The sequence below is a fragment of the Hemitrygon akajei genome, chromosome 2 (genome assembly GCF_048418815.1).
Source record: "Hemitrygon akajei chromosome 2, sHemAka1.3, whole genome shotgun sequence".
Taxonomy (NCBI): Eukaryota; Metazoa; Chordata; class Chondrichthyes; order Myliobatiformes; family Dasyatidae; genus Hemitrygon; species Hemitrygon akajei.
The window spans coordinates 15,280,620-15,502,296 of record NC_133125.1 but is presented as its reverse complement, the minus strand read 5'-3'; the positions used below and the strand labels follow the sequence as shown (position 1 = coordinate 15,502,296).

General features: G+C 41.5%; 2 protein-coding genes and 1 long non-coding RNA gene across 6 annotated transcripts; 1 reads left to right on the top strand and 2 right to left on the bottom strand.

The window, feature by feature from the left end:
* Positions 1–62,093: 62,093 nt before the first annotated feature.
* LOC140739384 (endoplasmic reticulum aminopeptidase 2-like) lies at positions 62,094–141,701 on the bottom strand. Of its 3 annotated transcripts, none has more exons than XM_073067656.1 (18): positions 141,592–141,701; positions 127,926–128,430; positions 113,304–113,442; positions 112,029–112,163; positions 102,491–102,611; positions 101,845–101,999; positions 94,149–94,262; positions 93,934–94,065; positions 91,293–91,424; positions 87,704–87,879; positions 87,506–87,585; positions 81,263–81,446; positions 74,985–75,141; positions 72,915–73,099; positions 70,761–70,922; positions 67,998–68,138; positions 66,607–66,688; positions 62,094–63,703 (listed from the first exon to the last, which is right to left on the bottom strand). In XM_073067656.1, the coding sequence occupies exons 2-18, from the start codon at positions 128,420–128,422 to the stop codon at positions 63,551–63,553; spliced, it is 2,745 nt and encodes a 914-aa protein (XP_072923757.1). In that variant the 5' UTR covers positions 128,423–128,430; positions 141,592–141,701; the 3' UTR covers positions 62,094–63,550. The 3 variants fall into 3 exon arrangements, with proteins under 3 accessions (XP_072923757.1, XP_072923748.1, XP_072923765.1); XM_073067647.1 differs by lacking the exon at positions 141,592–141,701 and adding an exon at positions 141,346–141,581; XM_073067664.1 differs by lacking the exon at positions 141,592–141,701 and adding an exon at positions 140,050–140,154.
* Positions 141,702–148,601: 6,900 nt separating this feature from the next.
* LOC140737237 (uncharacterized) lies at positions 148,602–151,004 on the bottom strand. Of its 2 annotated transcripts, none has more exons than XR_012101082.1 (2): positions 150,323–151,004; positions 148,602–148,766 (listed from the first exon to the last, which is right to left on the bottom strand). It is a non-coding gene; the product is annotated as an uncharacterized lncRNA (long non-coding RNA). The 2 variants fall into 2 exon arrangements; XR_012101085.1 differs by having other exon boundaries at positions 150,338–151,004.
* Positions 151,005–156,265: 5,261 nt separating this feature from the next.
* LOC140739379 (endoplasmic reticulum aminopeptidase 1-like) lies at positions 156,266–221,464 on the top strand. The gene is made up of 19 exons (XM_073067635.1): positions 156,266–156,395; positions 159,193–159,862; positions 162,063–162,201; positions 172,071–172,205; positions 175,513–175,633; positions 176,950–177,104; positions 179,857–179,970; positions 181,723–181,854; positions 184,517–184,648; positions 186,682–186,765; positions 192,675–192,844; positions 195,844–195,923; positions 199,580–199,763; positions 202,844–203,000; positions 206,311–206,495; positions 209,595–209,756; positions 213,732–213,872; positions 214,679–214,760; positions 217,477–221,464. Exons 2-19 carry the CDS (start codon positions 159,339–159,341, stop codon positions 217,648–217,650), a joined length of 2,871 nt encoding a protein of 956 aa, XP_072923736.1. The 5' UTR covers positions 156,266–156,395; positions 159,193–159,338; the 3' UTR covers positions 217,651–221,464.
* Positions 221,465–221,677: the final 213 nt, after the last annotated feature.

The window sequence follows — 221,677 nt, the reverse complement described above, 5'->3', positions numbered from 1 at the left end:
GAACCAGGAGATTTGTCAGTAAAGCTTACAGTGTTACAGCAGAGCGTGTGCGTGTGTGTGTACTCATGCCAGAGTGACGAGTCCACCACAGAAGAACGGTCTAGCTGAAGACTAGAGAGGTCATAACTGAATGACCACAATGATATGACGGATTAAGAAAGCCACAAAAAGGTTTGCCTGCCGCAACTGTTGCTGTTGCATCTCGCTCGCGCTCTCTCTCTCTCTCTCTCTCTCCAACAATTTCAATACAACAACCATAACTACAGCATTTATGAACTGAACTCTAGACATCGATAGAGCTTGTTTATTATTGATTATTATTATTCCTACACTTTTAGGTTTATTACTGCTAACTTGTTTTATATGTATATTTGCATTTTTGATATTGTATTGTGTAGTTTACTAATAAACACCTTTAGTTTGGTACCACCAGACTCCAACGGATTCTTCTTTCTCTGCTGGTCTGACACCCAGTTACGGGGTACGTAACAAATTGAAAAGGTATTTGTCCTATTTCAACCAGCAAAGATGAAACTGGAGACAACCTTATTGCACCAGAACATAATCTTAAAGCCTGTATTTGAATCACATCTAAACATTTTGAAGTTGAAGATAAAGCCAATCCATGAGCCACACAGCCATAATTAAGAAAGGTTCAAAGGTTCATTTATCATCAAAGAATGTATGCAGTATACAACTCAAATTCATCTTCTCTTTTTTTAAGAGTGGTGTACTTCCAGGGTTGTTAGTAGTGGCAGATGTAACGTATGGATCTATTTCTTTTAGAGCAATGACCCCACCCCCCCAGTATGATGTATTGACCTGTTGACTGTGTTTGTGCATGGTTCTCTCTCACTGCAATGTGAATACACCAGTTAAAGCCACTTCCTGTGTGCGTGCTTTTATTAGTTGATACATCATTGTGCACAGACCAACAAATTGGCAACAGGTACAAAACTAGGTGTCAGAAAATAATGGCAAACTACACTGACAGTTGTGGCAAAATTATGCGACAAAACAACGAGACTTAAACAGTACAGAGAAGGCTGTCACAGATGCTAACAAAGGCGTGACTACAGTGTATAGTAAAGAGGAGCTGAATTTAAAGTGAAAATAACGTGGCAACAACTTCAGTTGGGAAAGTTCACGCATTTAATAGCGCTGATGAAGGCTGGGAGTCATATACTGAGAGAGTTGAACTGAATTGCAATACAATCAACGTGGAGGGGCAAAAGAAAGCCCCTATGCTTCTTAGCTTAATGGGCCCAAGAACGTATGTACAGTCTCTTATGAAAACTAGTAACCCTGAAAAGCCAGCAAGTAAGACGTTTAATGAAATTGTTATGATTTTACAAAATCACTTGAGCTCTTAATCGCTGGTAGTAGCTGAGAGAATTTAAATTTTACAAAATGAACTAGATGAAAGCATTTTTGAATACATTGCAGAAACACGTAAACTTTCCCAGTACTGTAACTTTAGAGATAGACTTTCTAATGCATTAAGGGACAGTCTTGTCTGTGGCATGCATAGTCAAAGCACTCAAAAGAGGCTACTCTCAGAAAGAGACCAAACCTTAGAAAGGGCATTGACCATTGCAATGCTGTTAAAGACTGCAGCAAAGGATGCAGCAGAACCACAGAAAAGGAGATTAGAATGTGAAATGCACAAAATGTCTCTGAATGGTGCAAAACTCAAAGATGTTACTGATGTGGTAAATCTTTCCATGATGCAGATGATTGTTGGTTCAAAGAAAAAGCCTGTAGAAAATTTCACAGACAAGGCCACAGAGAGAGAACGTGCAAGGAAGACAAAAAGCACAATCGAGTGAAAAATCTTAAACCCAAAACTGAACAAGTGCATAAAGTCACCAAATGAAAAACAGAATCAGACAACATAGAGTCTGACAAAGGTGAACTGTCATGCCTAGAACTGCACAGTATAACTATAGATTGTGCCTGGTGTAAAACTGAAAATGGAGCTAGATACAGGGTCAGCTTTGTCCATAATTTCAGAGGCAGATTACAACAGGCTAACTTCTAAGATGCCATTAGAGAAGATCTCAGTGATGCTAAAGACTTACACAGGTGAAAAAGTGTCTCCCAAAGGCAAACTAAATGTAAATGTGATATACGGAGGCCAAACACAACAGTTAGTGCTTAATGTATTGAAAAGTGGAGGGCTAGCACTTTTTGGACTTGAATGGTTGAGAAAAAGCCAACTAGACTGGCACTCAATCAAAGCTCTCAATGTGGCATCAACAGACAATGGCAGCCCAAATGGTCGCACTAGACAGTGACTTAATTAAGCACAGATGCTTAATGCTAATAAGAATATGAATGGAAAACTCAAAGGTATGAAGGCCAGAAATGAACTGGATGAAACAGCAACATCAAGATTCCATAAAGCGCGTCCAGTCCCTTATGCTCTATGTCCTAAAGTGGATGCTGAACTGCAGAGGTTGGAGGCTTCTGGAATTCTCTCCAAGGTTAAGTGGAGTGATTGGGCTATGCCCATTGTCCCTGTAATCAAGAACGAGAAGGCCAGAGCCTTTTCACTTAAGTGGGAATTTCAAGATGTGCATCAACCTGGTGCTGCGCACAGTGCAGTATCCCCTGCCATGAATCGAAGACATGTTTGCATCTTTGGCAGGTTGGGAGACGTTTTCAAAGAATGACTTGTCACAAGCCTATCTGCAAATGGAGATTGAGGAGTCAAGCACGATGTTCCTCACAATCGACACTCACAAGGGACTGTTCCAGTATAATTGTCTTGTCTTTGGTGTCGCATCAGCTCCAGTGATTTTCTAAGAGCAATGGGCCAAGTGCTCCAAGATAACCCAGTGACACAATGTTACCTTGATGACATCATTGTGACTGGCAAGAATGATGAAGAGCACCTCCAGAACCTGGTAAAAGTGCTTACCAGACTGAGCGAGTATGGTTTGCAAAGAGAGAGAAATGTGAGTTTTTCAAGAACAAACTCTCATATTATGGACATGTTATTGATAAGCATAGCTTACGTAAGTCACAAAAGAAGACTGAAGCAGTACTACAGGCATCCAAACTGGAAAATGTGTCACAACTCAGGACATACTTGGGCCTTGTAAACTCCCAAACATTACTACAGTGCTGCACCCATTGAACACACTGTTTCAGACAGGACCAAAGTGAGAATGGTCAGAAAGATGTGAAAAGCATTCAAGGAAACAAAGAGACTAATAACATCTGATGAGCTGCTCACTATGACCCATCCCTGCCGATCAGATTGGTATACGATGTGTCCCCTTATGGCATTGGAGTCATTTTGTCACACATTATGAAAGATGGATCTGAATGCCTGATTGTGTTTGCTTCAAGATTACTGACAAGTGCAGAATGCAGCTACACACAAATTGACCAAGATGCCCTTAGTCTCATATGGGGAATAAAGAAGTTTTTCCACTACCTCTATGGACAAAAGTTTACGCTAGTGACAGACCACCAGCCCCTTGTGTCCATTTTCAATCCCAGGAAGGGAATTCCAGTGATGACTGCTACCCGGTTACAATGTTGGGCACTGTTCCTAGGAGCCCACTCTTATGACATAGAGTTCCAGGGTACCAAACAACAGCAATGTTGATGGTTTGTCACACCTTACACTACTGGCAATGGAGGAAAAAAAGTCTCCATACTGTGACACAGCAGAAGTGTTCCACATCGCATTGGTGGACCAGATGCCGGTAACAAATTCCAAAATACAAAGGGAAACAAGGAATGACTTGAACAGGAGAAAATCTGCAGATGCTGGAAATTCAAGCAACACATACAAAATACTGGAGGAACTCGGCGGGCCAGGCAGTATCTGTGGGGGAAAAAGTACAGTTGACGTTTTGGGCTGAAACCCTTCGGCAGGACCCGACATTGTTAGAAGTCTATGAAATCACCATGCAAGGAAGGCTAGCGCATGGTAACCCTATGTTCAGAGTTCTCAGTGAGATGAGATTAACTGTTAGTATGTCAAAGAACATTGATGTGTTGTGGTTCCCTCTAAACTGTGCACCAGGGTGTTAGAAAACCTGCATGAAGGACACCTGGGTACAGTTAAGATGAACAGTCTCGCCTGGAGCTATGTGTGATTGAAGACTTAACCAAAAGCTGTTCAGGATTCCAAAAAGTTCAAAATGCACCCCCTCAGGCATGATTACACCCATGGAAGTGGCAGTCGTCACCATGGCAAAGAGTACAAATCGACTTTGCTGGGTCATTCATACACTCCATGTTTCTGATTGCTGTGGATGCTCATTTGAAGTGGCCAGAGGTTATACCAATGAAGTCAACCACGTCAGCAAAGATTGTCTCTGCTCTGAGGACTATCTTCACCCAACGGCTTACCCAAACAAATTGTGAGTGACAACGGACCACGATACATGTCAGAAAAATTCCGACTGTTCATGAAGAAAAATGGCATCAGACATTTCAAGTCTGCTTCACACCACCCAACAAAATGTTTATCCAAAATTTCAAGGTCCATTAAAGTGATGGAGAAGGAGGACATTTCTCTACAACAGAAGGTGGACAACCTCCTTTTTGTCTATCGTACTCTGTTCATGGGACAACAGATCAAACACCTGCAATGCTGTTCATGAACAGGAATCTGAGATCTCACATAGATCACCTGAAACTAGACCTCTGGAAAGAAGTACAGAATAAACAGTTCAACCAGCTGCCACGAAGCAGCAAGGAGCTTGCAGATTAGACTGGAAGTCCTAGCACGTGATTACCAAGAAGACAAGTGGACACCTGGTAGGATAAGTGCAAGAACTGGACCACTGATGTACACATTGGATGTTGGAGATCAGAGATGGAGACGTCATGTGGACCAGATACTGGATGCTCAACTGAAGAACACACTCAATTGCATCCAACAAGATGGACAGACTACAGTCACTGGACTTGCCTCTCAGCGATGATCATTTCACTAACAGCAATGTGACGTGGGAAACCAAGAATGTTTTAGACAAGACACCTACCAAACCTGATGCCACTCCACAGGCCCAGAGGTAGGACAAGAACATTATTGTTGAGAAGACATCTGTCAAACCCGATGCTATTCCACATGATGCCATAATCCTGAAAGAAACAGAGCGCACCCAAAAGACTGAACCTTTAGAACTGTGTAGTTATGGACTGCTATTGTGATAGTGTGTTTATTTGGAATATGGGTTTATGAAAGGAAAATTGAATGTTTTGTACATGTACAGTTTTATGGTGCACTAATCTAAAGGTTGAGGAAGTGTAATGTATGGATCTACTTCTTTTTGAGCAATGACCATGCCGCCCTCCCCCCTTAGGACCACGTATTGATCTGTTGTCTACGCATGTGCATTGTTCTCTCCTCTGGCAGCGATGTGAATACACCAGTTAAAGCCGTATCCTGCATGCATGCTGTTACTTAATTAATATGTAGTTGTGCACAGGCCCAACAGCAGGTATGTTATGTACTTTAAAAAACTCTTAATTAGGCACATGGATGATAGAAAAATGGAGTTACAGTTTGGAGATCTTAAAATAGGTTAATAGATTGGCGCAACATTGTGGGTGGAAGGGCCTGTACTGTGACGTAATGTTCTGTGTTCTGATTGAACTTGGTATTTTCAGTTTAAATAGAAATCCTAAATTGGAATTTCTGACTCATCATGATTCAGCAATCCACATTTGAATGAACATTTATATGGATATTACATGAGAAAGTAATCAGCTAACCAGAGGAGTACAGTTTGTAAACATGGAGACTGCGGCATGAAAAATACTTTATTACTGTCACACTGAACATCCAGTATTCAACCAATAAGCAATATCTGAAATGAAAATACATACATCATACACAAAAATATTTTATTGGTCAAGAATTAGGTCTTTCATCACCATGAAGCGTTTCAAGAGGCTCGTCATGAGGCACATCAAGACCCTGCTGCCCCCCTCACTGGACCCCCTGCAGTTTGTGTACCATCCCAACCGTTCAACAGATGATGCCATTGCCATCACCCTCCACCTGGCCCTAACCCACCTGGACAAAAAAGTTCAGATGCTGTTCATAGACTTCAGTTCAGCACTCAACACAGTCATTCCTCAGAAACTGGAAAGTTGAGCCTACTGGGCCTAAACACCTTCCTCTGCAACTGGATCCTAGACTTCCTGACTGGGAGACCTCAGTCAGTCCGGATCAGGAGCAGCATCTCCAACACCATCACACTGAGCACGGGGCCCCCCAGGGCTGTGTGCTCAGTCCACTGCTGTTCACTCTGCTGACCCACGACTGTGCTGCAACACACAGCTCGAACCACATCATCAAGTTCGCTGATGACACACCATGGTGGGTCTCATCAGCAAGAATGACAAGTCAGCTTACAGAGAGGAGATGCAGCAGTTAACGGACTGGTGCAGAGCCAACAACCTGTCTTTGAATGTGAACAAAACAAAAGAGATGGTTGTTGACTTCAGGAGGGCACGGAGCAACCACTCCCCGCTCAACGTCGACGGCTCCTCGGTAGAGATCATTAAGAGAATCAAATTTCTTGGTGTTCACCTGGCAGAGAATCTCACCTGGTCCCTCAACACCAGCTCCATGGCAAAGAAAGCCCAGCAGCGTCTCTACTTTCTGCGAAGGCCTCAGCCATCTCCCATCCCCATCCTCATCACATTCTACAGGGGTTGTATTGAGAGCATCCTGAGCAGCTGCATCACTGCCTGGTTCGGAAATTGCACCATCTTGGATCGCATGACCCTGCAGTGGATAGTGAGGTCAGCTGAGAAGATCATCGGGGTCTCTCTTCATGCCATCATGGACATTTACACTACACGCTGCATCCGCAAAGCAAACAGCATTATGAAGGACCCCACGCACCCCTCATACAAACTCTTCTCCCTCCTGGGAGAAGACACCGAAGCATTCAGGCTCTCATGACCAGACTATATAACAGTTTCTTCCCCCAAGCTATCAGACTCCTCAATACTCAGAGCCTGGACTGACACCTTACTGCCCTATTATCCTGTTTATTATTTATTGTAATGCCTGCACTGTTTTGTGCACTTTATGCAGTCCTGGGTAGGTCTGCAGTCTAGTGTAGTTTTTTTTTCTCTCTGTGTTGTTTTTTCCGTAGTTCAGTCTAGTTTTTGTACTGTGTCATGTAACACCATGGTCCTGAAAAAGTCTCATTTTTACTATGTACTGTACCAGCAGTTATGGTCGAAATGACAATAAAGTGACTTGACTTGGGTTTTAATCTTGTTTCACAATGAAATAGATCAAGTTTCATGCATGTATATCTGTGCAATCCTTCACAAGGAAAGCTTCAGAGTACTTCACCATGAGTGTGTAGTATTGTTCAAATCAATTATCAACTACTAGTGTCTAGGAGAGTTGTTGTTTTTCAAAATGTCTACTCACTTAGTGAGTACATTTATCTGGTTTTAGGATTATTTAAGCGATGACAGATTCTGCACTGGATTTTGTTTATTGCAGACAGAATTTGTCAAAGCAAATTATTTAGAGGACAATAACACAGAGAACTCTCAGTTCAGGTTCATTCAATTTGGAAAAGGTATGTGCATTGAATTTCACAAGTAAATTCTATGTTCATGCATCTTGGGTTAAAAATGTGGTGTAATCTTGAGTACAAAATAGCATTATAACTTCTGTGTAGGAGGAAGTGGTTTTTTCCATTGAATGTGAAAATAAAAAGAATTGCAATAAAAAGCTTAGCATTTACAAATGTTAAAAATACAATTGTTATTTGTCTTGAAAACAAAGTCTCTTCAGCAACACATTCATAACAAAATCAGAAAGCCAAATGCAGTTTATTCTGTCGGTGAGAAATTATTTCCAAACACATTTATTTAGTGATTTATTTATTTAACTGTCTTTTGATGGGCTGAGTAGCCCAATTCTGCTCTGTGTCTGATGATCTAATATTGCCAGTGCCTATTTATGAAGATCTCCAGAGAAATTAATGGTAAAAGTGATAAAATCAAATTATATCACCAATATGAGCTGAAAAGGAAATAGATAGCATTGTCAACAAATTAGATAACAGTGGCTTTTTAGATTTTCATTCTATTTTCAAATTGTAATCTTTATAAAAAGGAAATCTTATGATTTACATTAATGGAAAACTTATGACTTCAATTGAAAAGTAAACTGAGCACCTTGCAGACTCAGTATCACAACAGGAGAAAAAGCAGGTTAAGGGGTCTATAGCTGGTGTTTCTCTCAAATTCAGTTGTGGTACATCAACATGTATCTAAGGTGTCTGCAGGCACGAGTCCATGTCCACTGGAGATTGGAGGCTGAAGTCCTATCCTGGGGCTAAAGGACTGTGTACGAGTGTGTGTGGGATGGAGGAATGGGGCTTGTTTTGCTGTTGTTGTTTTGTTGTTTATTGTGTTCTGTTTTGTTCTGTTGAACATTGTGGGTATGCTACATTGATGCTGCAATGTGTGTTGACCTCAGGTATGTTGGTTTTCAACGCAGATGATGCACTTCACTGTATGTTTCGATGTACATGTGATATTTAAACTTCAGTCTTGATTATTAAGATGTTATCAGTTTTCATAAGATCTTTATTTCTTTATTGAGATGCAACACAGAGTAGGCCCTTCTGGCACCGAGTCATGCTAACCCTCAATCTCCCAATTTAAAGTTAGCCTATTCCCGGGACAATTTGCAATGACCAATTAACCTACCAGCTGGTATGTCCTTGCACTGTGCAAGGAAACCAGAGCACCTAGAAGAGAATGTACAAACTCCTTACAGACAGCAGCTGGAACTGAACCCATGTTGCCTGTACTGTAAAGCACTGTGCTAACCACCACACCACCGTGCTGCTGCCCCAATGGTTCATAGCATAAATTCATAAGGGTAAATAGCTGATAAAATTATGAATTAATTCTGAAATATTGGTATTTTTGTTCATGGAGATAAGATTTGGCTTTGGAGAGAATAGGCCTCATTGCCACCTGCTGTGTTCCCAATCAGTTACTGGATGGAGAAATCATTACCCTGGTAGGACTATGTCCATAAGTTACCAGTGTGTGGGAGACCCGGCTGAAGAGGGATATCAATGCAGGTCCTCCCAAAAATGCAAGGTTTTTGGCATAGTCGAAGGCTGTTCAGCCCATCAAACCTGTCTGTCATTTACTCCGCTACGCCTCTATTCATCTGCATTTCTCCATTTCTTATAAACTTTCTCCCCCAAAAAAGCCCATATCAGTTACAGGAGCACTACTTAACGAGAAAAGGTTGTTATAAAGCTTGGTCCAGAGGGACAGTGCAGAGAAAAGAAGCCACAAATGAAAAGCATGACAAAGAGGCAAAGGGGCAGTGAAGATGAGCCTCCTGATTCCTCTTCACTTTGCAAACGCGCAGAGTTATGGATTTTACTCACCTCTTCCAATTCTTCCCTTGATGAAAACTGAGATGCTGGTCCAATTATAAGCTAATGAACAGTGGATGAACCAAGCTGAAATCTGCAATTACACATTTTTTGAAGAGGCATGGGAGCATGGCATTTTTTTTTTACATTATAAAAACATTATTACTGTTGTTGGATTTCTTAGATTTTACTTTTGTCACAACCACGGATTTGGCAGCGTTTATATTTAGCTATTTCTTTCAGCCGCACTGTAGGCTTCAATTTCCATTTGAGAGTTTTAGCTTTTGGCCCTGTTGGGCCAACCATTTATTGTTTTATTTTCCCTCTAACTCGGTTCGCATTAAAGTCTGTGAACTATCGACCCGCTTCAGTGTCTCTCGCTCTGCACTCGGACCATATCCGAACCCGGTGACAACTTCAGCTACGTTGTATGACATTTAAGAAGATTAGCTTAGTTTGTCACGTGTACATTGAAATATATAGTGAAATGTGCTTTGTTTTTGTGTCAGCGACCAACACAGTCCAAGGATTGTGCTGGAGGCAGCCTGCAATTGTCACCATACTTCTGGCACCAACATAGCATGCCCAATACTGACCAACTCTAAACATACAGCTTTGAAATGTAGAGAACTCGGTGGAAGCCCACATGGTCAAGGGGAGAATGTATAAATCCCCTACAGGCAACGATGGGAATCAAACCCCAACCAGTGATTGCTGACACTGGAAGATTACATGCTGACCTCTGTGCTACCATGCTGCCTCCAAATCAAACTGACTGAATATTTCAGTGTTCTAATTACTCCAATTACTGAAACCATTATTTCTATCTTACATACAGCATGGGTCAAAACACTAGCACATGTTTTATTTACAGTAATGGCTTCAGCCCGACGCGAGCGGACCAAAGTTACTTTCAGGTCTGTGGTGAACAGCCCATATTGCACACTCAGAACTGGAGTTCTTTATTAGTACACACATCTTCCTTCTTTAAAGAAAACCCAAGTACAATAACAATGTCTTCCTAAACCTGCAAGAAACAATAATGCTTTCCAACACAGATATTTACATTAACTTCAATTGTATGAACATATACAGCCCCTTATTCTCACTCGCTCTCTGAGATTGTTTGATCATCCTTTTTGGTCTGCTCTTTGTTTCCAAGGATGTATTGCTTTCATTTGCAGTGTTCTGTCTCTGATGAACATGTTCACTTCTTGCACACCCTTCTGTCAAGATCCTATCATTTTGTCTCTGTTCTGGGGCTTACTATGTGACCATAATTCACTCCATCTGCTCATAATGGAGCCATGGACTACATTCTTGTGATCATTGAGCCTTGGGCAAGTTCCAGCTGATTCTGTCTCAAATCACAAAGCTGCATATCATAAACAGCAGCTCCCCCGGTTGGTTTGTGTTGACTGTTGCTGCTGTTCTGACATTGTCTACTGTGTGGTCTCCACGTCTTCCTTTTTATTTTTCCTCTTCAACTTCGGAGAGGATCGTGGAGATATTTTTGATTTCCAGTCTTTAACTGGAAATCGATGAGAGACAGATTTTGAGCCAAAGATGCATGATGTGGAAGCAAGACTGGTGATTTCTTCATTGTGATCACTCTGTCCAGCACTGGCATCCAGACTGTCATGCTGGTGTAGCTGGTACGGATGTCTATGAAAAGTGGAATTCTTGTGCTTCTTTTGCATATTCTCTGGAGCTCTCTTGGATGATGTTATGAGTTTCTCAAGTCACATCAGGTAAGCATCCGAGCCCCTCTATGACATCTGTGTACTCTTTCGTGGGAGTCTTGTAATCATCATGGACAAGAGATTTACCTGGGCTCTGGTGTCAAGCTGGAATGGAATTACTGTCTCATTCACAGTCACTGGAACGATCCATTCTGTTAAACCAGAACCAGCCACCTGGCTAGAATCTACAAAGACTTCCTCCACTTCCTCTGCAACTGTATGCAAATTTTTCTTGGTAGCCCCAGGTTTGCAGCACTTTGCAAAATGATTCCTCTTCCCCAATTATTGCACGATGTCTTTGGGATGTGCCTACCTCCACATTTGCTGTTTGATCCTATCTGCTAGCTGTGCTGTTGCTTTGGGAAACACCTTGTGCTCTGCCCCTCTGTTTTCACAGCACGCACTGTCGTTTCTACCCTGTGCAGTTCCTTAGTTTGTGCTCGTGTGGTCTCTGCTGCCCTACACATATCCACAGCCTTTTCCAGCATTACATCTTTTTCACTAAGCAGGCTTCCTCTAAGTCCATTATCTGGGATTTCACAAACTATTTTGTCTCATACTAGTGAGTCTCTTAAACCTCCAAACACACAGGACTTGCTCAGTGAGTGCAGCTCAGCTAAGTATTGGTCAAAGCTAACACCTTGTTTTTGGTCACAGGAAAAGAATTTATATCTTTCAAACATGATATTTTTACATGGGACAAAATACTCCTCAAATATTGTCATTATAGTGTTCAATGTCAATGATGTCTCATCAATTTGAAAACTGTTATAAATGTGCAAAACATCTTTGCCAATTACGTATGGAAAGATACAAGGTTTTAATTTTTCTTTCACCTCGAAATATATATTGAATCAGTGTTTGAATCATTTTCAGTTATCAGTTAGATTGCTGGTAAACCGCATAAGTACAAGAGGACTTAGCTTACCCGTGACCGAATTTTCGAGCTCTCGCCTGAATTCAGAGAATTTGGTGAACAACAGCAGCTTCAGGACACAGCGTGTGCTCTGGCTGGCAGCTTCTCTCCAGTGGAACCTAGTGTCTCTTACTTAATCACTTACAGTACATTTGCTCTCTGAGTTTAGTCCTCAAGCCGACTTCTGACACCATGTTATGTTTGTTCTTAATAAAGACAAACAGTGGGTAAAAATGCTGGGACGTATTCCATTTACAGCATGACATGAGCATGTACAGCTAGCACACCAATGTCACTTCCAGTTACGGGGTGAACAGCCCACATTGCACAGTAGGAACTAATGTTCTTTATTATGTACCCACATAATAACACAACCGTGACCAAGTGGGTTTTCTCCATGTGCTCTGGTTTCCTCCCACATTTCAAAAATGTACAGATTAGTACGTCAATTGGTCACAGAGGTATAATTGTGACAGCACAGGCTAATTGAGCCGTAAGGGCCTATTACCATGTTATATCTCTAAATAAGTTTGCTGAGAATTTCCAGTAGTTTTCTGATTATTTTCTGATTTCCAGTATATGCAGTTTTTTTTTCTTAAGAATGTTTCGCAGATAAATTCACTTGTAAGCACAAATGCATTTTGTTAATTTCTAAAATGAATAAAAACATAGAATCAGTTAAACATTTAGAACAGAGATGAGAAGTAATTTCTGTAGCCAGAGGGTGGTGAATCTGAGGAATTCATTGCCATGGACAGCAGTGGAGGCCAAGTCATTGAATATATTTAAAGCAGAGGTTGATAGGTTCTTGGTTAGTCCGGGCATCAAAGGTTACGGTAGATGGCAGGGGAATGGGATGAGAGGGATAATAAATCAGGCATGATGGAATGGCAGAGCAAACTCGGTTTGCCAAGTGGCCTAATTCTGTTCCTATGCCTTATGGTTTAAACTATCAGGGACAGTTTATAGCATTAATAGAAAATTAAGATATGATTATATGGTACGAATCAGCAGGAGAGTGTTGCTAGAAATATAGCATTGAGCAATAAAAACAGACAAAATTTAAGGATTTTAAAGGGTACCAACTTCTCTTATCAATTTGTTCCAGTTTTCCTTCACAAAATTCCATGCAAGCAGTTGTCCGTATGGGTTCCTGCTCACTGCCAGGACAACATGGGCCAGATTCTGTAATTTAATGATGTCCCCTTGCAAAGCAAGTTCCAATAACCTGAGGTGATGGAAATAAACATACAATGGATTTATTACAAAAATTGTTACAATATTTTCTTTGTAAAATCACCTTTCTTTTTGATTTTTTTCTAACCTTTCACGAATCTGTGGAATTCATTGCTGAAGGTGGCTGTGGAGAGCAAGTCGTTGGGTGTATTTAAAGTGGTGGTTGACAGATTGTTGATTAGCAAGGGTGTTAAAGGTTATGGTGAGAAGGCAGGAAAATGGGGTTGTGGGATAATAAATCAACCATAAAGGTATTGTGGAACAGATTCAATGGTCCGAATGGTCCACTTCGTCTATGTCTTATAGGCTTATTCTGTGGTACAAATGTGACTCTTCCAGAGGTACTCCATGAACTAATTCATTGTGGGATTAATATTATGAAAGATGACATTGGCAAATGATCACCTTTCACACTTTTTTAATAGCCACTCTTGTAATATCAATCCATCTCCTGATGTTGGAGTAGGGGAGGAGTAAATCTGCAGGGTTGTGAATTAGTGTGAATGTAAAGAGGGAGTTGAGAATTAGCAATTTATTTTTAAATGAAGTGGTTTGCTTAGTGTTAATGAACAGCCACTACAGAATGGTGTACAAAGTACTTGGAGTCGTGAGATTGTACTGGAATATGAAATGTACATGTGATATAGGAAGTTTAAAATGTCATACAGTACTGTGCAAAAGTCTTAGGCACATACATATATATCTAGGGTGCCAAAGACTTTTGAACAGGACTGTATTTGTCAATGTAGAGCAGAGAGTGAGTTTGTAAATGTGGCGTGAGCAAAGATATTGGGAATGGTGAGGGTGGAGCGCTGCAGGAGAGGTGTTGGACAGGTGGCAGAGAAGGAGTGCCGGGGTGGGGATGTGGCGCAGATGCAGGCACTCCCAGCCCTGATTCCAAACCATTTGTTCGTTGATCATTACAGAATGCCTCTCTGGTGCTTCCTGCTTCCGCCCATCGCTTTTCCCAACCATGATTCTCCTCCTATCACTCCTCCACTACCGCTCAGGTGAGATGAGAATGTTGAAACAAACAGGAAATAAAGCAAATTTAAAGTTGAAGAAAAGTGGAAGGAGTTGGGAGAAAAGATCTGAGTGCGGAAGCCAGAAAGCATTGAATGACGTGTGCTGATGCTGGAAGAGAAGAAAAGGCTGGTGGTGTATGTATGGAAGAAGCTAATTGGGAGCAAATGACTTCAATCTGAAATAGTAGAAGCAAAGAAAACAAAACTCAATTGTGGAAAGGTTGCTCGTGCTGAATTCAGTGTTGATCTTTAAAGGATATAATGTGCCGAGTAGTGAGGATAAATGCAGCATACTGACGTTACATTTATAAGTGACTTGTTGCTGCAATTGGAAAGCACATTTGGGTTCCTGCAACAGATGTAGTAAGGGGTTTGTAATCCTTGTGAAATATCTCTGTGCACCTTCTATGTAAATAGCAATCATTACATTGTGAAAAACTGTTTCCAACATTGATTCTTGTGGAATACATTTGCTCGCTTTGTTCTATGTAAATTGTTTGTTACATACATGTGGTATGATGTAAGCGATCATGGGTTTCCATGACCATGATTGTTCTTGGCAAATTTTTCTACAGAAGTTGTTTGCCATTGCCTTCTTCTGGGCAGTGTCTTTACAAGATGGGTGACTCCAGCTATTATAAATACTCTTCAGAGATTATCTGCCTGGCGTCAGTGGTCGCGTAACCAGGACTTATGATATGCACCAGCTGCTCATATGACCATCCACCACCTGCTCCCATGGCTTCACATAACCCTGATTAGCAGAGTAAGCAGGTGCTACACCTTGCCCAAAGGTGATCTTCAGGCTAGTAGAGGGATAGAGTGCCTTACACCTCCTTTGGTAGAGACGTATCTCCACCCCAACACCTTGTACGTAAATAGACTTCTTTAATTCCCACTCTCGTCTTCAACTCAGAAGAAAGTTAGCAAGCTATGGTGTGACTTGTCTCATGACCTTGCATTCTGTCATTAGCTTGTTCTGAATTGTTTTGCTGAAAGCTTTTTAAAAATAAAACTTGCAACTTGTATCTACAGTTATTCTATTAGGTTCTACAAGCTCTTATGAAATCCATATTGATCTTTAATTTATGATAATTACAACATGTATGATAACTATAGTACATTTTGCTTCTGAATTAAAGAAAAAGGGATGATTTGCACAGGGCTCCTCCCCTTGGATTCTCCAATTACCCCGAGTATTCCTTTGTAGTGTAGCGGTTAGCTCAATCACTTTACATCACCAGAAATTACCACAGGGTTCGGTTCCTGCTGCTGTCCATGAGTTTGTATGTTCTCCCCGTGACTTCGTGTGTTTCCTCTGGGTGCTCCACATTCCAAAGATGAAAAATTAGGGTTGACGTTAATGAGCTGTGGACATGCTGTGTTGGTGGCAGAAATGTGGTGACACTTGCAAGCTGCCCCAAGCACAGTCTCACAAACAATACGGTTCAATGTTTAGATGTACATGTGACAAATAAAGCTAGTCATTTTTAATGTTTTTCCAAGTGAAACAGCAATTTACTTGTACAATGTCAATTTAGTACAATTTATTTGTACTCGCAAGGTGATAGCTCAACATCCAGATTCCAGAAACCAAACCCAGTTCTGTAGGACTCCATATAGTTGCAGAGGTGTAAACCATTAAAGTACATTGTGGAAAAACGGTGGTCCCAACACTGATTCTTGGGAAATACATCAGCTTACCATCTTCTATGTACACTCAGTGACCACTTTATTAGGTACAGGAGTATACTTAATGTGGCCCCAGGAGTGGAACCTGGTGTGATCCTCTGCTGTTGTAGCCCGTCCACTTCAAAGTCAATGTGTTGTGAGCTCAGTGATGGTTTTTTCCACAACACTGTTCTAATGCATGCTTATTTGAGTCACTGCTGCCTTCCTGGCAGCTTGAACCAGTCTTTACATTCTCCTCTGACAACACCCATTAACAAGGCCCACAGAACTGCTGACAACTGGATGTTGTGTTGTTGTTGTTTGTTTTTTTGCAGCATTGGCTAGAGTTTAGGGCGTCACAGTCGATTGGAATGTGGTCCAAGCGAGACAGGTTTGAAAATGTCCTCTACTCCATAAGTATCATAATATGACTTCGAATATGACTCTATATTACAGCACCTGTGACCTGAATTCAATTCCATCACTGTCTGTAAGGTGTTTGTATGTTCTTCCTGTGATCATATGGGTTACCTCGGCGTGCTCCAGTTTCCTCCCATGGTCCAAAGATGTGTGGGTCAGCAGACTAAGAAGTTAAGAAGTCATTTACCCTGTCAGCTGTTGAGCGTATCGGAAATTTTTAAGTGAGGAATCCAAAATGTATGGAAGAGTTGTCAGACCAGCATTTGTGTTGGTATCTAATACAAAATTAGATACAGAAACAGCCAATCAAGAAGGGGAGGAGGGATTGAATCCTGACTGGAGTTGTTGTGTAGCATGGACAAATGCAAGTGAATGAACTTTCAAAGGAACTATTGCTATTTTCTCAAAAAAGAGTCAGAAATTAAAACTCTGATTCCGCACCAATGATATCGGTCACTGTGCTGGAAATTTTTCATCACAGTGCAATGTAAACAGCACTCATCATCATCGTTAATGGGAATCGGGAAGTTGAAGCCCGATGGCTGAAGCCTGGAGTCTGGGGATTGGAGAACCGGAGCTGGACGACTGTCCGTGTGTGAGGGTGGGTGGGAGGGAGGGTATCGAGGGGAAAAGCGGCTTGTATTGCTGTTTTGTTTTCTGAACATCGTGGGCATGCAATATTGGCGCTGAATGTGTGGTAACGCTTCTGGGCTGCCCCGGCATTTCCTTAGATGTGCTGGTTGTTAACACAAATGATGCATTTCACTGTGTGTTTCAGAGTACGAGTGACAAATAAATCTGATTCTGAAAAATAGGAGCAGGAGAAGGGTGCTTAATTCTTTGAAACAGCCCTGCCATTCAGTGTGGTTAGCATCTATTTCCATAACACTTACCTGCTCTGCCCCCATACCCCCATTGTCTTTTGCAACTGGAATCTACAAACTCTTTCCTTAATATATTCATCAGTCCTCTGTGGTAGAGAATGCTACAATTTCACCACTTACTGAGTGAATAAATTTCTCCCTATCTTAGTTCTAAATGACTTATCCCAAGCCCTAAGATCCTTGTTCTCAACCCCCTTCCATGAAGATTAGCATTGTCACGTACATTGAAGCATGCAGTGAAGTGAGTCACTTCCGCCATTGATGAACACAGTCTAATGACGTGCTGGGAGCAGTCCGCAAGTGTCACCACACTTCTGGTACCAATGTAGCACGCCCGTAGTTTACTAAACCCAACCCAGGGGTTCCCAAACTGGAGTCCACAGAGTTTCCCGTGCCTCATTGGATAACTCCACATTATACTGCATATACCAAATTGTTGCTCACTCATCCACTGTGTAACTCACACTAAAGTGTCTTTGTGTGCATTTCAGTATTTATAATTTCCCTCAGTTTAGTGTCATCTGCAAACTTCTGAATATTACATTCTTTTCCTTTATCCAAATCATTGATATGTAGGTTAGGATTAGCTGAGGTCCAAGCACAGATCCCTGAGCTACTTACCTCCAGCTATTCCAAAAACTATATTCTTTTTTTTTCCATCAACCAATTTTCACTCTATGCCAAAACAATCCCCCAAAAAGCCCATTCGCTTTAGGGCCTTAGAGCACAGAAACAGACCCTTTGGCACATTTAGTCCGTGCCGAATTATTATTCTGCCTTGTCCCATCGACCTGAACCAGACCATAGCCCTCCATACTCCTCCCATCCATGTACTCCTATCATCTTCTAGCTTGTACTCCTTCTTCTCCCCCCCACCTTCTTTTCTAGTCCTGATGACCTGAAATCTCAACTCTTTATTCCTCTCCCTAGATGCTGCTTTCCCAGCTGAGTTCCTCCAGCGTTTTGTGTGTGTTTCTCTGGATTTCCAGCATCTGCAGAATCTCCTGTGTTAATCAATATCAGTAGAGCCTTGCATTATGAAGCCATTATTTCCATCCCTACACTATCTCCCCCATTCATCTATTATCCATTATAATTGTCTTTAACCTGTAAGAAAATTCAAAATATTGATGCTTATAGCCAGGCACATCTTTCTACTTTGGTGAAAACCAGCTGCTTCCTACAGTGCTCCCACTGGCTGAGGTTCCTCTCTGACTCCTTTTGGGAATGTCAGATTATGCATCCAGCACAGAAAGATGCACATCGACAGAGCATGTGCAGTTCTCAGTGAGGAAGGCAATCAAAGCAATTTGGATGATAATGTGATAAATTGAATCAGTAACTTTATGGACGACACCAAGTTTGGGAGCTTAGTGGTTCAGTGAGAAAGACCATCAGAGCTTGCAACGGGATCTGAACCGGCTGGAAAAATGGGTTTCAAAATGGCAGATGGAATTTAATGCAGACAAAAGTGTGCATGAGAGGACAAACCAGGGTGAGACCAACACAGTAAGGCACTAAGGAATGTGATAAAATAAAGGATCTGCGAATATAAAGGTCCAAAGATTCAAAGGTCCAATTTAATGTCAGAGAAATGTGTACAATATACATCCCGAAATGCTTTTTCTTCACAAACATCCACAAAAACAGAGAAGTGCTCCAAAGAATGAACGACAGTTAAACGTGAGAACTCCAAAGTACCCCCACCATGCATAAGCAGCAGCGAGCAACAATCCCCCAACTTCAGCACCGCCACCGAGCACTCAAGAGTGAGCAAAGCAATAACAAAGACACAGACTTGCAGTACCCCAAAAACTTCACTTTTCATCCGGCATTCGACATACCACAGGTTCTCTCTCTCTCTCTCTCCATTTTCTCAGCAAGCGGGGAGACGTAACAAACAACTCACTGGTTTACTATGTTAAAAAGTGCGTAATGTCACTTTTTTCGAGCTCTGTGCCTGAAGATCGCAAATATCCTGGGTCTTCAGGCACACAGCAGCAGTAGAGTTTCCAGCTCCCCCTACTACACGGGTCTCTTGCCGTGCCATTGACCCTCAGTCCACCCATCTCCAGTGCCCTGAAATCTCAGGCTTCCAAATATGAGTCAGACTCTCAGGCCGAACCCTTGACATGCCGAACAATGGCCGGTTATGAAACCCCGAGAGCGGGTCCCACTCCCGCAAAGAAGCAAAGTCAGCGTGTAACCTCATGTCAGGGTCTTCAGAAGAACCCTGAAAGGGAAAAATAAAGATATTAAAGATGTAAATAGAGCTGTTTTCGAAGATGCAAGCAAAGGAGTCGCTGTTTAACGCTATCTTAACTCCGCCTCCATCTCATAATACAGGTCCATAATTCCTTGAAAGTGTGTCACAGGTAGATAGAGTCATGAAGAGAGCTTTTGGCACATTGGCCTTCATAAATCAGAGCATTGAGTACAGGAGTTGGAATGTTATGTTGAAATTGCTTAAGACACTGGTGAGGTCTAATTTGGAGCATTGAGTGCAGTTCTGATCACCTGTCTACAAGAAAGATATCAATAAGTTTGAAAGAGTGCAGAGAAAATTTACAAGGATGTTGCTGGTACTTGAAGATCTTAGTCATAGGGAAAGGTTGAATATGTTAGGAAGTTATTCCCTGGAGTGAAGGGGAATTGGGGGTGATTTTATAGAGGTGTATAAAATTATGAAGGGTATAGATAAAAGTAAGTGCAAGCAGGCTCTTTCTGTGGTGATATCACGTGTCATGTGTAAGAACATTATTGGGCAGAGTTTGGAGCATGTGCAGATCTGACAATGATCTAGAAACATCGAGAAGCATGGCGCTGTAAGGCACACGAGTGGTTGTTGCTGCTGTAAATAAAAGTTCTAGTTCTTATTCTTCCAGAATATGGTTTGTTCTTAGAAACCCACGGTACGTATAAAGAACACAGCATGGTGTCAGAAGTTGGTCTGGAAGAATAATACGATCGCTAAACACAGGAGAAGCAAAAGAGTGTGAACTTTTTTAGTGTGTGCTAACCGTTTTAAAAATGGAAGTTTTGCAATCTCCATCGACGCTTCAGCTGACTGGAAACAGCTGACTGGAAACTGGAAAAGATTTCAACAGCAGTTTGATATTTATTTATTGGCGCTTGGAACAGATAAAAAAATCCGGAAAAACAAGAGCTGCCATTCTACTCCACGTGATTGGGAACAACGCAGTTGAGGTATATAACCATTTTACGTTTAAGAATGGAGATAATTTGAATCTAAAAGTGATCATCGACAAGTTTGAAGCATTTTGTATACCGAAGCGCAATGTGACGTATGAGAGATATAAATTCTTTACATGGAAGCAGAAAGCTGGTCAAACGATTGATCAATTTGTTATGGAAGTAAGAAACAACAGTAAAACATATGAGTTTGCAGAGCTGACAGACTCTGTCATTAAAGACAGAATTGTTTACGACATTCTGGATAATGCACTGAGAGAAAGACTCTTAAGAGAACCAGATGTAAATTTGGAAAAAGCTTTGATTCTCTGAAAAGCTTCAAAGACCATGATGTCACAGGCTAAAGAGCTTTTTATTGAGAAGTATAGCGTACATGCTGTGAATAACCGCGAACATGTTACAAAAAATGATAAAATGGCAACGAAACCAACAGAGAGCAAGACGTCATCTGAAAGAAAAAGAACTTTATGATCGCTGTGGGCGGGGGCACCGACCTAAAAAGTGTCCAGCGTATGGAAAAACATGCAATCACTGCGGTAAGAGTAGTCATTCTTCACGCTCTTGCAGAAGTAGAAAGGAAATAAATCACGTAAATGCAGTGCTTGAAAATGAACGTGAGGAGTTTTATATAGAAGTGCTTTGTGGAAACAAACAAAGTAAGAATGACTGGACCATGCCATTGCAAGTGAACCAAAACATTATTCTGTTTAAATTGGATACTGGAGCACAAGTAATTGTTCTTGCAGAGTCTGAGTTTAATGCATTAAAGCCAAGACCAAAGTTACATCAGACAAATATAAAAGTGACTGGGTATTCCGGTGCAGTTAAAGGAACATGTGTGGCAAAAGTATCATACAAAAATATTGAGTGCACGTTTTCATTTGTGGTAGTGCCAAAAAATGTACAGTCAATACTTGGTTTATCTGCCTGTGAGAGACTGAATTTGGTGAAAAGAGTCTTGGTCCTGGATAGTGACACAGAGTCAGAATACAGTGGCTTGATGAAAGAGCAAGAGGGAACAGAATTTGATTCCAACGTGGCAAAAGTAAAAGAAGTCATAAAGAAAGCTACCAGGCCCATCCCTTTGTTACCAGCATCTGACAAAGCATTGCCAGCAAAACCAAACTTGCCAGTACAGTACAATACAGATCTGAAGCCAAAGAGTGACAAGAATCAGGATCCAATTGAAGAAGTGAAAGCACAAGTGAAGGAATTGAGAAGTTTTATTGAAATGAAGTCTCAGCATAAAAAAGAGATTACACAGTTAATGAATGAATTGCGATTTTTTTTTTTTTTGCAAAGACCTCAAGAAAGAGCCAACTTCAGAGTTTCCATTAACTGATGCAGGCCAGACAAAACATGAAAATAATAACAAAACACAAGAACTGTGTAAGGTCTACTCATGTTCATAAACCCCCAGAGACTGATAGACACATGTTAAATTATGCATTTGTTTTGATTAATGTTGTTAATTGCTTTTCTTTTTAAGGAAAGGAAGAAGTTGTAGCGATGTACTACATACAGAGCTAGAGATGACACGCAGTCGGTAAGTCGTTTCGAGACTAGTTTATTCAAACTTCGCGGCGCTGGCATTTAATCCCTAGCGCCTGCCCTCTCCAGGCGGAACTGACATCAGAGGTGCATTACCAAAGTCTCTCCCCGCACGCTGGCTATTTGTGAGCCGGTTCGCCTGCGCAGAAAGTGGGTCGCCACAATGTGGTGATATCACGTGTCACGTGTAAGAATGTGATTGGACAGAGTTCGGAGCATGTGCAGAACTGACAGAATGATCTAGAAACTTAGAGAAGCATGGTGCTGGAAGACACACATGTAGTTGTTGATGTTGTAAGTAAAAGTTCTAGTTCTTATTCTTCCAGAATATGGTTTGTTCTTAGAAACCCACAGTACGTATAAAGAACACAACACTTTCCACTGAGGTTGGGTAAGACTAGAATTAGAGGTTATGGGTTAAGGATGAAAGGTGAAATATTTAAGGGAAACATGAGGAGGAACTTCTTCATTCAGAGGGTGGTGCAAGTGTAGAATGAGCTACTTCCAGAAAGTGTTTGATAAGGTGCCGCACAAGAGACTTATGAATAAGACACGGATGCATGGAGTCGGAGGAAGTGTATTGGCATGGATAGTGGATTGGTTAACCGATAGAAGGCAGAGAGTTAGTACAAATGGGTGTTTCTCCAGTTGGCAGTCAGTGGTGAATGGGGTGCCGCAGGGGTCAGTGCTGTGCCCTCAGCCATTTACCATTTACATTGAGTGTACATTGAGTGAAGAGGGGACTGAGTGTAGTGTTGCAAAAGTTGCAGATGACACTAGACTGATTGGAAAAGCAAATTGTACAGAGGATGTGGAGAGTCTGCAGAGGGATAAAGACAAGTTAAGTGAGTGGGCCAAGGTCTGGCAGATGGAATACAATGTTGGTAAATGTGAGATCATCCACATTGGAAGGAATAATAGAAGAGCAGATTATTATTTAAATGGTGAAACACTGCAGCATGCTGTTGTGCAGAGGGACTTGGGAGTGTTTGTTCATGAATCGCAAAAAGTTGGCTTGCAGGTACAGCAGGTTATTAAAAAGGCAAACGGAATATTGGCCTTCATTGCTAGAGGGGTTGAATTCAAGAGCAGGGAGATCATGCTGCAACTATACTGGGTACTGGTGAGACCGCACCTGGAGTACTGTGTGCAGTTCTGGTTTCCATACTCGAGGAAGGATATACTGGCTTTGGAGGCAGAGCAGCGGAGGTTCACCAGGTTGATTCCAGTGATGAAGGGTTTAACCTATGAGGAGAGATTGAGTTGCCTGGGACTATACTCTCTGGAGTTCGGAAGAATGAGAGGGGTTCTTCTAGAAACATACAAAATTTTGAAAGGGATAGATAAAATAGAAGTAGGAAAGTTGTTTCCATTAGTAGGTGAGACCTGAACTAGGGGACATTGCCTCAAGATTCAGGGGAGAAAATTTAGGATGGAGATGAGGAGAAACTGTTTTTCCCCAGAGAGTGGTGAATCTGTGGAATTCTCTGCCCAGGGAAGCAGTTGAAGCTTCCTCACTAAATATATTTAAGAAACAGTTAGATAGGTTTTGACATAGTAAGGGAATTAAGGCTTATGGGGGAAAGGCAGGTAGATGGAGCTGAGTTTACAGACAGATCAGCCATGATCGTATTGAATGGCAGAGCAGGCTCGACGGGCCGGATGGCCGACTCCTGCTCCTATTTCTTATGTTCTTATGACTGAGATGAGGAAGAATGTCTTCACATGAATTGTTAAAAGTCTTGGGAATTCTCTGTGGATGCTTTCTTACTGAACAACTCAAGATTGGGGTGGGTGTACAATAGATTTATGGAGACTAACAGAATGAGAGGGTATGGGGGATAGGGGCAGTCAGGCAGCATAAAGAACTATGGAGGAGGTTCAGGGTACTCAAGACCTTCTCCCAACTCATTGTTTTTAAATGGCATGTCTTGTAGGACATCATGAGAAAAATACATACTTCACTCATACTGTTCCAGAAGTCTTCAGGTTTTGCGTTCTGGTACTTATGTTTCTGCAAGTGCCATCTGATTCCTTGCTGGAAATAGTTTAATTAAGGAAATCCTTCAGCATCAACAGAATGGAAGACCCCTGAGGAAAAGAGGGAGGAAATGGTTGCTCCTTTTAATATTTAACTTTGAATGCAATTGTCTTTTGTATAATTCCAGCTTTTGAGCACAGATTTTCCAATTAGCTGCAAAAGCATGGAACCTTTAGGAAAAGTGCTAGCAAGGTTTTAGTGGGCGCCATATTGTAGATTTCTCCAGTCTAGACAGGGATATGGGAAACTATATGGGGATCTGTACCATCTACCAACAGCAATGACATCAAATATCCAATCAATTTGAATAATTCTCATGGATGGCTGGCCAGGAAGATAAAACACTGGATTTTTAATTTGTTATTAAACATCCAATAAAAAAAATCAGGAATGGAAATGTATGCATTGGATTGAGATGGAAGCTGAAATTTCCTGAGCTTCTTATATATGAAATTGGTTTTACAGTCGGAGAGGTCACATTATCTTCCTTTAATTCCATAGAACCATAGAACATTACAGCACAGAAACAGGCCTTTTGGCCCTTTTTAGCTGTGCCAAACCATTTTTCTGCCTAATCCCACTGACCTGCACCTGGGCCATATCCCTCCAAACCCCTCTCATCCATGTACCTGTCCAAGTTTTTCTTAAATGTTAAAAGTGAGCCCACATATACCACTTCATCTGGCAGCTCATTCCACACTCCCACCACTCTCTGTGTGAAGAAGCCACCCCTAATGTTCCCTTTAAACTTTTCCCCCTTCACCCTTAACCCATGTCCTCTGGTTTTTCCTCCCCTAGCCTCAGTGGAAAAAGCCTGCTTGCATTCACTCTATCTATACCCATCATAATTTTATATACCTCTGTCAAATTTCCCCTCATTCTTCTATGCTCCAGGGAATAAAGTCCTAACCTATTCAACCTTTCTCTGTAACTCAGTTTCTCAAGTCCTGGCAACATCCTTGTAAATCTTCTCTGCACTTTTACAACCTTATTAATATCCTTCCTGTAATTCGGTGACCAAAACTGCACACAATACTCCAAATTTGGCCTCATCAGTGCCTTATACAACCTCACCATAACATTCCAACTCTTATACTCAATACTTTGATTTATAAAGGCCAATGTACAAAAAGCTCTCTTTACTACCCTATCTACCTATGACGCCACTTTAAGGGAATTTTCTATCTGTATTCCCAGATCCCTCTGTTCTACTGCACTCCTCAGTGCCCTACCATTTACCTTGTATGTTCTACCTTGGTTTTTCCTTCCAAAGTGCAATACCTCACACTTGTCTGTATTAAACTCCATCTGCCATTTTTCAGCCCATTTTTCCAGCTGGTCCAAATCCCTCTGCAAGCTTTGAAAACCTTCCTCACTGTCCACTACACCTCCAATCTTTGTACCATCAGCAAATTTGCTGATCCAATTTACCACATTATCTTTTTTTTTGAATTTTCAAATAATTACAGAAAGAAAAAAAAATTATCTACCCTTCCCCCTCCCCTTAACCCCTCCCCCCTAACATCCCTATAGAAGAAAAGAAAAAGAAAAAGAAGCAAAAAGAAAGAAGGAAAGAATGCCTGGATATCGGAAGATCCCCACATGCTCCACGGAGTTCATAATAACTTTAGTATATATATTTATTTCTTTCCCCAAATAACCAATTATATAAGGGCGCCAAATTTTCAAAAATGTTTCATATTTATCTCTTAAATTATAAGTAACTTTTTCAAGTGGAATACAGCTGGAAATTTCATTCTTCCAACGATCTATACTTAAGTATGAATCCGATTTCCAAGTAACTGCAATAGCCTTTTTGGCTACTGCCAGTGCAATTTTTATGAATTCTTTCTGATATTTATTCAATTTGGGTTTTGGTTTTATCCCTTCAATATCACCTAATAAAAATAATATTGGGTTATGTGGAAGTTGTGTTCCAATAATTTGTTCCAGTAAAACTCTTAAATTTGTCCAAAAAGGTTGAATTTTAGAACAAGACCAAGTAGAATGTAAAAGAGTACCAATTTCTTGGTTACATCGGAAACACTGATCAGATAAATTTGGGTTTAATTTATTTATTTTTGTGGTGTAATATATAATTGATGTAAAAAATTATATTGCACTAATCTTAACCGGACATTTATTGTATTTGTCATACTATCAAGACATAGTCTTGACCAATTTGTTTCTTCAATCTTAATATTCAAGTAATTTTCCCATTTTTGTCTTGACTTATGGATTCCTTGTTTAATTTCCTGTTTTTGAATCAAACTATACATACAAGAAATAAATTTTTTAGTTTTTCCTTTTTAAATTAAAGTTTCTATTTCATTAGATTTCGGCAATAACATTGTTTGACCCAATTTTTCTCTTAAATAAGTAACAAAAAAGAGTGTTATTTGATATTTTATATTTATTCTTTAATTGATCAAATGACATTAATATACCTCCTTCAAAACAATCTCCTATATATCTAATCCCTTTTTGAAACCAATTATATAAAAGTTGATTATCCATTGTAAAAGGAATAAGTCTATTTTGAATTAAAGATCTCTTTACTAATAAAGATTTCTTTATCTCATCATCAACATTTATCATTCCATAAATCAATCAAATGTTTTAATATAGGAGATTCTTTCTTTTCCCATATCCATTTAGATTCCCATTTATATATAAAATCTTCTGGTGTATTTTCTCCTATTTTATCTAGTTCTATTCTAATCCATGCCAGTTTATCTTTATCAAAAAAAAGACACAATAGATCTTAGTTGATTTGCTTTATAATAATTCTTAAAATTTGGAAGTTGTAACCCTCCTAGATCAAATTTCCATGTCAATTTTTCCAGCGACATTCTTGACATCTTGCCTTTCCAAAGAAACTTCCTCACATATTTATTTAACTCTTGAAAAAAACTTGTGGGGTAGTTGTATTGGTAGTGATTGGAATAAGTATTGTAATCTAGGGAATATATTCATTTTTACGGTATTTACTCTACCTACTAATGTTATTGGTAATATCATCCATTTATCAAGATCTTCTTGAATTTATTTCAATAATGGTAAATAATTTAATTTATATAAGTTCTTTGTATCATTATCAACTCTTATACCTAAATATTTTATACTGTTTATCGGCCATCTAAATTGAGTTATTAATCGACATTGACTATAATCTCCTTTAGTAAGAGGTAAAATTTCACTTTTATCCCTATTTATTTTGTAGCCTGATATTTTCCCATATTCTTCTAATCTAGAGGATAAGTTACGCAATGAGTACAATGGGTTTGTTAAATAAAGCAGAACATCATCAGCAAATAAGTTAATCTTGTATTCCTCCTGGTTAACTCTGAAATCCTTAATATCTGGGTCCATTCTAATTAATTCCGCTAATGGTTCTATCGCCAACACAAATAAAGCAGGTGATAATGGACAACCTTGCCTAGTTGACCTTGTTAACTGAAATGGTGTTGAAATTTGATCATTTGTCACTACTTTAGCTTTGGGATTAGTATTTAAGGTTTTAATCCATTTTATAAAGGATACCCCTAATCCATATTTTTCCAATACCTTAAATAAAAAATCCCATTCCAATCTATCAAATGCTTTTTCCGCATCTAAAGCAACTGCCACACTCATTTCCTCCCTCTTTTGAGCCAAATGAATTATTCTAAATAACCGAGTTACATTATCTGCCAATTGTCTATTTTTAATAAATCCTGTTTGATCCATATTTATAAATTTTGGTAAGTATTTAGATAATCTGTTAGATAAGATTTTTGCTATTATTTTATAGTCAGTGTTTAACAAAGAAATAGGTCTATATGATGTTGGCTTTAAAAGAGCTCTATCTTTTTTTGGCAATACTATTAAAATAGCTGTCGAAAAAGATTCTGGAAGTTTATGCGTACTTTTGGCTTGGTGTATTAACTCCATAAAAGGAGGAATTAATAAATCTTTAAACTTTTTATAAAATTCAGGTGGAAAACCATCTTCTGGGGATTTTTTACTTTGAAATGATCCTAGAGCTTCTTCGACCTCTTTTAATGTAAAAGGCATATCTAATCCCTTCTGTTCTTCCGAATTCAATTTTGGAAGAGTTATTTGTGATAAAAACCTTTCTATCTTGACATTATCATTTTGTGATTCTAATTTATACAGTTCGGAATAAAAATTCTTAAAAGTTTCATTAATTTCTAAAGGTTTATGAGTAATTTTATTTACTCTTGTTTGAATTGCATTTATCGTTTTAGAAGTCTGGTCTGTTTTTAACTGCCAAGCAAGAACCTTATGTGATCTTTCATCTAGTTCATAATATCTCTGTTTAGTTCTCATAATTGCTTTTTCTGTTCGATATGTCTGAAGTGTATTATATTGTAACTTCTGTTAACAAGTTGTCTTCGTTTTTCTTCTGTCATATATCTTTGAGATTCTTTTTCTAATTTTGTAATCTTTTTCCAATTGATCTATTTCTATCATATATTCCTTCCTAATTTTAGAAGTATAACTTATTATCTGACCTCTCAAATATGCCTTCATTGCTTCCCACAATATAAATTTATCATCAACTGAATGTGAATTTGTATCTAAAAAAAAACTGAATCTGCTTTTTCATAAAATCACAAAAATCTTGACGTTTTAGTAATATTGAATTAAATCTCCATCTATAAATTGATTCCTCTTTATCTATCATTATCATTGTCATTATCAAAGGAGAATGATCTGACAATATTCTTGCTTTATATTCCATATTTTTCACTCTGTCTTGAATATTCGTTGTTAATAGGAAAAAATCTATCCTTGAATAAGTTTTATGTCTATTTGAATAAAATGAATAATCTCTTTCTTTTGGGTTAATTCTTCTCCATATATCAATCAAATTTAAATCTTTCATCAATGATAAAGTTAATTTTGCTACTTTTGATTTTGTGACAACCTTTGTTGATCTATCTAAAACTGGATCTAGACAAGTTAAAATCTCCACCTATTAATATTTCGTCATGTGCGTTAGCCAAATTCAAAAAGACCTCTTGTATAAATTTTACTTCATTTTCATTTGGTGCATAAATATTCATGAGTCCATAGTTCTGAAAAAATTTGACAATGTATAATTACATATCTCCCCGCTGTATCAATTAATACGTTTTGTATTTTAATTGGTAAATTTTTATTAACCAAAATTGCAACTCCTCTCGCCTTTGAGTTAAGTGAAGCTGCAATAACATTTCCAACCCAATTTCTTTTTAATTTCTGATGTTCTATCTCTGTTAAGTGTGTTTCTTGTAAAAAAGCTATATCTATTTTCATTTTTTTTATGTATGTTAAGATTCTTTTTCTTTTCACCGGTCCATTAAGCCCATTAACATTAAAACTTTAAAAATTCAGTAAATTAGTCATTATTTTTAATTGGGTTACTCCAATCTATAATAATACCTAATCTTTCAACTTTCGTGGTACCTTGGGGAATCTTTTTAAAATTCTCCATGTTGCTATGTGTGTCCCCACCGATCATCCAGGCAAAAAAAGAAAGATAGAAGAAAAATAAACTATAAAGAAAAAAACAAAATACCCCCCTACTAATGTTGTGGATAAAAAAGAACACAACATTACCCCCCTCTGTTGTACGGGTCATGACAATCGCCATGATTACACATGTGAATCCCGTAGCAATCGATCCAAAGCCCCCCCAGCTCCCCTGCGACATAAAAAAGTATATATATGAGAAGAAAAAAAATACTACTCTCAAATAATATTTCTCAAATTTTGCCTTTCTCCCCCTGTATCATCCTTAAATGTCCATCAATTCCATTCACTGTCTCTGTCTTCATCTTTAATCCATTACGCTTGGAAATCTCTATGTGTAGTTAGCGAATAATTGGGAGTTTTTGTGCGAACTCCTCCGCTTCTTGATAATCGGTAAAAAAATCATCTTTTTCCATCCTCCAAAAAAATTATCAGTGTTGCTGGGTGACGCATTATGAATTTATAACCCTTTTCCCATAAAGCTTTTTTCACTGGGTTAAATTCCTTCTTTCTCTTCAAAAGGTTATAACTTATATCAGGATAGAAAAGAACTGTTTTCCCTTCTATCATCAATGGCCCTTTTCTCTTTCTGGCACATTGGGCAGCCGCCTTCAGGATCTTTTCTTTATCTTGGTATCTTAAGCATTTTATCAAAATTGATCATGGATTTTGATCAGCTTGAGGTCTTGATCTTAAGGCTCTATGAGCCCTTTCAATTTCAATTAGAGTTTCTTCTTCCATTTCCAAGTTTTCAGGGATCCATTTTTGAAAAAAATTTATCGGATCTTCTCCTTCTATACCTTCTTTAAGTCCAACAATCTTAATATTGTTTTGTCTGCTAAAATTTTCAAGCTTATCCACTTTTTCCAACAATTGTTTTCTTTCTGATGTCCAGGCAGAGATATTATCTTCCATTTTATTCATTCTTTCAACCATGTCTTCCGTTGTGGCTTCCAAGTCTATAATTCACTGTTCCATTTTTTCCTGTCTTTTTATCATTTTATCAAACATAATCTCCATATTTATCTTTTTTAAAAATTTCTTTTAATGCATTTAATTTTTCTAATTTACGCATTATTTGCATCAAAGTTTTTTCTATATTTCCAGAAAAACTTTTACCTCCATCTTCGGCTGATTTATCCAGAGAATCTGAATCTGCCTCAGATTCACTTTCACTTCTGGTTTCAGTCGTAACTGGGATTTGTAGTTCAAGTTGCTCGCATTTGCCCATGCTCCTTCCTTCACGTTTGCGCAGTTCTTGTTGGTCTTTTTCTTTAGAAATGGTCGATGTTGCCGCAGTTTCCTGTTCTGTATCATCGGAGGTAAAATGTACCTGAGCCCGCGGTTCACTGGCAGCAGTGGGCCTTGATTCTGTTCCAACTTGCGTTGTCTTCACGGTAATAGTTTTCTTCATCTTCTGTTTATGAGACATAGTTTGAAACAATCCGGAGTAATTTATAAGTAACTTTTAGAAAGTATTTACTAACTTTTCTTCACTTAAACTTTAATTTACTGATTTTTTACTGGAGAGCTGGATTCCCGCGTCTCGATCCTACGTCATCACATGACGTCCCCATTTACCACATTATCATCCAGATCATTGATATAGATGACAAATAACAGCGGACCCAGCACTGATCCCTGTGGCACACCACTCGTCACAGGCCACCACTCAGAGAAGCAATCCTCCACTACCACTCTCTGACTTCTCCCATTGAGCCAATGTCTAATCCAATTTACTATGTTTTATTTAGTTTAAATCACCTGGACTCAAATTATACAGCTGAAACCTTAACACATTGTAAGCGAGTGGTTTGATGTGGTACTGGAACAAACACTGAGCAGAAGTGATGCTCATTTTATATCAGACACTACTGTAAATAACGTCAACACTACATGGGTTGAGTCACGTAACCACAGGAGGATTTGATTGACCTGACCTGCAGCTACTGTGATGGTGCAGCATGCACTCAATCCATTCTGTTTGAGCTACAGGAACACACACCCTGCGTCAAAGCTGTTCAGAATTAATGCTGTGGTTTTTTACATACAAACTCAAAATGGAGAAAAAAAATCTGTGAAGATATCATGTCAGTGTTCTTTATAAACAAATATACACTGACGAATGATGTAAATTATCCAGTGAACTCTACTGTAAAGTTTATGTATGCATATGGAAATAGTCATTAATATTGCTTGTGTTACGTATTCAGGCAACAATAAATATATATGAGTTAGGCAAGGGTTTTTATAACAAATAACACGTTTATTAAACACTGAAAACAAACCCCCCCAAAAGTAAACAAACTCTAGCGTAACTGGAAATCAGCTGCTGTGTGGCAGATTCACAGTTCTTAATAGCGTTGCAGTTCAAACAGTTCTTAAAGCGGTATTGAAAAAAAACAGTTCTTTAAAGCGGTATGCCGAAAGTTCAAAAGCTCACAGTCCATTTAAAAGGAGAGACTTTTTAAAGCGATTTAAATTCTCTTCCACATCGTTGTCCTTCTATCCCCGGTGTCGAACTCTTCCCACGTCGAATTTTTATGAAACGTAATGGTTTAATGGCACTAACCTCTTCTTCCACACTCTGTCCTCAATCTCCCGCCATCCCAGCGGAGATTAACACGAGAACAGTCAACGAAATCCTTCCGAATGAGGATCAAATAAGGTCGAAACCAATCCACCGTTGAAAATCGATTCTCCTCGATCTTTATCTTCCAAATTCTTATCTTCACTCTCCACCAGCAAAGAAACTGCTGGCAATGACCTTTTAAACTTTAGGCATTATATAAAACTTCATTTTTCAACTAAACTGCGTCATCACATTAAATCACGCAGTGACATGAAGTCAGCTTGGCAAATCCAGCCACGAACTGCCCCACCTGACAGGGTGGGTCTTCCTTTTATACCCTGTAAAAAAAACCTGTCACATGACCTCTACTGGCAGGAAAATGACATCACTCCACCATCACAAGACCATTACCTCAAGTCCAGTATAGCTTCAACCCCAGTCACGTGACAAGGGTACCACTGTCACGTGTCACGGGTACGTAACACTTGTAATTCCTGTTACCAAGCATACAGATATTGAACATTTCAGAAAGGCACATGGGCACTTCCAGCCAACATGAAGCCATTGGTTTTCTGGAAAACTAGTGGAGAAAATAGGATAGAGGAAAGTAGAAAATAAAACAATTATCTTTAATCCAAACAAGCTGTTGAAGTTAGTTACCAAGGCGTACTTATAAGTATTTATAGCTAGGCTACATAATTACCCTGGGGGGGCAGGTTGGAAATATGTCTCTACCAAAGTAGGTGTAAGGCACTCCTTTCTTCTGTCAGCCTGCAGGTCACCCTTGGATAAGGTATAACACCTGCTTATCTCCCCTAATCAGGGTCACGTGAAGCCATGGGACCAGGTAGTGGATGGTCACATGAGCAGCTGACACATGTCACAAGCCCTGGTTATGCGACCAATGATGACAGGCAGACAGTTGCTGAAGAGTGCTGATAATGGCTGGTGTCACCTGTCTTGAAAAGACAATGGCAAATCACTACTGTATAAAAATCTGCCAAAAATAATTGTGGTTGTGGAGATGTTGATCACCTACGTCATCTGACATGGCACATAATAATGATGACGACCACTATTACAATTTAACAAACTGCCCAAGTTAGTAACCAAGAAGGACTTGTAACAAGGGTGTACAAATATATTTAAATAGCCATACTTGTTTAGTGATCACTTTGTCATTATACACCAGACTTCTTCAAATATTGACCACATTGAAACATCTATTAACAAGGGTCTTGTTGCTGATATAAAAACTAGGTGGGAAATTCTACTTTGTGTCCTTGTAACTTTAATTCAGAACACAGCATGTGTCAGACAGAGATTAGCTATTGCAAAGACTATAATTCCACTCCCCTTAAATAACAAATTGTTCTTATGATGGATAAACTAGATGATGAAAAAATTAAATTTAACTTACCATTTGAAGTTCAGGGAATACTTTTTCTAGTGAAAAATATGCCAAAAAATGGCAAATCCTTCATTTAACGACAGGTCGCTCCACCATTCCATAGTCACTAGGTTACCAAACCACTGAAGAGAACAAAAATGATTCAAAAAATATAGCAATCCTACATTAAATTTCAAAATAAAAGTATTATCAAGATACATACATGTCACCCTGAGATTAATTTAATATTGTATTCCATTAATTCTGAAAAAAAAAGATAAATTTCCTATTGAATAGTTAATGATCTTAGTGCTGACCAATTCCCCTGATATTATGCACAAAAACCACAGGGTCTTCTAAGTGGAAGGAAGAAATTAAACACATTTTAAAACAAAGTCTGTTGTGGTTGTGGACTATTTTTCAGCTTGCTCTCTAAAATCTAGGAGAGAAGCCATTGACTAACACATGCTAGAAAGATGTGCTACCTAAATCATGTGACAGCTTACAGGTAGTTCAGAAGGCAAGGAATACGACTAAATACATTACTAATACTAAAATTCATTCTTTTCTGAAGTATATTGTGGTAATCTATCACCACAAAACATGGAGGCGAAGGGTGGGTTGGCAAGTTTGCAGACAACACAAAGGTTGGTGGTGTTGTAGTTAGTGTAGAAGATTATCGAAGATTGCAGAGAGACATTGATAGGATGCAGAGGTGGGCTGAGAAGTGGCAGATGGAGTTCAACCCGGAGAAGTGTGAGGTGGTACACTTTGGAAGGACAAACTCCAAGGCAGAGTACAAAGTAAATGGCAAGATACTTGGGAGTGTGGAGGAACAGAGGGATCTGGGGGTACATGTCCACAGATCCCTGAAAGTTGCCTCACAGGTAGATAGGGAGTTAAGAAAGCTTATGGAGTGTTAGCTTTCATAAGTCGAGGGATAGAGTTTAAGAATCGTGGGGTAATGATGCAGCTCTATAAAACTCTGGTTAGGCCACACTTGGAGTACTGTGTCCAATTCTGGTCACCTCACTATAGGAAGGATGTGGAAGCATTGGAAAGGGTACAGAAGAAATTTACCAGGATGCTGCCTGGTTTAGAGAGTATGCATTATGATCAGAGATTAAGGGAGCTAGGGCTTTACTCTCCGGAGAGAAGGAGGATGAGGGGAGACATGATAGAGGTGTACAAGATATTAAGAGGAATAGACAGAGTGGACAGCCAGCGCCACTTCCCCAGGGCACCACTGCTCAATACAAGAGGACATGGCTTTAAGGTAAGGGGAGGGAAGTTCAAGGGGGATATTAGAGGAAGCTTTTTTTACTCAGAAAGTGGTTGGTGCATGGAATGCACTGCCTGAGTCAGTGGTGGAGGCAGATCCACTAGTGAAGTTTAAGAGACTACTAGACAGGTATATGGAGGAATTTAAGGTGGGGGGGGGTTATATGGGAGGCAGGGTTTAAGGGTCAGCACAACATTGTGGGCCGAATGGCCTGTACTGTGCTGTATTGTTCTTTGTTCCTTGAAATGTGTGCATCTTGCATCCGGAATAAAATTGCCCAAATTTCTACCCCGTCAATTTAAATTTCATATCACCAGTATGAAATGAGTCATCCCTAAAACAAGTAACATGGGAAACAAGTAACAAAGTAACAGATTAAGACATAATAAATATGTGACAGAGTAAGAAAACAAGAAACAAAGTATCTGACTAATCACACACAAGAAACAAAGTAACATATACAAAATACAAAGCCAGGCTGTAAACCTCTTCTTTAAAACTTCTCATGGAACTGCAAAAACTTTAAACAGATACCGGTAGTTAGTTTCTCATGAGAGACACAGCACACTTATCAGGAAACAGCTGAGAAGGGAAAAAGCAACTGGGCGGAGCCCAACACATTCACAGAGTCTCTTAAAGACAAAGTCCACACACACCCAAACCGATGCATGTGGCCACATCTCACATTTCATTCACACTCTATTTACATTGGAGGAGGGATGCAAGTTGAGTGACTCCTCCTGACAATAATGAGGTGCGAATGTACTAGCCAACCCCTGAGTTCCACCGCTGGCAGACGTTTGCAGGGAACCGTGAATGGAAGGCAAAGAATCTGGCAGAGGACAAAAGGAACCCTTATCTGCAGAGGACGTGAAGAAAGACCCTTTCCCCTCAACAGTCTCGCTTTTCTGTACAGAACTTCCTCCACATTGCATAGAGGGTGTGTGTAGGAACCCCACTTACTTGCTCCTCCGGAACCCCAGCTTTAAGCAATGCTAAAAACATTTCTTTATGGGATATGCAGGATCCCCCCACTCCCCCTCTGCATATGTAACTTCCATGTATGTCTACTCACACCTCCTCTACATACTCTAAACCTTGTAATAATTGAATCACTGTACTTACAGAATGACCAACAGCTGGTGCTATTAAAGACAGCATTACCCCTTATATTGGGAAAAACTGCTTCTGCAACCTAGTGCCCTATCTTTCGAGAAGTTAATTCAATATCCTTTGGTGGGCTTCCATTAACACAGTATAATTCCCACTGGTGTAGAACTTTAGTGCCCGCTTCTAATGTGCTCCATTCTGCTTGGGGTTTTAAATTCCATTCAGTAAGAGTGGGATACCTCAGTTTCACTGCAGCTGTTACTCGAGCCCACAGTGATGCGTTATGCTCAGGGGAAGCAAGCAGAGTTCTCAGAGCGTTATTGTTCGTGTGTGTTGGGATGATGGGCTTCCTGAAGCACCCAGCTCTAGATAGGATCACTCTGGTATCTCTCTCACACCATCACACCATATCCTCAGTAACCACGTGGCAGAAAGACACCCCAGACTTTTGTCTGTACCTATCCCCTGAACACACTAATTCCTGTGATTGAGAGAATTACAGTTCCCATACCAGACAGTGATGCAGCCAGTCAGGGTGCTCTCAATTGTGCCCCTGGAGAAATTCCTTAGGATTTGGAGGCTCATGCCAAGGTTCTTCAACCGTCTGAGGTGAAAGAGGCACTGTTATACTTTTTTCACCACACAGCTGGTACGTATAGACCACATAAGATCCTTGGTGATATGTATGCCAAAGAACTTAAAGCTGTTCACCTTCTCAACCCCAGATCCATTGATGTCAATAGGGGTTAGCCTGTCTCCATTCCTCCTGTAGTCCACAACCAGCTCCTTTGTTTTTGCGACATTGAGGGAGAGGTTGTTTTCTTGACACCACTGTGTCAGGGTGATGACTTCTTCTCTGTAAGCTGCCTCTTTATTATTTGAGATTAGGCCAATCAGTGTAATATCATCAGCAAATTTAATTAGCAGATTGGAGCTGTGGGTGATGACACAGTCATGGGCATACAGAGAGTAAAGGAGGGGGCTTAGGACACAGCCCTGAGGGGCTCCTGTGTTGAGGGTTAGAGGGGCAGAGGTGAGGGAGCCCACTCTTACCATCTGCCAGCAATCTGACAGGAAGTCCAGGATCCAGCCACACAGGGCAGGGCCAAGGTCGAAGTCTCTGAGCATCTTGAAAAGCCTGGAGGGAATTATGGTGTTGAATGCTGAACTGTAGTCCAAGAACTGCATTCTCACATAAGCAACGCTCTTCTCCAGATGCGTGAGGACAGTGTGTAGAGCTGTGGCTATTGTGTCATCTGTCGATCGGTTGTGTTGATAGGCAAATGATAAGGGGTCCAGTGTGGGTGGTAGCCTGCTGCAGATGTAGTCCTTGACCAGCCTCTCAAAGCATTTGTTTATTATTCAGGTGAGTACAGGACGCCAGTCGTTCAGACATGTAACTTTGGTCTTTTTTAGGTACAGGAACAATGGTGGATGTTCTGAAGCAGGAGGACACTCTACACTGGGAGAGGAAGAGATTAAAAATGTCTGTAAACACGCCTGCCAGTTGTGCTGCGCGCATCCTGAGTACCCGCCCTGGGATGCCGACCGGTCCCACAGCTTTGCCACTGTCCACCCGTTGGAAATGCTTCAGCCTCAGAGATGACCAAGGTGCAGGTTGCTTTGGCGGCTCTCCTCGGGGCCTCAGTGTTGGTGACATTGAACCCAGCGTAAAAAAGATTTAGCTCATCTGGGAGAGAGGCAGCGATGTTGGCAGCACCACTGCGCTTAGCTTTGAAGTCTGCAATGGGGCAGACCTTGCCATGAGCTGCATGTGTTGTCAGTGGAGAGTTGTGTCTGGATATTGTCCCTGTACTGTCATTTTGTTGCTTTGATGTCTTTGCATGGATCGTAGCTGCATTTCTTGAGTTCCTGATGGTTAGCAGTGGTGAAAGCTCAGTCTAATGCAGTTAGTGTATCATGCATGGAACTGTTAATCCAGGGTTTCTGGTTTGCATAGACCCTGACCTATTTTTGGGAGACAACATCCTTGATATGCTTCCAGATGAAGTTTGCCATCCCATCTGTGAACTCAGAGACATTCTCATCACGAAGGACATTCCGGTTGACGTCATCAATGTAGTCTTGTAGCATGGAGACCAATTGGTCGGACCAACAGTGGACGGTTTTAACAATGGCCGCGTCTTGTTTCAGCTTCTGCCTGTACATCAGCAGAAGCAAGATGGAGGAGTGACCGGACTTCCCAAACAGCAGATGGAGGAACACTTTGTAAGCGTTGCAGAAGGGAGAGTAGCAGTGGTCGAGTATGCTATCTCCCCATGTGCTCACCTGGATGTTTTGGCAAAACTTCAGAGAAGTTTTATAATTTATAGGTGTATAATCTATACAAGTTTTGATAGTAAATGTACCTTGAACCTTTGAACCCAGACCAGGCAGCTAAGAGCATTTCACAATGCATTTTCAACTGATGTGAGCTTCTTGTGCCTCCATATCCAAAATCAAGAATCAACGTCACCAGTGCTATTAACAGTTAGTAACCAACAGATACATCCCCTTGAGGATTATAATGTGTGGACATACAAAATGATACAGAGAACATACTTCAGAAAAAAAGAGTAGGTGCCATGGGCAGAGTTAACAAAATTGGGTTGTCCAAAGTCTTGGGTTTCAATAAAGAAGCAACAAATAGAAAATTTAAGCAATCTCATCATGAGAGTAGGAATTTCAGAGAAAAGTGTACAAAAAAATCCACAAAATTGACAGGAGCAGACAGGTTTCCTCACCATCTTCCACTACAAGTTCTAAGTAAATTATCTTAAAGGTATGGATTTTATTTTGACTGCATATTTGTGTGATTTCTGTAAAATAACTTTCCTGACTTAGGCTCATTAAGAATTTTCGATTCTTCAAGAAACATTTGACTCAAAACATGGTTCTATTGCTAATCAATGACATTGCTATATACTGTGTATCTGATTGCATTCCCTGTGATCAAGCACGGAGACAGAACAAGAGAAACTTCTGCACCCCAAAGCCAAAATTTCCAAGATACACGAAAAACATAAAGAGGCTTCCTGCTGTTCACCGAGGTATTGTCATCTGCTCCATAATTACTCCAATTACAAAATTATACCATGCTTTCAAGAGGTTGGTTCACTGTTTCCCATTATATGTCTGTGTTTGTTTTGACTCAGAATATTATACTGGCATCAAAGTCAACATGACGGAGAAAAATGCCATCATGCAACAACTCTACACATAGCACTGAAAAATTCTGTGCCAGGCAAAAGAATTTCCGAACTGTTTTCATGACATCATTCCCTCTTTGCTGTTCCCCAAGTATCATTATCAATAAAAGTTTTACAGAATGAACTGTAATGAAGGTTTTCCAGATAGACGTAATTTTCAAGTGGTCACAAAGAAGGTTAGAGGTGAATCATAGCAGAATGAAAGTTCACACACTTCAACATACAACTGCTGTGAGCAATGATAAAGATCTCAGAGCAACTCTGAGCCCTCAGATGGTTAGCTATTGGGTAATTATCAACAACAGGAAATGTTTGTAGTAATTCAATAACCTACACAATCACTTTTCAGGACTCTTCACAACATACGTTATCACTGTATTTTTTCTATTTCTGTATTTTGTCCTTTTATGCACATTGTTTTTTTTGATCTTTGTCTAATATTTTGTAACAGATACACTCAGTGGTCCCTTTATTAGATGGACCTGCACATCTGCTCATTAATGCAAATATCTAATCAGGCAATCATGTGGCAGCAACTTGATTCACAAATGCAAGAACATATACTCAGTGGCCATTTTATTAGGGAAATGTAACAGGGAATCCAAAAATACATTCTGTAGCGAATTAGAGAGGGAAAATGCTGCTAATGGGGCCAAGGCACTCAGAGCTCAAAGATAGACAGCAAGGCTGAGGGACTATTTCCGAGGAACATGGTGCTACCTGATATCCTGGGGGGTGGTTAAAACGGATAAATCACCCAGTCTCAATGAAGTCCATAATATTTTTCTGATGGGAGTAAGTTAAGAAAGTGCAAGGCCTTGCTCATAATATTCCAAACATGGCAGGAAAATTGCATGTGATACTCCCTTCATCTAAACAGAAGCCAAACAGATAAACTCAGTACATACAAGTCACCCCAGTTCACATCTCATCTCCATCACTCCAAGGTGAAAAGGCTAAGTTCACTCAACCTATTCTCATAAGGTACACCTTCTAATCCAGGCAACATCCTTGTAAATTTCCTCTGTACTCTTCCCATAATATCCACATCCTTCCTGTAGTGAGGTGGGCAGAACTGAACACAGTACTCCAAATGGGGTCTGACCAAGGTCTTATATAGCTGTAGTGTTACCTCACGGCTCTTGAACTCAATCTCATGGTTGGTGAATGCCAAAACACCATATGACTTGTCAACAAACCATATGACTGTCAACTTGCGCAGCAGCTTTGAGTGACCTATGGATATGGGCCCCAAGATCTCAGAACAGATACCTATGGAACACTACTGATCACCAACCTCCATGCAGAACACAAACGCTCTCCAACCACATTTTACGTTTTGTACGTAAGCCAATTCTGGATCCACAATCCTAGGATCCCATACCTCCTTACCTTCTCAATGAGCCTTGCATGGGGAACCTTATCAAATGCCTTACTGAAATCCATATACACTACATCCACTTCTCTACCTTCATCAACGTATTTTGTTATTCTCAAAGAATTCAATCAGACTCGTAAGGCATGCCTGCCCTTGACAAAGCCATGCTGACTATCCCTAATCAGATTATGTCTCTCCAAATGCTCATAAATCCTGCCTCTCAGGCTCTTCTCCAACAACTTGCCCACCACTGAAGTAAGATTCACTGGTCTATAATTTCCTGGATTATCTCTACTTCCTTTCTTAAAAAAGGGAACAATATTTGTGACCCTCCAATCCTCCAGTACTTCTCCCGTCCCTAGTGATGATATCATCGCAGGAGGCTCAGTAATCTCCTCCCTTGCTTCCCTCCATAGTTTGGGCATATCTCATCTGGTCCCGGTGATTTATCTAACAATGCTTTTCAAAAACTCCAGCAGATCATCTTTCTTAATATCTATATGCTCAGGCCTTTCAGTCCACTGTAAGTCATCCCCACAATTGCCATGGTCTTTTACCCTGGTGAATACTGAAGCAAAGTATTCATTAAGTACCTCCGCTACCCTCTCCAACTCCATGCACACATTTCTACTGTCACTAAATCTACTAACTAGATTTTCCAAATCCTTTGTACACCATGATTCTTTAACCCTACCATCCTTTCCCTGCCTCAATGGAACATACCTATGCAGAACACCATCCAAATGTTCCCTGAATATTTGCCACATTTCTGATGTGCATTTTATTGAGAACATCTGCTCCAAATTTATACTCCAAGTTCCTGCCTAATAGTATCATATTTCCCCCTACCCCAATTAAATGTTTTCCCAACTTGTCTGTTCCTGTCCCTCTCCAGCACTATGGTAAAGGAGATAGAGTTGTGATCACTACCTCTAAAATGCTCTCCCACTGAGAGATCTGACACCTGACCAGGTTCATTTACCAATACCAGATCAAGTACAGCCTCTCTTCTGGTTGCCTTATTTACACATTGCATTAGGAAACCTTCCTGAACACACCTAATAAACTCCACCCGATCTAAACCCAAGGAGATGCCATTCAATTTCAGGAAAGATAAAATCACCCATCACAATAACCCTATTAAAATTGCACCATTTCAGAATATGCCTCCATATCTGCTCATCGATGTCTCTGTTACTATTGGGGGGGAGGGTCCATACAAAACACCCAGTAGATTTATTGCCCCCTGTTTCAGACTTCCACCCAGTAGATAATCTCTCCATAACTTTCTCCTTATCTGCAGCTGTGATACAATGCCACTCACCCACTCCTGATTAGCAATGCCACTCACCCACCTCTTTTGCCTACCTCCCAGTCCTTACTGAAACATCTGAAGCCTGGCACACTCAGCAGCCATTTATGGTCCTGAGACATCCAAATTGTTGTAATGGCCACAACGTCATAGTTCTGAGCATTGAAACATATTCTAAGTTCATCCGCTTTATTTATGATACTTCCTTGCATTAAAATAGTTGCAGCAGCCTCTCCGGACTCTGGATTGGGGATTGCCAAACGTTATGTGGATTTTCTGGTGTAGTCTGTTTTGTCATGTGTTTTTGTGATATCATTCTGGAGGAACGTTGTCTCATTTTTTAACTGCATTGCATTTGTGGTTTTTAAATGACAATAAACTGAATCGGAATCTGAATCTCAAACCTCCAGGCTGAGTGCATCTTTGCTCTACCATCTGCCTATCCTTCTCCATAAACTCCCTACAAGTCGTCTCTACTTGTGCACCAACCGCGTCATTCTCTGCCTCTTAACTTCTTTCCAACCTCCCTGCAAATCTAGTTTAAACCCTTCCCAAAAGCATTAGCAAACCTCCCCTCCAGGACATTGGTCCCCCTCGGATTCAAGCGCAACCCGTCCTTTTTTGTACAGGTCACACCTCCCCCAGAAGAGGTCCCAATGATCCGGATACCTGAATCCCCACCCCCTGCTCTGATTCTTCAGCCACGCATTTATCCTCCAGCTCATTCTATTCCTATGCTCACTGTCGCATGACACAGGCAGCAATCCTGAGATATCTACCCTTGAGGTCCTGCTTCTCAGCTTCCTCCTTAACTCCCTATACAGTATTCTGCTTTCAGGACCTCCTCCTTTCTTCTACCTATGTCGTTGGTACCAATATGTACCACGACCTCTAGGTGCTCACTCTCCTATTTCATGATAATGTGGATACATTCAGAATCACCACAAACCCTGGCACCTGGGAGGCAAACTGCCATCCGTGTTTCTTTCTCGACCCCGCAGAATCACATATCTCACGCTCTAACTGCCGCCATCCTCTTTCATTCCCTACCTTTCTGAGCCCCAGGGCCAGACTCAGTGCCAGAGGCACGGCCAATGTTCCTTCTCCCAGGTCGGTTGCTCCCCACCCCCCAAATAGTGGAGTGCTCACTGTGAATGGAGCCAGCTACAAGGGTGCTCTCCACTACATGACACTTTCTCTTCCCTCTCCTGACAGTCACCCACTTGTCTGTCTCTTGTCCCAGCGTGACTACCTGCCTGTAGCTCCTATTGATCACCTCCCTAACAAGCTGAAGGTCATCGAGCTGCAGCACCACTTCCCTATCGCAGTCTCTGAGGAGCAAGAGGGATGTTAGAGGTAAGTTTTTTACACAGAGAGTGGTGGGTGTGTGGAATGCACTGCCAGCGAAGTCTTTTAGGAGACTCTTAGATAGGTCCACGGAGCTTAGAAAAATAGAGGTCTATGAGTTAGGGAAATTCTAGGTAGCTTCTAGAGTAGGTTACATGGCTGGCACAGCATTATGGGCCGAATGGCCTGTAATGTGGTGTGGATTTCTATGATTCTATGAGCTGCAGCTCAGTGCACCTGGCTCAGATGTGGCCGTCAGGGATGCTGGAAGTTTCCCGGATATCTCACATCTGAAACCCAGAGCAGAAAACTGGCCTCGCGTTCATACCCAGTATTCTTAAGTTAGAGAAAAAAAGAGATACGGAAGTTATTTACCTCCTTACCTCACCGAAGCCTCGATGAACCAAAGCCCTACAACTCTGTCTCATGCTGCTCCTTCAAGGACCACTCTGCTAAGCAGCGTCTCCCTTTTATCCCAGAACTTCCTCAGCAACCTTGCACGATTTCGAGCTACTGTGTCTGTGCACTTCTCCCAATGGAATCTCCCGGTGAAAGAAACTCCTTGCTTTTAAAATCTTCTCAGAGGACTTGCACGATTTCGAGCTACTGTGTCTGTGCACTTCTCCCAATGGAATCTCCTGGTGAAAGAAACTCCTTGCTTTTAAAATCTTCTCAGAGGACTTGCACGATTTCGAACTACTGTGTCTGTGCACTTCTCCCAATGGAATCTCCTGGTGAAAGAAACTCCTTGCTTTTAAAATCTTCTCAGCAGCCTTGCACGATTTCGAGCTACTGTGTCTGTGCTCTTCTCCCAATGGAATCTCCTGGTGAAAGAAACTCCTTGCTTTTAAAATCTTCTCAGAGGACTTGTGCAATGACGAGCTACTGTGTCTGTGCTCTTCTCCCAATCGAATAGATAGTCAACATTTTGGGCCGAGACCCTTCGTCAAGATTTCCATAAATGCCGCTGAGTTCCCCCAGTATTTTGTGTCTGTTTCTAAGCATATACATATAGTTGTTGAACCTTGCAAAGCAGGTTGAGAAAGTGGCCAAAAAAACACAGAGAACGCTGAGATTTCCAAACAGAAGAATAGGATACACGAGCAAAAAAGTTCAGATGAAGCTTTATAAAACAGTGATGTGCATATGATGTGTCCAGTTGCAACACCACATTTCAGGAAGGATTTAAAGGCTTTAGGGAGGATGCAGAAGTGACTTACAAATTGATTCTAGGAAGAAGGGACTCTAGTGGACACATTGAAAAACCAGAGGCTGGCAAAGGGTATTTATCATCCAGTAGCACGTGCATCCACTGTGATGAAGTGCTTTGAGAGGGTGGCGATACAAAATATCAACTCCTGCCCAAGGAGCAAATTGGATCTACTCTAGTTGGCTGACCATCAAAGATGTCAACAGCAGATGCCATGTCATTTACCCTTTACTCAATCCTGGAACATCTGCACTATGAAGAAGCATGCATCAAGGATTCTCTTCATTGACTACAACTCTACATTCAGCACCATCATCCCCTCAGTAATAGGCGGGGTTAAGTGGCAGGGTAAAGCATATAATATTTCTGTGGTGCAATGCAATTTAAAATCATCGTGTAAAACTAAAATGCCATTAAATATGTTATCAGAGGTCACATCTGCCTTTACAGAAACAGAATTCAGTGTCATTTAAAATCCAGTGTCCATCAGCCAAATCATAAGACAATCTACTCAAACATTTTTTCTCTTAGTGAAAACCAAATTACTGATCCTATATCATGATTATAGTGGGTCTTTTGTATTGTGCTCTCTGTATTTCCAGTTCAAAATCCTTCAGGACCCTATCTCTCTGCATCTATGTAACCTTTCTCAGTACTGTAACCTCTTAGATTCTTGTCCATCAATTTCCTGTCTTTGCTGGATGCTCCTTCAGCCATCCCGGGACCAAGCTCGACTTTATCCTCTTGTAGAACCCTTAATCACAAGCTGCGTTAACAGCCCTACCCATTGATTACTGAGACTGGAACGGTGCCTACCTACTATGCAACTGTTGCTATGTAGAATTCAAATACTGCCTCTGATAGACACAAATGTCAAATATATAGGTACCTCCTGCACTTAATAAAGTGGCACTGAGTGTATGTTTGTGATCTGCTGTAGCCCATCCACTCAAAGGTCGATGTGTTGTGTGTTCAGAGATGCTCTTCTGAACATCACTGTTGTAACACATGGTTATTTGAGTTCCTGTTGCCTTCCTGTCATCTTGAACCAGTCTGGCCATTCTCCTTGACCTGTCTCATTAACCAGTGTTTTTTCACCCACACAACTGTCACAAAACTTCACTGGATGCTTTCTATTTATTGCACCATGCTCTGAAAACCCTAGAGATTGTTGTGCATGAAAGTCCCAGCATAGCAGCAGTTCCTGAGACTTTTCAACAATTATAGCCTGTACAAAGTCACTTCGATTGCATTTCTTCCCTGTTCTAATGTTCGGTCTGGACAACAACTGGATCTCTTGACCGTGGCTGCATGCTTTTATGCATTCAGTTCCTGCCACGTGAAGTAAATATCACGTGTAATAATGGTGCTGCCAACTGTGAAAGACCCAGACACACCTGTTGTAAACATGGGCCATGATCGCCAAGGTCATTCATTTCAAAGATAGAAACAGATTCACCCTTGAACACATCCAGCCTCGGTTTGGGACTTTGCAGACACAAGTGCACACCACAAGTGAAGCATGCAAGTTGTGTCCAAGCAATCATTAACAGTTTAAGAAAAGACCGGTTACTGGTCAATCACTCACATAAAGCTCAAACACTCCGCATACTGACTGACTATTGCAGATGTTGTGAAGAATGTGGAATAGTGCAGGCCTGTTCTCATTACTACACCAGAGAGGTTGTACAGGAGCGTGTAATCCTATGCTCAACAATTCAGGAGCAGCTTCTTCCCATCTGCTATCAGATTTCTGGACAGTCCATAAACCTTGAGCACTAACTTGTTATGCTTTCTTTTTGCACTTTTTTTCTGTAATTTGTAACATGCATTGGCATTGTCATTCTGCCACAAACAGCAACTTCACTTCGCTTAAGCGATAATAAATTTGATTCTGAATTTTGCAAGCATCTCCTTCAACAGATGTTCAGCCCCATCCATAGAATATAGTAAAGTGCAGGTCCTTCAGCCCACAATGCTGTGCTGACCCTCTAACCTTCTCCAAGATCAATCTAATCCTTCCCTCCCACATAGACCTCCATTTTTCGTTTATCCATGTCTCTTAAATGTCTCTGTCTGCCATCCCTGACATTTCATTCCACACACTTACTACTCTGTGTAAAAAAAACTCCCCTCAGACATCCTCCCTGTACTTCTCTCTAAACACCTTAAAGTTTTACCCCCATTTCTGCCTTGGGAAAAAGTCTCTGGCTCTTGAAAAACATGAAGAGGAATTGTGAGTGTCAGTGTTGGTTCCGTCATCGCCCAGACAATGTGCTGGATTTGTTATCCACTTCTTTAATTCAGAAATCAGGCTTTCAGACAACATTGATAGATTCCAATTGCTCTCCATTCTTACCCACCATCAAGCCTTTATTCATCACTCCCAGCAAAAAAACATACAATGTGGGGGCAGTCAGGTTGTTCGAGTGACAACTCCTTCTCCATGTAGAAGTAATGCGGTTTAGGTGGGGAAAACATCCAACGAGTTGAGGTAGCGAAGAACTTCTAGTATCAGAACAAAAGTCAATTTATTTAATTCATGTTCCATTTCTGTTTACAGAATAGGAGATACAAAGATCGATTCAGATTCTAAAAGTGGAAGAACTGCAAAAATTGTGACCCACAAGAGATCTTAGTGAGCTTTCAGCAAGTATGTAGCAACAGGACATAAGAAGACTGCATTGAAATTCAGAGAAGCAGAAATTCTGTCTTGGGCTGATCAATGATTTGTGGAACATACTAATGAAATAAATCTGTTCAATAATAAACAGATGAACAGTTGCTTAACTAAGATCAAATGTATGTTATTGGATAAATTTTAAATACCTGATGAGCTAATTTATGAGCAATCATGAGAGAAATCTTTTGTCTGCTATAGAAGCCTCCTCTTCCTTGAAAATAACTGTCTTTTCTTGTGAAATGATCAGGCCCCAACTTTTCATGAGCCTCCACCGAAAGTCAGGGAAAGCCACCTGATGTAAAAAAATAAAATACAATTTTTCAGTCCAAAGAAATTGCAAATTGAATAGATTGGGGTGGGGGGGAGGAAGCCTTTATTGCAAGAGGAAGAAGGATAGACACAAGGGATTCTGAAGATGCTGGAAATCCAGAGCAACACAAAAAATGCTGGAGGGACTCAACAGAATCTATGAAAAAGAATGAACAGTCCTGATAACCCCACAGCCCGGAGCAGACTCAGTAGGCCCATCGTCTGTGTCAGTTCATCATATGAGAGGGAGAATTGCCGCAAAGCCTCAGACACGCAGCCCAGAGCAGTAAATGTGATGCCGTGTGAGCAAAGGCAAGGAAAAGTATCAAATGAGTTCTTACAGGACGACACAAGAACAACTAACTGTAGGTAATTGGCTCCAGTTTTACCTGTAGACGGAATGATTATCTACAAAGAACCTGGGGTCAGAGAGGTTTTTATTTCATTGTCAGTTCAATAGAACTCATGGAGATGAAAGGGCCAGAATCTCATTTGCTGTATCACTCTGTTTCTTTGGAATCCAATTTTATTTAGTCTCAGCAGAAGTTGAACAGAGTTCTATTTTGTTGATCATATATCTAGAACTGTACAAGTTCAATTTATATTTACATCATTTATTAATATATTGTAATTTGCACTTTACTGTGCCTATTGTCTTGTTTATTAATTATTGTACTGTCTTGCACTGTTTTGTGCACTTTATGTAGTCCTGTGTAGGTCTGAAGACTAATGTAGTTTTGTGCTGTCTCACATAGTCCAGTGTAGTTTTGTGTTGTTTCATGTAGCACCATGTTCCTGGAGGAATGTTGTTTTGTTTTTACTATGTACTGTACCAGCAGTTATGGTTGAAATGACAATAAAAGTGACTTGACTTGACAAGTATGAAAGTCTGGAACTGATGTTAGGAGAAACTGGAGTGGAGCACTGTGGAAGCAGTTTCCTTGTTGAGGTTAAAGCAATTGAAAGCATGCAGAAATTAATCACAAACATCAAATTACATTTACTGTCAATGGTATAAAGAAGTACTCAGTGACTGATCTTCTGTCCACTGCTGAGGTGAATCGATTGCTCTGGGACCAAGCTTTGCTGACAATCACTTCACGTATGCATTCACACAAAAGTAATCATAGAAAGCAAGAGCACTGGTCGTTCTACAATATCTCAACTCATGAACGGAGCTGATATTACACAATGAATACAAAACAGGCATTACAGTGATGAGAGACTGAAGTGAGGATAATAAGGACTGAAGTGCTGGAGTATCTAAGACTAGAATTGAGATACGATATGACACTGAGATGCGGACAGGGTTCTAAACTAGACACTAGACGAGAATTCGAAGGAGAGCTGATGATTGAGCACAGAACTTTGGTTCAGGTGTTCTTTCAATATTAAATATCAGTTGATCAGGTTCAGTTCCCACCACTGCCTGCAAGGAGTTTGTACATTCTCCCCGTGACTGAGCGGGCTTCCTCCGTGTGCTTCCGTTTCCTCACGCATTCCAAAGATGTACGGATTCATCGGCTTGTGTATTGTGGACGTAAGTGTGGTGACACTTGCGGGCTGCCCCCAGCACAATCCTCGCTGAGTTGATGCAAAGTACACATTTCACAGTATGTTTCCATGTACGTGAAGATAAAGCTAATCTTTATATTTATAAATGTGAATTGAAATATTTTGTATTAATTACTATGAATTAATTGGATTAACATCCAGTAGTCCAAAGATTCTCAGTCCAGCACCAGAGTGCTGAGTACACAGATTTAGAATGTTCCTATATCCTTCTGGCATGCAAAACAAAAAGTATCTTTTAAAAAGGTGAAAGTGAACTGAAACCCAAACAAGATTCATAGGCTTTTCACTGGAGACAGAACGTGCTACATGTCACACATGCAAGCTCAATTTTTAGTGTTTCAGAGAAGATTGGATAGATACGTGTGTCGCAGGGGAATGGAGAGATCTGTGGTCCCGGTGCATGTTGATGGGATTAAGCAGTTTAAATGGTATCAGCCCAGACTAGATGGGCTGAAGGGCCTGTTTCTCTGCTCCACTTTTCTATGACTCTATTACAAAACTCATACATTACAGTCAGCGTTCAAATATCTTAAACAAGGCAATATTACAAAAAATTCTTGTATTCTTTATCGAGTTTCTTTAAGGAGTAAGATACTATATATTGAAGAAGCTCCCATAAAAGTTGAGAAGTTTCACTGTTACTTCTAATGTATACTTCATTTGATCCATCTTTCCAGGAACAGCATACACTGACGCCTAGTTAAATTCAATGTGATAAGAACTGTTATCAAACAGTAAGTTATTACACTGAAAATAATCTCTTCAATATGAATCTACAGAACAGCAGCAATTTAAAGACAAAACTCTTGCTTCCACAGAAAGGACGTACATGATTAAAAGTGTTGCAATGCTTTTCCAAGAAGGAACATTGGGTTGAACTCCATCTGCCACTTCTCAGCCCAGTTCTGCATCCTTTTGATGTTGCGCTGTAACCTCTGACAACTCTCCAGATTATCCACAACACCCCCAACTTTTGTGGCATCATCAAACTTACTAACCCAACCTACTATTCCTCATCCAGGTCATTTATAAAAATCACAAAGAGGACGGGTCCCAGAACAGATCCCTGTGGAACACCACTGGTCACCATCCTCCATGCAGAGTACGAACCACCTACAACTACCCTTTCCCTTCTATAGGCAAGCCAATTCTGGATCCACAAAGTAAAGTTTCCTTGGATCCCATACTTCCTTATTTTCTAAATGAGCCTTGCATAGGAACCTTATCAAATACCTTACTGAAATTCATATACTGTGCACTGCATTCACTACTCTACCTTCATTAGGCATGACCTGCCCTTGGCAAAGTCATGCTGACTATCCCTAATTTATTGTGCATGTCCATGAGAAAATTAATCCTAGGGTTGTATATTGTGACATATATGTACGCTGATAATAAATTTACTTTAATCTTTGACCTTCAAATGTAGTACTATCACCATTAATATAAAAGGAATCCACGATTTGATGGTTGACCTTGACCAATAATTAAACAGTGAGGAAAAGAGCAGCTGGTGTCTGGATTTTTCTCTCCTAATCCCTCAAAGTCTCTCCATTATCCTCAAGGCTCAAGCCAGAGCAGGCCGGAATGCTTACTCTGCATCCTCGTTAATGCATGACAAATGGGTGATAACATCCAGAATGGACCAGCTGGCAAGGTTAATTCTCCTTCCGCAGGATTTGACAATAACATCGTAAAGGGTGCAGGATGCAAAAGGTACAGAGTGCCAAGGGCAACACACAGAAAATACTGTCGGAATTAAGCAGGTCAGAGTAGTGGTGAGAGGAGAACTGGAATTTGGGAATGGAAAAAGAGAGAAGAGAAAGAGTGAATAAATTACCAGAAATGAGAGAAATCGATGTTCACGCCATCAGGCTGGAAGCTACCTAGACAGAATATGAGTTGTTGCTGCTCCAGCTGGAGTGTGGCCTCATTGTGGCAGTGGAAGAAACCATGGACTGTCACGTCAAAATGGGAATGGGAAGTTGATTTGAAGTGGATAGCCATGAAATCCCACCTTTTGCAGCAGACAGAACGATGGTGCAATCAATGTCATTCCCCTTTCTGGTTCAACTCTCACCCCTTTCTCTTCTCCTCAAATACCCATCACTTCCCTCTGGTTCCCATCCTCCTTCCCTTTCTTCCATGATCTACAATCCTCTCCTATCAAACTGCTATTTCTTCACCCCTTTACCTCTTCCACCTATCACCTCGCAGTTTCTTACTTCATCCCCCTCTCTACCAACCCACCTTTGTATTCTGGCTTCTTCCCCATCCTTCCCAATCCTGATGAAGAGCCTCAGCCTAAAATATCGAAGGTGTATTCCCCTCCATCGATACTATCTGATTTGCCAGTTTCCTTCCGCATTTTACATGTTGCTCAAGATCTGCAGAAACTCTTGTGTGTTTAGAGTGCCAAGTAACTCCAAATATCTTCCCTTTTGGGATCTCAACCATCAGGACACGCAACATTCTTGTAATCAGTTGAATATATATATACTGCTGATTACAATCTGCAGCCTCGAATACTTCATGGTTGCTCAGGTTTTTAGAACTCACAGCCGAAATCAAGTTGGGAAGACAGGTAGCATACCTTCAGCAATTCAGATAAGAAACATTCCAATCTTCTCTGTAGAAATGTGGCTGAATATTAAAAACACCCTTACTTCCATATACTGGAGGATTTTTTTTTAAATGGGACTTACCAGAGCTCCCCCCGTGGTGGTGTGGCTGATGCTTGTCAAATCAGCAACAACAAAAGGCATCATTTTGTGCAAAAGCAGAAACTGGTGGGGATGCATGAGTGGAAGTAGGTGGGTATTTAAACACTCAGGCTGTGTAAGAATTTCCTACTCTGAGTAATTGTTGGTCTGTGAACTGTAGAGGGAGTGTGGTCATAGAATAATACAGTAATCTTCAAAGCCTCTCCAAGATAGCATATCCATTGACACCAAATGTGGCCGATCCAATGGCATCTTTTGTCATGCACATTGTGCCACTATGCCCACGAGGTTATTTCCATAGCTTGATTTCTCATTTACATGCCACTTGCTGGCACAACTAAGTACTTCTGTTGCATGAGTGACAATCTACTGTACTTAAGAGTCTTAGTGTAAATCACCATGGGAACAGGCCCTTCGGCCCAAATGGTCTATGCTTACCACAGTATCTTCCCTGCTTGTCACAGTAGCCTTCCAAGCCATTCTCTCCATGGACACATCCAAATGTGTCTTAAATATTGCAATTATACCCATCTCCACCACTCCCTCTGGCAGCTCATTCCATGTATTCACTAATTTCCGCATGAACAATGTCAACCTGTCAGTTTTTTGTAAATCTTGTCTTGTATCTGTGGCCTCCTCATCCCTTGGGAAAAACTACAACCATCCACCATCACAGTACCCCTTTGTAAACTTCTATGAGATCAGTGCTCTTTCTCCTGCACTCCAAGGAAGAACCTCTGTCTATAGTGGCCAACCTCGATCTATAACTCGGGCTTTCTCATCCGGGCGGTATCCTTTATGAAGGCAAAAATTTATTAAGCATACAGCTCATGGAAAAAAACACTAAACCATTTAAGAAAGAAAAACAGCTTTGTTGGAGGAAAGTGGATTTTTGCCAGTGTCCCAAAGAGTGCCTGGAATCAAAACAATCTACAGTATATAATAGCAACACATACAAAATGCTGGAGGAACTCAGCAGGTCATGCTGCATCTATGAAAATGAACAAACAGTTAATATTTCAGGCCAAGACTTTTCTTGAGCACTGTAAATGGAAGGTGGAGACACCAGAATAAAAATGTGGGGGGAGAAGAAGAAGAGGGGAGGGAGAGAATTTTTTTTTTATCAGGAAGAAAAATCGATATTCATGCAATCAGGTTAGAGGCTACCCAGATGAACTATAAGGTGTTGCTCCTCCACCTGAGAGTGGCTTCATTGTGGAACAAGAGCAGGCCATGGACCAACGAGTTGGAATGGAAATTGGAATGAAAACATATATAATATGTACAACATGATGAACAGTCATAGATCATATTATATACACTGTATTCGTCACAACCACGGACTCAGCTGCAAGGTCCACGCACTCCTACATGCGCGCTGCTTAGCAGGTTCTGAATATGCACGTGTCAGCTAATAATATTTCACTATGGTGGCATTTAAATCCCTTCTTTTTGTTGTAGTGCTTGTTGAGTTTTGAGCAATGTTTTGTTGCCTGCTTGCTTTTGGCCTTGCCTGAGAAGGTGGACTATGGAATTGACTGACACAGAAGACTAGCAGTATTTGTTATATATTTAGATAGTTCTTTCAGCCGCAGTGTTGGCATCTAGTTTTCCATTTGATAGTCTAAGTTAATGGCCCTGTTTGGCCTAGCGTTTATTGTTTTCTTTTCCATTAAAATCCTGTTCACATTAAAGTCTGTTGACTTGCTTCACTGTGTCTCTCTCCGAACTTAGGCCTTATCCAAATGTACTGGCAATATTATATGAATGATTGTAGTTGGCCAAATTTCACACACAAATAAGTAAACAGGCCACAGCAGTGTAGCTGTTATGTAGAAACACAGGAAACATACAGCACAATATAGGCCCTTCGGCCCACAAAGCTGTGCCGAACATGTCCCGACCTTAGAACTACCTAGGCTTTACCCATAGCCCTCTATTTAGTGTGACACTATTACACCTTGGGACGTTCTGGACTTTGGAGTTCAATTTTGGTTCCATGTTTGTCCTCCCCATGGAATGTGTGGGTTTTCTCCAGGTGCTCTGGTTTCCTCCCACAGTCCATAGATGAACAGTTATAGATCATATTCTATACATTATATGAACCATTATAGTTGTTCAAATTTCATGTGCAAATAAGTAAACAGGCCACAGCAGTTTAGCTATTAGTACAACGCTGTTACAGCTTGGGACATTCCGGAGTTAGTAGTCTGTCCTCCCCGTAGAATGCGTAGGTTTTCTCCAGGAGCTCCGTCTGTCCAAAGGTATGTCAGTTAGGTTAATTGGTCATTGTAAATTGTACCCTGAGTAATCACATTTTGGGGTGGGGGGGTTGCTGGGTCAGTGTGGCTTGAAGGGCCGGAATAGCGCACTTGGCACTGTATCACTAAAGAAAATAAAGTAACGGGGCAGACACCTGTAGTACACAGCGGCTGAGGAGGAATCCACTGTGTGTCTCAGATTGAGTCAATTAAAGTTTGATTCCCACAGACAGCTTGTTCACCCCAGGCTCTCAGCTTCATTAGCAGCATTTGAAAGGGGAGATTCAGTTTTGTACGGCACTGAGAAGCAACGAGTGCACACAATTTACAAAAGTCACAAGCATTTGGAAATGTCAGTGTAAGTATTTGAAACAAAGCACACTGGAATCCACGCTGGGCTGGGGTCTGGCCCCTCCCGTCAGTGCTGCTCTCCAGTGTTCGTTCCATGGAAGACAAACTGGATTGCTACGGCTGACCCAGTGCAAGACTAACTGATTTTCCCTTGTCAGCACAAGATGAGGAACTGCTGCGTACTTGTTCTTACAGAAACATGGCTCCAGGACAACATTCCATGCACCATCTATCTTCAGGCCATGCCACTCAGGGACTTGTGCTAATAGTATTTTTTGTGACTGGATATGCTGTCATACCCATATGTTCCATTATAAGACTACATCTACATCATTAAATAGCTTCAACACTTACTGTGGATAAACCTGCATTTGCACATTGGAAATACTAAAACTACTTAGGTCGACCCTGCCAGCACACTAGCTCTGATACCACCCTTTCCAAAACTTCTCACAGACAATCAACGTCGCGTTGTGTAAAAAGAGCTACCTTTCAATCAGGATTGTGATCGAGATTTAAAAGGAAGAGCTTTACAGCAGTTTCTCTGAACTGAGGCGTGGCCAGTTATCAAGAGGCAGTGCATAAAAAGGGCAACATTTCAGTCAAGTCTGCATTCAAGATTTAAAGACGGAGAACTTTGCAGCAGTTTTCTTTGAGTTGGACAATCAACTTCAGGGCTGCATAAAACGAGCTACCTTTCAATCAGGATTGCATTCGAAATATAAAAGGCAAAGCTTCAGCCAATCAAGAGGAGGGATTCATTAGAAAGGGGCAATAAAATTACCTCAAGTGCAAGCAGAGTGGCCATTCTTTTTAGTGTGCCAGTATTTAGAGTGGCTTTTGCTCATCAGGCTTGGGCAAGAAAAAAGTATCTGATTTCGCTCTTTTTGCTGTTATGTGTTCATTCCTCATACGCTTGGGCACAGCAACTCAGTGAGAATGGCTCCAGGGGCAGTTTTTGGTCCTGTGTATGGGATGTAGGAAGTCTGCCGTCTCCAAGATAAACACATCTGCACCAGGTGCACTGAGCTGCATCTCCAGAGAGAATGTATTATGAAACTGAAGCTGCAGCTCGAAGACCTTCGACTCCTATGGGAGAATGAGGAAGTGATAGACAGGGACTACAAGGAGTAGTTACACCTAGATTGGAGGAGAGAGGTAACAGGGTGACTGTCAGGATATGGAGCGGAAATGTACAGCCAATCTCCAGTACGCCTGTGGCCATTCCCCTCATTAATGAGTATATAACATTAGATACTATTGAGCTGGATGATCTACTGGGGGGGAGCCACAGTAAGTGACCGGGTCTCTGGCACTGAGTCTGGTGCTGTGACTCAGAAGAGCAGAAGGGTGAAGAGGACTGCCGTGTTGATAGGAGCTTCTATAGTCAGAGAAACAGAGATGAGGTTTTGTGGGCATGATAGAGACACCCAGATGGCATGTTGCCTCCCAGGTGCTAGGGTTAGGGATGTCTCGGATGGGCTTTATGGTTCTCGAGGGTGAGGATGGGCAGCCAAAAGTCATGGTGTATATTGGCACCAATGACATAGGTAGACAAGATAAGGCGGTCAGGAAAAGAGATTTTGAGGAGCTAGGTAGAAAGCTGAAAAACAGCACCTGCAGACTGGTAATCTTTGGATTGCGGCCTGTGTCAAGTGCTATTGAGGGTAAGAATAGGATGAATTTTGGTAGGTGAATGCATGGCTGAGGTAGTGATGCAGGGGGCAAGGGTTCAGATTTATGGATCATGGGGTTCTCTTCTGGGGAAGGTACGACCAGTATAAAAGGGATGGATGAAAACTGAACCCAAGGGGTTCCAATATCCTTGCAGGCAGTTTGGCTAGAGTTCTTTGGGTGGGTTTAAAGTAATTTGGCAGGGGGATGGGAACCAGAGTGATAGTGCTGAGGATGAGGTAGTTAGTTTACAAACAGGCAGTATGTAGTGAGAGTCCAAGCAGGGAGAGGCTGATGACAGGGTAAAATTGCAGTCAACAGCATGTTACAATATAAAAGGTAGACAAAATCGAAAAGGCTGAGTACCGAAAGACTGAAGGTGTTATATTCGAGTGCACGCAGTGTATGGAATAAAGTAGATGAACTTGTATCATAGTTACACATTGGCATCAATGTTGTAGGCATCACTGAACCATGGCAGAAAGAAGATTATAGCTGGGAGCTTAACGTCCAAGGATACACATTGTATTGAAGTGACAGGCAGGAAGGCAGATGGGGTGGCATTGCTCTGTTGGTAAGAAAATACATCAAATCTTAAGAAACAGGTCACATAGGGTAATAGAAGCATAGAACCACAGAAAACCTACAGCACAATACAGGCCTTTTGGCTCACAAAGCTGTGCCAAACATGTCCTTAACTGAGAATTTACCTAGGGTTACCCATAGCCCCCTATTTTTCTGAGCTCCATATACCTGTCCAAGAGTCTCTTAAAAGACCCTATCATATCCGCCTCCACCACCATCACCGGCAGCCCATTCCACGCACTCACCACTCTCTGTATAATAAACTTACCCGATATCTCCTCTATACCTACTTCCAAGCACTTTAAAACTCTGCCCTCTCATGCTAGCCATTTCAGCCCTGGGGAAAAGCCTCTGACTATCCACACGATCAATGCCTCTCATCATCTTGTACACCTCTATCAGGTCACCTCTCATTCTCCGTTGCTCCAGGGAGAAAAGGCCGAGTTCACTCAACCTATTCTCATAAGGCATGCTCCCCAATCCAGGCAACATCCCTGTAAATCTCCTCTGCACCCTTTCTATGGTTTCCACATCCTTCCTGTAGTGAGGTGTCCAGCACTGAGTACAATACTCCAAGTGGAGTCTGACTAGGGTCCTATATAGATGCAAAATTACCTCTCGGTTCTTAAACTCAATCCCATGACTGATGAAGGCCAATGCACTGTATGATTTCTTAACCACAGAGTCAACCTGCGTAGCAGCCTTGAGTGGACTCAGGCCCCAAGATCCCTCTGATCCTCCACACTGCCAAGAGTCTTACAATTAATACTATGTTCTGTCATATTTGACCCACCAAAATGAACCAACTCACACTTATCTGGGTTTAACTCCATCTGCCACTTCTCAGCCCAGTTTTGCATCCTATCAATGTCCCACTGTAACCTCTGACAATCCTCCACACAATTCACAACACCTCCAACCTTTGTGTCATCAGCAAATTCACTAACCCATCCATCCACTTCTTCATCCAAGCCATTTATTTAAAAAAATCATGAAGAGTAGGGGTCCCAGAACAGATCCCTGAGGCACTCCACTGGTGACTGACCTCCATGCAGAATATGACCTGTCTACAACTACTCTTTGCTTTCTGTGGGCAAGCCAGTTCTGGATCCACAAAGCAATTTCCCCTTGGATCCCATACCTCCATACTTTCTCAATAAGCCTTGCATGGAGTACCTTGTCAAATGCCTTGCTGAAATCCATACATGCTACATCTACGGCTCTACTTTCATCAATGTGTTTAGTCACATCCTCAAAAAATTCAATCAGGCTCATAAGGCATGACCTGCATTTCACAAAGCCATGCTGACTATTCCTAATCATATTATGCCTCTCCAAATGTTCATAAATCCTGCCTCTCAGGATCTTCTCCATCAGTTTACCAACCACTGACGTAAGACTCACTGGTCTATAAATTCCTGGGCTATCTTGAATAATGGAACAACAACCGCTACCCTCCAATCCTCCGGAACCTCTCCCATCCCCATTGATGACGCAAAGATCATCACCAGAGGCTCAGCAATCTCCTCACAGTAGCCTGGGATACATCTCGTCCGGTCCCCGGTGACTTATCCAACTTGATGCTTTCCAAAAGCTCCTGCACATCCTCTTTTTTAATATCTACATGCTCAAGCTTTTCAGTCTGCTGCAAGTCATCCCTACAATCACCAAGATCCTTTTTCATAGTGAATACTGAAGCAAAGTACTCATTACTTCAGTACCTCTGCTATCTCCTCAGGTTTCATACACACTTTTCCACTGTCACACTTGATTGGTCCTATTCTCTCACATCTTATCCTCTTGCTCTACATACTTGTAGAATGCCTTGGGGTTTTCCTTAATCCTGTCCGCCAAGGCCTTCTCATGGCCACTTCTGACTCACCTAATTTCTTTCTTGAGCTCCTTCCTGCCAGCCTTATAATCTTTTAGCTCTCTCGTGTTACCTAGCTTTTTGAACCTTTCATAAGCTCTTCTTTTCTTCTTGACTAGATTTACAACAGCCTTTGTACACCACGGTTCCTGTACCCAACTGTCCTTTCCATCTCATTAGAACGTACCTATACAGAACTCTACGCAAATATCCCCTGAACCTTTGCCACATTTCTTCCGTGCATTTCCCCGAGAACATTTATTCCCAATTTATGCTTCCAAGTTCCTGCCTGAAAGCTTCATATTTCTCCTTACTCCAATTAAACACTTCCCTAAGTTATCTGTTTCTATCCCTCTCCAATGCTATGGTAAAGGAGATAGAATTGTGATCACTATCTCCAAAATGCTCTCCCACTGAGAGATCTGACAGCTGACCAGGTTAATTTCCCAATAATAGATCAGGTACAGCCTCTCCTTTTGTAGGCTTATCTACATATTGTGTCAAGAAACCTTCATGAACACACCTAACAAACTCCACCCCATCTAAACTACTTGCTCAAGGGAAATGCCAACCGATATTTGGGAAATTAAGATCTCCCACCATGACAACCCTATTATTATTACACCTTTCCAGAATCTGTCTCCCTATCTGCTCCTCGATGGCCCGAAATGTTGACAGTGGTTCTCCTTATAGATGCTGCCTGGCCTGCTGTGTTCCACCAGCATTTTGTGTGTGGCATGATTGGCTCTGTGGAAAGTTAATGTCCTCTAACTAAACGGGACCTCTCCTAACAACGTCGATCCGTTGCTCACTGGTAATATGCGTTGGCCAACGTGCCGGATCGGTCTCTGTGAATGTTAGTGGGGCTTTCTCTCTGTCTGGTGTGCTGGTGGTGGCATCTCCCTCTCCTGTCTCAGTTGTAGGACTGTCGTCATGCTGTGGTGCTTCTTCATCAAACAAAGTTTGGCCATCCTTATCACCATTTGTTTGAGTAGAATTGTTCTCATGTTCATTGCTCTGATTATCAACATCTCCTGTACCGCTTACACTGTCACTTGGCACTTCAGCCCCATGTTGTGATGATGGTGCAGCAGCAACTGCAGTCGGCGGGCCTTTTACAGTTGCTGGACCAAAGAAAGATGTAACTTTTGGGAGACTATTTAGACATTTTGTCTTGTTGTCTAATATTTTCCATTTTTCAGCACCACTAGGATAGGAGTGTTTCATTTTCCTCTCATCGAAAAGCAGCCTTCTTAGCTAGGAGCAATGTTTACAGTATTTTCTCAGACGTCGGTCAGTGAGCGCCCACTGGTGGTTGGGTTGACCACCAGGAGAATATTGTGGCGCCTGGGAGAGCTGTGCATTAAATTATTGCATGTCAGTCGGGGCCCGTTTCAGTTGAAATGGGTGAAAGATAGCTAAGGCCACCCTATGGGTAGGAATTTGGTAATTTTAATGCCTTGCACTCTACTGCTGCCACAAAACAGCAAATTTCATGAACTTACTTTTTTTACAGTTGCTCAAACCAACCATTGCTCTGAGCAGGATATTTTTTACATAGCCTGAAAACGTGATAGAAAAGAAAATTCCAGCTGTGTGGCACAGTGACAATGTACGTGGTAGCATTTCAGTTACTGTGTAGCCCCACACCCGCACAGCTTATAGAGAACATTGGTCATAAAATATGTCCGCGATAATTATCTCGATTAGGATATTATATTCATTTTCAAATCTAGCCTTAACATTACTTCCCCTCCACCGACCCCAGGTGCCTGGGTTGAGTGTTGAGCTAGCAACTCCACCTCGTAAAAAAAACCTGGAGAGGGATGGGCTCTGCCAGGCTTCAGATGCCCAAGATGAGCAATTACCAAAAAGATTGGTGCAAAAAACTTGTCATGATGGCATCCCGACGACTCCACCGGGAGTTAAGGGCGTGCGCGCGCGCACACACACACGATGATTTAGGTAATGATTTCCACAGTTCCAGCATTGAAACCCTGCCATAGTTTGAGCATCCCTCATTGATTCCAGTTTGTCCGGAGTCTCCACTTCACCTGTGGGATTCCTTTTTGGAAATCATACCTGTATCGCTTGTAGCATTCTTGATCTCCAGGCGTGAACGCCTCTGATATGGCCCTCAGCAAATTTCAGTTCTCATGGTTCATCCAGGGTTTATTGATTGGGGAAGACTCTGAATGGCTCATTGGGATCAGATTCCTCTACAGCTGTTTTAATAAAGTCTGCCCCAACCCATTCAGATCCACAGATGAATGCTTGAGCAAGGCCCAGTCCACTGATTCAAAGCAATACTGTAATCATTCCTCTGCCTACTGTAACTACTTCTTAGTTGTCCTAGTCTCTGGGGCCTTGCTCTGCCAGTATGCAGGTAGGAAGACAGCTGAGTGATTGGATTTACAAAAATGCTGTCTAGACAAGAAACGATAAGCATTCCTTATCTTAGTGCAGCAGTGATCTGGTGTGTTGAGACCTCTGGTGCTACAGGTTATATCTGGAGGTAATTGGGCAGTGCTTTCTTCAAACAGGCCTGGTTGAAATCTGACTATAATTTTAAATGGGCTGTTTCTTGTCTGCAGACATCATGCAGTGTCACAAATACTTGCTTATAGTCATTCGCTGGTGGTACGTACACAGTGGAGAACTCTCGAGGCAAATAGAATGGTCTACATTGGATTTATAGGTGTTCCAAGTTGAAGGAACACAAGTTTGACATAATTGCTATGTTGGAGCACTAACGAGAACTAACTATAAAACATATGCCATCTCCCTTTGCCTTACCAGAGCTCACAATATGGTCCCAGCAAAGAAATTACAACAGGGCCTTAACTACCTTAGAAGTCTATGAAAATAGGGTATGAGATCAGAAACTTTGTCAGACTTCTATAGATCTGTAGTGGAGAGTAAATTGACTGGCTGCATCATGGTCTGGTATGGAAACATCAATGCCTTTGAATGGAAATTCCTACAAAAGGTAGTGGATTCAGCCCAGTATTTCATGGGTAATGTCGAATGTTGTTAAGATTGTACTCTGTCAGGATAAAGAACAGTATTTTACCTCATTCTTGTCTTTTTCCTTGTAGATTGCGGAGAGGCATTGGGGAAACTGGATGCCAGGCACTTAGAATCCTCAGCCATTGGTCAATGGTGAGCATCTGGATGCGAATTGTGTGAAGAAGGCTGATGATAATGCCAAGAATGCAAAAGGAAAGGGGTGACTGACACGTGTTGTGTGAACATGACTGGGCACTCCCTGGTACACTGGAGAAAGAAATGGTAAGTCGTTTTGAATCAATATAGTCCATGGTCTGAATGTTGTTCTGATGTTTTTCCACATAGAGAGGTACACACCGCTTAACGGCAATGGAACCATACACAAAACAATTTTCAAAGATGCCATGGTTAAATTCTGTGATGGATAAACTCAACTGAAAATAGTTGTGTCTTGTAAAGTGTTTTGAGGCATGTACTGGAGTTGAAATAATCCGGTACCACCAATTACACTCATCAGTTTTCTTCCTGATGCCTGTTGGTTCGAGAACCTGAGTTAGAGGGAAATGTTGAAAAGGTATGGGCATCTGAAACCTGACAGTATGAATAACTTGAAAAAGGTATTCAAGTACGTGCATTGAATTTCAGAATTGAATTTTATTTTCATGCATCCCCTAGGTTAAAAAAGGTGGAGTACAAATTAGTATTATAACTTGTGTAGAAGAAAGTGTTTTTTCCATTGACTGTGAAAATAAAATTGCAATAAAGAGCTTAGCATTTGCCAAAAGTTAAAAATACAATTGTTATTCATCTTGAAAGCAACTTTTTTCAGCAGCACCTTCATAACAAGAAAATCAGATGCAAGTTAGTTTATTCTGAGGGTGAGAAATGATTTTCAAACACATTTATTTATTGATTGATACATTATGTATGATGCATGTCATTGTCCTAAAATGTAGTGCTTTCTAAAAATAAAATCATGACATAGAGTGATTGCATGGAAGGATGAAGAGAGTGGGACGGATACCCGTATAAGTCCTGACGAAGGGTCTTGGCCAGAAACGTCAACAGTGCTTCTTCCTATAGATGCTGCCTGGCCTGCTGCGTTCCACCAGCATTTTGTGTGTGTTACATAGAGTGATTGGATTTGCTGTAAGCAAAATTTGCAATTATGAGTATGCCTTTTTCCAATCAATTGGTGTTTGGAGTTGAGCATTGAAAACAGATATCACATTGGAACACATACAAGATGCTGGAGGAACTTAGCAGGTCAGGCAGCATCTATGGAAAGGAAATAAAGAGTTAATTTCACAGGCCGAGAACCTTCATGAATAATTTGGAAGCCTAACATGGTTATGTTAAGTTGGGTACAGAATTGGAAACAAACAGAAAATATAAAAACTCAACATTGGCAGGAGGATTATTTAATCAAACATTATATAATGTCAGCTAATTCTTAGTCCTTAATGATCCAGATGGTTGATGGTCTGAATAGCAGAATTTATTCAAACATGAGAAAGTCTGAAGATGCTGGAAATCCAAAGCAACATACACAAAATGCTGGAGGAACTCAGCAAGTCAGGCAGCAGCTATGGAAATTAATAAACAGTTGACGTTTTAGGCCAAGACCTTTCTTTAGGACTGGAAAGGAAGGTTGAAGATGCCAGAATGAAAATGTGGACGAAGTGGAAGGAGGATGGCTAGGAGTTATACAGAAGTGAGTGTGAGTGTGAGTGTGAGTGTGAGTGTGAGTGTGAGTGTGAGTGTGAGTGTGAGTGTGAGTGTGAGTGTGAGTGTGAGTGTGTGTGTGGTTTAAAATTACAGATCAATAATATACATAAAGGTTTGTGTGTGTGTGTGTTCCTGCATGTATTCAAAAGGGAAGAGTATTTGATAATTGTATGGCAATCTTGAGGTTATATTTATTGAATACAATTTTCACCTGCTGCACTACAAATATTTGTCTTAGCTTCTAAATCTGTGAATCCTTAAAAACTTCAACCACGGCAAGAACAAAGCGACAAGTGTTAAGATCCAGGTTCCAAGGATTTTGATTTGCCAAATTCTCCAACAGCTATGGGTTTACAATGGCATGTTGTAACCAGCTCCTGAGGCTGCCCAGATTCCTGTCCAGCCACCTGATGTTGTTCTTTATGTTTTCCAGAGCAATCTGAACGGATCTCAGCTGGGAGCTCTGCTCCTTAATGGAATCAAAAAACGTCTCCACCTGAAACATATTAAACACACACTGGTATTTTTTGTTGATTTAAATACATTGTTAAATGTAATAACATTCTCCTGCTCTAGAAATTCACATCGTATTTAATTGTTGTAATATTCATCATTGCTTTTGTATTTTAGTCAGGTTGAATCAGTAGTAAGGAAGGCAAATGTAGCATTAGCCTTTATTTACAGAATTAATGGATTTGTGGCAAAATTTGTGGAGGATACAAAGTTAGGTGGAGGGACAGATAGTGTTGAGGAAGCAGGGAATCTGCAGAAGGACTTAGAAAGATTAGGAGAATGGGCAAAGAATTGACAGATGAAATTCAATGTTGGGAAGTTTATGGTCATGCACCTTGGTAGAATGAATAAAGGCATAGACTGTTTTCTAAACAGGGAAAAAATTCAATAATCTGAGGCACAAAGGGACTTGGGTGTTCTCGTGGAGGATTCCGTAAAGGTTAAGTTGCAGGTTGAGTCAGTGGTGAGGAAGGCAAATGCAATGTTAGCGTTCATTTCAAGAGGACTAAAATATAAAAACAAGGATGTAATGCTCAGGCTTTATAAGGCATTTGTCAGTGTGTACTTGGAATATAGCAAGCAGTTTGGGTCTCTTACCTAAGAAAGGAGGTACTGGAATTGGAGAGGGTCCAGAGAAAGTTCACAAGAATGAACCGGGGAATAAAAGTTTTGAAGTATGAGAACCGTTTGGCGGCAGGAGAATGGGGTCAAGAGGGATAATAAATCAGCCATTATGGAATGTCTGAGGAGGTGCAGTAGGACGAATGGCCTAATTCAGCCCCTGTGACTAATGAGGGCAGTTCCCTCTGCCTGTGTTGAGTTCTTATACCTCTCTTGTATAATTGGCGCTCATGAAAATTAAGCCTTCACTGGCCTCTCAGACTAGCCTGCCCCTTGGATGTGTCATCTCATTTTCCAGCGCCAACATAGGATGCCCACAAACTTTCAGCAGAACAGTGCAAGCAGCAACAGCAGCAAAACAAGCCCCTTGTGCACGTGCACACACCCCTCCAGTCCCAGCACAGGATGCCTCCAGGCATCTAGAGATCAGGAGGAGTTTCTTTTGGCCAGTGGTTCTCAGTCCAGGGTCCATGCACCCCCCGTGCTGAATGGCATTGGTCCATGGAACAAGCCCCCGCTTTAGGCAGAGCATGGTGAATTTGCAGAATTCATTGCCTCACAGATGTCTGTGGAGACCAAGTCCATTAGACATATTTAAAGTGGAGGTTGATACTGTAGGTTCTTGATAATAAGGATTTCAAAGGTAATAGGAAGAAGGCAGGAGAATGGGGTTGAGGAGGATAATAAATCAGCCATTACAGAATGATGAAGCACCATTGATAGGGTAAGTGACCTAATTTGGCTCCTGTGTTTGATAATCTAACATTAGCAGTGTCTGTTTATGAAAATCTCTAGAGAAATGAGTGGCAAAAAGTGATAAAATCAAATTATTTCAGCAATGAGCTGAAAAGGAAATAACTGGCATTGCTCAGCAGATTAGATAACATTGACTTTCACATTTTCATTTTCAAAATGTAATCTTTATAAAAAGGAAATCTTGGGATTTTCATTAATGGAAAACTCATGACTTGAATGGAAAGCTGAACCTGGCTCCTTGCAGACTCAGTCTCACAAAAGGAGAAAAAGCAAGTCAAGGGGTCTATAGCTGGTGTTTCTCTCGCACATATTATCAAAATCTGTTGTGGTACAATGACATTACTAAGGTGTCTGTAGACATGAGTACGTGTCCACTAGGGGCTGGAGACCTATCCTGGGGATAATGGAGTATGCATGCGCATGGGTGGGATGGAGGAATGGGGCTTGTTTTTGCTGTCATTGTTTTGTTCTGCTGAGCATTATGGGTATGCTATGTGGACACCGGACTGTGTGGTGGCACTTTCAGCTTGCCCTCAGGAATGCAAATGACGCACTTCACTGTATGTTTCCATGTACGTGTGACAAATAAATGTGAATCTTGAGTTTTGAGATGTTAACAATTTTCATGTTTTTATTTATTCACACAAGTGAGGAGTAGGCCCTTCTGTCCCTTCGAACCTTGCTGCCCAGCAATCCCCCAATTTAATGGCAGCCTAATTAATGACAACTTTAGGGGCTGAAGGGCCTGTATTGTGCTGCAGGTTCTCTGTTTCTAATCATGGGACAATTTACAATGACCAATTAACCTACCAACAGGAATGTCTTTGGACTGTGGGAGGAAACTGGAGCACCCAGAGGAGAACGTACAAACTCTTTATGGGCAATGGCAGGAATTGAACCCAGGTCACCTGTAAAGTGTTGTACTAACCACTACACTACAGTGCCACCATAATTGTTCATAGCATGAATTCGTAAGGGTAAATAGATAATGAACTAAATTACAAATTATTTCTGAAATATTGGTACTTTTGTTCATGGACGTGGGATTCTGCTTTGGGGAGAACAGGCCTTATTGCCACCTGCTATGCTTCCAATCAGTTACTGAATGGAGAAATCATTACCTTGGTAGAATGATATCCATAAGTTACCAGTATGTGGGAGCCCCTGCTGGAGGGATACTAATGCAGGTCCCCCAAAACAATGCAACAATATAAGCGTAGTCAAAGGCTATTCAGCCCATCTAGCCTATCTATCATTTACTCTACAACACTTCTATTCCTCTGCATTTTTTTCACTTTCTCTTAATACCTTCTCCCCAAAGAAGCCCATGTCAGTTACAGAAGCCCTACTTAAAGAGAAAAGGTTGTTATAAAGGTTGCTCCGGATGCACAGTGCAGAGAAAGGAAGCTGCAAATGAAAAGCATGACAAAGAGGCAAAGGGGCAGTGAGGATGAGCCTCCTGATTCCTCTTCACTTTGTAAAATGTGCAGAGTTATGGATTTTACTCACTTCTTCCAATTCTTCCCTTGATGAAAACTGAGATGCTGGTCCAATTATAAGCCGTTGAACAGTGAATGAAGCAAGCTGAAATCTGCAAATACACATTTTTAAAGACATTTGATAACGTGCATTTTTATATTGTAAAAAAAAATTACAGTTGTAGGACTACTTATAGTTCAGCTACGCTGTATGAAATCTAACAAGATTAGCTTAATTGGTCACACGTACATTGAAACATGCAGTGAAATATATCATTTTTGTGTCAGCAACCAACACGGTTCAAGGATTGTGCTGGAGGCAGCCTGCAAATGTTGCCATATTTCTGGTAATGACATAGCATGATTAATATTGACTAACCCCATGCAGACGTCTTTGAAATGTGGGAGGAAATCAGAGCACCCAGAGGAAGCCCGCATGGTTAAGGGGAAGATGTACAAACTCCTAACAGGCAGCGACGGGAATCGAAACCCAGTCAGTGATTGGTGGCGCTGTAAAATGATGTGCTGACCTCTACGCTACCACGCCATCTCCAAACCAAGCTGAACATTTCAGTTTTCAATTACTACAACCATTATTTCTGGCTTGAGGATAATTTGTTAGCTTGATGACACCTGAACTATTAAGCCTTTTTCTCTCTCTATAGATTTTGCCTGCTGTGTGTAAGATTGTACTTCCACCCAGTGACCAAGTGGGTTTTCCCCACGTGCTCTGTTTTCCTTCCACATTCCACAAACGTACAGGTTAGTGCGTCAATTGGTCACATATGTATAATTAGGGCGGCGCAGGCTCAATGAGTCGGAAGTGCCTGTTACCAGGCGGAATCTCTGAATAAATAAGTTTGCTAAGAATTTCCAGTATTTTTCTAATTTTTTTCCAGATTTCCAGTATATGCAATTTTTGCTTTCTCTCCTTGATGATTCTCAGATGAATTAGCTTGCAAGCACAAATGCATTTTGTTAATTTCTAAAATGAATAAAAACATAGAATCAGTTAAAAACATTTAGAACAGAGATAAGAAGTAATTTCTGTAGCCAGAGGGTGATGAATCTGTGGAATTCATTGCCATGGACAGCAGTGGAGGCCAAGTCATTGAATATATTTAAAGCAGAGGTTGATAGGTTCTTGGTTAGTCCGGGCATCAAAGGTTACGGTAGAAGGCAGGGGAATGGGATGAGAGGGATAATAAATCAGGCATGATGGAATGGCAGAGCAAACTTGGTTTGCCAAGCGGCCTAATTCTGTTCCTATGCCTTATGGTCTAAACTATCAGGGACAGTTTATAGCATTAATAGAAAATTAAGATATGATTATATGGTACGAATCAGCAGGAGAGTGTTGCTAGAAATATAGCATTGAGCAATAAAAACAGACAAAATTTAAGGATTTTAAAGGGTACCAACTTCTCTATCAATTTGTTCCAGTTTTCCTTCACAAAATTCCATGCAAGCAGTTGTCCGTGTGGGTTCCTGCTCACTGCCAGGACAACATAGGCCAGATTCTGTAATTTAATGATGTCCCCTTGCAAAGCAAGTTCCAATAACCTGAGATGATGGAAATAAACATACAATGGATTTATTACAAAAATTGTTACAATATTTTCTTTGTAAAATCACCTTTCTTTTTGATTTTTTTCTAACCTTTCACGAATCTGTGGAATTCATTGCTGAAGGTGGCTGTGGAGAGCAAGTCATTGGGTGTATTTAAAGTGGCGGTTGACAGGTTGTTGATTAGCAAGGGTGTTTAAGGTTATGGTGAGAAGGCAGGAGAATGGGGTTGAGTGCAATAATAAGTTGGCCACGATGGAATCGTGGAGCAGACTCGCTGGGTCAAGCTATGTCTTACTCTGTGACACAAATCTAACTTTTTGGGAGGTATTCCACTTCGTAATTTGTTGTGGGATTAATATGACAAATTACATCAGCAAAAAGAGAGCCACTCTCGTCATATCAATCCGTTTCCTGATGTTGGAGTTGGGGAGGAGTACATCTGCAGGGTTGTGAATTAGTGTCAATGCAAAGATGGAGTTGAGAATTAGCAATTTGTTTTCAAATGAAATGGTTTGCCTGGTATTAGTGAACAGCGGCTGCGGAATGGTATATAAAATCGTGAAATTGTACTGGAATATGAAATGTACATGTGGTGTGGGAAGTTCAAAAATGTCATACTGTGCAAAAGTGTTAAGCACTCTCACTATATGTACGTGTTGACCATCAAACTCCCACTCATCCTACCCTCTTTTTATACTTATCCTACCCTGACCCGTTTCATCTTCCCCCACATTCTCATCAACCCTCCATTTTAACATTCATCTACACCAGGGGTTCCCACTCTTTTTTACATCATGAACCAATACCATTAAGCAAGAGGTCAGAGGACTCCAGGTTGGGAATCCCTGATCTACACCCCAGACGTAAATTACACTGGTCATTTGACCTACCAACCTCCACGCTTTTGAAATTAAGAGCACATGGACGAAACACTCATTGTCACAGGACTAGCTCTCCTTGCTGTACATCTCTGCCACCTTATATTCCATTAGGAGAATTAACAGAAACTTCTTTATATAAAGAGTAGGTAGAATGTTGAACTTAATCCCAATAGGAGATTGCAGGAAATTAGGATAGACGTATTTAAGAAGTTTAACAAATATGCAAAGCAGAATAAATTCTGGAAATACTTATCGATGAGGTCAGATGAAGTAGGGTGTATGGCATAAGACATATCTTTTACACTAAATATAGGAATTGGTTTATTATTGTCACATGTACCAAGGTTCAGTGAAACGCTTGCCTTGCACACAGTGCATACTGATCAGATCACTACACAGTGCATTGAGGCTGAGCATTATAAAACAATAACAATACAGAATAAAGTGTAACAGTTACAGAGAAAATGCTGTGCAGGTAAGCAACAAAGTACAAGATCATATCAGATAGATTGTGAGGTCAACAGTCCATCTTATCATACAAAAGGTTGACTCAAGTGCCTAGTATCAGTGGGGTAGAAGCTGCCCTTGAGCCTGGTGGTACATGCTTTCAGACTTTTACACCTCCTGCCAGATGGAAGAGGGGAGAAGACAGAATGTCCGGGATGGATGGGGTCTTTGATTAAGCTGGCTGTTAAAATCAGGCAGAGAGAAGTATATACAGTCTAATGAGGAGAGTCTGGTTTCTGTGATACATTGACCTGTGTCCACAACTCCTCACCGTTTCTTGCAGTCACAAGCAGAGCAGTTGCCATACCAAGCTGTGATACATCCAGATAGAATGCATTCTGTGGTGCATCGATAAAAATCCGTAAGGGTCGACAGGGACAGTGGAGAAAATAGCTTGTTTCCACACTGAAATGTCCATATAATGCTGCTCATCTGAACACAATAATCTTTCCAAATTCTGATCAGACAGATCAGGTGACAAAACATATACATGCTTCCCATTTGCAGAAACATGATTTATGCTTATTGTGAAGTATCTGATGGTATATAAATACACTCTATACCGGGAAAAGCATGCAGACATAGTCAAGAGATTCAGTTGTTCAGACCAAACATTAGAATGGAAAAGAAATGTTATCTGAGTGACTTTGACCATGGAATGATTGTTGGTATAAGAAGGGGCAAAGGGGTAATCAGAAACTGCTAATTTCCTGGGATTTTAATGCACATCAATCCCAGGAGGAGGAATTCCAAACCTTCTTTATGCCATCGACCATTGCCCATTAACCGAGGCGACCATGGACCCCTGGTTGGGAAACGATGCCTAAGTTTACAGAGAAATGTGTGAAAAATTAAAAAAGAAATCCACTCAACAGTAACTCTGTGGGTGAAAATGTGGGTTAATGAGAGGGGTCAGAAGAATAGCCAGATTGGGTCAAGCTGACAGGAAGGCAGCAGTTACTCCAATAACCACGTGGTACAACAGTGCTCTGCTCAAGAGTATCTCACAATACAGATCACACTGAACCTTGAAGTGGATGAGCTACAGCTGAGAAAGACCATGAACATACAGAGTGGCCATTTTGTTAGGTAACGGAGGAACCTAATAAACTGGCCACTGAGTGTAATTTTAATTTCGTTGACATTTTGGATCCCTTTAAAATATGGCAATTATAACTTACTGTGAATGATATCATGAAATCTAATGAACCAGAAGTAAATTCTATACCGTGCCAGTTTGTCTGGATTTCTGCTGCTTGCCAAAGCAGACATAATTTTACTTCCTTCAGCAACCAAAAATGACTGCGTGTATTTTGTCAGGAGATAGTCCCATCCATCACTGCTCTGGGCACCTACGGAGTATACAGTGGTCATGACATCGGTTGGCAAGCTGCAATACAAACACGAATATTCACAATTCTTCTGTCCAATAAACTGCACTGTAGGCTACACATACACTGGAATGCATACTTAGAAAGGTGGCCCATTGTCACATTTTAGGGGATATTTTGTGTCTATGCAAGTGGAGTTATTTAACCATCAGGGTAATTAACAATAAACAAAGTAAAGACTAAATGATTAATTCCCCAAAAGCAATGTCCATTTCTATAAAGGTTTGTGCACATCAGTTCCTGCAATGTTACGGGTAGGAAACTGGTGATGACAATTGTAATGAAAATGAAGCAGTTTTGTGCATTATTGGAGGTTAAAAACGAGTGTTTTGACATTAAAATACATTAGATATGAGTGATTAAACAAAAATCTAGATTATAATTTGGTCATATGGAGAGTGATTGAGGTGGGAGAAGCAGCAGAACTAGATTTAATGAGTTAAACACAAGAGAGCTGCAGATGTTGGAAATACAGAGGAACACACACAAACTGCTGGAGGAACTCAGCAGGTCAGGCAGTATTTATGGAGAGGAATAAAGAGTTGATGTTTTGGGCCAAGGCGCAGCCCAAATATTGACGGTTGTACCTTTTCATAGATTTGCATGACCTGTTGAATTCATCTTGCAATTCTTGCGTGTTAATGAGTTAAACGCTTTTTGTTACATGGCTTTATTGATTCTTAACCATTCTTTTGTGCTTAGTTTTCTTGAATTCAAAACATACTTTTAAACAAACAGGTATTAAAGGCATTATTGGATTAAAATGATAAATAAATGCATAATCTTCATGCCATTATTATTTAGAATTTAATTCACTGGTTTGAAATCAATCCTAAGAATCAATAATTTGCAAAACAATCTTTAAATTATTCCCCTATAATATAACTCAATTGAATTTTTAATTTAGCAAAGAATGCAACACCGTGAGATGGTGGTGTATCCCCGTGGAGTTGAATGTTCATTAGTGCATTCCTCTGAGTGGATTCTTAATGTTTGCTTGCGATTTTCTTTTAAAAATAGCAGTATCCTGACAATAACCACAAGAGTTTCTACAGATGTTGGGAATCCACTGTAACACACATACAAAATACTAGAGGAACTCAGCAGGTCAAGCCACATCTATAGAGAACAATAAACTGTCGAAGTTTTGGGCTGGGCATTTTGTACTGTGACAAACAATGAACTCAACAAACACAGATCCTGGAGTATATTTGCCACAAAGTCAGGATCTTCTAGTCATTACCCAATTCAATTCAACTTCCCATTCCAACTTATCTATCCATGGACTCCTCTACTGCCACGATAATGCCACACTCAGGTTGGAGGAGCAACACCTTGTATTCTGCCTGGATAGCCTCCAACTTGATGGCATAAACAATGAGATTTCTCTAACCTCTGGTAATTTATACCACCTTCTCCCTTCTCAGTTCCCCATTCTGGCTCCCCTCTCACCCATTCTCTTCTCCTCACCTGTCCTTACTTCACTCTGGCACCCCTCCACCTTCACGTTCTTTCATGGTCCACTGTCCTCTCCCATTAGATTCTCTTCAGCCCTTTACCTCTTCCACATATCATCTCCTAGCTTCTTACTTTACCTCTCCTCCCAACCCACCAACAACCTTCCCCGTCACTTGGTCTCAACTATCTCCTGCCATCTTATACTCCTTCCCCTCCTCCTACCTTGTTCTGGCTTCTGCCCCTTTCTTTTACAGTTCTGCTGAAAGGTCTTGGCCCAAAACATCAACTACATATTCCTCTCTGGAGGAGCTGCCTTACCTACCATGTTTTCCAGCATTTTGGGTGCGTATCCTGGCAATTGAATGTTTCCCTAAAACAACTACAGAAACAAAGTGCTACTTCTGCTAATTAACTGTGCACAATCATATCTGTTATTACTCAGAGTAATTTACCATGAGAGAGTTGTTCAGAGTTACGGAAAATAGATTATTGCTCTAAACTGAGTAGAAGCTGATATTTTTCACATTACTAACTTCATGGTACCATTGGACATCCTCCACTGATTAAAATAATCAGAAGCCTTCTGAACACAAGGAAGGTATCCAAGGTCACAAGCAGTTTTCAGGAGGTTGGTCCGTAACATTTGATCTAATATGGTTCCAGCATCATCCCATGACTGCTTATCAATCAGATGCTTGAAAAACTTCAGGATGTAGTTCTGAAATTTAAACAATAAAAAAATAACAAATCTTCTTAATGCATCAGAAAATCTGAAAAGATTAGTGTACAGCTATAGAAAGAAATAAAATAGCAACAATTTACTTTTGGAAAATTAGACTGGGAAAGATCGACTATGCTTCAGCAGGCAACTGGAATATCTGATACAATACTAAGAATGCATAGTAGAAATGTTGCAGGCTTACTCCATGGTATGTGCCAAACTAAATAATCTCACAGACATCTTACAATTAGTGTAATAGTACATGAAAATTTAAAATGAACTGCAGATGCTGGAAAATTGAAATGCCAAAAGAAAATTCTGGAATCACTCAGCAGTTCAGGCAACATCTGTGGAAGATAAACAATATCAATTGCTAGTTGGCATCAGCACCCTTAAATATATTAAGTAATTTGGAATTAATATTAATAGGCCATATTTGAATGAAATAATTATAAGACCGTAAGACACAGGGGAATTATTCGGACATTCGGCACATCAAGTCTGCTCTGCCATTTGATCATGGCTGATTTATTTTCTCTCTCAACTGATTCTCCTGCCTGGATCACTTTGCTTCTTGATTTCCTCACCAGAGAATCTTTCTAAGTGACAAGAGCAGATCTCTGAGTTTCCCAATTGGCTGCTCATTATGTTCACTGTGTTCATGAGGAACTGATTTGTTTTATCTCAGCTGCTTTAGTTTCAGTATTAACCATCTCAAGGATGTGAGATCTTCCCAGTGTTGACTGTGGATTACCATGGTTCAGAGCCATACCCACGAGTGCAGATAACCTTTGGTCATGGGAAAGAAGGGCTGCATGATAGCAGGCTGACCACTGACACCAGTGTTCTCCCAGATGCTACAGAGGGCTAAGAATGTAGTGTTATGATACCAGCCCCCTCCTTTGTGAGAATCGCAAGAGCCCTAGTGAAGGGGGGGGGGGGGTCAATGACCCAAGAGAGAGACGTGCTGAATAGACACAGGAAATGGGAGAGAGAGAGGCGTGCTGAATACCGCGTTCCACCAGGATGCAGAATAAGGCGACCTTGACTATTGTCTCATGAAGACCACGTGTAAAGCCCTCGGGCAAAGTGGGCTGGTTGAGAGAGAGATTGACACCTGCGATCTCGTGAGGAAGTATAAAGGAGGGTCTGGGGGGACGACTCCTTGAGACGCACCAAGGAGACACGATAGCGATCCCGTCGTAGCGGGAAGCCATTTTGAAGGAAGCCACATGCGTTAGATTCTGAATCGGGAGTCTGTGGCTGGAATCACGGAAAATCGCTTTTAACTAACAACAGGAAAGCCTGCTCCCCTGATTCCACGGCTTTGCTTCGAAAGGACCCGGGCAAGTGTTCCTTTTCTCACCAATCTCTCTCTCTTTCTCCAACACGGGAAACCCAGCGGTTCCCAAAAGGCTGAAGCCTGCAGACTTTTGAATGACTGTTATATTTCCAAATGGACAAGATATTATCCCCTAGACAACGATAGAGCTTATTTCTGATTGATTATTACTATACCTGCGCTTTAGATTGAGTATTGACGACGTATGTTATCAAAATGTTTGTATTAACCTTCCTTTTGTGCCCCTTTATAAATAAAAACGTTTAAAAATGGTACCATCAGACTTCAGCGGACCTCTCTATCTTTGCTGGTAAGTGATCCAGTTACGGGATACGTAACAGTAGCGTACAAGTTCCTCAACAAATCTAATGGAGATTCGTGCTGACCAGACCACCGAGGGTCAGTTCAGGATCAAGGCTTGAAACAGCAGCCTGGCAACAATCATCATTGGATATTAAAGCATCAGCCGCTTCGAGACTCCATCTCTTTGACTGTGAATGGGCATTGGTCAAGTAGAATACAAGGACAACATTACCTTACCTTTAGATTTGTAGCAACATCAGTGATATTTCTTTTTGCAACCGTTCCGTACAATATCCCCAAGTTATCCAAACCATGTAATATTGCGATATTCTCACTCTCTCGATTGAGGTAACGAGTCAAGTTCAAGGCTCGGTCAAGTGACAGCTTTCCTGCACTAAATATGGAATCAGAGCAGGAATCAGCATATGCTGTGAAATTTGTTAACTTAATGGCAGCATTACAATGCAATACATGGTAATATAGAAAAAAAAATAAGTAAATCAATAAAAGTATGTATATACATCAAAAGTTGAAAGGTTCATTTATTATCCAAGAGAACTCTGAAATTATTCTTCTCCAGGTAGCCACGAAACCAAGAAAGAAAAGAAAGGCAGCATCATCATCAAGCCTTGAATCCCTCCTCCCCCCACAATAAAATGAACAAAAATGGAACAGGCACATCCACCGCCCCCAAATCCCCCTCCCCTCCCAAACACAAAAATGAGAAAGTTCGGGCGATTATCACAAAATATTTAAAAAAATTACGAGACTGAAAAAAAATCTATAGTCCCAAGACCATATCCAAAATTCAGAAGACCTGGCTAACATCCTTGGGCACAGTGCCAGGCCTTTCCCTCTTTGGCAGTGAGCGATAATAAGGCAGTCTCCCCTCTCTGGCAGTGTGCGACCCCCCCCCCCCCCCCGTGATCAAAAGGCAGTCTCCCCTCTCTGGCAGTGTGAGGGGTTCCTGAATTACCCCTATGAACTGTGCTTTGGGAGGGGGAGGGGGAGCGCTCAGAGATGGTGTTACGGTTTCTCTGCAAGCTTGTTTACACTTTTACAAGGACACTGCCTGCTTGTGAATTTTTGCAGAGGAAGAGCAACCAGCAGCCCTCGTGGGTCACCATGGTGATCGAGGGCGGTGTTATTTGATGGACAGCTGGTGTTCAGCACGGTGAGATAAATGGGAGGTCCGCTGATAGACCTACAGACACATGCTTTTGGACACTAAATGAGCTTTGTTGTGCCCACAGAAAAGGTGGGTTTTTGGAGGATCAATCAGGAGAATCGATCAGAGGTTCTCGCTGTGTGAAAAGGGTGTGACTGGTGGGGAGTTATTTGTGTGTCCAACCCTCGCCTGGGCTAATAATTCCACCACAGAAGAACAGTCCCCTTTGTTGTGGTCACAGTCGGTGACTTCCAAAGGATTTCAGAGGGCAATGGTCCCCAGTGATAAAAAGGCAGTTTTCCCTCTCTGGCAGTGAGTGATCCCCCAGTGAAAAAAAGGCAGTTTTCCCTCTCTGGCAGTGAGCGATCCCCCAGTGAAAAAAAGGCAGTTTTCCCTCTCCAGCAGTGAGCGATCCCCCAGTGAAAAAAAGGCAGTTTTCCCTCTCCAGCAGTGAGCGATTGCCCAGCGATAAAAAGGCAGGTAGCAAGCGTTTACCCTCGTCAACTTTCCTCGTAACCTCTTCAAAAAATTCAATAAGATTTGTCAAACATGACCTTCCATGCACAAATTCATGCTGACTATTCCTAATCAGACCCTGTCTATCCAGATAATTATATATACCAACTCTAAGAATACTTTCCATTAATTTACCCACCACTGACATCAAACTGACAGGCCTATAACTGCTAGGTTTACTCTTAGAACCTTTTTTAAACAATGGAACCACATGAGCAATACGTCAATCCTCCGGCACCATCCCCGTTTCTAATGACATTTGAAATATTTCTGTCAGAGCCCCTATTATTTCTACACCAACTTCCCTCAAGGTCCTAGGGAATATTCTGTCAGTACCCGGAAATTTATCCATTTTTATATTCCCTAAAAGCGCCAGTACTTCCTCCTCTTTAATTGTCATAGTTTCCATAACTTCCCTACTTGTTTCCCTTATCTTACACAATTCAAAATCCTTCTCCTTAGTGAATACCGATGAAGTGAAATTGTTCAAAATCTCCCCCATCTCTTTCAGCTCCACACATAGCTGTCCACTCTGATTCTCTAAGGGACCAATTTTATCCCTCACTATCCTTATGTTATTAAGGGTTTCTACCCTTCGGATTTATTTTCACCTTATTTGCTAAAGCAACCTCGTATCTTCTTTTAGCTTTTCTAATTTCTTTCTTAAGATTCTTTTTACATTCTTTATATTTCTCGAGCACCTCATTTACTCCATGCTTTCTATATTTCTTGTAGATCTCCCTCGTTTTCCGAACCAAGTTTCCAATATCCCTTGAAAACCATGGCACTCTCAAAATTTTAACCTTTCCTTTCAACCTAACAGGAACATAAAGATTCTGTACCCTCAAAATTTCACCTTTAAATGACCTCCATTTCTCTATTACATCCTTCCCATAACACAAATTGTCCCAATCTACTCCTTCTAAATCCTTTTGCATCTCCTCAAAGTTAGCCTTTCTCCAATCAAAAATCTCAACCCTGGATCCAGTCCTATCCTTCTCCATAATTATATTGAAACTAATGGTATTGTGATCACTGGACCCAAAGTGCTCCTCAACGTATATGTCTGTCACCTGACCCATCTCATTCCCTAACAGGAGATCCAACACTGTCCCTTTTCTAGTCGGTACCTCTATGTATTGCTGCAAAAAACTATCCTGCACACATTTTACAAACTCCAAACCATCCAGCCCTTTTACAGAATGGGTTTCCCAGTCTATGTGTGGAAAATTAAAATCTCCCACAATCACAACCTTGTGCTTACTACAAATATCTGCTATCTCCTTACAAATTTGCTCCTCCAATTCTCGCTCCCCATTAGGTGGTCTATAATACACCCCTATAAGTGTTACTACACCTTTCCCATTCCTCAATTCCACCCAAATAGTCTCCCTAGATGAGCCCTCTAATCTATCCTGCCAAAGCACCGCTGTAATATTTTCTCAGCCAAGCAATGCAACACCTCCTCCTCTTGCCCCTCCAATTCTATCACATCTGAAGCAATGAAATCCAGGAATATTTAGTTGCCAATCACACCCCTACTGCAACCATGTTTCACTTATAGCTACAACATCATATTTCCAGGTATCAATCCATGCTCTAAGCTCATCCACCTTTCTTACAATGCTCCTAGCATTAAAATAGATGCATTTAAGAAACTCTCCACCTCTTCCTCTCTGTTTATCCCTAACAATGCGATCAACTTTATTATCTTTTTCTTCCTTCTCCCCTACATCTTCGGTCTGAGCACTCCCCTTCTCTATCTAGTACAGGAGGAGGAGAGAGGAAGAGACAAAGGAGCAGAGAAATGCACATCTCCAAGATCAGAGACAATGAATAAACAGTAGAAAAGATGAAGAGACGGCGGATGAAAGGACTGCACATCTCCAGAATGACAATGAGAGGCACACCCTTATGCTTTGACAGATCAACCAGAAATGATGCCATCAAAAGTGTCCTTCGTTAAACGAGGAGGAGCTATATTTGCCTTGCTACGTGTTGTTCTTCTTTAATAAACTGAGGTTTTTTCCTTCAATTTCCAAAGCAAAGTGATACCAATAGCATTCAGAAAAATGTAATGTTCATTCTGGTCACATCAGACTGCACTACCCTTCTCTCAAAGGGTGCCCCAATGGGTCACCCCGTTGTCTTGTAAATAAATAAATACAACTGAGAACATGAGTTGTAGAGTCCTTGAAAGTGAGTCCTTAGACTGTGGGATGAGTTCATGGTTGAGGTAAGAGAAGTTATCCTCACTGGTTCAGGATCTGATGGGTAAAGGACAATAAAAAAAAGTGATAAAAATAAAAATAAGTGAGAAGGGTTGGGAAATAAGGATGAAGAGTTAGGTAAGGCTGCATTCATAGCAAGAAGCAATGGAGGAAAGGCAATGCAAGGATTAAGTACCAAGGATGGGATCTACATAGAAAACCTTTCAGCAGTGTATATATTCAAAATTTCTCAGACTGATTATGGAGGAGACTTGGGGTAATGTCCTTTGTCTTCTTTTCACATTCGTCTCCCTGGCCACTGACTCCATATCTGTTTGGCATCCATCTGAAATGAAGTCAGATTGTTTGAAACCCCAGTGATAGTTTTGATCCGAAAACAGTCCAAGAATTATCGAAGTGTGCATCAGTAATACTGCCTATTTCCACCTTCACGACATCGCCCACCTCTGCATCGTCTCAGTACATAAGCTGATGCAATGCTTTTATTACAACTCAGCAATCATAACAGACTCTAAGTTGTCTTCACTCATTCTATTCCCATTCAACTGGAAGTTATTCTGAACTCTGCTAGCAATATCTTAGCTTATTCCAAGTTCCCTACAGACAGTCATTCTGTGCTTGTGGATTGCGATGGCTCCTGGTTAAGGAATTACCCAATATTAAAGTCATCAGCCCTGCTTTCAGAATTCCTCCCAGCCCTCAGCATTCCCTCTATTAAGTCATTTCACATATTTTGCTCGAAAGAGAAAAGCCCAAGCTTACTCAACCTTTCCTCATAAATCAAAACACAAACACGAGGAAATCTGCAGATGCTGGAAATTCAAACAACGCACACAAAATGCTGGTGGAAAACAGCAGGCCAGGCAGCATCTACAAGGAGAAGCACTGTCGACATTTCGGGCCGAGACCCTTCGTCAGGACTAACTGAAAGGAAAGATAGTAAGAGATTTGAAAGTAGTTGGGGGAGGTGGAAATGCAAAATGATAGGAGGGGGTGGGATGAAGCTAAGAGCTTCAAAACTCAGGTTGGCCACCACAAATTCAGAATGATTGGGACCTGTGCAATGCAGAATTAGTGATTTTACCAGATCACAGGTGGTTAAGTTGGGATTAAATAAGTAAGCATCTCCAACCCACTTGATGGTCACTTCACCCTACCTTTAAAGTACCCTGTAAATAGTACAAGTTGGATAAGGGGTTGAATTAATGACAGGTAGATACCATAAACATTATTGTTTACCAAGAGTTCTGCTTCAAGATGCACAGAGCAGTTATCTGAAATCAGCATTATCTTACAGTTTTTGTCCAGACCAACAGAGTAATGGTGAGCTCTCACTTCTGAAACAAAGCAATGTTCAAACCATTCCGATGTAATGTCAGTTGTGATCTATCCTTTTTTATTGGCACAGTAAATTACTGGAAACTGCTTTACACCTTTGAAAGTTCTACGATGTAAACTTTTGCCAATGAATAGCAGCTTTCACCTGTGGCACTGGGGCTACCCAACACAGTAACACGATCTTTTGATTCCTTATCACCTATTGGTGATTATGCATCCTCTTTTATCATGTTGTTTGCTCCAGTTGTTTTGAGTTTTACATTTCAACAGCTGAACATAATTTTTTTATATTATTTCTTGGCAAGACCTTTGTGTCTAAAGAATTTCAGTTAAATGAACCAAGAGGCACATTATGTGAACACTCACTCACTTAAATTACCGCCAAGATAAAAGGGCTGAAAAAAATAATAGGTGATGCTTATGAACTCCAATGAGGGACACTTGTATCATTTCAACAGCTCCATAATTTGTACGGTAGATGTAGAGAGCCATGGTAGCATAATGGTTAGTGTTAGGCTATTGCAGCTTTGAGCATTCTGGAATTTGGATTTCAATTCTGGCGCTGTAGGCAAGGAGTTTGTACATTCTCCTTGTGACCATGTGGGTTTCCTTCCAAAGAAGTACTGACTATTAGGTTAATTGTTCATTGTAAATTGTCCTGTGAACAGGCTAGGGTTAAATCAGTTGGTTGCTGTACAGAAAGGCTTGTTGGGCCAGAAGGGCCTGTTCCGAGCTCTATATTTAAATAAATGCATTAATTAACTAATTAATTAGCCAAAGCTTGTAATGGGTGATCAGAATAGGAAAATGTCTAGTCATCAGTATGAAGTCAATCAGGAGTCAGAACAGGAAAATGGAGTCACAGTCTAATTCTTAGTACTGGAGTCGATGGACCTTTGGTCAATGGTAGGGGTCCATGGCATACAAAAAGGTTGGGAACCCCTGGTCTAAGAACATAAGATATTGGAGCAGAATTAGACCATTTGGTCCTTTGAGTCTCTTTTGCAAAGTTGCAATAAGTAATTGTTTAAGTTAGCAAATCTCCTCTGATATTGAATGTGGTACTGTATGTAGTTACAGCAATGACTTATATGACAGGTAGCTACTTATTGTACATGATATCAAGGAAGATCCAGTTACATAATAGTACCTCCATTACTGTTGCTAATCTGTAATATTACTAAACTTCACAGCACCACAAACATCACAATTCCAATGACAAATACAATAATAAATACAACAACATCAAGATTTCACTGTACCTGACTAGCTGGAAAGCATTATGAATTAGATTTACCCGGTCCTTCCAGCTCAGAAGTGTGTGGTTCTGATTGAGCAGATTAATCAATGCATCCCAGCTGGCATTTGCGTAATGTACAATGAAATAGCCATTCATGTCCACATTAAATTTTATCCACTGTGCTTCACTTTCTAGTTCAATGTGATCTGGTTAAAGTAAAATTGATTAAATGAAGATCATTGTATCTCATCCACCAGTTGTGTCATATACAATGTAACAGCCATTCATGTCCAGATTAAACTTTACTCAGTGAACTTACCTCCCACTGAATGTGATCTAGTTAGATCAATATTGATTAATGATTGCAATCAGTAAACATAATTGTACATACTTGACAAACCAAATGACAATGTGGGATGTTATGTTGAAGTTGTGCAAGTTGCTGGTGAGATCTAATCTGCAGTATTGTCTGCAGTTCTGGCCACCTACCTACAGGGAAGATATTAATAAGATTGAAAGAATGCCGATAAAATTTACAAGTATATTATCAGGACTTGAGCACCTCAGTTCTGGGGAAAGCTTTTACAGGTTAGGACTTTATTCTGTGGGGTGCAGGAGAACGAGGGGAGATTTGAAAAAGGTATACAAAATTTTTTTAGAGTCACAGATAGGGTAAATGCAAACTGACATTTGCCACTATTGGGTGTGACTAGATCTAGAGGTCAAGGGTTAAGTGCGAAAGGTGAAATATTTAACAGGAACATCCGGAGGAGCTTCTTCACTCAGAGGGTGGTGAGAACGTGGAACAAACTACCAATAGAATGTGGTTAATGTGGGTTTGATTTCAACATTTGAGAGAAATTTGGACAGGTACTGTACATGAATGGAAGGGGAATGGAGGGCTATGCTCTGGGTGTAGGTGGATGTGAATAGTTCAGCATGGTCTAGATGGACTGAAGGGCCTGTTTCTGTGCTGTTGTGTTCTGCGACTCTGCAACTAAGAGAATTTACATTTACTGGCATGCTCCTGTCATGAACCCGGCAGCTTGCCATAGAGCGTTGAGCTTCTTGGGCTTATGAGCACCTGAACTTATTAACTAAGATTGCAGTGGTTAAGCCCTTCAGTTTTTGGTTAATCTGGTCAAGTTGATTGAGGTGGTCACAGGTTTCTGGCATTCTGTGATTATTTAAAGAGGACAATCAGTCAGTGTCTGTGGTTGGCCATTATGTTGAAGACCATTAGATATAGGAGCGGAAGTAGGCCATTTGGCCCATCGAGTCTACTCTGCCATTCAATCATGGGTCAATCCAATTCTCAATGGTGTTGCTCCCCTGGAGCTCTATTGGTATGCTCACTGTGGTCGAAGAGGGCGAGTTACCTCATGGTGTCACTCACGTGCTCTCCTGAGACTCTGATTCTGATGTTTAGCCTCTTGTTTCTGTCTCTTCCTGGTGACTCTGCCGTTCCCCCACACCTGGGTCCAATCCTTCAGGAGCACATCTTAATGGGATGAACAACCTCCTACACCCCTATGAAGGTTCTGAGATTCTTCAGTCTTTGTTCAAGATGTTTTCCTGATGCTCTCTGGGTTAACACAGTCTGTAAGTTGTCCTAGGTTATGTTTTTCTTCTGGAGTTTTAAGCTGTGCTGTGTTTCTGGAGTTTGATGCCATGCCTCTGAGTTTCCAATTTTATAAGACCATAAGACATAGGAGCAGAATTAGGCCATTTGCTCATTGAATCTACTCTGCCTTTTAATTGTGGTTGATCCTTTCTTTACCCCTCCTCAGCCCCACTTCCTGTGACCTTTGATGCCACGTCCAATCAAGAATCTATCAATCTCTGCCTTAAATACACCCAACAACCTGGCCTCCACAGCTGCCTGAGCTAACAAATTCACCATCCTCTGGTGAAAGAAATTTCTCAGCATCTGTTTCAAATGGATACCCCTCTATTCTGAGGCTGTCTTAGATTCCTGCATGGGAAATGCTCTTCCCACATCTACTCTCTCTAGACCTTTCAATATTTGAAAGGTTTTATTGAGTTCCCACCTCATCCTTCTAAATTCCAGCATGTACAGACCAGAGCCTTCAAACATTCTTCGTATAACAACACTTTCCTTTCCAGAATCAACCTTGTGAACCTTCTCTGAACCCTCTCCAATGCCAGCACATCCTTTCTTTGATGAGCAGTCCAAAACTGTTCACAACACTGAAGGTGAGACCTCACCAGTGTCTTATAAAGCCTTAGTATCACATCCTTGCTCTTGTATTCTAGACCTCTGGAAATGAATGCTAACATGGCATTTGCCTTCCTCACCACCAACTCAACCTGCAAGTTAACCTTCAGGGTGTTCTGCACAAGAACTCCCAAGCCCCTTAGCATCTCAGAATTATAGATTTTCTCCCCATTTAGAAAATAGTTTGCTCATTTATTTCTCCTTCCAAAGTGCAAGACTATCCATTTTCCAACACGATTTCATTTTCCACTTTATTGCCCATTCTCCCAAACTGTCCAAGTCCTTCTGCAAGCTATCTGTTTCCTCAACACTACCTGCCCCTCCACCAATCTTCATATCATCTGCAAAATTGACACCACCATCTATTCCATCATCTAAATCATTGACACACAGCATAAAAAGAAGTGACCCCAACACTGACCCCCTTGGAACACTAGTCACTGGTAGCTAAACACAAAAGAATCCTTTTATTCTTACTCACTGCCTCCCACCAATCAGCCAATGCTCTAACCAAACTAGAAACTGTCCTGTAACACTCTTAATTAGCTAAGCAGCCTCATGTGTGGCACCTTGTGAAAGGCCTTCTGAAAGTCCAAATGTACAACATCCACTGAATCCCTTTATTTAGCCTTCTTCTAATATCCTTAAAGAATACCAACTGTTTTGTCAGGCAAGATTTTCCCTTAAGGAAACCATGCTGACTTTGTCCTATCTTGTCCTGTGTTACCAAGTACTCCATAACCTCATCCTTTAACAATTGACACCAACATCTTCCCAACCACTGAGGTCAGGCTAACTGGTCTATAATTTCCTTTCTGTTACCTTCCCCCTTTCTTGAAGAGTGGAGTAACATTTGCAATTTTCCAGTCCTCTGGCACCATGCAATGATTTTTGAAAGATTGTTACTAATGCCTCCACAGGAACCCTAGGGTGCAGTTCTTCTGGTTTAGCTGACTTATGTACCCTCAGGTCTTTCAGCTTTTTGAGCACCTTCTCCCCTATAATAGTAGCTGCACTCATTTCTCTTCCCTCACACCTTTCAACACCTGGCACACTGCTTGTGTCTTCCACAGTGAAAACTGATTCAAAATACTCATTCAATTCATATGCCGTCTCATCCCGTTATTATTTCCTCTGTCTTCACTTTCTAGAGGTCCTACATCCACTCTCGTAACTTATTTTTACATACTTGAAAAAGCTTTTACTGTCCACTCTGATATTGTTTGCTAGCTTGTTTTCGTAACCTGGTGGCATGGTGCGAAGACAATAACCTATCCCTCAACATCAGTAAGATGAAGGAGTTGGTTGTTGACTTCAGAAGGAGTAGTGGATCGCACGATCCCACCTACATCAGTGGTGCGCAGGCGGAAAAGGTCAAAAGCTTTAAGTTCCTTGGGGTCAATATCACAAATGACCTGCCTTGGTCTAACTAAGCAGAGTCCACTGCCAAGAAGGCCCACCAGTGCCTTTACTTCCTGAGAAAGCTGAAGAAATTTGGCCTGTCCCCTAAAACCCTCACTAATTTTTATAGATGCACTGTAGAAAGCATTCTTCTAGGATGCATCACAACCTGGTATGGAAGTTGTCCTGTCCAAGACCGGAAGAAGCTGCAGAAGATCGTGAACACAGCCCAGCACATCACACAAACCAATCTTCCGTCCTTGGACTCACTTTACACCGCATGCTGTCGGAGCAGTGCTGCCAGGATAATTAAGGGCACGACCCACCCAGCCAACACACTTTTTGTCCCTCTTCCCTCCGGGAGAAGGTTCAGGAGCTTGAAGACTCGTACGGCCAGATTTGGGAACAGCTTCTTTCCAACTGTGATAAGACTGCTGAACGGAGCCGGATCCGGATCTGGGCCGTACCTTCCAAATATCCGGACCTGTCTCTCAGTTTTTTTGTACTAAGTTACTTTCTCTTTTCCATTTATGATTTATAATTTAAATTTTTATTATATTTACGATCGATTTGTACTCCAGGGAGTGCGAAGCACAGAAACAAATATCACTGTGATGATTGTACGCTCTAGTATTAATTGTTTGGTGACAATAAAGTAAAGTACTTCATTTGTTCCTTCTGAATTATTCTTTTAGTTGCTCTATGTGGGTTTTCAAAAGCTTCCAAATCCTCTCTTCCCACTAATCTTTGCTTTCGCATTAGCTTTGACTTCCCTTTTCAGCCATAGTTGTACTATTTTGCCATTCGAGTATTTCTTCACTTTTGAAATATATCTATCCTGCACCTTCCTCATTTTTCCCAGAAACTCACACCATTGCTGCTCTGCTATCATCCCTGCCAGCATCTCCCTCCAATTTACTTTGGCCAACTCCTCTCTCATACCACTGTAATTTCCTTTACTACTAAGTCAGACTTTACTTTCTCCCTGTCAAATTTCAAGTTGAACTCAATCACCACATACAGAATGCTGGAGGAATTCAGCAGGCCAGGCAGCATGTATGGAAAAAAGTACAGTCGATGTAAACATCAAGAATTTGAGATGAAGAGTCCTTGAAAGTGAAAGCTTAGATTTTGGAAACAGTTCAGAGTTGGGGTAAGTGAAGTAGAGGGAAATTATCTCCTCTGGTTCAAGAGCCTGATGGTAGAGGGGTAATAACTGTCCCTGAACCTGGTGGTGTGAGTACTGAAGCTCCTGCACCTCCTTCCTGATAGCAATATCAAGAAGAGATCATGGAGTGTAAGGTAGGGACCCCTTAATAATGGATGCTACCTTCCTACGACAGCGATCCATGTAGATTTCCTCAATGGCTGGGAGGGCCTTACCCGTGATGGAGCAGATTGAATCCGTTACTTTTTGCAGGGTTTTCTGTTTGAGAACATCGGTGTTTCCATATGAGATCGTGATACAACCAGTCAATATACTTTCCACCACATATCTGTTAGTCAGTTTTGAATGTCATGCTGAACCTATGCAAACTTCTAAGTAGGGGCACTGCCGTGCTTTCTTTGTAATGAAACTTGGGTGCTGGACCCAAGACAGATACTCTGAAATGATAACACCAAGGAATTTGAAGTTGTTGATCCTCTCCCCCTCAGAATCAGGTTTATTATCACCAGCATGTGACGTGAAATTTGTCAACTTGGTAGCAGCAGTTCAATGCAATGCATTAAACAGAAGAGAAAAAAATAACCTAATGACAACTGGCTCATGTACTTCCAAGCCTTTCTCCTGTAGTCAATAATCAGTTCCTTGGTCTTGTGGCACCACTCAGCTTGATTTTCAATCTCCCTCCTACACGCTGATTTATCACACCTTTGATAAGGTCTATGACAGTGGTGTCATCAGCAAACTTAAGTATGGCATTGGAGCTGTGCTTAGCCTCCCTTACTGAGTTCGTACTTACTGTGGTAGTGTAGCATTTGGCGTAACACTTTACAGCGCCATGGTCATGATTGAGGTTCAATTCCTACCGCTGTCTGTAGGGAGTTTGTATGTTCTCCCCTTGACAAGTATGAGTTACCTCTGGGTGCTATGGTTTCTCACTTCATTCCAAAGACATACAGGTTAGGGTGACTAAACTGTGGGCAGCTATGTTGGTGAACGAAACATCGTGATACTTATGTTAAATTCTATCTAAGGTGAGAAAAGAAATGAAATTAGTTTTACATTGAAACGGATTTTATGACCTCTATAGTTCAATTATTTTCCTATAACAGCTTTTAATATTCCTTCAAGAGGACCACAACCTTGACATCGAGCTCAGAGGCTTGCGTGCCTCAGTGACCCTGAGAACTATGTTAGCTGGAGTCAGAGCTTTATGCTTTGACTTTTAGACAGGTAACCCATGGCAAACAGATCAAAGGGTAGAGGCCAGACTAAGAGTGGTCCACTGGTTCTCCATGTTTGGAGGGGTTCACTCAAGGTTAACAATCCAAAACAAAAATGTTACAGAAACAGCAATGAAGAATCCCTGTATATCTGTGTGTTGCAGACAGAGATGGAGGACTTTCAATGCTGTCCTAAACACCAATAAGCAATAAGGAAGTAATTTTTTACATTCTTACCAGATTTTGTTTTCAGAAGATGTCTACCAACTGCTTGAGAATCACTTGTGATGTAAGTTAGTGGTACTTGCCAGATGTAGCTGCAAAGGATGGTATAAAAAGTCTGATTCTTAAAATGTTGTGATATATACACTTCTGTGTTTATGTATACACACTTCTAACAAAGAAAATTATTATTAGCAAATTATAAATACCCACCCAGATTGTAGCGTGGCCCATGAGGGATCTTCTGGGAGAATTCCCTTAAGAAAGCGTTCTTGTTGTATCCTGACTGAAGATCCATAATGTTCAACAATTATCACTGGTATTCCCTTCTGGAGTGTCCAAGTGTCCATAATCTCCTTGATGTCTATATGTTCCTCTGCGTAGTGTTGCTAAAAAAAAAGACCATATAGACATAAGGCATAGCAACATCAGGCAATTCAGCCCATCAAGTCTGCTCCACCATTCGATCACGTCTGATTTATTTTTCCTCTATTCTGTTGCCTTCTCCCTGTAACCTTTGATGCCACTAGTAATGAAGAACATATCAACCTCCGTTTTAAATATACACAATGATCTGGCCTTTACTGTTGTCTGTGACAATGAATTCCATAGTTTCACCACAATCTGGCTGAAGCAGTTCCTCATCATCTCTGTTCTAAAGGAATGTCCTTCTATTCCAAGGCTGTGCTCCCTGATCCTAGACTCTGCCACTATTGGAAACATTCTCTCAACATCCACTCTAGGACTTCAAATATTCAGTAGGTTTCAATGAGATGGTTCCCCCACCCACCCCACTCAGTCTTCTAAACTCCATTGACTACCGACTCAGAGCCATCCAATGCTTCTTGTTTGTTAATCCTTTCACTCTTGAGATCATTCTAGTAAATCTCCTTTGGATCCTCTCAATGCCAGCACATCTTTCTTAGATATGGGCCCAAAACTGCTTCCAATACTGCAAATGTGGTCTGACTAATATTTTAAAAACACTCCATATTACATCCTTACTTTAATATCCTAGCCTGCAAGTCAACCTCAGGAATCCTGCATTAGGGCTCCCAAGTACAACTGCACCTCTGATTTCTGACAATCTGTTAAATGATTGTTGATGAATTGCAATGGTTCAGTATCTGCCTCACTGGGTACTGATTCCACACTCCCATCAACATACCAGAGATCAACTTCCCACAATCCCTTTAACACCATGGGACTCTGTTCCGCTCTTCCTTTAGCATCAAAGTTTTTGAGTTATCAATATTATTTAGATGATTTAGTAGTTAAACTATAATAGATTTGTAGTAGATGTGGGTTCGTAACTGTGTATAAAATACCGGTGCTTAAGAAAAACTTAGAGTGTGAGTTTGTACTGAGATTATTCAATAAATACAAAATATTTTGGCAAAGGTCATATCTTAGTGTTTTCTACATCTTGTGAATTACTGCAGCAGAATTCCCCAGAATTAAAGTCTTCCTTAATACAAGTGTATGGAGAATTATATCATCACATTTATTCTTTGTAATTTTCTAAAATTTAATAAATAAATAAAAATAAAAAATAAGTGTATGGAGAATTCAAAACAGAATTATTATTTTTATTTGCCATTCATATAAACTCTACATATAAGACATTTTGCAGACAGAAAAGCTCATCTAAATCCCAGCTCCAAGATTATATTGAAAAAAGAAATGGCAAAAAATTCCTTTAAAATTTTTCGTAACACTAGCCATGCAATTCAAATAGTTTGTTTGACTGTTAAATTTTTCTAGATTTGGCCACTTTTAGGAAATGTATTTCAAGTGTCTACATCAATCTGAGTTGTGAATTCAAACAAAAAATCCTATTAGTGTATTTTGGTTCATTAGAAATGCCAAGTACCTTAACTTCAGAATCAGTACTGCACTCAATTTGGGAGAGTTCAAATTCAGCTTATTGTCAGTGATACTGCCAAATGAAGCAATTTTCCTCAGGAGGATACAGTACATATAACACACAAACACACACAAAGTAATATTACCACTCGTAAATTAAGAAAATAATAAGGTGCATTTACAACACAAGTTAAAAGTAAGCAGTACAACACTACCGGTTAAAAAAATGTTTAAAAAATCTTCTAATAAAGTGGGTGTCTGTGACCTAGCGACACAAAATGAAGGATAGGACCTGTAATATAGGTCGTAAAACACAATATGGTGCATTAAACAAAAATAAACAGATTGGGCGCAGAATCTCCATGCACGGTGATAATGCTGCCATATAAGGGAAATGATTGAAGCTCGCAGAATAAAGATTACCATTTGAGGCACAAGAGATTCTACAGCTGTCTGTACTCCTAAAGGCACCTGCAATTCCTACAAATCTAACAAATTATTGCATCTATTTGCAATTTTATAAAGCTGTTTAGTGTTTGTAGATTTATCTGAGTTTTAGGCTCTTGTGTGTTTTATTCCCATCTAAAGGAGATGACAGGATTCCATGCAATCTGTAGCTGAGATAGAATGGACCAGATTTCATTGCTAAACCTGGTGGTTCTGATTAGAACACTTGGGTGTTTAAACATCATTAGGACCCAGACTTTACCTCGTGTTCTGTTGAATGCAAAAGTTCAGGACTGCTGACAGATTTGGAAGACCAATGGAGAGTGTAGAGTATTTCAATGGAGAGTGTAGAGTAAAGGATTCTGTAGCTTGTAGATACAAAAACCTGAGCACTGTGCATCCAATAGATACATTTGCAATATTGATCACAGGAGCTAGATGTGATGATGCACTGGGGAGCCTGGGCACGTGCAGTGCCATCAAAGATGTGCCGTGCACATAGTAATCATACTTTCATGATACTGATTCATTCAACTATAGCTTTTCAAAAAAATCACACAAAAAGTGATGACTCAGAAAGACATATCCACCTTAAAGGACCCCGACCATCCAGGCCATACCCTCTTCTCATTACTATCAACACATAGGAGGTACAGGAGCCTGAAAACAGGCACTCAATGTGCACTCAATCCACCATCAGATTTCTGAACCCATCAACCATGGACACCATCTCACTATTTTGCACTTTTTTTTGCACTGCTTATTTATTATATATTCTTACTGTAATTTATATTTTTGTTAATGTCTTGAACATCTGGCAGATAAACATGACTCTGATTCTAATCCTGACCACTCATAGTCTTCACATTACATGTGAGGTCTGCTTCACTGTCAACTAAAATGAGCCCAAATGAACAGGCCCCACCCACACCATGAGCAGACTGGTGACGTAAAGAGGACCCACAGCACAAACAATAAAGGCTGCAGATGCTGGAAATCCAAGCAACACAAAAAGTGCTGGAGGAAATCAGGAGACTAGGTAGCATCTACGGAAAAGAGTAGAGTCAACGTTTCAGGCCTAATCTATTCATCAGGACTGGAAAATGATGAGTCAGGGTAAGAAAGTGGTGACAGGTGAAACTGTGTAGGGGGGGGGGGAAGGTGTAGAGGGGAAGGAGTGAAGTAAAGAGCTGGGACCCACACCATCTGGATGGGTTGCAATATTATATTTTTCAGTTCCTGAACAAAACCTTCCTGGGTTCTCTATACACTGCCTGATGAATTCCTTGTCCTTAGCTGGTTGCAATATATGACCCAATCATGTGTTCAGGATAGAAAGAATACACACTAATTTAGATCATACAGTTTAAGGGCATACACAGAAATCCATCAAGCATTTAATATTTATCACAATCACCTTTTCACTTCAATTTATTTATCACTTATGTAATTGACAGATTAGCTGACAGACAACAGAAGAAACACTCACCTCGGCCAAACAGTTCCACAGATCTTCATTCTTGGCATTCCCATAACTGTATTTTTGAAGGTAATGAACCAGGCCAGATTGGAAAACTTCATCTGTCAAAAAATTTCTCAACATGTGCAGAATGCATGCTCCCTGCATTCAACAAGTTAGACAATGAGTTACGTACAACATCTATAAAGTCATTCATTGAAATTTGAAAACAAATACAGTTGAATACAACAGTAGGTCACTCTGAATGGAGCAGCACTGCAATCTTGTCCTCACTTATTCACTGCCTGTTATGCCATTGGCACTTAGGGCAGCAATGAGGTTCCTCCATCTCTATCTGTAAAAAACGATTCTTCATTGCTGTTTCCGTAACAAATTTTTCTGAGCTGTCAGCTGTCTTGGCAATTAGCCTGCAGGAGTTTCACTGCCAGTCGAGGTGCTATCCTCAGTGCGTGGTTGTTGATGATGAAATGTCTGCAAGCTAATTGCCAACCTCGGCAGACACCGCAACATCAAGCCCTTTGAATTGTTTGGCATGGGTGACCCTACTGAGAGCCAAACCACAAGGCCCTGACTCCAACCAACGTAGCTGTCTGGTTCATTGAGGTACGCAGCCTCCAACAAGGTTGAGGTCCTCTTGGAGGTCATTGTCCGGCAATGACAATAAAGCTCTAATTATCTATAAAGATTAACCTCAAGTTTAATCTTATAAATTTAAGCTTAAAAGTCATGTCAAATTGCTAAAGGTTCGACATTACTTGTCCATTTGGGATAAGAATTCATCTCTTAAACAGTGAAAACAATAACCTGCCATCTATTTTAATAACATTAAAATATTTATACTCACACGTGATTGGGAAAGTTGAAAATTAGAAAGAAATATAAAACTGGAAAATATATTCAAAACATTGAAAAGGCCTTGAACATATGTTTTGGTGAATTCCTCTGCAGTAAATAATAGCTTGCAACCATTTGGCATCTTTGCTGTTGAAGCCAACTTTTTGTGGCATTAACAGAAGGGCCATCTCTTTTGTTCCTTAAGCTTGTCATAGCCAGGGCAGATAGTGGGGATAAGCTACTAAATGCTACCTATGCTGTGCATCTCAAATAGCCTCTGACAACAGGTCTAGTTCCTGGCCTTCACCAGAGGCTTAGCTACTAAGCACGGTGTAACCTTTACTACTGACAGGTGAAGAGGCAAAGGGGGATTACTGGCTCCATAAAAACAGTCGTTTGGGCAGATGGGACTCATCAACCATGGTTAGCAGCCCATCTAGGAGCTGAAAGCTCTGATCTCTGCTTCCTTGCGGCTATACCCACTCATGGGAAAGTCTTTGGGAGAAAACCCCAAGGGAACAATCCAGACCTGTTGACTGTCAACTCTTATGATGCCACTGGTGCCAAATCATCTTTGCCGTTCCCTTGAATTCATCAACTGCGTTGAGAGGGGATGCCTGCTGCATGGACAGCAGCTTGCTCTCCATATCGTACTGCCCTGGCTTGCGTATCACATAGACAACTAGGACACAATATCCACGGTCAACCCGGACCAACAAGGGCTTCATTCTTTGCAGTGCAGGAAATATTTAGCTAATCTGTCATCAACAAGTTCACATAAACAGCAATGAGATAAAGCCAGTCTGATGTTGACTGAGTGATAGATCTTGCAGAAGTCTCCCCAGTTTATCTTCAAGCAAATGGGGTATTAATTTGACATCCAAAATATTCTACCTCCAACAATATAGCACTCACTTGGTATTCTACATAATTGCCAGACCAGAATTTTGCACTCAAATCCACGGGGTGGCTCGGGACCTCAAACGTCTGACACAGAGACTCGATTGCTCCATTGAGCCACATTCAGCACATGGAAGAATGCCGAACTTCATTACAGATCGTTTAAATCTCAGGTGTAAATCTCTTCTGATGTACTGACGTGCTTGTGTGCATGTGTTGGGGGGGGGGGGGGTGAAGCAGTTTAATTGTTTTTAAACAAATATAGTCTATACAATGCAGTTTTATAAGAATAGAACAAAGTAGATTATCTGACCCCCCCCCCCCCCCCTTAAACCTGCTTGTCTTTCCATATCATGGTGGGTCCTTTAGATCACCCATATGTGATGATATCTTGAGTCCAAAACTCCACTGAAAACAGCCTTAAAATATTCAATATCTGCTAAATATACTGTATATCTGTATCCACTCAGTTTTGAGAAGGTAAAACTTATTTTTATTTGTCACATGTTCATTGAAACATGGAAACGTCCAGTGAAATGTGTTGTTGGACTTCATAACAAACACAGTTTGAGGACGTGCTGGGGGCAGCCTGCAAGTGTTGCCATCCTTCCAGCACCAACACTGTATGCCCACAACTTACAAACTCTAATCTATGGAACTTTGAAATGTGGGAAGATTTGTGAGCAGCTGGAGGAAACCCAGTAGTCACGGACAGAAATGACCAAATCCCTACAGACAGCAGCGGGTACTGAAAACAGGTTACGCTGACCACTGACAGTGTCATGCCAACCCCCCCACCCAAGTTTGCAGATGCAGTATGTCTCACATATTACAGGGAATTTGGTGTTTATATATCAGGGAGGCAAGGAGGTCAGCCAACATCATCATTCCATTTCTTTAGATGCTGCCCACATACCTTGCTATAAGAAATGGCATCAAACATTTCCATAATCTGAGTAGGGTTGTCTGCTGGTGTAGATAAGGGATGTGAGGAATTCATTGCATCTCTTCCCATTCCAATAAAACAATTGTCCAAAAACTGATACCCCTGAAAAAGATTGTTAAATAAAGAGTTAATTTCAGCCAAATATTTAGCCGTGAACCAATTCTTAGTAAGAAAATGGTACTCACAACTTGCAAATCAGGGTAGGTGGCATCAACAGAGACATACTCCATATAACTGGCAAAGCCTTCGTTCAGCCAGATGTCATTCCACCATTCCATCGTCACCAAATTACCAAACCACTGCACAAAATATACAGTAGCATTAATTACCAGATCCAATGAGCACTTTGGAAGCATGCTCATTTCTGATAAGTGATAAAATATAAATTTCCCTTAGGGGTTAAGTATTTGTTAAAACCTTCAAGATTATGAGACCATTAGATGTAGGGGCAGAATTAGGCCATTTGGCCCATCATTTCTGCTCTGCCATTTTATCATAGCTGATCCATTTTCCCTCTCAGCCCCAATCTTCTACTTTCTGCCTGTATCCCTTCATGCCCAGACTAATCAAGAATCCATCAACATCTGCCTTAAATTTACCCAATGACTTGGGCTCCACAGTCACCTGAGGCAACAAATTCCTCAGATTCACCATTCGGTCTAAATTCCTCCTCATCTCTGTTCTGAAATAATGCCTCTCTATTCTGAGGCTATGTCCTCTGGTCTTAGACTCTCCCACATCCACTCTATCAAGACCTTCCACCATTCAATAGGTTTCAATTAAGTCACCCCTCATTCTTCTGAATTCTAGTGAATACAGGCCCAGAGCCATCAAACACTCTTCATATGACAGGCCATTCAATCCTGAAATCATTTCTGTGAACCTCCTTTGAACCTTTTCCAGTTTCAGCACATCGTTTCTGAGATAAGGGGCCCAGAACTGCTCACAGTACTCCAAGTGAGGCCTCACCAGTGCTTTATAAAGCCTTAACAATACATCCTTGCTTTTGTACTCTAGTCATCTCGAAATGAATGCTAACATTTGTCTTCCTCACCACCAAATCAATCTGCAAATGAACCTTTAGGGAATCCTGCACAAGGTCTCCCACGTCCCCTTCCACCTCAGATTTTTGAATTTTCTCTCCATTTAGAACTAGTCCACCCTTTTCTTCTACCAAAATGCATGATAATAACTCTTCCCAGCATTGTATTCCATCTGCCACTTTACCCTTTCTCCTACTCTTTCCAAGTCCTTTTGTAGCCTCTGTTCCTTCAAAACTATTGCCCCTCCACCCATCTTTGTATCATCTGCAAATATGACCACAAAACCATCAATTCTGTCATCCAAATCATTGATAAATAACGTAAAAGAAATTGGCCCCAGCACTCACCCCTGTGGAACACCACTAATCACCAGCAGCCAACCGGAAATGGCTCCCTTTATGCCAACTTTTTGCCTCCTGCTAACTAGCCACTGCTCTATCATTCTAGTATATTTCTTGTAATATCATGGGCTCTTCACTTGTTAAGCAGCCTCATGTGCGGCACCTTGTCAAAGGCCTTCTGAACATCCAAGATTTTTCGTCAATTAAACCACACTGACTATGGCCTGTTTTATCATTTGCCTCTCAGTACCCTGTTACGAGACCACAGGTTTGTTTACTGTGAGTGTCGCTTTAAGTGCCTGAGTGAGGTGGGACTATGATGTCAGTCATAAGCTGCGGCAGCCTGCTTACGACTTTCATAGAAAAAGAAAGGAGAGAGAGCACGAGAGAGGGAGAGAGAGAGAGAGCACACGAGAGAGAGACAGAGACACAGGCTGTTGGAACTTCAACTTGTCACTGCTATGGTTTGGAACTCCCCCATGCTCAAATGATTGGGTTGATCATTGGCTCGCAGTGGACAACGGATGTATAATCCATATGTGTGCATTTGTTGGAGTATCTTGTGGTATCACTTTTGTTGGCCCTTACCTGAAGTCGGGGTGTTAGGTGGTAACATGAAGACGATATTCCTGTGACTGTCACCTGGTGATATTTCTAAGTGGATCTCGGAATGACTCGACGGATAAGATCTTGGGCGACTGTTATTTCATTTACCCAGTGTGGAATCTGTGGAATTCTTCGTAATTGCCTTCTCTCTATATTTTCGTGTGGATTTGCAAATCTCTCCCCTCACTCACTTATTCCGTGGATTTCTGAACTTCTCTACTTTACCATCTTAAGACTTTAAGCATTATTTCCGAAGCTTGATAGTTTGGGAGCTATATATATGCACAACACTGTTAACTTCTGTTTATTTTGTTTGATATTCTATATTTTGAGTAGATACTAATAAAGAGAGTGGCTTTAACATCAAAACCAGACTCCATTTGTGATCTATTGCTGCTGGTATGTAATAACCCTGAAACCACATCCTTAACAATCAACTCCAACATCTTCCCAACCACAACGGTCAGACTAACTGGCCTATAATTTCCTTTCTTCTGCCTCTCGTTTTTCTTGAAGAAGGGAGTGGTATTTGCAACTTTCCAATCCTCTGGAACCACACCAGTATCCACTGTTTGACAGATTATTATTAATGCATTGATAATCATTTCTGCTACCATAATCATCTCTCTCTCTCTCTCTCTTTCTCTCTGACCCCCCCTTTCAAATCTACTCCTCAGCTTTTTATCTCCAGTCCTGCCAAAGGGTTTCAGCCCATAACATTGACTGTACTTTTTTTCAATAGATGCTGCCTGGCTTGCTGAGTTCCTCCGGCATTTTGTGTGTGTTGCTCGGATTTCCAGCATCTGCAGATTTTCTCCTGTTTGTACACAGTGAATGATAGGTTCCTGGGAAGTGTTGATAAACAGAGAGATTCTGGGTTCCTGCCTCCCCCACCTCCTCTGGCAGTTCATTCCAGATATCAGCTATTCTGTGTGAAACAGTTGCCCTTCAGGACCATTTTAAACCTCCTCGCATCACCTTAAAACTATTCCCTTTAGTTTTAGACTTGTCATATGATAGCTCTGGGCCTATGCTCACTGGAATTCAGAAGAATAAGTGCTGACCTCATTGAAACTTTTTGAACGATGAAAGGCCTCGATAAGCGTGGATGTGGAGAGGATGTTTCCTATGGTAGACAGTCTAAGACCAGAGGACACAGTCTCAGAATAGAGGGGCATCCTTTTCAAGCATTGATGAGGAGGATTTACGTTAGCCAGAGAGTGGTGAATCTGTGGAATTCGTTGCCACAGGCAGCGTGGAAGCCAAGTCTTTATGTATATTTAAGGCAGAGGTTGAAAGGTTCTTGATTATTTAGAGCATGAAAGGATACAGGGAGAAGGCAGGAGACTGGGGCTGAGACAGAAATACATCAGCCATGATGAAATGGTGGAGCAGAGACGGCCTATATCTCATGGTATTATGGTAATTTGATCACATTATGATCTTTGGCCCTAAAGGTTCCTTTACCTTAGGCTCTTTAATCAATTCCATTTCATTGCACCAACACCCAGTTCATAATAGTTGATCCCCTAGTGGGCTCAACCAGGAACTCCTCTAGAAACCAATCTCGAAGGCATTTTACAAACTCCCCCATTGAGATCCAGTACCAACATGATATTCCAATCTACCTGCATATTAAAGCCTCCATGACTGTCTTTACATTGTCTGTCTAAGGTAATATACATCTAATTTCAATAACTAAACATAAACTGAGAAAAGGATTACATACCTAATGACGGTAGTATGATAAGAAATGGACTAAATTTAAAATACTTTTCTGAAAATGTAAAAAATTAAAATGTTATTTTTCTAGCATTCGTTTTTAAATCTATATGCTTCAGTTTCAACATCAACATCATTCCTTTTGTTTGGCTGCTAATATGATCATGCTTTAGTCTAGGGGATCCCAACCTGGGTTCATAAGAGTTACAGAGAAGGACAGCACAGAAACAGGCCCTTCAGCCCATCTTGCCCATGCCAAAACCATTTAAACTGCCCATTCCCATTGACCTGACTGGGATCATAGCTCTCCATACCCCAACTATCCATGTACCTATCCAAACTTATCTTAAACGTTGAAATCAAACTCACATGAACCACTTGTGCTGGCAGCTCATTCCACACTCTCATGATCTTCTGAGTGAAGGAGTTCCCCTCATGTTCCCCTTGAACTTCTCACCTTTCATCTTCAATCATGACCTTGTGTTGTAGTCCTACACAGCCTCAGTGGCACCTGCATTTGCTCTATCTATGCCTCTTATAATTTTGTATACCTCTATCAATCTCCTCTCAATTTTCTGTCCTAACCTATTTAATCTTTCATTATAACTCAGACCTGGCAACATCCTTGTAAATTTTCTTTGCACTCTTTCAACCTTGTTGCATCTTTCCTGTAGGTAGGTGACCAAAACTGCACAAAATACTCCAAATAAGGCCTCACCAATGTTTTACACAACTTCAACATAACATCTCACCTTCCGTACTCAATACTTTGATTTATGAAGGCCAATGTGCCAAAAGCTTTCTTTACAACCCTATCTACACGTGACACCACTTCCAAAGAATTATGAACCTCTATTCCCCGACCCCTTTATCTACCACATTCCTCAGTGCCCCACCATTCACTATGCAAGACCTACCCTGGAAGGACAACACCTTGCACCTGTCTTCATTCAATTCCATCTGCCATTTATTCAGTACATTTTTCCAGCTGATGCAGATCTCTCTACAAGCTATGATAGCCCTCCTCACTGTTTGCTACACCCTCAACCTTGGCGTTGTCCAAAAATGTGCTGATCCAGTTAACCACATTATCATTCAGATCGTCGATATAGATGTGAAACAACAAAGGACCCAGCACTGACCCCTGCAACACACCACCAGTCAGTCTTCCAGTCAGAGGGGCAACTCTCTACTAACCCTCCTGGCTTCTCCCACAAAGCCAAAGTCTAATCCACATTACCACATCTTCCTGAATGCTGAGCAACTAAATTTTCTTGACCAGCCTCCCATGCAGGACTTTGTCAAATGCCTCACTAAAGTCTACGTGGACAATATCCACACCCTTGCCTTCATCCACTTACGTGGTAAATTCCTGGAAAAAAAACTCTGTACGATTGGTTAGGCATGACCTACCACACATGAAGCCATGCTGACTATCCTTAATCAGTCCATGTCTATCCAAATGCTTATATACCCGGTCCCTTAGAATACCTTCCAATAACTTTCCCACAGCTGATGTCAGACTCACCAGCTTATAATTTCCTAGTTACTGTTTAGAGCCTTTTTTAAACAATAGAATATTGGTTATCTTCTAATCCTCTGGTACCTCATCTTGTCACTAAGGATGATTTGAATATCTCTGCTAAGGCCCTGGCAATTTCTGCACTTGCCTCCTGTAGGGTCCACGAAACACCTCGTCAGCCGCAGGGGATTTATCCACCCTGATTTGCCTCATGGTAACAAACACCTCTTCCTCTGTAATCTGTACAGGGTCCATGAAGTTGATGCCACTTTGCCTCACTTCTATAGACTCTGTATCTGTCTTCTTAGTAAATACAAATGCAAGGAATTCATTTAAGATCTCCCCCATCTGTTTTGGCTCCACACAGGGAGCTTATGGACCCCATGCTTAATGTTATTGTCCCATGGTATAAAAAAGGCTGGGAAGCCTTGCTTTCAAGTTAAAGCATGCTACAGCAATGAAACAGGCTTTTTGGCCCATCTACTCAACGTCAAACTTATTCTGCCTAGTCCCTTCGACCCACACTTGCATCACAACTCTGCATACTCCTCTCATACACATCCGTATCCAAATGTATCTTGTGCTGAAATCAAACTGTTATCCACCACTTCGGCTGGCAGCTCATTCCACACTCACACCACCCTCTGAATTAAGAAGTTTCACCTGAAACCTCTTACCTTTCATCCTCAATATATGATCCTTAGTTCACGGTTCACCCCAGATTCAGTGGAAAAAAATTTCCTTGCATTGACCATATCTATACCCCTCATAATTTTGTATACCTCTATTAAATCTCTCGTCATTCTCCTATGCTCAAAGAATAAAGTCCAAACCTATTTAACCTTTCCCTATAGTTCAGGTCCCCAAAACCCAGTAGCATCCTTGTAAATCTTCTCCGTACCTTTTCAATCTAATGGACGTCTTTCCTTACCATTCTAATCATGATGCTCTGAATTCTTAATGCCAGCCTGAGTGTTTGTCAGTAGGGAAAGGTTTGTTCTGTTACGAAGGTGGAGCAACTCTGAGGGGCCGAAGGGTACAAAGTCTCCCCCTCCTTTTTGAGAATCGCAAGATCGCTATTATTTCGGGTCTGAGACCCAGGAAATGAGAGAGAGATGCAGAATACACAAGGTTTGGAATGTCTCCTGACATAAGCGGAACGGAACCACTGATTACTGTCATTGTCTCTTGGAGAAGGAATCGTGTATTGAGTACTGTACTATTCATTGAAACCCCTCAGGGGACGACCAGAGTGATCTGGTTGAGGGATTGCATCATCCCAACCTGATTGACATCTGAGACCCCGTGAGTAAGGATAAAAGACGGGTCTGGGGAACACCCCTTTAGACGCACCAGGAGAAACGCTAGAAATCCCGTGACAGCGTTTTATAGCGGAAGCCAGTGGGAGCTCGTGTGCGTCCTCCCTTGCCTGGGTGGCGGGCTCATCACGGAAGAACAGTTTAGCTAAAGGAGAGGTCACACTTGAACGGCCACAACAACGAGACACCTGACGGATCGAAATCATAAAGGAAAGTTGGCAAGTTTTTCTTTCTCTCTCTCTCCAACAATTGTCCAGCGACTCCCAAACGACGGCAGCCTATGTGAACTGCAGCGAACTTTATATTTCCATCGGACAATTCATTATCCCCTAGACAACGATAGAGCTCATTTCTTATTGATTATTATTATACCCGCACTTTTAGGTTTAGTATTGATAACGTGTATTATCTGTATATTTGCATTGATATTATTTTTGTGTATTTTTGCTAATAAATACTGTTAAAAATAGTATCACCAGACTCCAATGGACGTCTCCATCTTTGCTGGTAAGTAACCCAGTTACGGGGTTCGTAACAGTTCCCATGTAGGAATAAATGGGAATTCTCCAGGTGGCAACAGTAACTGATGGTTTAACCATTCCCATCAGTGATTGGGACCCACCATCTTTACACAATACATAAGAATGGTTTGATAAGGGGACTAAACGAACGATCTGTAAGTTTGTAGATGACAGGAAGCTGAGCACAATGGGGAGGAATCAGTGGAGCAACGTGTGGGGGATGCAAGAAGGCTCTGATATAACACAGACAGGCTTTGTGATGAGGCAGACACAGTCTGATCCATTCTTTGAGGATCGTCACCTTGTCATGGTGGAGGGGTGTGTGAGTCACTGAGATCCCTAGGATGATGCAATATATTAACAGGTCTGCCATTAAATTTAGCAATACCCAAGGGAAACCTTGGAATGTCATGTTATAAAGAGAGTGATGTTTTAATTTCTAAAGCAGTGATGTAACTCTGGAATTTGTCCAAATTGTTTAAACAGCTTCGTAATATGTTATGTTTCTTTAACATCAACCTAGAAAATAAAACTTGGTAGATAATAGATAACATTTAGAGTAAAACTATTAATAATTTTGATTAATTCATTACACATACTTGTAATGGAGCTGTAAATTCATCGTAGACTAGATGGGTCAAAAGGCTTGTATTGGTGCTGCAGTACTCTTTGACTCTGACTTTTAAGCAAATATTGTGAGCCTTGCCTCCCGGAATTAGAAACTGTACTGATAACATTTTGAAGCCAATTGGCAAGCAATAAATTTATGAAGCACACTGCAGACATTAATGCACATTTCAACAATACCTGATGTGCCATTTCATGGCTTATCACCATGGTAATCCACAACTTGTCTGATACTGAGGAGGTTGCTGGATGATAGAGTAATGCAGTCTCTCTGTAAGTGGTCAATCCCCAGTTTTCCATGGCTCCCAGGTCAAAATCAGGGATAGCAACTAGATCTAAAAAAACATGAGTTCTCACTGTATCAAAGTTCAAAGTAAATATATTATCAAAGTATGTCCCCATTAACCTTGAGTTGCATTTATCTGAACACTGCCTTTTATAAAGCAGCAGTTCTCACAATAATCACATTTGAGAAACTTCTCATTAATTTACTAATTTGCCCTTAATCTAACTGAGTAAAATATTATCCAATAATTAAGTAAATTGTACTTATAATTTAACTTTTCTAAGTGAAAGAATGCTTCACAACTGGAGGTACTTTGGGGATCAGATAATAATCAAAGCCAGATAAACCCCCCCAATGCACTCAAATTTCTTCATTACCTCATGTCCCCATCCCCTATAAACCTTTCTTCCTTCACTTCCCTGCCATCCACCATCTCCCTGTTCTGCTTTCAGATGTCAAATCAATCTCTGCCTTTGAACCCACTTGACCATACAATATCTTTTGTTTCAAATCTTTATTGAAAGCTTGAGTTTGACTTACCATACTTTGGAAGGGGGTAGTGGATATTGAAGTAATGTTCATAAAATTCCAGTAGTTTCACTGCTGCCTCCAGAGCATAGTGTGTTTGATTCAATTTATCTGGAGCAGCATATACTGACACCTATTGGAATACAAGACACATGAATAATTGTTGTGTGCCTGCATATCCAATGAACAGGAGGATAAAAGAATACAGAAACCAGCAAATTTTTTCATGTTTCATTTGAAAGATGGGTTCTCAGAAATAAGTCCACAAGACCATCAGACACAGGACCAGGATTAGGCCATTCAGTCCACTGAGTTTGCTCCATTCCATCATGGTTGAATTATTAGCCCTCTCAACCCCATTCTTCTGCCTTCTTGCTATAACCACTGAAGCCCTTACTAATCAAGAAGCTATCAGCCTCTTTATACAAGCCCAATGGCTTGGCCTCCAATGCTGTCTGTGGCAATGAATTCCAAAGATTCACCACCTTCCGACTAAAGAAATTCCTCTTTTCATCTCCGTTCCAAAGAGATGTCCTTGTGTTCCGAGGTTGTGTCCTGTGGCTGGAGGCTCCCCAACCTCTGGGAACTTCTTCTCCACGACCACTATATCCGGGCCTTTCAATATTCAATAGGCTTCTCCGTTCTTCTAAACTCCAGCAAGTACCGGTCCAGATTCGTAATACCGCAAGTACTGCACGTATTGACACACCATGCGCGGCATTCAAAATTGATTCCATTGAATTCATCAAATGAATTCAAGAACCACTTAATTGCACACCAGGGAGCTATCAGCAGACCCCTAAGGGAATTGTCATTGATAAATTTTATGAATTATTATGACAATGTAAATTAAGTGGAAGGGCAGGGAAGTTCCAGAGGTTACGAAAGGAAGACTTAGGATGGGAGAGGGCCAAAGCCTTTCCATGGGGGCTGTGGCTCCAACAATGAAATGGGAACAGACCATTCTGGCCCAACAAATCTGTGCTGCCCAATTACACCCATATGATCAATTAACCTACTATCCCTGACTTCTTTAGGATATGGGAGGAAATAGAAGCACCTAAAGAGAGAACATTTAAACCCCTTACAGACAGCTGAGGAAGGAACCCAGGTCATTGATGCTGTAATAGTGTTATGCTTACTTCTACACCAATGATGAAATAAACTATTAAATTTAAGCTGGCCCCCTACGAGAACACATTCTCCACACAATGAACTTTCCTTGACAACTAAAGTCACTGCTTTAACATGACACCATTGAACTTGAGAGATTAAACTGATCTGGTTCCCAGTAGGTGACTCTCATGACGTAGTTATCTCAGCAGCTAATGTAGCAGTAACTCAGAAATATTGAGGTGAGTGTCCTGCTGCCATTTTAATTACCAGGCTGCCCAATTCTTAGTGAACAAGTGTAAAATAAGCCTCTTTGTCAACTAAAGGAGATAAAAATATGCAGACAGTGTCAACATTCATAGCATTGGTAATGTAGTGGATAGCATAAAACTATTACAGCATCCACGACCAAGTGTTCAAATCTGCCACTGTCTGTAAGGAGATGTTCATTCTCCCCATTAACCTGTAGGTTTCCTGTTGGTGCTCCTGTTCCCTCCTACATAAGGGTTAGTAGGTTAATTGGTCACATGGGTGGGAGCCATGGAAACATAGTCACTAGCACAGCAACTTACAGCTCAGGGCATCGGAATTTAAACTGATATAGCAGGGGGTTGGGAATCCACACAGAAAGGAAGAGGGAAGTGATGCAGAGACCAAAGATAGAATTAGTGGAGAAAAGAGTACGAGTAGAGTGCATAAAAGTAAAAAGCAAAAATCGCATAGGTCACTAGATTCTAAAAGGACAACGAGTATAAGGGCACTTTATCTAAATGCCCGTAGTATTAGAAACAAGGTTAGTGAATTTATGGCACAGATCAGTACCAAGGCATATGATTTAGTAGCCATTACAGAAACCTGGTTGCAAGGTGGAGATGACTGGGAATTAAATATCCAAGGGTACCAGGTAATACAAAAAGATAGGCAGGAAGGCAAAGTAGGTGGGGTGGTGCTCTTAATTAAGGATGAGATCAAGGCAATTGTGAGAGATAATATAAGATCTACAGAGCAGAATGTTGAGTCCATCTGAGTAGAGATTAAGAATAGTAAAGGGAAAAAAAAAATTACTGGCAGGAGTTGTCTATAGGCCATCTAATAAAAATATTGCAGTGGCAGAGGCGATTAATAAGAAATAATTGAGATTTGTAAGAATGGAACAGCAGTTGTCATGGGGGATTTTAACTTCTACAAAGATTGGGTGAATCAGGTTGGTCAAGGAAGTCTTGAGGAGGGCTTCATAGAATGCATCCTTGATGGCTTTCTTGAGCAGCATGTTCGTGAACCTACAAGGGAAAATGCTATCTTAGATCTAGTCCTGTGCAATGAGACAGGTAAGATTAACAATGTTGTAGTTCGAGATCCTCCTGAAAAGAGCAATCATAGTATGATTGAATTTCGCATACATATGGAGGATGAAATAATTAGATCTAAAACTAGTGTGTTATGTTTGAACAAGGGAAACTACAACAGGTTAAGGGAGGAGTTGGCTAATGTGGATTAGGAACACCGGCTATTTGGTAGGACAGTTGAGGAACAGTGGAATACTTTCAAAGAGATTTTTCACTGTGCTCAACAAAAGTATATTCCAGTCAAGGACAGTAAGTGTGAGGGAAAGCCAGCCTTGGATAACTAAGGAAATAAAAGTATCAAATTAAAAGCTCGTGGGTACAAAGTTGCAAAGAGTAGCAGGAGACTGGAGAATTGGGAAAACTTTAAAAAGCCACAAAGAACAACTAAATGAAAATAAGGAAAGGGAAGATAGAGTATGAAAGTATATTAGCACAAAATATAAAAACTGATAGCAAAAGTTTTTGTAAATATATAAAGCAGAAGGGGATGGCTAAAGTCAACGTAGGTCCCTTGGAAGACGATAAGGGGAAATTGATATTGGGTGATAAGGAAATGGCTGAGGCATTAAATGACTATTTTGTGTCCGTCTTCACAGTGGAGGACATGTCTAACGTGCCAAAGAATGATTTTATCGACAAAATGGTAGGAGAGGACCTCGATAAAATCACTGTCACTAAAGAGGTAGTGATGAGCAAACTAGAGGGCCTTAAGGTAGATAAGTCCCCTAGTGCTGATGGAATGCATCCCAGGGTGCTGAGGGAACTGGCAGAGATTATAGCAGACGCTTTGGTAATCATTTACTAAAATTCTCTAGACTCTGGGCAGGTCATGGCGGATTGGAAGACAGCAAATGTCATGGCACTTTTTAAAAAAGGATGCAGACTAAAAACAGACAACTATAGGCCAGTTAGCTTAACATCTGCATTTGGGAAAATGCTTGAAGCTGTCATTAAGGAAAAAATAGCAGAACATTTAGAAAGGAGTGGTTCCATTAGACAGACGCAGCATGGATTCAGCAAGGGCAGGTCCTGTTTGACAAACTTACTGGAGTTCTTTGAGGACATAATGAGTGCAGTGGACAGAGGGAACAGGTGGATGTCAAATGCTTGCATTTCCAGAAGGCGTTCAATAAGGTGCCGCACAAGAAACTTATAAATAAGAAACGGATGCATGGAGTCGGAGGAAGTGTATTGGCATGGATAGTGGATTGGTTAACCGATAGAAAGCAGAGAGTTGGTATAAATGGGTGTTTCTCTGGTTGGCAGTCAGTGGTGAGTGGGGTGCCGCAGGGGTCAGTGCTGGGCCCACAGCCGTTTACCATTTACATTGATGATTTGGAAGAGGGGACTGAGTGTAGCATAGCAAAATTTTCTGCTGACACTAAAGTGAGTGGAAAAGAAAATTGAACAGAGGATGTGGAGAGTCTGCAGAGGGATATAGGTGGGTTAAGTGAGTGGGCCAAGGTCTGGCAGATGGGGTACAACGTTGGTAAATGTGAGATCATCCACTTTGGAAGGAATAAAAGAAGAGCAGATTATTATTTAAATGGTGAAAGATTGCAGCATGCTGTTGTGCAGAGGGACATCTCTGGAATTCAGAAGAATGAGAGGGGATCTTATAGAAACATAGAACATTTTGAAAGGGATAGATAAGATAGAAGTAGGTATGTTGTTTCCATTGGTAGATGAAACTAGAACTAGGGGACATTGCCTCAAGATTCAGGGGAGAAGATTTAGCATGAAGATGAGGAGAAACTGTTTTTCCCCAGAGAGTGGTGAATCTGTGGAATTCTCTGCCCAGGGAAGCAGTTGAGGTTTCTTCACTAAATATATTTAAGATACAGTTAGATAGATTTTTACATAGTGGGGGAATTAAGAGTTATGGGGAAAAGGCAGGTAGATGGAGCTGAGTTTACGGACAGATCAGCCATGATCTTATTGAATGGCGGGGCAGGCTCGATGGGCGGGATGGCCAACTCCTGCTCCAACTCCTTATGTTCTTATGTAATTCAGAGATCAAATCCAATGCCATCCAAATCCAAATGAGTCTGTATATCCTCACATGAACATGTGGCTTTTTTCCCACATTCCAAAGATGCAATGGTTAATAGGTTAATTGGTCATTGCAAGTTGTCCCATGAAAGAGGAAACTTTTTGAATGTTAAAATGCTGAGAGAGTAGATGTGGAAAGGATGTTTTCCATGGTAGGAGAGTCTAGGACAAGAGAGCTCAGCCTCAGGATAGAGGAGCGCCCTTTCAAATCAGAGATGTGGAGAAATTTCTTTAGCCAAAGGGTGGAGAATTTGTGGAATTTGTTGCCACGTGCAGCTGTGGAGGTCAGGTCATTGGGTGTATTTAGAAACATAGAAAACCTACAGCACAATGCAGGCCCTTCGGCCCACAATGCTGTGCCGAGCATGTACTTACTTAAAAATTACCTAAGGTTACCCATAGCCCTCTATTTTTCTAAGCTCCATGTACCTATCCAGGAGTCTCTTAAAAGACCCTATCGTATCCACCTCCGCCACTGTCACTGGCAGCCCATTCCACGCACTCACCACTCTCTGAGTAAAAAAAAACAAACTTACCCCTGACATCTCCTCTGTACCTACTTCCAAGCACGTTAAAACTATGCCATCTTGTGTTAGCCATTTCAGCCCTGGGAAAAAGCCTTTGACTATCCACATGATCAATGCCTCTCATCATCTTATACACCTCTATCAGGTCACCTCTCATCCTCCACCACTCCAAGGAAAAAAAGCCGAGTTCACTCAACCTGTTCTCATGAGGCATGCTCCCCAATCCAGGCAACATCCTTGTAAATCTACTCTGCACCCTTTCTATGGCTTCCACATCCTTCCAGTAGTGAGGTGACCAGAACTGAGTACATACAGTACTCCAAGTGGGGCCTGACCAGGATCCTCTCAGCTCCTAAACTGAATACCACGACTGATGAAGGCCAATGCACCGTATGCCTTCTTAACCACAGAGAACAACCTGCACAGCAGCTTTGAGCGTCCTATGGACTCAGACCCCAAGATCCCTCTGATCCACCACACTGCCAAGTCTTACCATTAATACTATATTCTGCCATCATATTTGACCTCCCAAAATGAACCACCTCACACTTATCTGGGTTGAACTCCATCTGCCACTCCTCAGCCCAGTTTTGCATCCTATCAAAACAGCCCTCCACACTATCCACAACACCCCTAATCTTTGTGTCATCAGCAAATTTACTAACCCATCCCTCCACTTTCTCATCCAGGTGATTTATAAAAATCACAAAGAGTAGGGGTCCCAGAACAGATCTCTGATGCACACCATTGGTCACCAGCCTCCATGCAGAATATGACCAGTCTAGAACCACTCTTTGCCTTCTCTGAACAAGTCAATTCTGGATCCACAAAGCAAGGTCCCCTTGGATCCCATGCCTCCTTACTTTCTCAATAAGCCTTGCATGGGGTAGATTATCAAATGCTTTGCTGAAATCCATATACACTACATCTACTGCTCTTCCTTCATCAACATGTTTAGTCACATCCTCAAAAAATTCAGTCAGGCTTGTAAGGCACAATCTGCCTTTGACAAATCCTCGCTGACTATTCCTAATCATATTATACGTCTCCAAATGTTCATAAATTCTGCCTCTCAGGATCTTCTCCATCAGTTTACCAACCACTGAAGTAAACTCACTGGTCTATAATTTCCTGGGCTACTTCTACTCCTTTTCTTGAATAAGGGAACAACATCTGCAACTCTCTGATCCTCCAGAACCTCTCCCATCTCCATTGATGATGCAAAGATCATTGCCAGCAGGTCAGCAATCTCCTCCCTCGCCTCCCACTGTAGCCTGTGGTATATCGCATCCAGTCCCAGAGACTTATGCAACTTGATGCTTTCCAAAAACTCCAGCATATCCTCTTCCGTAACATCTCAGGAAGTACTCAGGAAGCTGAATAGTCTAAGAGTAGATAAATCTCCTGGACCAGATGGAATGCACCCTCGTGTTCTGAAGGAAGTAGCTGTGGAGATTGCGGAGGCATTAGCAATGATTTTTCAAAAGTCAATAGGTTCTGGCATGGTTGCAGAGGACTGGAAGATTGCAAATGTCACTCCGCTATTTAAGAAGAGGGCAAGGAAGCAAAAAGGAAATTATAGACAAATTAGCTTGACATCGGTGGTTGGGAAGTTGTTGGAGACTATTCTCAAGGATGAGGTTATGGAGCACCTGGAGGCATATGACAAGATAGGCAGAACTCAGCATGGTTTCCTTAAAGGAAAATCCTGCCTGACAAACCTATTGCAATCTTTTGAGGAGATTACAAGTAGGCTAGACAAGGGAGATGCAGTGGATGTTGTGTATTTGGATTTTCAGAAGGCCTTTGACAAGGTGCCTCACATGAGGCTGCTAAACAAGATAAGAGCCCATGGAATTACGGGAAAGTTACATACATGGATAGAGTGTTGGCTGATTGACAGGAAACAGAGAGTGGGAATAAAGGGATCACATTCTGGTTGGCTGCCGGTTACCAGTGGTGTTCCACAGGGGTCCATGTTGGGGCCATTTCTTTTTACGTTGTATAATCAATGATCTGGATTATGGAATAGATGGCTTTGTGTCTAAGTTTGCTGATGATACAAAGATAAGTGGAGGGGCCAGTAGTGGTGAGGAAACAGAGTCTGCAGAGAGACTTGGATAGATCGGGAGAATGGGCAAAGAAGTGGTAAATGAAATACAATGTTGGAAAGTGTATGGTCATGCACTTTGGTAGAAAAAATAAATGGGCAGACTATAAATGGGGAGAGAATTCAAAGTTCTGAGATGCAACGGGACTTGGGAGTCCTCACGCAGGCCACCCTTAAGGTTAACCTCCAGGTTGAGTCGGTGGTGAAGAAGGCAAATGCAATATTGACATTCATTTCTAGAGGAATAGAGTATAGGAGCAGAGATGTGATGTTGAGGCTCTATAAGGCACTGGTAGGACCTCACTTAAAGTACTGTGTGCAGTTTTGGGCTCCTTATTTAAGAAGGGATGTGCTGATGTTGGAGAGGGTTCAGAGAAGATTCACTAGAATGATTCTGGGAATGAGAGGGTTAACATATGAGGAATGTTTGACCACTCTTGGACTGTACTCCTTGGAGTTTAGAAGAATGAGGGAGGACCTCATAGAAACATTTCGAATGTTGAAAGGCATGGACAGAGTGGATGTGGCAAAGTTGTTTCCCATGGTGGGGGAGTCTAGTACAAGAGGACATGACTTGAGGATTGCAGGGCACCCATTCAGAACAGAAATGCGAAGAAATTTTTTTAGCTAGAGGGTGGTGAATCTGTGGCATTTGTTGCCATGGGCGGCACTAGAGGTCAAGTCACTGGGCGTATTTAAGGCAGAGATTGATAGGTAATCTGAGTAGCCAGGGCATCAAAGGTTATGGTGAGAAGGTGGGGGACTGGGATTAAATGGGAGAATGGATCAGCTCATGATAAAATGGCAGAGCAGACTCGATGGGCTGAATGGCCAACTTCTGCTCCTTTGTCTTATGGTCTATATGCTCAATCTTTTCAAACCACTGCAAGTCATCCTTACAATCGCCAAGATCCTCTTCCGTAGTGAATACTGAAGCAAAGTATCATTAAGAATCTCTGCTATCTCATCTGGTTCCATGCACACTTTTCCTCTGTCACACTTGATTGGTCCTATTCTCTCACATCTTATGCTCTTGCTCTTCACATACTTGTAGAATGCCTTGGGGTTTTCCTTAATCCTGCTCACCAAGGCCTTCTCATAGCCCCTTCTGGCTCTCCTAATTTCATTCTTAAGCTCCTTCCTGCTAACCTTATAATCTTCTAGATCTCTATCATTAGCTAATTTTTTGAACATTTTGTAAGCTTTTCTTTTCTTCTTGACTAGATTTTCAACAGCCTTTGTACACCACAGATCCTGTACCCTACCACCCTTTCCCTGTCTCATTGGAACATACCTATGCAGAACGCCACGCAAGTATCCCCTGAACAATTGCCACATTTCTTCCGTCCATTTCCCTGAGAACATCTGTTCTCAATTTATGCTTCCAAATTCCAGCCTGATAGCCTCATATTTCCCCTTACTCCAATTAAACACTTTCATAACTTGTCTGTTCCTATCCCTCTACAATGCTATGGTAAAGGAGATAGAATTGTGATCACTATCTCCAAAATGCTCTCCCACTGAGAGACCTGATACCTGACCAGGTTCATTTCCCAATACCAGATCAAGTACAGCTTCTCCTCTTGAAGGCTTATCTACATATTGTGTGAGGAAACTTTCCTGAATACACCTAACAAACTCCACCCCATCTAAACCCCTTGCTCTAGGGAAATGCCAATCAATATTTGGGAAATTAAAATCTCCCACCACGACAACACTGTTATTATTACACCTTTCCAGAATCTGTTTCCCATCTGCTCCTTGATGTCCCTGCTACTATTGGGTGGTCTATAAAAAAAAAACACCCAGTAGAGTTATTGAATCCTCCCTGTTCCTAACTTCCAACCACAGAGACTCAACAGACAATCCTTCCATGACATTAAAGGCAGAGGTTGATAGGTTCTTGATTGGACATGGCATCAAAAGTTTGGCAAGAAGCCCGGGATCTGGGGTTGAGGAGGAGATAGAAAAAAAGGGTCAGCCATGATTAAATGGTGGAGCAGACGCGATGGGCCAGATGGCCTAATTCTGCTCCTATGTCTCGTGGTCTTATGGACTAGGCTAGGGCTTAAAAAGTGGGTTGCTGGGTAGTGTGGCTCATTAGGCCTGAAGGGCCTGTTCCTCACTGTATCTCTAACCAATTGGGCAGGGCAGGTCCATTGGGCTGGTAGGGTCTGTAATTGTGCAGTATCTCTAAATAAAATAAATTTAAAATTCACAACATTTTTTAAAGAGGTCTGTTTATCGAAAGCAAATTGTCCTTTCTAAATTGCCTTATCTAGAAATATCGACATTTCCAGGAGACTGCAGATGGCATTGAGCGGACTGCTAGCACTTCACCCAGATACCCATCAAATGAAATAATTCTGTTAAAGTACAGTTGACGCCGTAACACAGCTCACCTTAATTCCTGTTGATGTCACTGCACTGACAGATTTAAAATCACAAACAATGAATGCCACTAAGTACGTGCTCATCCTCACACTCACATCGAAGTGATCTTCAAAAAGTCCCTCTGCTGTTGGCAAAGACTTAATCTGTAAAAAAATAAATAAATCAGTAAAGGTGGTAAAATATATTTTTTAAACAACATTTAATGCATTTGTAAAGCATCCATATACAAATTATACTCAATGGAAATGTTAGCTACCCAATTTGGAAGGCATAATAATAATAATAATAATAATAATACAGCATTCATATAGTATTATTCTACTGACCCCATAAGTGCACTGTTCTCTCTAAGCTGTGTGGATGGTGTGGCCACGTAGTAACTGAAATGCTCCCACACACATAGTCTTTGTTGCCCTGCAGCTGAATTTTCTTTTATCCAGTATGTTAATATAATTTTGAAATCTATGTTAATATTATTGTGAAATATCCTGTCATTTGTTAGTGAATATAATCCATATTTTTTCTAAATAATAAATGTACCACAACCTTTACTTCGAAACATTTTAGAGCTTCAATGAATTTACATTGTCAGTGTTTCAAGTTATAACTTTGTTACAAATTGTAACAATTAACATAGAATCAAATAGTATTATGGATACAGATATGGATTTGTTGCCTCAAAAATATTGCAACAATACTCTGATTTCAAATATGACATTTCTGAGAAATTTAAGACATTAAGGCAAGATATGTTGAAGTACATGCTTAGAAATGAAGAATTTGAGGAAATGGCAATTCTTGTTAACATCATTGGAACATTTCAAGTTTCTACCGCTGACTGCAATTTAGTCTTAAGCATTGAATCAAATGAAAATCCGGAAACAGACTAGGAATGAAAATTTAGATGATCTAATGAGGATTAAGACCTATTTTTCATCTGGATGTGAAATTAATCCGTATAGTATTAACAGACAGTGGATGTGTAATAAAGGCAGATGAGAAAAAAGTTTGCAAAACATGGAAGATTTTCTTTGTTGTACTGTATTTCATTACACAGTTCAATTAATAAAAAGTACGTGTTTTTTCAATATTCATTCTAAATAGTCACAATATGCATATTACATAAAAGACATTTAAAGCGCCGAAAATTTTTCAGGTCATGTGAAGCACTCCTGCTCAGAGCAATGGTTGGTCCACACAGTTGTTAGAAATAATTAGAGGGAACTTTGACCCTATGATTGGAAATTATAAGATTAGTTTAATTAAATAACAGAATTTCTTACAATGGGCATGTTGGACAGTGCAATATGCTGCTGCTCTCTTTTAATCCTGATGGAAAAATTGGCTTTGAAAGCTGGTTCATCGAAACAAGGAAATGCCATTCGTGCTGATGTGCTTTCGAACTGGGTTGCAGCAAGAGCTCTGTAAGCAGATACAAAAATAGCTTATAAATTAAACATATTCAAATTTATACTGAACAATAAGCAAGCAAATTTCTCATAATATTTTAATGTAACTAAAGATCTTTTTCATGTAAAAAGATACTAAAAGCTTTTTTAAGTATATGAAGGGTAAAAGAGAGTCGGGGGTAGATATAGGAACAGTTCAAAAATGACGCTGGAGATATTGTAATGAGAGACGCAGAGATGGCAGAGGAACTGAATACGTGGAAGACGTCTACTGTATACCGGATATTCAAGAGTGTCAGGGAAGTGAAGTATGTGCAGTGAAAATTACGACTGAGAAGGTGCTCAGGAAGCTTAATGGTCTGAAGGTGGATAAATCTCCTGGACCTGATGAAATACACCCTCGAGTTCTGAAGGAAGTAGCTGGAGAGATTGTGGAGGCATTAACAATGATCTTTCAACAATCAACAGATTCCAGGATTGTGCCGGATGACAGAAAAATTGCAAAAGTTACTCCGCTATTTAAGAAGGATAGGAAGCAGCAAAAAGGAAACTATAGATCTGTTATCCTGAAATCAGTGGTTGGGAAATTGTTGGAATCAATTGTTAGGGATGAGATTATGGAGTACCTGGAGGGACATGACAAGGTAGGCAAAAGCCAGCATAGTTTCCTGAAAGGAAAACCCTGCCTGACAAACCTACTGCAATTCTTTGAGGAAATTACAAGGAGGGTAGACAAGGGAGATGCAGTAAACAATTTCAGAAGGCCTTTGACAAGGTGCCACATGAGGCTGCTTAGCATGACTAGAGCCCATGGAATCACAGGGAAGTTACTAGCGTGGGTGGAGCATTGGCTGGTCGGCAGAAAACAGAGTTGGAATAAAGAGATACTATTCTGGCTGGCTGCAGGTTACCAGTGGAGTTCCACAGGGGTCGGTGTTGGGACCGCTGCTTTTTACAAGGTATATTAATGATTTGGGCTACGGTATTAATGAATTTGTGGCTAACTATGCCGATGATACAAAGATAGTTGTAGGAGTGGGTAATGTTGAGGAAACAGAGAGCCTGCAGAGAGACTTAGCTAGTTTAGGGGAATGGGCAAAGAAGTGGCAAATGAAATACAATATTGGAAAGTGTATGGTCATGCACTTTGGTGGAAGAAATAAATGGGCAGACTATTATTTAGATGGGGAGAGAATTCAACATGCAGAGATGCAAAGGGACTTGGGAGTCCTTGTGCAAAATACCCTTCTGGTTAACCTCCAGGTTGAGTCAGTTGTGAAGAAGGCGAATGCAATGTTGGCATTCATCTCTCGAGGTATAAAATATAAGAGCAGGGGTGTGATGTTGAGGTTCTATAAGGCACTTGTGAGACCACACTTGGAGTATTGTGTGCAGTTTTGGGCTCCTTACTTTAGAAAGGATATACTGACATTGGAAAGGGTTCAGAGAAGATTCACGAAAATGATTCCAGGAATGAAAGAGTTACCGCAAGAGGAACATCTGGCAGCTCCTGGGCTGTATTTTCTGTTGTTCAGGATAATGAGGAGGGATCTCATAGAAACATTCCGAATGTTCAAAGGCCTGAACAGATTAGATATGGCAAAGTTATTTCCCATGGTAGGGGATTCGAGGACAAGAAGGCACGACTTCAGGATTGAAGTACGTCCTTTTAGAACTGAGATGCGGAGAAATTACTTTAGTCCAAGGGTGGTAAATCTGCGGAATTTGTTGTCATGAGTGGCTGTGGAAGCCAAGTATTGGGTGTATTTAAGGCAGAGGTAGATAGGTTCTTGATTAGCCAGGGCACCAAAGGGTATAGGGTGAAGGCAGGGGAGTGGGGATGACTGAAAGTATTGGATCAGCCCATGATTGAATGGCTAAGCAGACTCGATGGGCCGAATGGACTACTTCTGCTCTTATATTTTGTGGTCTTAACATTTATACATGAAATGGTGGAATTGATGCCTCATAAACCATGAAGTAAGTCCATTAAAATGCCACACTGTCTTGCATTCCGAATACCACAAGGTCACAAAGGGATGAGATGTCAAATGTCTCCAAACATCTGAACAGTCCCACAGCAACCAGTCCTGGCAAGTTTTAATGGTGTCTAAATGCTAACCAAGCAGTTGTATGTACTTTCCTATCCAGTGGCATATTTAAGGCATGGCAGATATGGCACGTGCCCTGGGCGCCACTGAGCAGTTTCTATTAAAGTCAGACAAGCCATCCTCGGATAGTGAAAAAATAATTTTCTTCAGATGTATGATCTGTCTTTGATTATCATGGGTGAGATGCACTAGCATGGCCTTACTTCAGAGCTTTGTGTAAGAAGACCATGAAACATTTCTTCACAAAGAAGAATGAAAGTGGACCTGAAGGACGGAAGAGACTGAAGTTGGAGGCGGAGGAAGCCAAGAAATCAAACAAGTTCTTCATGTCCTTCTTTGAAAAGCCCGGAACAAGTAGTTCGACACGTTCCACGGAGTCGCCTGCACCTGCTACAAGTTTGTGAGAATCCCAAGGTGGATCAAGTACAAATGCATCACAAGCCGAGGAGGAAGTCAAGTCAGATAAATCCGAGTATGACGAGATTAAGAGTGAGGCTACCACAGAGAACGTGGACATGACAGGAGGGGAAGACGTGGTGGTGGTGGTGATGTTGATTTTATTGAGGAGGTTTTACCTGATGAGATTGAACCTGACGACACTGAGCCTAGTGAACTGGATGGTGTCAAAGAGCCTCGAACTGTTATACCAGAAGTGATTGAACAGCATGACATTGGACTCCTGAAGTTTGACAAGGATACTGGAGAAGCAATTCTGCCTGGCGCATTGAGAACAGAAATACTAAATCTGGGTTTGAAGTATTTCCAGAACAGTGAGAGGCCTTTCCTACCAACAAATAACCACTCAATGAACAAAACTTGGTTCAAGAGGAAATTGGAAAATGGTCATGGTGAGGAAGTGACTCGCTCATGGCTGGTCTATTCCCCTTCTAAAAAGTCTGCATTTTGTATCTGCTGTCTTCACTATTCCCAGTCAGACCATCAATCCTCATTGGAGCAGGAAAGTGGATTCAACCAGTGGAAAGCACCTGAAAGGATTAGTGTTCATGAAAATGCCAAGAATCATCGGGAATGCTTCACACAGTGGAAAGAAATTTAGCTGGAAACAGAGGAGTTATTGACATGGTATTTCAGTCACATATTGAGAAGGAAAAGTTGAAATGGCGTGATGTCTTGATGAGAGTCCTTCACTGCATAAAATTCCTTGCAACTCAGAATCTGGCTTTGCGAGGACACAGGGAGTCACTTCAGCTAGACGAAGACTCCAATGAGGGAAATTTCCTTGGCTTACTGAAACTACTGGCCATCTTTGACCCTGTCATAAAAGAACACCTCACTCATTTGGAAAGTCATCCTGGATCCACATCTTATCTTTCACCGGGTGTCCAGAACGAATTCATCCACATGATGGCATCCACTGTTCACTAGAGTTTACTGAGAAACATTCGTAAAGCCAAGTACTATGGTCTCATGTTCGACTCGACTCCTGATGAGGCACACCATGAGCAGATGTCAGAAGTAGTGAGGTATGTGGAAGTTGATTTTGAGAGGAAAACAGTCCGTGTTAGAGAGTCCTTCCTTGGTTTTATCCAGATAAGCCAGAAAGATGCTGAGAGCTTGGTTGAAGATATCTTGAAACAGCTAGAGAAGGACGAAATGGAGCTACAAGATTGTTGGTCACAGTGCTATGACAACGCTGCTATGATGGCTGGACACAGAAGTGGTGTTCATCATAGAATAAGTGAGGAAAACAACCTGGCAGTGTTTGAGTTGCAACAATCACTCACTCAACTTGGTGGGTGTACATTCAGCCAAGCAGGATACAATGATGGTCACATTTTTTGGAACCATCGAAGCTCTCTACGTGTTTTTCTCTTGTTCAACATAGTCCTGGAAAAACTCAAAAACGCAGTGCCTGTGGTTGTTAAGTCAGAGTCCGAAACCAGGTGGATTGCAAGGACAGAAGCAGTGAAGCCCGTCAACAAGTACCTTGAGGAGATACTGCAAAATTCTCCAGGACATGATAGACAATGAAAATGAGACCAGGGAAACAAGAAATGATGCAAGGCAGCTGTACAACTGCATGTTGAGTTACGATTTTCTGATTTTGCTAGGATTTTGGAACAAAGTACTCATTTGCATTGACCATATTCAAAAGAGGCTACAGGATCCTAGCATGAACTTCCATGATGCTGCCATGGATTTGAAAGCCCTCCGAGATCATTTATATGATGAAAAAGAAGTGTTGGTCAGTGAGTCACTCGAAGGAGGAGTCGGTCTCTCTCAAGAATGGAATATTGAAGTTGAAAGACTTCACAGATGAAAGAAATGAGTGGCTGATGAGAACTCAAGAGACGCTGGGTTAACAGCTAAGGAGCAAATGGGAAGAGTCATGAAGGGATCAGTCGACCATCTTCACAGAGAAATGGACGAAAGGTTTGCTCGTTTGCACAACACTGATGCCAAGTTTGGATTGCAGAATGTTGCTGTCAAGGTGGGTCAACATGAAAATATCAAGACCTGAAGAGCTTCTTGAATTAATTGTTCAGTATGGAGATGAGAGCATCTTCCCCAATCTTCGCATTGCTAGTCAGGTAATGCTAACCATCATAGTTTCCATCACCAGCTGTGAGAAATCATTCAGCAAGTTAAAAATACTTTCATATTTGAGAGCCTCCATGGGTCAAGGCAGACTCTGTGATCTTGCTCTGCTGAGTGTAGAAAGAGAGGAAACTGAAAAAACTGACTTTGATCACATTATAGACCAATTTGCATCAGTGAAAGCAAGGAAGGTGCAGTTATAATTTTCATGTAGTGCCAAAATTTGTTAATTAAAAGATTCACAAGCCTGACTTGTATTTTTGAGCTAATATTATGGTAAAGTTATCTAAAAGATGGGTGTCAGATGTTTGGACTGCGGCACAATTTCAGTGCTTGCCATAGGCGCTATTTTCCGTAGATATGTCCCTGTTCCCATCGACTAAGAAAAATGGAAAACCTGCACATTCTTTTAATGCAATAACTAAAACATGGAGAAGAAAATTAATAAAGAATTAGAATCAGGCTTATTATCACTGACATGTTGTGAAATTTGTTGTTTTGCTATCAGTTGCAATGAAAATATATAGTGGCATTCTGGGGGCATGGTCGACAACTCGCCCCAGTGTTCCTAGCAGCCAGTGATACTTATTGTTCCTGTTTTAAAATGTGTTCATGGAAATACGCGGAGATGTTCAGGTTTATATATTGTCACATTTTAGCTCGAGTTATACAGTTGTTCACTAGTGTGTTTGTGGGCCACCCTGAATTTCACCGTGGTGTGTAATAAGTATCGACCCCATGTATGTGACTAAGTCAGTTCTCACTGAACTATGGCTCTCTGCCTGCCATTGTACTTGTCACAATAAAATGGCAGTTGAGGTAAGTGAGCTCTTTTCGTCTGTCATCAAGAACTAAATGACCGCCACAATATTAAAAACAAATAATGAGGTCGTTTTCATGGGGTGTTGAGAAATCTGATGGCAGAGTAACAGGTATATTGATGCAATTGAAGTAGATAGAAAAATAACAATTTGTAGAAACCCAGTAAACAATATTTAAGGTCTTTAAGAACTGGAAAATAAAAGCATAATTCTGGAGATTTATAACATATTAAATTTCAGAGGTACTAATTTATGTACAGCACATAGATACTAAAGAGCCTTTGAGGGCAGGCAACATGGATTCACCGGCTGCTCTGAGACAAATACATATCTGCTGCCACATAGGAACTTGGTTATGGCTGCAATCCTGACTTCTGAATTCTTCAAGTTCATCACAACTGATCCCAGTCATAAAACCAAAGAGGATATATACCTATAAATGCACTATTTTAACTCTAGTTGGAGCTCCATCAACTGTGGATGTCCACATTTCATTCCACACCATTCTAAGTACATTCAAATTCAAGCAACTCACACAAAATGCTGGTGGAACGCAACAGGCCAGGCAGCATCTATAGGAAAAAGTACAGTCGACGTTTCGGGTCGAGACCCTTCGTCAGGACTAACGGAGAAAAGAGATAGTAAGTGATTTGAAAGTGGGAGAAGGATGGGGTGACCTGATATGATAGGAGAAGGTAGGAGGGGGAGGAATGAATCTAAGAGCTGGGAAGTTGATTGGCAAAAGGGATACAAGGCTGGAGAAGGGGGAGTATCATAGGATGGAAGGCCCTGGAAGAAAGAAAGAGGGAGGGGAGCACCAGAGAAGATGGAGAACAGGCAAGGAGTTATTGTGAGAGGGAAAGAGGGAAAAATATATATTAAAAATAAAAAATTAGGGATAGGGTAAGAAGGGGAGGAGGAGCATTAACAGAAGTTAGAGAAATCAATGTTCATACCATCAAGTTTGAGGCTACCCAGATGGAATATAAGGTGTTGTTCCTCCAACCTGAGTGTGGCTTCATCTCGACAGTAGAGGAGGCCACGGACTGACATATCGGAATGGGAATGGGACGTGGAATTAAAATGTGTTGCCACTAGGAGATCCTGCTTCCTCTGGCAGAAAGAGTGTAGGTGTTCAGCGAAACGGTCTCCCAGTCTGCGTCAGGTCTCACCAATATATAGAAGGCCACACCAAGAGCACCGGACACAGTATATCACCCAAATTCTAATTCAAGTTCAGTTTATTGTCATTCAACCCTACACACATATGCCACCAAACAAAACATTCCTCTGGATCGAGGCACACAACACAGTACAAATAACTCTCACACAACACAAAGTAATATTACCACAAATAAATTAACAAAAAATAGGGTGCATTTACAACACGTTAAAAAGTAAACAGGATACCGTTACTGGGGCTTTATACAGGATGATACCTGGGTGGTGTTAGAGAGTTCAGTAGTCTCAAAAACCTATAATCAAAGGGGAGTTACTTGGTCAACAGTTTATACACTAACCACAGTTACGTATTAAACTGGCCGGTGGTGTAGTGGCATCCATACTGGACTTCAATGCGAGTGGTCCCTGGTTCGAATCTGGCCAGCTCCTTGCATGCTTTCCCTCCATGCTGGATTGAGCATCAAGCTAGCAACTCAGCCTCATGAAAAACAAAGAAAAATGCTAAATAAATAGCAAGGTTGCCACTTGATGTGCCACGAGGCGCGGAGGGCAACAATTAAACTTACGGTAATTGAAAAGCAAAGAAGTTCGGAGAGCAGACATCCGGAACGAAAAGAAGAAAATGCTGGAAATGTTCAGAGAGTCAGGCAATGTTTTAGAACAATGACCTCTTAGCAGATCCTGGAAGAATTAGAAATAACATTTTGAAAATACAGAGAATTGGGATGGGTGGAAACAAAGAAAAAGGAATGTGATAAATTGGAAGCCAAGTGAGACTGAATGACCAAAACGGTGGTCGTGTTGGTTCGACAGAGGGAGTTAAACACTAATTTGTTGACTCCGAGTTCTCTAGAGGGCATGTAAATACAAGGAGATGAACAAGACCAGAGAGAGAATTTGTAGCATTCAATTTTAAATTTCGGAGTAGGGCAGCACAGTAGCATAGCGGTTAGCACAACACTTTACAGGACAGGCAAGCTGAGGTTCAATTCCTGCTGCTGCCAGTAGGAAGTTTGTACGTTCTCCCCATGACCGCGTGGGTTTCCTCCCACAGTCCAGTTACCAGTTGGTAGGTTAATTGGTCATTATAAATTGTCCCATGATTAGGCCATGGTTAAATCAGGGGTTGGTGGGCGGCGCAATTCGAAGGGCTGGAGGGGCCTATTCTGCACTGTATCTCCATAAATAAATAATTTTAAAAAAGCATTAATGCACTTCACAGGAACGTTACAGGAAACAGTCTAAGTCCCAAGCATATTCTGAATTATGAGGGCAGATGAACAAAAGATAGATTTAGATTTCAACAATGCCTGAGAAGCAGGTAAAGGTGGAGAGCTGAGATGAGATGAGGTGAATTCCGGAGCTTAGAGTTTTGGTAGCAACAGCAGCCAATTTAAAATAGGTTATGCACAGGCAACCCATTATTATAGTGCAAATTATTCCCATTTTAAGCACAAAAATGAGAAAAGCTGCTTGAGTTGATTATAAATTGAAGCAAAATGACATTGCTTAGGAATCTTATTACAAACTTTGTTGCAATGAGAGTACTCACCTGTAAACATTAGAAATAATAAGCACAAATGCTACTGTTTTGGTGACATCTACAGGCAATGCACAGGATCGAATTAAGATGCAGAAAGTTGTTAACTCAGTCGGCTCCATGATGGGCGCAAGCCTCCCCAGCATCCAGGACATCTTCAAGGAGCGATGCCTCACAAAGCAGCTGTGGTGAACTAGATATACCTGTCTGACTGCTCCTGTGGCTCCTCCCACAGACCCTGCTGACTGCCCCTGTGGCTCCTCCCACAGACCCCTGTATAAAGGCGACTGTGGCCTGCTGCTCTCCCTCATTTTCCCAGGATGTAGTGTTGTTCTTCAGTCAATAAAAGCCGATATCTCACTTCCTAAGTCTCAGCGTGAGTTATTGATGGCGCATCAGCAGCATCCATCATAAAGGATACCCATCACCCAGAGCACGACCCTTCTCATTGATAGCATCAGGGAGGAGGTACAGGAGCCTGAGACATACGCTCAGTGACTCAGGAATTCTGACTCTGAATTAGTGGAAAAGTAATTTCTATAAAACCATCAACAAAATATGACTGGGAACCATGCATTTTGAGTACCTCAGACAGCATATTAGCAGTCATACATTGGTGGGTAACAGATGTGTTTATCCTTTGTCAAGACTCCAAAGCAGAAGAAAACTTCTCATCACATTGTGACATTTAATAATTATTCTTCAGATATCCTCAGTTGTTAGATTAAAGATTATATTCAGCATGAACTTGATTTTCGTGAGGTGAAATATTAATTTAAATGAAAGAAAAAAGCACAGTAAAATATTAATGCCAACAGAATTGACTTTTAAATACAGTATATTTAGGCAAGTTTGAATTGTAAATTAGTTTTTCCTGAATATTTTCAATTTTGAGTCTCCAAATAAAAATGGGAAGTACTTGTAAAGCTGCAATATGTAGACCACTCTCTCAAACCCTGAGCTTGATTTACTATTATAACAGTTTTGACCATATGCTAAGAATGCTCTTTAATCAAATATACATTTCCTTTTCATTTGATAACTTATATCAGAGAACAAAATACTGTATTAGTATATCTACAAAATATTTGTATATCTACATCAATTTTGCACTAATATTCAAATACAAAATTATTTTATGGTGTTTTGTTCCTATAAGATTATCTGGTCAAAGGAGTGACCCTCTTCCCACACTGTGAAATCTACAAACTGACATGGGGCTCACCCAATGGACGAGCAAGAAGCAGATTGACCATTTGATGATCAATGGTACACGGAAATGATCCTTGCAGGATGTAAAGGTGAAGAGAGGGGCTGCTACGGGAATTGACACCACCTTGTTGTAGCAGTGACTGAACTCATGCTGAGCAGTGCTGGGACCAGAGCACATGTACAAAGACATTTTGATGTTGAGAAGCTCAAGGGTACCAGTGTGAGATCTGCCCTCCCCATGCAGCTGAAGAACAGATTGCTCGCAAGACCTTGATGAGGATGTGTCGGTAGACAAGATCAACACAATGTGGAAACAGATTGCCTCGGTCTTCAAGAGCAGAAAGGTTTGCCTAAGATACAGAGCTGGAAAGAAGAATAAAGAATGGATACAGCAGGAAACATGGACAGCCATAGGAAAAAGATGGAAAATTAAAAGTAAGTGTTAGGTGCAGAGTAAACACGAGTTAAGGTGAAACTTCTAGCATATACTGAAACCAACAAGAAAGTGAAGAGACTTGTAAGAAAGGATAAGAAAGTCTACTTGAAAGAGCTTGCAGAGGAATCTGAAGCAGCAGCCAATTCAGGCAATCAGGGAAATATATACAAGATTTCAAAACTGGTATGTGGAAAGTTCAAGACCAGATCCAGTGCTCTCATGAGAGATAATAATGATCTTATTTTGACAACTGAGAAAGAGCAAGAAGCATGATGGACAGAGTATTTCAGGGAATTACAGAATAGACCACCACCAGATGAAGAACCTGACATTCAAGAGGCTGCAGAGGACCTTGATATCAACTCAGATCCACCCAAGAAGAGACTGTTACTGTGATTACATCATTTAAAAAAAAAAACAAATCTCCAGAAAATAATTTGAATGCCAAACTGTTCAAAGCCAAACCAAAAGTTGCAGCAGCCATCCTGTAATCACTGTTTACAATAATCTGGGAACAGGAATGGTAACTTCAAGTGCCGGGCTTTAGATGTTTCAGAAAGGACAGGGAGGGAGGCAAAAGAGATTGAGGTGTGGCACTGTTGATCAGAGGAAGTGTCACGACTGCAGAAAAGGTGGACGTCATGGAGGATTGTCTATGGAGTCTCTGTGGGTGGAGGTTAGGAACAGGAAGGGGGTCAATAACTCTACTGGGTGTTTTTTAATAGGCCGCCCAATAGTAACAGGGATATCGAGGAGCAGATAAGGAAACAGATCCTGGAAGGGTGTAATAATAACAGAGTTATCATGATGGGAGATTTTAATTTCCCAAATATCAATTGCCATCTCCCTAGAGCAAGAGGTTTAGATGGGGTGGAGTTTGTTAGGTGTGTTCAGGAATGTTCCTTGACACAATATGTAAAAAAGCCTACAAGAGGACAGGCTGTACTTGATTTGGTATTGGGAAATGAACCTGGTCAGGTGTCAAATCTCTCAGTGAGAGCGCATTTTTGAGATAGTGATCATAATTCTGCCTCCTTTACAATAGCATTGGAGAGAGAGAGCTACAGACAAGTTAGAAATGTGCTTAATTGGAGTAAGGGAAATTAACATAGAACATAGAATAGTACAGCACACTACAGGCCCTTCGGCCCACAATGTTGTGCTGACCCTTAAACCCTGCCTCCCATATAACCACCCACCTTAAATTCCTCCATATACCTGTCCAGTAGTGTCTTAAATTTCTCTAGTGTATCTGCCTCCACCACTGACTTAGGCAGTGCATTCCACACACCAACCACTCTGAGTGAAAAACCTTCCTCTAATATCCCCCTTGAACTTCCCTCCCCTTAACTTCAAAGCCATGTCCTCTTGTATTGAGCAGTGGTGCTCTGGGGAAGAGGCGCTGGCTGTCCATTCTATCTATTCCTCTTAATAATATTCCTCTATCATATCTCCTCTCATCATCCTCCTCTCCAAAGAGTGAAGCCCTAGCTCCCTTAATCTCTGATCATGATGAATACTCTCTAAACCAGGAAACATCCTAGGAAATCTCCTCTGTATCCTTTCCAATGCTAGTGAGGCAACCAGAACTGGACACAGTACTCCAAGTGTGGTCTAACCAGAGTTTTGGAGAGCTGCATCATTACCTCAAAACTCTTAAACTCTATCCCTCGACTTACGAAAGCTAACACCCCATAATCTTTCTTAACTACCTTAGCTACCTGTGAGGTAACTTTCAGTGATCTGTGGACATGTACCCCCAGATCCCTCTGCTCCTCCACACTACCAAGTATCCTGCCATTTACTTTGTACACTGCCTTGGAGTTTGTCCTTCCAAAGTGTACCACCTCACACTCTCCAGGTTGAACTCCATCTGCCAATTGTGAGTCTATCAGACAGGAAATTGGAGGCTTAAATTGGAAACAGATGTTCTCAGGGAAAAGTATGGAAGAAATGTGGCAAATATTCAGGGGATATTTGTGTGGAGTTCTGTATAGGTACGTTCCAATGATTGAATTTTTTGAGGATAAACTAAGCACATTGATGAAGGAAGAGCAGTAGAGGTAGTGTATATGGATTTCAGCAAGGCATGTGATAAGGTACCCCATGCAAGGCTTATTGAGAAAGTAAGGAAGTGTGGGATCCAAGGGGACATTCTGTTGTGGATCCACAACTGGCTTGCTCACAGAAGGGAAACAGTGGTTGTAGATGGGTCATATTCTGCATGGAGGTCCGTCACCAGTGGAGTGCCTCAGGGATCTGTTCTGGGACCCCTCTTCTTTGTGATTTTTATAAATGACCTGGATGAGGAGGTGGAAGGATGGGTTAGTAAGTTTGCTGATGACACAAAGGTTGGAGGTGCTGTAGATTGTGTGGAGGGCTGTCAGAGGTTACGGCGGGACACTGATAGGATGTAAAACTGGGCTGAGAAGTGGCAGATGGAGTTTAACCCAGATAAGTTTGAAGTGGTTCATTTTGGTAGGTCAAATATGATGGCAGAATATAGTATTAATGGTAAGACTCTTGGCAGTGTGGAGGATCAGAGGGATCTTGGGGTCTGAGTCCACCGGACACTCAAAGCAGCTGCGCAGGTTGACTTTGTGGTTAAGAAGGCGTATGGTGTATTGGCCTTCATCAATTGTGGAATTGAATTTAGGAGCCGAGAGGTAATGTTGCAGCTATATAGGACCATGGTCAGACCCCACATGGAGTACTGTGCTCAGTTCTGATCGTCTCACTACAAGAAGGATGTAGAAGCCATAGAAAGGGTGCAGAGGAGATTTACAGGGATGTTGCCTGGATTGGGGAGCGTGCCTCATGAGAATAGATTGAGTGAACTCGGTCTTTTCTCCTTGAAGCAATGGAGGGTGAGAGGTGACCTGATAGAGGTGTATAAGATGATGAGAGGCATTGATCGTGAGGATAGTCAGAGGCTTCCCCCCCCCCCCCCCCCCCCCCAAGGCTGAAATGGTTGCCACAAGAGGACACAGGTTTAAGGTGCTGGGGAGTAGGTACAGAGGAAATGTCACGGGGTAAGTTTTTTTTTTTTTTTTTTACTCAGAGTGGTGAGTGCATGGAATGTGCTGCTGGCAACAGTGGTGGAGGCAGATACAATAGGGTCTTTTAAGAGACTTCTAGGTAGGTACATGGAGCCTATTAAAATAAAGGACTAAAGGTAAGCCTAGTAATTACTAGAGGCATGTTTGGCACAACTTTGTGTGCTAAAGGGCCTGTATTGTGCTGTAGGTTTTCTATGTTAACAGGAACAAGTACCCAAGAACTAGACAAAGAGTTATTGTTAAGATCCCCAAGAAAATAACATTGATTGCAACAACTGATGTGGCATCACACTTTTGTCCGAAGCCAGCAAGTTTTCCCCCAAAATCACTGTCCAACAGATTACAGATGCTGTCAATGTGTTTGAGGAACGAGCAGACTGGCTTCAAGAAGATCAGAGGCTGTGTTGACCAGATTTTCACACTGTGTAACATCCTAGAACAGTGCAAAGTGACAGAAACAACTGTTACATGGATTTCATGAACTTTGAAAAGGCTTTTGACAGCATCCATAGGGAGAACTTCTAGCAAATTCTCAGATCATATAGGATCACTTCCAGCACAGTCCAGCTTATACAGAGTTTCTATGCCAAATTCACCTGCACAGTTGAGGACTGCGATTTGAACTTGGAAGTCAAGACAGGAGTCAGGTCAGGCTGTGTCATGTCAGTGGTATTGTTTAACCTGATAATTGATCGGATTATAACAAACAATGAAAAACAAGTGGAGAGGCATTAGGTGGACTCCATTCTCTACTTTACAAGACCTTGACTTTGTGGATAACCTCACATTACTATCACATATACACCAGCACATGCAGAGAAAACTAAGCCCTGTGCACCTTTGGTGGAGAAGTTGGGACTCAGTCAGCCAGAGAAAGGCTGAGACCATGATCCTCAATGTAGACGCTCCTCCTTCCTTCATGGCATATAACATCGACTTAACCAGCGCTGGCAAATTCACCTAACTGGGCAGCATCATTCAGCAGTGCAGACTCAGCAAAGCTAGAAATATCTTCAGATCAATGAGCAACATATGGGGATCAACCAAGTATAGCGTCCAAACCAAGGTGAAGCTGTACCAGAGCTGTCCATATTCTTGTACTGAATGCTGGCACATGACAGAGAACAACCTCGCCAAGCTGTCATCATTCCACACCTTGAGTTTCTGGAAGATCCTTCATAGTTTCTGGCCAGGAAAGATCTCCAACCACACCTTACTCCTTCAGTGCCATCAGGTGGACATGGCCAGAGTCATCATAAGGAAACTTTACAGATGGATTGGGCACATGATAAGAAGAGAGGCCAACACCATCATCAAGACCACACTTCACTGGATCCGTGAAGGACAGAGAAAATGCAGGAGACCAAAGACAACTTGGCACTATATTATAGAGGCAGATATGAGGAATCTGAACCAGACCTGCAGCCCAATAGAGAAGATAGCCTAAGGACAGGCAGAGGGACGACCTTAACCACCAGTGGCATAATGTAAGTAAGTATTTTGTTGTTACAAATCACAATTACAGTTTATAAAAGAGTAACAAGTTTTTCTAAACTTAATCGTGTTATTGGCTTACCTTTTCTCCCCTTCGTGTGTTTCATAACTACTTTTATAGAAACCGCTAAACCCATCTGATAGATTAGCAGTATAATAAATGTTAATGATGTATGTCTCTCCACTACTCAGAGGCTCAGCGTTCTCTAGAGCTATTTGCTCAAAAGGCAGGTATTCTAAAATGTTCAAAGTGCTCTCCGGATATGTAACTCCATCCCTGTTTAATGCAATAGTCGCCCCACTGATATCCATGTTCTTAGCATGGAGGATGATGGTGCTGGTTTCTTTCCTGACAAGAACTTGTATCTTAGCTAATCCTGTGAAGTTTGAAGTCGTCAAATTTGGGTGTATCTGAAGATCGTAGTGGAGTGGAACAATCTTGTCAGGCAGCCTCATCTTGTTCCACGGGAACATCTGACCATTAGTGGCTGAAGGAAAGTCTTTATTTTCCTGGTCACCAAGGCACAATATGACCTGAATCAGCACTCCAACAGTGGACAACATCATCTTGCACGGCATTCTCTGAACTGGGAAGGAATCAAATAATACAAGACATTAGAACATAGAACTTAAAACATTACAGCACAGTACAGTCCTTTTGGTCCATGATGTTATGACAATCTTTTAACCTGTCATAAGTCAGGTGTTGAATCAGGACCCAACTGCAGAACACAGACACTGGAGTCCCGGAAACAGGACGAGACGGAACCCAAGGATGGGATGGGATGCAATCTAGGCAGGGGAAGCAGGACCAGGACGAGGAACTGGGAACAAGGAGCCTGGGGTGGACTCCGAGCCCAAGACTGGACAAGGACCCAGAACCTGGGTCTTGCCTCGGGCTCAGACCCCCAAACCCAGGCGAGGACGTGACGAGGCTTGGCTAGGGACTTGGGGTCTTGAGGCTTGGGTCAAGGCTGGAGGCTGCAGGCTTGGAGCTTGGGGAACTCAGAGGCTGGAGCTAGGGGTAATCAGATCCCTACCTAGCTCAGAGTGGCTGACGGCCACCCAGCTGGCCCAGGAAACAGCTGAATCCATACCACAGTGACCACTCCTACTACTACCAGCAAGGCTCCCAGAAGCCATGGTTCTCCAACACAGCCCCAAGGATGGCAAGAGTCCATTCTAGCCTTCCACCAGCCATCTGCACCATGAATATCTTGACAAAACAACCCCCCAACCACACTCAATACCAGGGCCACTTATATTCCCAGTTCCAATATGAGCCTCAGGTGTTTCTAGTTAAGTCCAACCACAGCAAGGGACCGCCAGAAAACCCGGAGTCTGCGGACCGGACCATGGACTTCGGACTGAACCACCTCATAACCTACTCTAAGATTAATATACCCCTTCCCTCTTACATACCCTCCATTTTTCTAACATCCCTGTGTCTACCTAAGAGTTTCTTCAATGTCCCTAAGCATCTGCCTCTACCAATACTCCTGGAAGCACAATCCATGCATCCACTGCTCTCTGTGTAAACAAATTACCTCTGACATCCCTCCATTATTTTCAAACAATCACCTCAAAATTGCATTTCGACAATGAGACGCCCAGATTGAACACAATACTCCAATTCAGTGTACAATGTGAACTAATTAGCAGCTTTATCTATCAAATAAATGGCATGTGACAGAGACATGTAAAATGAGTAAACATTCCACTGCAGGGAAGTATATTTTGCACTGTATTTGAAATATCATCTTCCCATTCTAATCATCACAGCTACTCCTTTCTTCAAATCCTGTGTGAAATGTTTTCCTAGCAATCATGAAGTAGAAACCTAATATATAAAAAAAATCTCTTTGATTATAGAAACATAGAAAACCTACAGCACAATACAGGCCCTTCGGCCCACAAAGTACAGCTGAACACGTCCCTACATTTGAAATTATTTGGCTTACCTATAGTCCTCTGTTTTACTAAGCTCCATGTACCTATCTAAAAGCCTCTTAAAAGACCCTTTCATATCTGCTTCCACCACTGTTGCCGGCAGCCCATTCCATGCACTCACCACTCTCTGAGTAAAAAACTTACCCCTGACATCTCCTCTGTACCTACTCCTCAGCACCTTAAACCTGTGTCCTCTTGTGGGAACCATTTCATCTCTGGGAAAAAGCCTCTGACTATCCACGCGATCAATGCCTCTCATCATCTTGTACACCTCTATCAGGTCACCTCACATCCTTCGTCGCTCCATGGAGAAAAGGCCGAGTTCACTCAACCTATTCCCATAAGGCATGCTCCCCAATCCAGGCAACATCCTTGTAAATCTCCCCTGCACCCTTTCTATGGCATCCACATCCTTCCTGTAGCAACCAGAACTGAGCACAGTACTCCAAGTGGGGTCTAACCAGGGTCCTATATAGCTGCAATATTACCTGTCGGCTCCTAAATTCAATTCCACCATTGATGAAGGCCAATACACCATACACCTTCTTAACCACAGAGTCAACCTGTGCAGCTGCTTTGCGTGTCCTATAGACTCAGACCCCAAGATCCCTCTGAACCTCCACACTGCCAAGGGTCTTACCATTGTTATGTGTGATGAGAAAACCAGATGGAGATGGAGTCCAGAGTTAATCCCCCCTGTGAACTATGCTGCTAACGAGAGAGAGAGATAAAGCCCACTGGTTAAGTCAGAGAATAAACCGGGGCCTACCGGAAAGGGCAAGGAGGAGGAAAAGCAGGCTGGAAGGAAGTTTCCCAGCTTTACGTGTTATAATTGTGGGAAGGCTGGTCACATAGCATCTAAGTGCCTAGCTCCGAAGAAAGAGACAGGAAAAGGAAAGACGACAACCCCAACTGGCTGCATTGAGCCGGTCAACAGACCAATGAGGAAGGAGAGGTCAGATAGAGTTCAAGAGGGGCGCAAAAAGTTTATTTTGGACTGGTTGGTATCTGTAAATGAGGGGTCAACCCCAGTTCCAGTGCAGATCTGGAGAGACACTGGGGCTTATCAGTCACTGATCTTAAGGAAGGTGTTAGAATTCAGTGCTGCGACCGAGACTGGGGAGGTAAATGTGATAAAAGGTATTGGAAAAGGGACTGAAGCCGTACCTATTTCTGAAATTTGACTTGGTATCCGGACCAGTCACAATAGGGGTGCGGTCTGAACTACCGATGGACGACGTGGATGTCTTACTTGGTAATGATCTTACAGGTGGGGATGTGTACTCAGCAGTGAAGCCTGAAAGTGCCTAGGACCCACCCATAGATCCTAACGTTTATCCCACCTGCGCAGAAACCCGCAGCATGTCGATAAAGACGGCTGCAACAGGCACAAATTTAACTGAGTCTAGTGTTGATTTAGCTGAGACGTTTTTACCAGCCTTGTACCAGGAGGGGTTAAAGGATGAGAAGAAAGAGGATAGTGGAGCTAAGGAAAGTAAGGGAGAGGAGGTGGATTTATCATTAGCGAGGAGGAACTTACAAAGGAGCAAAGATGTGATGAGGAGCTTGTGGCATTGAAGGAGACAGCTCTCTCTGAAGCAGGAATTAAGAAGGAACCAGTGGGCTACTATATGAAAGAGGGAGTATTAATGAGAAAGTGGAGACCGGCTACAGTGCCTGCAGATGAGGATTGGGCGATTGTACACTAGGTGGTAGTTCTGAAGGTTTATTGGAATGAAATTTTGAACCTGGCCCACAAGATAACCCTAGGTGGACACTTTGGAGTGAGGAAAACAGTAGACAGAGTTATGAGATACTTTTACTGGCCAAATATGAGGAAGGATATTATCGACTATTGTAGAAGGTGTCACATGTGTCAGATGGTAGGAAAGGCGAACCAGGCTATCCCTAAGGCACCTCTTCGACCGATACCCGCCTTCAGGGAACCTTTTTCCCGAGTCATTGTGGATTTTGTGGGTCCTCTGCCTGGAAAGGCGAGTGGGCGGCAGTTCGTGATGACCATTATGTGTGCTGCCACTAGATTTCTGGAGGCTGTGCCCCTGGGGAACATTAAAGTTCCCGCAGTGGTAACGGGACTCATAAAATTTTTCACCACAGTAGGATTGCTTAGGGAGATTCAGTCAGATCAGGGGAGTACCTTCACGTCCCGCACATTCCAGCAGATGATGTCTAAGATGGGAGCTAAACAAATTTTGGCCTCCGCATACCAACCGGAATCTCAAGGGGCATTGGAAAGATTCCACGTGACCTTAAAGACCATGATTAAAACTTACTGTCAGGAAAATACTCGAGACTGGGATGATGCATTGCCACTTCTGCTATTCGGAGTGAGGAACATGGTTCAGGAATCACTGGGGTTCAGCCCATTCGAGCTCGTTTTCGGTCATAGGCCCAGAGGACCTCTGACCTTACTTAAAGAGCAATGGTCGAACCCGACAGTGCATGTCAATGCAATTGACTACGTTTTGAAATTTCGAGAAAGGCTTAGCAGGATATGTGACCTTGCCAAGGAAAATCTACGAGACTCCCAAATTAAAATGAAGCAGTGGTATGATAGATGAGCACAGGAACAGGTATTTCAAGTGGGCGATAAGGTCTTGGTTCTGCTCCCATTAGTGACCAACCCCCTACAGGTGAGATTCCAAGGTCCGTACAAGGTAATTAAGAAAATAGATTCTCTGAACTATGTTCTCGAAACCCCTGATAGGAGGAAGCCAAGCCAGTTATACATGTTAATATGCTAAAAGCTTATTGTGATTTTAAAGTCGCCCCAGTCGGTGTTGTCACGAAAACAAATGAGGCTGTAAGGACTGATAATGAGGGGCCTGAGCATCTTGAAAAGATAAACATAGTGCCCACCAGACTGGAAAACTCTGTTGTTTAGGCCAACTTTGCAGATAAGGTCTGTCATTTGAAGTCTGAACAGAGGGAACAGCTGATAAGACTAATCAACCGGCATGCAGATTAATGTCTAGGTGTCCCGAGGCGATGCAAGGGAACAGTATATGAAGTTATTGTTACTTCAACCCAGCCTATTAAGCAGCACCCCTATTGGATGAATTTGGAAAAGAGCAAGCTAGTGGAAAAAGAAATTGAACATATACTAGCTGCTGGTATTATCAGGCAATATTCCTCAGACTGGGCATCTCCCTGCGTGGTTGTTCCGAAGCCTGATGGTAGCGTAAGGTTTTGTACTGATTACAGGAAGGTGAATGCCATCACAAAGACTGATGCTTACCCTATCCCAAGGGTGGATGATTGCATTGATAAAGTGGGAAAGGCTAGATACATCACCAAGACTGACTTACTGAAAGGGTACTGGTGTGTTCCGTTAACTGACAGGGCTTGAGAAATTTCAGCATTTGTCACTCCATCAGGGTTATATCAGGGAGTATAATGTCTTGCCTTTTGGAATGAAGAATGCTCCAGTGACATTTCAAAGGATGATTGACTCAGTAATCAAAGGACTGAAGAACACAGGGGTTTACATTGATGATTTAGTGGTTTGGAGTGATACGTGGGACACAGCACATTGTGGCTGTGGAGGAACTGTTTAAACGGCTGTCTAAAGCCAACCCCACAGTGAACCTCGCCAAAAGTGAGTTTGGCTACGCTACGGTCACGTACCTGGGATATGTGGTAGGACAGGGGCAGCTGTCCCCTGTGCAGGCAAAAGTGCAGGCTATTTCGGAAGGTCCCGTCCCGACTGGTAAGAGAGCTCTGAGAAGGTTTCTGGGAATGGTGGGGTACTATCAGAAGTTTTGTAAAAACTTTGCGGATATTGTTCTCCCTCTTACAAAGCTCTTACAAAAGAATGAAAAATTTGTGTGGAGTAACCTTTGCCAGCAAGCTTTTGAGAGGCTGAAAACCATTTTATGCTACCACCCTGTGTTAAAAACACCTGACTTTTCGAAACCCTTCTCCCTGGCAACTGACACAAGTGATGAGGCTGCGGGGGCAGTCCTACTGCAGAGAGCTGAGGACGAAATTGAACACCCAGTGGCGTATTTCTCTAGGAAGTTCAATGTGCACCAGAGAAATTATTCCACTGTAGAAAAAGAATTCCTGTCACTTATTCTGGCATTACAGCATTTTGAGGTTTACATTTGTCCGGCACAGAAGCCACTGATAGTCTATACTGATCGCAACCCATTGGTATTTTTGACTAACATGAAGGATAGGAATAGACAGTTACTAGGTTGGAGTCTGATGTTACAAGAATTTGATATAAAGATACAACATGTAAAGGGGACTGACAATGTAATTGCTGATTGTTTATCTAGGTGTTTGATTTGAAATTATATCTGTGTTACTCTGTTGGTTAACGACTACTTCTGTATTAAACTCTGTAATGTGTCTTACTATTGAATTTTTCCCCCAGTAAAAATTCTTTTTAAGGGTGGGGGTGTTATGTGTGATGAGAAAACCAGATGGAGATGGAGTCCAGAGTTAACCCCCCTGTGAACTATGCTGCTAACAAGAGAGAGACACAAAGACTTAAAGTTATGGCTCCATGGATGATTTAGTATTATGGCTTCTTCACCGATTATTTACCTTTACTACAAGGACCCCTCTTCTTTGCTCGTTAACATTCTTGCTGAGACAGCAAGGAGTGGCCCAATTTGATGGACACGGACATGGACAGTTGATGGATGGCTGGCACCCCGGCCTGGGAGATAAAAGCAGGTCTGCTGAGACACCGGCAGACACACCACGGGACACTGAAAGAGTGTTGTGCACCCACAGGAAGGTGGGGGCTTGGAGGACCAATCAGAGGCTCACAGCATGTGAAGGCAGGCCGGTGGGGTCTTGTGTGTGTGTCCACCCTCGCCTGGGTGACAGGCTCACCACTGAAGAACGGTCTGGCCGGGAACCGAGGGGTCACAGTCGGTGACCACAACAGAACAAGAAGACAACGGAAGGTTTGCGTGCTGCAGCTGCTCATCTCTCGCTCGCACTCTCTCTCTCCAACGGTACAACAGCAACTACCTCGCCTTAAACTGAACTGAACTGAACTCTGCATCATCTTAAGACTATTCATTTACCCCTAGACTTTGATAGAGCTTGGTTTTGATTCTTATTCTCACACTTCTGTATATATCATTGCTAACCTGTTTTATATGTATATTTGCAATTTATTGTACTGTATTACTTAGTTTACTAATAAACACCTTTAGTTATAGTACCACCAGACCCCAACATATCATTCCATTTCTGCTGGTTTGGTAACTAGTCACGGGGTACGTGACACCATTAATAATATATTCTGCCATCATATTTGACCTACCAAATTTAACTACTTCACACTTATCACACTTCTCAGCTCAGTTTTGCATCCTATCGAAGTCCCACTGCAACCTCTGCCAGCTCTCCACACTATCCACAACACCTTCAACATTTGTGTCATCAGCAAACTTACTAACCCATCCCTCCACTTCCTCATCCAGGTCATTTATAAAAATCACGAAGAGTAAGGGTCCCAGAACAGATCCCTGAGGCACTCCACTGGTGAACGACCTCCATGCAGAATATGATCCATCTGCAACCACTCTTTGCCTTCTGCGGGCAAGTCAGTTCTGGATCCACAAAGCAATGTCCCCTTGGATCCCATGCCTCCTTACTTTCTCAATAAGCCTTGCATGGGGTACCTCATCAATTGCCTTGCTGAAATCCATATACACTACATCTACTGCTCTTCCCACATCAATGTCTTTAGTCACATCCTCAAAAAATTTAATCAGGATCTTAAGGCACAACCTGCCTTTGCCAAAGCCATGCTGACTACTCCTAATCATATTATACCTCTCCAAATGTTCATAAATCCTGCCTCTCAGGATCTTCTCCATCAATTTACCAACCACTGAGGTATGACTCACTGGTCTATAATTTCCTGGGCTATTTCTACTCCCTTTCTTGAATAATGGATCAACATCTGCAACACTCCAATCCTCCTGAACCTCTCCCGTCCCCAATGATAATGCAAAGATCATCACCAGAGGCTCTGCAATCTCCTCCCTCATCTCCCACAGTAGACAGGGGTACATTTCATCCGGTTATGGCAACATATCCAACGATGCTTTCCAAAAGCTCCAGCACATCCTCTTTCGTAATATCTATATGCTGAAGCTTTTCAGACTGCTGCAAATCATCACTACAAACACCAAGATCCTTTTCCATAGTGAATACTGAAGTATTCATTAAATACCTCTACTATTTCCTTCAGTTCCATACACATTTTCTCACTGTCACACTTGATAGGTCCTATTTTTTCATGTCTTATCCTCTTCCTCTTCAAATACTTGTAGAATGCTTTGGGGTTTTCCTTATTTCTGCCAGCCAAGGCATTCTCATGGCCCCTTCTGTCTCTCCTAGTTTCCTTCTTAAGCTTCTCCCTATTAGCCTTATAATCTTCTAGATCTCTAACATTACCTAGCTCTCTGAACCTTTTGTAAGCTTTTCTTTTCTTCTTGATTAGATTTATTACAGCTTTGTACACCACGGTTCCTGTACCCTACCACAACTTCCCTGTCTCATTGGAACGTACCTATACAGAACTCCACACAAATATCTCCTGGATATTTGCCACATTTCTTCCGTACTTTCCCCTGAGAACCTCTGTTTCCAATTTAAGCCTCCAATTTCCTGCCTGATAGCCTTATAATTCCCCTTTCTCCAATTAAACACTTTTCTAACTTGTCTGTTCCTATCTCTCTCCAATGCTATTGTAAAGGAGATAGAATTATGATCACTATCTCCAAAATACTGTCCCACTGAGAGATCTGATGCCTAACCAGGTTCATTTCTCAATACCAAATCAAGTACAGCCTCTTCTCTTGTAGGCTTATCTACATACTGTGTCAAGAAACCTTCCTGAACACACCTAACAAACTCCACCTCATCTAAACCCCTTGCTCTAGGGAGATGACAATTGATATTTGGGAAATTAAAATCTCCCATCACGACAACGCTGTTATTATTACACCTTTCCGGGATCTGTTTCCCTATCTGCTCCTCGATAACCCTGTTACTATTGGGTGGCCTATAAAAAAACTACCCTGTAAATTTATTGACCACTTCCTGTTCCTAACCTCCACCCCCAGAGACTCTGTAGATAATCCCTCCATGGCATCCAACTTTATTGCAGCCATGACACTATCTCTGATCAACAATGCCAGCTCCCACCTCTTTTGCCTCCCTCCCTGTCCTTTCTGAAACATTTAAAACCCGGCATTTGAAGTAACCATTCCTGTCCTTGAGCCATCCAAGTCTCTGTAATGGCCACCACATCATATCTCCAAGACTGATCCACGCTCTAAGCTCATCTACTTTGTTCACAACACTTCTTGCGTTAAAGTAGACACATCTCAAGCCTTTGGTCTGAGTGTGTCATTTCTCTATCACCTGCCTATCCTCCCTCTCGCACTGTCTACAAGCTTTCTCTATTTGTGAGCCAACCGTCTCTTCACCAGTCTCTTCAGTTTGGTTCCCATCCCCCAAAAATTCTTTGTTAAACACCCCCCAAGTAGCCTTAGCAAACCTCCCCACCAGGATATTAGTCCCCCTGGGATTCAAGTGCAACTCAACCTTTTCATACAGGTCACACCTGCCCCAACAGATGTCCCAGTGATCCAGAAATCTGAATCCCTGCCCCCTGCTCCAATCCCTTAGCCACACATTTATCCTCCACCTCATTCTATTCCTATTCTCACTGTCGCGTAGCACAGGTAGTAATCCTGAGATTACTATCTTTGCAGACCTGCCTCTCAACTTCCTTCCTAACTCCCTGTATTCTATTTTCAGGACCTCTTCTCTTTTCCTACCTATGTCATTGGTACCAATATGTACCATGACCTCTGGCTGTTCTCCCTCCCACTGCAGGATATCTTGGACGCAATCTGAAACATCCCGGACCCTGGCACCTGAGAGGCAAACTACCATATGAGTTTCTTTCCTGTGTCCACAGGCCTTCCACTGCCTTCCTCTTCCCTTCCCTACCTTTCTGAGCCACAGGCCCAGACTCTGTGCCAGAGGCACGGCCACTGCCGCTTCCCCCAGGTAGGTTGTCTGCCCCCCCCCAACAGTACTCAAACAGGAGTACTTATTGTCAAGGGGTACAGCCACAGGACTACTGTCTAGTACCTGACTCTTCCCCTTCCCCTTTCTGACTGTGACCCACTTGTCTGTCTCTCTGGGGCATGCATAAGTCAATGAAATAGCTGCTTTGTTCTTTGCAGGAACTGCATAACAATGTTCAAAGTAAATTTATTCTTAAAGTACATTAAGCACCGTATACAACCCCAAGATTCACTTGCTTGTATGCATGCTCAGTAAACCCAATAACCATAATAGAATCAATGAATGACCGCACCCAACAGTGTGGACAACTAGTATGTAAGATACACCATGCAAATACAAAAGAAATAATAAATAAATAAACAAATATTGATAACAGGAGATGAAGAGCCATTGAAAGTGAATCCATAGACTGTGGGAACAGTTCAGTGATGGGGTAAGTGAAGTTGAGTTAAGTTATGCCCTCTGATTCAAGAGCCTGATGGTTGAGGCGTAATAACTATTCCTGAACCCAGTGGTGTGAGTCCCGAGGCTCCTGTATCTTCCTCCTGATGGGTAGCAGTGAGAAGAGAGCATAACCTGGGTGGTGAGGTCCCTGATGATGGATGCTGCTTTCCTACAACAAGTAATGGACCCAGCAAAGTTGGAACGGTGACATTTTGACATTGCTGGCTTGAGGAGAGGGTGCCTTCTATTCTCAGTGTATGTCTTGCCTCTACATTCCAGAGTCCTGATTCTACACACAGAGCTTCTCTAGTCTACACTGAGCTTCTTCGGTATCCATTCCAAGCTTTTCAAGTCGTAAGTACCAGGTTCCCAGAGTTATGGTCCTGTGACTCAGATCTAGATATCAAATAAGGGCTTCAAGCAAGCTTTTCAATTGATTCATCATCCAAGTCAATAGCGTAAATTCTGGAAGAGCCCTACTCCAAAAGCTGATCCCTGGCTGAAGTGTGCAAATAAAGTAACCCTATCAAGAGTATTTTAACACCTTGTTGAAAGTCAATGTACAGACTGGGAAAATTGAACTGTCATGAAGCAAATTAAACACCTAGCTTAGTGATGAAAGAAACCTGTCTATGCTGTCTGAATCTATAAAATTCAGAGTATATCTTAATTGTCTCTGGGAAAAATTGTGGAAGATAAAACACTTAACAAGATTTGAAAAGGTTCCTTCTCTAGGTTTCAAGTTTCATGGTTTCAAGGTTTCCCAAGGACTTTTCTCTATGTCCCCAGGGTTTTCTTTTCCCGATATTGTTTCCAAGGCTTATTTCAATGTGTCTAGGGTTTTTCAATGTCCTCCCCCCTCTCCAGTACTCCCTAGCCTTCCTCTCGGCCCCGCCCGAGGTTTCTTGATCTCAGTTTGTTGGGGTTCCCAGGTCTCAGCTTCTCTGGATCCCCAAGTCTCCCGGCCTCCCGAATCTTCCCTGGATCTCGCGTTTTCAGGTCTTCCTGGGCCATCAACTGCCAGCTACAGGGAGAGGGGTCTTGTAGTGACTGCTTCAGTCCTGTGCAGGGCATCGGAGAGCATTGGGCTCTGGAGGTTTTAATGCACCTGAATTGGTTCATTGTTGCTTAACAACAGTTATTAATGGTTTGCGAGTTCTTTGTGCTTTTCTCGAGCTGTTAGCTGTTAGTAATGCGGTTTCCTGGTGCTTTCTGTTTAAGTTTGTTTTGATAAACTCAGGGATTCTGTTTAGTTTTATTGTTGAAGCAGATGCCCGATAAGCGCCAATCCGGGAGTCCTTATTTTGAAAATGATTCGACTCACCGTGTCACTTGGTCGGGTTACCTCGATACAAGCTCTTGTTTCTGTCTCTAAGTGGAAGCCTTTGGCTCCGATATTGGCAATACACACGATGGCACTCGTCTACCAGCATCACTGAAGGCCATTACGGACAAGTCCCTCTCATCCGAGACTTCCAGCGGATACAGGTCTATGGCGCCTCGAGAGGGGTCCCTATCACAACCATAGATTCGGCAGCGCGGCAGTTTTAGCAACTGCGTTCGTGAATATGCAGTTCACCCACCCCCACCCCCCCCCCCCACACCCACACACACACACACACACACACACACACACACACACACACACACACACACACACACACACACACACACACAGTAAATCTGTAGAACTGTGTGTGTTTTTGGTCACATACCAAATCTCCTCAATCTTCTAATGAAATATAGGGTCTTTCTTGCCTTCTTTATAACTGCATCGATATCTTGGGTCCAGGTTAGGTCCTCAGAGATATTGATCCCCAGGAATTTGAAACTGCTCACTCTTTCCACTTCTGATCCCTCTATGAGGATTGGTTCATGTTCCCTCATCTAACCCTTCCTGAAGTTCACAAACAGCTCTTTGGTCTTATTGATGTTGAGTTGTTGCTGCGATACCACTCAACGAGGTGGTAGATCCTACTTCTATACGCCATCTCGTCACCATTGCGATTCTGCCAGCAATGGTTGTATCATCAGCAAATATATAGATGGCATTTGAGCTGTGCCTAGCCGCACGGTCCGAGGGTAGAGCAGCGGGCTAAGCACACGTCACTAAGGAGCACCAATGTTGAATGTCAAAAGGTATTTGCAAATTAGAGCTTCGGCACTATACAAATCCGTTTTTATTTTGATAGTCTAAAGGCAGTGTACGGACTGTAATTTGAATATCTTTTAGCAAATGATACGTTTGGGTTCGGCAGATGGTGGAATATGAAGCAACAATCGATTTGCTGGAGGAATATAGCGAGCCGAACAGCATCCGTGTGGGAAAAGAATTGCGCACACCATGTTTCTGACCCAAACGCTGCAATAAAACTGGACCCAAACTTAGACAGAAAATGTCAACTATTCCTCAGATTTTTTTTGTGTGTGAGTCAGACCGAATTTGTGTGGGAAGAAAGAAACCAGCGACATAGGGTTTGGATACTAAACGTGACGTAGGCAATTCCTGTCCTCGCAAGGACGCTACTCAACCCGCAGAGTCCCTCCAGAAGATTGTTGTACTAAATAAACCGAGGATACCTGATCCTGTTGTTTGACTCTGTTGTACAATCAATGTATGACGCGCTTCAACCAGCGTGAAGGACTAGATCGATCCCTTTTCAGTGTGAAGTAACTTAATTTCCAAATTTCTAAATTCTTAATTTCAAAACTACGCAGATCGGGAAAAAAATTGCAACCCACATTTTTCTGCACGATTAACCACACAGCACCGATCCACTGTTTGTTTGCACTAACTAATATCGATCTTTTTAAACTTGAAATCGCATCGGTAAGACAATTAGATTTTTTTTAAACAAATTTGAGCTTATAAAATGTCCTTGTTCAGTGGCATCAGTTGAGGAAAAAAATCCGACGGCGTCTTGATGTAAACATTATACAGTACCAATTTACGATTCCCAGTGCCGGTAAATCTCTGCCCGCCTGCCAGCCCGCCCGCCTTTTGCTCTTACCGGCCATCAGGATGTCGCCAGAAACGCTTGTATTTTCGACTTTTGACTTTGGCGTTTTGGTCACCCGTATAAAAATAACCTTTCTTAAATAAAACTGTTTTCTCTTGCTTCCAAATTAATATTTAGAAATTTACAGACAGCGTCGAGTTTTTGGTTTAAGTCTCTGTCGGGGAGTGTAGGGGATTGGCGAAACATTGACGGGATTGGGAGAACTCCGGGAAACGATCCGTTCGGGACTGTAGTTACCTTGGATTCAGTCAGATCCGGAACGACAATGACCGAGTCCTCCGCTGCAACTTAGTCTGTTGACTCTGAATGACCGCAGGTGATGGAGGAAGGTGTGGCTTTGGGTTGGTAAACTTCCTTCTCGGCGTATATTAAGCCTTATGGGTGCTTGTTGAGATTCCTAATACCACCCCAAACGCTTTGCATCACTGGACTACGTGTCCCAGGAATCAGAGGGAGAACAGAACATAGAGTAATGCCATGCAGTCCGTGCCGATTTGTATTAATTCCATCTGAACATGATCTATATCCCTCTATTCCCTGTCTGTTCATGTACTTGTTTGAATGCTTCCTAAAGAACGTTTTTACCACCTCTCCAAACCAAGTGTTCCAGTCATCCAGTCATCTCCCACCTGAATGTAAAACAAAAATTGTCATACAAATCTCCTTTAGACTCCCCACCACCACCTTAAATCTACAGTACTACGCAAAAGTTTTAGCTATTTATATACAGATAGATGAGAAGCAATAAAAAGGTGAAATATAGGAGGAAGTGATGATAAACCTGGAGTACCTTAGGAAGGCATGAGATAACCCAGCCCCGAGACACCATGCAAGGTCATTTGATTTCAAACAATCTGTTTATTTATCATCTCAGAATATCTCTCTGTCTACTGTCTAGTTGCTCTGTTCCCCTGGATCCAGACATCAATTCCCTCCTTTGTCCTTGAGTGGTCCTACACTCTCTGGAGCAACATACACCCAATGGACACTTTGTTAGGTGTAGGAGTGGGAGCCAGTCTGATCTACCAATGCTGTAGCCCGTTCGCTTCGAGGTTCAGCATGTTGTGCATTCAGAGATGCTCTTCTGCACACACTGTTGTAGTGCGTGGCTATTTGAGGTACTGTCACCTTCCTGTCAGCTTGAACCAGTCTGGCCATTCTCCTCTGACCTCCCTAATTAACAAGTTGTTTTCACCCACACACCTGCTGCTATTCATTTTTGTACCATGCTCTGTAAACTCTAGAGACTACTGTGTGTGAAAAAACAGGGAGATCAGCAGTTTCTGAGGTACTCAAACCACCCTGTCTGGCACCAACTATCATTCCACAGTCAAAGTCAGAAGCATTCCTTCCCCATTTTGATATTTGGTCTGAACAGCAACTGAACCTCTTGACCATGTCTGTATGCTTTTATGCATTGAGTTGCTGCCACACGTTTGGCTGATTAGATTTTTGCATTAATGAGCAGGTGTACTCGTGTACCTAATAAAGTGACCACTAAATATATTTTAAAGTGTGCACAAAATGCCATGGCTTTTCCTTAATCCTACTTGTCAAAGACATTCCGTAAATCCCTTTTGCACTCTTTTATTTTGTTTATTCCTCAAGGGCCCTGTCCAATTTCAGCTTCCTAGACCTTTTGTTAGGTGGTGGTATGCAGATGCATCTCTACCAAAGGAGGTGTAAGGCGCTCCTTCCCTCTGCTAGCATGCATGTGACCCTTGGGCAAAGGTGGCTAGAAAAGGTCATGGCTAGAGAAAAAAATAAGCAAATTAAAGACGGGTGAAAAAACTATTATAACCTGTGACATATGAGATGTCACATGATGATGGTATTATGTTATACTCTAAGGCAGGTTTTAAACAACATCTCCATGGCAAAATCACAACAATCTATTTCCTGTTCTGCAATATTGCCAAACCTCATTTCTGGAGAAAATGTTATTTGCTACTGAAAATTTTAAATGTAACATTTCCAATTCACTCTTGTTCAACCACTTTCTTTAAAGGTCATCACAATCTCTGACTACTTCCCAATTCACATCGAGATTCATTTGCCCTTCTTACTTGTGCTTACCATATCGCAGCTGAACAATCACACCACTGCAAAATTTTGTACTTGCTCTCAAATTCCTCTACAATCTGCTTCAGCACTAAAATCCCTCAGGAGTTCCATTTCTCCCACCCCGCACAATTTTCTCTTGGATCTGGGCCTGCTGAGAATCACAATTATCACCCACCCCTCTTGTCCTCAAGAAGGAGGTAGTGAGCTATGTTCTTGGAGTGCTCCAGTCCTACCGAAGGTCACCCCACAGTACTGGTGGATATAGAGGTCCAACACCTTCTGTTCTAAATAGACTTGGTGATAAGGGCAGAAACAGTGATGTACTTTCAATGTTGGTGAGCGAAGTACCCCTTTGCCCCATAAATCTCATCTTTTTCTCAACCACTGACTGTCATACATTCAAACAAATGAGGGAAATTGTGGAACTTGCTGAAAAAGAGTGCAGTGAATTAATGAGTGAGAGAGTGTGTGTGTGTTTGAGAGAGAGAGAGGGGAGGGAGGGATTGGGGAGTGGGAGAGGTGGAGAGAGGGATAAAGGGAGAGTGGGATAGAGAGAGAGAGAGAAAACTTGATGTGCTTCTACTGCAGCTGTTAAAGGCCTTCACTGTCTTGACCGAGTATTATAGAACTGTATCATTGCCCCACTAGATATTATATTGCTAAAAAAGTAAATTGATGGTAACTCAATGACAAAAATAATTATTCAATATTATTAACTATTGTTTTCTATTACTGTTCCTTTGGTCAACAATTTTTGTATGCCAGTTCCAAACAAGGCCCTAAAATACTCCAAAGTTCGACCATAAGACATAAAAGCAGAATTAGGCCATTCAGTTCACCAAGTCTGCTCTGCTGTTCAGTTACGGTTGATTTATCTTCCCATCATCTACCTTCTCCCCATAAACTTTGACACCCTCACTCATTAACCAGAGTAGATTCAAGTTAGTTGGGTCACATGATGACCAATACATTTTGGCCCAAATAAGTGGCTCCCCCAATAAGCCAAAGTTTCATGGAAATAGTCAATAAGGTATAAAAAGACAAACTGAGTAACAAATTATGTATTTAAATGAAATACATAACAAATTAGAACATTACCAATACTACTACATTACTTTAAAACTGTTGTAGTTCCTAATAGTTATCAATGAGGAATTCATCCAGTGTATGTGTTCTTTCAGTTGTAAGTGAACAGAATCAGCAGAGATACCTATGCAGACAATGGGCTGCCTTCTTACAATGCTTTTGATGATTGCATCCTTCAAATCTTCATTTTCATTGTAACATTTGATTGTCAATACTTACAAATTCTTCATAGTCTCTTACTTGTTGAAATAGTGAAATTGTTTCATTTTCATTCCTCGCCATTTCTAGCGTCTCCAAGCCTGAATGCTTGAAGCTGCAGTGAGCAAAACAGTTCCGCGTTGTCTTAATACTTATTTCTTGACAACTATCAGTGACAAAGAAATTCACTGTTTATTTTTAACAGAAACACATGTAACTGATTCTATTTAAAAATTGTTTGTTCTATACAGGGCATCGTGTCCAATGGCCACACAAATACATGTGACTGATGTGAGTTAGAAACTGATGGTAATCTTCTGCCCTGATTAACCAATTGTCCAATTAACTGGAATCCACTGTACTTATCCAGCTCTGCTCTAAATATACCCAATGAACAAAAGCAAAGGAGTTAGTTTATCTCCCCTCTTTTCTACTCTGTTCCTCTCCTGTACTCTGTAAAGCAACTCCAAAATCCTTTTTTTCTCCTTTCCCAGGCCAATAACTGCAATACCAAGGTCCCAGTCAACTTCTTCTGTGCAGGCAACAACACAGTATTGCTGCAAAAAAAAATCATGATATACTGTACAAGTACAAACAAGCTGGAGGAACTCAGCAGGCCTTGTTTGTACGTGCGACCTGCTGAGTTCCTCCAGCTTGTTTGTACATGTGACCTGCTGAGTTCCTCCAGCTTGTCTGTACGTGTTGATTTGACCACAGCATCTGCAGTGGGTACTTTGTGTTCATGATACACTGTATTTGTGTGATGATAAAACTGATTTTGATATGGGTCTCTTTTGTGGACTGAGAGTGGGAAGGGGAAAGAGAGAGGGGAATCATGGTTGGGAAAAGGGGAATGGAGAGGGGAGGGAGCAGGAAGCACCAGAGAGACAATCTGTGGTGATCAATAAGCCAATTGTTTGGAACCAAGTTACTGTACCTGGTGTCTCACCCCCACCCCACTCCTCCCTTGCCACTTCTCTGTCACCAAACCTGTCCTACAGCGCTCCGCCCTTGTCATTTCCAACATCCTTTGCTCCTGCCAGATTTACAAACTCACTTTCCGCTTCACGTTGACAAATGCAGTGCTGTGCAAAGGTCTTAGGCACCCTAGCTATATATGTGTGTGTATAAGACTTTGCACAGTGCTGTACTTGGGAAGGAGCAATACTGGACCTTCTCATAGGGAATAAGGTGGACCAAGTAACTGAAGTAGCAATTGAGGAGCACATCAGTTCCAGTGACCACAATAAATAAGGATAATAAGTAGTGAGGTGTATCATGTTTGTTATTTCCTGAAAGAATTCCAACAGATTTGTCGGGCAAGATTTTTCCTTGAGGAAACCATGCTGATTAGGGCCTATTTTATCACGTGCATCCAAGTACCGCGACCTCATCCTAACTAATAATCTCCAACGTCTTCCCAACCACTGAGATCAGCTAACTGTCCTACAGTTTCCATTCTTCTACCTCTCTCCCTTCTTGAAGAGTGGAGTGACAATTGCATTCTCCAGTTGTCCGGAACCATTCCACAATCTAGTGATTCTTGAAAGATCATTACTAATGCCTCCATGATCTCTTCAGCCACCTTTTTCAGAACCCTAGGGTGTACACCATTTGGTCCAGGTAACTTATCTACCTTCAGACCTTTAAGCTTTTGAAGAACATTCTTTCTAGTTATGCTAACTTCACACACTTCATGACCCTTGACACCTGGAACTTCCACTATACTGCTAGTGTCTTGCACAGTGAAGACTGATGCAAAATATTTATTCAGTTCATCCACCATTTCATTGTCCCCCATTACTACCTCCCCAGCATTGTTTTCCAGTGGTCCGATATCCACTCTCGCCTATCTTTTACACTTTATGTATCTGAAGAAACTTTTGGTATCCTCTTTAATATTATTGGCTAGCTTACTTTCGTATTCCAGCTTCACCTTCTTAATAACTTTTTTAGTTGCCTTCTGTTGGTTTTTAAAAGCTCCCCAATCCTCTTACTTCCCACTAATTGTTGCTCTATTATATGCCTTCTGGCTTTTGACTTCTCTTGTTAACCATGATTGTCTCATCTTGCCTTGAGAATACTTCTTTGGGATGGATATACCCTGTGCCTTCTGAATTGCTTCCAGAAATTCAAGCCAATGCTGCTCTGCTGTCATCCCTGCCTGTGTTCTTTTCTAATCAATTCTGGCCAATTCTTTTCTCATGTCTCTGGAATACTGACATATCTGACTTTAGCTTCTCTTTTTCAAATTTCAGGGTGTATTTTATCATATTATGGTCACTTTCCCCTAAGGGTTCTTTTACCTTAAGCTCTCTAATTAATTCCGGTTCATTGGACAGCACCCAATCCAGAACAGCTAATCCCCTAGTGGTTTTAACCATGAACTGCTCTAAAAAGCCATTTCATTGACATGCTAGAAATTGCCCCTGCAGGAACCCAGCACCAAACTGATTTTTCCCAATCTACCTGCATATTGAAATCCCCCATGACTATTGTAACATTGCCCTTTTGTCATGTATTTTCTATCCTCCATTGTAATTTGTAGGCTATATCCCTACTTTTGTTGGGGGGGGGGTGTTTCTGTAGACATCTCTCATCAGTCTTTTTTACCCTTGCAGTTCCTTAGGTCTGTCCACAATGGTTCAACATCTCTGTCACCTCTTTCTAATGATCTGATTTCATTTTTTACCATTAAATTTTTTTTGACTAGCTTAGAGCTTTTCTTTAACAGTGGAATGACATTGGCTATCCTCCAATCCTCTGGTACCTCTCCTGTCACCAAGGATGTTTTAAATACCTTTGCTCGGGCCCCAGCAATTTTTGCACTTGCCTCCTGTAGGGTCCGAGGGAACACCTTGTCAGTTCCTGGCCTCTGGACAGCAAACACCTCCTCCTCTGTAATCTGTATAGTATCCATGAAGTCAGAGCCACATTGCCTCACTTCTATAGACTCTGCATCCAGTCAAGAAGGACAGCCAGTACAGGCCAGTGAGCCTAACTTCAGCTTTAGGCAAGTAGGTAGAATGAATTCTAAGGGGCAAGATCTACCCTCACTTGAATAGTCAAGGCCTGATCAGGAATAGTCAGCGTGGTTTTTTGCATAGGAGATAATGTTTGATGAATTTGTTCGAATTCTTTGAAAAGGTAATTAAGAAGGGTGGTGGGGTGGAGATACATACGTCTCTACCAAAGGCGGTGTAAGGTGCTCTTACCCTCCACTAGCTTGAAGGTCAACCTTGACAAAAGTGTAGCAGCTGCTTAGCCCCCCCCCCCAATCAGGATCATTTGGAGCCATGGGAGCAGCTGGTGCATATCCCAAGTCCTGGTTATGTGACCACTGACACCAGGCAGACAATCTCTGAAGAGTACTGATAAGGGTTGGGGTCACCCATCTTGTAAAGACGCTGCCCGAAGAAGGCAATGGCAAACCACTTCAGCAGAAAAATATGCCAATGAAGATCATGCTCATTGAAAGACCATGATCACCTATGTCATTTGACATGGCATATAATGAACGAACTAAGAAGATGAAGGTAGGTAAGTTGATGCTTTTTATATTAGAGATCTTGATCAATTAGGGAGATAGATCGAGGAATAGCAGATGGATTTCCATGTAGATAAATGTTAGGTAATCCACTTTCAACAGGGTAGGCCATATACAATTAAATGTGGGGCACTAATGATTGTTGTGGAACAGAGGAACTTGGAAGTACAGGTGCACAGTTCACTGAAAATGACTGCACAAGCAGACGGGGCAGTGAAGAAGACATTCATCAAAGTTCCAAGTGCATTTACTTCTGAAGTAAGCATATACAACCTTGACATTCATCTTTTTGCAGGCAGCTACAAAATGAAGAAACACAATAAAACCCATTCAAAGAAAGAGCCCTACAAAGTTCAAATTTCAAAGTAAATTTATTATCTAAGTGCATACATTCCACCATATAGAACTCCCCCCGAGATTTGTTTTCTTGCAGGCATTCTCGATTGACCCATCGGATAATAGCCATAACAGAATCAATGAAAGACTGCACCAACTTGGGTGTTCAGCAGGCAACAAACTGCAAATACAAAAAGAAATAATAATAATAAATAAATAAACAAACAAACAATAAATATTGAGAACATGAGATAGTCCTTGAAAATGAGTCTATGAGTTTTGGGAATATTTCAATGATGGAGCAAGTAAAGCTGAGTGAAGTTACAAACAAGAGAAAAATCTGCAAGTACTGGAAATCCTGAGCAACACACGCAAAATGCTGGAGGAACTCAGCAGGCCAGGCAGCATCTTGGAAAAGAGTACAGTTGACTTTTCAGAAAACATTGACTGTACTCTTTTCTGAGATGCTGCCTGGCCTGCTGAATTCCTCCAGCATTTTGTGTGTGTTGCTTGAGTGTGAAGTTATCCCCTTTGGTTCAAGATTCAGATGACTGAGATGTAGTAACTGTTCCTGAACTTGGTGGTGTGAGCCCTGAGGTTCCTGTACCTTCTTCCTGATGGCAGCAGTGAGGAGAGAATATGCCTTGGGTGGTGGGACACATATTTTCCACACTTTTTTCCAGGGTGTGAACAATAAGAAGTGAACAAATAGCATTAACTGCAGAGTACCTGAAAGTGAGTCCTTGGCACAGTGTTGATGGCCACAGGTCAAAGCTGCAGCAGAGTTAGGGAAGTGCCCTAGTCAAATCATTCAAGTACAAAGGTTCATGGGTTCATCAAAGTATGTATGTACAGTACAAATCTGATATTTGCCTTCTCCAGATGGCCATGAAATATAGAAAAACCATGGCAGTTGTTGAAAAGAAAAGCCATCACTCCCCCTCCCTGACAAGAAATAAAAACAAAACTTGCAACCCCTGCTCCCTCCCTCACAAAAAACAACAATAACATCAGAACCCCAGCCCCCCACCCCCCACAAAAAGTGACAATAACATCAAATTCCCAGTCCTCTCCCTTACAGGAAAAAACAATGACAGTAACACCAAATCCCAGGCGTCTCCCTCACAGAAAACAGTGACAATAACATCAAATCCCCAGCCCCTCCTTTACAGAAAAAACAGTGACTGTAACACCAAATTCCCAGTCCTCTCCCTCACAGAAAACAGTGACAATAACATCAAATCCCTGTCCTCTCCCTCACAGAAAACAACACAGCGATGAGGAGATCAAATCCCCAGTCCTCTCCCTCACAGAAAAGAACACAATGACAATAACATCAAATCCCCAGACCACTCCTCACAGAAAAGAACAACGACAGTAGTATCAAAACCCCCACCCCCCTCTCCCACACACAAAAAACCTACAGATTCACCCACACAGAATAACACCAACAAGAAAATCAAACATCAGACCCCAAATCCCCAACTTCAGCCTTGCATAAAAAGTAAAATATTGCCCACACCTGTCGGCAAGAAAGGAAAACTGCGAAAACTGAGAGACCAATAGAATGTACATTCCAATAATCACATAAATCTCAGAATACAGAAAACATTTTTCCATAAGCATATGAGCAGGGTGGCCACACAAACTCAGTCCTTATGTGAAGAGCGACTGCCATGCCAGGTCAGAATGCAAATGCTACCGATCCCGTGGCCTCCGTTGAGAGTGACCACTGACCTCCTCCATATTAACCTTGATGCTTCAATCTTCCTTGCCCCTTCGAGATGGAGTCATTCATGACCCTGCATCCCGTCTCTGGTCTTTTCCACAATCCAGCTCATGTTCTTGGTCCTTTTTCGGGTCCCCGTCTCCGGTCTTCTCCCTCAGATATCTCTCTGGACACAGCAGATCAAATTCCAAACTGCACTTCACAGGCTCCAACCATTTCTGTAACACAATTAGGACAAATAAAAACAGGCAGAGGACAAGTAGTTAAAAAGAAGTAAACAAAAACACAAGGAACACAAACTGCAGAGTCACCGAGAGTTAGTCCACCACAGCTGTAGAGCTCGTTCAGCACTGAGGTGAGAGAAGCCAGTCAAGAGGCCCGATATCTGCAGAGTAATAGTCGCTCCAGAACCTGCTGGCGTTTGACCTGACAATCCTGCCAGCAGCAGCGTGAAGAGATCGGTCAAGTGCAGACAGATGGTGCTGAACACCTGTTTGCTTTCTGCACTCATCCTCCACAATTTTAATCTTGCTCGACGCTTTAATTGGCGCGAAGTGATGGAACCAACCGCAGGTTCGTGTTACTCTATTAGGAATCTACGCAGTGAAGGCCAATGAAAGCTGTAAATGCGCCCCATGTCGAATCTCGGATATCACAGGTCATTCAGTCGGCCCAAAAAATGCATTCTTAAAAGGGAAATTACAGGCTGCAATCGATTGCAGTTCAGAAATGTATCCAGAAGGAAAGTATCCAATAGTTTTGTAAGCTGTCTGCGTGAAGTGGCTGTTGGTCACTGGTGCCATTTGGCCATCAACAGTCAGGGCATCAGGATTAGGAGTAGGGACAATCTGTTGCAGTTACTGTATATACAGTAAGTTACTGGTGATGCTGCACTTGCAGTCTTGGGTACAGTTTTGGCAATTATCATTGTTGAGCTGCATTTACAAGTATCCTGCCCGAACTTGAGGGCAAGAGTGACAGGAAGACATTGGACATGTGGATCTTTATTCCCTGGTGCGCAGAAGAATGAGGGGCGACGTCATAGAAGTTTATAAAATCATAAGGGGTATGGATAAGGTCTTTACCCCAGGGCTGAGCAGTTCAAGACTAGAGGGCACACACACAAGTGGGGAGGGATTTAAGAAACCTGAGAGGTAACCTCTTTACACAGGCGGTGCTGAGAACCTGGAATAAACTGCTAGAGGAAGTGTTCGAGATGGACACAATTGCAGCATTTAAGAGGCATTTGGACAGGTACATGGAGAGGATTCCTCACGTAGCCAAAGACTTCAGACAGAGAATAGTTTAATTGTGACAGAGTCACACTTGTTATCCATAGCACAATGGAATAACCCCCTGGGAGAACCCCATACTCAACTCAAATAATCACATTTCTACTACCTTGAGATTCATTTTCTTGCAGGCATTTACAGGAAAATAAATAAACACAATGGAGTTTATGAAAACTGAACATAAACAAAGACTGACAAACAACCAATGTCCAAAAGATAAATTGGCAAATAATAAAAACAGTAAATAAATAATACTGAGAACATGAGTTATATGTGGTTGCTCACAGTCTGGTGTGGTATATGGACAAGGGGGAGGTTCCAGACAAAGCACAATTCAATCAACACCCATTAATGACCCAATCAAGACCCTTGTTTAAAGTGGAGAGGCTGATGCACAGGCAACCACCACACCATCCTTGATGGGTCAGGGCCCAGTGGCATATCATGCAAGGATGACTGGGGACCCTGCACTGCTGCAGATTTCCTCTGCTTTCACTGCTGTTCTGATGCATCATCATCTTCCACAAGATCGACCATTGGGGTCTTGGTTTGAATTGCGCTTTGTTGGGAAAATTCCCCTTTGATCTTACCGCCATGGGTTTAGTAGCTATCATTTATAATATGATGTACAGCCAGATATATCAGAAAAAATTAAGAAGGAATGGCAGGAAGAATTGCATTGTCCTATATCTACTGAGCAATGGGAAAAATTTTTATCATTGGTAAACTCATCCTCTATCTGTGCTAAACATGCTCTAATACAATTTAAGGTTGTACATAGAGCTCACATGTCTAAAGATAAACTTGCTCGATTTTATTCTTATGTTAATCCAACCTGTGATAGATGTCATTCTGATATTGCTTCATTGACCCATATGTTTTGGTCTTGTCCTTGTTTACAAAACTATTGGAAAGATATTTTTAATATTATTTCAAGAGTTTTAAATATTAATTTCCAACCACATCCTTTTACCGCAATTTTTGGTCTACCAATGATAGATAATAAGCGTTTATCCGCTTCATCCCAACGAATGATTGCATTTGTTACATTAATGGCTAGAAGATCTATTTTACTGAATTGGAAAGAAATTAACCCTCCAACTGTATTTCAGTGGTTTTCTCAAACTATTTCCTGTTTGAGTTTAGAAAAAATTAGAAGTGTGGTTTTTGATTCTTCAGTTAAATTTGAGGAAACTTGGAGACCATTTATTCAACATTTTCATATGAATTAAATGGTCTGATCCTGAACCTTATTGTTACTATCCTGAATTGTGTGGATGGAGGTTCGGAGTCATCGGCACTACTGTATGTATTTAACATTATGCAATTGCCCATGTTGGTTAGTTTTTTTTATTAGTTTTTTTTTTATTCTCTTAGTTTTTTGGGGGGTTTTTTTTCTCCTTTTTCTCTTTTTCTTAATTCCTTTACATTAATACTATGAGTTTGGGAGACTTTATATATTGATTAATACATATCTGATTGTTTAATTAATCTATTAATTGTGTACTCTCAAATGTTTTGTACTCATATTTTACTTATGTTTTTCTTAAAATTAATAAAAAGATTTGAAAAGATCTTACCGCCATGGGTGACCTACTAGGAGCAAAGCACCAGATGTCTATCTCTAGATGGTGTTGCTCTCAGATCTCACAAGCCTCTACACCACAATCTTCACAGAAGGATCTACCTATCTCAAGGTAGTATATGGTGACATATATATATATATATTGGTAATAAATTTACTTTGAACTTTGATTCTTTTTGCTGTTGTACATGGCATTGTTGTTGTTGTTGTATGCCTTGGATCGAATTGTCAACTGTTTATTTGTTTCCATAGATGCTGCGTGGCCTGCTGAGTTCCTCCAGCATTTTGTGTGTGTTGCTCTGGATTTCCAGTATTGCTTGGTTCAATAAGCAGACAGCAGCAGCAGCAATGGGGATCACTGAAAGTTCAAATGCCAGCTCTAAAATAGCAGCTTCACCTTGGCCACTGGAAAAAAGACATACTACTTCTGATACATACCAAGGGTATCAAACTTTATGGGATGTCCTTAAATTTCTTTTAATGGTTTATGCTCTTCTGGATGCAGTTTCAATACAACTGCACATTGTGGAGGCTGAACCAGAAATCAGGTTTCTCAGAGTAGTGAGACATCCTTAACATTAACTGGAGAACTTGATTATAGAATTATTTAATTTCTTTTTAAGTGAATGATTTAAATTATTTTAACCAGCAAGGTATTCAGAATACATACCTGCACACCACTGAATCACTCTGACCTTTATTTCTATCGATGAATCGCAAACTATGATCGTCACTGGCCTTGAAGAGGAGTCCATTTTCATTTTCACTGAAGTGGCATCTGACAATTCAAGTGTCCAGGGATCATTCATGGTTACATTTCTATTTTTGATTTTGTTATGGAAAGAAATTGAGATAATAATATTTTGTTTCTGTTTTGATTCACTTAGTTTAATTTCATTTGGCTTAGAATCTTGGTGTACCTGTCCTTTTATAATGAAACATTTGGCACAATTTACATGTATTTTCCCATAAATAGTGCAGTGACTGTGAAGTGTATGAGTTATATTGACCCATTGATTACTTGGATCTGATTTCCTCCCTTTATCAAGAAAAACTTTGGTTCTGTCCCTCCTTTTATAATTATACTCATGAGACCTGAAATTTGCAGAAAGGGGAACCATGGCTCAGACATACATTTATCTAATGGTCCAAGACTTCTTATTTCTTGGGATTTTCAAACATATTTAAGAAAAATTTGCCAAGAACAATCATGGTTGAGACCATGATCGCCCACGTCACATAACACAGCAGATAATGAGGATGATGAATTGAAAATGAACAACAAAATTTTATCTGCTCTCATTCTGCCATTTCAGACATCTTCTAGATCTCAATCCAATTATCCTGAGGGTTTCCTCCTGATAGATGAATACTCTAAACAGGGCTCCACGGACCTCTTGCTTAATGGTATTGGTCCCTGGCATAAAAAAGGTTGGGAACACCTGCTCTAAAATACGAATTTGAATGTTGTCATTATTTTCTGTAGTTGGATGGGGAAGGGACTTGTTTTGCTGTTACTGAATTGTTCCCTTTTGTTATTGTTGCAGCTTGTGTTGATCTGTGTTCTGTGGTTTTGAAAATTGTGGGCATGCTATGTTGGTGCCAGAATGCGTGGTGACATTTGCAGGCTGCCCCCACCACATCCTTCAGTGTGTTGGTTGTTAATGCAAACAGCGTTTCAATACACATGTAATAAATAAATTTAAACCTGAATCTGAGTTAGATCTGGGGTTTAACCCCTCGTGGGATGTGGGCATTGCCGATGAGGTTGGCTTTTAACGACCACGTCCTTCTTGTCTCTGAGAAGCTAAGGCATTCTGCATTTGGGTTCAGAGAGCTTGATCCAGTAATCGCAGAAGAATGTTATAAGCATCATTTGGAGGGCATGAAAACAAATGTTTTATTAAATGCTGTAGCTGGTGAAGTAATGTTTGATTTCTGCTGAACTCAGAAATATCTGGTAATCTCTGCCATAAGGTCTTTGCCAGACCAAATTTTAAGTAGATTTCTGGTTCAGTAACAAATATCATTAAAAGTCATCCTGGGAAGAACAGCTGCTCAATTTTTAACATATACAAAATGTAAAAAAAAGAATTGGAAGATTCACATGTAAAACTGATTTATAAACATATAATGACTAAAGATCTAGTGCTTTCTTGGCATATATGACAAATAAACACTTCTCGGGCTTCCAGCCTGGTACAGGTATCAATCTTAACTGATGTTTCAATGACAAACTCTGCCATCTTCTTCAAGAGTTTATTCGATATAATAAATATATTGAATATTCATCAGGATTTTTCTTAAGAACACAATCCTTTGTCAGTCCACATGACAAATGAGATGAACCAATAATATTCAGGTGGGTGGAGGTCCAAAATGTCCCTGTTTATGTTGATAGATGTCATTTTATCAGGTATACCTGTCATTAATTCAAATCAAGTGGCAGTAACTCAATGCATAAAAGCACGTGAGCATGGTTAAAAGGTTCAGTTGTTGTTCAGACCAAACATCAGAATGGGGAAGAAACGTGATCTAAGTGACTTTGACTGTGGATTGATTGTTGGTGCCAGACAGGGTGATTTGAGTATCTCCGAAACTGCTGATCTCCTGGGATTTTCAGGCACAACAGTCTCCGGAGTTTACAGAGAATGATGCAAAAGCCAATCAGCATCCAGTGAGCACACTTCTGTGGGTGAAAATGCCCTGTTAGTAAGAGGTCAGAGGACAGGCTCAAGCTGACAGGAAGGTGACAGTAACTCAAATAACCACCAGAAGAGCAATGGTTACTTTATAAGGTATAGGAGGTGGCCACTGAGTGTATTTACTAGGTATTTAGCTGTAACTCTGCATTACCAAAAAGAGTGAAAGGAGAGAAAGAAACAAGTTTATTTTGGCCTAATTTCATGACCTTTTAAGCATTTTCCAGTTTTGTTAATTTATCCTTTAGAGTTGGGGAGGCTGTAAACTTTCCATTGATGAACAAACTAAGCGTTTATATTTTCCTGTACTGCTGTAAATCAATTTAAAATATTTTATATTATTTTCTCAACTGACTTTAAAAAAGGGAAACCATTGAATGTAGGCCTAAAGGTCGGTAGCTTTTCTTTTTATTTTCACTTTCACTTCTGCGGGGAATCAATCGACAGAGGCCTCTCATTTGGGAGTCGCGAAGTCGGCAGAACATATTGCTCGGTTAAAGAGGTATAGTTTGTGCAGAGAATTCCCGAATGGGTAGACGCGTTGTCGGTGAAAGCAACAATCAGCTTCAGTCCGTGCAGCGAGGGTTCCGATGCTCAGCGCCCCAGCCAGCACGGCCTCGCCGGGAGACACTCGCTCTCCAGTCGGTGCATTAAAGCCCGGAGGCCCGACTCACGTCCCCGTTCCCTTGTATATCGTGAACATTGCAAGGAACGGGAAGGGAGGGGGTGATGGGAAACTGAGCGTGGGGATAATAAAATTGAGTTTGATTTGACATAAACTGTGAAAGATTGGCTAACGCCATTCTGTCTCTCGCCCCCAGCGCTGCATCTTTTCAGCTCAAACCCGACAGCACTGTACTAGCGACCGTGGTTATTTCTCCACCCCTTTCGCTTGCAACCACTTAACATTGGTCTCAGAATACTAAACAATACAAAACAGGCGCGGGCTCTTTAGACAACAAAGTTGCACAGAGCTAAATGTTAAACTAAACTCATCTCTTCTGCCTCCAGAAAGTCTCCATATCCTCCCACTTCCTGCCGATTCGTATTTGTCCCGCCACGCACCAAGCAGAGCTTTTCGGGCACCCACCAATCTCTGTTTAATGAACTTCCCCGCACATCTCATTTGAAGTTGCCCCCCTCCACCTTGAATACATGCCTCTGATATTAGACATTTCAAAAACTGGGTGCGGTGGGGGAGGGAGAAGACTAGCTGTCGATCTATGCCTTGTATACCTCGATCAAGTCTGGTCTGGCCAAGTTGCACACTTTCAAACTACTCATATTTAATATCCAATAATAGGAATCTTAGTATGTGTTTTTTAAACATCTGATTCTACTTTTGATGGTATAGCATTTCTGCTTTATTCTCCACCAACTTTATAATTTCCTGTCAGTTACCTTTGTACAGACACCCCTGTACCTCGTGTCCCTTTCTGTACATGCAATCAGTCTGTGTGTATAAACTTCCTTATGTATTTATCCTTGTGGGTTTCTTCATTATTTTGTTCTTTATCTTACTGTGTTGTTTTTTTTTGCCCTGCATTGGGTCTGGGGTATCAATTGTTTTGTTCTCCTTTACACTTGGTTACTGGAAATTACACTGAATTATCTTGAATAAGAGTGCAGTACTTCAAATTAGCGTAAATCTGTTTCTCAAGCACCATATACTTTTCACCAATATTGGTCTTTGTTCCTGGACCCTGCCCACCTATCATGTCTTTTCTAAGTTACAAACCTTGTGACTTAAGAATATTTCAGATATTATTAATTTTAGCTTGAACTTGTGCAGACCTCAAAAACTTTCACTACCTAGGCCATGCTGTCTTCTCACTACTGTCGAGCAGGAGCTACAGAAGCCTTAGGGCCCACACCATCAGGTTCAGGAACAGTTAATACCCTCCAGTAATCAAACTCTGAACCAGAGTGGATAACTACATTCACCACTACTCTGAACTGAATCTATGAAATACGGACTCACTTTCAAGGACTTTTTACAACTCACATTATCAATATTATTTTCATTTGCCAAGTTTTCTTTTGCACATTGGCTGTTTGTCAGTCTTTGTCCGATTATGTATCATTTTCCAGAAATTCTGGAGTCATGGAGTCACAAAGGAGTACAGCACAGAAACATGCTCTTTGGCCCATCTGGTCCATGTTGAAATCATTTAACCTGCTTGCACCTAATGACCTGCACCGGGACCATGGCCATCCATATCCCTACTATCCTTGTACCTATCCAAGCTTCTCTTAAAGTTGAAATCGAGCTCGCATGGACCACTTGTGCTGGCAACTCATTCCACACTCTCACGAACTGAGTGAAGAAGTTTCCTCTCATGTTCCCCTTAAACCTCTCACCTTTCACCTTTAACCCATGTTCTTTGGTTGCAGTCCATCTCAACGTCAGTGGAAAAAGTGGAAAATTCTATTGTACTTTTTTCCTGTGAATGCCTGCAAAAAAGCAAACTGCTGGTGATATTGGGTGAAATTGGCCCCTTGGTGGGGTGAGGGCTTGGGTTTATGGGGGTGCGTAGGAGGGTTGGAGTTATTAGGCTTAGGGGTATAGCTGGGAGGTGGGGCTGCGGGACTTTGTGGTGGATAACAGTGTACATTGATAATAAATTTAATATGAACTTTGAACTTTCATTTTGGAAAGGTTATCTTGAAGACTGAATATAAATTTGGTAATGTATGTGCACCATGTTGGAGGGTTGGTGGGGTAGTGAATGGGAATGGGCAGTTTTGGCACAAGAGCTATGGAAACTGCAAAAGTGCCATCCTGAACATGAGATGTTGAAGTGAACCTTAGTGTCTCCGCTGATTATATGCGATGAGATCAGTTAACTCAGGAATTAGAACCTGGGAATTTTTTGCTCATACCACCTCAGCATTGCATGTGATTTATGTAACAATTCTGTTCAAATCAGAGTTGCGTATGTACGAAGAGATACAGATTAACTGTGATCTATTTAAAAGACTGAGAGATTCAAAGAGCTGCCATTATTACTGCTATCATTGTGACAACTATTCCTGCATCTAAAGTAATGCACAAAAGGCTGGAGGAACTTGGTAGGTCAGGCAGTATCTATGCAGAAGAATACAGAGTCGACCTCTTCATCAGGGTCTCAGCCTGAAATGTCGACTCTTTATTCCTTTCCATAGATCCTGAGTTCATCTAGCATTTTGTGTGTGTTACTCTAGATCTTAAAAATTTCTTGTGTTTGTTAGTAACAGAGATATCCACAGATAAATGTAAGTACATAACATTTTTAATTCTTGTGTTTTTTTTCACATAGGACATTGCTATTTTCAGGATGTGTGAAGCTTTATTTACAAAAAGCCATTGAGTGACCAATACGACATAGCACTGCGTGAAAAGGAAAACGGTGAACTTGCTTTGAAAGACTTTGGAGGTGACAGTACCACAGTAACTGTTATCCAAATGGCAACTGCCAAGTACCTACAATTAATAGGACTTATCACAATTATAGTCCTTTCAGTTGCGGACGACGTAAAACATGATCAGAATAGTGGGGAGGAGCCAAGTTATCCCTTCACATCGGATGGGCAGAGATTCCCCTGGAACAAAATGAGATTACCTGACTCCATTTTGCCAGTACATTATGAGCTGCTTCTCCACCCAAATCTGACCACACTGACCTTTTCTGCATCTGTCAGGATTGAAGTTTCCATCGGAATGGATACCAATTCTATCATCTTGCATAGCAAAAAGCTCGACATCATCAAGGCAACCATTGCTCTGTTGAGAGAGGGTGGATCAACTGAACCAGAAAGCAACCTGCGTCTTTTGGAATATCCATCATATGATCAAATTGCCCTTCTGTCTGATGGACTCTTATACTCCGGAAATACGTACCTGATAAATATTGACTACATTGGCAATCTTTCGGATAGCTACCATGGTTTTTACAAGGGCAGCTATAAAACACAAGATGGTGAATTAAGGTAAATTTCATGATTTAGTAAATATTCTGTATGTGAGACATCATGTGGTTGTTATAGATTGGTACTTGGTGGTGGGTATCAATATGATAGGCCTGTTTCTGTGCAGTAAAACAGACTATTTCACTCTAAACCAATTTTATGCCATGGAACCTTACCATTAACCAAGGGATCCATAGACCTCAGGCTGGGAACCCCTGCTCTAAATTAATTAACAGTGCAACAACTTGGGAGTACAACTGTACAAGAGGACAGCTCTCCACATGCTGGAGTTACTGTCATAAGCCTTAATATCTTCTACCCTTTAATACACTAATTATGTCCTTCACAGGTATTTTTTTTTATACTTATCTCCTGACTGGCTGCATCAGTGCCTGGTATGGGAACTGTACCTCCCTTAATCACAGGACTCTGCAGAGAGTGGTGCGGAAGCCCAGTGCATCTGTAGTTGTGAACTTCCCATGATTCAGAACATTTACAAGGACAGGTGTGTAAAAAGGCCCCGTAGGATCACTGGGGACCTGAGTCATCCCAACCACAATCTATTCCAGCTGCTACCATCTGGGAAGTGGTACCGCAGCATAAAAGCCAGGACCAACAGCTTCTTCCACCAGGCCATCAGACTGATGAACTCACACTGATTTGACTGTTCTATTTATTATAAATTATTATAAATTACTATGATTTCATGTTGCACATTAGATGGAGACATAACAAAGATTTTTACTCCTCACGTATGTGAAGGATGTAAGAAGTAAAGTCAATAAAATTTATCACTGAAGTTTGTTGCTCAATTTCTTGAGCTCCTCAAGTCTTAGCTTCTGATGACATTTCTACATTTTAACTCTATCTTTACTGATGTTGTTAACCCTACTTTATTCTCTCGCAGTTTCCTTCCTCCATACTAAACTGCTCTTGCCCCCCCTCAGTTTTCCCCCTTCTCCCCACCACAGCCTAACCATAAGGAAGCACCTATAGTCAAAATTTCCAGCTATCACCAACTCTCGATTATCTTTGCAAAGAGTTTGAATTTAACACCTTTTGTCTTTAACACACATGTGCTCTCCAGTCTCAAGAAATCTGATATCCCTCTGGTCTTTAATTCATTGCTCCCTTAATTTAATCTCCTTCCTTGTTCACTTCAAATGAACCTCAGAATTTTACCCTTGATGCCTAGCTCTTTGTCATTGTATTTGCTCTTCCCACTAGCACAGATTAGTTTGCATATGTATTGCTTGATGTATCGAAAGAATACTTAACTTCGTCACCCAGCCCCTTTCACTGATTCCAGGTCCGTTGCTGCACTGTACTTTATAGTAGCTGTACATTAGATGCTACCTCAGAAACTTGGTTCCAATGACTGTAATCGAACTAAACCTCTCTTCACTACAGATAAAGGTCCAATCTATACCTTTATAATCCAGGTGTTCAACTTCTGTAATGTGCATTTAGATTCCCTAAACCTATTCCCCAGTGAGGAAAACTCAACTGCAAAGTCTTTCTCTGTACACCCATCCATCTTTACAGATTCACAGGGAACAACAGAATGTTTTTCTGATACACTGTAAAATGTGTGAACCTGGCCTTCCATTTTATCTTTACTCACTTGTAAAGCACTTAAGATGTGAGAACTTAATGGCAGTTTACATATTTTCATTTGTTTTGAAAAATATTTGTGGACAAGTGCTTGACAAATTAAGTCCATATTATAAATTCAATGTGATGTTAATTTACCTCATCTAGAGACTGTATTCAAGTGCAGTGCGATCTAATCTCATTTAAAAAGAATACTGAACACGTCAAAAATAATTGTCTGTAGTGAGTAACTTGATGCCTTCAGTTTTATCTTTACTCACTTGTAAAGCACTTAAAATGTGACAATTCAATGGCAGTTTGCATATTTTTAATTGTTTTGAAAAATATTTGTGGATAAGTGCTTGACAAATTAAAATCTATATATAACTTCAATGTGATGTTAATTCATCTAATGACTGTATTCAAGTACAATGCGATTTAATCCTACTTAAAAAGAATGCTCAACACGTCAAAAATAAAACTGGTTGACCATGTTTCATCTCTTCAGTAGTAGAAAAAATAATTGTAGTGAGTAACTTGATATGTTTTGCCTTCCGATTAACTAGCATTGTGTGCAAATAATATCCCATGGAGTTCCAACTGCCTCTCCTTCTTCTGTTTTATGCAGAGTGTTGGCTTCTACTCAGTTTGAACCTACTGCAGCACGCATGGCTTTTCCGTGCTTTGATGAGCCTGCCTTCAAAGCCAAATTTACAATCAGAATACAAAGGGAATCCAGACACATCGCTCTCTCCAACATGCCCATTGTATGTACATTTATTTCACTTGTTCATTCTTTATTTATTGACATTCTGGCCATATACGTCATCAGAAAGTTGTCTTTGAAATGTTAATCTGATTAGATCTTAACTTGTAGGAGATGGGGTTTTTTGAATTAGTGTGTCCAGCTGCATATTTGAACATCGATTTCTTGAACTTCTGGACCACTTCACCATTCCCCCATTCCTGTTTCTCCCTCTCACTTTATCTCCTTATCTGCCCAATCACCTCCCTCTGGTGCTCCTCTGCCTTCCCTTTCTTCCCTGGTCTTCTGTCTTCTCCTATAAGAATCCCCCTTCTCCAACTCTTTACCTCTTTCACCAGTCAACTTCCCAGATTTTTACTTCACCTCACCCTCCTCTCCTGGTTTTGCCAATCATCTACCACCTTGTACTTCTTCCTCCTCTCCCTCCAGCTTCTTATTCTGACCTCTGCCCTGCCTTTCCAGTCCTGACGAAGGGTCTCAGCCAGGGCCGGATTAACCTAGTAGCAAAAGTAGCATATGCTACGGGCCCCGCATTTTCGAGGGCCCCGCCCGCACTAAATGCTGGCAAGCTGCAGTCCGGTGAAATCGGCATTCTCACCGTATTCTCACGACTGTTAGACTGAGTTTTAGGTAGACGATTCATTTACACTTAAACAAATTACTTCAGCCATCAGTCTTCTGTCCACAAAGTACTGTGGATTGAGTTCATAACAATGCATTTCCTAGAAGCTGTGAACCCAGTTTCATTTGTAACAATGCATCTCTGGCGCCTCTGAGACAAGAATGCTAAGTTTACAGGTAGTTGCGAAGACACCGTATCTATGCTTTTAGAATATGAATTGTCCTCTATGTTAGCATGTAACATACCAAATAATGTATTATGGATTTTAACGCATTCCTAAAGGCCATGAATGCCAGCTTAGGCATACTGGCGCCGGTAGAATGAATATCTAATGTGGACCAGCTGACTGACTGTATGCTATGTTTTGCCACCTGGACCAGTTGACAGAGTTGTGAAGTTTTTGGATATGGAAGGTCATAGTGCTGAACAGCTCGCTCAAAAGTTTACTTGACTTTTTAAAGGAAAATGACATTGATATAAAAGACTGCCGTTGTCAAAGTTGTGACAATGCCAGCAACATGAGTGGCAAGTACAGTGGCTTACAAGCACGAATTAAAGAGCTGAATGAGTTTGTGGATTACATTCCATGTTTTGCATGTTTACTAAATTTGGTTGGAAAATGTGCTGCTGCATGTTGTCAAGAAGCATTCATTTACTTTCAATTTGTAGCAAGCCTGTACACATTTTTTTCTGCTTCTGCTTGTCGGAGGGATCTCCTTTCTGCTGCATTATCATTTGCCCATTGTGAAAAGAATGTCAGGTACCAGGTGGTCAGCTCATGCAGATGCAACAAAAGCACTTTTACACAGCTTTTCTGCAATAAAACAAGTCTTGGATGACATTTCAAATAACAACGATCAGAAGGCAGAGTGTCGACACCAGGCTCGTGGACTACTTTCAACCATGATGATGTTGGAAACAGGAATAATGGTCATATTGTGGGATCAAGTATTACAGAGTTTTCAAATGACCAGTGCTTCTTTGCAATCTTCTGGCCATGTCTTGAACACAGCTTGTGCACTCTATGAATCCTTGCATAGATATATTCAAGCTATGCTGTCTACTTTTTCAGACATTGAGCAAAAAGCCAAGCATCTGACTAAGTGTGAAGATTATCAACAGCAAACTCGAAGAAAACACAAGCAAAATCGCTCGTTTGATTATTTCAGTGGTTCCAGCACACTTGATCCACTTGTTGAATCTCAAACGCCTTCTCAGAAGTTTAAAAGCTGAACATTTCTCGCCATTATTGACAGCTTGTTTTCTGCCCTGTCACAAAGGCAGAAAGCTTATCTAAAGGTGAATGGCATTTTTGGATTCCTTCATCAGTTACAGTCGTTTACACCTGAAGAGATCATAAAGAAGTCATCAAATCTTATTAAATCATATCCGGAAGATCTGGAAGAAAGTCTTAACGAAGAATGTGTGCAGTTTACTGAACTGTTGAAAACTGATCTTGCTTCTCATATTGGCGCCAGACAAGACCTTGTAGAGTGTCAGTTGTATCGTTTGATAACTGACAATTCTTTGGAGTCATGTTTTCCAAATGTAGAAAATGCCTTGTGCATCTATTTGTCACTCATGGTTACCAACTGCAGTGGAGAACCCTCATTTTCAAAACCGAAGAGGATCAAAAATGAACTAAGGAGCACCATGGGTCAAAACAGATTGAACAATCTCACTCTGATGAGCATTGTACATGAACTTCTGCGTGAAATAGACATTTCCCGTATCATCAACAAATTTGCTCATGCTAAATCTAGAAAATCTAACTTTTAAATTGTAGTTTTGTTACTCTTGACATTTGAAATTGATACCTACGTGTAAGTAATACTATTACTGGAGTGTCTGACATTTGTTGTATTATCTGGCTGTATAGCAAATGAAAATATTGAATTAATTTACTATGCAAGTAAATAATTAATGTTTTAATATTTATGTGCACTTTTTAAAAATTTAGGGCCCCTTTATAACATATGCTACAGGCCCCGCACTAGCTTAATCCGGCCCTGGACTCAGCCCAAAACATCGACTGTTCACTCTTTTCCACAGATGTTGCCTGCTGAGTTCCTCCAGCATTTTGTGTGTTGCATATTTCTGAATCAAGATTTATTATCACTGACATGTTGTGAAATTTGTTGTTTTGTAATAATAGTGCAGTGGAATAAATAAAATAGACTATAAATTATAATAAATATCTGCTTGTATGTATGCCCCTCTCCCCTCTCCCCTCTCCCCTCTCTATATTAATACCACTGGCATATGTTGTGAAATTTGTTTTATATGAAGACACAAGGAAGGCTGCAACATCCAAGTACCTCCAAAGAGTGCGGCCACTAAATGGAAAGAACAAGATCAGAGCCATCAACTCATTTGCCCTACTAGTCATCAGATACCCAGACACAATAGTGTGCTGGCCAAGGAATGAACTGGAAGCCGCTGACCTCAAGTCCTGAAAACAATACATGGAGGATTCCACCCAAAATCCAATGTCAAGTGACTGTACGCCTACTGGAATGAAGGAGGACGGGGACTTTGAATTGTCAAGGGCACAGTTCTGGAAGAAATGTGAAACATACTTGAGTATGTCAGGAAGATGGCTGCTAAGGATGACCTGCTAGGAGAATACCTCAGACAACAGGCAGGAGACATGGAAATGGAAGTGGGTGAAGCAGAGCCAGAAGATGAGATGCCTTGGCAGGATAAGCCCCTACATGGGATGTACCATCACCAGGTATCTGAGGTGGCTGACGTAAGAAAGTCCTCTCAATGGCTGGAAGTGACAGCACAGAGGCGCTGCTCATGGCTGCACAAGAACAGGTGCTGAGCAATAGAAGCAGGGGTCTATCACACCAGACAAGACCCACGATGCAGTCTGTGCATGCAATCCACTGAAACCATCCAGCACATAACAGCAGGGTGCAATATGCAGGCAGGGACAGCATTCACTGAACGGCACAATCAAGTTGCAGGAATCATGCACAGGAATGTCTGTGATTGAATTGGACACTCCCAAGTCCGAATGGGAAATGCCCACGAGAATAATGGAGAATGACAGAGCTAAGATCCTGCGGGACTTCCAAATACAGACTGATAAGCAGGTACTGGCCAACTGACCATAAATTGTAATACTGGACAAGGAACAGAAGAAAGCAATAGTAATAGATGTGGCAATCCAGAATGTCAGTAACATCAGGAAGAGAGAATATGAGAAGCTGGAGAAATACCAGGGCTTGAAAGAGCAGAGGAAAAAAAGTACTTGGAAGGTTAAAGCCAGAGTAATCCCGGTGGTGATAGGAGCACTTGGAGCTGTGACACCTGGACTGGGAGAGTGGCTCCAACAAATCCCCAGAACAGCATCTGAGAGCTCGGTCCTGAAGAGCACATTGTTAGGAACAGTAAAGATACTGCACGCTGAGCCCTCAAGCTCCCAGGCCTTTGGTAGAGGATATGTTACGAAGGATGAACAGCTCTGATGGGCAGAAGGGTGCAAGGTTGCCCATGTCCCCCTCCCCTGGGAGAATTACAAACTGTTACTGTTGCCAGGCTGCTAATGAGAGAGAAAGAGATGGAACAAAATATACTGGGACTGGAACATTTGCTTCAGACAAGGGAGAGATAACACCGGGGGAGAGAGACCATATTATGACTCCTATAAGACTTACGGCTCCGGAGAGGGCTGTTTACTTGGTACTATTCTGTTCATTAAAATTCCTCAGTGGACAGCCGGAGTGGGCTGGTTTGATGGGCTAAGCCATTCAAAACTGATTGACATCTGAGACCCCGTGAGTAGGGATAAAAGTGAGGTCTGGGGAGACACCCCTCAGACACACCAGGAGACACACTAGAGAGCACTGCTTAAGTGTTGGAACCCACGAGAAAGTGTGGGGCATCGGAGACCGAACGAAGGATCGGTCAATTTTAACTCACAGTGTTTATAGCGAGGCCGGTGGGGGCTTGTGTGTGTGTCCACCCTTGCCTGGGTGACGAGTCCACCATAGAAGAACGGTCTAGCTAAAGGACAGAGGAGTCATACCTGAATGGCCACAACACATCGACGGATCAAAAACATAAAGGAAGGTTTGCATGACTGTAGCTGTTACTGTTCGCTCTCTCTCTCTCTCTCTCTCTCTCTCTCTCTCTCTCCCTCCAACGGTTACAACAAAAGAACCAACAACTACCTCAGCCTGTATGAACTGAACTGAACTTTATATTCACATATGACAATTCATTATCCCCTAGACATCGATAGAGCTTGTTTATTATTGATTATTATTATACGCATACTTTTAGGTTTAGTATTGCTAAAGTGTATTATCTGTATATTTGCATTGTTGATATTGATTTGTATATTTTACTAATAAACACTGTTTGGAAAATAGTACCAGACTCCAACGGATACTTCTATCTTTGCTGGTAAGACACCCAGTTACGGGGTACGTAACAGATATGACATTGAAGAACATTGAAAAACTATAGAATATAAAAGCACTTGGACTTTATAAAGTCACTTGGAGTTTTGTGAGCAGTTTGGGGCCCCTCATCTTAGAAAGGATGTGCTGAAGCTAAAGTGGATTCAAAGGAGTTTCATGAAAATTATTCCAGGATTTAATGGATTGTTATATGAAGAGTGTTTGATGGGTCTGGGCCTGTATTCACTGGAGTTCAGGAGAATGAGGGGTGACCTCATTGAAACCTATTGAATGGTGAAAGGCCTTGATAGAGTGGATGTGGAGAGGATGTTTCCTGTGGTGGGAGTGTCTAAGACCAGAGGACACAGCCTCAGAATAGGGGTGGGCATCCTTTTAGAATGGAGATGAGGAGGGATTTCTTTAGCCAGAGAGTGATGAATCTGTGGAATTCTTTGCTGCAGGCATCTGTGAAGGTCAAGTCTTCATGTATATTTAAGGCAAAGACTGATAGATTCTTGATTGGTCAAGGCGTGAAGGGATATGGGGAGAAGGCAGGAGATTGGGGCTGAGAGAAAAATTGGATCAACCATGATGAAATGGTGAAACAAACTTGATGGGCTAAATAGCCTAATTTTGCTCCTATAACTGATGCTCTTATGGTGTATGTATGTATTTATAGTTCATGGGTTCACAGTCCATTCAGAAATCTGATGGTGGTGAGGAAAATGTTGTGTATGTGTCTTCAGGTTCCTGTTCCTGTTCCTAGTAGTAATGAGCAGAGGGCATGTCCTGGGTGGTGTGGGTCCTTATCAATTGAGGCAATCTGTTTTGAAGATGTCCTTGACGCTGGGGAAGGGTGGGCTAGTTTCTGTGGTGGAGCTGGCTGAGGTTACAACCTTCTGCAATGTTTTTTCTGATCCTGTGCATTGACCCCATCATACCAGACAGTGACGCAACCAGTTAGAATGTTCTCCATAGTAAATCTGTAGGAATTTGCTCGTGTTTGGTGACATCCTCAGACTCCTAATGTAATATATCTGCTTGTGTAACTGCATCAATATCTTGGTCCTGGGACAGATCTGCTGAGATGTTGTCGCTCAGGAACTTGAGACTGCTCACCCTTTCCACTGCTGCCCAGTGAAAGCAAAGCTCCTAGAATGAAGACTCAAGAGATTTTGCCGATGCTTAGAAATCTTGAGCATGCAAAATGCTGGAGAAACTCTGCAAGTTGGTCTGCATGTATGGTCGGGTCTCTCTAGATACGGCGTGTGTTGCTGAGTTCCTCCAGCATTTTTGTGTGTGAAAGATCTGTTAGTCTTGTGAGACCATGGATTTAAGCCTTGGAAGGTTTCCAGGGCACAGGCCTGGGCAGGGGTGTATGGAAGACCAGCAGTTGCCCAAGCTCGCAAGCCTTCCCCTCTCCACGCCACTGATGTTGTCCAAGGGAAGGGCACTAGGACCCAAGCAGCTTGGCTGCCTGTATCGTCGCAGAGCAATGAGTTGTTAAGTGACCTTCGGATCACCAGACCGATGCCTTATCCACTAGGCCATGCTCAGCACCATTGATGCTCAGAATATTATGATGGAATTTCACCTGGTCACGTTACTAGCTGTGCAATGTAGCTGCTAGCCTTGAGTGACATCTGTTGTGGACATTGTGGGTCGAAACCGTGGAATAGAATGCTGTCCAAACATCAGCAATTCTTTTCAGTATTGCAGAATCATTGGATCATGGGCTACCTACTTATACAGCCTTAAAGTGATATCCAACAATGGGACACATCTTAGAGATAAGTAGTTCTTCATTAATTAAGAGATTGATTTGAATCTCGTGGATGAGAGGGATTTGTATTTTCAAGAGTGAATCGTGGCATTGATTTGGGAATGTGATATTTGAGGCTGGACAAAATGACAAGTGTGGTGGTAGAGTCAGACACAATAGGGACTTGCACAGGCACCTGGATGAAAGAAAAATGGAGAACTATGTAGGAGGGAAGGATTAGATGGATCTTAGAGTAGGTTATAAAATCTATAATTTTATAGATATAAATTTATATATATAAATAGATATAAATATAAATTTTATAGATATAAAATCTATAATTTTATAGATGGATCTTAGAGTAGGTTATAAAATCTATAATTTTATAGATGTCAGGAATGGACAGGAGGAAGAGTATAGGAAACTGATACAGGACTTTGTGATATGGTGCAACTCAAACTACCTGCATCTCAATATCACCAAGACCAAGGAGATGGTGGTGGACTTTAGGAGATGTAGGCTTCATATGGAGCCAGTGATCATTAATGGAGAATGTGTGGAGCAGGTTAAGACCTACAAGTATCTGGGAGTACAGTTAGATGAGAAGCTAGACTGGACTGCCAACACAGATGCCTTGTGCAGGAAGGCACAGAGTTGACTGTACTTCCTTAGAAGGTTGGCGTCATTCAATGTTTGTAGAGAGATGTTGAAGATGTTCTATAGGTCGGTTGTGGAGAGCACCCTCTTCTTTGTGGTGGCGTGTTGGGGAGGCAGCATTAAGAAGAGGGACGCCTCACATCTTAATAAGCTGGTAAGGAAGGCGGGCTCTGTCGTGGGCAAAGTACTGGAGAGTATAACATCGGTAGCAGAGCGAAGGGCGCTGAGTAGGCTACGGTCAATTATGGAAAACCCTGAACATCCTCTACATAGCACCATCCAGAGACAGAGAAGCAGTTTCAGCGACAGGTTGCTATTGATGCAATGCTCCTCAGACAGGATGAAGAGATCAATACTCCCCAATGCCATTCGGCTTTACAATTCAACCGCCAGGAGTAAGATATGTTAAAGTGCCGGGGTTAGGACTCAATGTATTTAAGTAAACTACTTAAGAACTTTTTAAAAGCTATTATTAATGCTTTTTGAGAGGGTGATTTTAGATGCATATCATATTTTTACTGAGTTAAGTATTGTATGTAATTAGTTTTGCTACAATAAGTGTATGGGACATTGGAAAAAATGTTGAATTTCCCCATGGGGATGAATAAAGTATCTATCTATCTATCTAGCACAACATCGAGGGCTTAAAGTCTGTTCTGTAGTTTTCTATGTTCTGTGTAAGCAAGCCACTGATGTTAAATACCAATAGTTCTGGTATTTATATAAGCATTCAGAAAGATTCAGTCTTGAATTCGAAAAGGTAAATATTAATTAGAACACTAGAGTAAACATTTCCAACTGCATTGATGAATTATTTGTTATGCCAAAGGCCATAATATTTTCTGAATAATCTTTTAACTATAATCATGTGAATGATTGGTTTTCATGAACTAAGGTGTAACAATCGCAACAAAATATAATAATCATTGTCTTTAGCCTGAAGTTTATAACAACTACCAGTGAGTCCGTCAGTGCAAAATGACAAATAATAATATGTCATGTGCTTTCTTCTATAAAAAATGCAGAGAGTTTGAAGAGATTTGGCATGTCAACGAATACACTCAAAAACTTCTATAGTTGAACCGTGCAGAGCATTCTGACAGGCTGTATTATTGCCTGGTATGGAGGGGCTACTGCACAGGACTGAAAGAAGCTGCAGAAGGTTGTAAATTTAGTCAGCTCCATCTTGGGCACTAGCCTACAAAGTACCTAGGACATCTTTAGGGAGTGGTGTCTTGGAAAGGCAGCGTCCATTATTAAGGACCTCCAGCACCCAGGGCATGCCCTTTTCTCACTGTTACCATCAGGTAGGAGGTACAGAAGCCTGAAGGCACACCTCAGCGATTCAGGAACAGCTTCTTCCCCTCTACCATCTGTTATGCCGTTGGCCCCCTCCTTTGTGAGAATCGCAAGAACCCTAGTTAAGGGGGGGTCAACTGACCCAAAAGAGGAAGAGACGTGCGGAATGGACACAGAAAAATGGGAGAGAGAGAGAGAGACCACGTTCTCCCAAGAAGCAGAATAAAGGTGACCTTGACTCTTGTCTCATGGAGACCACGTGAAAAGCCCTCGGGCAAAGTGGGCTTGATTGACACCTGCGATCCCGTGAAGAAGTATAAAGGCGGGTCTGAGGGGGGGAACCCTCAGACGCACCCAGGAGACACGATATCGATTCCCGTGGGAGCGGGACCCCATTTTGAAGGAAGCCACGTGCGTTAGATTCCGAATTTGAATCTGTGGCTAGAACCAACGAAAGACTGCTTTTAAATAACAACGGGGATGTCTGTTCCCCTGATTCCAAGGATTTGCTCTGCCAAGACGACGGGCAAGTGTTTATCTTTTCTAAATCATCTCTTTGAAAACCACAGCGGTTCCCAAAAGGGAAAAGCCTACAAACTTCTGAGTGACTCTTTATATTTCAATTGGACTCAGTATTACCCCTAGACAACTGTAGAGCTTATTTCTGATTGATTATGGTTACACCGGTGTTTTAGATTGAGTTTGACGATGTATATGATCTGAATGTTTTGTATTAACCATACGTTTGTGCCCTTTTTTGAATACAACGTTTGAAAATAGTAGCATCCGACTCAGCTGATCCATCTATCTTTGCTGGTAAGTTACCTGGTTACGGGGTTACGTAACACATCCAATTCCTAAATGAACATTGAAGCTTTGGACACTACCTCACTTTTTTTAATATACCGTATTTCTGTTTTTGCACATTTTTAAAAAATCTATTCAATATATGTAATTTATTTACTTGTTTATTTATTACTATGTTTTATGTATTAATATAATATTTTTTCTCTCTGCTAGATTACGTACTGCATTGAACTGCAGCTGCTAAGTTAACAAATTTCACGTCACATGCTGGTGATAATAAACCTGATTCTGATTTATTATGTATTGTTTAGGTAAACTCGGTTAATTTAGCTGATGGACTCATTGAGGATCAGTTTGATACGAGTGTAAAGATGAGTACGTACCTAGTGGCCTTCATTGTGGCAGACTTCAAATGCGTCATGAAAGAGAACAAGCGTGGGATTAAGGTGAGTTAACATTTTTTTCATCAACGTACAAAAGTATCAGTCGTTAGGTCTTCCACGAGATTCTGCTCGTTTGTGCATATTCGCGAGTCATTAGAAAGTTACCTCTTTATAGTTAACAACTAATTCTAACTTCATAAAATTGAGAGCATGTTGTTCCTAAAGATTACTTAGTAATCTTTGTTCTATAAAATAAAAACCAAGCTAGTGACTTTGGAAGTTCATGTCTTTGAGGATGTGGGGTAAAAATCCCCCTTTCATTGCTGGTGCTGTTGCACACCAGTTTTATTAGCCAAAGCCCTAGCCTTTGCCTTCATCAAGGGTGACTGAAGTTGACCTACCATGGCCACTTGACCCATGAGGCAAAAACTATTATCTGCATCCTTTCTCTTTTCCAATGGTCAAACAGCAGGAAAAATATATTTGTGTTTCTTTTGGTAGTTGTTTGCTTTTCTCTACAATACAGGTTAGCTCAAATTCCAAATAGGCTGCACTTAACAGGAGGGTGATATCAAGTTCAAGTTTATTGTCATCTGACTGTACATATCCCCAACCAGATGAAACAATGCTCCTGTGGACCATGGTGCATCCACACAACATGTATATCACACACAGCACATAAAACAAAATATTGTACTGTAAGTAAGTTAATATAATTCAAAATGCATGTTGCAAAACACAGTACAGTAAACAGCTGGCTGGCCTAGTGAGACAGCAGGATATTCATTAGTCTCTCAGCCTGAGGGAAGAAGCTGTAACCCAGTCTGGCAGTCCCAGTCCTGATGCTTCTGTGCCTCCTTCCTGACAGTAGTGGGTCAGCGAGATTGCGAGATGGGTGGTGGGGATCCTCAACAGTGCTTTGGGCCCTTCATCTACAACATTCCTGGTAACTGTCCCAAGTAGAGGTGAGGGAGACCTTGATGATGTTCTTGGTGGTTTTTATTGTCCTCTGTAGGACTTTGAATTGAATTGGCTTTATTTGTAAAATATGTATAAAGTTTTAATGCCCATTTAAAGTTATATTTAATTTGATGTTAAGGCCAGACCTCAGAACCAAATCTTGCCTAGTTTTGCTCCATAATGGCAAGTCTCTGAGGGAATTTTGATACAATCACTGATGCGGATTGGTAATTATAGTATTTCCAGGCATTTGTGCTGTTGCCCTGAGCGATAGGTTGAAACTATGGCTGTGCCAAAGGTGCTGAGGCTCTTATGAGCTGAGACTTGCTTGAATGCTGAGAGAGTTTAATTTTTTCAGAAATGTTTTGAGTGTTCCATGATTCTCCTAAGATATGCTTTCCCTTGGCGGGAAGTTAAATCAGTTTCCATACAATTCCAAGAATTGATCTTACCCACTGTATTTATTCAGCTAGTCCAGTTAATGTTCTGGTCAGTAGTAACCTCCAAATACTAATACCTGCTACCACCCAGACTAATTCCTCCAACCACCTCCTTCCCCACTCTTCTACTCCAAGGACCATGTTGAGGGCTGAGCATTTGACAGTGATATTTCCATTTTAAAATCTTTTTTAGTAATTATTATTGAAGATTAACAAAAAAGATACATTAAGTCAATATGTCATTGTGTACAATGAAGAATTAAATTAGCAAATAACTGATTAACAAAGCTAAGCAATATATCAATAATAATAAGAGAAAATAAAGTGTTAAAAATATTTTTTTTGAAAGAAAAAGGGAAAAAAAGAACCCCTACTAACTAAAAAAACACAAAATGGGAGCACAACCCTGGAGCTATACATCATACAAACTTCCATAAAAAAAACATCAATTTGCCAACTCAAATCCACTTAAACAAAAATCAGAAGGAAACCACATTAATTCACTCAAATCAGATGATAGTAGCGGGCAAATGAACCCCACCTTTTCTCAAAATCAAATCGAGGATCAAAAGTTCGACTTCTGATTTTCTCCAAACTAAGACATAGCATCACCTGGGAAAACCATTGTATCAAAGTAGGAGCATCTTTCCATTTCAACAAAATAGCCCTTCTGGCCAATAATGTAACGAATGCAATTACATGTTGGTCTGATGGAGAAATACCACAAATATATTGAGGTTTTATACCAAATAAAACTGTCAGTTTATTAGGTTGTAAGTTAATTTTTAAAACTTTAGAAATTGTAGAGTAAATAGGCTTCCAAAATGTTCCAATTTCCAGTGAAATATCAGTTGTTCCATTTGGAAAACAGTGATCAGGATTGCCTGCCACTTTTCTTTCCCCACAAATGCGAGTTGGTGCTTAGGCTTAAATTGTTCAGTTCCTGTACCTGGGCACCAGCTGTTTCATTAAGGAATTAAGGTTCATTAGATACTAAACATCAATAAGCATCCTTGCCCTTGACCTAATGATAGAAAGAAAATCAATAATGAAATAACTGAAGACGTGGAAGACTGCCCAGACAAAATCCAGTGTTGTCCTGGGTCTGAGATATTGGCCCCAAGAATCAACACTGTCATCCTATGCTGCATGCACCTGTACATTATGGAGTTTGTTCCCAACTCCTATCAACAACAACTAGGTTTATTGATGCTACACAAGAAATTGCAGCTTTACGTCAGGAGTAGCCAACTCGTTTTGAATCAGGAATTCATTCCTCTGTCCATATTTGAGGTAAGGCTGCATTGAGGTCTGCAGTCAAGGTGTTCACTTTGAACTTGTGTTCATTGGGAATTGAGTGCTGTACTGTTCAGATAATCCTGCTGGGAAATTTTAAACTCCTGACTTGAAAGAAAAGCATAAAAAGAAATTGAGTGGTCTGAGCTGCTAATTCTACATGGTTAAAACAGTTTGGACTAAAAATGATGTTCAAAGTAAATTTATTATCGAAGTACATACTGTATGAATATATCACCATATACAACCCTGAGATTCATTTCATTTTCCTGTAGGCATACTCAATAAATACATAACAGAATAATAACCATAACAGGATCAATAAAAGATCGCACCATCTTGAGTGTTTAACCAGTGTATAGGTACCAAACGAAATAATAATAGTAAGTATATAAGCAATAAATATCGAGAACATGAGATGAAGAGTGCTTAAAGGTGAGATGTTTTATAGATTATTCCTAATGATCTGGCCATGGACAAGCTCAGCTGACCTTCTGAGGTGACCAGTAACAGTGTTTCAAGTTTATCCCTCAGTACAAAAGCTCCTTCTGTGGGTTATTTTGTCAGATAGAATGCACCATAACACTGCAAGCTGATTAAGTGATATAGGTAATGTTGATCTAATATTCACCCCAGGGTTGTGAAGAGATGTGTTTTATTTTTCTTATTGCCAGGTCTCAGTGTGTTCGGTTCCAGACAAGATCAACCAGACTTCATTTGCACTAGAAGCAGCTGTGAAACTCTTAGACTTTTATGAAGATTATTTTTCTATTCCCTACCCACTGCCGAAACAAGGTATTGAACTGATGAATATTTCATTTTGTTTAGTTTTTTCAGTATTTAGTTTATGGTCTGTTCATTACTCTTCAGAATTGAAGCGTATGGTTTGTTACCTCAAGACAAAGACTTTGAAGATAAAAATAACTTAACATGTATTTTGCTGTAATTTCTTTTGATATTACACACTGGAGTTATCAGTAAACTTGGCTATCTTTTACTCTGTGCCCTCTTCCAGCTCATGAATGTAAATTATAGATACTTGTAGGCCAATAAGGTAGTCAACTAATGGGATTTTTGCAGCTCAAAAAGACCCATTTATTCCAATTCTCTATCTTACATATGATTTCAATCCCTATGAATACACCTCCTCTAGTCCTATGAGCATACCTAATAACTTAGGAGAGTGGACTCGATGGGCTGAATGGCCTAATTCTGCTCCTATGTCTTTTGAGTACTTATCTTGTATATATCTTGTATATCCATGCTTTTCATATGGCACCTTGTGGAGGCCTTCTGAAATCAATATACACTAGATCTACAGGTTCCCCTTTATCGATTCTGCTTGTCACATCCTTAAAGCATCCATTATGACAGATCCTTACAATCCAGAACATGTCTTTGCATTATTATTAACATCAGTGAAGAGGTACAGGAGCCTGAAGATGCACACTCAATGTTTTAGGAACAGCTTCTCCCCCTGTGCCATCACATTTCTGTACAGTCCATGAACACTACCTCACTATTTTGCTCTATTTTTGCACTATTTATATTTATACCTTCTTATTGTAGCTTATAGTAATTTTTAATGTACTTCTGCTGCAAAACAACATATTTCATGACTAAATCAGTGATAATAAACTTGATTCTGATTCTGAAAGAACTTGAACAAATTTGTCAAATGTTAATAAAATCATGGTGATTTGCTTTTTTTGCATTAAGCTTCACTCAGTGCTAGCTATTTCTTCCTTGATTACAGACTTCGGTCTCTTGCCAATAACAGATGTTAAACCAATAGGCCTATAGTCACCTCCTTTTTGTCTTCCTCCTTCTTGCACAAAGGAATCTCACTTTGTGCCTGTCCAATCTGCTGTTCTATGCTTGCCCTAGCTTGTGCTCAGCTACTTTTGGAATGATTCCAACCAACCATTGGCCGCACTGTCTCTGCAGCCACTTCAGGCCATGGTCTTTGTTCCCATTACAAATCACTTTACATTGCAGAACTTGGTTGTAAGTGAGAAAGGAGAAAAATAGCACAATCCAGCTATAGGTGGAAAATATCCATCAGGTCTGCTGTCCGTGTCTACCATATTGTTGCTGGGCTTTCCCTACAGATTTGGCAGCAATCCCTGACTTCCAGTCTGGAGCTATGGAGAACTGGGGCTTAACGACCTACAGAGAAACGTCTCTCCTTTACAACCCTGAAACCTCCTCGGCTTCTGAAAAACTCTGGATCACCATGGTTATAGCACACGAGCTGGCTCACCAGGTAATGAATGACAGAAGTTAACAGTTTTCAACTTTGGAACATCAATACGTCCCAGGATAAGCTGGTGTTGGATACTGTAGCTGAACCTGGAAGTGACAGGAAAATGGGAAGAGCTACACATGCAGTCCACCTTGTACTGCAAGTTCAAGAGTTAAATTAGATTAGATATAGAGAGAATTTTTTAAGATTTTTATTTGTCACACGTACATACATCAATACATACAGAGGACTATGTCATTTTGTGTTTATGACTAACACAGTGTGCAGGGGCAACCCAAAAGTATCACTTGGCTTCTAGCTCCAACACAGCATGCCCACAACTTACTGACCATAACCTGTGCAATACTGTGCAAATGTCTGAGGCACCCTAGATTTTTTACATGGTTTCAGGTGGTATGGCCTCCGTAGAGCCCTGATCTCAACGTCATCGAGGCTGTCTGGGATGACTTAAAGGGGTGGAAACAAGTAAGACAGTCAAAGTCTGCAGAAGAACCGAGACAAGTTCTCCAAGGTGTTTGGAACAACCTACCACCAATTTTCTTATACAAGGGGTGATTGATAAGTTTGTGGCCTAAGGTAGAAGGAGTCAATTTTAGAAAACCTAGCACATTTATTTTTCAACATAGTCCCGGTTGTGGTGCATACAGATCCCTTCTTTGTAGAAGTGGTCCACGGCCGGGGTGATTGATAAGTTTGTGGCCTAAGGTAGAAGGAGATGAGTTATACAACTCTCGTTACATGCAGATGCAGTTCAACTTTTTGAGTGAAAATGCAGAAAGTTTGAAGTTAATAACTCATCTCCTTCTACCTTAGGCCACGAACTTATCAATCACCCCTTGTAAAACTGTTTGACAGTGTACCTAAGGGAAATGATGCAGTTTTAAAAGCAAAAGGTGGTCCCACCAAATAGTGTTTTGATTTAGTTTTTTTTGCTGTTTACTGCTCTTTGTAGTAATTTTTTAAAATATTTATTTCATTATTTTTGAAAGCGTCCTCACTTTAAGGAACCATTTTTACATGTGCCTAAGACTGTTGCCCAGTACACCTTTGGAATGTGGGATAATACTGGAGCACCTGGAGGAAACCCACATGGTTACAGGGAGAACACCACACACTCCTTCCAGACAGTGGTGGTTATCGAACCCTAAACCTCTGATTGGTCACTGGCAATGTAGAGAGTTTCGCTAATCACTACACTACCATTCTGCTTTCAGTCCTTGCCCTCCAGTTGCAGGGATACCTAACTGACTGACCTCCTTCTGTGCCTTAAATTTCTATGGTACAGGGAATGCTGAAGCACCTGGTGCCCAAAAAATCTTTCCTATTCACATTTCTCCACTCGGCTGGAGGGTTAGGATCCGTTGTGCAGTGCCCTACAGAGCTCAGTGAAGACTTCCTCTCCCTCGTGTCTCCCCTGGCTAGTTACCTCCATTAGCTTTGATCTGTCATATGTTGAAAGATTGGAGCGACTGGGCTTGTATACGCTGGAATTTAGAAGGATGAGAGGGGATCTGATTGAAACATATAAGATTATTAAGGGATTGGACACGCTGGAGGCAGGAAGCATGTTCCCGCTGACGGGTGAGTCCAGAGCCAGAGGCCACAGTTTAAGAATAAAGGGTAGGCCATTTAGAACAGAGATGCGGAAAAACTTTCTCACCCAGAGAGTGGTGGATATGTGGAATGCTCTGCCCCAGAAGGCAGTGGAGGCCAAGTCTCTGGATGCATTCAAGAGAGAGTTAGATAGAGCTGTTATAGATAGTGGGGTCAAGGGATATGGGGAGAGGGCAGGAACGGGGTACTGATTGTGTATGATCAGCCATGATCACAGTGAATGGTGGTGCTGGCTAGAAGGGCCGAATGGCCTACTCCTGCACCTACTGTCTATTGTCTATTATCTCTGCCGAGGGATTGCAAGGTCGTCATCTTACATTTTTAAAAGAATTCTTGCTGTGATGGCGTGATTTTTCCAACAGCTGATATCACTCTCAATGGCAGAAACTTGCCACCTGCCAAGGAAAATTTCCTAGTGTTGTAGCTACTGGCGTGGTACAGTGGAGTAGCAGTTAGTGTAACTGCTTCACAGTGCTGAGCACAGACGGGTTCAATTCCTGCAGCTGCCTTTCAGGTGGGTTGTACGTTCTCCCCGTGATCATGTGATTTCCCTCCCACATTCCAAAGGCATATGGTTAGGATTAGGGTCAGTGAGTTGTGGGTATGCTGGGTCACCAGATCTGTGGTGACACTTGCTGGATCGCACCCAGCATAACCCTTGCTGATCGGATTTGGCGCATATGATGCATTTCACTGTCTTTTTCGATGCTTTGATGTACATGTGACAGATAAAGCTCATCTAATTCCTAGGAACGTTTTGATAGAAGCCCAACAAATTACTGTATGTTACTTACAAAAAGATGGAGAGTTTAGCCGTTTTGTGTGTTCTTACCCTTTTTCTCCATACTTTGGCTCTTGGAAATAAAAGATCTGTCCTTGGACTGCTGCTATTGCTGCTCCTGATTGGGTATGAAAAAACTCATAATTCAATGAGGGAAATGAAGTTTGATTGCGCCATTACCGGACATAAAATAGCTGTGCTGTAATGCACACTGTTAAAATATTTTCATGCCAAATATGTTGGGGGGGAATGGCATAAAAGGTGTCAGTATCTATGGTTGCTGTTTGATGGTGTTGAAATATTCTCTGTATAGACAATACTTGTTCCATCTAACGTTTGAACAAATATTCCTCTCAGTGGTTTGGCAACTTGGTGACCATGGAGTGGTGGAATGATCTATGGCTGAATGAAGGATTTGCCAAATTTATGGAATACGTCTCCGTTAACATCACATTCCCGGAGCTGCAAGTTGTATGTATTCAAACTTGTCCTTGAATAAACTACTCCAAACAGTTTGATAAGAATTGTTATAATGCAGCCGTTAATTCTGTGCATGTATTGGGATTTTCAGCAATGCTTTGTACTCATGTTCCTACACTAACCTCAGCTTATAGAGCATAGAAAAGTGTAGTACAGCACAGGTCCTCTGGCCCACATTGTCTTGTGCTCCAAGATCAATCTAATGCTTTCCTCCCACATAGTCCTCCATTTTTCTTTCATCCTTGTGTCTATCTAAGAATATCTTAAATGTCCCTAAGCTATCTGCCTCCACCACCACCAATCCCGGCACTGCATTCCATGCAATTCCCACTCTGTGTGAAAAAACAAACTACCTCTGACATTCCTCTGAAACTCCTCCAATCACCCCCTAAAATTATGCCCTCTTGTATTAGCCATTGTTCCTCTGGGGAAAAAGTCTCTGGCTGTCCACTCTATCTAGTTCTCTTAACATCTTATATAGCTCTATGCAGTCACCTCTTATCCTCTTTTGCTCCAAAGAGAAAATCCCCAGCTCACCCAATCTTTCCTCATAAGACATGCTCTCTAATCCAGGCAGCATCCTGGTAAATCTCCTGTGCACCCTCTCTAAAGCTTCCACATCCTCCCTATAATGAGGCGATCAGAACTGAACACTGTATTCCTAGTTTAGTCTAACCAGAGTTTCAACATTATCTCACGGGTTTTGAACTCAATCCCCTGACTAATGAAGGTCAACATGCCCTGTGCCTTCTCAACCACCCTATCAACTTGCACGGCAACTTTGAGAGTTCTATGAACATAGATCCCTGAGATCGCTCTGTTCTAGATTGAATTCCATCTGCCACTTCTCAGCCCTGTCAGTGTTGTGTTGTAACCTACGACCAGCTTCGACTCTAACAACAGGGCCACCAACCTCAGTGTTATCTGCACCAGTCTGAAGAAACTGGCTGAGCCATTCATTTTAATTGAGGCTTGAGAAGTTCAATAGCACATAAAATGTGTGAAATATACTGTATATCACTACCGATGCTGGAGTGTTCACTCTCAAACTTAAGGTATTCCAAATGTGCCAGTCTGACAGACTGTTTCAAACTTGCCGTTTATGGTTGATGGAAGTTGATATAAAGCTGTTAGTATCCACATGGAACAAAGAAGTTGAGAGGTTATGTTGCTACTTCTCTGCCTGTAGCTGCTCACTGGTGGCTTTAAAAAGGGGCCAAGACTGCAAACATGAAGCAAAATAAAAACAAAAAGTAATCACCCAAAGCAAATTCAAACTACAAATCTGGTGAGTAAACCTTTGACCATCAAGCTCTTGAACCTGTGGGGATAACTTCACTCAACTTGACCCATCATTGAAATGCTCCCACAACTAATGGACTCGCTTCCAAGGACTCTTCATCTCATATTCTTGATACTTAATGCTTATTTATTTATTATTATTGTTTCTTCTTTTCATAAATGAACAGTTTGTTGTCTTTTGCAACACTGGTTGAACGCACAGGTTGAACAGTCTTTCAGTGGTTGTTATAGTTTTTGTATATTGTCTGATGCCTCTGGGTTTGTACTCACTGGAGTTGAGAAGGATGGGGTGGGAAGCGGGAGAGTCATCATTGAAACCTAACGAATATTGAAACACTCAAGTTACTCATGAGTTGAACAATACTGGAAAGACTGAAACAATATGTAAACTGTAAATGAGTGATTCCAGGTCTAAAATCAAAATGCTTTTGTCTTTCATAGAAAGAGTTCTTCTTAGACAAGTTTTTCAGTGCCATGGAAGTGGATGCATTGAGTTCTTCACATCCGGTGTCAACTCAGGTGGAAAATCCCATGCAGATCCTGGAGATGTTTGACGAGGTCTCTTATGAAAAGGTAAATAGGAAATAAGTAAATTGCAATGACTTTAAAATGCCAAGGCAAAAGAGAAAGGAATAAATTGCACAGCTCATATTTGTAGCAGCAGAAACTGCTCATCTGTTGTCTAACATGTGGGATGACTTGCTGAAAGGTTCATCTGGTATTGAGTAGAAATCAAGATTCAAGTTTGTTTATTGTCATGTGTCAGTACACGACGATAAAGGAGAACAGAATGGTTGTTACTCTGGATCTGATGCAGCATAAAAACACACAAAATATAAAAGCAATCCTATTAAGCACAATGTGCATGTAAGAGTGTGTGTGGGTGTGTCTGTATATTACTGAGCAAAAGTCTTTGGCACACACACACACACACACACACACACATCTATATATATATATATAACTAATGTGCCTTAGGCTTTGCACAGTACTGTAGTAATTTTATGTATTGTACTGTACTGCTGCTGCAAAGAAACATAAATTTCATAATATATGTGAATGAAAATAAACCTGATTCTGATATGGGTCTCTCTTATGGACTGAGAGTGGGAAGGGAGCAGGGAGAGGGGAATCATGGTTGGGAAAAGGGGAAGGGAGCAGGAAGCACAAGAGACATTCTTTAATGATCAATAAACCAGTTGTTTGTGATGAAATGACCTTGCCAGGTGTCTCAGGGTTGGGTATGTCTGCACCCGTGTCATCCCACGGTCCTGGCACTCCTTCCCTGTCACCTGTCCCACACAACCTCCCGCTGAGTTCCACTGTCGCCATTCCCAGCATCCTTTGCTCCCACCAAACTTACAAACTCGCTCTCCACTCCACGTTGACAAATACAGTGCTGTGCCTTAGGTGTACGTATATATGTGCCTAAGACTTTTGCAGAATTCTGTAACTGATTTGAAAATATATATGTTAATTGGCCATTATTTGCTTTTTGTTACTTGTAACTTTATTAGATTGGGAAGATTGTGTGTCACTTCAAGTCATATTTCATCACAGCTGCACAACCTGTTTTTTCAAGTTGTGCTGTCTCAAACTTATCTTGGACAACAATTACACAACATTTCATGAATATCACAGACACATTCTTAAAATTGGAATACAGAAACTTAACTAATTTGGGCACATTGTGGACTAAAGACACCAATTATTATGCCAAACGGCAGAATTCATGTGCCTAAGACTTTTGCATGGCTCCTTATATATATATATGTATGTATGTATGTGTATACGTATCTAAGACATCGGAACAGAATTAGACAGTTCTACTCCACCATTTGATCATGGCTGATTTATTCTCCCTCTCAACCCCATTCTGTTTCCTTCTCCCCATAATCTTTGATGCCCTGACTAATCAAGAACCTTTCAAACTCCGCTTTAAATACTGTATACTCAGTGATTTAGCCTCTTCATCTGCCCATGACTATGAATTGCACAGATTCACCACCCTCTGGCTAAAAGAATTTCTCAAAATCTCTGTTCTAAATGGATGTTCCTCTAGTCCGAGACTCAACCACTACAGGAAACATCGTACCAACATCCACTCCATCTAGACCTTTCAATATACGATGTATTTTGATAAAACCCTCCCTCATTCCTCAACTCCAGCGGGTACAGGCCCAGAACCATCAAACACTCCTCATAGGTAAACCTTTGTATTCCCAGAATCAATCTTGTGAACCTCTTCTAGACCATCTCCAGAGACAGCATGTCTTAGATAGGGTGCCCAAAACTTCTCACATCACTCCAAGTGTAGTGTGACTGATGCCTTTTAAAGCCTTTTAAAGACTAGAAGACTTGTATTCTAGTCTTCTTGAAATGAATCTGCCTTCCTAATGGCGGCAGTAGAGAGTAATACATAAAATTTATAAATTACAATAACAACTATATATTAAATTACTAGTGCAAAATGAGTTGGTTCACTGTCCAGCCAGAGATTAGTTTATCTATACAGATTGAATGTACATAAGGTGGCACAAAGTGTTGTTGGTGGGCAATGGTGGGCTGGGTTAATGCGTAGAAGGGTTTATCAGCCTGACAGCTCGGGGGAAGTGACTGTTTTTAAGTCTAGTGGTCCTGGCATGGATGCTACAAAGCCTCTTCCCTGACGGAAGTCCATAAGCTGGGCCGGCTAGCAGAGGGAAGGGGTGCCTTACACCTCCTTTGGTAGAGACGCATCTCCACCCCGCTGCCCACAAGGGCTCAGTAACTTCATTGAAAGATGCAGTTTGCTGTAAATATTCTTACGTTGTAGATATTGTTAAAATTTATCTTGTGGTACTGTGGTAAACTATGTATACCTGTCTGGACATGCCCCTCTGCTGACTGCTCCTGTGGCTCCTCCCGCAGACCCCCTGTATAAAGGCGATTGGGGCACTGCTCCTCCCTCAGTCTCCGAGATGTCGTGCTCCCTTTTTTCTGCTAATAAAAGCCTATTGTTCACTTCCAGTCCCTGAGAGTTATTGATGGTGCATCAGGTACCAAAGTTCTATTGGCATCATCTGCCAACGCAATAACATTACGAGTGAATGTCCCAGGTACGAAACAGGTCTGCGGTTGCTAGTGCATCTTCTGTTGGGTGTTTTCCCCATATGCTTTTCCATTGTCTTTGCATGTTTGGCACATTTAAGGCTAACTGTCTTCCCTGTCATTTTTTTTCTGGTTTAACCTATAGGGAGCCTGCATTCTGAACATGCTGATGGACTATCTGACGGAAGATGTTTTTAAAGCCGGCACCATCAGCTACCTCCGACGCCACAGCTATGCAAATGCAAAGAATGAGGATTTATGGAATAGTTTGACAAATGTAAGCAGAACATCTACAACATCCTATTTAAGGAAGCTCCTGGGGAGTTGTTGTCCATCTTTATGCCAGTAACCTTTTCTATACCCCGACTGGTTATTAAATATTTTTTTTTCATCTGTGCTCATGCATTTAAGGATGAAGGAGGAACTTTATTTGCCATATACATTTACATGTGTTAGGAATTTGCTGTGGTGTGTTGGTGTGACATGCAACAAAAATCACAATCAGCAATTATAAAAAATTAAGCATGAAATACAAAATAATGTTAGAAGTTAAATCACCTCCTTTGGTGGAGACATCTCTCCACCCTGCCACCCAAAAGGACTCAGTAACATTGTTGAACGATGCAGTTTGTGTGCTGATATATGTTACATTTAAACAAATTTAGCTGTTATTCACTTGTTACTAGTAAATATCCCAGGTCCATGGTATTTATGCACATTTTATTCCATATCTGTGCTTTTAAGATGTTGCATCACAAGACTTGAGTCATTTCAGCTAACTTTATTTCTCGCAGAACATCCAGTTTTTAACTAGGTGCCCGGATTAAAGGAGCAATCATGAAATGACTAGCTTTTTGTTTTTTTTTCTTTTTCAAGAAAATTGTTAGGATTTGCATTTGTTAGCCTTTCTTTACACATTGTCAGGCAATAAATACGAAAAGCTAATCTATGAATGTTATTGCAGCTACCTCCATTACATAGACTGTAATCAGATGCAGAATAACTTCTTCACATTCTGCTTGAATCAGATTCTTTAATCTGAATTACTGAGGAGCAAGCTCATCATATCGGTGAGATTCTCTTGCTGTATCCCTCATTTGCCTGGGTATGGCCATATTGTGAAAGACTATAAGGAAAGATTGAACAGGTTAGAACATAGAAGATTGAGAGGAGATTTGATAGAAGTATACAAGATTATCAGGGGTCTAGATAGGGTAAATGCCAACAGGTTTTTTTCCACTGAGATTGTGTGGGGCTACAGCCAGAGGACATGGGTCAAGGGTGAAAGGTGAAAAGTTTAAGGGGAACATGAGGGGAAACTTCTTCACTCAGAGGGTCATGAGAGTGTGGAATGAGCTTCCAGCACAAGTGGTGCATGCAAGCTCAATTTCAATGTTTAAGTGAAGTTTGGATAGGTACATGGATGGTAGGGGTATGGAGGACTATGGTCCTGGTGTAGGTCGATGGGAGTCGGCAGTTTAAATGGTTTCAGCATGGACTAAATGGGTTGAAGGGCCTTTTTCTGTGCTGTGCTTTTCTATGACTCTACTGTTGATTTAATGTCAATTTATCATGGGTATAGAGTTTTGAACATGCATCCCTTGCACTGAGTTAGGATGTGTAGTACCTTAACTAATGGGATGCTTTAAGTTCATTCCAGGATGCCTGAAACCCATTTCTTGGTGATGAAAGGCTGCATGATGAATATAACCATATAACAATTACAGCACAGAAATAGGCCATCAACCTGCACTCAGCCCATAACCCTCCATTCCTTTCCTGTCCATGTACCTATCCAATTTTACTTTAAATGAATATCATTGCGCAACTGCTCCAGACAAAATAAAACATTTAGATTAAGCTTTTAAGTCACTTATTAAAAGTGGTGAAAGTCACAAGAAGTGAAACTTAAGTTTTGAATTATTGTGAGTGACTAAAGAAATTTCTCGCAGTTGTTCGGTATGAGTGTAGCACGGAAGAGTGTGGTGTAAGGTTAATTAACCTGAAAGGCATTAGAGTTTTAAAGGTCTTGGTAGTAGATCATGTGGTTAGAGGCAGTCACAAGAAGATGCCTGCAGGGATGGAAGCCCAGGGTGCAGGCCTGTGTGGGTAGGCCGAGCTGCAGATCTTGGTGGCAGTAGCAAATACTCAAACGGGAGCTTCGAAGCAGAGAAGTTGAGGCAGTGTTTATGTTTTTCCAAGTGAAGATATACATCTCTGTCATTTGCAGTACTTTTCTAATCAATTAAGTAATGCCAGGTTTTTTGAGCAAACCATTAAAACCGATTATGAACGTGTTTTTTTTTCTAGATTTGTCATACCGATGATGCACACGGAAGCAGACTAAACGTGCCACAGTATTGCAAAGGAAATTCAGATCTCCCTCCTGGTTCAGTAAGACATGAATGCTGATAAATGTTCCTATTTGCATGGAAGTTTCCATTCAGATAGAATTCAAAATTATAATTTTGGAATATAGTTGGTTGTCAAAAATCAGAGTATTTTATTTGACAAAATACATTTGAATTTAAGCATTTATTTTAGAAGTTATATTCACTGTATTTTATGATAGTATTTAATTTTAGTTTGATATCCTTCAATCTTGGGTCTCTTAGAAGAAATTGTCTTTAGTTTCTCTGAAGTGAAAGATACTAGAACACTACAGCACCGTACAGGCGCTTCGGCCCTTGATGTTGTGCCGACCCATATATTCTTTTAAAAAAAGTACTAAATCCACACTACCCCGTAACCCTCTATTTTTCTTTCATCCATGTGCCTGTCCAAGAGGCTCTTAAATACCCCTAATGTTTTAGCCTCCACCACCATCCCTGGCAAGCCATTCCAGGCACCCACAACCCTCTGTGTTTTTAAAAAAAAAACTTACTCCTGATGTCTCCCCTAAACTTCCCCCCCTTAACTTTGTACATATGCCCTCTGGTGTTTGCTATTCGTGCCCTGGGAAACAGGTACTGGCTATCCACCCTATCTATGCCTCTCATAATCTTGTAGACCTCCATCAAGACCATCTCATCCTTCTAGGCTCCAAAGAGAAAAGTCCCAGCTCTGCTAACCTTGCCTCACAAGACTTGTTTTCCAATCCAGGCAACATCCTGGTAAATCTCTACCCCCTTTCCATAGCTTCCACATCCTTCCTATAATGAGGTGACCAGAACTGAACACAATACTCTAAGTGCGGTCTCACCAGAGATTTGTAGAGTTGCAACATGACCTCTCTCCTCTTGAACTCAATACCCTGTTAATGAAGCCTAGCATCCCATAGGCCTTCTTAACTACCCTATCAACCTGTGCAGCGACCTCGAAGGATGTATGGATTTGAACCCCAAGGTCCCTCTGTTCATCCACACTTTTAAGTAACTGACCATTAACCCTGTACTCAGCCTTCTGGTTTGTCCTTCCAAAATGCATCACCTCACACTCACCCGGATTGAACTCCATTGGTCACTTTTCTGCCCAACTCTGCAGCCTGTCTATATCCTCTTGTAACCTTCAACAACCTGCAGCACCATCCACAACTCCTCCAATCTTCGTGTCATCTGCAAACTTACTCACACATCCTTCTGCCTCTGCATCCAGGTCATTTATAAAAATCAGAGAGCATGGGTCCCAGGACAGATCCTTGCGGCACTCCACTAGTCACTGACCTCCAAGCAGAATACTTTCCTTCCATTACTACCCTCTGCTTTCTTCCTGTAAGCCAGTTTTTTATCCAAACAGTCAAGGTTCCACTGATCCCCTGCCTCATGACTTTCTGGATGAGTCTCTCGTGGGGGACCTTGTCAAATGCCTTGCTAAAATCCATGTGGACCACATCTACTGCCCTACCCTCATCAATTTCTTTTGTTACCTCTTCAAAAAACTCAATTAGGCTCATGAGGCATGACCTTCCCTTCACAAAGCCATGTTGACTATCCTTGAGTAGACTGTACTTCTCCAAATGCTCGTAGATCCTATCCTTAAGAATACTTTTCAATAGTTTGCAGACCAATGACATAAGACTCACCGGTCTATATTCCCAGGATTCTCCCAAATACCTTTTTTAAACAAGGGAAGCACATTTGCCATTCTCCAATCCTCCGGCACCTCCACTGCAGCCAAAGAGGATTCAGAGATCATAGCTACTGCTCCTGCGATCTCCTCTCACTTCCCACAGCAACTTGGTACATCACATCCAGCCCTGGGAACTTATCAATCTTGATGTTTTTAAGAAGATCCAACACTTCTTCTTCCTTAATCTCCACATTGTCCAGCACACAGGCCTGTTCTATTCCGACCTCACCCTGATCAAGGTCCTTTTCAATTGTGAGTACTGAAGCAAAGTATTCATTTAGGACCTCCCCAACCTCCTCCGCCTCCAGGCACGTGTTGCCTTCTTTATCCTTTAGCGGCTCCAACTTCATTCTTGTCATCCTTCTGTTCTTCACATACGCATAGAACGCTTTGGGTTCTCCTTAATCCTACATGCTAAGGTCTTCTCATGCCCCCCTTGAGCTCTCCTAAGTCCTTCCTGGCTACCCTATATTTCTCACGAGCCCCTCCTGCTTCCTGCTTCTTGTATCTAACATCTGCTTCCTTCTTCTTCTTGACAAGTTGCCTCACGTATTTCGTCAGCCACAGTTCCCTTTTCCTACCATTTTTTCCTTGTCTCAGTGGGACAAACCTATCCCGAACCCAGCACGAGTGGTCCCTAAACTTCCTTCACATTACTTCTGTGCTTTCAGCCTTGAACATCTGTTTCCAATTTACTCTCGCTAGTTCCTGCCTCATCCCTTCATTGTTAGCCCTTCCCCAGTTAAGCACTTTCCCATTTTGCCTGTTTTTATCCTTTTCCGTAGCTATGCTGAAGCTAAGGGAGTTGTGATCACTCTCACCAAAATGCTCCCCCACCAAGAGGTCTGTCACCTGACCAGGTTCATTACCCAGAACTAGATCCAGTATGGCCTCTCCTCTCGTAGGCTGGTCCACATACTGTGTCAGGAATCCTTCTTGAACACTCCTGACAAATTCAGCCCCATCTATCCCCCTTGCACTCAGGGGTTGCCAGTCAATATGAGGGAAGTTGAAATCACTCATAACTACAACTCTGTATTTTCTGCACCATTCTAAAATCTGCCTTCTTATCTGCCCCTCGGTGTCCCGAGGGCTATTTGGGGGCCTATAGTCTACTCCCAGCACAGTGATTGATCCCTTCCTATTTCTGACTTCCACCCACACCGATGCTTCCTGTATGTTTGATTATACGTGATTACTATTGGTTTGGAACTTGGTAGAAAATGCCAGTGGCTTTGGTGGCCAGCTGCTGGCACTTACACCTTCCTGTAAATGTAAGCCAGCGCAGATCCCCTGGAAGAGCATGTCAGATATCTCACTGTGTTGAGACATTGGACTCATTTTGTGGTTTAAGAGCAGTTAATGGACTTGCCACAATTTGCCCACTGTTCCTGGGCAAATTTACCGGTTGTAGAACCGCTCAACCCCTTCATCTGAATGGAGAGCTACAGTCGTGAAGAAGATATTTTACAAAGTTTTACGCTAATTGAGATTGTTAGTTTGCAGTGGTTTAAATTACTCCACCTTCATAAGATACTAGTAGCAATTTTTTAATTGTTCTGTGGAGTTCAGTGTTGTTGAATGTCACTGAATGAGAATGGATGCTTGGTAACTTCGGCAATCTCTCAAGCCAGGAGGGGTAACTCTGTCAGGCCAGGCATTTCTCTTCATGGTGTCTTATTACTCTGTCTACCCCCATGTCTTATACCCCATGAAAACATAGTACAGCACAGGAACAGGCCCTTCAGACCTTGATGCCTGGTTAACCACAACGCTGATCCAGACCAATCCTATCTGCTTGCAGTTTTGGTCTTCTTATTCAAGGAAGGAAGGTCTTTCTACAAGTTCATATAAATCTACAATACATTACAGGCCCTTCGGCCCACAATGTTATGCCGAACACTCAATAAACTGCCTAGAATTACCCTACTGCATAGCCCTCTATTTTTCTAACTTCCATGTACCTATCTGAAAGTCCCTAAAAAGACCCTATCATATCTGCCTCCACCACCGTTGCTGGCAGCCCATTCCACACACTCACCACTCTCTGAGTAAAAAACTTACCCCTGGCATCTCCTCTACCTACTCCCCAGCACCTTAAACCCGTGTCCTCTTGTGGCAACCATTTCAGCTCTGGGGGAAAAGCCTCTGACTATCCACACGATCAATGCCTTTCATCATCTTATACACCTCTATCAGGTCTCACCTCTCATCCTCCATCGCTCCAAGGAGAAAAGGCCGAGTTCACTCAACCTGTTTTCATAAGGCATAACATATAAGGAACGTTTGACCACTCTTGGACTGTACCCTTTGGAGTTTAGAAGAATGAGGGGGGACCTCATAGAAACATTTTGAATGTTGAAAGGCATGGACAGAGTGGATGTGGCAAAGTTGTTTCCCATGGTGGGGGAGTCTAGTACGAGAGGACATGACAAGGATTGAAGGGCACCCATTCAGAACAGAAATGCGAAGAAATTTTTTTTAGCCAGAGGGTGGTGAATCTGTGGAATTTGTTGCCATGGGCGGCAGTGGAGGTCAAGTCACTGGGTGTATTTAAGGCAGAGATTGATAGGTATCTGAGTAGCCAGGGCATCAAAGGTTATGGTGAGAAGGTGGGGGACTGGGACTAAATGGGAGATTGGATCAGCTCATGATAAAATGGTGGAGCAGACTAGATGGGCTGAATGGCCAACTTCTGCTCCTTTGTCTTATGGTCTTATGGCATGCTGCCCAATCCAGGCAACATCCTTGTGAATCTCCTCTGCACCCTTTCTATGGTTTCCACATCCTTCCTGTAGTGAGGTGACCGGAACTGAGCACAGTACTCCAAGTGGGGTCTGACCATGGTCTTGTATAGCTGTAACATTACCTCATTGCTCTTGAAATCAATCCTACAGTTGATGAATGCCAACACACCATCTTAACAACACTCAACCTGTTCAGCAGCTTTGAGTGTCCTATGGACACGGAACCCAAGATCTTCTATTAGAGTCTTATCATTAATACTATATTCCGTCTTCAAATTTGACTTACCAAGATGAACCACTTCGCACTTAACTGGGTTGAACTCATCTGCCACTTCTCAGCCCAGTTCTACATCCTATCGATGTCCCGCTGTAATCTCTGACACCCCTCTGGACTATCCACAACACCCCTAACTTTTGTGTCCTTAAAATCAAAGTTTGAAGGAAATTTATTATTAAATTACGTATATGTCACCATAAACAGCCTTGAGATTCATTTTCTTGCAGATATTTGCAGGATAAGAAAGAAAGAAAGTAGAATTTATGTTTTTAGTTTCCTTATCTAAGAACAAAGTGTACCTGCCACGGTGTACAGCAAAGATTCGTAACTCATTCCAAGAATGGCGGGCGGCTTGTTGTGTGAGGAGAGATTGTGCAGAATAGGCAGCATCCCTTAGTATTTAGAAGAATAATAGATCTCACTACAAAATCCTGACAGGTCTCATTCTGGCAAATACTGCATATGCTGATAATCCCAATACCTCTTCAGAGATTAGCTTCGCCATTTGAGAATTTACACCCAGGAACTGAAAAAGGCTGCCAAACTGGTGGAAACCACCCAGTCCATCATAGGCAAAGTCTCCTCCGCCACTGAGTACACCTACATGGAGCACTGCCACAAGAAAGCAGCATCCATCATCAAGGACCTCCATCCACACCATGCTCTCCTCTCACTTTTACCATCGGGCAGGAGGTACAGGAGCCTTTAGTCCCACGCCACCAGGCTCAGGAACAGTTATCTTCCCTTGACTATCAGGTTCCTGAAGCAGCATAGATAGTTTCATTTACCACAACTCTGAACTGATTCTACAACCTACAGACTCACTTCAAGGACCATTTACAATTCATATTCGCAGTACTATTTTTATTTGGAGTTTGTCATCTTTTGCATATTGGTTGTTTGTCAGTCCTTATGTACAGTTTTTCATAAATTCTATTGTAATTTCTTGAAAATGCCTGCAAAAAATTGAATCCCAAGGTATATGGTGATGAAGACTTTGATAATAAATTTACTTTGAACTTCATGATGTAAAGTTGCTTTGTTGCAGTACGCACTACATCCACAGGATGGCGGTATAGACTGTAATTTGTAATGAGACTCATTTCCACAAATTCGAGTAAATTGAAGACAGAAGTGACAGTTTTTGTGAAAAGGCAATAGGTGAAAAGTAACCTGGTATGATTTATATTTTCATTATTTTTATGTTGTAGCATTGGTTCATGGAAGATGTCCTCGATGTAAAGACTATGATGAATACTTGGACTCTACAGAAGGGGTTCCCATTAGTAACTGTTACTATGCAAGGAAGACAAGTCTTTTTACAGCAAGAGTACTTTCAGAAAGGTTCTAAGATCCAAGATCCAAACTCGGAAACTGCAAGGTAATTTCTATATCTCTGTCACGTATGTCTTGTGCAACCAAAAAAGATGAAATGATGCGTGATTAAGCAAGGTTTGTGTGGCACAATGTTTTATACAGTGAAGCTAATCGTTGATCGCTGAATAATAGGAAAAAGGTACAACATTTCTGCATGATATTGTGGATAACAACATTAACATTTGATCTGTCTTTATGCTGGAATCACATTCATTCAAGTAGCATGCGTGCGCGCACACACACACACACACACACACACACACACACACACACACACACACACACACACACACACACACACACACACACACACACACACACACACACACACCCCCCCCCCCCCCCCCCCAGAACCAGTGTGGAAAACTTCAATCACCTCAACGTTGAACTGCTCACTGAAGACAACCTATAGAGTAACTACAACACATCTTCTAGTATTATTTATTTACTTATTGAATTTTTTTTTCTCAGCCCAAGCTGGTAAAGCCTGAGATATAGGCAAAACCAAGTACACTCATTTCTCAATTGCTAGCAACTTTTGGACTCTTGTAGTAGTGTGCAGTATTGTGCCTTTCTGAAAATTTGCATAATTATTGCTCTGTAGACCTAATTGTTTACTGCTACTGAGTAGTGACTTTGTGATGATACCAGCTGTAGATATTACTATTGGGGCACAGTGTACCCTGTTCATGTTCCATAGTCTGACAATTTCCTCTTTTAATTCAGCATATTTCTGGTGTTAGCAGTAGTGTTTTTTTTGTATTTGTAGAGCTTGTCTTCTTTTGCACACTGATTTCCTGATCAGTCCTTTTGTTTGTGAGTAGTTGTTGGTTACACTCCTTTATTCTACTGTGAATGCCTGCAAGAAAATGAACGTATATGGTGACATATACATACTTCGATAATAAATTTACTTTGAACTTTAAGTCTTTCAACTCTTTGCCTCTTTCTCCAATGAATCGTCCTACACTAACACTACTGTCTCAGCCTACAGTGGATGTGAAGCCATAACACAGTATTAAATTGGTAACCACACCCAGAAAAGCCACAAGACTGGATGTCGGAAATATAAATAATCCTGTTCCTAGATGGGGATGAATGAATGTCAAATTACACATTGGTAGAAGAATATGGGTTTTCATAGCAATTCTGCCGTTTGGCACACTAATTGGTGCCTTTTGTCTACTACGGGCTCCAATTAGTTAAGTTTCTGTATTCCAGTTTTAGGAATGTATCTGCGATATGCATGGAACATTGTGTCATTGTCGTACAAGGTAAGTTTGAGACAGCAGCACAAACTGAAAAAACAGGTTGTGCAGCTGTGATGAAATATGACTTGAAGTGACACACAATCTTCCCAATCCAACCAAGTTACAAGTAACAAAAAGCAAATAATGACCAATTAACATATATATTTTCAAATCAGTACAGAATTGTGCAAAAGTCTTTGATGTGCATACACACACGTGCGTGCACACGCGCGCACACACACACACACTCCCTAAGACTTTTGCTCACTACTGTATTTTTCAACATGGAGCGGAGAGTGAGTTTGTAAATCAGGCAGGACCAAAGGATGTTGAGAATGGCGAAGGTGGAGCACCATGGGAGGTCATGTGGGACAGGTGGCAGAGAAGGAGTGCCAGGGGAGGGGAGGTGGTGTGGGTGCAGACGCACCTACCCCTGAGACACCAGGCAAGGTCATTTGAATCCAGATGATTGGTTTATTGATCATTACAGGATGTCTCTCTGGTGCTTCCTGTTCCCTCTCCTCTCCCTTCCCCTTTTCCCAACCATGATTCCTCTCTCCCTGCCCCCTTCCCACTCTCAGCCGACAATATCAGAATCAAATTTTAGGTATCACTCTGTACAGCTGCCGCAATAAAAACGAATTTCAATTGTTTTGTGATGATAAACCTGATTCAGGCAGAATGAGGGAGATGCCATGCCACGTGGTTGCCCGTTGCTGTGGAGTCCGTTCCTGCAGCTGAGAGTCCACACAGACATTTGGGGGACATGTTCTTGTTCCATTTTGCAATCGATGCAAAAGGGGGCTCGGTGTGAAGTACCGAACATTACCGTGGGTGGTCTTGAGCCTACAGTACTGTGAAATAGTCCTTGACATACAAATATATAGCTAGGGTGCCTAAGGATTTTTAGACAGTACTGTAATAATTTTATGTATTGTACTTTACTGTTACTACAACAACAATAATAAAACAAATTTCATGACATATGTGAGTGAGGATAAACCTGATTCTGATATGGGTCTCTATTGTGGACTGAGAGTGGGAAGGGAGCGGGGAGAGAGGAATCATGGTTGGAAAAAGGGAAAAGTAGAGGGGAGGGAGTGGGAAGCACAAGAGAGACATTATGTAATGATCAATAAATCAATTGTTTGGTATCAAACAATCTCAGGCTGGGTGTGTCTGTACCTGCAACACTCTGTGCCCTGACACTTCTCCTCTGCGACCTGTTCCACAGCCTTCTCGTGGCACGCCACCCTCTTCATTCCTAACATTCTTTGCTCCCACCAGACTTACAATCTCTCTCTCCACTCCACATCTCTTAGCTACAAAAGTCTTAGGCGTCCCAGCTATTATCTGTGCCTAAGCAGTAGTGTAGAATTGCATACATTTTGACTCTGTTGATAATAACCAGTGAAGTAATAAAAAGGAATAGAGATTTGATGTTTCAGGCCAAGACCCTTCAATAGGACTTAGTCAAGACATCGACTCTTTATTCCTGTCTGAGTTCCTCCATCATTTGTGTGTGTTACTCTGGATTTCTAGCATTTGTAGAATCTCTTGTGTTTACGTAATATAAAAGTCAACTTGATCAAATGGGTTATCCTGGTTATTTTCTGCAGCTAAAGCAATTTATTTTGCAATTTCTTCTGATGTATGTGCACTGATTATGGCGATGTAAAGCTACTCTAATCTCTGCCACCAGCATTGCTTGATAAACATTAATCGTCGTCGTATTGTGTTCCTTCCTCTGTAGTTACCTGTGGCACATTCCCCTAACTTACATCACAAGCCACTCTAAAACCATCCAGAGACACTTGATGAAGACCAAAAAAGGTAAATAACGTTGTTTACAGTTAGTAGTTCTGGTTCCCTTCTGCTGGGGCAACACAGTAAAGCCCAGCCAGTGTGATCTTCACACACGTTTTGTGTTTAATATCGGAGACCTAGAATTAAACTACAGACTACTACTATGAAAGACACTGAGAGCTGGAATATGAACTCTGTGTATCAATTTATCAAGAAGCAAAATTATGTAAATATCTTTAGTATGGTTTGCTAACTAGCGCCACTGTAATAATTGAGTGTCTCTTGGGTGCAGATACTTTTCAGGAGATTTAGCACAATTTTAGTTGTTGTGCATTCACTCCCAGTTTTTGCAGACGCTGGTAAAATACTGGAAGGTTAGAAATTGCAATAGGCAAACAGTTGATTTGCATTATTTAATAACCATTAAACAGATATTTGGATCATAGACCAAATAACATAGGAGCTGTATTGGACAATTGGCTCATTGAAGCTGGTCTATCATTATTTCATGGCGGGTTTATTGTCCCTCTCAACCCCATTCTTCTGTCTTCTCCACATAATCTTTGACACTCATATTAATCAAGGACCTATCAACCACCACTTTAAAAGTATCCAATGACTTAGCCTCCACAGCCAGCTACGTCACTGAATTCCACAGATTTGCCACCTTCTGGCTAAAGAAACTCCTCCACATCTCTGTTCTGGAGTTAGGTCCTATTGTAAGGCTGTGCATTCTGGTCCTACACTCCACCACTATTGGAAACATGCTCTCCATGTCAAGTCTATCTAAGCTTTTCACTATTCAGTAGGCTTCTCCTCATTCTTCTGTATTCCAGTGAGTACAGGCCCAGAGCCATCAAACGCTCCTCATGCAGTACATTAACCCTTTACTTCCTGGTGTCATTCTCGTGAGCCTCCTCTGGGCTCTCTCCAATGCTAGCACATGCTGTGGGTACCAAAGCTGCTCTCACTACTCCAGATGTGTTCTGCCCAGTGTCTTATAAAGCCTCAGCATTACGTCCTTGCATTAATTTAGGTGGCATGTTATTATGTTAAGTTGTTTATCGGTCAGATTATGCAGCACAATATTATGCTTTAAAGCTAGCATGAAGACAGTGTGTCGAAGTTGTGTGAACGAAGTTGCTTTTCTAGGCCTGATCAACAGCTCTGTCCAGGAACGATTGGCTGTGTCAGTGATAGATGTCTCCATATCTTATTGCACTGCAGAACATCCCCAGTGTTTGGATCAGCAGATGATTATTCCTACCAGGCCTGCACATTGAGCCCTTTACAAAATAATAGAGTTGATTTTATATGAAGCTGAAATACTTTAAAAGGTGGTATATAAAATCATGAGGGGTTATAGATAGGGTAAACGCAAGCAAGCTTTTTCCACTGAGGTTGGGTGAGATTAGAATGAGAGGTCATGGGTTAAGGGTGGAAGGTGAAATATTTAAAGAGAACCTGAGGGGTATCTAATTTACTCAGAGGGTGGTGAGAGTGTGGAAGGAGCTGCCAGCACAAGTGGTGTTGTGGGTTCAATTTCAACATTGAAGAGAAGGTTGGATAATTATATGGAGGGCTGTGGTCCAGGTGTGGGTCAATGGGTCTAGGCAGAATAATAGTTTGGCATGGACTAGATGGGCTGTTTCTGTGCTGTAGTGCTCTATGACCATGGTACTGGTTAACGTGTATGGTCTAGTATATATAGTTGTTTTGTCAGGGTGTAGGAAATACATTTTTATGTGGTATACACCCCCTTGAAAAGTCTAGGATTGATGATTTTAACCTCGACAGCCCTTCAGTGCAAGGGAAGAATCAGAAGCTCAATGAATGGATCATCACTCAGAACCTTACTGAAGAGGATGCATCATGAGGCCCGCGGAATGCCAGCAAGGGTCTTGCCGTGATGGCGAATGCCTGAGTGCCTCTACATTTAGCATGTGGACATTAGGGTGAATCCTACAGTGGGAGCAGTGCTGTCCTGGGGCCCAGGCCAGAACCCATCAAGGATTTTGTTTCTCAGCTCTGTTTAGCTATGGCAGAGTGACAGAGATCGAGTTCAATCTTCCGACGTTCAACGCAAAGCCATCGGTTTCACGATTATCGATGGCCACATGATGTTGCTTCTCCCAAAGTCAAGGAATTGGAATATTTCTTAAAAATTAGCAGACGGGGTCACAAGGAAGTCTTTTCAACTAAGTCAAGTTTGACTGAGCAACACACTCAAAATGCAGGAGGAACGCAGCAAGTCAGGCAGCATCTACAGAGGGGATAAACAGTCGACATTTCAGGACTGGAAGGGAATGGCGAGGGGGGGAGGAAAGAGTACAAGCTGGTAAGTAGTAGGTGAGGTGGAAGATGGGAGGAAGGGGATGAAGTAAGAATCTGTGAGCTGATAGGTGGAAGATGTAGAGGGCTGAAGAAGAAGGAATGTAGTAGGAGAGGACCGTGTACCATAGAAGTAAAGAAAGGAGGAGGGGATATCAGAGAGATGTCATGGGCAGGTGAGGAGAGGAGAAAGAATGAGAGGGTGACCAGAATGTTAATGGATAAAGAGAGGAGGAGGGAGGGGCAAGAATTTGGAGAAGGCCATGATCATGCCATCAGGTTTGAGGTACCCAGATAGAACATGAGGTCTTGATCCTCCAACCTGAGTTTGGCCTCATCAAGGCAGTAGAGAGGGCAATGGACAGACATGTCATAATGAGAGTGAGAAGTCAAATTGAATGGATTGCCACTGGGAGATCCTGCCCATTGCAGTGGACAGAGCAAAGATGCTCAACAAAGCAGATCCCCACTTGAAATATCCTCTATTATTCTCCTCCATAGATGCTGCTAAGTTCCTGCAGTATTTTGTGTTTGATGTTCAAAATATCCAGCTCTGCAGAATCTCTTGGGCTCAAATTTGACTGATCCACATTAGGAAATTAACAGAGCTTTGTAAGGCTTCATTGGACATTATTTATTGGGTGAAGCCTTTTCTCCTTGGAACGACGGAAGATGAGAGGCGACCTGATGAGAGGATAATCAGAGGCTTTTTCTCAGGGCAGAAATGGCTAGCACAAGAGGACCCAGGTTTAAGGTGCTTGGAAGTAGGTACAGAGGAGATGTCAGGGGTAAGTTTTTTATGCAGAGATTGCTGAGTGCGTGGAATGGGCTGCCAGGGACAGCGGTGGAGGTGGATACGATAGGGTCTTTTAAGAGACAGATACATGGAGCTCAGAATGGGCTATGGGTAACCCTAAGTAATTTCTCAGGTAAGGACATGTTCGGCACAGCTTTGTGGGCCGAAGGGCCTGTATTGTGCTGTAGGTTTTCTATGTTTCTAAGCCCTAGGTGTGCAACAGGGCTACTAACACAGCTAGTCATTCCTGGAGGAAGCTATTGATCAGGCTGAGGTGTGACTTATTTGCTTTAAGAAGGAAATGAGGAGGGCTAAAAGAAAGCGTGAGGTTGCTCTAGCAGACAGGGTGAAGAAGATGTGATTTATCTTGCTCATGAAAGAATTGGCAAGTTTGTTGCAAATGCCCTTAATTTTTATTTGTAAAGATAATATTTTACAAAATATGAACAATCAATGCCAAAGTGGCTTAGGCAGGCTCACAAAATTCATTATTTCATGACAAATGCAATGTCAAATGAGTTCTCATGCAAGGTTTCTATTTGCTTTTTCCGTTCAGATGTTATCACACTTCCGAGAGAAGTGGACTGGATAAAGTTCAATGTGGATATGAATGGTTATTACATTGTGCATTATGAAAATGACGGATGGGACGCATTAATCCAACTTCTGAGGAAAAAACACACGATCCTCAGTAGCAATGACCGAGCGAACCTCATTAACAACGCCTTTCAGCTTGTGAGGTAAAAGGATGCATCTTTTTCAGCCGGTCCCGGTGTTCAGAGAATATTATTAGTCCAGCCTTCGTTGAATCTGAATCAAGTGTTTTGTCAATGACATATGGTGTAGAAATTGTTGTTCTGCGGCACCAGTACAATGCAATACATAAAACAATGAATACAATAAATATTTAAAAAAATAAATAGTGTGAGAAAGAGAGCGATATAGTGAAGTAATGGTCATGGGTTCATGGACTGTTCAGAACCTTATGGTGGAGCGGAAGAAGCTGTTCCTAAAGCATTGCGTGAGCCTTCAGGCTCTTGAACCTCCTCCCTGGTGGTAACAATGAGAAGAGGGCATGTTCTAGGTGGGTACTGGTCCGTCATGATGTACACCACCTTTTCAAGATGTTTCAATGGTGGGGAGGCGAGCGAGTGTGTCTCTTCAGGCCCCCGTACTTACTCCTGATGGTAATAATGAGATGAGGGCATGTTCTGGATGGGGGGGGGGGGGGGGAGAGGGTCCGTCATGAAGGATGCTGCCTTTCTGAGGCATCGCCTTTTCAAGACGGTGGGCAACTTAGTGGCCGAGATTACAACAGCTCCTGGAATCCCATAGATTACCTCTTACAATTTTTCCTTCCGAAGGGTCGCTTAGACCTGCTCTTTATGTTTCCGTGCAAAATAATGCCGCCCAAGGATGGGAATTATTAACTATCAAAGTGAGATCTGATACTCAAAATACATTCAGGGGAGTACTTTGTATGAGAGGGAAAAATAATCAACTGATTTTAAGCTGAATGTTGAAAGAGATTTGGTACCCATGATCATGGATCAATGGAAATAGCACGGTCAAGCAGAAAGTAATCATTAAGGTTAATGGAATGCAGGTCTTTGTATCTACGTATCTGATTGTTTGAATCCCTGGATCAATCACACCTCAGCACTGTCAGCTACTCTGGGCACCCCCCCCCCCCTGTAGATAAGACAAAGGAAATGCAAGATAGCTTTGTTCGTTGTTCCTCTTCATGCCTTGTGACACATCGGGTGTCAGCCGCTTCTTTAGCAGTTGTCTGTTTTCACGAGGCCGAGTCTCCACCCAGCTCGGGTGGAGAGCGTACAAGGAGCCGGGCGGATTCGAATCCGAGACCACTTGCCTCTAAGTCCGGTGCTGATAACCACCGCACCACCAGCCGGCTAAAACAGATTTACTAGAGTGATGTTTGAGTGGTAAAGGTGAAAGAGAATTGATTGCAACAACTAAATTTAACAAATTAAATTAAATGGTAGTGTAGTAATTAGCGCAGAGGAAAGATTGGGGGTTGTTTCCCATGCTGTCTCTGTACATTCTCCCCATGACAGTGGGGGTTTCCTCCAAGCCCTCAGTTTTCCTCCCACGTACAGTACCGTGCAAAAGTTTTTCACACATATTTATTGCTGGGGTGCCTAAGATATGCACACAGTACTGTAGTAATTTTATGTATTGCACTGTACAGCTGCCACAAACAAACAAACAAATTTCATGGCAGATGTCAGTGATGATAAGCCTGATTCTGATATGGGTCTTTATTGTGGACTGAGAGTGGGAAGGAGGCAGGGAGAAGGGAATCACGGTTGGGAAAAGGGGGAGGGAGCAGGAAGCACCAGAGATAAATACTGTAATAATCAATAAACCAATTGGAATCAAAGGACCTTGCCTGGTGTCTCAGGGCTGGGTGTGTCTGCACCCACTCCAACCCCTTGCCCCGTACTCCTCTGCCACCTGTTGCCAACCCCAATATTCTTTCCTCCCTCTAGATTTACAAACTTGCTCTCCTCTCCATGTTGGCAAATACAGTACAGTGCAAAAGTCTAGCTATACGTACTGTGTGTGCCTAAGACTTTTGCACAGTACCATAGGGTCAGGGTTTGTAAAATTCGGGTACGCTGTGTCGCTGTTGAAAGTGTGACGACACTTGTGGGCAGCCCCAAGCACAATCCTCCCTGATTTGATCTGACATAAACAGCACATTTCACTGTATGTTTCGGTGTTCATGGGACGAGTAAAGTCAGACTGCAAGGGCAGATAGGGGGACTGTTAGCTGATTGTGAGTTGTGCTGCCACAGATAACAACCCGACCAATGGGGTTTGAATTTTTACGCAGACTGTGGTGTGGTCCCCTGCTGAATGATTCAAACCAGAGTGTTCCCTGAATAATTCTGTCATTTCACAGAATGCAGAAGAAAGCAAATGCTGGAATTTGGAATAAAAACGAAGTAGCAATGGAAAGGATCCCGGTGGGCTGAAGGAGTTAGTTCTGTGCGATTTGACTCACTCTAATGAGAAGTGAACATGCACCTTCTAGCCTACTGATTGCGTCCAGCTTTTGTCCTCGTTTTGCTGTCTTTTTCTGTAGTCTGATTATAAAGTCAAAAGTAATAATAATATCATAAGACATAGGAGCAGAATTAGGCCGTTTGGCTCATTGAGTCTGCTCTGCCATTCCAACATGGCTGATATATTATCCCTCTCAATCCCATTCTCCTGCCTTCTCCCTGTAACCTTTGACACCCTGAGTAATCAGGAACCTGTCAACCGTCACTTTTCTTTTACTCGGGCTTGGCAAAGTACTATTTCAATATTTTATTGGACTCAACAAATTATCAAAGATATTGTCACTTTAGTAGCTGAAATTCAATAATGTATTTACTCCCATAAATTAAAGAAAAGCAGAGATCATTTATATTTTCATTTTTCTCCCCTCCCTTCTGTAGCATTCGTTGCTAAATTGATCATAATGTGGTAAATTGGGTATAATTGATATCTTTGCATATTTGATTTATATTTTAATTGAAAAATCTATTAATGTTTTTTGATAATTTGTCAGCCTACGTACTGCTCGTTTTATGCAATCTTGAAAACCCCAATGAATAAAAATCAAAATAAAGTCCTTGAAGTAAACATTACTACAGTTGTTGCAAAACGTGCATTTTGTCAAGCCTGATTATAGATGTTTGATATTTATTACCTTTTATTATTTCCTGGCACCACATTTCTGTCAGTAAACTTTTTGCTTTACACAATTTTATTATTAGTGTAACTCTTTAATGTTTGTGTTCATTAGTGTGGGGAAGCTGCCACTTGACAAAGCCCTTGACTTGACGCTGTATCTGAGGAATGAACTGAGCACCATGCCAGTCTTCCAAGGCATGAATGAGCTTATACCCATCTATAAGCTTATGGAGAAGAGGGAAATGGTGGAAATCGAAACTAAAATGAAGGTAAGATTAAATTATTGTGACTTTGGTTGGTAAGGTGACCCACACCGCCATTGAAGTAGAACTTTAAGATAGTAGTTCATATCCTCGCACAATTTTAGAAAGGAATTCAGTGGCCACTTTATTAGGTACAAGAAGTAACTAATAAGTTTGTGATCTTCTGCTCCTGCAGCTCAGCTACTTGAAGGTTCAATGTGTTGAGCATTCGAAGATGCTCTTCTGCACGCCACTGTTCTAACACATGATTATTTGAGTTACTGTCGCCTTCCTGTCAGCTTGAACCAGTCTGACCGTTCTCCTCTGACCTCTCTCATTAACAAGGCATTTTCACCCGCAGAATTGCCACTCATCAGATGTTTTTATCATTTTTCACACCATTCTCTGTAAAATCTAGAGTGTTGTGTGTGAAAATCCCCAGAGATTAGCAGTTTCTGAGATATTCAAACCACCCAGTTCAGCACCAACAATCATTCCACAGTCACATTTCTTCCCCCATTCTGATGTTTAGTCTGAACAACAAATGAATCTCTTGACCTTGTTTGCATGCTTTAATGTATTAGAGCATAAGAGCACAAGACATAGGAGCAGAATGAGGCAAAGCATTCTTCAATCCATCTAGTAGACAGTTGCTGCCACACGATTGTCCGATTAGATATTTATATTAGTGAGGCTGTGTACCTATAAAGTGGCCACTGAATGTACACCATGTTGTGTGTCTGTTAGTAAGAGCCTTTAAAGATGTTCACACAAGGTTTTCTTAGTTCCTAATCCACTGAGGTATAGTTTTTCAATGCTTCAGCAATCCTGGAATGTATTTATGACATTACCTCTGGCAGTGGAGGAGCTGAAGAGCTTCCCCCAGGCTTACATGATTTCTCTGATCTCTGTCTCAGCCCGGATTTCTCCCTTGGCTCTTTGCCATCCGGCCAGTCTTCACTGTCCGTTACGCCAGTCAGCCAGGCCGGCTCTGATGAAAGACAGCCACTTAGCAAAACTAATAAGACGTCCTTGCCATTTTCTCCAGAATATCCAAAGATTTCTCCCCGCTTTCACTTTTCTTCGCATTGCATCTGAGTTGAAATGTAACCCGAGTAAATCTGCAGATGCTGGAAATAAATAAAAACACAAAATGCTGGCCCTGAAACTTTTGGAATCTTCTCTCCGACGGGAGTTCAGCGAGAGCCTCTCTCTCTGCTCCCAACCTACTATTTCTTCGGCCCTGAAACTTTTGGAATCTTCTCTCCGACGGGAGTTCAGCGAGAGCCTCTCTCTCTGCTCCCAACCTACTATTTCTTCGGCCCTGAAACTTTTGGAATCTTCTCTCCGACGGGAGTTCAGCGAGAGCCTCTCTCTCTGCTCCCAACCTACTATTTCTTCAGCCCTGAAACTTTTGGAATCTTCTCTCCGACGGGAGTTCAGCAAGAGCCTCTCTCTCTGCTCCCAACCTACTATTTCTTCAGCCCTGAAACTTTTGGAATCTTCTCTCCGACGGGAGTTCAGCGAGAGCCTCTCTCTCTGCTCCCAACCTACTATTTCTTCAGCCCTGAAACTTTTGGAATCTTCTCTCCGACGGGAGTTCAACGAGAGCCTCTCTCTCTGCTCCCAACCTACTAATTCTTCAGCCCTGAAACTTTTGGACCACACGCTAACCCAGACCCGGTATTATAGTCACATATCCTTCCTTGGTGCGTGTCTCCGCAACCAACTAACTCCAACGGGCTTTTTCTAGCCGGCATGACCATCCAACTCACAGACCTCCGTTGATACCCCTGCCCCCCTTACCCCATCCCTATCTATAATTTTAGTCTGGTTCTCTTTCTTTCTCTTCCCCCACCTCACTATAATCTCCCTCCAGCCCTACCTTTCCTTCTCTTTTATTTCCCATAATTCTCCACCTTCCCCCTAGCCCATTTCCCTCCAGCCTATCACTTCCCAGCTCTCTGCTTCATCCCTCCCCCCACTTCTTATCCTCCCTCGACCATCCCACTGATGGTCACTCCTGATGAAGGGTTTCGGCCCGAAACGTCGTCACTACCCCCTCCCATAGATGCTGTCTGGCCTGCTGAGTTCTGCCGGCATTTTGTGTTTTTATGAGTTGAAATGTATTTCAGTTTAATGTGGTGAGCGAATGGTCTTACTATAACAGTCATCTACTTACTAAGATGTGAGTAAACACACTGTCAAGCAACCTCAGTCCACAGCATCACACTTACCGTACAGAGCAGTGCAGATATAAAATACAGATACCCTCAGTTGTAGAGTACTACAGCATAGAAATAGACCCTTTGGCCCATCTGCCTAGTCCCATCCACCAGCACCCATGCAAACCCCCTCTCATTCATGCACCTATCTAAACTTCTGATAGAAGTGAACCCTCATCCACCATTTTCACTGGCAGCTTGTTCCAGACGATCTGAGTGAAAAAGTTTCCCCTTAAATATTTCACCTTTCACATTCAATCTATGAACCCCAGTTCTAGTCTCTCCCAACTAAGGGAGCTAGGGCTTTACTCTTTGGAGAGGAGGAGGATGAGAGGAGACATGATAGAGGTGTACAAGGTATTAAGAGGAATAGACAGAGTGGACAGCCAGTGCCTCTTCCCCAGGGCACCACTGCTCAGTACAAGAGGACATGGCTTTAAGGTAAGGGGAGGGAAGTTCAAGGGGGATATTAGAGGAAGGTTTTTTTACTCAGAGAGTGGTTTACGCGTGAAATGCACTGCCTGAGTCTGTGGTGGAGGCAGATACACTAGTGAAGTTTAAGAGACTACTAGACAGGTATATGGAGGAATTTAAGGTGGGGGGGTTATATGGGAGGCAGGGTTTGAGGGTTGGCACAACATTGTGGGCCGAAGGGCCTGTAATGTGCTGTACTATTCTATGTTCTATGTTCAACCTGAGGGGGAAAAGCTTACACACATTCACTCTATCTATGTCCCTCATAAGTTTGTAAACCTCAATAAGATCTCCCTTCATTCTCCTACACTCCAGGGAATAAGGCCCTAACCTATTCAACCTTTCCCTATAACTCAGGTCTTCAAGTTCTGGCCACGTCATTGTAAATTTTCTCTGCACTCTTTCAATCTTGTGGATATCTTCCCTGTAGGTTGTTGACCAGAACAGCAAACAGTTCTCCAAATTCAGCCTCATCAGCGTCTCTTACAACTTCAGCACAACATCCCAACTCCAGGACTCAATACTCTTGAGCTATGAAGGCCAGTGTACCAACTGCTGTCTTAGAGGACTGCATTACAGAAACCTCCACGTTTAAAAACGATTAACAAAATGTTTGTGTTTCTCTCATTTCATCCAAGGCATACATAGTTGATTTATTTAAGAACCTGATTGACCAGCAATCATGGAGTAATGATGGTACGATTTCAGAACGAATGCTACGCAGCTCGCTTCTGGTATTTGCCTGCGTTCGCAAGTACCAGCCCTGTGTCGATAGAGCAGAGAAATACTTCAGGAATTGGAAGGACTCCAATGGTACTTTGAGGTTGGTCCCAGATTACAGTACTGGTCTGATATAGATTGTTGGAGTTGGAGTGGGAATGAATTTTCTGTATTACATGTTTATCGTGAGATGGAGAACGCTATGGATATCAAACTCAAATTCTGAACTCTACTCCCATTGATATAATATTTTACTTGAAGTTATCACTTACACAGCAGACCCCAGGCATGAAACACGGTGATTATCTCTCTGGATTTGTGATCCAGAGGTCTGGAGGAATCATTGGAATGTAAGCTCAGATCCCATTAGGGTAGATTGAGAATTTGCAGTCATTTTTTAGCAAAAAAACCTACATAACAAATGTTATGGCCATTTAAAATACCCATGAAGTTTCTGTCTATTAAATGCATTATGTCCAATAACTGTGAAAACAGCCTGCTACCCTTGACCATTTTTCCAACACCTAGAGTAATGCTGTTGACTCTGTACGCTGAAGCCTGAGTTATACCAAGCAACCATAGGATGCTTTAGTCAAAAGGAATTGTTATTTGCAAACCACAAAAGCTGTGAAGTAGAAAATAACATTAGAGTAAAATCTAATACGCCACTTATCTATGGCCTAAGCATTATAGCAAGCCATATTAAAACTGTGTGATACTCCTCAACATTCGATGTTGATTCAAAGACCAGGGAAGAAAGTGTCCTACTCAGAAAATCAAATGTATAATTCAACATAAGACGTACGAGCAGAATTAGACTATTCAGCCCATCGAGTCTGCTCTGCCATTCCATCATGGCTGATCCATCATCCCTCTCAACCCCATTCTCCTGCCTTCTCCCCAAAGCATATTAATAGTATTATAATTAGTATTAATGATAACCCTATATTCCTCAGCATCATCATCTTTAATATGCCCTGTTCCTCTTTTACAAATTAATATGTAAATTATTTCTGAGCAAATAGTCTTCCATAACATTTTATACCCATGTATTCCCTAGTATTGGGAATTGAAGACGTACGGCCCGTGCTCATGGTCAACAGCTGGCTGTTAACCTTAAGAGGCATGAACAATGCATCTGTAAATCGTTTTCTTTTTCTACTACTTATTTCATTTAATTTTTTGTTGTAACTCATGGTAATATTGTTTTGTGACACTTGACTTCTGTCACAAAACAGCAAACTTCACGGTAACACGAGTGAATCTGCAGATGCTGGAAATAAATAAAAACACAAAATGCTGGCAGAACTCAGCAGGCCAGACAGCATTTATGGGAGGAGGTAGTGGAGCAATACCTTATCTCCCGCCTAGGTAGCCTCCTACCTGCCGGCATGAACATCCAACTCACAGACCTCCGTTGATACCCCTGCCCCCTCCTTACCCCCATCCCTATCTATTATTTTAGTCTGGTTCTCTTTCTCCCTCTTTTTCCCCCCTCACTATAATCTCCCCCCAGCCCTACCTTTCTTTCTCTTTTATTTCCCGTAATTCTCCACCTTCCTCCTAGCCCATTTTCATCCAGCCTATCACTTCCCAGCTCTCTACTTTATCCCTCCCCCACTTCTTATCCCCTCTCAACCATCCCATGTTACTTCACTCCTGATGAAGGGTTTCGGCCCGAAACGTCGTCACTACCTCCTCCCATAGATGCTGTCTGGCCTGCTGAGTTATGCCAGCATTTTGTGTTTTTATTAAACTTCACGGTATACGGATTACAGTAAACCTGAATCTGATTCTGATTCAGTAAGTATGAAAAGGCCATGATGAGGTTGAAGTGGTGGTAGGGTGTTTGGAGTTTGGTTGCATTTGTCAGGTGGTTACCAAAACTTCAAGATTCACTTTAAAGAGAAACCTGAGTCGTTTGAGATAATAATCATGGACTAGCTTGGAATACTGCATCATTCTGAAGGAGGTTGCAATAACCTGGACTAAGGAGTCCTCTATGTTTTAAAGTATTGCACAGGCTTTATTAAGGGAATTTGCAGGACTCTGTTCTCTCAAATACGGTTCTGACAGCGTTACCAAAACCATTGACAAGAGGAAGAATTTTTATGCAGCAGCAAATGGGCTTTTACCTTGCTGAAGACAAATCTCTCCTAGATCAAGACTCCATCACGGGAAATGCAGTGATCACTTCCCAATCTTCACTTTATTCCCTTACGAAAGCCTAGAGTTCGAGTCGTAACTACTGTAAAGTATTGATGCTCAATTATAGCAGCATTGGAATCTGTGATGACATTTGTCACTATTAACTAGGCAAATGACCTTAATTGCAATAACTGAATTTGATTCCCTGAATCTGAACAACCTGAAAATGGTTTCCTATTTTGTTCCCCTCAGTGTCCACCTGAAACAAATTTGGAGTTTGTATTCCGCAACTCCCTCGTCACTGCTTTTACTTCAGGCCATTAATTTTGTCCAGAACATCCCTACAATTTGACCACTGCTCCTGTCTTCAGCCCTGCAGTTCCGGCTAGGGCCTGGCAGTTCCGGCTGGGGCCGTTAAGTTTGGCTCTCCACTCATGGACCGATTAAAAATTACCAAGTTGTGAATTAGCAATCGCTTTCATTTTGCTTCCTCCGAATTTGCAGGACTCTGTTCTCTCAAATACGGTTCTGACAGCGTTACCAAAACCATTGACAAGAAGAAGAATTTTTATGCAGCAACAAATGGGCTTCTACCTTGCAGAAGACAAATCTCTCCTAGATCAAGACTCCAAAACAGGAAATTCAGTGACCACTTCCCAGTCTGATACTGATGTCATTCTGATCTGACATGTCTCCTGACCCTTTTGTCAGACGGCCAAGAGCTTGTACATCACTAAAACAGTTTATCGCCATTTTATCTTTTTCCAAGATAGACTAAATCCAGTCCTGGAGGATTAAATATTTCAACTGTCTCTAATACATTGAACTTACAATTGGAATATTCCAGCTGTTTTAATAAATACAGTGTTGCCAAACCTCTCTGATTTTTCAGGGAACAATATACTGCATTAGATGGTATCTGTGTAGTAAAGTTGCAAATTTACCCCAATAATTTATCAGCTTCTTCCTCCATTTAACCCTTTATAAAATTTACTGATTTTTTTGCTGTTGAATTTAAAGTTGCTAAATAACTTTTTTTTTCTTTGCCTGGCAGCTTGCCCACCGATGTTGCCACAGCCATCTTTGCAGTTGGAGCCCAGACAGCAGAAGGATGGGACTTCCTCTTCGAGAAGTATAGGCGCTCGCTCTTCAGTTCAGAAAAGAGCAAAATTAAGAGTGCACTAACAATCACCAACAATACAGAGAAACTCCAGTGGTAAATTACACAAAGCTTTAAAGTGTATTTTCTCCAAGTAGAAACAACCTGAACAACTTAAACATGAATTAACAACTTCGGCTTTTTCCAAAAAATACTGGAAAATATGTAAATAAGGTTTTAAGAGTACAGAGCAAATTTACAAGGATGTTGCCAGGACTGGAGGACCTGAGTTATAAGGAAAGATTGAAGAGGTTAGGATTTTATTCTCTAGAATGTAGAAGATTGAGAGGAGATTTGATAGAGGGATACAAAATTATGAGGCGTATAGATAGGGTAAATGCAAGCAGGCTTTTACCACTGAGGTCTGGTGGGACTACAATTGGAGGTCTTGGGTTAAAAGGCTTAAGGGGAATATGAGGGGAAACTTCTTCACTCAGAGGGTCATGAGAGTGTGGAAAGAGCTGTAAGCACAGTGGTGTATGCAGGTGTGATTTTAATGTTTAAGAAAATTTTGGAAAGGTGCATGGGTAGTAGGGGTATGGAGGGATCTGATCCGGCTGTAGCTCGATGGGACTGTTCAGTTTCAATAAGTACGGTACTTTTCTGACTCTATGACTTAGTGAACATAAATTCTTCTGGCAAGTTTTACCGTTGTTAAGCATACTATACTGTGTAGAAATGAGGATAATCTTGAACATCCATTTCTATACAATGGTGTGACTGTTGACTTGTTGTTTCCTCACTCCCGAAATTTGAGTTGTTTTGTCATCTTTGGTTTTGCTGTTACTCGTAATAGTTTTCAGTATTTAAACTATTGCCTTTTCTAGGGGATTTGTATTTAAAGATAAAGCTGGAGGTTAGCTGTATTTGTTGCATGCACATCAATAGACAGTAGGTACAAGAGTAGGCCATTTGGCCCTTCTAGCCAGCACCGCCATTCACTGTGATCATGGGTGATCATACACAATCAGTACCCCGTTCCTGCCCTCTCCCCATATCCCTTGACCCCACTATCTATAAGAGCTCTATCTAACTCTATCTTGAATGCATCCAGAGACTTGGCCTCCACTGCCTTCTGGGGCAGAGCATTCCACATATCCACCACTCTTTGGGTGAAAAAGTTTTTCCGCATTTCTGTTCTAAATGGCCTACCCCTTATTCTTAAACTGTGGCCTCTAGTTCTGGACTCACCCATCAGAGGGAACATGCTTCCTGCCTCCAGTGTGTCCAATCCCTTAATAATCTTATATGTTTCAATCAGATCCCCTCTCATCCTTCTAAATTCCAGTGTATACAAGCCCAGTCACTCCAATCTTTCAACATATGACAATCTCGCCATTCTGGGAATTAACCTTGTGAACCTACGCTGCACTCCCTCAATAGCAAGAATGTCCTTCCTCAAATTTGGAGACCAAAACTGCACACAATACTCCAGGTGGGGTCTCACCAGGCCCCTGTACAGCTGCAGAAGGACCTCTTTACTCCTATACTCAATTCCTCTTGTTATAAAAGCCAGCATGCCATTAGCTTTCTTCACTACCTGCTGTACCTGCATGCTTGCTTTCATTGACTGATGTACAAGAACACCTAGATCTCGTTGTACTTCCCCTTTTCCTAACTTGACTCCATTTAGGTAGTAATCTGCCTTCCTGTTCTTGCCACCAAAGTGGTAACCTCATAATTATCCACATTAAACTGCATCTGCCATACATTTACCCCTCACCCAACCTGTCCAAGTCACCCTGCATTCTCATAACATCCTCCTGACATTTCACACTGCCACCCAGCTTTGTGTCATCAGCAAATTTGCTAATGTTACTTTTAATCCCTTCATCTAAATCATTAATGTATATTGTAAACAGCTGCAGTCCCAGCACCGAACCTTGCGGTACCCCACTGGTCACAGCCTGCCATTCCGAAAGGGGCCCGCTAATCACTACTCTTTGTTTCCTGTCAGCCAGCCAATTTTCAATCCATGTCAGTACTCTGCCCCCACGACAATGTGCCCTAATTTTGCCCACAAATCTCCTATGTGGGACTTTATCAAAAGCTTTCTGGAAGTCCAGGTACACTACATCCGCTGGCTCTCCCTTGTCCATCGAATTAGACAGTGAAATACGTCATTTGCATCAAAGACCAGGATAGTCTGAATGTGTGTTGCGGGCAGCCCACAAGTGTCACTGTGCTTCTGGCACCAACAGAGCATTCCTACAACTCACTAACCCTATTGCATACGTCTTCAGGAGGAAACTGGAGCACCCAGAGGAAATCTATGCGGCCACAGGGAGGATGTACAGACTCATTGAGGACAGCACAGGAATTGAACCCTGATTTGTGATGCTGTAAAGCTTGATGCTAATCGCTAGACTACCATGCCAACCTTTTAATTGATCAGTAATATTAACATTACAAGGGCATCAAAATAGATAGTTGGAGCAGTTTAAGCAACATAAATGGTATCACTCAGCCTCGGAGGTGGAACTGCTGGAGAGCAGGCGGAGGTGGGTGCTGTATGTGGAGCCAAGCACCGAGGTGTCGAATCACAAACAAGAGAAAATCGGGAGTTGCTGGAAATCAAAGTAATGCACACAAAGTGCTGGAGGAACTCAGCAGACCAGGCAACATCTACGGAAAAGAGTACACAGTCAACGTTTCGGGCTGAGGCTCTCCATCAGACCTGGAAAAATGCTCCTTTCCGTAGATGCTGCCTGGCCTGCCGAGTTCCTCCAGCATTTTGTGTGTATTACTGAGGTGCAGTGGACTTGGCGATGGTCAGTGACAAGAAAGGAAGAGATTCCCACCATCATGCTTGCTTGTGTAAGGGTGCCAAACACTTACTTTTTAATGGAAATTTTGGGCCACGTTGTGTAGATGAGTGTGGATGTAATTCATTTATCTATGGACTGTGTTTACTTGAATAATGGCAGAAAAGGCCTGGAGAATTTGTGCTTTCCAATACCAGGCCCCACAGGAGCACGGAGATCACTACCCTAATAGTTCCAGGTGGCACTCAACACATGCTGCCGACTATTCACCTTAACGCCCCATGCTGATAGCTTTGGATAGGAGTGGTTGGTGTGACACTATTACAGCTCAGGGCTTTGGAGTTTGGAGTTCAATTCTGATGTCCTTGGTAAGGAGTTTGTATGTTCCTCCCTGTGAATGCATGCTCCGGTGTCCTCTCACATTCTGAAGACGTACCCGATGGTAAGCTAATTTAATTGGTCTTTGTAAATTGTCCTGCCATTAGGCCAGGGTTAAATAGGTGGGTTGCTGGGTGGCACGACCTGTTGGCCTGGAAGGGTCTGTTCCTCGCTGTATCTCTAAATAAATAAATCAACAGCATTTGTTAAACTAAATTAAATTAAATAAGCCTTATTAATCTCTAACCAGAACTTCTTGAATGGCACATTAGGTTCTCCAGCATCAAACTAATCCGATCATGTTTACGTTAGTGACTTCCCATCAAGATACAGACAAATGAGTCTATTTACTTATTTGTTATTATTATTATTATTAGTAGTAGTAGTAGTAGTTTTTGTGTACTTGCACAATTTGTCTTATTTTGCACATTGGTTGTCAGTCTTTGCGTGTAGTTTTTCATTGATTCTATTGTATTTCTCTGTTCTACCGTGAAAGGAATGCCCTTAAGAAAATGAATCTCAGGGTAGTACATGTGACGCATACTTACTTTGATAATAAATTTACCTTGAACTTTAAATTACCGCTTTTGCAATTCAAAGGCTTAACACAAATATATATTGCCAAGAGGCCAGATACATTTTATAGCTGGCTTCTCGAATTTAAGCCAGGAACGGCTGGTGTAAAAAGTCAACACTATTCACTTAAATAGGGAGGCCAACATTGATTGAAAAGCTAAGTACAGGTATACATTCCGCTTTTCCAGGCATTTCTGCCAATTTGTTGGTTAGTCATGTTAAAGCAGTTCAATAATCTTTGTATCAATCATTTTATAAACTTGCGTTAGTGTCTCCCATGACCAGAGTCTTCTGTCTGTTGTTTTACAATCAGGTTAATGGATCAAAGTTTGAAAGGCGATATTCTCAAAACACAAGATCTGCCTTATATCATTATTCTGGTCAGCAAAAACCCAAAAGGACATAATCTTGCTTGGGAATTTTTTAAGAAGAACTGGGATACGTTGGTTCAAAAGTAGGTATCGTCGTACAATTTCTAATGTCTAATGGGTGAATTCGTTTTTGTTTTAAGAATAGAATCTGGGGAAATTGGTGTGATCCATCTCATATAAGCATCTGCTTTCGTTGCTGCTGACGGAAGAGACAAGTTTGCTGATATTATTTTGACCAATCTTTAGCAAGAGACAGTCCAGGACGTGAGTTTCTGCAGATGATGGAACACACACAAACGCTGGAGGAACACAGCTGGTCACGCAGCATTTATGGAGGGAAATAAACCGTCCTGATGAAGGGTCTCGGCCTAAAACCTTGACTGTTTCCCTCCACAGACGCTGCCTGAGCTGCTTGGTTCCTCTCGCATTTTATGAATGTTTTAAGAGACCATCCAGTTTTTGTTCAGGACTTCTCCATGTGAGTTGCATCAAGAAGCAACTGATTCAGATTTATTTATCACAAGCACATCAAAACGTGGTGAAATGCGTAATCTGCGTTTCCTATGGCAATCTATCTTCACCCTAATGTCACACGCTGGGGCCAGATTGGAGTCCCTCTTCACCCTAACGTCGCACATCAGGGCTGGATTGGAGTCACTCTTTTCCCTAACGTCACTCAAAAGAGTCATAGTTAATGTTGTGTCCCAATCTAATGTCAACAATTTGCCCTCAGACTTATGGAATTGATTTTTTTTTTTAAATTTAAGACCAATTTCTTTCTGATAGAGTGGTTACTTTTTAAACTTTGAAACGTGAGCATGGAGCAATGTTTCTATAACAAATGATGACGGCATTTAAAAAGATATTAATTATTTCATGTTCTCCTAAGGTTTGAACTTGGTTCACGTTCAATTGCTCATATTGTGACTGGTATTCTGTCCCACTATTCCACAAGGCTCAAGCTTGAAGAGGTAAGTGAATGCCCTAAGTTGTAAAAAAGTATGAGAATTCTGATCAGGTTTATTATCACTGGCGTATGTTGAGTATTCTGTTGTTTTGCAGCAGCAGTACCGTGCAATACGTAGTATACAGTATACATTATAATAAGAAATATATTAAAAATTAAACTAAGTAGTTCAATAACACTAATTATATTACTTTTGGTATAAATGTATAATTCTTTTGCAAAGCAAAATGCATATCTGCATAAAAGTGGAGAGTGCTGACTTGTTATTGTTTGAACTCTTCTGTCACAGAGTCAGATCACGTTACATGTAACTTAGCCATTCAACAGTGCAGAGATGATACTCCACGTCAGAAAACTGTCTCCAACACCACTGCCACCAAACTCATAGTTCCCTTACCCCACACTGCGCCCTTCTACCTCTTACCCAAGGTCCACAAACTTGACGGTCCAGGTAGGCCCATTGACTCTGCCTGCTCCTGCCCTACTAAACTCGTGTCCTCATACCTCAACTCCACTCTATGCCCCTTGGTTCAGACCCGTCCCACATACATCCCCGACAGTTCTCATGCTCCCGATCTCCTCACTAAATTTCCACTCCCTGGCCCTGAAGCACCTCATTTTCACCAAGGATGTCCAGTTGCTAAACACTTATAAACCCCAGCAAGAAGGCCTTTAAAGCTCCGCTACTTTCTAAATAAAAGAACCAACCAGTTCCACTCCACCACAACTCTCCTCCTTCTAACAGAACTGGCCCTCACCCTCAACAATTCCCAGAGACCTCAGTTCCCATGGACCTACTACTGCTGCTGTAGACTTGAAGTGGATGTCAGCAGATTGATGGTTTCATATTTAAAAGGTGATAGAGATCAACTGTGGAGGTCAAGTCATTGGGTATATTTAAAACAAAGGTTCTGATTGTAAGGACATCAAAGTTTATGGGGAGAAGGCAGGAGAATGGGGTTGAGAGGGAAAATAAATCAGCCATGATTGAATGGCCTAATTCTACTCCTTGTCTTATAGACTACTATATTTTAAAGACATTGTCCTACAATTAATCCACTAGTGCAGCTGCAATGCTTACTGTAATATCTTCAGTTATTTCTCTCCATTGATTTCCCTTCCCCATTTTCTGGACTTTTCAATCAGCAGTTTCCACATGATAAGGAGATGGTGCAGATCACAAAATGTGACTTTGGGAAATATGGTACCCATGTATGGAAGAAAATTCTGAATAAAGAGTTAAAATATCTGAGTTGCTAATGCCTTGAACCTTCCTTTAATTAACAAACCAGCTACCCGGTGTTAGCTTCTAAACCTTAGTGCATAGCACAAGTGCGTAAACAAGATGAAGACAGTGAAGATCATAAACAGTGGGGAGGACTCTATGGGCTGTCAGGTCTCTGATCATTAAGGAATCTTCTGGTTTTCCATCTCATGTTGGGCACTAATATGTAAAACCTTATACAGTACCTTTGTACTTTAATGGACTTAATGGAGTTAAGGATTCAATTAACTTTCTATAACATCATCAATAAAGATTCACCACTTGGCCTTGGACTCTTAGTATGCTTGCAATAATCTGTATTTGTTTCAAGGATGAATAACAACCTTTCTCCGTGAGTTGTAGAAGTAACAAACTGTGGGACAGGACAGGATGTCTCTAACATTTTGTGAGATGCCATTAACTTATACAGGATTTATTTTTTTAATATTGACTGATGTAATTGACTTTCTGTGTGCATGTATAAAAAAGGCTATACTATTAGTGATCCAGTCTTTCCTTATTCCTGAATAAAGGTATTCACTAGCCACTTTGAAATTCATGTCCAATTTACTTATGATCAGTTTTAACTGAACTTCCATAACAAATTAATTTCCCTAACACTGTCTGTGCCTATTTACCTCAGTTACTGCACTGCGCTGTAAACACCTTAAACCACTTTTTATAATGCTGTTTGCATTGTAAGTACATGTTCATATTTGTGTATTTATTTGTTATTTAATCCCATATCTGTAGTTCAACCACTAAATTTAATTTTTAATATAATTCCTTATTCTTATAATTGTTGAATGTTGTTGTATGTTGCTCCCTGGCCGTCACATCACAGCAAATTTCTAATACATGTAAATATATGGCAAATAGAATTGCTCCTCGATCCTTAAAAAGAAAAGGTGCTGCATTTAACTGCAGCTGGTTTAATGGTTCACAAAAGACTGTTGATTTGCATTTGTTTTATTTCTAATCAGCGTCTCTATTTTGATTTTTTTTTCCTCAATAAAAAGGAGAAATTGGAAGAAAGAAATTTATGGCTGTATTCCACTTGAAAAAATTACTTATAATTTAAGAGATAAATATGAAACATTTTTGAAAATTTGGCGCCCTTATTTACAAAAGATAGGATTAAATATATAGGTGCTCCGAAGATGAAATAATTGGTTACTTGGGGAAAGAAATAAATATATATACTAAAGTTATTACGAACTCCATGGAGCATGTGGGGATCTTCCAATATCCAGGCATTCCTTTTTTTTTCTTTCTTTCTTTCTTCTTTTTTTTCAATAGGGATGTTGGGGGGGAGGGGTTAAGGGGAGGGGGGATGGGTAACACATATTTTCTTTTTCACACACTTTTATTCTGTAACTATTTGAAAACACAATAAAAAAAAGTTTAAAAAAAAATAAAATAAAAAGGAGAAATCTCCCTTGCTTTTGTTTCCTAGGTCCAAACATTTTTTGAATCATTGAAGGACGATGGCTCGCAGCTCCGTTGTATTCAACAGGCAACTGAAACAATTGAGGAGAACATCCAGTGGATGGACAAGAACCTGGACAAGATCAGTACATGGTTGGAGAACTTAAAATCAGCTGACGAATTCAATGGCAATATCCATTGAACACAACTCAGTGGTTATGCACTGGGATGCTGAATATGGTGCAGAGCTAATTTGGATACTGCCTGGAAAAATTCAGCTGTGCACAGAAATCCCACAAACAACACAGGCGATAAACACTGAAATAGGCCGTGACTAGAGGCTTGAGATTTACTTCAGTGTCATCAACCTTACTTAATAACTGTAAATTAAATTGGAAGCTGTTTCCTTTTCTTAGTAAATGTTCCCATCCCTGTCTGATTGCCAATCTCAGGACAAACTGATCCTTTCTCCTCCCCGCTCCTCTGTTAGTTGTTTCACTTACTACCAATCTCTTACTGAGATACTCCCTTGCGCTAACGGAAATCCCTGCTGATTTCCCTGATCAATGTCTGCAGAATTCTCCTTCCTTTGTACAGAGCCCCAAGCAGTCTTTCCAGATGAGGCATTACTTCACCTGTGAATCCGCTTGTGTGGCCTTCTGTGTCCGGCACTCGCAATGCGGCCTCACCTACGTTGGTGAGACCCGTCGTAAGTTGGGGATCCACTTTGTTGAGCACCTCCGCTCCATCCACCAAAAGCAGAACTTCCCGATGGCCCACCTTTTTAGTTCTGACTCCCACTTCCAATCCAACGAATCAGCCCGTGGCCTTCTCTCGTGCCAAGATGAGGCCATCCTCAGGGTGGAGGAGCAGCACCAGTGGGTAGCCTCCAACTTGATGCCATGAATATTGAATTTTCCTTCAGGTAAGAAAAAAATTCCCTCCCCCTCCTATCTCCTTATATTGCCCACTCTCACCTCCCCCTGGGTCACTCCTCCTTCCCTTTCTCCTATTCTCCTCTCCTGTCAGATTCCTTCCTTTGCAGCCCTTTATCTTTCCTACCCACCTGGTTTCACCTATCACCTTCTAGCTATCCTTCTTCCCCTTCCCACACCTTTTTATTCTGGCATCTTGCCCCTTGCTTTCCAGTCCTGATGAAGGGTCTCAGCCCGAAGCATCAACTGTTTATTCATTTCCATAGATGCTGCCTGACCTTCTGAGTTCCTCATTTAGTCTGCTCTCAAACTTGCTTCTTCTAGGAGCTCCACTTTTACCACAGGTTGGAGTAGATCCTACCACTAAAACGTGCATCCATCACCCTCCCCTATCTGCTTACCTACACAACTGTCTTGTCCACTCGTCCCTCCCACTCATCTCTCTCCTGGCAGTTACCCTGCAAGCAGGACAAGCATTAAACCTGCCCATACACGTTGGCCCTCAACACCCCCAACAGTTCTTCCAGGTGAGGCGACTCCTCACCTGCGAGCCTATCAGAGTCATCTATTGTATCAGGTGCTCCTCTACATTGGTGAGACCCAACACAGATCGGGGGACTGTTTTTGGAGCTCCTTCACTCTGTCTGCCACAAGATGAGGGATCTCCTGGTAACTACCCATTTCAATTCGACTTCAAATACCCTTTCTGACATGTCCGTCTATGACCTCTTCTACTGGCATGATGGGGCAAAATTCAGGTTAGAGGAACAATATCTCTATCTGGTTAGCCTCCAACCTGATGGCACGAACATCAATTTCTCCCCCTTCCTCCCCCTGCACCTTTTTATTTGGTCTTCTGCCCCCTCCTTTCCACACCTGATGAAGGGTTTAGGCCCTAAACGTCAACTGTTAGTTGCCCTCCATAGATGGTGCCTGACCTGCTGAGATCCTCTTCCATTCTGTGCGGATATCAATATCCAATTAATTGCAACCTCAGGAAAATAATGTTCCACATAGTTGTCACACATTATTTCCCTTTTACATTTCCCTCCTTAGATGCTGCCTGATCTGCTGAGTTCCCTCAGCATTTTGTGCGTGTTGCTTTGAAGAAGGTTCATAGTGCAAAGCCTGTCCTGTGGTGCACATGATTGGTGCCCTGCATGCATGGAATCCTAGTGACAGATAGCTCAAACAAAGCAAGTGAATTGTTAACAGACATTTCCAGGCCTCTGACGATTCTCGACCACTGATTCTTACTGGAAGATTTCTGGACACAGCTGGGCCAGAAATGCTTGTCACGCGGTGCAAGGTTTTTAATCTGCTGTTATTTGAAAGGCAAATGGTAATTGAACTTTCAACTTGTGTGAGCATGGTACTTTTTGATAAATTGTATGTCGTTTGGAGCTTAGTTTTATTTTTGGGAATCGCATTGTGTTTTGAGTCAGTGTGGAAGGGGGTCGTTATTTCATTAGCTGCAGTTGTGTGCTACTGACGGTGCAGTTGTGTTGGGGTCTTCACCTCAAATGAGCATTGAGTTACTCCATAGCCTGCTGTAGTCACAGTGGGGTAAGTGAAGTGGTTGTTAGTACTGATACAGGCCACAGGTGAATCCTGACCACAAGACATAGGAGCAGAATTAGGCTATTTGGCCCATCGTATAGTCTGCCCTTCGATCATGGCTGATTTATTATCCCTCTCAAATACTTCTTCTGCCTTCTCCCCGTAGCCTTTGACACCCTTACTAATTATAACTCATTAATCTCCAGTTTAAATATACCCAGTGACATGGTCTCCACAACTGTCTGTTGCAGTGAATTCCACAGATGCACCACCCTCTGGCTAAAGAAATTCCTCCTCATCTGTTTCGAAAGGACGTCCTTGTACTCTGAAGCTGTGGCCTCTGGTGCTAGACTCCCCCAAGACAGGAAACATCCTCTTCACGTTCACTCTATCCAGGCTTTTCCAATTCAATAGGTATGAATGAGATCCCCTCTTGTTCTTCCAAATCCCAACAAGTACAGGCCCAGAGCCATCAAACACACCTCATATATTAACCTTTTCATTCCCATGATCATTCTCTCTGGACCCTCCCCCGTGTCAGTAGGTCCTATTTTAGATATGTGGACCGGTCATTACTGCTGACTGATAGACCACCAGATTAACAGGCCCTTCAGTCTCACAGCATTTCCTGTTGAATGTGGTGGGGGTTGCTATATCACCCTCTCTTTTGTTCAAACCTGAGATGAGGAGGAGTTCCTTTAGCCAGAGGGTGGTGAATCTGTGGAATTAATTGCCACAGACAGCTGCAGAGGCCAAGTCATTTGGTGTATTTAAAGTGGATGTTGATAGGTACTTAATTGGTCAGGGTGTCAAAGGTTACGGGAAGAAGGCAGGAGAATGATGTTGAGAGGGATAATACATCAGTCATGTTGGAGTGGCAGAGCTCACTCGATGGGCTGAATGGCCTAATTCTGCTCCTGGATCTGATGGCCTTTATGCTGTTGGCCCTGGCAGCTCAAGAATGGACCTCTCCACACCAAAGTACGGGTGATTCATTGCTGGGAAAGCAGCAGTACTAGGGCAGGGATTAATGACAGTCTGACTTCTCAGAGTAGAGTCATTCAGTAAATCCCCGTGCTTCAGTGTTGACAGGGTATGAAGCAACAGCTGTGGCTTACTGTTCACCCATTGACCTAGTCAATGCTCATCATTCAAGCAACGTCACTAAAATAGATGATCTTTTCATTACCACATTGCTGCTAGTGATACTGTGCGTTAATTGCTGTTTTTGGCATTATGATGTGACTTCATTTCTGAAGTATTTAATTGGCTGTATTGCGGGGCATCTGAAGGTCGTGAATGACCATTTAATTTAAAGAACTTTATACGTAAGATGACTTTGGCATTTTATTTGTTGATGTGCTCAAAGTTAACTGTCGATCTACTATTTTGTGTGCAACTTAATTCTATAATTTCAGCTTTTATTAATAGATTATTGGATCGTAGTGCTTGCCCACACATTTGTTTGCTATGGCTTTGCAGTTTTAATAAATTTCTTCAGCATTTGATTATTTTAAACAAGCAGTGTAACTTTTGAAATTGTGATTTTTTTTTTTATGATGTGAAATTAAACTCATTTGCCAAGATGATCTGATCACTAAAATTAACTTTGTGTCGTTGGCCAGTGGAAATTGGTACTGCTAGTTTTACAGCAATGAGTTTCAATCTAATGACTGGTGCCAGAGTACTGTAGAAATATGCCCTTTGGCCATCAGTCTGTGCTCTTCTTACCTT

Excerpts from the sequence above, each read along its gene's own strand:
- LOC140739384 (XM_073067647.1), bottom strand. Across the intron at positions 94,263-101,844 it reads GCCATGAAATGGCACATCAG|TGGTTTGGTAATTTGGTGAC; the intron begins GTATTGTTGAAA and ends TATTTTGTGCAG. Across the intron at positions 81,447-87,505 it reads TCTTCTGAAAACAAAATCTG|ATCACATTGAACTAGAAAGT; the intron begins GTAAGAATGTAA and ends TACTTTAACCAG.
- LOC140739379 (XM_073067635.1), top strand. The coding sequence starts at position 159,339 with ATGGCAACTGCCAAGTACCTACAATTAATAGGACTTATCACAATTATA. Across the intron at positions 186,766-192,674 it reads CAGATCTCCCTCCTGGTTCA|CATTGGTTCATGGAAGATGT; the intron begins GTAAGACATGAA and ends TTTATGTTGTAG. Across the intron at positions 195,924-199,579 it reads CTTGATGAAGACCAAAAAAG|ATGTTATCACACTTCCGAGA; the intron begins GTAAATAACGTT and ends TTTTCCGTTCAG.